Source organism: Cheilinus undulatus, linkage group 10 (genome assembly GCF_018320785.1).
Source record: "Cheilinus undulatus linkage group 10, ASM1832078v1, whole genome shotgun sequence".
In the NCBI taxonomy this organism is placed as follows: domain Eukaryota; kingdom Metazoa; phylum Chordata; class Actinopteri; order Labriformes; family Labridae; genus Cheilinus; species Cheilinus undulatus.
In genome coordinates this window covers 23,331,335-23,619,692 of record NC_054874.1, presented here as the reverse complement: position 1 = coordinate 23,619,692, position 288,358 = coordinate 23,331,335, and the positions used below count along the sequence as shown (strand labels likewise).

At 39.6% G+C, this 288,358-nt stretch overlaps 2 protein-coding genes across 2 annotated transcripts; both read left to right on the top strand.

Annotated features, from left to right (window-relative positions):
• Positions 1 to 79,663: 79,663 nt before the first annotated feature.
• On the top strand, positions 79,664 to 271,466 carry LOC121515900 (A disintegrin and metalloproteinase with thrombospondin motifs 2-like). Its single transcript, XM_041796840.1, has 22 exons — positions 79,664 to 79,867; positions 81,322 to 81,731; positions 169,525 to 169,702; positions 224,185 to 224,390; positions 248,298 to 248,381; positions 249,994 to 250,150; positions 251,221 to 251,326; positions 251,525 to 251,668; positions 253,368 to 253,500; positions 255,298 to 255,411; positions 255,506 to 255,651; positions 257,626 to 257,801; positions 260,809 to 260,942; positions 261,025 to 261,148; positions 261,642 to 261,722; positions 261,816 to 261,979; positions 262,091 to 262,247; positions 263,933 to 264,068; positions 264,240 to 264,447; positions 264,994 to 265,123; positions 265,315 to 265,401; positions 268,476 to 271,466. The coding sequence occupies exons 1-22, from the start codon at positions 79,780 to 79,782 to the stop codon at positions 270,545 to 270,547; spliced, it is 5,235 nt and encodes a 1,744-aa protein (XP_041652774.1). The 5' UTR covers positions 79,664 to 79,779; the 3' UTR covers positions 270,548 to 271,466.
• Positions 271,467 to 282,265: 10,799 nt separating this feature from the next.
• Positions 282,266 to 284,332, top strand: si:dkeyp-72g9.4. Its single transcript, XM_041798065.1, has 2 exons — positions 282,266 to 282,420; positions 283,245 to 284,332. The coding sequence occupies exon 2, from the start codon at positions 283,247 to 283,249 to the stop codon at positions 284,015 to 284,017; it is 771 nt and encodes a 256-aa protein (XP_041653999.1). The 5' UTR covers positions 282,266 to 282,420; positions 283,245 to 283,246; the 3' UTR covers positions 284,018 to 284,332.
• The last annotated feature ends 4,026 nt before the right edge of the window (positions 284,333 to 288,358 follow it).

The window sequence follows — 288,358 nt, the reverse complement described above, 5'->3', positions numbered from 1 at the left end:
TCAATCATCCTATGTTGAGAATAGACTTCAAGTTTTACTGCTAATAAAAATGTGTCCCATGTTGTTGATTTTCAATCTGCATTTGTCCAGTCTGAGTCTTTCAAAAACATAAGCAAAATGCCATAATTCTTTTTTTTATGGGACAAAAACCAGACAGACTTGTGAAAGTTTCCTTCTGCTAACAAGTGCGCTCATCCTGGACACACAGACTGTTGTACTGGCAAGAAGTTTACCCTTCCTGTTTCACTCGTACTGCCAGCATCTGTTACTGGAACATGTTAGATTTTACACTAGCAGAAATGCTTTGCTTACACTCCATACAAAGATTTGTACTCAAAAAAGAGTGAAATGCTACTTTTAATTGAAGGCTTGTGGGGGATTAAGCTTAGCCTAGCTTAGCATAAAAACTGGAATCCAAGAAAAAGAGCTGCAGTCTCCAAAATGTGGCTATCACTTAATACATTTAATACAGTGTATTTTGATTTCTGTACACAAATGTATCCATTATGATACTGTAAGGACCCATAGGCCACTGGGGCTGATAGATAGGAAACTGACCTCACAGGGAAGAAAAACATGGCATCCAGCTAGCTGTTAACTTTCAATGAAGGTAGTGACATCAGCTAACAGCAGCCTGTATTGAAATGAACTGCTCTGTGGTTTTAGATCATTGTAGCATTAGGGGGTGGATCCTCCCTACGTTACGCCCTTGTCATGAATATTTTCAGCCTCAAAGGGACACTTCAACATTTTGGCAAATTCGGCCATTGCCATAATTCCTATAGTCTAAGTAATAGATTCGTTACCTTTAGTTGTCGGTGCAAGCTACTTTTAGATCTGCCCTGCCGAGTTCGGACCTGCTGTGCCAACTCAATGTAAGCAGACAGTATTCCGGCTTTCCCTCATCAAACTCATCAAATACACAATCCAACAACTCCAAAACGCTCACGTGGACAAGTTGTGACCTGTACATTCACCATGCTATGAAATAATCACGTTTTAAAGCTAAATGCAAAGCCAGAACTACACTCCAGACATGGCTGCTGCACTGTGTCACTCCGCCCAGTGGTTTACTTGTAGTTCAGAGTATATGCTTCATGTGTCATAATGTAACATAATTATACGTTATTATTTCATAGCGTGGTGAATGTGCAGGTCACAACTTGTCCACGAGAGCGTTTTGGAGTTGTTGGATTGTGTATTTGATGAGTTTGATGAGGGAAAGCTGGAATACCGTCTGCTTACATTGAGTTGGTACAGCAGGTCCGAACTCAGCAGCACCGATCTAAAAATAGCTTGCACCGACAACTAAAGGTAACAAACCTATTACTTAGACTATAGGAATTATGGCAATGGGCGAATTTACTAAAATGTTGAAGTATCCCTTTAAATTGTCAATGCAAAGCTCCTTATGAATGGACATGAGCCAGCAGATCAATGGTTTTCAGTAGTGAACCACGTTGGTAAGGAGAAGGATAAGTAGGAAAGTATTTAGTTGATGCACCTTTGGCTGCAATCACAACACTGAGTCCGTGTGGATAGGTCTCAATCAGGCTTGCACATCTGGACACTGCAAATGTGCTCCATTATTCTTTGCAAAACTGCTCAAGCCTTCTAAAGTGCAGCCACAAATTCTCTATTGGATTGAGGTCTGGGCTTTGACTCTGTCACTCCAGAGCATTCGCCTTGTTGTCTTTAAACCATTTCTGTGTAGCTTTTGCTGCATGCTTTGTGTCATTGTCTTGCTGGAAAGTAAATCTTCCCCCAAGCCATAGTTCTCCTGCAGACTGAATAGGATTGATCCTCAGGGTTTTCCTGTATTTTCCTCTACCTTTACAAGCTTCCAGGGCGGGCTGCTGGTAAGCATCCCCACAGCATGATGCTGCCACCACCGTGCTTCACAGTGGGGATGGTGTGTTTGTGGTAATGTGCAGTATTTGGTGTCCGCCAAAAAGCCCTAATTTGGTCTCATCAGACAAAGAACTTTCTTCCACTTGACCATGGAGTATCCCACATGCCTTTTGCCAAACACTTGTTAAGATTTTAGTTGTCTTCAACAGCAGTTTTCTTTTTGCCACTCTCCCAAAATGCTGTGAGTGTTGAAGAATCTGGAAAAGAGCTGTATGAAGTCTCTCCCAACTCAGTTGCTGAAGCTTGTAACTCTTTCAGAATATTCATAGATGTCTTGTTGGCCTCTCTCACTGGTATCCTTCTAGCACAGTCAATCCAGGCAGATTTGCACTTGGGCCATATTCCTTCCATTTCTTAATGATGGATTTAACTGAACTCCGGGGGATGTTCGGTGCCCTGGAAATTTTTCTGTATCCATCCCCTGACTTATACTTTTCAGTATCCATTTCTCTGAGTTGCTTGGACTGTTCTTTTGTCTTCATGGTGTAATAGTAGCCAGGAATATTGATTAACCAGACACAGGTGACTTTTTACTACAAACACTTGAGACACATTCATCGCACTAACATGTTAGAGTCAGTCGTAACAGTCAAACTTTTTAAAAGCATGAAAGAAAAAATACATTTGCATTTTTATTGATCAAAACATCATGTTATTTGTTTAAACTGACCGATTAAATTGCTATTTCAGTGTCTGAGTAATAAAGTTTTTAATCTTTTTAAAGTCAAGCTAGCTGGCTAGCTTCCCTGTTGGCTTCAATATGTTTTACTATGGCTTGGCTAGGGATCATGTAGCTTGCCCTCTGTGGGGATGCTCATACTTGTTCATACTTGTTTTCTTTTTGCTTTGGTGCTCCAGTTTGGAAATAAACATAACACCTTTCCATAATAGCTCTCCAGAGTGTTGTCGTGCCTATATGGCGACAGGATGGAGACGGTTTTTGGATTGTCTGTCTGTCTCTGCCTTTCTTGTTAACGTGGTATCCTAATGATTACTTTCGAGTTTCAACCAAACATCCACTCTGACTCAAGGATGTTCTGATTAGAATTTGGAGGTCAGAGGTCAAGGTCATTGGCCTACTGCTTGTGAATGTGACATCTCAAAAACACTTTGAGGGATCTTCCTCAGACTTTGCACAAACATCCACTTTGACTCACACAATGACAGAAACAACTCAAGTCCTTCTTTACCCACTACTGTACTTTCCCTGGCCAGCTGCTGGAGGCATATTACCATCAGGTAGAAATTTCAGTGTATAAATGACATGGCTAACAGTCATCAGATCACATGCATCAGCATTAAGTTTGACAGGATGTTGAAATTGTGTTTAAAGAGAGTTGTGGATGAGAAAAGTAAAGAAATGTATCTGAGACATGGCCTCTCTTTTCTTATTTTCTCCTGCTGTGAATGTTTGCTCATCTAAGGAGAAACAATCAGTGATTCTGGGAGCTTCTACCAAGGCCATTAAAAAATCATGAATCAATTTGTGCTTGTTCAAAATTTCAAACAGAGCTTTCATTAAAAATTCACCGGGACCTCTCTATCTGTCACTTGTAAATACATCAGTGCTGTGGCCGATGAGGGCTGCCTCAGAATGAGCCCACTGCTTATGTGCTTGATCTTTGACTTTGGTGTCAAGGGCAGAGTCGTAACCCTGGTTCACTCTGTTAGCAAATCAACTTTTCATAATATATTTGAATCAACTGCTTTGTCTTTTTAACCTTTAAAACTTGAATTTGCATGGCATTAAGAGTCGCTCTCTAAATTTAAATTGGAATAACCAGGTGTTTAAAATGTAGCATGCTTTGTAAGAAACAACTGCTTTCTTACCTGCACACGCTCTCATCCTCCCTCTTGTACGCACACAACTAAACCTCCCTGCTTTCCCCGGTTTCCATGGAAACCTGTGGTGAAGGAACAGAGGATTCAAGGACGTGTGTTTGCAGATGAGAGTTCCTCGGATCATACGTCCACATCGACGGCCCATCTCATCCTCCGACACATCTCTGACACTGAGAGTGTGGTTCACCAGCACATGCATCTCATTAGGGATAAATTCAAAGAATGTGAGCCTTAATATGATGCTATTTGTGTTTTCCTGTTGTGAGTTTGATACATCTGGTGACCATGCTGTGTTTGCATGTTTGCTCCAGTGTGTCTGTGTTTTGGAGTGTGCTAGCCACGTGTTTGTCTGCCTCATAGAGGAACAGACACAAACAGACTCACCAACTGTTCTGACTTCATGCTCAGCTCAAAGAAGGAAAACTAAAATAACGAGTATTTCAACAATCAGGGTGTTTACATGGACTTGAGTATCCTGGTTATGAGTCATATACTGGTTATGATCATATTCAGAATAATGTGTTTACATTTGCACAGAGAAAGCTGGTTATTCATACATGAGAAATAGTATCACTGATTACGGATCACTGCATCTTTCCATGAAGCAAATGTAGCATTAGCTAATGTAGCTTCATTAGCTAAAGCTACATTGCTACATAAGCAATGTTACCTACATAGCTTACGTGGCTGATGTAGCTTGTTTAGCATATGCCTTAGCCTATGTTGCCTATGTTAGCTTTTTTACTCTAGTCACCAACGCATGACCATGGCCCCAAACAAGCACTGAGCAAATGCATTGAATAGAGAAAAACTGAGGTTGCTGTTTCTTAACTCAAGGACGAATGTTTAAAAGCAAGCACGTAGCTCCAATCACTACAGTTAAAAACACTGGCCAGGCCCGAAATCTGGGTGATGTCATGGATTCAGACCTAAATTTTACAAACCTCATTAAAACAATTCAAAGTCAGCTTATTATCACCTCAAGAGTTTTTCTAGGAGACTGCTGTCCCGGCCTACCTTGAAAAACGTGTCCAAGCATTTCTCTTCTGTAAAGGTGACTATTGTAACAGTTCGGAGCTCAGAACACTGCTGCAAGGGTCTTCACCAAGACCAAGAGTGTGAGTCATATCAGCCCTCTTCTGAGGTCTTTACACTGGCTTCCTGTCTTTCAAAAAACAGACTTCAAAATACTCCTGTTGGCTTATAAGCACTGAATGGTTTAGGCCTAAAATACATCAGTGACCTTCTACTACAGTACAAACCATCTGGACTGCCCAGGTCGTCTGGTGCAGGTCTGCACTGTCCTCTGAGTCAGAACCAATCAAGGGAGAGCAGCGGCCAGTTTCTGTGCTCCTCATATCTGGAACAAACTTAGAGGAAACATCAGGTCTCCTGGAAGTCTGAGCTTTTTGAAATCAAGGTTGAAGAAACAGCTGCCTTTGACGAAAACATTCAACACTTTAGATTTTCTATTTTAGCTACAACTCTGCATTGTAACTTTTACTTTTCTTTATAGCTGTCTCAATGTAGTTTAGCTTTAAGCTGGATTTTTTCTCCCTTTCTCTCTTTTGAATTCGCTTTTATCCTTGTGTGAGTTTTATTTGTGGTATAATCAGTTTTTAATGTTTCTGGTGTGTTTCTTTCTCACTTTGTTGTTATGTTTTGATGCCTTCTGTGAAGCACTTTGAATTGCCTTGCTGCTGAAATGTAACCTTGCAAAACAGATGGATATGTCCGTTTCCTTGTTTCTTACTGGTGAATCCATCTTGCAAAGCTCCCATCTGAACCGTTTAGCCCAGTTAGAAAGTGACAGGACCAATTAGTGTCGAGGGGCAGTACTCTTGGGCGCGGCAGAGTCGTGACATATGCAAGCAGCAAGAAGAGGCCGGTGCAATTATAGCAGAAGACATTAGCGTGGATGCTGCTAAAGCGCCAGTTTTATTAGACCTGACGACATTTCTTCGTTAAAAGAAGAACAAAGAACAGGAGTGAGTTGTTTCTTTTAAAAACAACAAAAGTTGTGTACTGATGTGTCTACAGTCACCATGGTTTGCGTTATGCAGTTCTCTGTGGAGTTTACTCCTGGGTTGCAGCTACATCACGTTTTGTTGTTCTGATTGGCTCGTAAAGATGTGACAGAGAGAATGTTCATCAAATCACCCTCTGAGTTTTTTTTTTTTTTTTTTCCAAAGGCTCTGCCCTTTCCCAAATGCAGGCTATGGAAGGTTTACCAGATGAGTGTGTGAAACAAATCCATCTGGTGTGCCAGGTTAGCTTAAATGTGCCATAAAATTAGACTTGCCTTGCCTTTTTGACCTTCAACTTTTGATATCGTAACCCTTACCTTAACTGGCGCACTAACCCTAACTGTAAGTTTAATACGATGTTATTTTGAAAATTTTAGTGGTCTGCAAGATCTGTAGTCTGCAGCCAGGCTTTAATTACTTTGCAAGTGTGTAATATGAGAATTAAATCTCACTTCATGCTGTTTTCATCCCACAGAGCAGAGAAAAGATCACATCTGATCACTCATACTGTCCCTGGCAGACGTGTGGGTGTCAGACCTCAGTTGGTTACATTCAAAATCCCATTCATCAGTTTCTGCATTAAAACAGAAACCAGTTCTGCAAGCAAGGGGATGTCCTACACTTCTGTAGATTGGTCTGAGTTTAACAATCATCAGAGATTTGTTCACTGACTCTGTGTTCCCCTGCAGAGCTTTACTGCATCTTTCAGCTAGCTGTTTTTATGGCCAGTTTTATAGGTTTCCCACTTATTGACCCCTTTTCCTCCAGGCAGCATTTCTAGCAAATAAGCTCTGATAGAGCCATCGCAGCAACTTGTCCCAAAGTTAACAACTAGCTGGTGAGCACAGTGGAAATGTAGTTTCCCTCAGTGGTTGTTAGGACGCAACTGGACTGGCTCGAGAGGCCTCCTTAAATTCTAAATTGACTGGTGGAAAATGTAAGCTTCAGAAAGGGTCTGTCCCCTCCACACTCACGCTCCAGAGTGATGCTCCGTTGGGCATCACTCAAACTGGCTGCATTACTCACAGACCGAGGATGCTCCAGTAGGAAAAAATGGGTAAGCTGATTTCATTGCAGGTGCTTGCATGCTGTTCAGACATACTGTTACTCTCAAAATGATCTGGTGACTTTTGTCAATTGCAATTCAAGTTTCCATCCTACTGAGTTAAATAAATATTAATTGTGTAATAAAATTGAATAAAACAAAATGAGTAGACATGGGAATCTAAGTAAAATAGCCGGTTTGGATTAAATTGGGCCTATGTAATAAAGTAAATGGACTTGAGCTTGTCTAGTGCTTTTATACTGCAGATCACACCTACCAATTTCCATGGAGAGATGAACATCAGTCTAAGCTACCACTGGTACGTATCCATGTACATTTACGAACCACCAACGCAGGAGTTAAGTGTTTTGCCTTAGGACATATTGAAATGTGAATGAGCAACTGGGGTTTGAACCCAGGACCTTTCGATAAGAAGACCGATAAGAAGCCACAGCTGCTATTGCTCAGTGGTGGGCAGTAAACTGGTATCCGTACCATCACTGGCAAAATCTCTGCCAAGGAATGGATTTTTTTTTTTTTGGTTTTGCAACACCACAATCACCAGTTTAAATGCATGTGTTATAATGTAGTGACCACAATGCATGCCACTATTAGTGTAGCAGAGTGATATGTAACAGACGACAGCTAAGTCTGAGTGCAGGCATCAGCATGTTTTTCTCTAGTTTAACAGAAGCTGGATAAGTAACTGAGCATCATCCACTCGTGATGTTGTATTTACGCACAGTAAACAGGTCAAACATGGTTTCTCCTCCCAAATTTCATGTCTGTAATAACAGCAACATATAACAAGTGTGGTTGCTGAGCCCAGTGAGCAATTTGTCTTTTAACAGCTTAAACAGATGTTTAAAGGCGTGTTTCACTCATGATGCCATTATTTAAAATCCATCATGCTTGACGATTTAATGATGTAATTTGACGCTTTTGTCCACAGCAACATACATCTGAAAGATAGACAGGTGTTCATGTCATTAAAGACCTTGCCTAAGTGTCTACACTGGATACTGTACCACTGCAATGGAGGGGGCTGGGGTGGAGGATGGTTGATACCACTGAGCTATCGGGCCACCAAGAACTTATGCACTTACTGCAGTATAAAAAGTACGTATAAATTGTTAAAAAAAATGCAATTTTTTAACATTTTGTGAATAAATCAGCACATGTAAATCCAGTTGTTTATTTTTTATGTTCTTTGTCTGAAAAGGCACAGTTTCAATTGTAAACTTTTTCTACAAATTCATACCCTACCTATGCAATGTAACTTCAGACATTTTTAAGAGGTAGAAGTAAAAATTATTGAACTTGAACATGGTGTATCATGATGATCCACACTATTAATATTTTTATAATGTTAACGACAACTTTCGTGCAGTTAGACTCAGAAAAAAATGATGTAAGCAATGAAGTATTTCTCAGTTTTGAACTGAATCATGCCTAATCATGACTATTATTATTATTATTATTATTTATTTATTTATTTTATTTTTTTTGCCTTTACTTGATTTTCCTTTTGATATTTTGGGCAAAAAATCAGAAAATTGACAAAAATGTGAGAACTTAGTGTATGTAAAATGAGTGATGGAAAAATGTATACAAATTAAAAAAAAATCATGCCATATATGAGGCATAGATTTGATGGCATTTTAAATTACATTTTTAAATTTAAGATTGTTTAAAAAATAGTGCATACAATGAATAAAAAAAAATTCTAGGGAAACAGCCCCTTGGACTGCCCTTTGTTTGGGACTAGCCCTGGATCTTTAGGACAACTGGCTCTCCCTGGTTCTACCTCCCTTGTGTGACTAGAGATACTTTTAACCAGCTTTAAAACAGCAAATTTGACAAGTTTTCCTGTCATGCATTTCAAAAGCAAAATGAAGAAGGTCAGTTTAGGTCTTTTATTTGTATTTTTTGCTTACACTTGCAAACAGGCATTATTTTCTGTTATATTAACAGTTTTGCATATGTGTGTATCTCCTGCATGCATCCTGTCTATTATAGGATGCACTTAAGGACAAGCCTCCAAAAACACACACACACTCACGCATGTATGAACAGGCTGTTCTGCCTCCTATAGCACTCCGTACCATATGTCACCGTGAAGAAAGAGCTAATTAATCTCAGGCTATACTGAAGTGGCACCATGCTAAAAACTTTACACTTATACATAAATAAAACAGTAACACCTTTTTTCATGTCACCATGTTTTTCTCTTCACACATGGGACCAAAATAGATTTTTTTTACTTCAGTTTGAAACCTGAGACATGAATTCTGTTTTTTTAATGCTGTATGCATATGAATCTGTTTGCCTGGTTAGTCATTGGTACAGGATATGATGTTAGCAATAACGGTTTGATGTTGTCTGGGTGATGTGTTGATTATCGCAGTGCAGCGTTCTCACAACCTCCACACATATCTGCATGGAAACCAGTTTGTTTGCTTCCTCTTGTCCTTCCTCTATTTGTCTCTCACTCAAGGTAGTGGCAAGCAATTGAGCCTTGTGACAAGGTGTGTGTGCTTGTCTCTCTCTTATGTAATAGGGCAACATAAGAGAAACACATCACAGTCAGAGATAATTTAAATACACACTTTTAAAATCATAAAATTCAGTAGTTCTTATGTAAGATCTCGATCCAGATAGGGCATACTCTTTGGTAAACAAATGATACAATGTCTTTGGGATACATGTTTGAAAAAACTAGCCTACATTTTTCTGGAGAGTTTCGACCAAAACAAAACTTGAAGCTAATTGGAGTGACATTTATCAGGGGGGCAGGGACATGACTTTCGATGAATGCCAGTGTTGCTGTCTGTCTGCTGAATGTATAAACAGACAACTGTTTGTTAATGTTCCCCATTGACACTGTGTTCAGGGGCAGAAAAATGAATTAATGAAGAGGTTACATGTCTGCTTAAAACTTTGGGACAAGTTAAATAGGCGATACTCTGAACTCCCCATGAAAACTTGATAATGTGAAGTCACTTTTCAGTTTGTAATGCTTTCACATAGTGACAAAGGTATAAGAGCAAGATAGACAAACAAGACAAACAAAAATACAAACCCATGTGTTTTGAAATGATACCCTGCAAATGAGACCCTGCATTATTTTGATGATAGGTAATACTGTTATCATGGACAGCAAAGGCTTGCTGCTGTGGATCTGCCCTTCTACATCCTCTTCATCTATCAGCTGAGGTGGGTAGTAACGCGTTACATTTACTCCGTTACATGTACTTGAGTAGATTTTTTGAAAAATTCTACTTATGAGAGTATCGAGCACAGTACTTTTTACTCCTACTCTTACGTTTGTGATTAAAAAACTATACTTCTACTCCGTTACATTAGGCAATATACTGGTCGATAATTTTACTTGTCTATAATTTATTTTCATTAAGTAATTTTTTACACTCAGCTGAGCTGTCACAGCAGCATGAGGTAAAATCCTCAGCAACACAGAGTCAACAGAGGGTTTTACATGGCATTATTAACATTATGTCCTAGGTGATACTTTTATCATGTACTTGTGGCATATCTCTTATATCAGTGATTGTACCTAACATGGTTATAACATGGGGCTAGTGGGCCCAATTTGTCTTTGGTTTTAATACATTTCAGTTTGGCTTGCCAAATTTGTTGAGTGATACTTAGGATGAAAAATTCATAAATTTGAGCTAAAAAGTAAAAAATAAATCAAAAATGGGCAAAAAGTAAGAAATGAGGACAATTCATAAGATTGATTTCAAAAATATGAGCCAAAATCATTAACACATGATAAAAATAAATATAATGTGATTAAAAAGTGAGAACTGCAAAGTACAAGTTCATGTATGTGAGATTAAAATCATCATGTAGAAATAAGATAACTATCATGAGAGAAAGAGTCCGTTTTTCTCATTATATTGAAATTTTCATCTCATAATTGTGATTAACAAACATAACTTGACTGCTGCTTTGAGTATTAAGTTACATTTTTTATTTCTTTTAATTATTTTGGCAAGCTATGCTACTTTATTTATGACAATGTGCCGTCTACTTTACTACCCCTGAATAATATGTCGTATTGCAATACATTTTAATAAATTGCACAAAATGAAGTTACTCACTACTTGAGTAGTTTTTAATGAGGTATTTATTTACTTATTTACTCTTACTCAAGTACTTATTTTTTAAGTAACAGTACTTTTACTTGAGTACTGTAACTGCGTACTCTACCCACCACTGTCAATCAGCATCACCTTTACTTCTATGATCATCACTACAACAGTTGATTTGATTGATTGCATTGTTCTGTTTTACATTAATCATGGTTTTTATTGCAAATTCTTCACATATTAGAACCATCATTAATGATTTTACAGTCATATCCTACAAAATGGGAGCTAAGTTTATGGCCATGACAGCCATATCTTGTCTTCCCATTGTTGTTTTGTTGTTTCTCTTGTCCCTATTTTCTTCCTTTTTTTCCCAACTCTCCTCAGGTAGCTTCTGCACATGGCTGTCCACATGAGTCTGGTCCTGCTCGCGATTCCTGCCCATAAAAGGGAAGGTTTTTCTCGCCACTGTAACAAGGCTAAATACTGCTAATGCTGAGCTCATGGTGATTAGCGCTGGTTTTTATAAGAATAGGCATCATAGAGTACGGTTGACCAAGGTTATTATAGTAAACTAACAGGTGACAGGTATCCCATAATACTGAAAAACTAAAACCAGCACTAACAATAATACAAAGTAACTAAAAAAAAGCATTTTTGCAAAATAAAAGCTGAACCAAACTAACAAACCAGCAATAAAATCTACACACAGTATAAAACCTTCAATAAGGGTTTGGGCTGTCTTTTGAGAAACATCATGGCAAAAGCAAAAGAAATCAGTTTAGACCAGAGAAAAAAAATTGTTTGTGCTCACAAGGCAGGAGAAGGATATATAAAGTTATCACAGCATTTCCTTGAAATCATTCTGTATTATGTGCGAAGTAAAATAATGTAAGCATCCAAAATAAATCTAGGATGTCTGGAAAGGTGTGTTAAAAATGCCTTATTTTAAATTAGCTCTATTTTCATAGGGGGGCTAATGTCGTCCTCATCTGTATGTAGAATATAAACAAGAACTGGACTCTAGTTTCCTTAATTATTCTGAATATCCAGTGTTTTTATGCTTTACAAGTTTTTCTCATAATCTAAATTAACACAAAGCTTAAGTGTCTTTATGATTCTGGTAGAATGTGTTCAAACTGCATGCAGATTTTATGAGACACTTACTGTGTGAATTTTACTATTTAGGCCTGATATAGACTTTTAAACATCAAAATGTCAAATCTCACCATCTACTTAAATAAAAACTTCATTGATTCATCATGTAAATCTTGCAAGTGTGCGACTTAAATCTCAGAATAAAAGACTTTAATTAACTTAACCCTCTACCTTCTGCCTTTATTTTAAGACACTTAAATGAACCTCTTATAATGCTGCATTTAATCCCAACATTAAGTGGCAACAGAGTGGGAGGAGAAGAAATTATTTAGAGTATATTTCTTTATAAAAGCCTGGATTGAAAAAGAAGCAATCATAATGGATGGTAGGGGGAGCAGAGACATGCAGAAGCAGAGCCTGGTGCTTCATCATTTTAAGTTTTCCTGTTTATGACGGCTTCTGTCTGCTTAGGTCAACAGCCAGACAAGGAAAAAGTAGACCTGGTATGTGCTTTTTTTCCAGCACACTCACACTCCCCCTGTTTTTTTCTTTTAATTGGCTGCTCCTCTCATTTCTTCCTCACTCTTGTTCTCTTCTGTTTATATCTTTAAGTTTTCTTCATTACTCTCAGCTCATCCTTCTTTCTTTGTTTTTATTACCGCCTATCTTAAACCAAACTCTTCCTTGTCTCTCTGTATGTCTCCCCATTTTCTGCAGAAGCACCATGTTTGTGTCAAGTCTTGGCATGGGTGGCATGCTCCCATATGGAAGTGTTCAGGAGATGATATAGAACATATGTGACCCTGGCTTGCTCGCTGGGGACTCTGTGGAGATCACACCATGTCATTAGTGGCAGTGCGAACGCCAACACTGCAGTGCAGGGGAGGAGAAAGAAGGACAGGGACAGATATAATAAGGTTAAGGAAAGGGATAAAGGGTGAAAACAGAGGAAGAGAACAAGGAATCATGCTGGGTACATTGTGTTCTTTAGTGGATCTCAGTATGTGTGAGTGTTCTGACCCCCTGGCTGGATCACACTGAGTGCTGATGTAGGCCTAACCTGGCAAAAAAGCCAGGTACACTCCACTTAATCTTTGCTTTGACTCTGACTCCTAGGAGCAACTTTTAACAAAGCAATGTAGTCTAAGTCTGTCAGCAGCCATTCACTCATGATATATACTTTCACAACAATTACCTAATGATAGATTACTAAAAAGCAGAGTCCAGGGTTTCATACAGAGCCGTGAAGACATGCGCTGATGTCACAAAGACCTCAAAAGGAAAACCAAGTCTCCTTCTCCATATTTTCCACATAATGCTTCACAGAAATAATCCCTTTTGATTGTTGCTGTCATATCCCGGCCTGTGGAATGATTTGGTCAAGCCACAGTTATTTTGGTTCAGCTTGTGAAAGTCTGCAGAGCCTGACTTTATTTCTATCCCTGCATATCATATGAGAAATACTGCTCTATAAAGTCATATCATTGGTTTTGCTTTGCTGCACTGGTTGAGGAGCTCATACACTCTTGAGGTTTATATGACCTCTAATGCCACATTTTTGTTCATTGTGAGTAGGGGTGGGCGATATGGGAAAAAAATCATATCACATTTTTTTTATGGCCAGATGACGATCTCGATTTTATCACGATTTTTTTCATTAAATTTCTAAGACAATTTGCAAGTTAGTGACCAGAAAAAACGTTTTCTCTGATTTTTAACTATTTCTTCTGCACCATCCTGCTGGTCAACGCATTATATGTAGGTGTGTGTGTGTGTGTGTGTGTGTGTGTGTGTGTGTGTGTGTGTATATATATATATATATATATAGAGAGAGAGAGAGAGAGAGAGAGAGAGAGAGAGAGAGAGAGAGGTCTTATCTCGCACTATATATTTAAGTTCCAAACCTTTTTTTTACTGCATTCTGATCTGTTCTGTCTTCTGGAACCAACTTCTAAATTTTCTGCACCACTTTAGAATTATTATGTGTGTCTTCGTCTGTGTTTTAAAATCCACTTTACTGTTCATTAAGCACATTGTGACATATTGATTTGCATTTTAAAGTATATGGTCTTTAAAAAGAATTCCTGCAGCTGAAGCTTTAAACAAGTAGCCTGTTCATACAGTATGCAATTTAACATCGCATTTACTTCAGCCTTGTTTACAGACTGCCAAAACAAGAAAATACAAATATGACACAAATTTGATGAATGTTTGAGACATGTGGTCATACAGTTAAGGAGTGACTGTATGTTGTTTTAACACAATTTTGTTTTTTATTTAAAAAAGGTTGTGTATGGGGAGCAGGTGACCTAGTGGTTAAAGGCGCTCTCCATGTACGTGGGTGGCTAGGGTTCGAATCTGGCCTGAAGTCCTTTACTGCACGTCTCTCCTCCACTCTTGACCCTGTTTCCACCTATATCCACTGTCCTCCCCTATCTAATAAAGGGCATAAAAATGCCCAAAAATAAATCTTAAAATCAAAAAACAAAAAAAGGTTGTGTATACGTTGATTTACTACTCTGAATAAGGCTGTGATGGCTGTGATGGGCAGTGACATAAACGTGTCACACTGGCACCTGTCTGCTACTTACAATAACGGAGAGAAGAGGAAAGGCAGGATTACGTGCTGCAGCGGTATGAATGTAGGCCAACGAAATACATGTATATTAATGATTTTACGGTTTAAAACATTTTCTAATAATGATCCATGTCTGGACCTCGTGGACGTCACCGCCTCCCTCTGTAAAAAGACGCTGATGTTATACTGTTTCTTTCTTGACTGCGTTATCCTGAAGTTTACTTGCCAGGTGGAAAGGCTTGTAAATAACTCGGAAAATAATAATTGAAAGCAAAGAAATGTCGGCCGTAACAGTTACATAGGCTACCTGCCTCAGACACACTTTACTCCGCTGACCGCAGTATGCTTCATCTCTCTCACCTGTTTGAACCTTGGCAGACCGGAGGATGCTGCCTTTAGAGCTCATCAAAAAACGTTGATATGCTTTGTTCAGATAGAGGAAATACATATTTTTTTGACGAAGACAAAGCTTCGTATAAGAGTTAGAAATCGTCATGAGAACTAAATCTTAAGTTTCACTTTCACTTTTAGAGTCAGGCTCCGCTGCATCAGGGGGCAGAAGGGGAGGAGGGAGCAAAGAGCAAGAAGTAGTAGAGCCAATCCTACGTTAAAACAGATTAAGCAGATCACCAGTACATTCTACTTCTTCACGATCTGAGATCGTCTTATTGTGAGGTAAATTTTTGAAATAGATCAACCACGGTGACCTATGGATCATTGAAAGTATTGTAATGGAAAGATTTATGCCAAAAATTTAAAAATTTAATCCCAATTTCCATCTCACTGCTTTTGCACAGAGCCATGCAGCTGCGCTCTGATCAGAGTTCACCATAAGATGAAGGTGCAGGCTAATTGCTGGAGTACTTATCTATTCTTTACTTGAACCAGATTCAGTAGGAACGAATCTTACCTGCTGAAGGGTTTCTCTGATGTCTTGGATGTTTAAAGAAGTGGGCTGCCGCTGTCTCTCTCCAGGCAGAAACAGTTCAACCCTCCTGTCTGTTAGCATCTAATGCTAAAGTTTAGGAAAGTATCCTATGACAGACATGGTCTATTCCTGCCAAGTCTGCCAAAATAAAAGCCTCTGATGCTCACCATCAAATTTTAGAGCCAATATTACTGCCTCATTTTTCCTGATTTGAAAGCTTAATTTCATAAACTTAGAGATGTTTTACATGACTGAAATTTGGCCTGGTGGTTCATAACACAGTGACCTGTCATACAACAAACCTAAAATAAAGATATTTTTTAATCACTTTACAGGGACTTTAAGGCTGGTGATTTTAATTTTAGGCCCTTCTTGCTCTATTTTTATTTTGGGCTACCGCCTACCCACAGAATAGCCACAATAGGCATTAAGAGAAAGAAGACCCAGTACGATTACCAACTGGCTCTGAAGTACTTTTACTGCTCTCAAAGCTGCTGGGTGCTGGTTTGGCTCAGTTGGTGGAGCAGGTGCCCATGTACAGAGGCCATTGTCCTCAATCCTGGTGCATGTTCAGTGCATGTCTTTGCCCTCTCTCTCCCCCCATATTTCCTGTCTCTCACCTGCCCCAAATATAACATCTAAATAAAAAAAAAAATACAACTGTACCGACTCCTCAACTTGTATTCACCCACAATCTCAACTCATACTTAGTTTTTCACTGCAAAACAGACTATAATGATTATTCATGCAAGATTCTGTGGCTCAGTGTTTATTTCAATATAAGATGCCAATTTACGTGAAGCAAATAAAGTATTTGTTCAATTTTGGACATTTTTTGACTTTTAAAAGAGTGGCCAACTTTACTCAGCCAAAACAGGCCACAGGCTTATGTGGGTGTGCTTGTTTTGTTCCTTACTTGCAATTTCCACATATGACTGCGCCACGCACTGACCGCAGGTTTGCTCTGTCCGAAGGCAAGCAATCTGACCCACTGGAAGCGCTGTGCCGTGGAGCGCAGACCTGATCAGGGGACAGAAATCACGGGAGAAGTCGATGATATTGCTTCTGCCATTGAGTGATAACATTAGGAAGTTAAAAAGGTTAACGTTTGCTTAAAGGATTTGTGGTTTGATGTAAAATTCTTTGGTTAAATGTCCTCAAAAGTTAACTTCTCCTTGTCAATGGCACCATTGTAGCCCTGTGACCCACTGACCTCCTGGTGACCTTTTGCTCTCGCTGCAGGGTGAGACATAATGTTGATATAGTGATGATTTACGATCAGGAGTCTGTGCACTTTGTTGTATTTTGAAAGGAGCAGATATTCTACGCTTGTGAATTCCTGACATGGTTTGGCAGCGGCCAGTGCTGAAAGTAGATCTGCAACGTATCCCCAGCGAAGTGGCGATTCAGGTACGTTCCGGTGCCAGACTGGAGCACAGGCAGTGGAGTTGCTCTGATTGACTAGAGAAGGAGCAATTTGCTCCACAGTATGATTCGCTGGCACAGCATGGCACATCAGCTGTATGTGGAAATTGCAGGTAAGAGTCTGCTAGTTTTGTTTGTTGGACCCTTACCTACATCTGGATACCAGGATTAACACAACTGGACTGAATTTCAGAGAACAACAGGACAGAGAAGGCAGGCAGCACACAACCTTGTTGGATTCTTCCTGTTTTCCTCACACTAAAGGGCTAGTTTCTGTTGCTGGGTATCTGTGCGTCATTGCTGCTGGACTTTGTCAGAATCTTGAGATTTTCCTCTTTCTAACAGCCTATAATATAACCAAGTTTACTTCATATTTGGCACTTTTAATGAGTGTATTAAGCCTAAAAAAATCCAAACTGCCAGAATACCACCTATCCATCCATCCATCCATCTTCTTCCGCTTATCCGAGATCAGGGGAGCAGGGGCAGCAGCCTAAGCAGGGAAGCCCAGACTTCCCTCTCTCCGGCCACTTCATCCAGCTCTTCCCAAGGGATCCCGAGGCGTTCTCAGGCCAGCTGAGCGACATAGTCTCTCCAGCATGTCCTGGGTCTCCCCCAGGGTCTCCTCCCAGTGGGACTTGCCTGGAACACCTCACCAGGGAGGCATCCAGGAGGCATCCGGACCAGATGCCTGAGCCACCTCATCTGGCTCCTCTCAAAGCGGAGGAGCAGCGGCTCTACTCCGAGTCTCTCCTGGATGGCCGAGCTTCTCGCCCTGTCTCTGAGGGAGAGCCCAGACACCCTGCAGAGGAAACTCATTTCAGCTGCCTGTATCCACGATCTTGTTCTTTCGGTCACTACCCACGTCTCATGACCATAGGTGAGGGTGGGAGCGTAGATCGACCGGTAAATCGAGAGCTTCGCCTTCCGACTTAGCTCTTTCTTCACCATGACAGACCGATGCAGAGACCGCATCACTGCTGATGCCGCACCAATCCGCCTGTCGATCTCCCACTCCATTCTTCCCTCACTCATGAACAAGACCCCGAGATACTTGAACTCCTCCACTTCGGGCAGGATCTCATTCCCAACCTGGAGTGGGCATTCCACCCTTTTCCGACTGAGGACCATGGTCTCAGATTTGGAGGTGCTGATTCTCATCCCAGCTGCTTCACACTCGGTTGCAAACCGTTCCAGAGAGAACTGGAGGTCCTGGTCTAATGAAGCCAACAGGACCACATCATCCGTGAAAAGCAGAGACCTAATCCTGAGGCCACCAAACCAGACGCCCTCAACACCCTGGCTCCGCCTAGAAACTCTGTCCATAAAAGTTATGAACAGAATCAGTGATGAAGGGCAGCCCTGGTGGAGTCCAACACGTACCGGGAACGAATCCGACTTACTTCTGGCAATGCGGACCAAGCTCTGGCACTGGTCATACAGGGACCGAACTGCCCTTATCAGGGGGTCCGGCACCCCATACTCCCAGAGCACCCTCCGCAGGATTCCTCATGGGACACGGTCGAATGCCTTCTCCAGATCCACAAAACACATATAGACTGGTTGGGCAAACTCCCGTGCACCCTCTAGGACCCTAGCGAGAGTGTAGAGTTGGTCCACTGTTCCACGGCCAGGACGAAAACCACATTGCTCCCCCTGAATCTGAGGATCGACTATCCGACAGACCCTCCTCTCCAGGACCCCTGAATAGACCTTACCGGGGAGGCTGAAGAGTGTGATCCCTCTGTAAATGGAACACACCCTCTGGTCCCCCTTCCTAAAGAGGGAAACCACCACCCCAGTCTGCCAGTCCAGGGGCACTGTCCCTGATGTCCATGCAATGTTGCAAAGGCTTGTCAGCCAAGACAGCCCTACAACATCCAGAGTCTTGAGTAACAGGTGCACTTCTGTCACCTGAGGAGTGTCTCAGTTAAACCAGCGCTCCACACAGTTTACCATATACTTTCTATTCTCCTTAAATGTATGGTTATGACCCAATGAGGGAAAAAGCAGTTAAAAAGTGGTGCCAACCCCTGCCCCCGTTTGTGTTGTGTGGGGATGAATTTTCGATTGTGTCAAGTCTTGTGCAGTGTGACGATGGCGGCTGCACACATTTGCGTTGATGAGGTCAGATACTCTGGATTTTACTGTAAATCTGCTGCAGCTTAACAGTGTGATGTTTTTTTAATAGCTGAAGTTTTGATTCAAAGCAGAATTGTGTAGTTTTGTGACTATTCAAACTGTGAAAATGGGGATCTTATTCACAAAACACACAGAAAGGGTTTAATGCATCCCTTTCTGCACTTGTCTTTTTCTTTTTGCTTTCTTTGTTCAGAACACTTTGATAAAAAGGGTAAGAATTGTGATTTGTCATAAGTGGTGCTTAAGTAGCACATTAATACCATCATTCCTTTAACTGAAAGCAGTTTTCTTCTGTACATTTGGCCTAACACAGAGGGATTTTAATCTTCTTTTTGACAATGGCAGTAAGGGTGAAGGGCACATGTTTAGATGATATATTACTACTCACTGAATATAATATAGTCCTCAAACTAAAACCATTATACTGCCAGCTAGCTCTCTTAAATCATGTGCAGCCATCCTATAATTATGAAAGTTCTGTCAATCTCTAGTCTTGTCATTTACATCAATTCATCATTTACTTTCCTCATTTTGCTGAGTAAACAGACCAGTTCCATACATTTAACACCATAAATGTCTCTCAACAGATGACTTTAAAAATATTAAAAACCCCTTGAGGCATGGCAAAACCCTTTGAGAAAAAAAAGGTATGTGTAAAGGAAAAACATGTCTTACCCTAAAGAAATGTGTGAGACTTCTGTGAAATGTGTATCACTTCTTCTCTTGGAATTTTGGAGCCGGATACATAACTCAAATAGAGCTTTTACAGCCTTTTGAAAGTACTGTCTATCTTGATCAAGTAATGTACAGTGGATATAATCAAATACTTGTGCTTGAATAAACTTAGAGGATATCAGGTAATAATTTAGTAGCTTCTGTGAGCACATCAGATTTAGCTTTCCCAGTACAGCTCACTCCTCTAAAATCCTCGATTCACTTATGAGTTAAATGTGAATAGGAACTTAACCTTCAAGATCTTACTACTGTAAATGGTGGCATGTCTGTTTGTCTGTGTTGATTTGCACACCAAACCATTACTCCAATTGTTCTTGATACCTCTCAGAAGACTTATTGGGTGTACTGGTGCAAAACTGCTGCAAAATAAATAAATAAATAAAAATGTACAGATTTTCAGTAAAATCCAAAGTTTTTGCTCCTTTTGCTTCAGTTTGCCCCCATCCCCATCCCTTATGACGTCACTTGCCTGTATAACATACGCTAATGCTGCATTCTTTTTACCTCAGATGTCAGATGATGGAGCTGGGACTTGAAAGCCTTCAATTTGTTAGGAGTTCGTAAATTGGGTATTGGGGGTTGCTCTGACTTTCCGGATCAGAATTCCGAGTTCAGGGATTAAATGGAACCAGCCCTACAAAGCAGCGACTTCTGGTGTTGAAAAATAAAGCCAGAAGTGCAGAAACCTGCAGTTCTTTAATTGTCCACTTGAGACTTGCTCCAAATCCATGGAGTCCCATTCGGTCCCATTTTTAAATGCCCATTTTTACAGCAGAAGTTACCATGGTAACAGTTTCTTTATGCTGAGTTTTGTTGGAGGTGTGACTTTTTGTTTCCAGCCAACCCATTATGATAACATTAAGGCTTAAAGTTAGGCATAATAAAGGGTGTGGCAGATCTAAATGACTAACATGTTGGAGCTGATTGCCAAGAGGTTTCAGGGCTGCCTTGCTCTCCCCCTCGGGCTTTAAAGCTGCGCTTTAGGATACAGTGGTTGAGACTATGTCCATGATTTATCATTTATAAAAGCTTTTTCTTTTTGTTGTGTAATTTCATGTGAAGTGGTACCTTTTCATACACAGCTGAGGTCAGGTCACCCTGTACTGCTCTGGCCTCCTGATGGCCATCACCACTTCATGCACCAAGCCCATATCCCATCTCTCCAGGTATTTTACCAGCAGACCCCTCCATAGTGTACACAGCCATCCCAAGGTCTGATCCAACCCATCAGGTCCTGGGTACTCAGTATTTAATGAGCTGAATCAGGCCCATGGAAAGTGGGCCAGGTGCCTATAGAGGGGCAGCTGCCCCAGCGGCTGACAGGTTCCTTTCCCCGTTCTCCTGAGCGCATCAGCATTACACACATGGTCTAACAATGATACCCAAAAACCCAGTGAAGAAAAGACATTACAAAGGAGTCCAGCAGGCGCCTCTGGCGATTAGTCAGCATCCAAGCCTCACAAGAGTATAGGATGACCAGGAGGACCAAAAGACTGACTTTTGTTTGCATGCTCAGATACTGTGGCAGAGCCTGCGACCACTGCCACACCAACAGATCAGGTCAGTTTGCAAAACTTACAAAAGTATGAAAGTGCATTGTGTGCTGCTTCGGGCATCTATTTTTGATGAATATTCTCATTCCATTGTTTGCGGATGATGTGTGGACTTACATGCTCTTGAAGTTTAAAGGTAAGGTTCACTGCAGCCCTAACTTGATTGTCTGAGAGACATTAAAATATGGATGACTTTAAATTTCCTTAATCTAAATGGAAAAAATGACAGAGGTCATTGTGTTTGGATGCCCTGGGTTGTTGGATATGGACCGTTCTTGCCTTCTTGCTTTTGGTGTCTTCTAAGAAAAATCATTTATTTTGACAGGATTTTAAAATTTGACTTGCAGATCTCTTCTGTTATGTCCAGTTTCTTTCAGCTGAAGCTAATAGTCAAAGTCAAAGCCTATCTCCCTCCAAATGATATTCTGAATTATTGTTAATGGGGCATCTCTTCTCTTTAGCCTTCTTTTCAAGACCAACAATGTTTAGCCCAACAGGTTTTACTCTTGTTTCATGACTTATTATTATTAAAGTAGCATTTACTATTATTTTAGATGTGATTTTATGATGCATTATTTTTCATGTTTTACCTGTTTGCTCATTCTAGCACTTTGGTTAACCCTGTTTTTGATGTGCTATATAAATGAAATTGACTTGAAATGGCAGAAAAACAACAAATTAGCAACAAAAGAAGCAAGGAAAATAAAAAAAAACATACAAGGAGAATAATAGCCTGAGGGGTGGATCAGGTTTCTGAATAATTAAGAGGAAATCAGGGATCTTCAAAGGAAAAACATAGGAGCATTTAGTGGACAAAGTGTTTGTTAAACAGTAACAGTGAAGAAGGGTCACAAAGAGCAAGACAAGACAAAGAGGCAGACGTGTTATCCAGCTGAGGGAAAGATGGCGGCAGGGAGAGATCGACAGACAGAGCGTGTATGCTCAGGCATTGATTCAGCACCCCTCGAGGCAACGTCTTCCATTTACCAATTTGTGTCTTTCCCTCTCTCATCCTCACCTCCGCTTGTCTTCCCTCTCTCTGGCAGATCATTCGTAGGGAACAAACAGTGCCGCTCGGGAACACCGGACCCTCGGTTGCTGGGCAACCACACACTGACTTGATTGAGTGGAAGCAACTTCAGAGGCCGGTGTGAGAACAGTATCAATGTTGTTATTAGACCTCAGTCCCATAACCCCCCCCTTCCCAACATATACACACGATTCCCACACACATCTGTGTAGCAGAAAAATATACACATGTAGACTAACACATCACATCTGGAAACATGAGAAATAGTTTAAAAGATGTATAATCAGTGCTACTGTTACTGTAAACTAACTGAAAACAGATGCATGTGCCCCTTCATCATACGTATTAGTGACAGTAAAAGCAACATAGTACCAGAAATTGTTCACTGACTGCTGTTCCAGCTTATATGTCCTGTATTTTACTCCTCCGCCACAGACGTTAAACTTCTCTTTCGCCACACTCTCTGTTTTTTATGAGGTTTGGAGTAAGGACTTCCTTTCTCCTCCCTGCTAAAGATTAGTGTGGTTTTGATAATAACAGACATGGTTATTAATTAAAGGGGGAAACAGACCCACTGCTCCCCTCTTTAATTCACATCAGGGTTGAGATAGACAGGAAAATATAGGTATTTTTGTGTGCAGTGTTGACCTATTTTCTCATTTTTTGGGTCTGAGCATCGACCTTGGATTGAGGACCCAATTGAAACTGAAAGAGTTATTTTTTTTCCTCCAGCAAATAAACCATTAATTTATGGGCCTTAACATGCTAAAAAATTCACTTACTTTCCCTAAAAAATCCTCCCCCAGTCAAAATGTTCGTATTTTGATGGAATCAAGCAAGTCCCACACAGGGGCCCTAAACCTGAGATAAGGGACAAGGTAACAGCTATAGGTATGAAAGTATGAAGGTATGAAAATTGGTACACATGATTCATATTTAGAAGGAAAAAAGTCACTTGGGATCGTCCTCTAAATTTTACAGGAACAGCACCACAAAAAGCTAAAGGTCAAATTTTGGCATTTTTCTGCAATTCACTAGTTTCACATATTTTCATACATCCCCAAGGGATTTTAGTCGATTGACTCTTAATGTTTTTTTGTCATACTAGACAAGTTCGAGATCTAAAGTTGTGTTATTTGCAATTTTTCACCATTGCTCAAGGGCCCTAACCAGGAAGTGTCACTTTTGAACCATTTTTTTGCACCTATAATGAGTTGAAATTATCAAGATCAGATTTTGATAGATAGGACCCAATAGTTATCCACCACTCTTACATGTCTTTTTTTAAGGACGCTTTACTGGCCAAAATTTCCTTTTCTCTTTTGACAACTCTTGTATCCTGTGTCCATGATAGAAACATCCAACTAAAAGCCATCAGCTACTTCAAACTGAGCTGCTGAAAGTTTAATGGGAAACAAATCATGTTCTAAAAACTTCATTTGCAAATGTTCCCGTTTTTATAAAATGGTGTTACAACTCATGCCCTCAATTTGGTTGCTTTTCCCTGTCCTCGTGTGCAATTTGCATCTGTATTCCTGAAATATTTGCTCTTTCTGATGGTTTGTGGTCAGAGGGTAATTGGCATTTAACAAATAATAGAAACATTCACAGTAGCGAGATGGACTCCGTAGTCTGCACAGAGCCTGCCATTCATGCAACCCAAACTCAAAGACACAGACACAGAGATGCGCAACACAGGATGGCTTTTTTTTTTTAAATCTCCCTTTAATTTACCTTAAAAGCATGTGCAAGAGACCTGACACAGAAAGGGGCAAAGAAAGCCAGACAGGCATCACTTAACACTCAGTTACCACTAAGTCACTTTGGACCGCTGGGAATGCCCTTCATGTTCCCTTTTTCTCTTCTACGACTCTGACTTTTAGAACCGTTTCTGGATCCTCCAGCTGGGAAACAAAGATGCTAAAGTGGGCCTTTATGGGCATGCTAATGCATTTCTTATGGCCAGAGGACATACCCCAGGTATGAGGGGATTTGAGGAGTCTTGGCTGTAAAATATCACATGTTGGGATCTTTTATGTTTGGGAATGGTGATTTAAGGAATGTAGGCTATATCTCAATCACCTGTAAGACACAAGGTGTGTTGAGATCTTGCTAAGGAAGCAGTGGGATGGATGAGAGGGAAAGATAGGAGCTAAAGTGCTCTGTTACTACTTTGATGTAGTCTAGAAGAACTAGGACTACTGCCTAGCAGTTACATGCTTCCGCGAGGTATCCTGCTGAAGAACAGTGAAAGTGGGTGGTGTTTTCTGTGGTTGTGATTCAGAAATGTTATAGGCCAGGGCTAACCATGAGGCCCAACAACCTTGCCCTTTGCCTGCATAACCTAAGCAGTTAATCCTTGAGTCAAAGTGGATATTTATGCAAAGTTTGAAGAAAAATGTGTTCACAAGTGTTGGGATTTGTAAAAAGAGAATCTGGTTATTGTTAAAATATCATCTATTGTTGTAAATGGCAGCAGGATCAACTTTCTTCAAATACTGGGGCTGTCTGCAGCCCTCCTATCCATTTCTTGGTGTGAAACAAAAAAAATCCATGAAGCAACACAGGCAAGTGGCTGCAGTGCAAGGCAACTGGAAAGTACAGGATGATAATAAGGCTTCTGCAGGTGAGTCACAGGGTCTCAAGGCACAAAGTTACAAGGGCTTTTTAGTTTTTGACCCTCTGCTGTTTCTCCTTAAGTCCTCCAGTGAGAGACAGAAGTTTGTCCTTTTCCCACCTTGGTGTGAAGTGCAGCAAGGGTTACTGGATAGATATGTCCCTCTGTTTTTTTTTGTCCCATTCAGAACTACTCCAACTCAGGATTCTACATTGTCATGTAGGCCAAGTCTTTTCTTTTCAAATGATGTATATGATCCCTTTGGCCTTGAACTGTGATGAGGGATGCACAATATTACTGGTAAAATATTGGCAGATATTAAACATAGTATGTTTTTTGAATGGGTAGATATGAAAATTGCTGCTGATTTTTAAAGTCATGATATCAGCTGAAGATATCAGCAATATAATTTAAGTCAGCCTAAAATGTCAGCAAAAAAGAACAACTGCACCATCAGGGCCAGCCCTAGATATAGGTAGTCATCACTCAACAAGGCCCACAGCCCTGAACTCTTGAACGAAGCCCCAAAGGTAGAACATCTAACTAGACAGTCTAGTCCCCTGCTCCTCTCTCAGATCCGCTCAAGTCGGCCTCTCTTTGAACACTTGATGTTCTTTATGATTAAAAAAGGTGTGCATCTGTATTGAAACTGGCTCAAATGAGTCAGGAAATATTCACATATCAGATGATGGCGAAAATCTGACAACATGCATCCCTAATTTTGACCTCCAAGAACTAACCAGTTCCTCCATGATATGGATAAAATATTACCAAAGTCCGAAAAGCACCCATACTCCTGATTTTTCTACATAGAGTGGAAAGATTCTTTTTCTTGGCCATTAACTGAATTGAACATTGACATCAAATTGTCATGATCACACTTACCCCTATTTTCCAAATGCTCCGTCTGTGGAGTGATCGCCCTTTCTAACCTAACATTGCATTCTGCTGTGCTTTACTTGAGATATGCACCAGGTCTATTTTCAGCACCTGCCACTGTGAAAACACGTTAATCTGCGTAGAGCAGACCGACCAAAACAGAAGGACGAACGTGTAAGGCATTAGGCCAATTTGAAAATACAACTAAGTACACACATCAAGCAGGCAAGATGAAAGTTTTCTCACAGCAAGGTTTTGATCTCAGAGAACAAAGAGGAATCATGTCCTGGCACAAGCAGCAGCTTTAGACCTTGAAATTGTACACTTGTGAAGATGAGACGGATTTCTCAGCTGCATTTTGGGGAAAAATTTGATGGTAGAACTCCAACCCCTCTTTAAGACACCCCTATAGGCTATTGGGGATGCAGTGTGACAGAGCAAAGGTGTAATGGCAGCTGAAGGCATGATGGCATGTCATTATATGTTGTAATGTATTCTGTGAAGAGCTATTGATGAGTAAAGTAATGTTACACAAGTTTAAATGTTTTCATGTAACAGTGCTTAGAGTGCAGCGAGTTCGCAGGACATTTTTGGCTGAAGTGGGAAGCACACTTTTTTGTAATCAGTTGTCTAATTGTATTATTGTGTGCTTTAGTTTTAAAGATTTCCATGAAATTCAACCAAGGGGCCCACAGCAATGAGAAACAGCTGCAAGCAGCCAAAAAGGCATGTTCACTACCTGCAATTATCTTTATTTAGAGTGCCATCTTTCAGTCTTATGTTTTTCTTCGAATATTGTATTGATCAAAATGTCATACTACCAGATAAGGATTTGATCAAGTAAGATTAATTGTGTGTGAATGAAAGTAAATAAATCAAATAGCAGGCATGCACACCTGCAGTCCAGCTGACATATTGGAAGCACACAATGGGAAGAAAGGAAAGAGAGGAAGGTAAGTAGAATGACTGACACTGTGAAATCCCAAAGAGCTGCTCTTTTGGCAAACATTTAAAGTTCTTGTGTCTCTAAGTGTTTGTCTAGATGCCTGCTAATGTGCTGCTGTTGAGTCTGAGCCCAAATGCATCATTGTGTGTGACCCCCCTGCCCCCTCACACACAGGCAGTTTGGCTTATATAAGCCCATCCTAATTCATGAGGACAACGTAATACCTCTTTCAATATGAGGGCTGTTGCTCCAGTGACCTGGTCTGCACAGGTATTTCTCTGCTCCCCTCTAATACATCCCATCATCCTCTTAGTGGGCCAGAGGTCGATTAACTGCGATGAAATGTTCTGAACGGTGGCAGAGGAGTGTGTTTATGTGTGTGCTGTAAAGGGGAGCTGTGAGTTGGTGTACAGTTTATGTTGGAGTTGGTAGATGCTGATTCCTGCAGCCAATAGGGGGCGACATTCCCTATGCCATTATCTATTATCAAATATATAAAAATATAAAAAAACATTTACATAGGTTGAATGCAGGAAATGAGACAGAATATGTGGAACATGTGAAAGTAAAACAGTAAAGTACATTACAGCTTTAAATAAGTAACAAATCATTAAAATAAATAGAAAAATGGTGTCTTAAAACACACAAAAAAAAACTACATAAAAGTACCCATAACCAGCCAGTGGATTTTGGGGGGATATCTAAGAAGACAGTGTCTTTGCTAAACTGATTTCTGCAAATCTGCAGCTTTCCTGAAGCCCAAGGACGCTAATGGCAAAGTCATAATCATCTTGTGTTCCCAGATACATAAATGACCATTATGGCTTCTGAGACAGTTTTACACAGCACACAGTCTAAAATTGGATGTTTTAGTGTCTATAAGTATCAGAAAATAATGTACTTAGAAAATAATCAGTAAACTCATTTCAGTGAGGAAGTGGGATGTAATGAATTTTTTGTTCTCTTCATTTAAACCAGATTAGAGTCCAGCTGCTGCTTTTGGGACACGCTGGAGATGTGCCAAGGACTTCTTTATTTGTTTATTTGATTTGGTCAAATCCAGGATCTAGAGAATTACCAGAGTCTAGACAGTTTATGATAAATGGATGAGTTTCAAGGTTATTAACAAAGAAATGCTGTAGGATATTAGAGATTTTCCCAACTTGAGAGTAATATAACCATCTGTTTTATCTGCATTTATGTCAGTTTGACATTCACAATCCACATAAAAAGGGTTAAATGCATCCCAAACTGCGTCACATACAGGGACTCCTTGCAGTGATGATGTTTATACATATATTTAAATGAGTCATCATGCAATTTTTTGTGGACAAAGTGGCATCTTTCTGGAAAAATCTGCCTCATTGCAAAAACAACTAGTTCAGAAACCCATGCACTAAGAGTCACTTACTGTTAGAGAGAAGAAATTGCCATCTGCTGAGAGTTAATGCAAAATGCGCCACAGTATTTACAAGAAATGCTACCCAGATTCAGATTCAGACAGTTTTATTTATCCCAAAGGGATATAAACTCAACATACCCTCAATTTACAAACAGACAGAAGACAGTGGGATCTCAATGACATGAATAATCTGTACAGTGACAGAGATACTCACAGGCAACTCTGCTGCAGGGTTTGCACAAATATTTGACACATTTAAAGAATAGCAATAAATAACCAAAAACTTTCTAGTAACTATTATGCCCATGTATGATTTCAGAACCATTGATTTGTAAATGAAGTCTGCAAATATTACTCTAACATGAAGTGTTTTCAATATCACCAGTGGTCAAATCCATCAAGGGCTGTCAGTTCCAAATTTCATCCACAAGTGTGGAGACAGTGTGGAGCAACTACTCATTATCGAGTTTTCCTTCCATGCTCTTTCCAGGGAGAAAGATTTATTTTAAACAATGACACTCATATTACTGTACATTTTTTCAAATCTAGCCTAGCAATAAACTTGAAAATGTTTCCCCATCCCTTCTTGCTCATCATGCATACGTGGACAAATTGATGCTCTTACATTGATTTGCCACAGCTCAACACAGAGGAAAGCTACAGTCAGCTACTGCCAACATTCACATGCAGAACATCCTGGATGAGTAACAATTACACATCATCACTGCCACGTTTTAAGTAAGAACAAGATTTCAAGTTTTAGTAATTTCATTAATTTTCACAATGCAAATTTTGTGCTTAAATGCTTAAATGGACTCCACCTTTCTACACATATAAGGAGACTACAGAGCTGCAGCAGATCCACCAGAGCAGCTTCACATGAAAACTGTTATTTCATTTTGCAAAACATCCTTTGCTCTGACTGCTTTCTCTGTAAAAGGAGTGAAATCCTGGAACTCTAACTTATCACAAACTCCAGCACCTTTAAGAGAGCTACCAAATCCTGGTTTATTCAGCAACATGTTTGATTTTCTGTAACACTGTCACTGTTTAATGTATTTGTCTTATGTTCACCTTCTCCCTTTTTAATCAGCAGTTTTAGCTTTTTATTCTCATAAAAGCCCTTCTAAGGACAGGTTTTGCAAATTAACAATTGCACTTTAAATAAATAAATAAGTAAATGGGCAACATGCATGGAGCCAGACTACTTTTGGGTTGTGTTAACACTTGGCGCTATATACAGTATGTAGTGAATTAGACCTTGGAACAAAGTAGATAATGGGGGGAAAATGATGCACATCTTTTCTGCTGTTAGTGGATACAGAAAGGGATGGAAACTGTTATTTTTTTTTCTTCTTTATTAAAACCACTATACATGCTCTTATCAATAACAGTCCTTATCAATACCACTGTCCATCCTTTTCTGTTGTTTTATGGAAAGACAAAGTGAAAATACATTTTTAAAAGAAGCACAAGCCTCAAAGAGTAGGCCTTGAGTTAAAAAGACAAAAAGGTCATTATTCCTTTTATTTCTTTTTAATGTTGATGAAAAAAACAAACATTCCTCAACCTCTCAGCTGTATTTATTCACATCAAAAGCAGAATTTTCTTTTTCTTGATGTTACATTTGAACATTTGAACATCCTAACCTTCAATGCATCATAATATAACAATCTCTGTTAATGATATAACTGGCTTTATTCTGCTGATTTCAGCACAGATTTAAACATTGAATTGATGTTTAAACTAAAAGGATTTGCTATAAAGTTTGAGAGCGCTTTCAATCTTGATCCGAGCAGATGTGGAGGAAATTGTCCTGAGGGACTTTTCAATTACCCTCTCTCTGAGTTGCTTGACGTGTTCTTTGGTGTAATGGTAGCCCAGAATACTGATTAACCAGGGACTAGACCTTCCAGACACAGGTGTCTTTACTACAATCACTTGAGACTAATCGTGAGACTAGTACCAATTTCCTGGATTAGGAGGTTTTTCTTCATCAAGTGAAGAAAAATTGATCTATAAAATCAATAAAAGGGTAAAACCTCCAAGGGGGTGAATACTTTTTATAGGCACTGCATATATAAAAACAACTATTTCAGTTCAGCTCTTTGGCAGGACCGAGGGAAGAAAGACTTGAGTGTCTCCACCATAAAAAGACTGAAAATTCTCACAAGTGTATGCAGTAGATTTTCATAGCAATAATGGACACCCAAAGATCACCCAGTGAGCATCTAGTTGAATGATCAAATCTGATCTTACACAAATAAATCAGCAACTTTTTATGCCCAAACATTCCTAAAGTATTTGTGCATTTAGACAGAGTCTCCAGCTATCCTTCAAAATAAGATACATCTAATAACCTGTTAGAAAATAGTCCATCTCATTGCTTGCCTACAAACTTCTTTTAGCTTTGAGTTAAAATTACTGAATATTTTGATTTTGTTTTTTAAGCTGTGGTGCCTAATACTCTCGACTAATAAAATAAGTGAGTTGTATCATTTTAAACACTTGTTATCAAAAAATAAAGTATTAAAATTTCAACACCATTACTCTGATCGTAACAGTAAATGTTCATATTTGAGATAGGACACAGACCAGCTTAAAGCCCAACCAAAGCCATAAAGGATAAAGTGATTAGTAGAATTAAATGCAGCTCAGGGGTCAAGGTGAATATACGCTGATGAATGACCAGCTTCGGTTGCTAAAAGCATGCCATTCATCACACTGAGTAGAACAGGTGGAGGGCAGCAATGAGCCCCAATGGAACTTTTCAAAGTCCCTTTGTTTTCTCTCAACCATCAACGCTGTGTCCGTCAGTATTGCATGCATTCAATCTCTAAAATCACATGCTCTGATTATTATGAACTGCAACAAAAAGATAGGGATCAGCAGAGACAGAAAATAACCACTTACACTGAGATAAAGTATACATGGCTGTGTTCAGGCATTAGAATTCATTCAAGGTCATGGTGAGGCTTTGATCCTGCTGAATTTTCTGTTTTATGTCATCTTGCTCCCTCCCTGTGTCCATCTCTCATCTCTCTCTCTCTCTCTCTCTTTCATATTACCCTCCTCCTCCATTGTGGCCTGAGCTCAGGGACACATCCACTGAGGGGCATTTCAAGCTGATGAAGCATCCTGGCTGCACAGAGGTTCAGGTGAGGTAGAGGTATGATTATCAGCTTGAAATGGAGAGTGTATGAAAACAAAGAGAGAAAGAACGAATGTTGGATCGTAAAAAAAAACAAGCAGAGACAGGGACAGGCTGTCCTGTGTATTTCCTGAGCGGGACAAATAAAACTTGTATCTAAGGAAGCCCTCCTAAATCGCTCTGACACTCTCCATCATGGTGTTAGTCAGCAGTGATTTGAAAAAAAATGGGTCAATGGATGTGCTAAAGAACTGCGACCGTTTCACACAATACATGAGGTGAGAGACTCCATTTACCACAAACTCATCTCTCACTCTCTGTCACCCAAACACATTCTCTGAGCTGCTTTTGTAAATGTTCCAGGGTGTGAGAAAGTGTCCTAAATCCCTCCATGTTATTTTATGGTGACAGACAAAACTGATCAGGCTATGATGTTTGGTGCATTTTCGGCCCAGTATAGATCAGATCTAATCTGCCATAAGGATGCCTGCGGCAGATCAGCCGTTCGGCAGCGCCTGTTTTACCATAGCGACCCTGTTCATTTGCTGCGGAGCCCGAGGGGAGGCAGAGTGGAGCGAGGTCAAGAGGAATTGGAAATCTGATCCCCCTCCAAAAACAGTGAAATGACATTCCAATAACCCTGAGACCCGCCGCTCGGACCTGCCTAACAGAAGGGCCTGAGGCTATGGTGTGTGTGTTTGCATTTTATTTCAACGGGTGTGTGTGTGTGAAGTGTTGAGATATAGTATGTACAGAAGGAGAGCGAAGCTCAACACATATTTGAATGCAGGCTCTGAGTACTTTATGGGCTCTACTTTTAAATCCAGACAGAGGCTATAAGCTGCATTTTTTTGTTTGTGGCGTCTACATAAAAGAGTTACGTGGTAGGAGTAAAAACAGAAAGTTGTAAACTATAAGATGAAGAGTCAGACAGTGTATTGTGGACAAAGAGTAATGAACAGAACAGGGGATCTGCTCTGCAGTTTTCAAACACAAATAACTAAATGTGTGGACATATACACAGCTGCGGGGGATGTTTAACATCACCAGGATGTGCAGTATGTGCTGTTTATGTTGTACTGGAATGAACTTTATATTAAAACTTGCAAAACAATGTCACCAGTGTCATTACAAGTAACAGAAATGTTCAAAAGTCAGCTCTTATATAATGGTTTTGATTGTGCAGGGATGAAGTTTTCCATCATTATCATATTTGTAATGAATCTCAGCGTTAGTTCATGCAGTAGTCATACATCCAGCTGTGATCAGCTGATGTCCAGCTGATCCTGATTATCGCCTCCCTGCTCCAACAGCCAATCACAGCTCTTTCTCTCAACTCAGCTGTGTATTTAAATACAACATACTTCTCACTGATCTCTGCAATAAAGCTGATGCACCACACTGCTGCTGCTGGCACGGCTTAACCTCCTCCACCCCAGCCTCCTCATTTATAGCATAAAGCTAATTGCCCTCTTATATTGAGATTCATACAACTATGGTTTAATTGCTTTTCAACTAATTTTTATTGAATTCAGTATGCACTGTTTTAATGTATCTATCCATATCAGAGGTTGCAAGTCAAAGCAAGCTGCTTGACTAACCCAGGCAACATTTTTTGAGTAAAAGTGTTTATCCATTTTGCAATAAAATGGCAAACGTATGAAAAGAGTGTTCCTGATTAAAATATTTTGTTCACTATTAAACCCATGTGAGAATGACAAAACAAAACAAATAATAAAATATGAATAGATCAATTTCTGTTTTACTGTCAGCCAGTGTCCTGAAGTACAAATGTACTACAGCATTTTGTGGCATTTCAGCATGCTTATCATAACTTAACTTGTCTGCTATGAATATGTGATGCCCACTTAACACATCCAACTGTCTCTACACAATAAAGCTTTTATTTTGGATTCACCTCTTGTTGGATAGAAATTTTAATTTCCATATATTCTAAATTTATCTCAAACAAAGTGAACCATTTCAGGACTTCTTTTGTTTTAACCTTGATGATTACGGCTTAAAGCTCATGGCAATCAAAAATCCACTATCTCAAAACATTATAACATTGTGAAAAGGTCCACTTTGCAAAGGTTTCCTGAGCCTTCATCTGGGGAATACTTAACAAATGTCCAGAAGACAATCAGTCATCCTCAGCAAGGAGGGTACGCCACAGAAGGACACTGCCCAAAGGGCAGGCTGTTCTGAGAGTGTAGCCTTCAGTGGATTGTCATCTGCTACTGTTGGTCCACTGTGCATTATCAAGTCCAGTCAGGCAGCTAACAGGAGATTTTTGAAGATTTCATATTTCTATCTGCTGAGAAGTTTATAGAGATACTGATTTCCTTTTCCAGCAGGACTTGGCACCTGCCCACAGTTAAACCAAAAATACCAGACACTGGTTTGTTGACCATGGTGTCACTGTGCTTTATGGGCCAGCCAACTAGCCTGAGAATCTGAGGAAATGTGAAGAGGAAGAAAAGGGACACCAGACTCAACAATACATTCAATCTGAAGGCTGCTATCAGAGCAACCTGGGCTTCATAACACCCAAGCAGTGCCACGGACTGATTACCTCCATGCTATGTCACATAGATGTGGTAATTGGTGTAAAAGGAGCAACAACTAAGTACTGGGAGCATAAATGAGCATAACTTTCCAAAAGGTTAAAATTTCTGTATTATAAATCCTTTGTTTTTGACTGTTTTTTTGTTGTTGTTGTTTTTTTATATTTAAATTTTTTGAGATAGTGGATTTTCTTTTTTTAATCTTTTCGAGCCGTAAGCCCTAGTCATTATAAGAAAACTAAAAAGTCTTTCACTTTCACTTTGAATAAGATGAATCTAGAATATATGGAAGTGTCACTTCTTCAATGAATTCTATTTTTTGGACACAGCTGTATGTAAGACTACATGGTGCTACCCAACCCACTCAACACCATGATGACATTTGAACCAGCTTGTAACGTTTCAGATTAACAATAAATACATGATATATAGATTGTGATACATGTCTGTGTATCTTCATTGCACGCTTAAAAATCACTGGCTATATGACACTTAATGCTTAGAAATAATTAACTGTAATAAAGGTAAGTAACAAGAATAGTATGATAAGAAGCACAAATTCAAAAAAGTCTCAAAAAGTGTAAGTAAACAATAAATTCTCATTTTTTGGCTTACTGCTGAGGTCAGCCCTACAGATGGGTCTGTATGTATCTGCATCAGTGAGTGATGCTTCTTTTAGAGTCATACCATAACGAGTTGGGGGGGGTTCTTCTTCTCTGAATGCTTGTATACAATGGCTGCTAGTGGAGTGATTTGGTTGGACTAAGCCGCAGCTGCACTTTTGTCAGAACTGGATAACATTTATTTATTAAAGCAAGCGCAGAGAGCCACACCAAAGCTTTCCATGAGAAAAAACAATGGTTTTTTTTTAGCTTTTCTGTCGACCTACTTCAGCATGAGCATGTGATAGTTAGGGGGGAAGGGTTCCAAGTGGCTGTATACAGGGCCTGCTAGTGAAGTGATAAGCTTGGACTTAGCCACAGTGGCGGTTTTGTCTGAACCGGACAAAGTGTCTTCATTAGAACACGTACAAAGATCAACACTGAAAGCTTGCCATGACAGAAAATATGTTTTCGTACTTCCCCCTGTCTGTTTCAGCATGGGTTTCCGATCATAACGTGGGCTTGTCCGGTCTATCCAGGGCCTGCTGCTGCGTTAGCTGTTAGCTCAGATGTCGCTGTAGCAGAGAGTCACACAGACAGCTTGTCTTGGCAGAGAAAAGGTTTTTCTTTTACCAAGGTAATTTCCCTGCAGTACAAAACTTGTAAGATGTTATTTCAATACTGAAGTATAACCTCTTTTAAGCTGCTTCATTAAAAAAAGAAAACTACTCCATAACCTATAATTTCCACATACTAGTCTGTGTCTGCTGCATTGCATCTTCATTGTGGTTTTGCTCCAACCGATGGCACACGGCCTCGCCTATTGGATCTGAAGTGGCATGGGAGTTGCAAGACCACACAATAGCAACCATGTAAAATATGAGAACAACATGTAAACAACAGGTTACTTTGCCTTTCTGAGATTGATCTGCTGTACATTTCAATATTATTTTGTGATTTTTCTTGCTTCTGCTGCAGGTGAGTACAAAAGGTAGTTTAAAGTTTTATGTTTTATGGCAAGAATGCTTGGTGTCAAACAAAATCCTGTGTTTTTTTTGCCTCCATTATGAACTTTTCTTATCCATGGAGTTGTATTACCTCTGGGATCCCATGACTGACTGACAACTCATGTTATGTGCCACTGGTTGAGATGTAATGTTAAAGCAGTGGCAAAATCAGCAGATGGGCGTCCGTGCATTGTGTTGTATTTTTAAATTAACTAGATGTCCTTAGTCCTGTTGGGGTTGCAATTTTTTCTGTGTAGACTGACACTTCTTTGCAGCAGGCTTGACTAAAACTATACTCAGCATGTCTCTGGAGTAGAGCAGAGTAGAGAGGTATTTTTGGCCATGCCAGAGACTAAAAGCAGTGCATGCTGGGAGGCTGGACATGATTTTAAAAGAACATAGAAATGGTGGATAAAGCAACAATAATACTGAAGTGAAAGCGTGTGCCCAAGTTTTCATGTCATATTTAGTTGGTCATACCAACAAAAGAGCAAAAGGGAGAAAAAGTGAACAGAAAAATTATGAAGCAGCTGCATTTTGTGCAAAGAGATCATAAGGTCACGCACAGGTCACAGGATATAAATGTCGTCACCCCCTCCCACCTGCCTGATAATTTTTTCCTGGATGTTTCCCATCATGATCTCTCATCAGCTGCCTCAACTTCAAGAGGGAAATTTACAGGGTGGCTAGAGGGAAAGACTCTGGGCAAAGTTAGAGTGAAGAGTTCAGCTGTTTTCACATGCAGCGCACCCTGAAAATGTAGGTTTTCAGGAGTTTTGTATGCCATGACACCTGTGACCATTTTTATGCATGCCAGACTCATCTTAACTCTGCATGTTGAATCATTGCTTCCATCTTACGCGTGCATGCGTGTCTGTGTTTTCAGCATATCAACTTGGCAGTAAACTGTCGATTCTGGGAAGTTAAAGGTCGAGTAGGCGTCTGTTTTGTGCTTAGTTGTGTGGTTGGAATCAAAATGAGTGTATCTGTGTGTATTTAGCCTAGGGAGTGGATTCCCCATCATCTCAGAAAAAGCATCTATATCTGACAAAAAAAAGGCCTGTTCTCTCTAGAAAATGTGTGGAGACATATTTTCTCCACCAATAGCATTTGTACTACAGAAGAAGAAAAAGATTGCTAACACTTTAAAGGTTAAACACACTGGGACATCTTCTGCTGTATTAGTCCCTTTAGGCTGACCTAAAATTGAGTAATCAAGGCATTCCTTTGTTGGGATGTAAGCAGCATTTTTCCCAGACTAGGTCAGGTTTCCTGGTTGTCAGTTGCGCCTGTGGATCAGTTAAATTTTCCAGTGTGGTTACGCCAGCAACACTTTCCTTCTAATGTCTTGTGTGCTACTTATATGGAAAAAAACATTTAGCTAGATGTTCCTGAATGCTGATCATATCTGATAGAAATGATGTGCAACTTTCCAGAGTACATTACACCACAAATGACATAACAGAAGACAGTTCCCATCTAAAGTGAATGCGTTTGATCAGTCAGTCTTAAGCAGAGCTGATATTTTGACTGTCTGGACTCTTTTAGGTTCAGTTCAATCCACACTCAACTAAAAAAGACCCCAGACCTCTTAGAACTGATTGTGGAGTGGGATTTGACATTTGAAGTGAACTCAGGGAGGTTGCATATAAAAGTGAAGGTAGCTTTTATGTGTCTGTTGTGCACCCGATGCATCAGGGAAGAAGCCAAACACGACTGTGTAAATCCACTCCATCGTGGATCATTTACTCTCTAAATCATTCAGGCTGTCTGGAGAGGAGGCAGGGTTCCCCAGGCGGGCACAGCAAACTGACGGAACACAAACTTCAGGCAGGGTAAGTGGCTTCTGCTGTATGTTTACACTCCTCGATCGATGAGTGTTGCATAACTTTGGGTCAGCACTTATCTAACCACTTGTCCCCTTTTCCCCTCTTCCTCTCCGAGGTGCTGCCTCTTCATCTGCGAAGAGAGCCGCCCAACTGCACTGCCCACAGGGTTCTGACCACGCCATGCTGTTCCCTCATCTACGCTTGAGCTCTTCCCTAATTGGCAGCTGAGACAACATGAGCTTCACGCTGCTTTCTAATTAACTACAGCAATTGGATAATTGATCGGAGGAAGAGAAGAGGGGCTGGGGAGTAAAGTTAAAATGCTCAGGGCCTGGGATTCTCAGTTTTAGGGGAACTAAGTGTTAACCTTTAATCTGCAACTAAAGGAGTGTTTCATCGTTATGCTTTTTAAACCTTTTAATATGTATATGTGCAGTACCTATAAAAGTATTCACTCTATGGATGTTTTACCTTTTTATTGATTTTATAAATCAATTATGATCAATATAATTTAGCTTTAAAAAAATAAAAAACCTCTTTAATGTCAAACTGATTTCTACTAAGTAGTGATAATTAAACAACTAAATATAATGTAAAATAAGTGGCTGCATAAATACAGTAGCACACAGTGGGGTTTCAGTCAGGGCCAGCGGTAACCCCCCTCCCCGAAAAGAGGTCTTGTTTATTTGCCAATACAGCAGCTGCACATATTTATCCTACACTACATGCACATTCAGAATCCACTCTAACATTTTATTATGCAACAGTACTTTATCAACACCACCACAACAGCACTGTGCAGCATCACCATCAGATCATCTCTCCTTAGGTCACTCATCCCTTTGCAATACACATACCGTATGACCAGTGTTGGGTAGCATTACTTTTGAAACTAACTCGTTATATTACTGCGTTACATACTGAGAAAAGTAACTCGCTGCGTTACCTACTTCCAAAACTAGCGCGTTTGAGTACTTTTACATTACTTAATATTTAAACCCTTCAGCCACTTGTTCCACTCAGTGGTCGTAAAACAACCACACGTCTGCGTTTGAATGTGCAGACTCTAATGCCAATGTACAGTGTAATCTACAGCCCATCTGCGTCTCTGCAGCCTGAGAACACCACCTACAGACAAGAAAACCTTTACAGCTATTTAACATGCTCACAATCAGACAACAAGCTGAGCAAAGGCAGACAGAATCACTCAAACGCTGTGCGTAATAACAGCGCATAATTGGAACAGCTGCACAGCTGATTCAATGAAAGCAAACGGAGCTTTTGAACTTACGTATCACCGTGATGCTGTTCTTGTCCCTTTTATCTAAAAATCCATTATAACGGGGATAACTCCTGGTGTCCTCTCTGTCATCTCGTTGGCTCAACAAGCTAACAATGCGCGCGTAATGGCACAGAATGTTTACCTTCCGCTGGTATGGCGTTATGTGCCAACCTGACTACAGGAAGAGAGAAGGACAAACAAGTGCCTCAAGGAGCTTCCTTTTTTCTTTCTCTCTTTTTAAAGCCACGGAAGAGAGAGGAAATTTGGGATTTTTCTTTCAGTAATGGATTACTTTTATGAAAATGTAACTAATAACAGGATTACTTGAATTGTAAAACTAACGTGTTACGTTACTCATTACAACAAAAAAGTAATCTGAGTACTCTAACAGACTACTTTGTAACACGTTACCCCCAACACTGCATATGACACACAACATTAAAAAACAGCACCTACTGCTAAACTGCTCTGCAACCAGAGTAAACTTCTGACTCACCTCAGAAATTAAATTAATTTCTTTATGGATTCAAAAATGATCCAAACACTGTCTGAAGTTTGCCAAGAAACACCAAAATACGCTTTTCTTAATATGAATGCCAAACACATAGCCACAAAGTTTCCTGTGGAAAGCAAATGAATCACCTCTTAATGTATGTAACAGACAGAGAGCGTGTGTGCTTGTGCATACGTATGTGTAAGAGCATTTGTTGGCTTTGGTCTTCTTCTAGCTAAGCTAAGCAAAAACTGGGTTTAGCTAATCTCCCTTTTTCGGCAAATGAGCGCCTTGAAAAAGGCACATAAAGCATGTCCGTAACTGTAAATAACCTGTAACGGTCCCATTTAAGTGACTGACCTAACTCAACGGAGATCCAGTCACCTGTTAACTAGTATTCCTGGCAACCATTTCACTCTGAAGACAAAAGAACATCCCAAGCAACTCAGAGAAAATGTTATCGAAATGTTTAAGTTGGGATGGAGACAGAAAAACCCAGAGTTCAGTTAAATCTATCTTTAAGAAATGGGAGGACTATGGTCTACATAAAACAGCCTAGATCAGGCCATCCTCACAAACTGAGTGACTGTGCAAGATGGAGACATACTGAGAGAGGCCACCAAGACACCTATGACTACTCTGAAGGAGTTACAAGCTTCAGCAGCTGGGATGGGTGTGAGGAAGATCATTCTGGTCACCCACTGAGTGTGAATCAGTCAGTGCAGTGTCCGGTGTGTGGAGCTGATTGCCACTGATAGTGGACAGGTGTGGCAAGCTTATATATACTCCTGGGTTGCAGCACTCTGTGCTGACTCATTATCTCACCACCAGAGGTGGTGAGGACATCTCTTTGTGTTTTCCTGTGTGTTTGTGACAAGTAGAGTTTGAGAATCTTTTCAGGGTGGTTTTTGTTGATATTACTAGCTGTTTCAAGATAGCTGTATGACTTTACTGAGTGTCTTTACTCAGTATTTTTGTTTCTCTCTTTATACCAGCCTTGTGGCTTTTGTATTTTATTTTAGGAGAGTTTCTCCTTCTCCTTAGAAGGTTTAATTTATGGTCAGCTGCATGGCAGTGGTGGATTAGTTTCTGGGTTACATTTTGAACGGGAGCTTTTCAGTTATTGCATATAAGCATTCAGCTTTGTTTTCAATCCCCTTCCCCATTTATTGTTTTCGATTTTAGTGGTTATCCTGTTAGGATAACTTTCAGAAACCCTTGGTCCGCAATTGTGTCCCGAAACCCCCTCTTTATGACAGTGGGAGAGACTCTGTATATAACAACTCTTGCCCGGGTTCTTCACCAGTCAAAGCTCCATGGAAGAGTGGCAAAGAGAAAGCCACTGTCTAAGAAAACTCCTACTAAATCAACAGAACAAATGACACCCAACAGCATCATCAGACATCATCCAACCCAGACATCACAAGATACAATACAAGCTAAGACATCATAAGACTTCATTAGAACATAGACATCACAGGTACCATAAAAACCATAGGAACCCAGGCCACACAGAACCCAGATTTTTAATGATAATGTGGTTAGCTGATACAGCATATTCCTATTTCATGACAACATTTTAGCTCACTATGGTCAGATCAGGGGTCATTTACAGTAAATTCAATCATAATCATACAGCTATTTTCCAAGTACAGGCTTGGAAAGTTTCAAGGTCTTCTACTGCCACAATCAAGTTCAAAGAGAGCTGAGGCTGCCTGTTCCATCAACTATAAATCCATAAAGGCTTGTAACCAGTGTCAATGCTTAAGCAGTTTATGATAAGAATATTAAACACATTCCTTACAGCCACTGTTTGTTAAGAAGACACAAGCCAGACAGCAAAGCCAGCAGCAAAATCTTTACCTGCATTGATTTTAAAAGAAAACATGTTCAAGTTACTAAAATTAAATCCCTGATAGGAAGAGAAACTTTGGCGCCTGAAATCAGTTGAATTTAAAATGCCAATTGTTTTTTTTTTATTTTTTAAATGTGCTCTATGGCAATTACATGATGATCATTTGGAAATTATTATTAATTTGTGAATGAAGAAGTTTTTTTATTTTTTTATTTTTATCAGCACTCAGTCCAGTTTCAGTTTCAATGGCCGCTTTGTTTCTGTTTTAACTGTGGTCACAGTCTTCCTCGTGTTGATCACATGCAGTGTTTGCTATTCTTCTCCACTAGGAGTCTTTTGTCTGGTAATAATGGTGAGCATTTCTCTGGGTGCAGCTGGTCATCTCAAGAGACATTTGAAGGCATTTTCACCTTTCAGAAGATGCCAGACACGATGAGCTCAGTAAATACGGAAGGTGTGCAGCCGAATACATTACCAGACAGCCAACGCAGACAGGCAGGGATTTCATCTGCTCCTCCATGTGTTTCTGTGAGTGTTTTTGAAAGACAAGGAAGCCAAACTATACACACAACATTTGTGTAGGAGTTTGTGTACTCTGCATTGGTGTGGGTAATTCATCTCAGCGTAGATACACATTAGAATAATGAGCAATAGAGAAAACGTTCTTTGTGTTGTCTTCAGTGTTAGTGGAAATCAGCTCTGTGCTGAAATGTAAGCTGGAGGTTTGAATTGGGTTTACTGATGTCAGACTCCAGAGCTGTCTCTCTAAATCCCCTCCCAATGTGTGGGTGTGTGTATTTATGTGTGTGAGCCTTTCTGTAATTGTCACCTATCCCCCAACTGCTGAAAGGGCTTTAAGGATTTTAATTCAACACCGCCTGTAGATGCGAAATGTATTTCTCCAGAGTCACAGCCCCTCTAATGTTTGCTGTTTACTATTTAAAGATACTAGATTGCATAAGAGATGATGGGAAGTCTCCTTGTCTCTCAGTTTGATGGTATTTGATTCAGTACACTTAAGAAATACTAAACTTGTGTCACTAATGTTTGCTTAAGCTGTTAAAGGCTTTTTTGGTTAATAATGCTTGTAGACCTGAAGCTTAGGCTTCATCTTTCATGTGCTTTATTTGATTGGGCCAACATGATCCCACATGATCAACTCAAACATCTGGTAAAACAAAAAACAAACAAACAAACAAACAAAAAAAAGACAAGTGAGGTTAAAGGGCTCATTTTAGCTAATAGCTAACATCAGGTCCTGCCAGCCCAGCACTTTGCTTTGTTAGCCTTGGCCCTGTACTGCTGTTGCCTCCTTGTGGCCAGTGCTTAATCCTGTGCCAGGCCCATGACCTATCTCTTCAGGTATCTTCTCAGCTGACCCCTCCAAATCTCATTCAGCTGCCCCTGAGGCCTGAGCCAATCCCAGCCCCCCAGTATGCGATGAGCTAGATCAGGCCAGTAGAGGCGCAGCTGCTGCTCACATACCCGGCACTTAACCCTTTCCATCCCCGCTCTCATGGGCGTGTTAGCATTGGAGACATGTTTTTGTGAATGATACCCAAAAATGCGCAAAAGACAAGTCGGCAAGTCTAGGCCACCCCTTCCTTCGCCATACATGTGGATTTAGTAATTTTTAGTTCTTTGATTTTAGCATTGCTTTTAACAGATCATTCCTATGCCCATGGTATTATGCAAAGACATCCAGAGCACAACAGGGGTTGTGTAAATCCTCCTTACCGCCTAATGGTTCTCAGTCAGCTTACTTGTCGTATCTATGCTTTACTTAAGCCTTAATTTTTGTCCATACAAAACGTTTTTGCACAGTTCTGTGTACTGGTAATGAACTGATCAACTATTTCTACCACTTGTAGATTATATTCATCTTTTTCAAAGTATTTTTCAGATGTTCCTCTTTTTCCTCTTGTGTAAATGTGTGTGTGCGTTTATGCTGCAGTTGGCAGTAGAAGGGGCCGGGGGGGTCATTTGGCAGTCGTGTCAGGTGTGTCTGGCAGACAGCCTGCTCCTCACTGGGACAAACCCTGTCTCTAATTCAGGCTCAGTCTGTTATTGGCACTTGGATATGAGCCAATAACAATAATGTAATACTTGCTGTCTCACACAGTGGATATTACAGCTACTGACACAACATTATCAGATCTAATCTGGTGGCTTTTATTACCCATTTTTCATTTCGGTATTTGAGAATGAAAGCACGGTGTTAGGTTGCAGGAAGGAGGAGCTGATGTGTGATTTAATCTCACAGCAGAAGTGCATGTTTGTTGTCTGCATTCCTGTGCTGTGGGTTCTACAATCACTTTAGATCTAAGTGTGTAATGACGTGGTTTTCTTCAGTCAACAGATTCCTCAGCAAAATGACTTTACATAATCCCTAACTCCCTCCTTGTTTACACCTGTTTTCTTTGAATTCAGCAATTTGACCAATTAGAGCAAAAACTGGCTGTGTCAAACTTACCTACAAGCACTTTCTTTCAAGAAATTATTTATTTTTTAAATGAAGTAATGCATTATGCTAATATTCAAAGTGGGATTAGGACTAAGGGCCAGATCTACTAAAGGTTTGCGTGTATAAAAGCATGTGCAAACTCATTAAAAAATGTAGAAAAAATGTACAAACTGATTTACTAACAGTGTGAACTAAGAGTTGCATCTTTCCAAGGTGCAAAATAGCATGTCTGCATCCAGTTCGTACGTTTGCCCTAATAAATATGCAGTATGGAGCGTTTACACACAATTGGGTGTGTACTGGGAGGAGAAAATGTAAATGTATTATTTTAGCGCACACAAAGCGATTTATTAAACCTGAAAGCAATTTTGCTCATCGAAACTGCGTCTATATTTAACACGTCTCGAAGGGAGGTGCAAACAGTTTTTATGCGTAATTGCGCACACATGGCTGAAGTTATTGTGGCAAGAAGGAGACACTGAAACGATGAAAGAAGATGCAGAGAACGCATTTTTCACCCTCGTGTGAACATTTTTAGAATGAATGAGGAAGCAGTCATTAAAACATATTGCCTATCCAGCCTTGCCATTTTGGAGCTGTTGGAGGAGCTCAGCGGATTTGGAGCCAGCCACGAGGAGGAGTCACGCAATACCTGCAATGACAAAACTCTTTGCAAGTTTACATTTATTTGCGTTTGGGTCATTCCAGCGAACGGTAGCTATTACAGCTGGGATCTCCCAATCCTGTTTTTCTGATGGTCTGTGTGAAGCTGTAACACTTAACTTTTCTCAAGCTAGGGTTAAACACACACAAGGGGGGATTTTTAAGGAAAATAGAAAACCCTTTAAAGTAAAGAATATATCAAAATGCAATAAATAACAATTCTGAACAAATATAATCAATAAATCTCTCAAGAGAACATAATGAGTTTAAAGTTCTTCCCATTTAATGAACACCTCCCCACAACATAAGCGCACACCGTGCGTAAACTTAAATGAAAAGTAGGTCACAACAAAATGATGATGAAAGATGTTATCTCAGTCTTTATAATTTCATAATAAACTAAGAGTCAAAATCTAATGAAAACAGCAACCTCGTCCTTATCCGAGCACTTTTAAGTGCCTTTTAAGTCTTTTTTAAATGTCCATGACTCATGTAAACGCAATGGTAAAAGTCTATAATCTACCAGTCTCCTCAGAAAAAAATCACAATAAATACACATGGCAAAAACCCCCCAAAAACAAAAAATATGCGATTGACCGCTAATTAGTGGTATACCAGATAAAAAATACAAAAACAAGACTATCTCACCCAAATCCAGGAAGCATAATCCAACAGGGAAAACTCTTTTTCTTCTCCCCGATTCCCCAAGGGCTTCTTTGCTGTAGCTCATTTAAGTGTTTATTGGCTTCAACCATCAACTCCTCTAATTCTCTAAGGTTGAATTTCATTTTGCACGTTTCGCTCTCCAAACTCACAATGCTGCAAACCATGAAACACGCAAAACCCTCATTTAAATAGGCTTGTCTCCAACAAGTTTGCACCTCTTGTCATTTGTGCATTCACTTTTAGTAAATCACCCGCAAACCACAGTCGAACCCCAAACGCAAAATTCTAGATTGTGCACGCAAATCAGTACAGTACATCTTAGTAGATCTGGCCCTAAGTCTTCAGAAAAGTTGTGTCTCCTGTACAGAAGCTTAATGCATTCACTCTGGATATAAACAATTTTCTGTTTTTTTTTTGTTTTTTTGTTTTTTTTTTTTTGCATTTAGGAGATCATTTTCACAGTATTAAAGGAAATTTAACAAACGTTTAAAAATCTGCTTTGTTTTCCAGTTAACAGAATAAATGTTAAATTAAGAAAATTCGCTGTTTATAAAAAAAAACATCATTTGCAGTTCTGTCATTTCTGAAAAAAGTGAATGCCATATGCTTCTGTGCTCTCTTAATGACTTTTGAATAACATTTTTCATTTGTGTTATGATGCAAAAAAGATTTGCCACATGGCCAAAATAAGTGAAAAAAAATCCAGATTAAAAAAGGTTTCACACACTGGGAATGCTGAAGAGCTGATTATGACTTACAGTTATTAAAAATCCCAAATTCAGTATCTCAGAAATTTGATTATAACATAAGACCAAAAAAGTTTTTTTCTAATACAGAAATGTTGGCCATGATATCAGTATTTCACAGGGGCTCCTTTTGCATGAATTACTGCATCAATGTGGTGTGGCATGAAGGCAGTCAGTCTGTGGCACTGCTGAGATGTTATGAAGCCCAGGTTTCCCTGATAGCAGCCTTCAGCTCATCTGTGTTTTTGGTTGTTGTGTCTCCCATCTTCCTTTTGGCAGCAGCTCAGAGATTCTCTGTGGGTTTCAGGTCCAGTGAGTTTACTGGCCAATCAAGCACAGGAATATCATAGTCATTTAACCAGCTTTTGGTACTTCTGGCAGTGTGTGCAGGTGCCATGTCCACCTGAAAAAGGAAATTAGCATCTCCGTAAAGCTTGTCAGCAGAAGGAAGCTTGAAGTGCTCTAACATTTCCTGGTAAACGGCTGTGTTGACTTTGGACTTGATAAAGCACAGAGATCCAACACCAGCAGATGACATGGCATACCAAACCCTCACCGATTCTGTTCCTCTTTGATCCTCCTCCAGACTCTAGGCCTTGATTTCCAAATGAAATGCAAAATTTCTGAAAAGAGGACTTTGGACCACTGTGCAAAGGTCCAATTGTTAGTCCAGGTGAGACGCTTCTGACGTTGTTTGTTGTTCAGGAGTGGCTTTACATGAGGAATGAGTCCATTTCCTGGACCTGTCCGAGTGTGGTGGCTCTTGATGAACTGACATCAGCCTCAGTCCACTCCCTGTGAAGTGCCCACAAATTCTTGAATGAGTTTTGCTTGACAGTCTTGTCAAGGCTACATTTATTCCTGCTGCATGTACAATTTTTTCTACCTCCTTTTTCCCTATCACTCAACTTTCTATTACTAGGATACAACACCGTATGAAGAGCCAGCTTCTTTAGCACAAACCTTTGGGTGTCAATAACTGTCTTCTAGACAACTGTTGATTCAGCAGTCTTCCCCATGATTGTATAGCCTACTGAATGAGCCAAAGAAACCATTTTAAGGCTCTGGAAACCTGTGAAGATGTTTTGGATTAATTAACTGATGAGAAAGTGGCACCATTAGTTTACAATACTAAACTTCTTTTCCCCACAGTATTCTAATTTATCAGAGACTGAATTTGGGGTTTTTATTAGCTGTAAGCCATAATCACACTTTCAATATTTTGCTCTGTTTTTAATGATTCTATACATATATGAGTTTCTAATTTACTGAGATATACCTGTAGATGCTCTGCTCATGCTAAATAATTTTCTCAGAATTACACCCCCCCCCCCAAAAAAAATTTCCACTTTAATATCTAAATTCTGACATTTATCTCTGAAGTCTGACTTTTTTCCGCAGAATTTGAAAAAGAAAATTTCACCTCATTTTTTCTTCCCAATTCTGAGAACAAGGTCAGAATTCAGAGATCAAAATTAGAATTCTGACTTTTTCTTTTCACAGAATTCTGACATTAATCTCAAAATTATGACTTTCGTCACAGAAATTCTGACTTTTATCTCTGAATTTGGTAAAGAAAACTGCATCTAAATTGTTTTTCAGCTTCTTGGAAACATAGAATAATGAGAAAAAAAATCTGAATTGTGACTTTTGTCAGAGAAAAAGGGAACAAAGTCAGAATTCTGAGGTCAAAGTCAGGACTCTGACTTCTTTTCACAGAATTCTGTCTGTAATGTCAGAACTTTTTTCTCAGGATTGAAAAAAATTTGCATCTTAAATTTCAACTTTTTTTTTTCAGTGGCCCAAAATATGCATTAAATAACCTTGAAACATTTTGGTGTCGCTAATCCTTTACAGAAAACCCCCCCCACAAAAAAACAATAGGAAAAAAACATCTTATGTGAATACAATATTCTTCTGCAATAACTGTACCTGCACTTAACTTTTCATGTCACTGACTGTCCATGATTAATTTTGAGAGACAAACACCTGTCATTCACATAGGCCTAACTGTAGTGTGAATATAGCCTACTGTAAATGTATTTGCATTCCTTTGTAGCTTTTGTAAAATGTAACCAAAGGATTTCTCCGTTTTCTTTTATTATATGATAAAGAGAAGTAAAGTTGCTAATTTGATCTCAAGAAAAACTGTTGAATGGAACAAGATTACATTATCAGGGTTTACTGTGGTATGCCAATGATGTTATTACCTTGATTAATGCAGCTGAGCCATTAGCTGGCACACCTGACACAACTTTGTCTCTAATTATTCCAGTCCATGTAAGTGTTTAAAGTTAAACCAGCACCTTCAAACAACTCTCTGGAGTAATCCCTTAAGGACTAACTATTAGAGGATCACCTGAAAAGCTGTTGCAGTATTTTCTGAACACACTATCGGCTTTTGTGAGTATAAACTGTCGTTATTTTCCTCAGAAACATAGCTGCTAGCAGCTAGCTAGTTTGCTAACAAGCTTAGCTGTTTGGTACAAAAGGAAACTGTCATGTTTGGTTTGAGTAATGTAACAATGACTCAGCACAAAAAACAAGAATGACAATGTTTGAGTGGTTTGAAGGCTGCCTGTCCCGACTTTGGTAACCTTTTTTGTTTGTTTGTTCTTGGCAGTTGAAACTTGTTAGCTAACATCTAAGAAGCGAGTCCAAATGTCTACAGCTTTCACTGACAGGGAAGTGAAGACTCCTCACAGACACCTTTCAGGGAGGTGGGTTTTTAATAATATTTAAGACACCTTCTGAGGCACAGAGACATTTTATGTACACTTCTGGTTTAGTCTTTTAGAGAATGTCTTATGGTCATTAAGTTGGTGTTTAGCAGGCAGGCTATCAAGACAGGCTTTACAAAGGCTATGTCCAAAATGTCTATTATATCTATCTATTATATAGATGACACTTTTTCTTATGGGCTGTTTGTTGTAGCCTGTTTACAGTCATTTTTTTGTTTCAAATACACAGTAGCATGCTCCTATTTCACATGTGATATCCTCATAGGCAAAGGGATTGTGTCCTAAGCTAGCAGTCATTACTGCACTTAGAACAAGGCAGAATTTGGCAGATAGAAGGTTATTCCTCTTTAGTAACAAATGTACATGTGCTTATCATAAAACAGGATATAACTGGCCAGGCTTTTATCTCAATACTATCAGCCTGTTCCCTACAGGAAATTCAATTTGTCTTGTACAAGTCCATTAGCATTCAGCTGGCTTCTCTTACTCCCATATTAAATTACTTTTTGCATGATATTCAATAGTACAGTTTCTGTAATTTAAGCAAAATTAAATGCTGGAGCATTTAATTCTAATTCTTAGAAAATTAGAATATTGTGAAAAAGTTCAATATTGGAAAGTCATTGTGTCACACCCTGATCAGCTAATTAACTCAAAACACCTGCAAAGGTTTCCTGAGCCTTTAAATGGTCTCTCAGTCTGGGTCAGTACGCTACACAATCATGGGGAAGACTGCAGACTTGACAGATGTCCAGAGGACAGTCATTGACACCCTCCACAAGGAGGGTAAGCCACAAAAGGTCATTGCTAAAAAAGCTGGTTGTCCACAGAGTGCTGTATCCAAGCATATTCATAGAAAGTTGAGTGAAAGGAAAAGTGTGGTAGGAAGAGATGCACCATAGGGATGGGTACCTTTCACTTCTGAACCAGTACTGTACCAAGTCCTGGTACCTGCGAACCGGTACTGATACACAACGGTACCCATATTCGGTACTTTTGTGTATGAATGATATGCAGTACTAAATGTTATATAACCTCAAAAATTCTGAATTTTAGAATTTATTTCTCAATATCAAATCTCAACTCAAACACTATCAAAACAACATCAAACACTGTTTGTAAAGTAACATCACAACTGTTATTACAAATTACTCCAACATGGAAAACCTAAACTACTATAACTACCCAGTGGTTTTTCTTTATATTACACAAATGAAAACCCAGCCCACTACCTCCTATTCCTCTAATTTCCCCTCTTGGAAAAATGTGCTTTGGGGTCCATGGAGGGCAAATAAGTTTAAAACAAATGAACTATAGAATATGGAGTCAAAATAACTGAATAAATAAATGAAGATATAAAATTTTACCAATTAAAGTATTACAAATAAAAGTGAACAAACTACTTCCTTTACCATGAACTACATGTACTGCACATCTTCTTTCCTCATGCAGTTCTTTTTCCAACAGAACTAAGATGTCATCTTTCCCTGGTAAAAGCAGAGTCTGCTCCTCACTCATCAATCAATCATGCACCCATCCACACATAAGCATAACGGAGCCTTAAAACCAAAACACAAGACAATCCTGAACTGTGCACACTGGGTCCGTTACGTTCTATTTGTATTTTCTGCAATAAATTAGTAGGATGTTCCAAATAGTTTCATTCCGCGATGAAAATAAGCAGTGAGGACGAGCCTGTGGCTCTGTCACTCCTTCAAAATCACTCTGAAGCCATTCATCCTAACAGGGCGCTTCATACAGCACCAGCTGTGCCAAGTTGGAGAGATGGAGAGCAACTTTTAGGACACACTCACACTAGGCAGTCCGTACCGTCAGTCCAGTGTGTTAGGTGGCTGAGCGAAAAAACGTATCCCTTTATCTAGAATATTTCCATGGTTGATATCCACATAATAAACGGGCAAATCACAGTGTTTAAAGTGAGGATTTGATACGAGAGAGACGAAGAGCAAGAGCAAGGGAGGGGGGGCGAATGAGCAGGAAGCAGCGGGAGCCCATGTGAATCGTTAATCATCACACTGCTTTCTCAGATTAGAAGTTTTGCTGTGGTAAACCTTCAATTTTATGCAACAAATATTGCAGTGTAATCTGCATCGTATTTTGAAAAGTTTAGCGCTACCTTCGACCCCTTCCTATCAGCTTTGCTTGTTTGTTGATTCAGTATACTTCTACCGACATCATTACCCTTGGGCGTGCAATACTGCGTTCACGTCCAGCATGGAAAATTAACTACTCTTTCACTCTCTTGCAGTCACAAGGATGCGTTTAGGTACCGAAACATGGTACCGTTTGATTTTACGTGAATCTGTACTCGGGAGTACCGACGGAATTCGGTCAGTACTAAATTCGGTACCCATCCCTAGTGCACGAGCATAAGGGATAACCGCAGATTTCAGAGGATTGTCAAGCAAAATCCATTCAAGAATTTGGGGGAGCTTCACAAGGAGTTGACTGAGGCTGGAGTCAGCGCATCAAGAGCCACTACGCACAGATGAATCCTAGACATGGGCTACAAATGTGGCATTCCTTGTGTTAAGCCACTTCAAGCCATTTTAGAGCACTTCATGCTTCCTTCTGCTGACAAGCTTTATGGAGATGCTGATTTCATCCATAGAAAATCTATGGGGTATTTTCAAGAGTAAGAAGAGAGACACCAGACCTGACAATGCAGATGACCTGAAGGCTGCAATCAAAGCAACCTGGGCATCCATTACACCTGAGCAGTGCCACAGGCTGATCGCCTCCATGCCACGATGCACTGATGCAGTAATTCATGCAAAAGGAGGCCCAACCAAGTATTGAGTGCATAGAAATGAACATTCTTTTTAGAAGCCTTACATTTCTGTTTAAAACATCCTTTTTTTATTGATCTTGTGCAATATTCTAATATTCTGAGACACTGAATTTTGGGTTTTCATTATCTGTAAGCCATAATCATCAAAGTTACAAGAAATAAAGGCTTGAAATATTTCACTCTAGGTGTAATGAGTCTATATGAGTCTGTCTCCTACACGTCTCCACTGCTGCAGCCACTTCCCTTCTAGCACCTGAACCCTTCTCTGTCACAGAGACAGGGGTGAGGTTGGAGCTTGGGAGACTTTGCTCTGGGATGGCAGCTGGCCCAGATGGCGTGTGTCCAAGGCTGCTTAAAGACTGTGCTGCACAACTGTGTCAACCTCTCCACAGGATCTTCAACCTGAGTCTCCAGCTGGGGCAGGTGCCTGCTCTGTGGAAAACATCCTGTATTGCACCGGTAGCAAAAATAAAATGTTCGGCTGAACTAAATGACTACAGACCTATTGGCCTTATTTCACACATCATGAAAACTCTGGAGCGGCTGATTCTACACCTACTGAAGCTTGAGGTCAAAGACAAACTCAATTTTCCTTGCAGTTTGCATACAAAGAACACATTGGAGTGGATGATGCCATCCTCTTCATGCTTAACTGTGCTTTGTCTAATCTGGAGGAACCTTGCGTTTATGTGAGAATCATGTTCTTTGATTTTTCAAATGCATTCAACTCCATCCAACCCACCATACTCAAAGACAAGCTCACGGAGATGGGAGTGGATCCTTCCTGTGTTTCTTAGATCATAGATTACCTGACAGGAAGGCCACAGTTTGTCAGGCTGGGGAACTGTGTTTCTGGGACATTAATGAGCAGTACAGGGGCTCCACAAGGAACAGTCCTGGCTCCATTCCTGTTCACACTGTATACATCAGACTTCAAATACAGAACTGAGTCCTGCCACATCCAGAAATACTTGGATGACACTGCTATCGTGGCATGTATCAGAAATGGACAAGAAGCCGAATACAGGGATCTGATAAGTGCCTTCAGTGACTGGAGTCACAAAAACTGCCTCCTACTCAACACCTCAAAGACAAAGGAAATGATCATAGATTTTCGCAGATCCAAACCCCCTCTTCAGCCAGTGAACACTTGTGGCATGGACATCGAGGTGGTGATATTGTATAAATATTTAGGTGTACACCTGGATAATAAGTTGGACTGGTCTAAAAACGTAGACTTCATCTACAAAAAGGGGCAGAGCCGCCTCTTTTGCCTCAGAAGACTCCGATCAATGGACATCTGCAGTAAGATGCTGCAGATGTTTCATCAGTCTGTGGTGGCAAGTGTTCTGTTTTATGCTACAGTCTGCTGGGGAGGCAGTGTAAAACACAAGGATGCAAGGCGTCTGAACAAACTGGTGAAAAAAGCTAGCTCTGTGGTCGGAATCAAGCTGAACTCATTGGAGGATGAGGTGGAGAGATGCACAATGAAGAAGGTGGAGGCCATTCTGGGGAACATGGATCATCCACTTCATATCTCCCTAACTGACCAAAGAAACAACAGTGGTGGACGGCTGCTTTGTCTTCGCTGCAGGACAGAAAGATATTGAAGATGTTTCATACCATCAGCGATAAGACTTTATTATTCTACTGTAAACAGATGAGACTCCAGACAAATGAATTTCCCTTCAGGGACAAATAAAGTTATTGTATTGTATTGTATTGTATATAATATATGGGTTTCACTGAGTGACAAAAAATATTGAACTTTTTCATGGTATTCTAATTTTTTTTGATGTACCTGTGTATCTGAGGATGATAATATAGCTGAAGGCATGATCGTAATGAAAGATTCATTACTTCTTCAAGAAATCATTTAGGAGAAATTATCAAGGGCAAAGCGTAAAAGCAGTTGTCTACAAACCTGACCTGCCAGATGGATTTGTTTCAGACAAGCTTCAAAAGGAAACGTTTGAGAAAAGGCAGAGGCTTTGAAAAAACTCGGAGTGTGATTGGATGACCATTCTGTCTGTCACATCTCAACGGGCCAATCAGAGCAACAAAACATGTGACATAGCCGCTATCGAGCTGGGCGTGCGCAGCTACTGAGGAATAACGCGAAACATGGCGTCTATAGACATGTAAGTACTCAACTTTTGTTGTTTTTGAAAAGAAAACAACTCAGTGCTGTTCTTTGTTCTTCTTATAATGAAGAAATGTTGTTAAGTTCTGATAAAACTGGCGCTTTGGCAGCATCCATGCTAAGCTCTTCCTCCATAACTGCACCACCTCTGCTGCGCCTGAAAGTACTGCCCCTCATCGCCAATTGGTCCTGTCACTGTCTAACCGGGCCCAAACGGTTCAGATGGGAGCTTTGCAAGATGGATTCACCAGTGAGAAACAAGGAAACAGGCGTCTCCATCTGCTTTGCAAGGTTGGCTGTCTACAGTATGGGCTGCTGTTATATGAAAAGTCAGATGTCTTAAAATACAGCAGGCCACGTGTGCTGTTTGTGGATCTTTCTTCCTACTGCCAAATATATGTGGTTGGTTACACAAGCTAGTGATCCTTATGATTAGACTGTGTGTTTGAGTGAGATATTTTGTCAGAGAAAGTCCCTGAACTAATATGAACTTTGGGTCCGCCCCAGTTTTTCTGGAAAAAAATAGCAGAAATACTGGAGGACTTAACAGTTCAACTGTTTATGTTTCCAGTATTCAAAGTTCCTCCCCTCTGTCTCTGTCTCGTTCGCTCCATTTCCCCTCCTCTATACATGATCCTGAGAAGTCTGGGGTTACTCAAGGATGCAGGTCGTACCTGTCAACGGTCTCACTAATGGAGAATGTGTTGTTGATGCTGCTTCCAGCCGTGATTATGCTGATTTAAAGGTACTTTGACACAGTAAAAGCCAGCTTTGGTTAAAAAAAAGGGCTAAGATAATGCAGTGGAGGTATGCATGAGGAATGCTGGTTTGTTTTTAAGTCAGGGGGACTTACTGAACTTTGCCTGAACTCTGGATCATGTGTGTAGGTCAACTGTGTTTTCCTCTACACCTGCCATGTCTTTTTTTCCAGTTCTTCTTCCCTTTCTCTGCCCAAACTTGCCATAGAGCAAATCTGACACGTGGTATCTTGATGATTCATTTCTTCACCTTTACCTCATTATGTTATGATGACAAGATGATGATTGCAACAATCTACATGAACTTGACATCCTATAACAAGGCCAGCATGGTTTTGTTGCAGATAAAATGACATGGATTACCTTAAACCACTTTGCTGTCCTTAAAAAAGTGCTTTGTTGCCTTTGCTTCACGCATGGCAAGCCTTTGGCAGCTCCTGACCATTGATTTTAACTTATTTTTAAGATGTGAGCTGGTTGCAGGGTTGTTAAATGGCTCAATCGTATTAGATTAACTAAATAGTGCAGAAAGATGGTGTATAAACATGGATTAAGCAGACATCATTACACCAAGTAGAAGATTAATACTGACAAATAAAATACCACAGAGGATGTGATAACAAGCACGTCTCCTGTTTCTTATTTGGAATAAAAGGCAAAGAGATGGGCTACGTGTCATCACACATAACTGCGTATCAACACAAAAATCTTTCTGTGGAATTATTAAAGGGATCTCTAACTGTGTTTTAAATCCTCATCAATTATCCCTGATCTGTGACTTCCTGGAATGAACCTTGGCCCAGCATCAACAACAGAGTGAAGACTTGGAATTACTCTGTGATGTACGTTTTTGAAGTGTGATCATGATAACCTGTTGCCTAGGTGTATAAAAACATACAGGCACACACACACAGGGATAAAAACACATCTCAGCACTGTGCAAAATAGTCAGCGGCTTACACAAATATAGCCTTGGCAACTGTTTTTTTTTTCTTTTTTTAATTAGAGCAAAAGATCAGAGAAATACCAAGTGTCAATACCACCGAGAATGAGAATCTGGCAACAGCGACCTTTTAGAGCTCCCTGATCTTTTATAATGTCAGGGAGGGAGCATCTTGTTCTTTTCTGACACAAGTTTATGCCCCCTGCCACGCCCCCACATGGAAATATAAAAAACTGCAGACTAATAAGAGTTGGAGATATTTTTGGTACTTATTGTATGTAGTTGCCCTCAAGGGGGAAACAGCCGGTTGGCATCTAGTCTTCTTGTTATACTTTTTTGATAGGCTTTTTTGCAGCTGTCGGTAATGTGTAGATTTTCAGTGATGAATAACTATTTCATGTTTGCTATATCGTGGATCTGTTAAACCACAATGTATTGTCCTTGTAAATTTACAACCGTTTTAGTAGAGGCTTAACTTTAGATAAAATAAAGGTTAAAATTCTAAAATGGTTATTATGGAAAATGACTGATTCTCTTTGTTCTCCATACTTTAATTGGATCATGTTAGAGAACAGCAGCATTGCTATGAGGCATTTTAGCCATCTTTTGCCATGGTGGCCACATGCTACTTTCCCACATTCCCAAAGCAGCAGGCAGAGGATGAGATTAATCATCCAGCCTAGAGGCCCACTGGCTGGGATCATCTCTATCTGAGCAGCCTACCCCTCTCCTTCCCTTGGATGAAGGTGTTGGCGGTTACAGCGAGTATTAGCCTTAGGCTGCAGGGCAGGGGAGGATTTCTGTGTGGCGCTGGTGCCGTGGTCAAGTGGAAAGCAGTCTTATCTTCTAATCCTGTTAAATAAATGTCCTGCATTTATGTTGTCAGTGGGCTGGAATAAAAAGGACAGAGTAAGAAGATATAAAATAGCCCGATAGATAAATGTGCTCTTTGCCCTTCTTTGCTGATGGTGGTGGAGGTGGTGAAATGATGGCCAGGGAGCTCTGTGACCCTCGGCCAATGTGTGCTTCTTTTTGCGAGCTGCTTATGTCTTAAAGCGATAAGTTCACATCACACAAAAAGGACTTTATCTGTAGGCTTGAAGAATACTCCAGTTTGTCTCACTAACACGATAAGTGCAGCAGTTGGAGAAAAAGCAAGTGGAAGAGATAAAGATAACAGTAAAAAGGGGAAATTTATCAAAGGTTGCATCAGGAAGATTGAAAGGAAACTGCTGGAGCAAATGCTAAACACAAGGAACAGTAGCAGGGATGTGTCTGTTAGAGTTTGTACATATGCTGCTCCATGTGTAAATCTCATACAGTATGTGTGTGCTCGTGGACATGCATGTGGATATGATCTCATGTCCATGCAGTACTGCCAGTAATGTTGGTCAGCCTCAACACTGGCCTGTGTTTGTTTAGCTGTGAATTTTTCCTGGAGATCCAGTTACTCACAGCCTGTGGCTTAGGCAGAGTTTGTGTGCCCAGAAATCCCTAATCTGAAACATGCAGACTGAAGACCACAGCCTCACTGTTACCTCACTCCTGTCAGAGGATGTTTCAGTTCCCCTAACTGCAAACACAAGTGTAAGCTTCATCTGTGCAAGCTTTAAATTGGTTTACAGTTCTCAGTGAGAAGAATTTAACATTGAGTTTGTTATGCTCTGCTGTACTTATGTGCTTTAACACTTGGTTTGGATTTTTACAATCATTTTAGCCAGGGACACTCATCACAGATCTATTTGTTGCACAAATGAAAACTACAGTGAGTGCTGATGGCACAACTCTTAAGATCCTTCATGGGATAGCTTAGTTGCATATGAGTAACAGGACCAGCGCAATGTAAAATTCAGAATAAGAGAGCGGTCATGGTGGCTGAGATGGGTGGCGGCAAAGATGTACTGGCTGCAGTGGGGAAAAAGTTGTCCCACCATTACACCATTCTGCCAGTGGAGGTAGTAACAAAGGGTTTAGAGAGGTGAGACAGGATGAGTGTAAATGGTGAGGCTGGTGTGACATCATGTGGGGGTTGCTGTGCATGCCTGAGTGTGTGATTGAGCATATGATGATCCTGCTCTGTTTCTACACGCGGTTGTTCTTATGCTTTCCCACAGCACAGTGTAGAAGCATTGCAAGTAATCTTGCCATCTAAAAAGTTCTTTAGATGAAAGAACTGCCTTACTGGAAAATGATCTGTGATTGGTGTGAATGGTTGGAAACGCTGGTTTAGTGAGCAGCTATGCACAGATTATATCTGGGCAACATGAATTTTGTGTCCTGTAGGATCTAACATGGGGGTTCTCAAATGGTGTGTGGCTTGAGCCAAGTCTTGGTGTGCCGTACAACCATATTAGTACAACTATACAGTAAATTAAGTTCAGTCAGGACCACTTTGTCAAGAAACACACACGATGTGCAGTTACGAATAGTTTTTCTTTATTAGCAGTCATGACACTGATAAAGCCAGAGGCAGAATAAAGGAGGAGCTGGGGTGGAGGACGGCTGTAAAAAGAGGTTTGCAGAGGGAACAGCAAAGAGTAGCCAGGCAAAAAAAGTTTAAATATGGCAGCATGGGTGTGACTTGCCAATAGCGTGCTTAGAATTAATTAGCTTGCCATCAGCTGATGAGGGCTTGTGTGAGATAAGCTGATCTCAGTTATATGGGAACGCTTGTCTCTGTGGCCTGCCTGAACTAATGCTATACACTTGATTTACTGTAACACGCATGAGACTGTTTTGTTGGTTTGGTTGGTTTTGGTGTGCCTTGAAATTTTGGCCTAATCTTAGGTGTGCGTTTGGCAAAAAATAGATTGAAAACCACTAATCTAACAGATGCCTCGTGCACTGTAAACAGTCAAGTCGTCCAGAAGCAAAAACTGAAGGCTGTTCATGGTGCTGTTTCAAGGCATGATATATGCAAGACCCTGTGATGTTTCACCCACACTTTGTATATTATGGCAATGTAATAGGGGGATGAAGCGGTCCACCTTCCGTGCCAGCTTTAGAGGTAGTAGCAGGGGCTTAAAAAGGGCAAGTGGGGAGTGTGCACTGTGTTTTTTTCAATGTCTGCCTGTGTGTGTTAGGTATGCAACTAACGACTATTACTATAGTCGACGACCACCGAAACGATTAGTCAACTAGTCAGGTGGCGTGCTGTGGGATGCCCTGATGGCTTTGATAGCTTTTTTTGTTTTGTTTTGTACTAACAGCTGAGAAAAAGAACTTTGACATACTTACAAACATGTATGAACTAAAAATTAAGACAATAAGTCAGAGTTCTTCATTCAACAATGTATTTGATAACACTTTATTGCTTTTACTATTAAAATTTCATTTCAAGCAATATTTTTGTCTTTGCTTTTAACATAATTAGTGTTAAAGTAAGGCTGAATGATTTTCTTTTACAAATGTGAAGCCTAATTATTGTATGTCGGTTGTTCGCTTCACTATTTAAGTGTTGACAAGTAGTGAAAGAGATGACGTGCATCACATCCTTTGTAACGTGTTAACATCAGATGCAGAAAACGGGATAATGATAAAAAAAATGCCACTGTATCCTCATACTATTGAGTTAGAAGTAAAAAAGAAAGATGTCGAGTTCTGTCTACTGCACTGTAGTGTTACAATGTTAAAAGCCAGGATGACATTGCCAGTCGATGACCAACGTTCGCCAGCCTACAAAGTAAAAATGCATTGCTGATGTGCTCCTGTGATATGTAAGGTCTCCTCTACATATTTTACAAGCACTTGTTCTTTTTGAAATGTTGAGTGAAATATTATATGTTATGAATGACAGATGAGCTCACTCCCAAGCATCTCTGCTTGAGAAAACAACATTTGTTTTGAAAACACAATAGCAACACGCTGCATGGAAAAAAGGTGCATGGATGCAACAAACAAATCATCTGCAATAAAATGTCGGCCACATAAGTCATCATCAATTATTGTAGACAACGGCAGCGAATCGTTGCATCCCTACTGTGTATGTGATTACACAATTTAAATTAAAAGACATGTACAGTAAATATGCCACAGAATCAATATGAATGGAGCTTCATTATGGCGCTCTTGGAGAAATGTGCTGTAAAAAAAACACCATGTCTATATTCATTTGACTTTTGCAAAATCCCCCTCCCCTTTGCTATGCTGGTTATATCTGGGATATATCTGGCTCAAAAAGAGGCTGTTCTTATCAGGGGACAAAAGGAATTTGCTTCACAAACTTCACTGTAGTTTTATATAAACACAGTTGTTGGCTGTGTGTCTGCTGACAATGAAAATATTTCTCATCCAGTTATGAAAGAGTTGAAATCTAAAACATGTAAAGATTGAGTTATGTGCACCTAAATGTTGGTCTTGGTGGTCTCTGTAGACTGTAGGCTTGTTTGTGGGTTGTGTGATTGCTGTTCTTGCTTCTTTCCTCATTAGATAGTTTTGAGCTAATGCCATGCTCCCAGACTTCTGCAGTTACTTGGCAAGCACAATGTTATGTCAACTGATGGGAACAATTACCCGAACGAATCATCATAATGAAGTGGGATTTTTCTTTATCTCCTGCTTCTCCTCTATGAGGTCAGTGCGCGCACTGCACCTCTTTCTTTCGGTTCATAACGTCAACATATAGAACTTTCAGTGTAATTTCAAAACTAATGGAAACTTCATTCTTGTGTATGTAACAGCTTCTAGGTTAAGATGCTTTTAGCCCTCTGATCATCAGATACATATTTAAGAGCACCTTTTGACCAGTGTGTTTTTACCTCCCAACCACAGTTTTTTTTGTTTTTTTTTGGCCATTTTTTGTTCAAGCTTTTCACAGAAAACATGAACAACATCTCATCGTCCTGTGCCTTGGTGCCATGATTTTTGTCAGGCTTTTCCCTGACTTAAACTGTAACGGTAGTGGGAAATACCCGTGCTCAGGAGCAGTCATTTTGCTGTTGATGTTGAGGGTGTACAGCCAAAGCTTTTCTTGGAGTGTGCTGCTCTTGACTCATAAATTGTTGCTGGACCAGCAGCATTGAATGAATATCACATAATAAGAGTGCATTGCATGTCAGAAATGGGTGGGTCTAATGAGAGAGTAAGACAGAAAAAAGGAAAAAAAAAATAGTAATGCAGCCGTGTGAGAAACAGACATTGCAAGGCCAAAGGGACATGAAGGGGGTGTGAGGAGCAATGCTGGCAGTACACTCTGTCATTGTGTGTTTGTTTGGGATCCAGATGGACTGTACTGAGGTTAGTTGGAGCAAAGAAAAGAGTCGTGTTGCTTAGGAAATGGACTTGCATTTTAAAAAAAAAGAGAAAAAAAAAAACATTTGAATTCATATCCCTTTAGAAAATAAAACATTTGGTACACAATGTTGATGCGCATTGTTAGCTGTCAGAGTTCATTGGTGCTGCCTGTTGGGAGAGATAGCTGAGGAACAGAATAGAAAAGACTAGAAAGAAAAGTGAATAGAAAAATTTACCTTTTTAACAATCGTAACTTAAATGACCAAGTTCTTATGTTTTCTATACTTGTTCCACACCTAGAAGAAGAGAAACTTCTTATTTGACCTGTCGTTCACATGGATGCTTCGACCACTCACACATGCACGCACACATCTAAGGATCGTTAGGTGTTACACAAGTGGCCAGCTGGGTGGAAATCAATCAGGTAAACTAGGTCAGAGGAGGGGAGGAGAGGGAGATGCAGGAGGTCTCAAAGGAGAAGGCCTTTGTTCCACATAGGAGACAGATGCAAAGAAATGTATCAACAAAATGCCTCTGTCCTGTCCCTAAGGTGCAGTACACATCTCCGGCACCAAGGATGTCTCTGCTCATGGTGCACGAACACATGTCGAAGCATTAGTTCTCTCATGTGTTTGGCGGTGCTTGTGGTGCAACATGTGTCCGCAGGTTACACAACATCTGATGGAGGCTTCTCCATCATTCTCTGAGACATCTTGAGACTCAGAGCTCAGTATATCTGAGGCATTAGTGTCCTGACCACTCCTTTTCCATGGAAACCAATAAGAACGCAGCACACAAAGCCCCATCCAAATAGATGGATGACCACGTTATGTCTCAGTAACCTAATAAAAACCCCACGTAATTCTCTGAGCTATGAACAGACAGAAGCAGTACAGGATGAAATCTATTCAGAACCAATATCTGTGTTTCATTCCTAATAACTGCTGTTATTGCATCCACAGTGTTATACATGGAGACATAATAAAGCGTGGAATCAAATCAATGAAATCCTCCCACTTTCATGTTTTAGGGCAAGATATATTACAGGTTTACATGGTTATTCATGCTGCTCTTTCAATTATGCACTGCTGTGTCTTCAGATTTATCAATATTTATTTTAAGGCAATGAATTTTAAACCATAAGTTATATAATAATATGATTATACATCAACACAAATGATTTTACATCCTCAGTCTTTGTGTGTTTGCATTTCTGTGTGTGTGTGACAGTGTGCTTTCCCGCTTGAGCTGCAGGGCACTTCCATAAAGTTTAATTATATGTTGCATTCCCAGTGGAAAGGCTGAGATTAAACTAAATTAAATTGTGTTGGGATGCATAAAATGTTTCTAGGCTGCAGAGGGGGTACACTCACTACGACACAAAGAAGGCATGCTGGGTTACAAGAGGGGTAGAAATGGATTACATGATGTCTATTCAGATCAAGTATTGATTGTGATCTTCATCATGTCAGTCTGCTTGTCTGCTTTGTATGTCGTAACTGAAAATGACCAGAGTGCCTTTTATATCTAAAAAAAAGGCTTTGTTTGAATGTTGGCATCTATTTAGAAGGATTTATCATGGCTCAAACAATTCACATTAAGATCTGTGCAAAAACTGACCAAAACAATCCCAAACGTGGTGGAGGTTCTGCATAGTGTTGACTGCATTCAGTGATGTTTTGAAATAATCATGTCCCACTTTTTGACCTATCCATCTATCTGACCATTTATGTCTTTTACTGTGGACATCATGCAAGCAATTCAGTGCCTATTTATAGGGACACATATTATAGGCATGGTATTATCAGCAGATACTTAAAAAGTTATTCATCTGTATGAGGAGATATGAAAATGTTTGCCTGTGTTTACAACAGCTGTAAATATTGGCCATAAATACAAATAAGTTTATGCAATTCTAGGCAGGAACAGGCCTTTGTCAGCTGAAGTCTTCAATATGTTCATACTTATCTGCTAAAATGAATTTGTCAGTGTCTGAATTTTGGATATTAAATCCAATATTGTGCATCCCTCCTTACATTCAAGATTAAGAAAATGATCTAACTGTTCTGATAGTCAGTAACTGTGTGTCTGCTGTGTAACAAGACTTGTAGTGTAAATTACTGAGAATCAGTCACTATTATAAGATGGAAAGTGATTGAAAGCAACAGCAGACATAAAACAGAGGTACCCTGCCCTCTTGATTTTGAAATTTGCTACTTTTGGAGATTGAGATTTAACACACAAAAACCCCACGATTGTTTGCATATAAAAACATTTATTAGGCCAAGTTACTCTTGGGATTCCATTGGAGTATTCCAGAAAGTATTTTCATCCATTTTGTTCATATGTCCACATTCATCACAATGTATCCTGCTATCAAACCCTTTGCTGATGTCTTGGGTTGATTTTCTTTGGTAATGGATTTTTTTACTACTTACTCTGCTTTGAGAGCAAAACTATTTTTAAATGGAATCAAAACATGCCACGAGTTAAACCAGGATTAGGTTAGTGATTGTGTTTTATTTTTAAAGCAGTAGCTAATTCTATGACATTTTATTCAGCACAGTTAATCCAAAGATTAATATTTATAATACAGAGCCAAATATGGATTGGCGCATGATGTGCTTCTCACCACACATTAATTGCTTTTTGTCATGTTTTTTTTTTTTTTTTTCAGCTGGTTTCGTATAACTCTTCTTCCATTTTGAAGGTCTTTCCTGTCAGTCTTGCTGTGTTTTTGAATTGGTAAATTTGCAAAATGGAGCAATGGTTACAGTCAGTTACAGAATTTCTTGTGACTCAGAGCTAATTCTGATTACTATGATTATTTATTTTTCCATGTAGAGAGCATCTGGTCTTGTTTGATATTATGAGGCTATTGGCAGGCTATAAATATCCACTTGTGAGAGACAAGGGTCAACTCCCTCTTCTGACTTCCTTGCATGACACGGCTTCTAAAAAGCAACATAACAGATGTATTTTTATGTGTCCCCCATAAAGTTACAATATGATATTCCAGCAGGCCTGTTTTCTTGTTATGTATATAAAGTAGGTTTGTTCTGAACTACTGCACGTCCACACTAAAGTCATTTTATAACATTGTTAATATGTTAACATGACATGCTTCCAAAAAGTGATTACAGATGGTTTTCAGTTTGACCTGTTTCTACAAAATGTGGCCATATATTGACTACTTTGATCCGTTTCCATTGGCAGACAGCCAACATCTGTTCAGCAGTGGGAGGGTTGTGCTGCTTTTTCCCTGTTTTCTAGCTTCTGCTTTCTAAGATTCCCTTCACTGTGTTTAAATAACTCTGAACCTACCTTTTAGTAATTGATTTATGGCCAAGATCAGTCACAACCCATGTGTGAAGCACAACTTTCAACATGACTTTGGCCGCACAACAAGTGTTTTGAACTTAACCATACACCCAGTCTGTCAAAAAACAAAGTTTTAGTGGGTGAAATAGTTTTGAAATGCCATCATCTCAGCATGTTTGCTTGCACATTGTCTCTCCTCTTTTCTCAGCCTCTCTTGTTCTCTTAGTCATTAGATGGTCATGTCCTCCTCTCTCCTCTCTTTGTGCTTTATTTATTTGTCAGCCAGCCCTCTCCCCCTGTAATTCACTCCTTTACCTTTTGTTCTAAAACCCCTGACTCCACTGAAACCACTACGATGGCAAAAACCTCTGTGAACACCAACAACTGCTTCAGGTTTGAATTAATGTCAGCTTAGGAGAAAAACATGGATTTGTTTAGGGGACAGATATGTTTTTTATGGCTAGCCATCAGAGATTTCTTTACAGATTTTGCAGTGAAAAATTGACTCCCCCTTTTCTATGAAATGCAAAGATTTTGGAAGAATTTCTCAACATTATTTGTGCTATTAAAATAGTGCTGTTTTTTAAAAGCTTGCTTTGTCCTTGCACACCGGTGCTCCTTGTATGCCTTCAGATCTGAATGGCCTATGTGTTACTCTGTCAGCATTGACCCGAAACCCACACCATGCTGCAGGAAAAGAAAGGTTTCCATTCTGCTTAAAAACCCTCTTCCCCTTGCACTCACAGAACTGACAAATTACATACAGTACCGGTATTTGTGTGTGCTTGCTTGTGCTATCATACGTATCATTCTTCTGAAGTTGGACTTGCCTTTGACGAATTATCCCATCTAATTAGCAGCATTGTCACTGGGTGGTGGGATGGTGGATTCAATCCCAGCTGACATTTCGTAGGATATGGGATAAACGGGGAATGTCTTTGCACTATTAGAGGGATAATTCAGAGACAATAAACAGGTGAGCATAAAAATCTTTACAGACAGGCTCGTACTGGCTAGGGTTTGGACATAGGAACCTTCTTTTTGTAATAGAAGTGTGTTAACTGTCTGCCATCCTACAGGCATCCTAGAAGAAGGATGTTGTCATATAGGTTCCCTGCAGATGCTGTCTCACAGTAGCAGAGAAAATCCCTTAAGGGACAATTAACAATTTCTGCATAAAAAAGCGCTACCAAAAAGTTCATATTTTTAAGCTGTTTATGACTATACCAAGCAAGTTAAAAAATATAAACATTCTTAGTCCTTAAGCTACTTCATGTCCCAAAATAAGGTAAAAATCCTGGGAAAAAATGGAGGTTTTTAAAAAGTCATGGAGAAATGGCAACAGGCAGGTCTTAGAAAAGCCTCCGTCTGAAGTCTGGACGAGCAGTGTCACACAACACTCAAATCCATCTCTTTTAATCCGCAATTTCCACACGGACTATAAGCGAGCGACCTCGCCCACTGGAAGCTAGTCTAGAGCGCAGCGCCGTGGCACGCAGACCTGATCGGCAGGAAGAGATCACCGGAGAACTGCGAGTTCATAAAGGAATAGTTTGTCAACAGCAGACTATTTTACCTTTTGGGGTTAATTTATCATCCTTTCCGGTATAAGTCCAGGATATTATTGCTACCTCCATTGAGTGAGTACATTAGGAAGTTAAAAGGTTAATGTTTGCTTAAAGGATCTGTGGTTTTATGCAAATTTCTTTGGCTAAATATCCCCAAAAGTTAACTTCTCCTTGTCAATGGCGCCGTTGTAGCTCTGTGACCCACTGACCTCTCGGTGACCCTTTGCTCTCGCTGCGGGATGGGACGTAACGTTGATATAGTGACGATTTACGATCGGGAGTCTGTGCATTGTGTTGTATTTTGAAAGTACCGGAACGGCAGTGAATTTACGAGGTTAGGCAGTGGCCAGCACTGAAACGAAGTGGAGCGGAGTGGTGCTCCAGACACGTGCCGCTGCCAGTCTGGAGCATCGGCTATGGAAATGCTCTGATAGACTAGAGAGGGATCAATGTGCTCCGCAGTACGATTTGCCGGTATTTCGCGGAGCGCACACTGTATATGCAAATTGGAGGTAAGAGATCCAGATTATTTGACTTAGCTCAGTAGAACTTTTGTTTGGCTTCCAAATGGCTCTTCGTTTGGAACCAGTTGGGCTTTTTAAATGTGGCTTTGTTAAGGACAAAGAATGGGGGAAAGGAAACTGGCACTCAGATGGGAGCTAGCTACTTTGGCTCACATTAAACTGCACAGGGACACTATTTAAATCACTAAAACCAGAGAAGGCCAATCCAAAGCTAAGCTTCAAGGATGTTTAGGTATACACCAAAATACTGTTTCCATCCTTCAAGAGAATTTGTCTCCTTATAATGCTGCCAAGATGAAAGTTAAGCAAAGTATGAACAGTTTGCTTCATTTTTCATGTGTTTGGGTTGTGCTCTTGTTTAGGAAGTGAAGAGCAAGATATTTATCATCAAAGTATAGACCAATATTAGGGCTGATTTGTGGGCGCCACCATCTTGAGCAGCCGCCATTACTGTGGTGGAACTGCGGTGTCCACTATCACTTGCCGGCTGTGACAGCAGGATAGTTGGAATAAAAACGTTATCAGAGGGCTATGGCTTCAGTTATATTTTAATATGCAAATATATTTTACCCATGTGGAATGTCTATTTCAGAAATACAGTAAAAAGTTGAACTAAGGTCCAGTGTTCACACTAGACTCTCATAGCTGACCAACCTCCAGAATTTCACTCATATATAACTAACGGACATGACCAGCATTAAAAGCAACATCAGAGAAAAACATAGACACTGTGATCCAGTACCATGTCAAGGCTGGAGCCACAGTAAAAACCGAACTGACCTTAATCTGAGCTGTCCATCCTGTCATTACAGCCTGTCTAATACAGATTACACATGACCGGAACTTGAAAATGACAGCGAAAAGTCATTGTTTCATTTGTTTGCACGTAAGTTAAATAGAAAACATCATAAAGTGTGACCAGCTGTTCCTTGCATATGTCGTTTGTTGTGTTTGACACATTAAACAACACTTAGCTTTACATTAGCTCCCAGTTAGCCCTTAGTTCGTTAGCCACCATTAGCAGCGTACAACAGCCAAATATGCTCCACAGAAAAAAACAACAAAACGTTGTACCAAACCGCTAACCAGCAGCAGGTTAATGTCAGACACTGTGCTAAAACTCTGCATTTTAAATGAACTTCATCGCTAACCTAAATAACAATTTTGATCCTTATAAGCTGATGAATTCAGCTGCAACCACTGTCAGCTTACAACTTTAAAATCCAGCTATCCTTTTTCTTGGAATAGTTGAAGAAGCCTGGATAGCCCTGATCATGCTGTTAGCCTGGATAGCCCTGATCATGCTAACCAGCTTCATGTAAACAAGTCTGTGCTGTCCTCCACAGCCAAAAAGATCTGATCCTTCCTGGTGACTCCAATCTGTTTTAAATATAGTCCCATATTTTTGAGAATTGGCCACAGGTAGATTTACCTACTCTTCAAAGTCCAGTATAGCTTTATCCCCGGGTCTAACCCAGTCTCCTCACTCAGCTGTTACCTGAGATGGACAACGAGAAACAGCACTGGGTCTGTCATGTGGCAGGGGTTTAGCTTTAAAAAGGAAGAGGTCAAACTCAAGTCGTAATCCTTGAAACATGCTGCAAGATGACGCTGAGATAACGGCAGCAGAAACACAACACGTCGCTAAAGACATGAGCCCAGTGTTGTTTAAAAGCCAGGATTTCAAAATCTCATGAAGACATTCGACCCAGAATATGTGATTTACCTGGGGACGAGCATTTTGCTAAAAACTCTCTGCCAGAGTTGAGCATATCAGAGAGAAGATGGCCAGGCTGCGGACAAATGTGATCCACTTCTCCACAACTACGGAGCCTTATCTCAGTCTAACAGTTCAAAACACTGACAACGTGGAGTTAAAATGTTCCTGCCTCCAAAGAAGCTTTTCCCCCCATGATCACACAGGAGAGCCTCTTAGATAAGCTCTAAAGATGCTCCCATTTATGAACTTGTAAGAAAATGGTCCGGCTTTTATCAGCACAGATAACAGGACTAGTATAGTCACAGCTTTGAGCCTGAATGGTGGACTAGACTGCAGGGTTTAGGCCTTCATGCAGGATTGGTGAGTTTTGTGTAGGTTTGCTTCACCCTTAATGAGGAAAATAATCATTTTATAATCAGCAATAGTAAACATAATACAGAAAACATTTCAGGACTGTCCATACATTATAAAAGTCCTTTTCAAAATAAAACAGTGTGTTAAATTTGACTTTAGATACATTTTTGCCCTTTCTGCATACAATTTTATTAAAATTCCAATAGAAGAGCCTATTTTAATCACCAAACTCCTGTCATTTGGAGGTGAATTAAACATTATACAGCCACTTAGAGGACATTTCATAGTATCGCGATATATCGTGTATCGGGATATAGCAAAAATATATCGGGATATCAATTTTGGGCCATATCCTCCAGCTCTAATAGTAGCAAGTTTTATTCTGCAGAGAAACAAAAACTTTGTCCTCGGCCAAGAATAGTAATTCTAATCTTATAGCCTGCACACTTATATTACACTAGTTGCCAAAGAGCCTGGTGCAGCAATGCCTAAGATGGGTGCTGCTCACGTTAGCTTGGCAGACCAAGCAGGATCTGCTCCATCTAGACAGACGAAGCTTCATTTTAAATCACTGCCAGCACCATATTTTTAGGCCTTTGTCAAAACAGACTAATAGTAAAGTATTGATGAAGAAATGCTTTCCATAAGACCTCTAAAGTCTGCCTTCAAATAACTCCAGTCTAATATGGCTACAGTATCTCACACTGCCACAGCAACTCTAGGTCTGCATTAACTTGATGAGTGAAGTAAAAAAGCACTAAAATAATTAGAAATGTATAACTTTATGTAATGCACTAACTCCGTTATTTTTTATTCTGTTAACTAGTAACAGCATTTTTGCCTGCACCCTGGGCTAGAGAAAGTATTCATGTTGCTAAAAAAGTGGGAAAAACTCCCAGCTTCACAGCTGCCAGTGTTACAGCTCCCTCAGAGGTGTAGTAGAGGGGAACATTTTTTTCTGCCAATGCGTCGCCCTGTGCACCCTCTGATCTGATCCTGTGACAGGAGCTTTAAAAAGAACCCAGCTTCATCTTTGCATTTTTTTACTCAAGTAGACTTCATCTTTCTCCTCTTTTCTTTTACTCGCTCTCTCTCTTTTAGTCTAAGCTGCACACACACTCACACATACTTTCCCACCGATAATTACAGTACAACAATAATACTTATTCCTGGGCGGGAGCTTGGGCTTCCTGTGGTTGGGTTAAATTCAGTGGCAGCTGTGCCACTGAGGTCGGGGAAAAGAATAAAGCTCTGCTGGCATAAATGTCTCTCTGAGGGATGAAGTACTGTTGGAATAACAGGCCAGATTCTCCTCATCCAGGCCTATTTTGACTTGAGACAGCCTGGGAAAATCCTCTTGTCATTTGCCCTTGGCACACACCAGGTCCAGGCTAAAACTGAAACTATGCAGAAAAAAATCAAATTAAAAAAAAAAAAAATCTTCTTTGGAGAACCGAAGATTAAGCTACATCAATTTACCATTGACAAGAGAGAATTCAGATAGAATCAAGGTAACTTATTTGGTAGAGTATTTTTCTAATATATAAAAGGGGATAGTTCTATTTCTTAATCCTGTAATGTAACCTACTTTTTACCCTCTTCTCAGTTGTGCTGTGCTACATATTGGTAATAAAGAAACAAGGCCGTCTCCATGCTCCAGATCCACAGCGATCACTTATCAGAAAGGGCACTCTGGCCAATCAGATCAGTTCGGGGCACAAAGAGAAATAGGCCACAGGCACCCACTGAGAGCTTAGATAACATATGGTGCATAAACAGTCAATAGCAAAGGTGGTGTGTGTGTGTGTGTGTATGTGAACAACTAAGCGAGCGCACACCTGTGTGGTCCTGTGGTGGGTGTTGGTTTATTGGCATTGCCAATGAGTAAGTAAAGGTACTATTGACCTGAGGGTTGAGCTCCCTGGGATTTCACATTACTGCACCCGATGAAAAGTATTGACAAAATCAGGGAGTTAGGCTTCCTGTGAAAAGCATGAAATCACTGGCCAAAATATTACACACATGTACCTGACTCTGAACGCTCTCCCTCATTGCTGTAAAAAACATAGTTCATATTCTGATACACTGTTTGTGTTTTTCCCACTTGGTTATTATCTATGGAAGCCATTGTTTGTGTTGCTGCCTCAAAAATCAATACAACAGTCTTTGTTTTTCCCTGTTGCTTTTTACTGTGGTTCATGATGATCAATATGCTTGTTGAAGGGGCAGACAAACATTATAGAGTTGAATATATATATATATAGAGAGAGAGAGAGAGTGAGAGAGAGAGAGAGAGAGAGAGAGAGAGAGAGAGCGAGACCATCTGCACGCCCCTTGAATAGATCTATGAAATGACACTGCCAGTGCTTGGAGAAATTTTTTGTTTGTCCTCTAATACATAGACAGGAGGATTATTTTAGGCATAACAGAATGCATTACACTGGATGGTAAAATTGTACAACATGCTGTGTCATAGAATTTGAAGTTGACTGTTTATAAAGTTATAAAAATTGACAGCACAGTAAGCAGTTGTGTACTTACAGGTACATTTTTGTGAGGTTTCCTGATGTACATACAACATACAACACCTACTAAGCACACAAGTGCTAGACATGTCTGTTTACCAATTGGTTGAAATTATTTGCATTTATTTTTTTAGATGAATTTCTTTCATTGATGTTAATTTGAATAATGATGAAAACCTTTATCTAAGTGCTGGATTCAGTTTGCATCAACAACATTTATATTCCTTGAATTCACTGGTGTCATTTGTGATGCCAGCTATAGAGGGGAGAGAAAGAGTCTGGAAAAGATGTAAAAACTTCTTGCCATTATGTAGCACCAATTCACTTCTGACTTTAATTGCAGGAGCTGGCGCAACACTGAATGTGTTCTGCGTTTTCCTACTGCTGGTCCAGTTGTTCCAGATACCTGAGAGAGAAGATGGATCCAAACCCTGCTCTGACTTGGTAAGATAGATGGTGGACAACCTAGTATGGCGCCTAATGCCTCCTGTACTTTAGGCTAAGTTGTTGAATTACTCTTCAAAATGCCAAAGGACTGTTATTTTGAAATGCTGCGTGACCTACAGTGTATTCAGACCCCCTTCACTTTTTTCCAATTTGTTATGATGCAGCCTGATGCTAACCTGACATGCCAGATGGATGTGTGAAACACATCCATCTGAGAAAGCTTCAATGGGAAATGTTTAAGAAAAGGCAGAGACTTTGAAAAAAACTTAGAGTGTGATTGGGTAAACGTTCTGTCTGTCACATCTCAACAGGCCAATCAGAGCAACAAAACATGTGACATAGCCACTATCGAGCTGCATGTGCCATAGCAGCTAATGAGGAATAATGGGAAACATGGCGACTATAGACATGTAAGTACTGAACTTTTGTTGTTTTTGATAAGAAAACAACTCATTGCTGTTCTTTGTTCTTCTTTTAACAAAGAAATGTCAAGTTCTGATAAAACTGGCGCTTTAGCAGCATCCACACTAATGTCTTACTCCATAACTGCACCAGCTCTTGTTGCTGCTTGTTTACGTCACGACTCTGCTGCGCCTGAAAGTACTGCCCCTCATTGCTGATTGCTCCTGTCACTTTCTAACTGGGCCCAAACGGTTCAGATGGGAGCTTTGCAAGATGGATTCGCTGGTGAAAAACAAGGAAACGGGCGTATCCATCTACTTTGCAAGGTTAGCCTGATGCTACATTTAAAAAAACATTTTTATTCTCTACACTCAGTACCCCATCGTGACAATGTGAAAACAGATAAAAAAAATTGAATTTGTTATATATTGTATAAAAACTACAATATCTCATTAACAAAAGTTTCACTTGAAATTTAGCTTTGGCTCCTCTGATTTCTCTTGATCTTTGTCAATCTCCTGATCTCCTTGGTGCAAAAGGAAAGGCTTCCATCTAGCCACTCTACCATAAGGCCAGATCCCTGGAGAGCTGCAGTGATGTTTTTCCTTCTGGAACTCTGTCACATTTCCATACAGGATCTCTGGAGTTCAGTCAGAGTGACCAACAGGTTCTTGGTTGCCTCACTCACTCATGCCTTTCTCCCCCAGTTCCTTGGTTTTGCCGGGCAACCAGCTCTTGGAAGTGTCCTAGTTGCTCCAAACTTCTTCCATTTGAGAATTATGGAGGCCACTGTACTTTCAGTGGAGCAGTTTTTTTTAAGCCTTCCCCAGATCTGTGCCTTGCAATAATTCTGTCTGTGAGCTCTGCAGGTAGTTCCTTTGACCCCCATGGCTTGTTTTTTTGCTCTAAAATGCATTGTCAGCTGTGAGACCTTCTATAGAGAGGTGTGTACTTTCCAAATCATGTCCAATCAATTTAAGTTACCACAGGTGGACTCTAATCAAGATGTGGAAACATCTCGGCAAAGATCAAAAGAAAAAAGAGGGACCTGAGCTAAATTTCGGGTGTTTTTGCAAAGGGTCTGAATACTTATGTCAATGTGATAGTACAGAATTTATTTTTATTTTTGATGGATTTGTTTCACACATCCATCTGGGACAGCTTCAATAGGAAACATTTGAGAAAAGGCAGAGGCTTTGAAAAAAACTTGGGGTGTGATTGGATGAACATTCTGTCTGTCACATCTCTACAGGCAAAATAGAGCAACAAAACACGTGACATAGCAGCTATTGAGCTGTGTGTGCGCAGCAACGGGGAATAACGTGAAACATGGCAACTGTAGACATGTAAGTACTCGACCGTTGTCGTTTTTGAAAAGAAAACAACTCACTGCTGTTCTTTGTTCTTCTTTTAGATAAAAATTGTTGTCAAGTTCTGATAAAACTAGCGCTTTAGCAGCATCCATGCTAAGCTCTCCTGCCATAGTTGCACCGGCCTCTTGCTGCTGCTTGTTTACGTCACAACTCTGCCATGCCTGAAAGTACTGCCCCTTGTCACTGATTGGTCCTGTAACTTTTTTAAACGGGCCCAGATGGGAACTTAACAAGATGGATTCGCCAGTGAAAAACAAGGAAATGGGCATATACATCTGCTTTGCAAGGTTAGCATCAGGCTGCAACATTATAAAAATGAAAAACATCTGAATACTTTCTGGATAAACTGTACATTTAACTTTGTTCTTCTGGAGTGCAGCTAGAGTGAGGACAGCAAGGATATAACAATAACATGCCTATTTGTAGATTATCAATAGATATTTTTATTATTTTTTTAATACATGGACTAATGTCAATTTAAGTTCATTATTAACTGAAAGAACTGATTCATTGGCTTTATTGTCTTTGTTATTAATTAGTGGTTTACAAAGTTAGATTTTTTTTATTTACTTTGACCACCTGCCTATAATTCCCTGAGCTTTATTCTCCATGTGGAGTTCTCTAAATTGACTTTCAGCAGCCACCTGTGTCAGGTTCATAGCTCTGGCCTGATGTGCTGTCACCAGGCTTTGATGCCTCATCATGTACCCTCCCTGAGACTTTGGGAACACCTGTCCTTGCACTTACAAGACATGCTAATACATGCATACACAAGGTGGCCTGCTGCCTGACCTTGCAAGGACAGCAGGAGTCATTTAAGAGAATGGCCATGGTGGCCCTGCAGGACACCCTACAGCATGTGCTGTCTCCATATAGCTCTGAACACATGCACCATAATTATAATGCAGAAATACTACAGCAAATGCACATACAGGACTGAGTGAGACCACTAACATGTAAATTAGAGCAAACAAGAATAAACTCATCTTTTAATTTCAAGACACCTTCCTTTAAGAATATCCCTTGGAAACGAGAAGACATTGTCTGTTGGCAACTGGAGGTAATTATGATAAATGAATAATAGTAATAGCTTGTGTGGGTTTTATTTTTTGGTCAGTGTTGTTGTTCTTGCTGGGTTCTGTCATACAAACTGTCTTCTAAGAATTTGTTTGAATGCTACCACGCTGCACTGATTGTTATTTACACTGATGGATTCAGTACTCAAGATAAACGGCTTCATAACTTGTAGTTATCTATATTAACAACACAGAGCACTGAAACTGTACAACGCATCAAGAGCACGACAGATTTTTCTTGTCTCGTCTGACCATGTAGCTCTATTTCTCCACTCACAATCTGTTTGCACATGCACAGGCAGCGGACGTCTGAACACCCACCTCCCAAGAACTACACAGACACGTGCCTGTGCACACAAACACACACAGAAGCACACAGACACCCCTGCCCTGCCAAACCTAGCTAAAATAACCTTCATAAACACAAGAGTTTGGTGTGTGCCTGTTTGTCTGGGATGAGGATATTATTGTCTGTCTCTCCCCCTGCTCCTTCCAAGTGCACTTTTCAAGGTGCAGGGCTTGGTATCTCCATGGCAACAGCAAAGCGACCAGGAACAGAGGGAGGGAGAGAGGGATGTGTTGGGGGGAAAGTAGGCAAGGGTAAGGGAGAAGAGTCGATGTGTGAAGAGAGAGGGGGGTCCTGTGGTCACAGTGAGGCATGCTGGGTACAGAGACTTGGGAACACTGTGACATTTTGGAGTGTTGTGATGATGTGGGCTGAAGACAAACTGGGTGTGGCGTTTTGCTGGAGGTGTGTTCAAAGCATCTGTAGTTTTGTGTGTAGAGATGTGCAGTGAGAGATCCGGTGTGATCTCAATGCTTGGTGAAAGATGACCTCTCACTGCACAACACACACAGACACTGCCTCTCTTCTCTCAGCAAAGGGTCACTGTCTGTTTGCATAGACCTCCAGGTATTATTTGACAATATTTCTGTGACCATGTTGCCCCAGATATGTCCATCCCTTTCATTTTTTTCCGTGTCTGCTCAGCCTTTCTAACCTTCACTTTTACACACTTTTGGCCACATTCATTCTTGAGGTTCTCTTTTTCATGCTTGATGCTCTTTAAAGATTCTTTAATCAGACATGTTGCTCTCTATCACACTTCTCCCCTCTTCCCCTCAGGCAACAAGGACAAACAATTCTTTACAACCTTTACTGTGAAGAAAGGATGGATTGTGATGTCTACTTGATCTATATAGAAGCACATTTTTTCTGTATACAGAATAGTTTGAATTCTATAATACCCTGTTTTAAGTTTGAGTTTAAGTGGACTTTTGGTAGGTTGTTAAAAAAAAAACTCACAACACAGGAAGTAGTACTGTGCTTTATTTTGCAGTGGGAAGTGAAGTTGTGGAGGTCAGGGTAGATGAAGTTAAAACACAGAAACAGCTTTGCATGTTACTGCAACATCTGAAGAACTATCCTTTAAACACTTCAGAATAAAAGTACCGTATGAAAACACAAGTAGTCTCACTACAGAAACAAACTGATCAGGCTTTTATTTTGCAAATCCCAATTGAGGTTTACCGTACCTGTCATGTCGGCCTGGAATGAATTGACAGACAAGGTACACAAACACACAGGTGCAGAGATCTGGCTACAGCTCTGAGCTGGGTTTTTCAATCTCTTAAGTTATGAGTGGCCTCACAGCAAGAAGGTCTCTGGTTTGCTTCCTGGTCAGGGCCTTTCTGTGCAGAGTTTGCATGTTCTCCCTCTCTCCGTGCACTCCGGCTTCCTCCCACCACCAAAAATATTCTCATTAGGTTAATCGGTGACTCTAAATTTGCCATAGGTGTGAATGTGAGCATGCCTGTTGTCTCTCTCTATATGTCAGCCCTGATATTGACTGGCGACCAGTCCAGAGTTTACCTCGCCTCTCGCCCAATGACAGCTGGGATAGGCCCCAGCCCCCCCACAACCCCCAACAGGATAAGCGATATAGAAAATGGATGGATGGGTGGAGTTATGAGTGGCTCTAGATTGACCTACGCCCACATTTGTATTTTGAAGAATGAAGTTAATTTATGTGCTTACTCATAACACCAGATCTGATTGGTTGTGGATGACTCTTGCATCACTGAGAAACACAATTTGCATAAGACCAGACTTAACACTTAAGACAATATCAAGCACATTTGATATTATCGTAACCCCAAAACTGAAGAAAGACTGCCTTAAAACGGCTAAAATCTAATCTTATGACCACCTTACACCTAACGACTGAGACAATGGGAGTGAGCTGTGACTCAAGCAAGACTCCCATGATTTCACGCCGACTTTGGAATCTTGTCTGTGACTTTTAAATCAGAGGAAAAGTCGTTAGGTGTAAGGCCGCCTTAAGACACTCCGCAACCATGACTTGACAACAGTAGCATGTCAAAAGTTCTCATGCATTGTCGACTTATTTGACACCCTGACCTGGGGGATCTTATGTGTCCATACAGTGAAATTATATATTAGCTAGATTAATTGGGCTCATTTTCTTTCCTTTCAGCTTTGAGGTGTTTTTTACATTTGGGACCCAGGCCTGAGTACATTTGACCCCAAAGTCGTCCACTTTGAACACAAACGTACCAGCCTAGGTACACTAGGATGTAAGTACAAGTCATGTGTACTCAAACTCAGTCTAATGTGAATGCGTCATGCTCAAGTTTGGTGTACTTGTCAGCAGGTAGAGTCATAAAGGTAACTTTAATGGCCAAAGAGAAAGGAGACATCATAATAGCTGGATGGACTCCATTGTCCACATGGAAACTAAACTCACTCACATGATGACTTGAGCGGTTGCCTGGTTGCTTTTTCTTCAGTCTTCCTGTTGGGAGTTTTGCAAATAAACAAGGTGCATAGTTGTACTGACTGCTTGCAAGTAAGCTTGGGCACAGAATAATGTAAATAATGTGAAAAAAAAGGGGGCAGCGAATGGGAGGTTGGAGTAATTGTACTCAGGCATGACACAGAGCATTTGTGTCTACGATAAGAAGGCCCCAAAAGAAGCCAGTTAGCCAATCTCTGTGCTGTTGATACAGTTACTGAAGCAGACAGAAGAGCAGGGGGAAGGATGAAGCTTAGCTGGAGAAAATCACTTTAACACAAGTGTGACTTTAATGTCAACCCCACCCTTTCAACTTCAATAAAAACATTGTGATGTGATACTTGTTTAAAAAATTAATCAAGTTAATCACATCACTATGCTGTAATTAATCATAGTAAATCACATCATTTCTTTAGTTTTAGTAATTTTAAGATTTTTAAACGTTCTTTTATCAAGTGTTTATTTTCATTATTTTAACTTTACGTACAGCCCTTTGAAAGCACTTTTTACTTAAAAAAATATTATTATTATTATTATTATAATCATTATAATTATCTATAAATTAACATTTAAAATACTACCATTTACTTGTATTTTTGGTTGAGATTAATTAGTTTAAGTATGGTGATTAAATGAAGAAATATTAAACAAACTAGAGTTTTTAAACTTATTTGTGGTTTGTAAATCAGAGTGTCTTAATTCACTGAGCAATATTATTTATAAACTGCAAACAAGCCCAGAAGACAAACACATCAAGTACTAAATTCTGTAAGCTATAAAGTGAATGATCAGCTGTGCTGTTACCCTGAGGTAGCTGTGTTTACTGACTGATGTCCAGTGGTTTCTTGTCAGTGTAATAAATGTAGCTCGGGCCAGCTGCTTTACTTCAGTTGCCTTTTTAGCTGTCATACAGTTCACAGATTCTTGTGATAGTAGTTCTCGTCGGTGTTCTGTGGTACGGGTTATCCGAGGCGACCCGAATGATGTCTTGAAGCCCCTCATCGTCAACAATGGTCTGCAGTCTCTGGCGACCCACCAGCGATTGCATTAATCAGCTTAGATGTTGTCATTTTGGGGTCAAATCCAGGTCTGCTGGACTGCGCTGGTGTAGCTTGGCGTTATGGCTTGATCCCGTGTTGTTGTTAACTTCTTTGCTAACATTTGCAAGGATGCGTTTTGCCCGGAGGTGATACGTCAGACTCGTTTTGCTTCAGTGTAAAGACAGTTCATCACTGCAGTATGCACACACAACTTTTGTTTTATCCAGACTTCCATTAGGCAGCTTTTTAAATTAAAATTTGCCGTGAAGCAGACCTGGGTCTGTCTCCTCACTCATCATTGCTGGCTGTGTTTGGCCTTTAACCTTTTAACCCCAGGGACGTAAACATCAGCGCAGAAGGACTACTGGAGGAAGTTGTGGTCAAACTTAGTCATATGATTAAACAGCATCATTACTTTTTTAATACGTTAAGATTTCCAGATTAGTCACGAGCGTTAGTGTTTATAGGCTATTAACAGGCCTAGTTTAAACACTTCAGTAGACAGTCAGGAAGGTTAGGAAGCTGAATGCTGTTAATCCATGACTAAAATGGATAGAGCAAAGAGACTCTCAGGTGTTATCAGTCTGAAAAATCCAAAGTATTTGATCGCAGAGGAGCAAAATTCTTTAGTCATAAACAAATATGTTTTATGGTGACACTTCTTCCACTTTTAAACCTTCTTGATGACAAGGCCTTTCCTTAGTATCCTCCACACAAACGAAGTTTGTCGAATGGTTAGATTTAACACAATGAAACTCAGAGTTTCTATAGTAAATCACAATTAATCAAGAATTTTTGCACTTTGGGATTCCTCTGTTAGCACAAACTATTTTTGTGTCATTTTTTTGTTTCATTTAGTTTTTGCACTGTGTAAACTCAGTGTGATACACTTCATGTTTGGAAACAGATCTGCTTTAATTTTGGAAAAAAAGGAGATTATGACATGAACTTGGCCATGGCAAAAGAAACTTGCTGTAGGTCTTAATGGAAATGGAGACATTTTGATAACAGAACCTACAGATGATTTTACTTTTCTCTGAGCTTTCTCTGGGTTATTCCAAAGTGAAACAAGACATAGAGGAGCAGTGGTATACTTGTTTTACATCACTGTGGCTGCAGGGAGATGCCGACGTGGCTTAAAAGTGTGCTGAAAGGTATCACAAGGCATTTGCTCAATCGTGTTTTTCTAAAAAATTGACATGTGAATCAAGGATCTTACTTAATCACAACTGATGCACTGATGCTGACAACATGCAGCAGAGGGATGAGATGAACTGGCCGCTGCCCTGACAAGGACTGCAGCTCCTCTACACAGGGTGTGAATCATAGCCTGAAATATTTGGCACCTGTCCATAAGTGAATTTTAAGACTGATTGACTGTTATTTCACAATTCTACTTTCTTTTTATTTTCATCTTTTGAGCTTTTTCATTGATTTATTTTGTCTTGAAGTTAAAGCAGAAAAGAGAAGATACCCCCAAAGTCAAATTGCATTAATCTTATCTTTAACATTTCTAAATATCTAATTGCTTTTTTAACCAGCTCACCATAAGCTTCTCATCAGTGTTTACAACATCATATAAAATGGTCAAGAGGGCTAAATGATGTGCTAAATGAGGGCAGTGCAGGTTAAGGGTGTAAGACTTCTCTTTTCACTCTCTGTAAATTGGACCCTCGGGCCTTGCAAAATTGAGTGCGTTTCTACTATTAAGCCACACGGGGCGCTGCTGCTCCCCCAGTCCAGGCCAGGACGCCTGATGGGATATCCGAAGTTTTTCTCGGCGTGCAGCTCGTCGGGGACCGGCGGAGGGGAGGGCTGAGCTGGAGTTTGGATGGAAGAAAGAGCACCCAAGTTTAGAGAATCACTTTTGGGTGCGCCACACTCTGGAGGTGTGATGAGGCAGTGCGCTTGTGAATTCCGCTGCATTTTCTGGAGCTGTCAGCTGGCCTGTCAGTCAGTCAGTCTGCTGCACGGCCAGCTCTCTCAAATATCCTCAGTCTCATCTCACACAGGGAGCGTGTGTGGGCGCACCGTGCCCGTGATGTGTGTTCGTGTCTGTGTTTATGTGTGCGAGTGGAGTCGGAGCACTAAGTAAGAGTGGGGGAGCACGCACAATGAGAGAGAGGAGTTCAGGGGGAGAGAGAGATATAGAGGAGGAGTGTGTGTGTGTGAGGGAGAGAGAGAGAGAGTGAGAGAGAGAGAGACCTGAGCAGAGAGGGGGAGGAGAGAGAGAGGGGAGGAGAGCTCCGTCTCTCCCGGTGCACTTGGCAGTCTAGTTGCGGGCTGCTGTGCTGTTGCTGTCGTGGCGTGGCTGGTCGCGCCAGGCGGGGAACTTCACCACACTGGAGCCCGGAGTCCCACTCTCTCACCTGCGCAGTTCGGAGCTGCCATGGGTCTCTCGCCTGGATTTACTATCCTAATTATTTTACCGGCCTTTCTGCTGCGCACAAGCGGCCTTTACATCGCCAGTAGCGTTGGTACGTACAGTACAGTCAAACGTGGTCACTGTTTATGTTGTTCTCCGTTATCTGTTCATCTCCTATCAGCAGGGCTGCACGGGGCTTTTAATGCGCGCACTGGAAGTCTGGAGCTCATCGTAGCGAGCTCACAAACACTCTCCGCTTTCTTCTTCTTGTGTTGATTTTTTTGGCATGCTTTTGCAGTTTTTACAAACAACTCTGTAGGACGCATTTGCAACTTCTGTGCGTCCTGCTGAGGGGTTTGTAGGGTCTCTCCGGAGGTCCCTCAGCGGTGCAAGCAGTGTGATGTGCCTTCTCCCATAGCAGGGAAGATAGTATTATCTGGGGTGTAAAGGGGCATCAGATGCACCGGTTTAGTGTCGGATTTTACAGGGAAGTAGCCTTACATTATCTGATTCTGCCGCTGTCGCATCTATCGATCTGTCACAGGACACTGGAGTCGGATGTAAGCTTATTGATCACACTATTATCAAATCAGCCCTATAACAAGAGGGCTCAAGAAATATTAACAGTGTGTGCAGGGCCTTTCAGTAAACAAACTTTACACATTACACGTGACCGATGAACAACAACAACAAAAACACAATGTGCATGTGAAGACCACTTTTAACTGTCTGTGTGATGGCACTGACACCATGTGGCCTTGACACCGTGTGTGTGTGTGTGTGTGTGTGTGGTGGTGGTGGGGGGGTGCTGGACTCATCTCTCCTTAATGCACCTGTATTGTTATTACCGCACGTGACGTTCTTTTACCTGTAGTAATAAGCATGCTGGCTATTTAATGATGAAGATGATACTGCAGACACATTTCATGTATCGTATATAGATTGAGATTTTTTCTAAACTGTCAAGATTCCGAAGATCTGTTTTCCCTGTTCCTTCGATGTTGAGGTTAAAAGGATGAATCTTTCTCTGATCGCCCAGCCTGACGGTGAGAAAACAGCGTGAGAAAGCCGTAATTATCACCTGATCTTGTTCCGGCTCTCCGGTGGAAGGGCACAGAAGGTGTCAGGAGCGCAGCTCGCACTGCTGAGGCTGCCTTTTCCAAACGCGCATTGCCGAGCACCGGGGTCGTCTCTGGGTTCATGGGTGGGGCTGTGTGGGTGTGGGTTTTTTTTTTTTAATTTTTTGGGGGGGGGGGGGGGTTAAATTTATTTTTGTGTTCTTTGTAATAATGAATAAAGAATAAATTATATGAAATGCTTGACATTTTTCCTCCTCATTTTTCCTCCTGTGTATCCCCTTCCCCCTCCTTCCATCTACAACCCCTCTTTCTCTCCACTGTTTTTCCTCCATGTACCCCATGACGTCTCCTTCTCCCTAACCTCTGCCTCTATAATGTTCCTTTTCCCTTTTCTACATTTTTATATCTTCCTTCCCAAATAATCTTCCTTCACTAATCTACTTCTGCCTCCTCTCCCCCATCACCCCTCCCATTATCCTGTTCCCAGACTCCCTGCAGCACGTCCTGGGGGAGTATGGACTGGTGAGGCCGATCAGTGTGGATGCAGAGGGCCGCTTCCTGTCGCATGCCATCTCAGCCGGCCTAGTGGCAGAGGGGCAGCCCCGTAGGCGCCGGAGGAGGGAGGTAGGAGTGGGGGATGATGAGTGGGAAGGACCAAGAGGAGAACCAGCACCCTCTCTGGAAAGGCTTTACTACAATGTCAGCATCTTCGGCCGGGAGTTCCACCTGTGCCTGCACCACAATGCCAGGCTGGTGGCCCCCGGAGCCAAGATGGAGTGGCGCGATGACAGCGACAGCACCCGACACACGGAGCAACTGCATGACGAATGCTTGTACGTTGGTGACATCACAGACACACCAGGAGCCTCTGTGGCTATCAGCAACTGTGACGGCTTGGTAAGTGTACTACCTGAGTCACCTGTGCTCTCTTTTCTGACTGCTGTGGGCTATATGGAAATGATGTGAATGGTCAACAGAGAGCAGAAGTTGCATTTCTGAGAGTTTGGGACTACCAAGCAAAGGGACTCTTGGCCCTGTCACAGCCTTAGTGAGTCTTTCTGGTTCCCTCATTGTTCAGAGGTTTTCATGAGGTCAGACTTTTGAATTACTGTAGTCTTTGCTGTCCTCCACGTTGGCTGTACCATGGAGCCTGTTGTGAGGAATACCTGAGTCATGTTCTCATCCCTCTGTTCTCTGCCCTTTTTCATTTACTCATGCAGGGATGGATGGCTTTAAAGAAAAGTACACTGATTTTTCACAGTTAACCTATCTTGTGCATTTACAATAACATTTAGCTGACTTCTAATCCCCGCTAAATATAAATGCACAAGTGTCTGGCAAATAGTCTACACGATGAAATGACTTAAGTTCAAACTGCCACCATGAAATATTTTGGTTGCACAACAGTTGCTCAAAGAGCCTGAATTGTAAATGCTTTTAATAGAGCTGATAATGAATAGAAGTAGAGGAAAAGAGATGGCAAACAGTTGGTGAATGACTGTTAGCGAGGGAGAGAGAGAGAGAGAGAGAGAGGTGAGATTTAGACAGTGTGGAGACTTTACACAGGAACTGCTGAGCTGAGATGATGCAGAAAGATGGAGGCCAGAGCCTGAGGAAGAGGTGGAAGGGACAAGTGCAAGACATGAGGAAAGTAAAATGGAGTAAAAATGGGAGAGGATGTGCACAGATTGTAGTTTGGAGTTCCCCTCATTAGGAAAACTGTTCATTAGTCAGCCAGATAAGCCCACCACTGGAGCTGAGTAGCAGCGACTGGATCCGTTTAGGGTTGAGGACACAGGGGACTGAGCGAGCAGCTGAGAGAGCAGGCAGGGAGCCAACACAGCACAGGCCTGACATGCCCACTTAGCCTGATACTAGCAGCAGCTCACTCCTGCCTGTCATAACAGAGCCTATTGGCAACTTCCAGAGATGCTTATTGTTTAAGTGTTGCTGTTTAGAGATCACAACAAACCCTGAGGTTGTACTGGTCACTGCCTTTTATGCATATCACAGTGGAAGACTTTTTTGTCAGGGGGAGACTGTGGAGGTAGCACATGGCAGAAAAAGAAGTGATGGACACTGGGGGGGTATCACAGGGTACTTCAGAATACAATAGGATACATGGCCCACGATACTGATATTGTCACGATACATCGCTCTGTGATAATTGATATATTGCAAGAAAATTGTGTAAGGATACATCACAAAATATGTCTAATCAGAGAATAGAAATAGTCATAAAACAGTCAAGTGCAGGATTTCTCAATTTATTCACTGTAATTTAGTGTCAGTTTCACAGATTTCGACACAGCAGCTTCAACAGGCTTTCACGTTAGCTGTTAGCTACAATGCTATCGCTATGATGTCTAGCTCACAGATTCATTGTGCTCTCTGAGTGTTTCACTCTGGTGTGACATATCTAGCAAATGACTTGACTCCTGACTAAGTTTGTACTGTCTTTAATGTTTTTGAAGCCAAAATAAATCCGCATATTTGCTATGAATGCTGCTATGTAAGCGCAGGCAACTGGCTCACTCAGACCAGAGGTCTCGCGTGATCTCGTTGTCTAAAGAGAGAGGAGGGAAGACTCCAATGCCTGCCACCAACTAGCAATCAGTGGATGAAATTACACCACAAACTGCTACACCAAGAGAATTTAATCAATAAAATACAGATACTGCATTTTAAAATATATAATTATATTATTATATTATTATATTTTAAAATATAATAATATAATAACTAGTGCTGTCAAACGATTAAAATTTTTAAACAGATTAATCACAGGGTTGCTGTGCTCAACGGTAACCCTACTTGGACAAACTGCCCGAAATGCATTGCCGGAGATGTTTCAGAGATTTTGAGTCATTCTGTGCTGTAGATGGGTTAATTGCATTAAAACTTTTAATCAGAATCATCATGATGATGGATTAACCTGCATTAACATGTCAATTTTGACAGCCCTAATAATAACAGAAAGTGACACGGAGCACTGCTGCCTCAGAGCGATCTTTTGAAGTGGCGTCCCCTGAAGCAGGCCGTAGTGTGGTGGTGGACCTTGGTGGTCCTGAGCTCTACCTGTTTGGGCCGTTGGCTCCAGCACCAGCGTTAGTAAAGCTGGAGCTCTTGGAGCAGAGGCAGTGCAGGTGCATGAGAGCTTTCTCTCACTTCTACTGCCCAGATGTAAATAAGCTCAGTGAATGAAAAGGCAGTTTGTCTGGTAATTTTTGGATCTAGACTATGGAGACAAAAATGTATGCAGACCGTATCAAGTTAGACTGGCATGTCGACTGTAGAAATACATAACAACGTGATCACAGAAATATAGACGTAAACCTGAAAGAATGATTGAGGGCTGACTGTGTTAGTACTGCTAAGTTTCACCACACTCATTTATTGGACCTGAAGGCTTTACACAGTGCATTCTGATGAAGAGCACAGCGTTAACATGGCTGTTTTCCAACAAGAAAACTGCACTGGGTGTTTACTCTACTCTGATTTCTAAAAGTTACACATCTGATTTGAAATAAACAAAGTTAATGAAAAAGACAGCTATTTTAGTACAAATTTCCCCACTACACCATAAATCTTCTACAGTTCAGAACTTCAACATAAAAGACCAAGAGAGTTTAATAGTAAAAGTACGTTTTAAAATTCCTGTCTTTACCTCGCACTGCTGGAGCCTCATATGCCCTTTGAATAAACTTCATCCACTCATGCACAGACTGTGGATTTTGTCCTCCATCCTTACATCAGTGTGGCATTACAAAGGGATTTCTTCAGGCCTTCTAAAGACAGGCGACATGATCAAAGAAGCAGAAAAAAGTCCCAACTTACACACAGACATGTGTGTGTTGTCTTAAGACTGACTTAAATAATGTCTGACTGTCCTTTAAAATCATGTTTGTTAAGTGCTTTTTCAAAAACTACTCTCTTCTACTTACTGCTTTCCCCAAACATGTATGTTTGCAAACAATGTTGGAATGGATAGATATAAAAATGCCATCAGTACTGCAACCATCCCATTAAACAGTGAAAAAGGGAGACACCCTTTTATTAATCTCATCCACTTACATTTCATTTTCCTCTCTCCGCCCCTGAACAACTCCTGTCATAACTAATCAATTCTTACAACCTCCTCAAGCATGCCAAGAGCTGCAGCCAAGCTCTGTCAGGCTCGCCTCGATCTGCCTTCTGAAACCCAGCAGAGCCACGTAGACCAGCTCTGCCCTGCTGTGCCCACTTCCTCACTGACCCACAATCCCGGTTAGAGCTCTCTGTGCCCCGTGTTTCCGTTCACAGCTGAAAAATCTCCTGCTGGCTCTTATCCAGGGTGTGTGAACAGAGGAAGGAGGAAGAGAAACAAGAGGGGGGAAGATAGCAAAGAAATAGAGGAGGAAGAATGAAGAGGGCAAAGGGGTAGATCCCAAGAAGTTACAAATGACCAGAATAAATAAGAGAGGATGAGAGAGCACAGGGAAGAAATAAAATCTCTAAATGGACAAATGACCTTTGGAGGGAATTGAATCCTGAGAACAGAAGCTGTGATCAGCTGGTTGAGGAGGCAGCACAATGCACAGAGTAAGGAGAGGGGAGTGTATGTTTGTGTGTTTCCATGTGTTTTTTGTCCTGCAACAGGGCGGTGTAAAGTGAAATTAATCTGCAGCTGAGACCAGGTTTCTGTGTGTCTCTGTGTGTGTTTGAGTGCATGTGAACAGAGGGTTGACTGCGTAACTCAAAGGAAATTAACAATGATGAACTTCATCGGTTTCCACTTTAGCATGATTGATTGTGAGTGAAAAACATTTTTTTTTAACAAACTAGAGTTTAATGTTTCTTTGTGACTCTAAAATTGTTGATCACAAGGACATCCAAGTAGAATAGTGCTTTTATATCATATATTTGATATTCTCAGTACTTGTTTTCTTTTGTTTGCTGCAGGAAAAAAATGTTTGTACTTTAATTTAAACACAAACTTGGAATAAACAATTCCAAATTGTTCGGTATTTTTATAAATCCCCAGGTCATCCTTTAGTTCTCATTAGATAAGGATTATAAAACCACATTATACAAACTGTTCTGTTACAAAAGGACTTTATTCAGTGTTTGCAGTGGAGCTTCTTGAGACATTTTGTCATAACAGTTTGTTTATGGTAAAGGCCTTTCTTTGCTGTGTTAGTCTCTTTAAACAGATACCTTCATACATGTCTATTGGCAAGGGACAAGATATTTAGTGACAGAAGTGTCATGGTTTGTGTTTGTACGGCTTGTGGTAGACATAATAGTGCCTGAATCTGCTTGAAAGTGATTTAGTTTCATTAAAAAGAAAAGTTTGTATGGAGAGTAAAGAAGTTAGACAGCAGCTCTGTTATTTGTCAGTGATAAGGCTTTTTGTAAACAGACATCTACACTTACATGCGTATAGAATATACTGTATATGAAATTTCAAATGCAACTCCACATTGACATCTAAAGTTACCATTTTGGCTATGAACAATGAAGAACAAAGGAACTCTAATACTCTTTTCGTCTCTTATTTGGACAGCAGTTACAGTGGCTTCATAGTCAATAACTGATTGGTAAAAGCTGATGGGTCATCAATGGGATGGATAACTTCATGTTGGATGGAGCTATTTTTTCTGTACTTCACCTGTTCTCATGTTTTTCTTCTACTTCTTTTTGCTGACCTATATTTTGACACATTTCGGTCATAGTTAACTTTAAGAATAGATTTGAGGATTTTAACGTTCATTAGCTTAATTGAAACTGGACATGTAACAGAAATTTGACTCCTGTTTCTCAGCCAAAGCCAGTCAAAATGAAAGAAGTAGGGAAACGGCTTAAAACTAGGGATGGGAATTGATATGATTTTATTGATATCGATGCCATTATCAATTCTTCTTCATGATTCAATTCTTATCAATTCCCTTATCAATTCCTTTCCCGTGAAATTTCTTCTTGGAAAAAGTACTTTAGAGGCTTTCACTGTAAACAACTCAAATTTTATTGAGTCTCTTTCTCTCTGAACTCTGAACGTGTATGCCAGCTTCAGTGGTAGTCAGTAACAAGCACACTTCAATTCCTGGCTATAATTAACATCAATCGTTAGAGAGGAGAACATGCTTAAGTATACAAAAATTTTCTTATTTATTGGAAATGTCTTAGTCAAAAAAATTACTGATCTGTAATGATAAAACTAGTCTCTGGATCCTTGATCTCTGGACGTGTAGAAATAAATCAAAAACTTGAACAAAATTAAAATTTCTTGTAAAAAAAAAAGCAGGCTGTCAGTTTTTGAAAAATTAAGCCACACTTTTGACTGATTTTGCCTGTTTGTGACCGTCTGCCTTGTTAACTAGCCTCTCTGTTCTTGCTTGCTTTGCTGACTGCATCTGGTGAGACTGTGTTTTTCAAGGGATGTGGAAATAAGGCACTGATAGGGGAATGGTTTAGATTAAATGTAAATGTTGGGGATGGACCACATAAAACTGCATGAGACCAATGAACCAAACAAAAAATGAAAAAAAGTTTTTGTATAAATTCACATGAAAAGCGACTTTAACCAGAAACATATTCCAGTTTTGCACAAAATTGAAGGGTAAACCTGTACAAACATGCTTGAGGGTAAAATTAAACCTGTTTTTTTCTCACAAGACATCTCATTGGATTTACAGTGTTGGGTTCATACATGCATCTGTGCAAACATGTGTGTTTGAGACTTAGACCCCTGCTGTAGTCTTTCCTACAGCCACAGTGAGATGTGGAGGCTGTTGGCTTTGTTGGCCTGAGTTTTTGCACATGTGGGTGTAAGGTCAGGTGCATTCACGTGTGTGCGTCTTTTGGGGATCTTATGTGGAATCCGTTGTCAGCAGAGCTCCTGTTTTTCCTCTTCCTACTATAGACAGAGATGGAGTAAAGGAGAACGAGTTTTATGAACTCAAATTAATTTAAAAATAAGTCACTGTCATTGTTTCTGACTGAAGTCGTGGGAAAGGGACTGTCACCATGTACACAGCATGCTGAGGTGCTGTCAGTTTCACGTTAGAATTTAGCATTTTCATCACGATTCAGGACTGTTTTTCAGTTTAGTTTTTGATTTGTTGTTTGATTGATCCTCTGATCCAACTTTTGAATCTGATACCTAGCCTTTGGGTATCTGCCAATTTTGTTTTTTTTTTAATGCTGTTTGCATTGTCTCTTAAAATGATATGTATTTTTGTAAACTGATAAGGCATTTTCTCAAATGAAGTTCAAATTTTAGTCTTTAGCCTGCAGTACAATACATAGCTGGAGGTATCTGTGGTGAAGCGTATAGCTTTTTCATCCGTTAACTCTTCGGATAAATGTTATCATATGTTCATGTAGAGGGAAACCGAGTGCCCCATTGTTATATGGTGGCAACCTGTGCTGTGGTTTTAAGTATTGTGTTGCTCTGAAGCAATCGTTGGCAGTTCTCGTGACTATGTTGTACAGCTAACAGAGTCGACTGCTTCACTGCATTTCATTTGACTGCCTTCTTTGCTGAAACTTCTTGTTTAACCACCACCTGCTGACACATTTGCTTTTTAGATGGTGTTGGTAGTTGTAACGTTGTTGGCGTAACAAGAATGAAATAACTCCAAGGAGCGTAGAAGTGAGCTTTATTGACTGGCCTCAAGTATCAGCATGATAGATTGGCCCATTGATACCTGATCTTGCATCTCAGTCTGTGTCTGACTAATATCTGATACCAGGATGGGATCAGTGCATTCCTTATTGTTTAGGATTTAAAGGATAATCAGGACATGATTAGAAAAGACTCCCACACAATTAAACTCCTCCCTATCTAAATATGAGTTAACGAGGCGAGGTGGTCTTGTATCTCATATGACCAAACAAAATTTCAAAGTAGAAGAGAAACTGAAAAGGAGCATGTTGAAAAGAACATTATAAAAAAGTGAAACAGAAAGGAAAAATAATGGAAATAAAGTTCTAGATATCAATATTCTCAAGCTTTTAAGCTTGCTAGCCCCAAAATAACAGTACTAGAGACAGGGGACCCCCACTGTACCTGGAGGTGGTTGAAGCATTGTTGAGCACAGCTGTGCAAATTCAAGAATTGTCTTGTGAACACTTGCATTTTAAGGATTTTTTTAAGCATTACTGTGATTTCAGTCTCACCAAATTATCATGTTTTTATTCATCATGTAACTAGTTTTATGCCTATATTTTTGTAAATAAGAAATGTCAAATTTGAAATCATTTAAAAATGTTGTTTTATTTATTTATTTATTTTTTGGAAGGCATCAGACGACCCCCTTTCAGACCCCCACGTTGAGAACCACTGTTCTGAAATTGTGTTGAATGGATACTGGTACACATTAAACAAAAAGAGGCCAGGGCTGGGGCTGAATGATTTTTAAAAGTTATCTAATTGTGATTTAATTCATATTATGAATACAATATGATTTGTATTAAAGGGAATGATTCTCATTTTTAGAAAACAAAATGTACACAAAAATAATGAAAGTAGATTATTTTTAGCTATTCTAATAAAATGACACTTGAATCTGTACATGATGTGTAGAACACAACATGTCCTTTCAGATTAAAGAAATATTGCACATAATTGTTCAGCCTTAATAAGGGCATGCTGTTTAAATGATCTCTGTAAGGTAAAATCTGAATGCATCTGACCTTTGCCTAAAGTGCTGTATACTGTGTATCATTGTGCTTTCATTAATTATTGGCTGTGGCAATCTCTTAGACCTCTGTAGTCCAGTGGTATGTTATGAATTTCCTACGACTGGTTTCTCTTATCTGTACAATCATGTGTGAGAACTCAAACATGACCTCCATCTCTAAATATTCTTCAGATGCTGGCCTTCACAATTAGTCAGACAAAACAGCTTTGAATTAGCAGCCCCTTCTTCCTGTTATTGTTGGAGCTGTTTAGTATGAGGAGAGATCCAGAAATCTAGCACTCCTCATCAGTTTTACTGCTCCTAAGTTTAAAGAATCTTTTCACAAAATCTGAAGGTAATCACTTTTTCCTAATGTTGTTAGCTTTGTCTGTGTGTTCGTTTATACTGATGTTATGATGTTAATGGTGCTGCCCTGTCACTCTTAAAAAACATATTTTAAGATAAAGATAAATAAACATCACATTTAGTTGTCACACAAATAAACTTGTGCTCCCGTTGTCAAGCTGCACACCCTGATGCCTGTCTCTGGGGTGAGGCAACCAGATGTGTGAAAGCCAGAGATAATAAGTAAGTCCTGATAAATGGTAGGGCTGCTTAGGTTTCCGCGGGAACAGGGGGTTACACAGGTGTGAGGAGCAAAAAGGTGTGCATGCAGGCCAGAAATAAAATCCAGCGAGGTGAGAATTGATTTTCATATCTGTGAACTCAGAGTTTACTCCTTGAATTTAACTTAAGCTGAGGTCTGACAACATGATTTTTTTTCTTTTGTGAAGGTAACAATGACAGCTCATGCAGTGACTCGACCAACAGATGTCACGGACTACACAGAGGTTCATGATAGACCAGTGGTTCCCAACCCTTTTCCCTGGGGCTCTTCTGACTTGTATCTAAGAAAAGCCAAGAAACCCCGAAACCGACAAAAAATGAAGTGATGGATTGCTGTCAAAGTCTGCATCATTTAATTGTTTTAATATAGGCTAAATATAAACTATATAAACAATTTAGGTAAAGTTTTGCCATGATCTTCATTAATATATGTCAGTTTAATTTTGACAACCACAGAGCAGTAATGGGTATTTTTCATCAACATTTCTGTCTTTCAGTCTGTGGTGGTCTTCCCTCCATGACGCATCATAAAGACAGGGATGTTCCTGTCAGAGGTCAAGCTTTTGTTTGTCTCATTGTCTCTCAGTCTTATTTTTCTTTGCCATTTGTTTTGTTTACATTTGTGACTGTCATGTGTGCAGAGGGCTCAGTGCTCTTACTGATCAGCAATACTGACGTCACAGAACAAAGCGTAGAGGACAGGAAGAAAATTAAACATGCTAGACTTTCTGTTTGGGGTCATGAAGTATCTGAAATGTTTTCTTTATTGCCATTTACTGTGACATACTACAAAGATGACATGCCAGATTTTTGGGGCCGACATCTGGTGGCTTAGGCTGTAATTGTGCCAAAAATGGTTAGTCTGACCTCAGCTTTAGATATACACTTGGAAGACAAGTCACGTGCTCTCATAGGTGGGATGTACATCTTCCTACCTAAACAAAATAAACACCCGGCAAACCTCAGCAGACGTGTAACCTAAGAGCTCAGGCACACATGAACAGACACAGAGAAATATAGCAAAGGAAAGCAGAGGTCCCATGAGCCATCTTTACCTCTCTGCATGACAAAAACCTGAGCACACATTTCTTACTGTCTCCATCCCTCACTCCCCTCTTTCCTCTTGTTTCTTGGCCAGCAGCGGTAGCAGCGAGCAGGAGAGCTCTCCTAATGATGGCACTAAAAGAGTCAGGAAAATGAGAAAGAGAACGAAAAAGAATGTGGCAGACAGCTTTTTGCTCCCCAACACCCACAGATTCAGAGCTCTGACAAAAAAAGAAAGCGACAGCATGAGACATGGTTCCTTTAGTGAGCAGTCTTTGTCTGTTTTTAGCAGCAGCTCTGCTCCCGAGCACTGATCAGATGAGTGATTTGGAGGGTTAAAGGTATTGCCCGTTGTCTGCAGGAAAAAGGCCAGGAAACTACAGTGTAATCTTATTAGATATTTTAAAGACTCCTTTTTTGTACAGAATGGGCTTTTTTATTTTTTGGCAGGTAATTAGCCCTGATTCCTGCAGGTGTTGCCCTTTATATATTATATTCTGATGTGCTCTATTTATGTATGGCTGTGCTTCACTGTGCTCATGTGTGCTATTAATGCACAGCAGGTATGCTGGCAGGCAGCTGTGTTATTTTTGTGCTTTCATTGAAAAGACTCAGCATCAACAACGGCAGAAATGCCAAAGCATTGACAGGTGTTTTATTTTTTTCTTTTCCGTGGGTGGGTGCCAGGAGACAGCACAGTCCTGGCACATACTATGAGGATAATCTAACATCTTAATCATCTCAGTATTAAATTATTATGCAATTTAAGGATGTTTGGATTTTAATAATACTAAAACTCCTGTGAGAATCTTTAGTTTCTATGATTTCACAGTCCTGCAGAGAAATCATACTCTTTATCTCTTTGCTGATCTTTTCACAAACATATGCAAATAGTGTTGTGATGATAAACTCAACTCATGGTATGGTTGATATTACAGTTCTGGGCTCCCCAGGAATGAGAATCAAAACCTAGTTCTATAAATAGCTGGTTCAGTATTGTACGAAATCAAAAATCAGTAATGTAGATTCATTAAACATACATCAGTTGTGTATTACAGTTTTTAATAAAACTGATTTGCACTTTTCACTGTCAGGGTGAAAGAACGACTGTTGCTAATACTCACTGGTCAATCTCCTCCACTCAAAGCAGCTGTTATAACACATCCAAACTTTGTACACAGAGTCTCTATGGTCAAAGACAATGATCCAACTTTAAAAATTCATGATGAAATCCACAGGATAAACAGGAGATAGCGGCCCTAACAAGGTAACTTTAGGCTATATAATAAGGTCAGGTCAGTAGAATCCCTAATAGACAAAGATACATTGAACATAATACATTTGTGTTCACATGTAACATCAAGAAAAGTTAAATCAGGCCTTGGTAAGAATCTCCTGTAAATAATAGATTGATTTGGAGGAAAAATGTGCATGTTTTCCCAAAATATAAAAAGTATAGGGATTCTCAAAAAAAGAAACTATCATCTCATCTTTTTACTGAATAATAACCTCCTCAAAAAAGTTTGGAAACAGTATTGCAGTCCATAATTTCTCCCCCTTATTAATACTAACTGGTATTGTATTTTACATTGTTGGAAAGCCTGATTAGTCACCTTTAAAATAAGATGCAACTTATATGGATCATGCATACGTGGAATGAGCAACCCAGCTGAATGTGTGAGTATAGCACCACCAAAAACACAAAATAACAACTTGGATAATGAAGGGTGTCAGTAACAATACCTACATCAATAGAAATTTAAAAATCCATATGCAAGACACCATTTATCTTTTTTTTTTTTTTTTTTTTTTTGAATTTTATTCATTTTCATTAGTTTGTATAATTATGATGGTGCATGTCATTCAGCATATCCACAATACACATCAATGTAGATATGCCATAATTGGCACAATAGCAAGTTTTCATCAGTTATCCTAAGGAAAAAAAAGAAAAAAAAAACATAAAATAGATTTAAAATGACCCGACACCTCACAGCACAGTTCACAAGACAGAACACAGAAAAACTCAAATTTATAAGCAAGATGAACACAGTTTGTGCATATGAAGGACAGACTTATGTGCCCACATACAATAAGCTTTTCTAATTTCTAATATTTTAAAAAGACAAGAGATTGAAGTCCATTTATAGATAAATATAATTTAATTTTAATTTTGTACTTATAAAACTGCAAGAGGAATTTTCTTCTTAAGTATTAGTGATACTTTATGAATTAGAAGTCATAGAAGCAATTTGTATATTTATTAAAGGTAACACTAGTGATGTCTTTCAGAGTTTTTACTTCTGCCTCTGCTGGTTTAAACAAAGATTGTCTAAAATGTATTTCCGTAAAAATTGTCAATATTATTATTGATTTTAAGTTGATTTTTGAAGTTTAGGTTTCGTTATCTCCTCCTGCTTAGTTTTAACAGGCTAGCACATCACTGGCTGTGAAATTCTGCTTTGGAAGTATAAATAAAGAATTCAACGAAGGACACCGCACCTGTGACCTGGTGACATCCTGTTACACAGAAAACAGCTGTATAGGAAAAGTCCATCTCCTTACTGATGCCTCGTTGCTTTAGAAAATCAGAATTAATTTCAGCCTGTTTCATCAATACTTAAAAAACCTCCTTGCAGTACACTGAAGATTAAAGGCCACCATGAACAGTCTTCATGTTCCCATAAATCTTATCCTGCAGAGGGCTTAATCATGAGCGAGTGTTGACAGAGCAGTAAGCCAATCACAATAATAGCCCCAGATATACACTAAATGCCAGCGACACGGACACTTGCGCCAGCCATGCCCCTGGAACACACTCAGTCATTACCTTCACATTAAGAGTCGATAGAGAAGGCAGCTCCGGGCCGAGCCAACTCATCCATCCATCCAGCCAGCCCTGCAGTTAAGCCCGGTCAGGCGTGGCAGCTCGCTTGGCCCTACACTGTGTTATTCCACCCCGGGTCACACGATAAGCAGCTCTCAACTGTAATCAGCTCAAATTGAAATGATGACATCAATTACAGCGCAGCGCACCGCTGTTATTGACCCCAGCTCGCACTGGCTGTGTAGACTAGGCTGTGTGAATGGGAAAAAAAAAAAAAAAAAAAAATCAGAAGGGTGATGGGGGAGCGCCTGCAGGAACCACATGGTGTGAGGGAGGGCCGGGTGTGGAGAGGCTAGACTGCTGAGGCATAGTATGAATGGAGAAACAGACAGTGAGAGAGATACATGTTCTCAGTATCTGATTGCAGGTTCCACCCTGCAGTGTGGCTCCACTCAAACACACAATTACTCAATCTAGAGCTATTATCAGACAGAGAGAGGAATAGAGAGAGAGGGGGAGAGAGAGACAGACAGAGAGCAGGCCCATTTTGAGGAACACTATACAGAGCAAAGGAGTGCTTTTACCAGAGCTGTGATTACTGCCGCTCACTCAGTGCACTTAACCAGCCCCCTCGACTCTCTTTCCTCTCTCTCTGTCATTCACAGAGCGCTCACTCACAGCACATGCTTTGTTTGAGTGGTTCAAATAACAGGATTCATCTGAGAAAATAGAGCAGTGGAACCCCAATGATTACAGGGAAAACACTTCTGTTATGTCATGATTACAGTCGCTTATGTTGATACTAAAATAAACTCTTAACAGACTGGAATGTAGCAGCAGAGGAATACAGCACTGTAAGTTTGACATCATAGTCTGAATTTCCTGGATTCTGTGATGTCAGTGGTATGCTTGATAACCAAAGCATGTGGGTATCAACACAACTGGAAGTGCTAAAATGCTAACTCACTTTTACGTTTTAGGACTCATTCCTGCACCACTCTATAACTGGACATTTACAAGCTTCCATGTCTGACTTCTGAAGGTTTGACTGGAAGCTGTTCCTAAAAGGTGCACCATTTTGGACTTCACATTTTACACTCACTTATCACTTTATTAGCTATACCTGTTCAACGGCTTATTAATGCAAACAGTTAATCAGCCAATCACATGGCAGCAACTAATGCATTGAGGTATGTAGACATGGTCAAGATGATCCTCTGAAGTTCAAATGGAAACCAAAGGTCATTGATGTTGTGGATGTTGGTGCCAGATGGGCTGAGTACTGAAAAATGCAGATCTCCTGGGGTTGTCAAGCATAACCATTTCTAGGGTTTACTGAGAATGTCTGAAAAAGTAAAAAGAATATACACTGAGTAACAGTTCTATGAGCCAAAATGCCTGATAAGACTGGTTCAAGTTGGTAGAAAGGCAACAACTGAAATAACCACTTGTTATATCCCAGGAGAGCATCTCTGAATGTAACACATCAAACATTGAAGCAGATGGCTTACAGCAGCAGAAGAACACATAGTGTCAGCTAAGAACAGGAAACCAAGGCTATAATTCACACAGGCTCACCAAAATGACACAACAGAAGATTGGATTTACAGAAATGAATGTTTTTCTTTATTAAAAGTTATTAATTTTCACTGATTGATATTTGGCTGTGTGGCTGTTCTGGGATCCCCTTGCCCTTCCATGAGCCTACATGGAAAGCATCAAGCAGGAGTGGAGTCCCCACTTTGAAAACGCCTGGGTTGTAAAATACTCTTGTTCTGTTCTCTTGGTATCAGCTAGCTAAGGCGTCATGCTTTTGTCCAGTTTCTGTTGAGTTTTCCAGCTAATACTTCACAGCTACAGTCATCTACAGGCCTCTCTTTCATTATAAAAAATTAAAACAGGAAATTAACAAATGTTTTTAGTTATATTACTCATTACCAGCAGCATCTACAGTGAGTCTGATAGTTTAGGAAGAAACTTCAGTGTGTTACCATTCAAAAGACACTTGGTGTTTGTACTCCAAAGGGTCCACACACAGCAATTGAATTTATTTTAGGGTCTTTCTGACTAATTTTACTCAGATTTCTAAGGGGTTAATTTTCTCAAGAGTTCATCAGTAGCAATGAATGAGCAGAAAGTTATTCTCTCAGCAAGCATACTACTGTCTGCTCCAACCGCCCTCCCAAGATGATGTCATCTCTCCTGTCTGGCTGCTTTATTTAGGGTCACAACACACTTGTTGTGATCTTAAGAGCTGATCACTTAGGATATATAATTTATACATAACATCAGCTTGAGTTCGGTCATGCTTTTGTCCATGCTGTTCACCACAGCGATGACCGCCTCTTAGATGTGGTGTTTTAGATTCCCTTTAAAACCTCTTTTCAGGCTGACAAACAACACAGTGTGCTTTGTTTTACTTTACTAACTAGTAGAGGTGTAACGATTTATCGATGTACAGTGCTTAACAAATTTATTAGACCACCTGTCATATTTGTCTCAGAGACCATCCAGCATCAGGAAGTGCTTTAATGTGAACTCTTCATTTTCAGCCAGCTCTCCACGTTTTACCATTTTGAACAGGAATGAGGGATTTCAAACTGAATTCACCCAAATTTGAGCCTGCTCACTGGGCTTCTCTGAGAAGTCAGAAATAAATCAAGCATAACATTCAACCACTAAAACTAAGTTTTCTGTTCAGGAATGCAAGTAAACAACTGTAATTTGACATATTAATCAAGAAATATTAATGTGCTTTACTATTTTTCTCAGTATTTTTGTAAATCAGTAAATTTGAAAATTCATGGATAACAATAATAATGATATTTTAGCATTAAAAATCTCATTTGGGTTAAAGAGCTTCTACATATTGGTGTATTAACCATTGCAGAAACATAAAAAATGATTTTGGTAATTACCAATGCTGTTAATTTAGGGCAGCTGTGGCATAAACCTTACTTTGGTTAGGGTTAGGGTGGTCTAATAAATTTGTTAAGCACTGTGTATTGATATATCGATTGGTTGATTGATGATCCAATCAGATCAATGGAAAGTCGAAACATCAATCTAAATGGGTGATTGAGGCAATACTTTTATTTTGAAATTCGCCCTCCGCATGCCTGTTCACAATTTCTGCCCCAGGCAGCGTCCTCAACAAGCTAGCTGCAAGCTAGCTAACTAGCAGCTGTGGCTTAAAGTTTTGCGGCTGAGGGAAAGACGGTTTCCTCTCCTCTCTTGGCTATGTGGGAATATTTCAGACAGAGGCTACTGCAGGACGGGTCTCTCCCCTTAGTTTGCCGACTACTTCTACATCTTTATCTGTATATAACTGCCATATGAGATCGTTCACAGATAGAAACACTCCACTCATTATGGCTGAGGTAGTGTGAGTGCTGTCTGCAGCAGACCGCAGATACGCAGAGAGGGAAAAGTCCACTGCTGCATGTCTCCTTTGATACACTGATTTTATTTCGCTGTCTCACCATTTATTAAAATCAAGGTGGCAATACATAAAAAATAATAAAACTTCATCACTATAACATCATATACCCCATATCTAACCTTATTTAAATCTCATAAGATGAATAAACTACAAAAATGAACTATCTGCCACATTAATAGGCCCCTGTGTAAAATATGAAGGGCTGATATAGAGCAGAAATGTATGTTGAAGTCCACATGTGTGTAAATGAGTTTAAGAAAAAAAAATCTAAAATGGGAACACAGGCCAAACATTTTGATCATTATTATAAAGGGTTGCAGAAAAAGTCTATATTGGTGCTTTAGAGTGATTTGAGGATTTGAGGACATAAAAACGTTTGGCACTGAAAATGTTTCCCGTTTTAAATCATGTTTTAACACAAATGTTAATAGTCGTGTTCCTAATTTAGAGGTAATCAGGTCTTTGTTGTTCTTTTTAAAGAGATATTTTTATTAAATACAGAGACCTGTCTATAATATAATTATAGAAATACTTTTTTTTGTAATTTTTGCATAAAATCGCCTGATATCGATCCTGGGCCCTATATCGGATTGAATCGAAATTGTATCATTGCAGATGCTATCGTATCAATAGCATATTGTATCAGGATGAAACAAGTGATTTACACCGTGATTGACACCATCCAAGAGGAGCTTTATTTTTTGCTGTTTTAGGCACTTCATTGTTGTAAACTCTGGGGGTGTGGTTGGCATATCTGTGAATATCTGCAGGCGTCTTATTTAAATGACGATTGTTTTTAGCAACAGTCAGCACCCGCTCTTTGACATCTGTCATTTACCAGATACACACATTTCACAAGTTACCTAAAGACCTTCATGTAAGATGATTTCCACACCTCAATCTGTACTTGTGTCTAAACCAGATTGATAACTTTGGGCCAGTATGAAGCAAGACATTTTACATGCTTTATCTGGTTTTAGACAGATTAAGGTATTCTCAAGAACAGAATTCAGATTATTACAAATTTTTGTAATTTGGCTATCTCGGGATGGCATGCAGATGGTAACTGTTCATCACCAGGTGATTAATTAAAGGGTCTTACATATAAAATTCTTCTACCCGCATCATTACCAGGCAAGATGCACGCAGACATTACAGGCTAGAAACATTAACAAAAACACAGAAGGAAGGAAAATATATACTTAATTAGTAAATGATATCAGAAATGCATCTAGTCTTTGACAATTGATTACAGCTAATAATAGATTGAGTTATTTTTTAAAATTATTTAGATATGAGGTGTTTTAGCAAATATCTAACATGTAAAATCTTGATCAAATTAAGAATATGTATACTTTCTTTACTCAGTAGCCTGCCCAGAGCTTTGCAGTAAGATAAGATGTGCTCTTCATATTTGTATGTCTGCAGACTTCTTCTTTGCACTTGTAGATGTTGCTGATGTGTGCATGAGTTTTAAATCAACTAAAAATGACTAGAATTATCCAGAGTTTAGTATCTTGACTTTTTATTGTGATGATGAGCATTTAGTTGCATGGCTCTTTTTGCATCTCTTCAATAAACAAAAGCAAATAGCAAATGACTGGAGAATAGCATTCTATTGTCAGAGTCAATTATGGATGCCATTGTGCCTTGCTTATTTCTGAGAATCAGGGGTTCCACTGAGGAGAGCATCTGCGATCTTTCAATGACCAATACAAAATTAATTCTTTAAAGTCCAGATGGTCCAGAAGTGCACTGTAAACCCGAATAAGTAATCAGAACTTAAAAATTTTGAGGCAGTTGATTGCCTCAAAATTTTTAAGTTTATAAACTTGAAAGTCAAAAGTTTTCAGAACTTAGAAGTTTGGATTTCATGCTACTTATACCTCATGATTACAGTTAAATCTAAGTGTTTATTAAGTCAACTAAAATATTTTAATTTAATATGACTTACATTTTTTAGTTATATCAACTCTAACAATTTTTGTTAATATGACTTAAAGTTTTCAGTTTTCAATCCATGGGAATGAGTTAATATAACTTAAAAAACATAAGTACACAACCACACAATTTTATGTTAACAAAACTCAATTTTTATTAGTTTCAGGTGTCATTGTTTTCAGCACACAAGTCAAAATTGTTGACTTAGTAATAAGACTTAGTCATAAGACTCAAAACTTAAAACTTTGAGGCAATACAGCAACATCAATTAGTTCAACTCTTAGGGTCTTTTACACGAGCTTCAAATAGCCACTAAATAAGCAAGAAGGATTCAGGATTCAGACGTAAATAAAATACATAATACAACCGTAAATTAACTCATATTGCCCATGTGAAGTAATCAGTGGGTCAGGAGTCCCTTACATGCAGTGCTGTTTCAAAAAACATCACTGATGCCATGTAGAGCACACATCAACATAACTTCGTCAAATAAGGCTGAAAACGTGCTCGTAGTGGTATTTTTCAAAACAACATGGCATGTCAAGGCTTCATGACCCAGGCTTCATGCTTTGCATGAGCCGTATGGAGGCATTTTATGGCTCTCTCATGCTTTTCATTTTCATTTAAATCCTGGGCAACCTTTGCTTCAATTGTTTGGGAGATAACTGCAAAAGTCAATATTTTGTGAGCTAAATAAAAACTTCACTCACCTTTCCCATCCATAATGAGTGAGAAGATAATATTCATTTTTGGGTGAACCGTCTCTTTGACACAGGAAAAAGAGAGCAGGTCTACATTACCTCAGACTTGACTTTGAGAGTTGGCCAGAGGTCCATGAGCTCGTTCACTGGTGGACAGGACTTAACTATAGTCTGTTGGTACAGGGCAAATGTGGTCTGCATCATCTTTCTAATAAGGGACAGGTTCTTCTCAGCCTTCTTGACTTCAACAATTTTCTGTCTCAACTCAAAGTATTCATACTCAGAATAGATTACCTGGTATCCTTATCACATCACCAGTTGTATAAGCCTGGCAGCTATGCAGAGGATATTCTGCTTTGACTGCAATAATTGCTCTGTTAAATAAAACAGGAGAACAGAGTCTGATATTTTCATCTTGATTAACTCCTGTCTTAACTTCGTAAAAGAGTCACCAGGAGATGCAAAGGCAGACAGACGAACAGCTGTAAGCATCCAAACAGGGTCAAAATATAAATGACTCTAATCCTAAATTTTATTAAAGCCATTATTTCCCTGTTAATAACCTTTAATTTGACACTGAATGAAAAATATTTTGTAAAGTCTGTTTTATTGACCTCTTTAGAATATTTTTAGATCATCCCACTGACACTTCAAGGCAACTGACAGTGTCTAAACTATTTTTTTTTTTTTTTTTTTTTTTTACAGGGGGGTGGTAGACCCCTGAAACTACTAGGTTTTAATCTTATTAGGGTGCCTTTAGGTTACATTTGGATAACAGATTATGCCCATACAAATAATTAATAGTTATTAATATTTTTTTTCCATTAAGATACAGGTGTATTTATATCATATGATGTCACAGTAACTGTGGACAAAAAATACATTATGAATGAATCAGCAGTCAAGCTAATAAAACTATTGCCTAAAAATGTCACTAATGAAAAGCATGAACAGATTAACTTTGAACTGCACGGTTAAATCAACACCAATGTCAGATTCACAAACGTAAGCTTCACTGATGAGCTTTATTCTAGCTGTTTTCTAACATTTCTTTTGTTCAAAATTATTATTCAATGCACACAAGTAGTAAATGTTATAGGTGACCACATGAACTCTGATTTATTCATCTTCCTCATGAAAAGCAGTTCACCTACTTCAGCATGGACTGTTAGTTTTTTTTTAAACATTGACAGAAACTGATGACTTGCAGCAGAGGAACTCAGGCTGAGTTAACAGCTATTAGGTGACAAATATGCTGATTCTGTCATGTCTGAAATAAAGAGGAATAAACTACATTTTTTACCCTTCATTAAAACACAAAAATGAACTACTGAGCTGCTGCTATCCTGCTATCGAGCTGGGGAGGCAGCTTACACTGGCGGAGCAGGGCTTCAGTGCAATATGAGACACGTTGCACAATGTGGAGGGACATGGTACCAAACATGTCTCATTAGCTAATGAGACACATTTTCATGTCCTCTCACTGTACAGGGGATGAATTTTTTGTACCACAATGGTTTAGATTATATTTAGGAAAAACCTGCTAGCTAGCTAGCTGACAGGAAGTTGCGCTTAGTGGGCGGGCAGTTAGGCTGATCCAAAGCTCGACTGAGACAGCGATTTCGATATGGAAGCTGCCGCGGATTATGAGCTCAACACTCAAGCTGAGAAACATCAGGATTTATAAATAACACATGATAAGACAGAAAATTACATTCTACTCTGTACTAATATCCTCATTTGTATGCCCAGCTTTTAGCATATGTTTTAGACCATTTGCCCATTATCGCATTGTAATTATTGTTTTCATTATGCTATTTATTTATTTGTTTATTTATTTAAAAATTATTTATCATTAATTCTTATTTGTTTATCCTGTTCATCTAATGAACTAAATAAAACTCTACTGCTCATCCCACCTTCGTTAACTTACGTTTTAGTCTGAGCTTTTGAAATCCAATCTACATAAAGTTATTACTTCAAATATGATCAAATATTCAAATATTTATTTCTTGTGCAGTCTATTGCATAATAGTATTCTCATCCTGGTAGTGCCCAAATAAACAGGCTGCATGCTTCCATATCATTCCTCACCCACTATAACCTTACTGACATCAGATACATGCAGTAATGTTGAAACTATAGAAAAAAGTTGAATTGATTATTTTTAATGTGTAATAACTTATTTTTTTAAAGTTGTGCTTCAAGTTAAGCTTTTGAGTTATGCTTACTTAATACACAAACAGTTCAAGTCAATCAAAAATTATAGGTTGAATTTACTTAAAAAGCAACACCATGTTACACAAACTCAACATATTTCAGTTAGTAGAATTTTTTTAAAAATCGAGTTTACACTATGTCATCTATTTAATTATTTTGAGCATTCAGGTTTACAGTGTGAACATCATTCTGAAAAACCAAAAAGATCTGAAGTAATTCAACAGAGAACAAACCAGTTCTTCCTGGAAATGTTATTTCTTGCCAGCCCTGCAGCCACCACCACTTCGCCTGTCAATCATTCAGCCAGCCAGTCAGTCAGTCCCACAGGCCACATCGCTGTGCAGAAAACTGATCGATGTTAGCCACATCAGCAGTTCTGGCTAACAGGCCCAAAGCAGCCTCTGTGGAGGCTCCTGAAAACAGGATGAGACATAGTCCCCGTGTTCTGCGTCCTAACAATCCTTCTGCCCGCCTGCCTGCCTACCCCTGTGTGACCTGGCACATGTCTCCTGTGGCCGCGCTGTTTTACCTCTCAGCAGCCGCACAGGTGGCTTTGTACTCTTAAAGTTCTCCCCACACAATCCTCACAAACAAAAAACATGAGAGAAGAGAGGAAAGGAGGGAGCGTGTAGAGGGAGCGAGGGAGGGTAGGTGGAGGGAAGACGACAGTAACACAAAGGAGGAGGGAGAGGCAGAGCGTGGTGGAATCTTAATGTGCCCAAACCCCAGCAAGAACAACAGCAGCATCATAACCATCACCACCTGCTCAGCGCTCAGTTAGAGGAGACAGGAGGAGGAGGGGTCTGCTTTATTAGCACCAAGAATTTCTCTTTTTATTGTCTCTTCCCCTCAGCTAAGGTCACTTCCCTGCTCACAGGAGCTAGTACATTTATCTCGCTGATCATGGATATTTTATGTTTGCTTCTACTGCGTGAGTGTGAACTCAAACCCCAAAAATATGTGTGCATTTTGTCCTAGTTTGGTCTAATTAGTTGTATTTGTTTTGTCTGTGGACGAACTGTTCAGATCTCTTGTTTGTATTTTCTGTTTACATGCTCCTTAATGAAACTCTTCCTGACCATCGTTATGTCTGTCTGTATCTCTGTCTGTCTGCATATCTATGTTGGAAAAATATTTGCTGGCACAGTAGGCAGCTAAGCAGCAACAATCACACCTCACAAGAAACTCGCACCCTCCTCATCTTACTAAGGCTGCCTGCTTTTGTTTCCTGCAACTGAGAAATAATCAGTTGTTATCTCCTTGTGTGTTTGGGTTTTTTAGCCAGTGCATAAGAACCATGGGAATTGTTAGTGTACCAGCATATGTAATATATTATATAATAATATATTGTATTCTAATAACTGACTCTGTGGGGGCTGGAGTGAAGCAGCAGAAACAAAGAAACACTTCGAGCACTTTGATCACAGTGACTGATCGTCTGCCAGTGTGTACAAGGAAGGCTTTGGATACTGCCGTACAATTATATAATCTGTTTGCCAAGATGTAACAGAGACTTTGAGATGACCTTGTCCATGTATAGCTCAGTGTGAGATTGAGTTACTGTACAGCTGGGTGTCCAAACTGTGCTGGATGTATCCTCTGAATCAGGGAGGGAGCCCAGTGTTTCATCAACACTTGCACATCATGAAGGTGATAGAATTAGCAGGAAGGCCTGGATGCTGTGGCAAAATAATGTTTCATATCAACCAATATTTATCTATATATGTCACTGTTCTGTTGAGGTAGTTTTTTGGATTATTGTTTTTGTTATTTTTATTTATTTACTCTACTGTGAGACTGTTAAGTGTGAGCAGTGTTGGAGCCAAAGACAAATTTGTATCGCATCATATTGCATTGTAGTCTGACTCTGTCTTATTTGAGTATGATTGAAAAATGTGAAAAAAATAACCTGCTCACTTTTCCCTTACCCCTTTTTCTTTTACTTTACAAGAACATTAAAACTACAAACAACCATCCCCTGCTGTTTGGTCAAAACCATTGACTTTATATGAATATGGACTTTGCATTGCTTTCTTATTCTTTTAAGAAAGGGAAGTAATAAGGCCTGAATTGCTTGAAATGTGTGGAGAAGCTTTGTCAGTGGGGTAAATAAATTTCTGGAGTGACTTATTTAGAAAATACTTCTGATTTCAGGACACCCAATAAACAAATGAGCAAAAAATTGTTATGGCTTGTTGCAGGGCTTGTTATGTTCCCAGGAATGGTTAAAGGCCGATGCCTCATGTTGTAGTTACAATGAGCCAAGGCCATATTGAGAATCGATGGCTGCATGACCAAAAAGAACGAAAACAGGAGAGGTCCCCACTAGGGTTGTTATATTTTGTATCCCATGAAAACACAATGCTCTTCATATGGCATGCTGTTACACTGAAACCAAAACATTAGGTGTGTTCAGCAAGGCTGTCTGCTCCATAAAAAAAAAAACACTTAAAAAAAGCCTACAAACAGCTTTAAGCTCCTGTAAAGTGTAAAAAAAAATCTGTGTTTTAGGTTTGTTGTATGACAGGTCACTGTGTTATGACCCACCGGGCCAAATTTGAGTCTTGAAAAGCATCTCTAAGTTTATTCAAATAAGCTTTAAAATTATGATAAATGAGGCAGTAAAATCTGGGATGGTAGGATAGTGTGGGTGTGTCTGTTGAAGCCACACCCACTCCTGAAAAATACGATCCTCCCAAATAAAGCTGCCTGGCTTTGTGCCAGAGCAGAGAGATGGTCAACTAAAATGATGTGTTTACTTTGTTTTCACTGATGATGTTTAAGGGAAACATGGCTGACAAAATATGCCAGTGGAAGTATGTAAGAAGTTAGGAAAAAAAAAAAAAAAAAAAGAAAAACGTAAAACATACTGGCCCCAAGGTGTGTCAGCCCACTGGGAAAATGCCCTGTATGCCAGATTAACAGTCCAGCCCTGTCTCACAATGAACAAAAAACACAGCATGTAGATGGCTGTTAACTTTCAGTGCAGGCAGCTAACAACAGACTGTACTGAGATGAACTGTTCAGTGAATTTATATTGTAGTGTTCGGGGGCGACGGGGTAATTCCCCATCAAGACCGGTGATGTCAAAAGCTCCTATATTTGCCCTGCTCAAATGAAATCAAACCAGGAAAGAGGTGAACAGCTTTCTAACGGTGTAAAAAAAAATGTAGTCACACACAGATCTCAGTGTTTTCACATGTTTATAGAAACCTTATTCCAAAATATCTAGTGTGTTAAGATACAAAGTTTGGATTTCACGTTACAGGGACATTATTCCTTGCTAAAATTTGGTTCAATGATTTTGTCAATCAATGCAATACCCAGATAGTACCTTCCTTCTCTGATATGATCACTTCATCCTTTCTAAACGGATCCAAACCCTTTTGTGGATTTTCTTCAATGAAGTAACCTGACACGTCAGATTGATATTTTCTACACATCCATCTGGGAAAGCTTCAATAGGAAACATTTGAGAAAAGGCAGAGGCTTTGAAAAAAACTCAGAGTGTGATTGGATGAACGTTCTGTCTGTCACATCTCTATGGGCCAATAAGAGCAACAAAACACGTGACGTAGCAGCCATCGAGCTGCGCATGCGCAGCTACGGGGAATAACGCGGAAAAAGGCGACTATTGACATGTAAGTACTCGACTTTTTTCGTTTTTGAAAAGAAAACAACTCACTGCTGTTCTTTGTTCTTCTTTTAACAAAGAGTTGTTGTCAAGCTCTGATAAAACTTACGCTTTAGCAGCATCCACCATAAGCTCTTCCGCCATAATTGTTCCCCCTCTTGCTGCTGCTTGTTTACGTCACGACTCTGCTGTGCCTGAAAGTACTGCCCCTTGGTCCTGTCACTTTCTAACCAAGCCCAAACGGTTCAGACGGGAGCTTTGCAAGATGGATTCACCAGTGAAAAACAAGGAAATGGGTGTATCCATCTGCTTTGCAAGGTTATCAATGAAGTGTCCTTGAGAAAATGTCCTCACTAGCTCAGAGATGCTGCTTGTAAAGCTGACGCTGACCTCTGGCCTTTCTAGAAAGAGTAAAGGAAAGCAGAGCAGCAATCAATACAGGAGCATGCTAATTGTACGCTGCTTCCTATTGAACTGTGCACGTTTGTGTACTTGGTCAAACATGAAAGAGGCCACTAGTGTTGGGAGTGTGTGGTGGTGTTGGCATGCAGTGCTGTGTCATTGAAATAAGAACGAAGCTGCAAAAAATTGGTGTTTTAGAGGTTTTGTGTCACTCGTAATTGTTTATAATTATAGTTGCAGCCAAATATGTGTATCCCTGTAATTGCTGTCATCACACAGATGTACAACACATCAACGCACAGCTCCTCTTACAGTGCTTTGATTGACAGCATCACTGGAACACAAAGGGGAGATGATCTTAAGCTAATCCTTTCACACTGACTCTCAGACACAGACACACTGGAGAGAAGGGAATTATTGTCAGGTTTTGCTCTTTCTCCACACTTCATTTCTAATCCTTTATCTTCCTTTTCTGTACTGTCCTCCCATTTCCAGTCACGCCTGCACACAATCCCACTGCCACTGCTCCACACTGACTAGACTGTGGACTATGGATCTCTATTACAAGGTCTCCCTTCCTCTCCCCGTCCCTCCTTCTCTTGCTCCTGACTGATGTGATGTGACAGGACTCTCCTCTCTGTCCTTTTTGCTGGCTTGTGAGAGCATGCAGTCATCATCCACCTCATGTCTCTCTTCCCATCTTATCTCTTCATTTCTTACCTTGGTTGGAGCAAAAAACAGCATGGAATTACCACTTCCTCGAGCTATTTGAATTGATTCTCTGGCTGATGTATATTACAATAAATTAGGAATATCAGTTGAATGAGTTAAATCCCTTTATGAAGTCTAATCAGACAACTAGATGCATGAAGTAATTTAACTGCTTCATTTGATCTGACCTACAGTTACTCCTTATTCTTCTGGCATGGGCAAGAGTTGCATGCTATGTATGACAGTACTTTCAGAAGTATGTGCAATGCAGTTCTCCCATTGCTTTTCAGAGTAGTATGACCTCCCAGCTGCTCTACTGTAGCTGTGATAGACTGTTTCCACAGTCTCTCTGAGCACACTGAGGCCATTTCTGGTCAAGGAATTTCTCGGTTCAGGGTCACTCACAAAAGCAAGGCAGTTTTTTCAACATGTACGGTCTATTTAACTTGAATCATACTGACCGTAAACCCACAGATCCCAGAAGTACACTGATGAGAACATCTCACTAGTGCTTTATTGTATCATTTATATTTTTCATGACTTTGTCAAAGGATTTGTTCCCTAATGGCTTCATCCGATAGCTATGTGATTCTGTTTAATTTAGCTTTTTTAAGAAATACCAAAGCATTCATGTCCTCTGGGAAATGCAGTCAAAAGCAGCTTACTCCGTATGCGCAGTTTGAAATCAATGGATGGAACTGTTTATTGAGCTCCTGTTTGACTTGGGGCCCAATTTAATGTATCACACTCTTTCATTGAGGTCAGGCAGGCAGACACAGTTTCAGTTGATTATTTTTTAAATCTCAGACATGAAATATGTCACTGATAATGTTTAGAAAAAAGATAAATTAACATTTTACCTTGATGGTTGTTACTCAGAGCAGTTATCTTCCTTCTTATTGTTATAGTTGTTGTAAGGTTACTGTTTAGGGCATGTTTAATTCTCTTTTTCGTTTTGTATGGAGTTCCTTGTAGTATTCTGTGCCATATCTTGCTTGGGCTAAGAGAACCAAGGACTTTCCTGAGGTGGTAAAGGACCAGATATCAAAGGTATTGGGACCATTTACGATTAGGGATAAGGAAATCTGGCACAAACATGGTCCCAGTACCAACATGTCAGACACCTACAGTATTGAATTACATCACAGATTTTGGTGCTTCATTCCAGTACCCCCCCAACTCTGACGTTACTAGAGAAATGTCTCTGCTTTGCTCACATGTTCCTATTGAGGCACATTTTCTCTATTGTTTTGCCTCTGATTGACACCACTATATTCATTTAGTTTGAACCATGTACATGAAGTTAGTCATTTGATTTACTTGAATGGTCTATTGTAATCTTTTTAACCCTCAAGAGATCCTTTAAAATCCAACTTAATTTGTTCCTTCGGGCAGAAATCATTCACCCACCTAAAACTGCTGTAAAAAAAGGATAAATCACTATTTTTTTCTACTTTAAATGAGTCAGTCTTGTAAAACTACTTCAGCCTGAAATATACATATCAAACAATAATTATATTTTGGAAATATTAACCCTTTAAAGGCCATTCCTGTGTCATAACCCCACTGTTTTTTCATTAAAAAAAAAAAAACACCTTTTAGCTGTAGACTGCTGTAACTTGTTTTTATTATTGAATGAACACAGAGTGTGCGTGAAGCTGGACATGAAAGAGACACTCACAGACACACACATGCACACACACCCCCACGCACGTGCACACCTACACACACCCTAACCCACACACGCACACACATTCCACCCAAACCATTATCCAACATCAAAAGTGGCACACAACTAACATTTCTTTCTTGAGAATAGGGAAAAAGTAGAAACATCTGGTTGACTAATATGAAAATTAAAATCTGAAGGCCAGTAATACAAAATTAAATCTTAACAACAAGGAATGCATTAGTCTAACTTAAGATAAATGTGGGATCAAAAGTGGCATTTCAATGGTTTTCAATGGGGCAATTTATTCCGAAGGAACAAATTTGTTGTTTTTTTTTCATAGCTTAGCCATTTTGGGCTAATTTAACGAACTGATACAACTATTCAAAAATTTGTTAAAAACTAATATCCTCTGGCAAGTTTGAGCTTTATTCATTCAACACAGCCAAAATGGCATGAAAATATAAAACAGAATGTACAGAAAATGGTCCCAGGAACCTCTGAGGGTTAAGATATTTTTCTAAATCCCTTACTATACCAAGAAAGTTTCTGTTCATCCACTGACTTTTAACAAACTTTTTTCTCTAGAAGTATCAATTCAGGCACCATTAAGGCATCTTTTATAAAGTATCAGCTTAAAATGAAACAATACCCAACTCTATTCACACTGTTGTCTAAACTGAAACTGAATATCTTCAACCCAGTTCAGACAAAAGATCAGTGGTGAGATGAGTAAAAAGCTGCTTGCAGCAGGCCACTCGACTGCATTTTGAAAGCCTGCAACTTCACACTAAAGTTGTCATGATACCGAATGGAGAATTTCACTATGTTACTAGTCAAACTCAAACAATACTGATACCTGTTTCAATATCACAGCCACAAAAAAATCATCTGGACACCCAAAAGTGGTACATTTCTTTTTCTTTTTTTAACCTGCATGAAGGAAAGGATCACTGAACAGTAAACATATCAAATTTGGCAGATGTTTTTAAAAGAAATAAAGCAAAATCTAAAAGGTTTTTCTTAAAAAGTACCTAAATTTAATCATTTCCTTAAAGGATTTAACTGTGAGAAATGCAGTGATTCTGCTGTCTGTAACTTCTTTTTTTTCCCTTAATTTAGATTATATTATGGCGGTCAGCTTTTCTGACGGGCTGTGAGGCAGTCATCTGCGCACGGGTTTGGATGTAAAGGAATGCTTTAAGGGATCAGGAGACATCGCTGTCTCTCTCCTCTGCTCTCATTGTCTGTAAGAGACATTCATAACTGTAGTTCACACCTCTGCAGCTGGGAAAGACACTATATTACTTCTACAGCAACAACTCTGTGCTTCATTATCACCTCTACTTTTCATGCCTGTCTTATAGCTGCATTTAACTTGTAGTGTAGGACCTGAATGACCCTACAAACGTACAAAACATCAGTAATGAAATAGGCAAATAGGCTGTCACTGTAAGAGTAATAGATTAATTCTGGTACAGGAGCGACTCAGTGTTATTCCATCTAAAAAAAAGAAGGTATTGGCTAAAATGTGCTTTGACATAACATTATATTTGAAATTGGCAAAAATCCACACATTGCATCCCTGATCTATAGGCCTCAATTTGCCCAGCATGCATTGTTGGGGTCAGCTTTTGACCCCCTATTTTTGTACCATTTTCTTTAATTGGTAGAGCTGTCTAAACCGGGGGGGGGGGGGGGGGGGCTTTTTTTTTGTTGAAGGTAAAATACAGAAAAATATAAGGATGACAGGGTCGCTTTGAGTCAGTAAAACCAGTTCTATGTACTGTAGGTAAGGAAACACCTTGCAGAAAGAAACAGCCTACATCACAACTTTCCATTTATAGCTGTAAAGGCAAATAAATGGTCATTGCTCAGGACTTTGGCATGGTCAGTCAGATTTCAGGGTGGCCCTGATCAGCCCCAGATACCACTGGATCCATGCCTCTTAAGGAGACAACACTGTGTTTATCATAGAGGGGGAGTGATTGCTCATCATTCAGTCAGTTGAAGACGATTCACAACCAGAGTTAGCCGAAGACCCAGTGTGCAGATTTGTTTGGAAAACCTTTTTGCTTTTTGACAAAATGTCTCAAAGTTTGAATTTGTCACGCTGTTTGAAAGCTGATAAAAGAAAAAAGGAGCCATCTGAGGACTCTGTTCAGATTAACAAGACACTGAGCAGTGGTTCAAGTCGATATGCCCAGGAATACTTGGGCAGAGGAGCCTTAGGCGAACTCGCCAAAACTGTGAACTTATTCACAAAAAGGATGTCGCCCTTAAAATATTCAAGGCAGAGGACAGTAAAGACGCAGACAGAGAGGTCAACATGCTTGGTGGTTTAAAGCATGACCCATGTATGCAGGCAGCCCAGGTTAAAATCTGGCCTGTGGCCCTTTGCTGCATGTCTCTCCCTGCTCTCTTCCCTCTTTCTGACTCCACTGTCCTCCTCTAGCCAATAAATGCACAAAATGCCCAAAGATAAATCTTAAAAAAACAAAAAAACAAAAACAAAGGAAGTATGTTATAGCTCCATATTATCTTAGAACATTTTTATTAAACAGCTAAATCCCAGTTGTCTTTTTCAGGCCTTGAAAGGTGTTTCATAGTATGACTCAACACAATCAGCTCTAAATTTGTAGTATCCTCCAAATGTTTCGTGGGATTCTCTATTACTCACCATCTTCATTGTAGTAGTGTTACTATAGGTTTGTCACTTCCATTTGTTTCCTGCCAAACTGGTTTATTTGGAAAGAAAGGTAGTCCAGTAATACGCTTAGATGAGGGTGACCACAGATTCAATTAGTTGTATGTTTTTTTTGTACTGATAACCTCTTTACATTGGTACAGGAGGCAAAACACCAGAGGACAGACTAACAAGAAGTAGGCTTCTTGTTTTCATGTTCTTAGAAGTCTGAAGTTGGTAAAAGATTTGATGTTTCGGGGCCTTTTTAGTATTTTATATCTTGACGTGATCACACAGTTTTTGTTGTCTTTAGTTTGTCACTAAATCAGCATATTAAATCACTGGAAGAGCTACAGTTTTCCTAATGTAATGAAAATACGATTTTAATTAACTCTGGCAAATTGCAAAAGTTTTGATATTAAATGTTTCTTTGTAAAGCAGCAGTTCCTGATAATGTAGGGACTTGGGCCTTTTAAGCCTCTGTTGGGCCAAGTTAGAAATAGGTCTAGTAAGGCTTGCCACAGACTGGATGACTTTGAAATCTTAAATGGTTTTAAAAACATGGGAGACCACAGACAATTTCAAACAAATTTTTATCTTTAATCCTCCGAACCCACACACTTGACAACTCAGCCAGACTGTCAGATCACTGGAGACTACACACCTGCTGACCTGAAATATCAAACGTTTGATATTTACAATTCTGGGATACAGATGCGAGGTGTGGGAGACTACAATGTGACTTTGGGCAGTAAAAAAATCATGTTAACACCACATACTTTAGGATTATTCAGACAAATAATCATTCGCAACTAGCCTTCACTTGAGGTACACCCCCATGATCATCAAGTGAGTATTGGGCCTAATCCTGTAGTGTGGGGCCAGCCTAACTTGAGAGGGGCCAGTTAACATCCTGAGTACTGCTGAGGTTCCTGTGAGCAAGGCAAACCCATGACTGCTCAGACGGGTCATCATAAACAGCGGCCCTCACTCTAACATCTCCTCATTAGTACATCCCCATTGGATCATGTCTTTGCATGTTCATGTATTTCAGACTAAGAAGTTTCAAGCCTGCCAGAGTCAGAGAAAGGTGCTCAGATTGTGTTGAAGTTATGGACTCTATCCCTGATGTTCTTTTTTGCCTTTCTTCCTTCATCGGCCATCCATCTCTGTCTCCCTTTTGCCCTCTCCACGTCTGCCTCCCTCCCTCCCACCACAGTGTGTAGAGGTCATAGCCCCAGCTGAGCCACAAGCTGTTGTTTCCTCGCACTGACTGCTCTACCTGCTAATACAACCAGCAAGCCTGTTTTTATAAGATTAGGCTCTGCATGGGGAAGGTCTCACTCACAGCTTTAGTACAAATGACAAAAAGAAGAGGTGTTGGATCGAACACATCATTAGAAACACTAACAATAACAACAACCATACCTGGACAGGCATTAATCGTTTCTGTGATGAGACGAGACGGTGACATCCTCAGTCACATCATGTTGATGAAATCTTAGATGTTAAGCTGTCAGTGTTGAGATGCTTTTACATTCCACTCCCACAGATATTATGCTAATGAGTGTTTGTGCTCCAAAATAGAGGTACAGAAGCACAGTTTGTATGTGAAAATATTTTTTTTTTCAGATGTACCATCTAGGCGCAAATTCAGCCTCTGATGCTGTTAAATTTAGCTTTTTAGCCGCTGAGAATTTGTTCCAGTAAAAGCTGGTGAAGTCATATAAGGAATACTTTCGATTCACAGGGGTCAAAATAAACCTTTTTCTCCGATTTTCTTTGTTTATTTTCACTTTGATTAAAATTATTGTGATGATAAGTGTTCTATTTTGCCCCATCCAGAAGCTCAATGCTCCGTTGTTACTATTCTGCTCCCATTTTTCCTTCATGAGAGAGTGTTTTATGCTGTGTTTTTTTCTGTATTGCACTTCTTGCTGCTGCCTTCTGCACACAAGTGTGAATATGCTGCCATGAACTGGCTTTGTATGTATAGGTACTAAAAATAAACAAAAATGAATAGTGTGAGTATTAAGAGAAAATGGCTTGGATTCTCATTTTCAGTGACTAATTGTCACTCAGTCTTGTCTGAACTCTTTGACTTTCCATAGACAGCCTGGATATGTTTTTGTTTACTCTAATTTGTCCTGAAAGCTGCGGTCTGTCTGAGGCAGCTGTTTTCTGAAGCTCATCTCTCAGTATCTACAGGAGGAGAGGTGGGGATACAGAGGGGTTGTGGGGAGGGCTCAGGGGCTGGGGGTTAATTTGGTTAAGGGAGGTAACTATGAGATATGGTGGGGAAGGAGGCAGACTTTTTGACACAGCCACTCGCTGCTGCTGGGCTGTGATGTATAACGGCAATACTAGTGAGCTTGCAGAGAGTCGGATGGTCTGTAACACACTGACACACACACATCCACACACACAGGGCAAATGGCACAATTGAACCAAAGGGTGCTCTCATATCAGGCACAGGCTCTAGTGTGTAAGGTGGATTAAGGTATCCTTTTGATCTCAGTGAACGTCTTACATGAAAAAGAATAATGTGGAGGACAAAATTGTATAGAAACCTTTTTCCACAAGGAGCTCAATCAAGAATATGATGGTTTAAGTGGCTTCTGCAGAAGCCCCGGCCAGCAGCACACGGCTCAAAGCAGAGAACTGATTTCCTCCTAGACGATGTGATTGTGTAAAACAGAGCCTGTTGACTCCGCTTCCAGGCCCCCGTAATTGGGGGCAATAGAGGAGCCTGGTGTTTCCCCTCTAGATGAAATCTCTGGTTTGGCTCAGACAGGGTGTGAATTACAGTCTACTGTTCCCAGCATGGGAAGAAAATGATGCATGTGTCAGTGTGTGCATGTATTTATTTGTTTGATAGTGTTGGGATTCCCCTGTGATTGTCTTTTCTTTGTGGTGGAGAATATTTCCTCCGGAGACTGTTCACGTGCAGCTAAGTGATTGCAGCTGAAATTCAGGACATGTTTTGGACTTCCTCAATGAGACAGCCTGATATGTTGCACTTACAGAAGCCCCTGGATCATGTGATGAAGTGTAGATGTGTCAGTGTTTTAAACGGGACCTGTGAGAGTATTCAGTTCAACATATATGTATTCACACGCTCACACAGCCTCAGGCTATATCTTCAACCCTACTCCCTGGTCCCCTGGGTGTTCAATAAATGAAGTAAATTTCAACAGCAGGGTGTAACTTACTCTGTTTGTTGTGGTCTATACTATGGCTGGCAAAAATCATCATCCTGATTGCTTTGATATTGAAGTCACAACTATCTACCATGATTACTGATTTTCCAACATATCACAGGCATTTATTGAACATGAACACTGTGAATACACTCTGACCACTTTGAAAAACAAGTAACAGATGTGGAAGATGACCAGATTCCAGCTGTGGCTCTTTTGGCCATGTTTCTAGTGTATGTTTGTAGTTCTTGATGTGAGACACTTTTGCACCATGGGTGAATTTGTCCACTGAGTTAGCCCCCCTCCCCCATGACTTTAGGTGTTCCTAAAGCAAGCATAGTGCATATATTTCCTCAGTATGAATTGCCTTGCTATGAGATTGACTGTTTGCATGGTTCTTGCCAGAGGAGACCCACCTTTCAAGAGTTACTGCAATCTGACTTAATGTAAAATATTTAATTTTCTTAAATGTGTAGTTTAACTGTGGACCAATAAAGACACATTTAAAGTGTTAAATCAAACTATATATGAGTTTCACACTGTCTATTTTTCTGTGTTTTACTTTATTATAGAGGTGTGACTTTACCTGAACAACCTGGTTGGAGATCTATTCTCTTGTTGTTCTTGCCAGTAAGGAAAGATCATGGTTTGCTATTCCACTCTTAAGTACCTACTCAGTACTTAAAGTCAACTTTAAATTGAGTACTTTTTACTTTTACTTGCTCAGATTTATAGATGAGTACTTTTCCTTAAGTAAATTTCAACTAGAAAACTGTACTTTTACTTGAGTAAAATAGACTGCTACATTTTCTATTGCTGCCAATAACCTCTGTCAGATAAATTTGTAGCAAAACAGCTGCTAATGTTTTTATTGGTCCATGTCATGAGTAGCTTAAAACTGTTGATCTTTGCTGATTTGAAAAGCGTAACCAGCTGAGAGACACTACATCATAGGGTTAAAACTCATATGACTGGTATCTACATTTGTTAATGGGCAATAATGTCTTGTCGCCATTTATATGAGGAAAAACAAACAAGCAAGAAAGTCAGATGATGAAAATAAGACAAAATTGAGGTTGGAAAGGCAGTCAGAAGTGATGAATGCTTCATGGTATGTCAGGAGACTTAGTCAACATAGCCTTCTTAAAGCTGAGGTAAAGAGTCTTTTATACACAAAAGTTGTAAAGTTGCACTGATATCTTTAAATTAACTACATGGAAAAATCTGCACAAGGCTTGACTATTTCTATCTAGTTATTGTTGCTATTTTAATGCTTTAGACTGCTCTCTGTCAGGTAGATGTCAAGTGCTAAACAGCACACTGCATGAGCAGCCCTTTTTTATTTATTTTACCACAGCAAAGATTCACAGGAACATGTGGTTTTGTGTGAAATGTAGATAAAATGTTGGTTGGAAAAAAAACCTCACATGAACACAAATAAGAGAAATAAGAGATACGTCTTTGTCAATAGGGGGCAGCAACATCTACATTGAAGTAGCATGTTCAGGATGACTTCAGTCACATTTAATTGCTCTCATATGCTATTAACTGATATATAGCTAGCCCATGTAGTTGAATGACATCCACTGACATCTTTCATAACAATGTAGTTTTGGTCCTTTAACCCATCTTCACTACTGCCTTTTAGAATGTTCAAGTTGTTAACAGGAAATAATGTTATGATAATGACCTTTTTTGGTAACACTGAGCTTTATGTCACTCTAGCAAAGTCATAGTTATTTAGGGACAGCTGTACACTTGTGTAACATTAAGATTACAGCTGACCCACACACGTGACCTTCCTGACACCATGGTCATCCCTCTTCCTTGACATTTACTGTTTGTTTCAAAGACATATTTAACACCTTTGTACTATTTTGTCTCAGAGGAGTCTTTGGATGAACAGCATACTGCAAAAAAAAGTTGTGAGCATTCATTTATTTACATGTGAGAATGAGAAATGCAGTGTTCATAATCGATGTAAAAAACAGGATAAAAGAAATCACAGTTTGGAGAAATGTAAAATAGATCACCAGTTGCAGTTTGTATAGGTTTAGATTGCCTCAGGCAGGATTTCACATTTTTTCTCGTGGGGTAGAGTGTGGAGGAGTGGGGGAAGGGTTGTCACATCACCTCGAAGTTGTTCTTAACGCCTCCATGAAACCTTGAAATACTCAGAAACAGGAATACACTGAAATCTCTGCTAGTCATATTGATGCTTACCACACCCAACAACACACACCGCTCCAAAACACACCAAGACAGCTCAGTACAGATGCATCAGCTCTCTATAAAATAGATATCACAATTAGTGAAATAGGCTAATTATTTTCCCTGTTGTGAAGCCATTGTGTTGTGCTTGCACGAAATACAATGGTGCACAGATTTCTTTAGCTTTATTCATTTGCCTGTGAGATCAGTAGATCTGCACATTTCAGAGAGGGTTTGATACCTAAATAAGAAAGCACTCTCTCTCTCTCTCTTACCCCTGCTGTATCTTTCTTTATCCCTCTCTCACATACAAACACACACACCTCTTCAGACAGAGAAGATGAAGCTAGGAGCATGCCTGGGAATATTTCTTCTCAATTTGCGTGTCGGTGCTGTGGATACGGGGATGCAGGCGGAGGCCCTCCTTCGTCATGGAAACACCAATTTTTAATCTTGGGTGCTTAAACCAATGAATTCAAACATCTCACATACGCTAACAAACTCTCTCACTAATGCATGCATCCTGCATAGATTTATAATGTGTTGTGGACCAGAATCAAACATCATTTCCAGAGGTGAAAATGTAGAATAAAATGAGTTGATGTCCAAAGGACCAAAACAACACCTGGATTGTTGATAATGTGAGTCTGGATTAGCGCTGAGGTGAAGCACGTCTGATAACTGTTAAACAAAGTGCTAACTGAGACTTGGAGAAGGAATAAGACTTCCTTCACAGCATATGAAAACAAACTGTGATAGGCTGTGCAAGGATGATAAAAACAGCTTTGCACGTTTGTTACAAAGACAATGTTTTGTGAATTTCAAGTTTGTTTTCTTCCTAAGTGGTCTCAGTTGTTGAAGATTAAATGAGCACAATGCCATTATGTCCAAAACCACCTTCACCAGACAGTTTTAACCTATTAGAATATACTATGAAACACAAAAGTGGGTTCTTTATCCTGTACTTTATGAAACAAAGACATTTCCATCAGCCAATTAGACTTTGGCCACGCCCTTTTTCTTTCATTTTCACACGCAGCTCTGACGGTATCCCTGGCTACTGCTGGTAACCTTGGTGATTCCGGCGGAGATATGCTGCAGTCAGTGGGCGTCACCAGGGCGTGATATGAAAGCATAGCTGGAGCAGTGTGTGTGTGAGATCCAGCCTCTGTGAGAGCTTCATTTTGACGTACCCTTTGATGATGGCGCTGGCATTCGAGCAGCCACACACTTACACAGAGGAGGGAAAGGGGATGGGGGGTTGGGGGGCTGTGAAATATGAAACGATGGCATCTAAGTTCAGGTACATTCATTTATTAGTTATGATTCTTCATGACCGAAGGTGTTTCTAAGTGTTTTTATACTTTAGATTCTTCTTCTGGCCAAACTGTAGTCTGTTCATGTCCCTCCCTGTGGGATTGGGAGGCCATAGAGCCAGCACTTCTTTCTCTTTGTGATTTATGGCCTAATATTTGTGCCTAATCAACAGTATTGTATACTGAAGCTCACAACACAGCAACACAGATGCACCTCCTCAGCATGGACACTACTATATTTGTTTTGCTATTAAGGCTAGATAATAAGCTAATCAATAGAGAAAATTAGCATCTGGAACTGCAAGGTGCAAACATAGTGCAATTGCGGGTGCATCTTTGAATTGCTGCACTGCTAAGGGATTGATAAATTATCAGTACTTATTTTGTTTTTCTACGTTTTGTAAAAACAATCTGACTGCTTTTAAATCTCTTTGAATTAAGTTTGTGAGTTTGACGATGCAAGGACAGCTCATAAAAAAATGTATTGTGAACCAACGAGAAAGACGAACTAACAAATCCTTTTTCCGCTTTGCTACTTTGTGCTTTTCCGACCCACTCCTGCCTTTTAATGTGCATAATCCCTCCCTGTTATCTCAGGCTAACGTACCAGGATGAGCTGAGCAGAGTGGAGGAGATGCACTCGCAGGCTGAAGCTAGCAGTTTCCCAGAGAGGGTTGAGGGGGAGGCCAGTGATGTTCACTCGTCTGTCGAACACGCACACTGTCTGTCTTTCACCAGAGAGAGACTCCCTTTGGCCTGGGCCGCCTTCATCAACACATTAGCAATATGCTGGGGCCAGCGTTTTCAACTTACTACAACAACACACAGATGCTATCTGGAGACAGAGGGAAAAGTGGGGAGGATGTGCGAACAACATCGTCACTGACTACAGACAATATGTAGATGACTTTATCGCCACTCTGTGATGCTTTGCCTCATTTCCTCGTCCTTTCACACATTTTTTTCTTCTGCTCCTTTCTCTGATGTTCCTCTCCCTTCCCTCGCACCATCCCTCTGAAAGAGAGGTCATTACCAGATTCCCCCCCAGGATCTTCATAATCAAATATTTGACCTAATGAAGGGATTTAATTACTGGTTGCCCAGCACTGGAGGTGTCAGACTACTGCTCCCCGTTTTCATTTTCCCAGCAATTTATCACCATCCTGACAGCCAGGGTGTGTATGCATATCCAACTCTGTCTGTTCGGGGCATGAGTGTCTGTGAAAATATTCTTAAAAGCAGCATGTTGGAGGCGTGAGTGTGGACCTGTGTGCAGATTTGTTTTTCGTCAGCATCTTGTGACTGCGATAAAAGAATGGCTTGTTAGAAATGCCATCCACACTATGCTAATGCTAATTCTTTTGCAGCGAAAGTAAAGCTTAGCATTCTTTGTGTGAAATTTGAAAAAATAATAATGATCATAGATGTGTACTGTTTGCCTGATTTCTCCATGTTAACACAGAGAAACTGCTTAGCATACAAAGCATAGAGAACAAATGTGCTTCCTTTTCAGACACCATGATTATCTGTTTATAGGACATTAGAGGGTGCGGGTGCACAGTGGTGGCCTTTCCAAGTGTAAAATGAACAGCAGTATGCAGGCTTATGTGTGTGTCCAGACCATTTAGATTTTACTATAAATTAATAACCAGACAGAATCACAGCCCTGGAATAGGAAGGGCGAGGAGCTGAGGGGACAAAACAGGAAACAGAAACAGAGGGAGGACAGGCGGATGAAAAAACTCCTAGTCATTCTGTTTGCATGGTCCTCTCGTATAAATTTACTTTAAAGAGGAATGAGATAACAGGGGATAAAAGGGGAACAAAGAAAATGTGCTTCCACATCCTAAACACCTTCTAAATCACTGCTCTGTCAAACTTAAAGAATATTTGTATTTTAAAAGCTGCAATAAGGACTCTTGGTTGGCATTACTTAACATGAGGCATTTGTCATTCTCAACAGCTGCTACCAACCCTCTTTAACGGCTGTTTACTATTGAAAATGACTAATTTTTCATATTTACTGGGTTACACTGTAGACAAACATAGTTGAGTCATAAAGTCTGACAAATCAACAGACTTACAAAAACACAAATGTTTTTGCCAGACAACTTTTAGTCTGGTACAAATTGCTTTGTAAAATCTGTGGTCAATTGCTTTGAAGCTCTGTTTTATTTTTTAAGTTCTATTTTTATTTAACCTTGATTCTTTCCAAAGAGACACAAATCATTTCTCAAAAGGACTCCTTGCCAAAATATTCAATAGAAAAAAAAACTAAAAACCATAGAAAACAAAACACTTGATATCCAAAAGGTCTTTTCAATTTGCTAGTTGTTCACCAAATATTTTTGTTTTATTATGCAAAAATCAGCAGTAATGATCTAAAACGCAGCATTTCGACAAGGGGTGTGAATCAAACGGTAGTCTCATGATTTCTGATTCTGATTCAGAATTCCAGGTCATGATGCATTCCCCACGTTACAAAAGGATACTTATTTCAGGATCAAAATCTGTGAATCAAGAGACTGCTAATGATTATTTGGCATTAATAATTACAACCAAATGTGTTCAATATAATCTTAATATAATCAATATTATCTGTTTATGTAGTATTTTTACCATCTGACCAGTCTGCTTCATCCTCTTCTTCAAAGACAACATCTATGTATGCTTGACCTCCAAAGACGTTCATATAAATCATTGTAAGAATAGTTATTTGTATGCATAAACAGACTAAGCATTTCAGAAACTAGCCAGTGAAATTATGATGTAATGTTGTAAGGGAGAGTAAGTCTTTTAAAACAGATGATAGATTTTTTTTTTTTTTTTTTTGTCCATTCAGAATTGGCAAATGGATCATTAAGGTTATTCAATGGTGGTCAGTAGTTGTTGGCTGTTGTTCTGCTTATTTTAAAGGTAACATATTATGCAAAAAAAAAAAAAAAAAAAAAAAAAACACTTTTTCAGGCTTTTCTAGCAAAAATATGTGCCCCTGGCCTGTCCACAATCCCCCCAAGAAGCAGAAACATCCATTCCTCATCTTTTAGAAAATGTGTGCTGAAATGAGCAGTTCTCAGATGTCCCCTCATGATGTCGTGGAAATTAGCAATACCCCCCAGGTTTAGTTGGCCGTCCCCGCTTGGAAAAAAGTTCCGCCCTCCACTCTTGATCCTCCTCTCAGGATCAGGAAAGCCACATCAGTTAAGCCACATCCATTTCCTGAGAGGGATGGAGTCAGACAGCTCATTAACATTTAAAGTTACAGACACAGAAACAACTCGCTCTGAGCAGGGCTGAAACAGAGGGGTTTTTAGACATGTAAGAATCCAATACTGGAGTGTTTTTTAAGCAAAAAACTTCACAGGCATGTTTTGAGACCAATATAAACTTGTCTTAAAGGAGTAAAATATATGACCTCTAAGTCCAAGTGGTAGCATGTGATGTAGCTTGAGCATTTAACCTGTTCTTGAGGTACTTCACTTTGATTTTGGACCCCTGAAATTTTAATATAACATACAGTAAAATTACCATGACTTTTACGAATTAAAAAATCATTGGGGTCTAAAAATTGAACGTAGATATTCCAAAGCTACTGTGTTAAGAGTTTAAATGTCTATATTCTGACGACTAAAAGAACACGACATTTTATTTAGTTCTGTTAAATTAAATCACTTAGACATGCCACAGAATAAACACACTCAAAAAAAAAAAAAAAAAAGAAAACAATGTTTTTTATGCTTTTACTTTGCCTCCCTCCTTTCAAACATACAAAAACACTTTAAGATCATACTAATGACAACAGCCTGGGGATATGATTTGAATGAAAGACTCCTATAGTGGGATTCTGCTTACGTCCTCTTGCAATTATTTCATCCCAAAGGTGCCACAGTCTCAGCCTATAAAAGTCATTAATGAACTTATAAACATTTATCACTCATATATTCAACAAGCTAACGTTAGTTTGTTCATGCTTGTTGCCAGACTGACCCGCACTCACAGACGGACACACAGACTGTCTCTCCTCTAGTCTGTCAGTCCGTCCCTGATGTTTTTATCCAGTCTCATATCGTAACAAAAACGAATCTAAAGTTCTGCCGGAGTTTTTGCGACAACGAGCTATTTTTAGATCGCTAGCGTCTCATCTCCATCATTAGACACGGTTGATGATGATTACACAGGTTTATCGCTAATTATCGGATTATAATCAGGGAAGTACTAAACTAAACGAAATCAAAGTTTATCAGCCGTCTATGTGTGACGACAGACAGGAAGTTGAGACGCCGGTGTTGGTTTTTCAAAATTAAGTTAGAGTGTAGTGTCATATTTAATGATTACAATTTCAAACTCTTATTATGGTTCGTACATGTGTGCAGATATAGACTATATGTTTATATGGATCCATTCATACAATATAATTTACATTTTTAACATCTGAAAACAAAAAAATCATAATTCCAATTCAGGCCAATTCTGAAGGCATGGCAGCTTTTATTTTGGTTTGGCGGTGCGCCACGATCAATTACATGCAGCGGAAACCCTGAAGTACTCGACTTTTGTCATTTTTGAAAAGAAAACACCTCACTGCTGTTTTTTGTTCTTCTTTTAATGAAGAATTGTTGTCAAGTTCTGATACAACTGGTGCTTTAGCAGCATCCACGCTAAGCTCTTCCGCAATTATTGCACCGGCCTCTTGCTGCTGCTTGTTTACGTCACGAGTCTGCCGCGCCTGAAAGTACTGCCCCTCATTGCTGATTGATCCTGTCACTTTCTAACCGGGCCCAAATGGTTCAGATGGGAGCTTTGCAAGATGGATTCGCCAGTGAAAAACAAGGAAACAGGCGTATCCATCTGCTTTGCAAGGTTATATCAACACTGGGTCAGGCTTCCTTTTACTCTGGGTTTGAAGAATCCATGTGCACCCTCACTCTTGACTTCAGTGAAATTGAGACTTGCTAATTGCTCAGCCTTACTGTCTGTACAGTCTAGGAGCAGTAAGACATTCAATCAACATTTGATTTAATCACAGTATGGCTGATACAGCACTTTTTCAAATTGCAGAAGGTGCAATATTGCTTTGATCTTAAATGTGTGTCAAAATACCATTTTAATTCCTCTCACAGAGATGTTATGCTCTAAATATCATGCAAACATTCAGATGAAATTTCTCTAGACCAGTTCATAAAAAATTCTTCTTTCCTTGTTTTTGTATGTTATTTTCTTAATCAAAATGAGAATGGCATGAAAATGATAGTTTCCTTAAATACAGCAATTCATATATTATTTGCAATACAAGTTAAATAAAAGTAATTTTTTTTTTCAGTATTGTTCAGCCCTAGTAGAATATATCAAATATTATGCTGTTGTGTTATCCTCCCTGTAGACACTGAATAACTCTACCATGTTGTTAGCTCTTAGCGCTGAGGCTGCTTCCTCTTTTTTTCTGGTGCTTAACAGCAGGTCACGTACCACGCCGCCACCTACTGTTTCGGAATAAGTAGTCTCGTGAGAACGAAACAAACGCCTTTATTATTGGTGGATTTTATCAGTTAATATTTTATTATTGCGATAATGAAAATATGTAAAATAAATGCAGTATCGGCCGATAATTTATCTGTACCGATAATTATCATGCATTCTTCATGTATAATGGGACATCTTCCAGCTTTCCATGAGTTGTAGTTCTGTAGGTAGTTGGCTGCTGTGACACGCAGCTAATGTCTAAAACAATAACGTTTTCAGTCTGTATGGGCCCCCTTTAGCTTTCCTTGCGGACACACACAATCACAGCCTGGCATGACATCCTACATAGAACACTGTGTGCCGTGATTATGGCTGACAGACTAACGGCCTCTCACTATCGCTCAATTTGACACATTAACTGACACCAAGGAAAACTCACCATCTACAGCAAAAATCTACTTTTTCTTAACTAAATAGAACAGTTAAACACATTTTCCAGTCTGTTACAATAGAATTAAAAAACAGGCCAAATTCATGGGAAAATGGATCTACCCATTTTAACACACACTTTTTTTTACATAATTCTGACCAACTGGGTAAAAAAATCTTCAAATCTGGCAACACTGGTGACGGAGTAGCTAGGCAGCATTCAGGTACAGTGTGAAAGGTAAAGAGGATACACAGAAGGAAATTCTTACATACTACTCAGCCAGAGTTGGTTGTGATTGAACTGGCTACTGGTGAAAATGTTCTTATTCAGAATCTTAGAAGTTAATAAAGGCATTTCTGAGAGATTCCGTCTTTTTCTACATGCATCTTAGCTAAAATTCATGCGTATAGAAAAAGTTAAGTGCTTACTTTTTAACCTATAAAAATCCTAAGCAGTGTGTGGTATACTATGTAAGTAGACAAATGGTGAGAGTTTTGCTAAGGATAGTGCAGCTGTTGGAAGATACACTTCAAGATCAGATATTCCAGGAATTTGTAAGAAAAATATGTATTTTTTTTTTTTTTTTGCATTTGATCAGATCTCAGGTGCATGTAGGGTCAGGAAATTAAGTCAAATGAATACCATGAATCACAGTTTCACTTTGAATTTTACAGAGGGCCTATCACAGATCAGTTTCTTTCTGACAAAAGCTTTAAGTGAGTGGGGTTGTCTACAGTTCAGCTTACTGCAGATAAGCGACTGTCAGTGTAGTATGCAGACAAGGGGAAAGAAAGCCTGCTGATCCAGTTATGCTTCACTTCCTTATAATCATTTTTCCACTGGTGCCCCTAACCCCAGTATCCAGATCAAACCCCCGAGGCCTGATCCTGATCTGTCAGCCCTGCTCTGCCTCCTGACCCTGTGAGAGTTTAATAAGTGTGCAGGGATATGAAGAAATGTGGCACTTTTCCCAGACTTGGTCCCTTTTCCAAGCCTGTCCAGGACTTTTAAGGCTAATTCTCTTAAATGAGTAGAAGTCACATTAAATGTTGGAGGGAAGAGGACCTGGGGACTGTGTTTGTGTATGTGCATGCATTACTTAAAATCACTTGAATCACTAAACAGTGAATCAAAGCTCATAACAGACCTAAAACGTAGCAACCAGGAGTGGTTAAACATTGTGTGTGCATTGATATTACATTAATTTCCTGGAACTTATGGAGCATGTTACTCGTTTTGAAATGTTGCCGTCCTCTATCCTTGCTTTTATCTTGTAACCCAGAGTAACCCATTCCAAATGAACTGTGTAAGTGTAAAATTGAAAACAGCTTTGTTTCTCTGTTTCTGCTCTCCGTGTCTAAATAGTTGTGTCATTTCAAAGAGACCAGTTTCATTTGAAAGCAGTCTTCTGTAACCTTACGGCTTACAGGAATATCAATAGCATTACCACTGTGCTTTCTTTGACACATCTTGAAGCTTCTCCTCCACACAGATAGCACAAGATTCTGGCTGATAGATGTTGTGATGTTTTTGAAAAGGCCGGCTGCTCTAACAGATATCTGTGCTCCGCACGCTGTGCCCTTCTCTCTAGTGTGCTGTCTGCTGAGCAAAACTGTTATGGCTGCTATTCACTAAGTGGCCTTCAACACGCTGCTGGCATAAAGATGGTTTGACCTCCATGAATGCTTGTGTGTTTGTGTGAGTTTATGTACAGGTATATGTGAATGTGCATGTGGACTTGAACATAGAAAGTTTAGAGCAATGGGTTTAACAAAAAATCCAGCAAAGTAATATATTATGTTTGTTCCTACTCACTGTAAACTGTACCTTACCTTAGGGAAGTGACTGTGGATCAGCGGTAGAGTAGATTGTCTCTCAGTCAGAAGGTCGGGGTCGATCCCCAGTTTCTGCAGCCTCATGTCGATGTGTCCTTGGGCAAGATACATCACCTCAAGTTGCTCCCACTACTGAGTCAGTGGCATGTGAATGCATATACAGGGGAGTAGCTAATACTGAAGGCCACTCTACATCACGTCCCCTGCCATCAGTCTGTGAAGAGGTAAGTGTGACCTGCAATGCAAAAAAGTGCTTAAATAGTCAGATGACTATTTATATTGACTAGAAAGTACTTAACACATTTAAGTCAATTTACCTTTTTCAGGTGTTATATTTCACTACACGTTTTACAGAATCCTGCATATTTCAGTGTATTTATGTGTACTTACAAGAGATTTTGAATGATTCATGAAAATACTTCTTGCATCATTCATATTTAGGATAGATGATTCTGCATTTTATTCTTTGTCAGTTAGATCAGCCATTTACCACAAAGCTTGAAAGAGCCGAATGAGAGAAGCCAAGGTTTTGCAGTTGAGGGGATTAGATTACCTTGATAAAGCTAACAGCTGAATATGCTGCTAACCATCAGTTAGTCATCGCTGAGTATCATGGGAAAATTGTCATTCCGTTTTTTTTAAAGATCTAAAGCAAAACTGCCTGAACAAGTGTCTTCAGAAATAGCATCATGCTGCTATTGGTCCACCCAAGATCTTGTAAGTTATGCCAAAGTGTAAAGCAGGAAGTCATACGATGTTATTTCATTCAGGAACACTCTCGGCATACATTCAACTTACATTTTATTGTAAAATGGATATATAATTTTACTTGGCAGAGAAGGCTCTGCTCAAAAGATGCTCCCTGGGTTAGTCAAGCAGTGTACTTTGACTTTCAAGGAAACACATGGCTAGAAACCCCCCATATGGATAGATGCATTTATGATATTGCATATCAAATACAGTAAAATTAGTTCAAAAGCAGTTACTCAATAGTAGCATGAGTCTGAATATGGGGGTGATAAAAGCTTTATGCTGTAAAGGAGGATGCTGCGGTGGAGGAGGTTAAGGTTGCCAGCAGCAGCAGCGTGGTGCATCAGCATTGATGCAAGCAGGGACTAGTGAGAAGTATGTCGTATTAAAATACATCGCTGTGTTGAGAGAAAGAGCTGTGATTGGCTGAGGCAGCTGGGAGGAAATAATTGTGTTTAGCTGGCTGTGAGCTGACCATCACTATCATGTCCTGCTTGAACTAATGCCAAGCTTCCTATGTGTCAGTTTGTAATCTTGGGATGCCCAAATTTCTCCACTATAAATAATTTATTTTTGAATTCATAATGACATATCCATCACTGTAATTATATTTATTTTGTATACCATTTAAAGACTGTAATAGGGTATAACCTTAAAGAAACAAAAAGAAACTGCTCACTTTAATGAAACCATACGTTTCAGCGCATTGATGCAAACAAATGTACAGTATCATTCCTGTATGGCATCACCTTTAATGTAAAGCTTCCCCTGACATGTTTAGTATTTGAAAACTGCTTTACCACATTTGTGTGTGGGTATGCAGGTCTAGGTGGTATAGGTGTGCCTGTGTGCACCATCCAAACTCCTCAGTGTGTTTTCTGAAGCACTTGTCAGCTTCAAAGACGAGGGTCAAACCAACAGGCACCTGACACAAGTTAACTCCACCAGCTGCTGCCATGACAACAGAAAACAAACAGAAAATGAAAAGATGGTGTATTTTCATAATGACAGCAGTGTCTCATTCGGGGGCGGGGGGGGGATTTGTCATTGTATTTTTTTTTCTGTGTCTCTGTAGTGGTGATTTTGTTAACCACAAATGATTGAACTTCATCACCTTCCCTCTTTTATTTTTCTCCTCTTGTTTGCCTGGAGCACCAAGGTGGATGTGCCTGGAAGCAAAGTTCTTCCTGAGCAGGCCTGACAGTTTCCCTTTAATATTTAACCACTGAACAGTCACGCACACACACATAACACATACGCACACCTGGCTGGACTCGCACAGAGGTGCATTCATGCAGCGGAGCCAGCAAATCATTCTCATCTAAAAATTGAAATGCAAAATGCAGAGTTTGACGGCAGCAGTGGTAACAAAAAGAAGCAGCCATCCCTCCAGGAGGACTTTGTGTCTGACGTACTTTGTGAGCTTTGTAGCAGAAACCCATGGGATTTAATATGGCGGCTGCTGATGGCACTGCTAATGACAAGTTATGTTTTCAGGCGAAGCTGCATGAGGTTGTCCATTATCTTTCTCCCTACTGGCCTCCTCCTCTCCTTCCATCCCACTCTCCCCCCTCCCTTGTTCTTTCTCTCACTTTTCTTTTTAATTACCTGATGTCTCGTCTTCTAGCCCAGACGCCAATAGAGATGTTAGCGGCACTGTCTGCTCTGAATCGTCTGTGTACATCTGATCTCTGATCTTCCCTCTAACTGTGTGTATGTGCGATGTGTGTTTTCCCTATATGTGTATCCAGACAAAACCTGTCTGTACTTTCTGTCTATGAATATGATGGCTTTTACAAGCATTCATAAAAAGCATGACTACATACCTTCTGAGCAAATTCTTATATTCTTAACAGACGAAAAGCTGATTCAAATAACGAGCAATGGAGAAATCCTGTCGGCTTTAACTTGCACAGAGATCTTTATGAACCAAACTATAACTGCAACTAACAATATCTGTCGTTATCATTAGTCAGCTGCTTATTTAGCCAACTTCCACAGGATTTTTGGCCTACAACATTTCAGCAAATAGTGAAAAATGCCAACAACAACTTTCCAGAATTCAAGTTGCCAGATCTGAGATTGATTTTTCCTTTTGTTCTGCTTTTCACAACACTGCAAATAGATAAAACAACCCAGTCATCCAAATATAAAAAAACAACAACAACAACAAAAATGATCACATTAGAAGCCAGAACAAATTACTTTTCTAATATTTTAATTGTAAAATTGTGGAATACAATGAAACAATGTTTGAAATTGTGTCTGCGTGTGTGCCACGTCTTCCCTATTTGCATGTCCATGTTTTTGTACTCCTTTCGGATTCCTGTGACTGATCTCACTGGGAGTCCCCTTCTCTCTCCTGATGCCAAGCTCAGTCTCCCCATCTGCGACATGTACGAGGACAGAAGCGGCTTGTTGCACTTCAAACACAACCGAGAGGCTCGTGGCACCCTTGGCGCTGCAGCAAAGGCGGCCGGATACTGAGACACAAAGTTACCTGCCAGTGTTTTGTGTGTGTACGTGTGTGTGTTTTTGGCAGAGGTTTAAGAGCCTTCATTTCCTCTTGTCATTGTTGGCATGGAAAAGCAACATGAGGAGGGTTAACAAAGCGGTTTGTGATGGAAAGCACTTTCACAGCATCAAATATTCACCTCCTGTAGGCTTCAGAGACGGTTGTTTTTATTTCTGTATAGAATTGACCACTTTAGTTACTTTTGACAAAAACAAACAGGAAGTCATCAGCTCTAAAAAGCATTACAAGCACTGTATAAATTTGCATTCATACGATATTAAAGCTCAAACAGTGAAATCCTAAACTGAAAGCCACTAGGTCTGTGGCCCCATGCTTTTGTGCAATGTGTGCATGTTTATAATAAATACCTTAAGACAGTTTGTCATTGTCCAACAAACAATCTTGCATGCCATGGGACAGTGAAACACTACAACACCCTATGGTCATCTTTGATGGAGATTTGATCATTTTCTTGGTAAAATAAGCATTATTTAAAGGATTGAATGTAATGACTGAGGAGGCATGCAGGCTGCTAGCCACAGTGTGCCTGGTCCAACCTGCGACAATTTATTTTAGTTGTGCGACATTAATACCATTTATTACAGAAAAGTAGAGGTTATGAAGTAATAACAACCACCCAACGCTATTAGCAACTAACTTATAAGGATGGTATATGACAGCCAAATTTTTGAATTATAAACGATTTTGGAAAATAGTTTCATGTGATTATTATCTTGTCTTAAAATGTTTTGTTTTTCACCTTTATATTCTGTTCATAGTACCACTGCCGGACAGTGGCTGTGTGGAATCTGAAAGTCATGTCAGATGCCTTAGCTGCAGCAGAGGCTGCTTTCAAGAGTTCGAGAAGTTGGCCCAGTAAAACTGCTTATTTTCAATCAATCAAAAAGCAAAGAGAATAAGATTAAAAGAAAGTAAAAGTAAAAGAAGCAAAAACTCATAAAAGGTATGACGAAACTCTTGACAGGAAGTCTTGTTACAAAGATTGCCAATTAAATGAATCAAAAGCTAATTTATTAGACATTAAAGATTTTTAAATTTACTGGCGATATGAGTTTTACAAATGTCTGAAATCATCTGTAAAGCAAGATAACCTCAGGCTGTTCAGGAGTGTGTCTGTTTAAGAACATGAAGAATGTTAAACCATGTGGACTGGGACTGGAAATAAAATGCGGAGCACATGAAGAGATAAAATCAGGTCTGGAGTTCAAAGGAGAGCATGTGAAAATAGAACTATTAAACAGAGGTGGGAAGTACAAGGCTACTGTTCTCAAGTTAAAGTACATTTACAGTGCACTGAAAGTGTTCAGACCCCCTTCACTTTTTTCAATTTATGTTGCAGCCTGATGCTACAGTCATTTAAATGTTTTTTTTTTTTACCACATTAATCTACACTCAGTGCCCTGTGAGGTCAAGAGAACTGCCTGCAGAGCTCAGAGACAGACTAGTCACTCTGACTGAGCTCCAGAGATCCTGTGTGGAGATGGGACAAAGTTCTTGAAGGACCACCATTACTGCAGCCCTCTACTGATCCTGGCTTATGGCAGAGTGGTTAGAGAGGATCCTCTTCTCAGTGCAAAACACACTCTGATATGCATTATCAGCTGTGTGGCCTTCTAGAAAGGTGTGTGCCTTTCCAAACCATGTCCAATTAATTTAATTTAGCACAGGTGCAAACCAGTCAAGGTGTAGAGATATCTCAACAACAATCGAGAGAAATTGGAGGCACCTGATTTAAACTCAATTGTTGTTGCAAAGACTCTGAATACCCATGTCAATAAAATCTTGTTTTTACATTGTTAAAATGGGACACCTAAGTGTAGCTTAATCAGAATCAGATTTATTGGCCAAGTATGCTTACGAAACAAGGCATTTGACTCTGGTTAGCTTTGCTCTCAGTGTACAGGCATTAAACATTCAATTTAAGAAATAAATAAGCTTAAAAAGTATATAAAGATAAGATTTAAATATGTACAGCTCTTGTAGGTTTTCTTTCTAGTATTTTACAGGTCTGTGTGCATTGATAGTTTGGTTGAAAGATGTGCAGGGTGAAAGGATGCTGACTAGACATGATCAGAAGTATAAAACATGCAAGAATGTGGGCAGATTAACATAAGGAGAGAAGATCATTTAAGATAAGCAAGTAAAACTTATTTATCTGGCACTTTTCTCAAACAGCAGTCACATATTGCTTTACACAGACATAATATACGGAGGATAAGTGATGATTATGAAATCACCACAACCAGGATAGAACAACAACAGCACAGCAACATATAGGAGCACATACCATTAAAACACATTTAACTCGATGTAAACCGTAAAGGAAGAATAATGCAGGGATGTTTGGGGTGGATGACTTCTGACAAATGATCTAGAGCTTGACCATGCAGGGATCTGTAAGTGTTAGGATCTTAAACTTGATTCTGAATGTAACGGGAAGCCAGTTAACTGATCTGAGTACAGGAGTGATGTGGAAGAATTTGTTTGACCTTGTTAATACTCTGTGTGCAGCATTTCTGACTGATTGGAAGTGATTTGGCATGGAAATGTTGAGGGAGACGAGTGAATTACAATAATCAATATGTGATGAGATGAAGGCGTGTATAAGCATTATATGTTCAGCGTGGGAAACGAGTGATCAAGTTTATTAATATTTCTAAGATGGATAAAACATGATTTTGTTAGCTGTTTGATATGATTATTGAATGTAAAAGAGTGATCAAAAGTAACAATTAGGTCACGAAGACTTAGGTGACCAGCATTTGAGAGGCATCCCAAGTTCTGCAAGATTAAGGGGACAAACTTATCCTGTGAAACATCTAGCTCTAAATATTGTCAGCCATCCAGAGATTTATAAAATGTATACACTGAAGATGGTTGGACAGTTTTGTGGCTTCACTAGACTTGAATGTGAAAATGAGTTATAGATCATCTGCATATAGGTGATATTTTGTGTCAAAATGGTATAATTTTTCCAAAGGGCAGCCCTGTGGTACCCCACATGAAAGTGGAGAGGACTCAGACACACAGTCACTAAAACTCACTGTTCTGTTGGCAAGATAGGATAAAAACCACTCTCATGCAGTGCCTGAAATGCCAACCCAAACATTAAACCTTTTTAACATAATGTAGTGGTCAACAGTGTCAGAAACAGAGCTAATATCAAGGAGAACCAACACTGAACAGTCTCAGCAGATTTCTCTTTCCTAAAACCAGACTGAAACTTGTCTAATATATTGTGTCTCCAAGTTACCAACTGATTTGCTACTGTTTTCTCCAAGACTTTAGATAAGAAAGGAAATTTGGATATTGACCTATAACTAATGCGTAGAGATGGATCTAAATTGGCTTTCTTTAAAAATGGATTGGATAGTGGCATGTTTGAAATGTTGCAGGACACATCCTGTGGATGGTGAGGCATTTATGATGGCTAAAATAGCAGGAGTGACAACAGGCAAATCTTTAAAAAACAGAGAAGCAGGAATGATATCCAGGGGGGAAGAGGAATGTTTTTTTGCTTATGTGACAGTAGCTTGAAAGGAGCACCCACTAGGTGGTTGAGGGGATGTGTACATAATTGGACTTTATATCCTCTAGTTCTTAAATAAAGACGGATAAAAGATTATCACAGTCATCATGTTAAAATTTGATCATGTGGAAGGTGGTGGAGAGACCATGTTATTTATGGTGTCAAATAATACTTTTGGATTTCTTCTTTAGGAAGAGTTTAGAGTAGCAAAGTAATTTGTCTGGCTTTATGCATCATTCAACACTGCTGTCTTAGACTACGTAAAGCATCAGTCATCCAAATGCTGCAATTACTTGCAATTGAAAGTTCCTACAGCATTTGAGTATGGTAAATAGATAAAATCAGTAATAAGTATGGTAAGTAGATTAGTTAGTGCAAATATGCATATGGGGTGAGGCACTTTACCAAAGAGAGACTTCTTGCAGCATTTGAGTATGGTAATTTGATTATGGTAATTAATGAGAAAATAATCATTTAAACGACTGTAGCATCAGGCTGCAACATGACACAATTGAGAAGTGTAGAGTCTATACATTCTGAATGCACTGTAATTTGGTTAAAATTTACTCCAGAAGTAAATTCACTGGTCTATAAATTTACCCAAGAAAGTAGTTTTTTTACTCAGCAATGATGCTTTTTAATGTACTCAATGCTCGATGCTGTTTCCAAAATGTACTCAAAAAGTACAAGTACACAAAAACTACTCAATTACAGTAATTTGAGCAAATCTTAATAGTTACTGTCCACTTCTATTTATTCTGACAGTCAACACACTACGTATTTACGGTGAGAAGGTTAGAGACCATCCTCCAAGGTCTAGCTTTTAACATGATCTATCAGTGCAGATTTTTCATGTGCTCAAACTGTGTATAATGCTGCAATTACTGACTCTAAGTAACAAACATTATATTAAGCTGTAAAATAAGTAAACAGTGTACAATATGAATAATTCCAGAAAGATAATAATCTTCTTATGTCAGGCCACAACTTAAACTGCTTCAAGCACAAAATGCTGCGTTGAAGGACTGAACCAGATACAGTACAGTGATTGGCATTTGCTCTAATCAAACCAGAGTGCTTCTGATAATCGAGTACATGACTGAAAGCGAGAGTGACTCAAAGATGGGCTGAGATGAAAGGATGAGAAACTGTCAGCACATTAGACGCCTCACATTAGATCAGTGATTAAGAGTAGACCTACAGTAAGGATACAGTACAGGAATTGTGACTACAACACTTTGTTTTTAATCACTGTTTCCTGATGGAGACAATAAAGCTTATTGTTGAAGGATTATACTGCAAGTAACACAGTGTCAAAGAAGATCTGACTTACATTAAAGGGGTTATCTTCACTACAGCATCATCATGGATAACTGATGTGAAAATATATTCAAGGATTTTATTATGTTTAATACCATCAGTTTTTTTATTAAACTATACTGAAGTACTGAAACAAAAGTTGATTTTGGCCCTAAAGTCTTACAAAAACATGTTCTTCCATCATGCCTGTGGAGCACATGTTCCCTCTGTTAAATAGATTTTGAAGGAATGAGTAAAAGTAATAAAAAGAAACTGTAAGAAATATTAGGCATGGTCCCTAAGCATATCAAGCATAAAAGCAAGAAATAAAGGTACAAAGAGAAAACAACATTAGTGTATGCCCCTGTGTGCACAAATGAGTAAAAGGGTGAAAATGTGCTTAGATGAGACGCCTCCAAAGCAAACGGGGACAAATTAGCTCCCTTTTGCACTTCTTTGCCTTTAAACTCTTTCTCTCTTGTAAACAAACTGAAGCAAAGGTCCAACATGCCAGGGCAAAAATGAATAAGTAAAAACAAAAATGTCACACATGCATATTATTCATGTGGGGCTGTCCATTTGACTGCCTGTGCTGTTACCTTTGAGCAGAGGAGGAGGTAGAAAAGTGGGCCTCCTCTCTCTCTCTCTCTCTCTCTCTCTCTCTCTCACTCTCTCTCTCTCTCTCTCTCTTTCTGTCAGGGCTGATTTGAAGTGAATGAGTCTCTCGTTCTGTACGGCATCTAAATATTTCAGCAGCTGAGGCGCCTGCGTTAAGCCTAGCCACAGCACTAGCATGTCATTGACCATTAGTGCTAACCTGCCATTCCTGCTTTTCAGCTTTATCCTCGGCCTCCTTTGTTTTTTTTTTGTTTTTTTTACTTTTGTTTTTCACCTTTAGCTCCATGCTGTTATGAATGGTAATAAGGTTTTTACCCTGGACAAATCTGATATGATGTTTGTTTAGATTATGAAGAATAATCAACAACACACCACAACTCACCAGTTTGGTTGGATTCACAATATCTTACTTGGATCAATGTGCTAGGATGTTCAAGTAGCACAAAAACAACAAAGCATGTTCATTTATAAAGCTTATAAGAATTGTGTCGCCTCAGTTTTTCCCTCTCCTGTGTGTGTGTGTGTGTGTGTGTGTGTGTGTGTGTCAGAGCTGCTATCAGAAGGCTGACCCAGCGTATTGTTATCGGTTTCAATAGCAACTAATAATCCAATCCAATCTACTTTCTTTATATACAGCACGGTTTTAAAAAAATACATTTACCAAAATGCTGAACAGTGGCTAAAACATAAAAACTTACAAGTAACTAAAACATTTAAAACATTTAATAAAATAAAAAAAAATCATAGAACAGGAAAACATAGAATAGGAATAATAATATGTTTCAGGACATGATTTATTATCAGGTTATTTGACACTGCATATCCTTTTTTGAAAACATAAACCTTTTTAATGATTTATGCACCCAACCGTAGTAGAAGCAATAAAGAAAATATATCACAGGATAATATCAACAGCAAATCAACCTCAGACAGGCAAAGGAACCTGTAGTTTACATGTTGTTCTCGCTCCATACTTGCTATCAGGTGATCTTAAAACTTGAAACTTCATTTCTCTGCTCCTGCGATCTCGTGTCGCCAGCTGCTCAGGGCTGGACTCTGCTTCAGGGACACATCCAGTGGACGAGGGTTCACCCTGTCAGTCAGAGCGAAACCACAGCACAGAAGGAACTGGGGACATGGACCATGTTCAAATTACAGGTTGGAGTTTTACAAAGCAGGATGTCTTTGAAGAGGATGGTTGCATAGGATGGACAAAACATCCTGCAGAAAAAACAACAGAATAAAAATAACAACCAGCTATAAAAGTCTCTTTACAAAGCTTTCCTCTCAAAATGATTCACTCAGTCACATAACACACACAGAGGCTGGATCAATCAGAGAACAACAGGTCCGCCTGTCAACACAGGCACAGTCTGAGGCCAATCGATCCACACACAGATCTTATTGGTGTACACTCTAGTTTGTCTGGAACACACATTCACAGACACAGCGTACAGACATACACAGACGTGAGTCATAAGCTCTAGGCAGGAATCTTTTATAGTGGCTTTGGCCCTTGTTGCTAATCTGTCTGTACCACATAGATGCTGGGTTGGCTGCATATGAGTCGTGTGTGTGTCTAGCAGAAGAGTGTCTATGGGAAATCTAAAAAAGGATGATGGATAAAACAGGTTTCTGTAACAGTCCTGGTCCTGTGCAAACCTGCTAATGAAATAATATGATGAGATGAACACGGAGAAGACGGACAGGTAGAGGGACTGAGAGAAACATGAAGCTGTCACTTTCACCTCTGCTCTGTGCTGCGTGTGAATGATCATCAGACTCATGAGCCCCCTCGAAATCTTGAAAACTTGATCATGTTCGTGTCACGCTTCCTCCAAAATTACATCCATTTCCAGAAGTTTGTTTACAAAACGTTTTGCCACAGAACTCTTTGATAAAGATTAACAGTGGGATTTCAAGGCTATCTAAAGCCAACTGCATGCATTCAAATAAGTAATGAGGAAACAGCTGAGATATGTATGAAGCCTTGATATGTCGACCCCTCTTGAAACTAAATAACAGGAAAAAGTTGGAAAAAATGTTGGAAAAAGATGCTCCATTACAGGATAGGTGCCATGTTTGGAGTTGTAATGTAAATTGGAATTGAATAGATTAAATTGAATTGTCCCATTGCCTGAAAATTGAGTTCAGTGTAAGATATAGTTATATAAAAACTGACAGACTCTGTAATAAGTCACTGTTTATGGAATAGTATAATAATGATAATAAGCTCAGTGTTGAATTGTGAAATTGAGGCACTAGCTACAAGAACCTTCAGGGTTTTGTCCTCTAGTTGTTTCTACATAGAAGCATTGTTAAAAAGGCAGCAAGCAACAATAGCTTTCCCTTAATGCAACTCTGGCTTATTTACTTTCTGATGAGGTTTGATAAGATATTCTTGATGCCATGTGATTTAAAACAATACAATTTCCTTCTTTATGTGATACGAAAAAGTATCACATTTAAATTCAGATCAGGTATTGCATTTGTGTCAGCTGCACAGTGGTGAAGTGATAAGTTATGTTGCCTGACAGTAAGAAGGCTCCTGGTTTGAATCCTAGAGAGGGCCTCTCTCTGTGGAGTTTGCACATCCGCTCTGTGGATGTGTGGATTCTTTCTGGGTGCTCTGGTGTCCTCCCACTAATGGATGGCATTGCATTGCATTTGTGTCTTAATTTTTTACAGCAGTCTGAGTTTAAATGAGAGGCGGCAGCCCCTTGAGCTTTAGCGTAGGTTGTTGCTAAGTCGGGGTGAAAGGATTTGTTGGCGTTGTCCGTAAATATTAATGACAAAATTAGTCGCTGACAAATTCAATTGTTGATGATTTCTCTGTTATGTCATTGTGCATTCTTTTGCTAAGGAGTGAGCCATCGTGCATCATTACTATCTTTGCTCACAGTTATGTAAGCTAAATGGCGAGATAAGTGCGAAGAAAACAGAATGAAAGCAGACAATGCAACACCACCACATACTAAAAAAACATCTAAACTTTGGGAGATTTCCATTCTCAATGCTGTGCAAAGTACGTTTTGAACTTGATTATCATGAATGTAGTCCGAAAGCACAGGGGAAACTTGTTTGACTACTCAAGGGCCAAAGTTTTGACTTCAGGCTAACCTCGTCTTCAGTGGCAAGCTACACACAAGTTAGGGAGTAACTTCCAGTTTCCACATACAATGGCTGTGCCACGATCTGCTGGCAAGTTTTGTTACGGAGTAATTCACTCCCTCTCTGGTCAATCAAAGCAGTTCCACTACCCGTGCTCCAGTCTGCTTTATTTGAGATATGCTGCAGGTCTATTTTCAGTGGTCAAACTCCATCAATCCACTAAGAGCAGATCAATCTAAACAGTGGGGAAAAAGTGCAAGATATCTGGTCAACTTCAAAACACAACGCAATGCATGGACTCCCGACCGCAAATCATCACTATATCAGGTCAGCAGGTCACAGAGCTACATCGGCACCACCGATGTGGAAAAATAAACAGAGTTTTACGTGAAACCACAGATTCTTTGTAGCAAACATTAACCTTTAACTTCATAGTGAAGTCACTCATGGTAGAAGCAATAAAACAATGGAATCATGTTGAAATTAATTGCAAATCCGCCCCAAATAAGTAACTATTCCTGCATGACCTTCCCCTGTGATCTCTACCTTTCTCTACCTCATCCCAAGCTGATCAGAGCTGCTCTGCATTGCGCAGGGCTGTAGACATGCTTCCAGTGTGCAAGGTTGTTCACTTTTGGTCGGAGCAAAAATGTGGCGCCGGAAGCACGGCACAGCCATTGTATGTGGAAATTACGGGTTTGCTCACACAACTTACTATATAAACATATGAACATAATGAACATAATGGACCCACGGCAGTACCTGCTGCTCACTGAGAAGAGCAACAACGTTACGTGCTTTCACGTCAGAGTCTCCAGAACTCTCCAATAACACCAGAAAAAGTCAATAGATTTGTCGCTAGTCCCTTTTTTAAAAAAAAGTAGCTAGAGGGGAAAAACTCGCTAAATAAAGCAACAAAGTTGCGAAGTTGGCAACACTGAGTGGCGGAGAGCTGCTGCTGAACTCTGTGTTTGAGGGGAAGAGGCCAGGCTCGGGCTGAGTTCAGAAGGGACACACACAGAGCGACAGGAGCAGAGACAAAATCCCCACGCAGCAAAAAAGTTAATATATCGGCTACATATTGGCCGATGTTGATTAATCTGTGATACGATATAATATAATCAATCAATCAGTCGGGCTCTAGTTTAAAGTCAAGATGAAAAATTTGGATAGATATAAGATTTGTGCAAAATTTTGAATCTGAATGTCAATTTTTCAAGGCTGTGAGCTAAATATAACTAAACTGTGAGACTTTTTGGCTGATTTGAAGACAGAGTTGTTATACAAACAGACTGTATGTGTGGTTGACATGGTTAAAATGACCTCTACAATATTAAAAACTAATCTCTTGTTAACTTCAGGTATTTTTCTTAACAAAAGGCCTCTTTTAAACAATGTTGTTAACTCAGACTCACCCTTCACTTTCAACTTTTGTCATGTTTCTTTAAAAATCATCCAGCCAAAATAACATATGTGCTACTCCCTTTTTTGTTCCAAGATAAACATTTTAACATTCATTTAATCAATTGATCCACATCGATAAATATCCTCAAACTACACCCACAAGCAGAGTGTAAAAGAGCCGACAAAGCTGTAATCCTTCCATAGTGCTTTTTTTGGGGGATGTGTTTCACTATGTCTTGTCTATCCTGAGGTGAGGTCCTACTCTGTCTGCTGTGTCTTAGCTAATTAAAGCTGAATTATTGATACTCTAGTGAATAATTCAGAAGGGATAATTAGATATAGAAACAATGGTAAACACAGGTAGAAGAGGACAGAGAGAGAGAGGAAATTAAGGAGTGGGAGAAAGGGACAGTATGGCCTTTATTCCTCTGGCTCCATGCCAGCCCTCCTACTCTCCATGCCCCCTCCTGTTTCACTCCCTTTCCTACATGTTATATCATTCACATCACTCTTATAGACTCATGTCTCTGTCCTTGACTCTCTCCCCTCTCTTTCTTTCCTCCCCTTACTTACCTCCTTCCTCCCTTACCTCCTCTTCCTCTCCTGTACCTGCTTTCTCTGCCATGCCGCACCCATTAGACTTTCCTTCTCCCTGTTGCTATGACATTAGCTAGCTGTAGCAGTGTCAGGTCAGTCTTGAGGGATGACACTAAAGGGCTAAGTCTTGATTTTTTTTATTTAATTACTCCTCCCTCTTCTTTTCCTCACCTCGCCTCTCTGCCTCCTCCCACTTTTCCTTCCCCTGTATATCACACACCGCCTCAGCCCCTTCTTGCTCTCCGCTCTCTCATTCTTATGCCTCTTTGTCTGCTCCTCTTTTTCTGTCCAACTCCACCTGTCTTCATGTATCCCCTCCCTTTTCTGCTTTTTCTGTCTCTCTGTCTGCATCTCATCAAGAGAAGAGGAGGAGACTGAAGAGGAGGGATGTAAAACCCACCCACATCCTTCCTATGAAACTGTTTCAAAACCCTGCAAAACTCCACCCATGTTACCTTTATTTTGGTCAGTCTGCCTTTTTTTGTTCAAAAACATGAATTTGTTTTGAGCACACACGCACACCCAAAAATGAATGCAAAGGGTCTCAGAGTGTGTAAAGGCGTGTGTGCATAGTTTTGTGTGATGGCCTAGGCTTGACCTTGATTACCACAGTGACAATGAAGCTGCTCATTAGTGCTGGACTGGAGGAAACAGTCGGGTAATGAGGCAGCAGTATTGTCCTTAGGCTCACAAACACACATATGCATGAGCGCACACAGATGCCAATGCACCACTTTGTATTAGTGCTTGCATGCACCTGCTGACACCTGCGCTTATGCAAGATCTCATACATAAGCCTGATCCCCCCCCCACAAACACACACACACCCCTTCAGAGTACATCTCAGTCTCTTGGCCCCCCACTCAGTTGTCTCGCCTCACCTTCTGTTTAGTGTTTTTTACTCTCCCACACACATTCTGCCTCTCCCCCCGTCTCAGTCTTCCTCTCTCTGTTCTGCCCACCAGACAGACCTTGCAGACCTCACTGCCCACTGAGCTCCTACGGGCCGGTAACATCATAGTGTCGCCCTCTATTGGTCGTGGAGACGACCAATACGTGTGGAGATAGAACCTCAAGAAGGAGAAAAAATACACCAAGAAAAATACTACACTAAACCATTAAACTCAGTGTTGAACTGTTTCAAGTGTTATTGTTTCTAAAAACAGCCTAATTGATCTTCTTTAAATTGTAGCAGTGAATGCATGTCCTGCATATGCTTACATCCTGTAATGCATGAACCTTGCACCTCTCAGCTTCTTGAATTCACTGTAATCGGTTGACTTGGACTTTTCCTCTCTGATCAGGCGTGTATTTTTTTCAGTCAGTGCTAAAACTCATTAAAAAGTTTAAAAGTGTGCACTTCTATGAATGTTTTTTTTCAATACAATCAATTTAAAAATGGATTAGAGACAGATTTAGTTTTCTTTGCTTTCAAACTCTGCATGATGTGGGATTTTAGTCACAGCAGGCAGCTTGGGAATGCAGTTCTCATAAAAGTATTCTGACTTTTAGCATGTTTAGCTAAACGACTTACTTCTTCCTCTTTTAAGTAAAGTTAAGCCCAGAATAAAACACAGAGGGCCAGATCCTCAAAAGGATTGCACTGCTTTTGTGCGACCGCTAAACCTGTGCAAATGACAGAAAAAATAGCGTGCAATCCTCAAAGCATACGCAAAGGGTGAAATGCACGTAAACTGAACCCAAACTGCACTGCCACTCCTCGCTGCGCCAGTCCAATTTGCATGCATGTAAATTAGGGAATATTCATAAATTCAGTGCAAAATTGCCCCCTTCCTATGCAAATGAGCCTCATTGCAAATACCACCTAATCCTCAAAGACAAGCGCTAATTGCCACAGGCAGTAAAGCGGTGCTATTTACCACCAGTGAGACCCATGTATTAAATCCGCTCAATATCTCGTTCTCCCTCTCTCACTCTCTCTCTCGCTCAAAATGATTGCAAATTGCTCTCAATTGGTGGTAACTGTGGAGCATAGCCTATATAAGGGCTGTCATGCCAGGACTCTGCGGTAATCATGGCAGCAGTGATTGTAGCCAGGTGAAGGCACCGTGGCAGGCAAGATGGCAGGCGCGCACAAGAAAGGATTTATCAGAGGAGAGTATCACTTTTTGATCTAAGCGACAATGAAATCATCTGCAGATACCGGTTGCCAGGCCGCATGATCCTTGCGCTACTAGATGCCATGCGGCTTATTGCAATCAGAGGCGCAAATAGCGCTCAGCTGCCAAACTGTGTGGGCGTGTTAGCACCTGCATATGATTAGAGCAAATTCTTTTGAGGATAAGGCGCTAAAACAGGGCAGATTGCGTGAGCTAATTCTGCGCAAATAACGGCACTATTAGCACGTGCAATCCATTCTTTGTGGATCTTGCCCAGAAGTTTATAGGGTTAAAGACTTCAGTGTTGCAGAGGCCTGTTCACCTTTGACATATTGTGCAGTTTTTCTTTTATTTGCTATATTGGATGCTTTTACGTTTTCAGATTGTTGGCAGATCTGATCTTTATATTTGACTTTCAGTGTCAATAATATTTCAAAAGATTGTATGAGTTTCCAGCTGTTAATCAACCACAATAGTGAATTTTTGAGTGCTGTACAAATTGAAAAGCTTAACAGAAAAAGGGGAGAGTAAACTGCAGTGTTAAGGCAAAGCAGGCAGTAAATTTATCCATGTTTTTGTGAACTAACTCAGAAGTGTTAAGGCTGTTTGGGCAACTGTGTGATAATTAACCACTGTATAGTCCTGCTGCCTGTTAGCTTTTACTTTACATGGTTGCTGCAGCTGATCAGGTCTTTTCTCCTCACTCACATACCTTGTAAGTTTGTACCAATACGCATACAGTCACCAAGGATCATGCAGGAAAGTGACTTAACACACTTCAGATAAAGATGAGCACTTCTCTCCATGAACAGGCAGTTAGTCTTACATTTTATTTTCCCTTTTTTCCAAGTCTGTGTTTATATGATCAGAATAACCACTATCCCTGACTGACAGCAAGATAAGGGAGCTCTGTGGTCCTTGTGGCCTCAGTTCACTGACGCTCACATCGTTTGCTCCTAAAGGCTCCGGTGCTGCTTCATGCAGCAGCTGTCTGCAGCCATTCACGTAGCTGCTGTGCTCATGTTTTTGTACTTCCGTGAAAGATGGTGTCTTACTTTTAAAGAGGTGTACACATAGTATCTTACTGTGGATTGTTTTAGATTCAAATACATTTGAATCACATTTACACCTATGATATTTACAGGTGCATTAAAGAAAATGGAAAATCACAAAAAAGTATATATTTTTAGGTAATTTAAAAATTCCATACATTTGACATTCATCACTTACAAATGAAAATTGTAATGTTGATGATCACGGTTTAAGATCACAAAAATCAAAAATCCACCCTCAAAATATTAGAATATTACGAAACACTAATAAAAAGGATTGATAATACAGAAATGTTGACCTTCTGCAAAATCACATTCTCTATGCACTTTATACTTGGTCGGCTCCTTCTAAACGAATTACTGCATCTCTGCGACGTGTAATGGAGGCAGTCAGTCTTTGGCTCTTCTGGGGTGTTTTGAAGCCCAGATTGCTTTGATAGCAGTCGTCAGCTCATCTGTGTTGTTAAGTCTGATGTCTCTCTCATCTTGCTCTTGACAATACTCCATAGATTCTCTATGGGGTTCAGGTCAGGCCAGTCGAGCACAGTAACACCATCAGCCAACCAGTTTCTGGTAGCTTTGGCCTCACTGTGGGCAGGTGCTAAGTCCAGCTGGAAAAGAAAGTCAGTATCTCCATAAAGCTTCTCATCAGATGGAAGCATGAAGTGCTCTAAAAATTCCAGCCTTTTATCGTAACAATAACAAACTAAAGTTCCACCAGAGTTTTATGACAACTAGCTGTTTTTTAGATCGCTAGCATCTCATCTTCATCATGAGACACGATTGATGATGAATATTTTTACTCATTTTTTTCGCTTATCATCAGAATATAATCAGAGAAGTGCTAAACTAAGCATAGTTAAGTTTATCAGCCATCTGTGTGTGACGTCAACAGCTCCGTGCCACGCCAAGTGATGCCATAATCGCGCAACACAACTAATCGATACACAAATTTCTTGGCAAAACTTTTAATTATTGATTTTTATCGATTCGTTGTTGCAGCCCATATGACATGGCTCCTCAAACCATCACTGACTGTGGAAACTAAATCACTGGATTTAAAGCACTTTGGATTCTGGGCCTCCTTCTCCAGACTCTGGGACCTTGATATCCAGAAGAAATGCAACATTTACTTTAATCTGAAAACTGAACTGGGCCACTGAGTAACAGTCCAGTTCTTCTTAGTTGAAATGCTTCTGACATTGTCTTTGGTGAGAACTAGCTTGACACTGGGAACACGACACTTTAAGCCCATTTCCTGGATCCGTCTGTGTTGTGGATTTGACCCACTGGCTCCAGCCTCAGTAAACTCATTGTGAAGCTCCCCTGAGTTCGTGAATCTGCTTTGATTGACAATCTTCTAAAGGCTGCACTCTGTTCTCTCTGTTGCTTGTGCACCTTTTCTTACCTCACTCTTCCCTTTCAGTCATCTTTCCATGATTATGCTTTGATACGGCACTCTAAGAACAGCCTGGCTTTTCAGCAATCTGTGGCCTATCCTTCTTGTGGAAGGTCAGCAGTCTTCCCCATGATTGTGGTTGTGTGCAATGAACTAGAGGGAGAGAATAAAAAAGCAATGTCAAGTTTCATCAATTTCAACACAACGAGGCTAGTAGCAGATATGGCAATTTGTGTGGACCAAGATACCTCTCGTTTTCCCTCGTCTCTCTTCTCTATCTCTGTATTTCTAACAAGGGTCTGATTATTCTCACAATTTTCCCACTTTGATCGCCCGCCTCAGAAGAAGTACAAGAGCCGTAGACGGAGCGAGGGAGGCAGCTCTTACAATTCAAAGGTAGATAAGGGACTCTATCTCACACGCTGTCATTCACCTATCCACTTCCACAGCATTTTGACAGATGATAGTGGAAAAGACGAGATGTAAAAGGAAAACAGACAAGTGTTAAAGATAGAAGAAGATTAAAGAGAGGTCAGTTAAGGAAACAAACTCTTGACAACAAGTGAATACAGCCTTTATTAATTGAAAAAATACTCTTCTCTGTTACAGAAGAAACTTATAAAACAAAAAAATGAGCTCAAGACTTAAAAAAACGATTCCAAGTGAACTGAATTACACAAACACATGCTAATATTTATATTTTTGAGACATAGTTTTCAATCTATTGTAACAAATCCAAAACTTTTTGTATCTGTTATAAGTAATTTTTCAAATCAAATTATCCAAAAACATGCATATGAAACAAAGGCACATTAAGAAAATACTAGAAATACTACAGAAAATGTTAAGTTTTCTAAGTGTGTGTCAAATGTTTTATACTTTCATAGTCATAGTATTCACATGTAGTTGTACAAGTTTCCCAGGCACACTGAGACTTGCCTGTAGGCACACCAGTGTGCCTCGCCACACCATTTGGGAAGCACTGCCTTAAAGAATTTGTTCTTTCTTCAGCAGTGTTGAAGAGCTGTACTCATTCAGGATCTAAACATCTCTTACAAACCATATGGCTGCTAGTCCTCTCAGAAAGTATCATAGTCGCTCTTACTTGTGACGACTGAAAGCAATCTAGGCAGTTCTGGTGGATTTCCACTTTGCTAGACGACATGTCAAAAGCTGGAATCTGAAAAAGTAGAGACTCACTCTCATTTAAGATTCTGGTTTTGTGTCAGATTGCCTCTTTAACACTGGAAAGGCCAGAATTACAAACCAAGTGGAAAGACCATGAGAGGGCATTTTTGACTGCTTGAGTAAAATCTATGTTACGTCTAATGAAGGATACAAACAGAAATACACTGGCCCTCATTTATCAAACGTGTGTACACCAGAAATTTGGGTGTACACTCATTTCCACACACAGATCAGCATTTATCAGTCTGTCCAGACTTATAACAAGCCTCTAGTAATAATAATAATAATAATAATAAGAAGAAGAAGAAGAAGAAGAAGATCTGAGGTATCACAGCCACTCTCTATTCAGTCAAGGGAGGTTTAAGATGGCTTTCTCCTATTAAAATGTTGCTTCTATTAACAGCCAGAACAGGCTTTCTGTTGATTCTAAGAGCTGACCATGTTTTCTTAAAACCCAAATTTAAATAAAATATTGATTATTCAATAATCTAAACAGAAAGCAAGTTATATATCACTGATTTATAAATTAAATATTCTAATATCAAGTTGAATTCAGTTGCCCAAAACAGCGCTGTTAATCTCAGCAGTGATTTCCTTCCACACGCGGTGCTTCAGATTCACTTTAATGCCACTTTACAGGCTAAAAAATAATCAAATACTTGATTTTCCTTTACTTCTCTGACATGGAGAATGAAACTATCTTAGAGGGGTCATTGTGTCATTGCCGTATCACTTATATCCATGTTGTAAACTCTGAGGGTGAGGTAGGAGCGTGTTATTTAAATGACTGATTTTTTTCAGCTGTATTTATCCAAACCCTCACAGTTTTATGCTGTTATTTGCCAGATATGCACATTTTATAAATCATACATGGACCTTGCCGTAAGATGATTTCTACACCCAAATCTGTGCTTGTTTCTGTGCAGGTTTAATAAATGAGGGCCATTGTGTTTGGATAACTTTTATTCTGAAAAAGATGGAGCTAATGCAAAAATTTGCATTTTAACTTCTTCATGTAGACATTTTTCAGTATTATTGCCACAACAGCCAACTGTAATCATTCCATATAAAAACACCTGAATTAGCAATAGATAATTCATCTAACAATCTCAGATCAAGAAAATCACAATTAGTTACAGTGCTTAACAAATTTATTAGACCACCCTAACCCTAACCAAAGTAAGGTTTTTGCCACAGCTGCCCTAAATTAACAGCATTGGTAATTACCAAAATAATTTTTTATGTTTCTGCAATGGTTAATACACCAACATGTAGAAGCTCTTTAACTGAAATGAGATTTTTAATGCCGAAATATATATATATATATATATATATATCCATGAATTTTCAAATATACTGATTTACAAAAAACTGAAAAAATAGTAAAGCACTTTATTATTTCTTGATTAATATGTCAAATTATAGTTATTTACTTGCATTCCTGAACAGAAAAATTAGTTTTAGTGGTTGAATGTTATGCTTGATTCATTTCTGACTTCTCAGAGAAGCCCAGTAAGCTGGCTCAAATTTGGGTGAATTCAGTTTGAAATCCCTCATTCCTGTTCAAAATGGTAAAACGTGGAGAGCTCACTGAAAATGAAAGAGTCCGCTTTAAAGCACTTCATGATGCTGGATGGTCTTTGAGACCAATATGACAGGTGGTCTAATAAATTTGTTGAGCACTGTATATCTGATTTGATGATGAAGAAACATTCAGTTTTGATCCCCTTTTAAAGTTTATGGTGAAATTGTCATTCAAACCAGCCTTTGATCAGCACCACAGAATTTATCACACATTTATCCTGACTAACAATGGCCAAAAACCCCCTCAGCCCACTTTAATTAAACTACAGACATTTAAAATCAGTCCAATAGGCAGCTTATACTGTGAGAAACAATGAATGCTGACTAGCAGCCAAGATGAAGCTGCCACTGCAGAATAATGCATTAATTAAATGCAGCTAAATCTATGCAGTCAAAATGACTGCCTGTGGTCTTTTCAGGTAGAAATGATCATATCTTTGCCATTTATGCGACTTGTTAAAATTGTTAAATTGTTAAAAACTTGTTAAAAATTTTGAATTAAAATGCAGCTTCTTTGGGAAAGTCTGAGACCAGTGGCATTGTAACTTTTAATGCAACAAAGTTATATGTATTATAAATGTAGAGTTAATCCAGACATGAGTGGAACCTAAGAAGAATGATTTTTTTAATTCAGTCAATTTTGAGACCTTTAGTTTTGAGTGTCTTAGTGGCAAACGTGTTTCTGCTTCTAATCTACCTGTAATCAAATTAACAAATAGAATAGCATAGAAAGAGGAGCTCTGACCACAACAGTTCCTGATTTTTGTTTGACATCAGTAGATGGAAAAAAATGAGGCTGCTGCCCAAAACTATGGCAGGAAGTAATGTTTGTCCATAAAAACATGCCACATTCTTTAGTTTTACAATTTACTCATCACAAAACGGTGAGAGAGAGAAATCCAGGAGACAGCAGAGACCGAGTGGCTGGAACTGATTTGACCACTCTGTTTGTAGATTTCCAACAAAGAAGAAGAGCCATCTTATAAATGTGTTTGTCCACAAGGTTCACACATTTAATGCACATCTTTCACAGCTTTATATATCTCACCATAAAAGTGAGTTCCATGTTTGTCAAAAGTAACACTCCTGCACACGTGTCACGTGTTTCCACAGGTACCCCTCCTCCTCTGCTAACAAAGCATCAGTTGTTATGAAATCAACAGGCAAATCAGCCTCATCCTGTGATCTGCCTGGGGGCCTCAGGAGCCTTTGACTGTGCGTGTGTGTCGATGTATGAAGTAGCGAGTGCACGAACATTGCTTCATGCGTGTGCCTGTTTCTTTTGCTTGCATGTGGGGTCAGAAGGGTGGATCACAGGGGAAACTCCCAGTAACACCAAGTGTTTGATTGGCTTTTGTCGCCACCCCAACGCATTTTGATTGGCTGTCAGGCCCAGCAGTCAGAGCAGCAAGCAGGTAGGGGAGGGTCTTCTCTCAGCTCTGTTGCTAGGTTACAGGTATACCCAATAGATGTGGAGATAGAGAGATAGAGTAAAGATAAGGACGGGGATGGGTGTGGATCTGAGCATGGATCTGTGTGTGTGTGTGTGTATGTGTGTGTGTGTGACAGCCAGCAGAAGGGAGGGGCCGATATGACTGAGGGTCAGGAGGATGGGAGGAAGAAAAAGACAGAAGAGGAGCAAGAAAAAGTGAGAGATAGTCAGGGATTTCTAAAAGTGGGAACAATAGAGTGGGTTTACGCGTTTTTAGAGCAGAGTCTTGTTCATACAGACAAACATGATTTATCCACGATCCAACAATCCAAACTGGCAGCTTATCCAAACAACTGAAATGGACCAAATATGGAGAGATCTGAAAATGGCTGGAGTTTTCATGAGTTTAATTTTATTGATTTGAAAACACAAATGATACCAGACTCTTTATTTTGTGAACATACGAGACTCATAAACCCTAAAAAAGTCATGATCCTTTTCCAGACTCAAAAATTACACAAAAATTACAGGTAAGGAGATTAAAGGATGATTGTTGAACAGATCCCAGTCCTGTGGTCTGTTTGTTATTCATTAAACTGTTGTTGTATTAATCACACACTGCTCCAGACAACACTGCTCTGAGAACAGCTGCTCCGCTGCACTTAGATTGCAATCATAGAGCGGTCAGTCGCCACTAATCGGGGTCATTTATCAATCTGGAAGACCACACACACAAATGCGAACACACACACATGCGCTGATCGATGGCAGGGCTAGGGCTGTAAGAGGGATTGATGGGCGCTTGGCTGGTGCTCTTTGTGTGTGTGTGTGTGTGTAAAAGTGTCAGAGTGCTGGCATCAGAACAGTGCAGGCGGGGTGCACACAAAGGCTAAAGATCTGTAAAGATTAACCTCCACTTGATTAGAATGTATGTCAGGCCTGTCAGTTACAAAGTAGTTCGGCTGCCCAATAACCTCTGCACTTTTTAAAATGTTCTGTAACATTTTCACTCAGACTATTCTACAAATTCAGCTTCATCGTGGAGGGAGAGAAGATAAACTCAATCACATCAACCAGCTAAATGTGTCAAACTTCTATTTCCAACAAATAACTAAACTCCATCCAGTTGGTAGCTTTTTCTGAAATTAAATCACATCATAGGTTTAACTTGACCGAATTTGAGATGAGGGGCTTTTTATTTGTGGCAAAATAACCACAGAAATGAATGATGCGTTTGAGGAAAATTGAAGAATTTGTTATTTTCATTCAGAGAATCTCAAGGTGCAGTCACGGAGGAGAACGGTTTCCAGTTTAACAACCTCAGTATTTCATTTCTGCTTTCTGCAGATAATGTGGTTCCATTGGCTTCTTGAGCCAGTGATCTTCAGCACGCATATGACAGAATTGTTGGAATTGGCAAATAAAAATGGAATCTACTATTTAACGCGGAAATCACGAAAATTCAATGAATTTGACTGAAATGCTGTTTTTTTTTTTAAAGAAAGAGGAACGTATGTCTGGGGAATATGTTCTGAGGATCACTAAAGCGTGGCACAGTTCATGCTTCACTTCACAAACACTCATCTGCCCCCCTCCTAAACAATAACAGCATGTCAAAGCAAATGCACGAAACACCGGCAAACATCACGTAGCTCAACACAGGGCAGTACAGTACAGAGGTGGGAGTAAGTCACTCATGTGCAAGTCACAAGCAAGTCTCAAGTCATAACCTTCAAGTCTCAAGTAAGTCCCAAGTCACTGTGGTGAGAATCAAGCAAGTCAAGTCGAGTCCCTGCTATAAGTCAAGCAAGTCACAAATCAAGTCATACAAAAATTGGATGATCTACCCCAGTTTCCACATTTAAATCAGTAAAGACAGTGGTACAAAAGTTGAGTTTTACTTCAATTATTATTTTATAGGGCTTAGGGCCTTAAAAATATTGCAAGTTAAGTGTCACTAGAAAATATTGACTGTATGATGAATTTATAATGTTAACAAAATCAGTATTCTTCTCTTCTCTCTTTTTTTTTTTTTTTTTTTGAGGCTGCTTTACAGTGTAAGGTAACAATGTAATAAATAGCTTGAAGTGTTTATATTACATATTCAAATTAAATATTTACAAAGCTGATGATTATTATTGTGCATGTGTATGCTATTAAGTTACCTTCAGCAAGGCCTACATTTCATGACTTCCAGAAACTTTCTGGAAAAAAAACTTACAATGAATTTGATCATCAGAGAATAATGTAACTTATGTAATTATTAATGAAGCAACATCTTCCATGATAAAATCAACACCTGCGATGTAATCATCAGACACCTGGGTGTCTGGTGCCCTGCTGTCCACCTGGTCATCATATCAGAATATAAATATTACTTCATATAAGGTCACGGTAATTTTATGCTTATCTTAAACTTAACGTTAGTTTAGTAAGCTACGTTGGCATTCATGTTAGCAAACGTTACCATCAGACAGTGTATCTACACTGCTGCCTAAAGGTAAAAACAAACAAACAAAAAACAGAAAGGCGCCAGTCAATCTGTCCACATTGGACAACAAATATGAATGAAACTGCTTACAAGCTAATCCACACAAACTTTTTATCACACACACACGCAAACACACACCTATCACACACATACAAGCGAACACATCCTTTCTAGTTAACGTTTGACCCATTTGACAAGCCAACAAGTTAGCTAAAGACACTTTTACTGCACATTTTATTGAGAAGACATATATATTAGGTACAGGGCTTGACATTAACTTTTTGCTCACCAGCCACAGTGGCTAGTGGTTCTGCAGACTTACTAGCCACTCAGTATTTCCATTAGCCACAACTTTGGTGTTTAGAAACTCTGAGCTATATACCAAATTTGGTACAAAGGGTATGATATGACACATATGCTCTACTTTCCCTCATCAATATGATCAATATCAGCTCTCCTTTTAATAAAGCACTTCTCACTGTACATATGAAACAGCACACTACTGAGATATGGGTCAGACTGTTAGAGACAGTCATCTAAGAGTCAAAACTCTTAGATTTTTATTTTCTTAATGGATATCAAGTTTATGCTAAAATTAAAATAATGTTAATCAGCTGTTTATTAGAAAAAAATACAGCAGATTACAAGAACATCTCTAATTTTCACTCTGACAAATCTTCACCAGAGAATATTAAGTGTCCGACTTCTCCTGTCCTCTGCTCTATACTGTATGGAGGAAATGTTTCATTCGTGTGTCTAATACTAATCAAAATATCTCTTCAAATAATAGATGACTTCCATTTGTTGGTGAAGCTCACATCTGGAGAACATTAAACAACTGATGTATAATATAAGAAGAAAAAACATCACTGTTTAGTTGAATTCTGTTTGACTCCTAAGTGATCAGTTACAGACTTTCATCCTTCTGCCTCTGTTTCTCACTGCCTCAGTGAACTTATTCAGAGTTTCAGAGTTTCTCTTGTCTTTTATAACTGTTAATTATCGATTTATGGCAAATTTATAATTAACCCTGAATACACAAATGTTTAAAAGTTTCAATAACATTTAAAGTATGCGCACCTCTGCGGAGGTTTTTATCATTTAGATCGCCTTCAACAAACAAAGAATATAGATGGAGTATTAATTAAACAATATTTAGACGCACCACCCGCCCTGGCTCACACCAGCGACAGAAACACACAGCTGAAGCGCACACGCACCCACACACACACACACATAAACGGTGCTGGCGCGCTGATCCTCCATGGATAGAGAAGTGCTTAAAAGCAGAGGGAGAAAGGTCAGGTCTGAGTTTATCCTGCAAATTCTGAAACATTTTCCCTAAACAGATAGAAGCCTTCAGTCTAACCAACACATCAGTGCGAGTGTGTGTCTGTATATGTCTGTGAGTGTCGCATTTATGTGTGTCATACAGCATCAAAGCCCTTGGCGCTGCATAAAAATGCACGAATGGATGAAGAGACCAGCCTTTTCAGTTATTTTGGAGGGAAATTTGAGCTTTTATGTGCCGAACGGCCTCTCTATGACAGGCCTAAATCATAAGGGCTAACAGACAAGCACTTTCAGAGTGAAGCATAAGTTGTGACACTAATAAATTCAACCTGCCATCATGGCTAGTTAGAGTCACGCTGCTACCTGCCACAGCCGAAATTCACCCGCCCTGATTAGGTAGCTTGTTAAAGCTATTTTAGTGTTAGCAAACGTTAGCTTTCTAACAGCCGTAACAGCTAACTAAAAGACATATTCACATAGCTTACCTTTCTTTGTGGGTTTTGTAATGATGGATAAAGTTGGATGTTGTAGTGGTCGTGTCACTGATTTTTGAGCTGCAGACCTTGCATACCGCTGTTCTCTTCTTCATACCGTCATTGACAACATAATCCTTGAACCCAAATTGAATTATATTTATTATCTAGTTGCCTCCATGACTGCTGCTCCTGTGTTTACCTGCGGACCGCTGTTAGTCCATGCAGCATGCTGCGGGCTACATGCATTGCACTGTCAAATCACCCGATCATGTTTCAAATAAACAGAATTTCTAACGTAATCTAGCTGTAAAAAAATGCAAATATTTAAATTGAATCAAGTCATTTCAAGTCATCTGTCTCAAGTCTAAGTCAAGTCTCAAGTCATGAAGACCAAGTCACAAGCAAGTCGAGTCTTTTATCAGTGTTCATCAAACAAGTCTCAAGTCCTTAAATTTGTGACTCAAGTCTGACTCGAGTCAAGTCACGTGACTCGAGTCCCCCACCTCTGGTACAGCACGATGTAATGTTGCACCTACAAGAAAAGTCATCAGTGCTGCGAGTTATTTTACCTCACCACTCCAGAGAGTCATAGAGAGAGTGAGGAGTGTCTGTGCGTGAGGCACACAGCTGTGACTTCAGGTTTAACTTGAGGACCTACCCATCCACTGAACGCTTCAAACTAAAGTCGGACAGACTCAAGATTTTATGATATCCTGTAGTCTATATGATGTTACATTTGAGTATCAGTTAGCTCAATAATTCCTCCCATAGATACTGTAATACCTTTGGTTGCTTAATGAGCCAATATGTGTCTGCATTAACGTAGTGATTCGATCTGAGGCAGATGAACAGACAGACAGCAAGCAATGTATCAAGAGAGATGAAGAGAGAACTGTTACATTCAGGAGTAGAAGACAATGCAGCATCAAACTGCATGGACTGTTGGATGTTGTGAGAGTAAAGAAAAGTTTAGGAAACATGTTTACTTTGAACCATTTAACTTTAATGTTACCTTCTTATTAAGTCACTATCACTCTGTGTTAGAGAGAACAGAAGGATTTCTTAATTTACATTTTAAAGATCAGTTTGGACCCAGTGTGGATGTGTCTTAAAATGTTGAAAATATCTGACCGTTACACTGGCTATATTCATTTTATTTCAGGGTTATCCAAACTGCGGCTCCTGGGCCAACTGCGGCCCTTTTTCAATAAATTTAAGGTTATTTCTATTTGATTAGTGGACATTTTAATCATTTACATAAACAGAACACTCTTTTTATGGTAAAATTAGTGTAAAGATTAAAAATTGGAATTCCAAAAAATTAATACAGAAAAAAGAGAATTTGGCAAGAAATAAAACGGATTTCATCGAGCTCTAGTTCGGGTGGTTTGCAGCCAAGTGCAAAGTGGCTGGGATAAGGGTCAGCACTTCTAAGTCTGAGGCCATGGATCTCTCTCAAAAAACAGTGGATTGTTCTCTCTGGGTGAAGAAAGAGTCTCTGCCCAAAGTGAGGGATTTCAAGTATCTTGGGGTCTTGTTCATGAGTGAGGGTATCATGGACTGGAGATCTAAAGGCAGATTGGTGAAGCATCTCCGGTATCACAAATGTTTTGCAGGATCATCATGGTGAAGAAGAACTGGATGAAAGAGCTTTTAATTTACAGGTCTATCCTCTTTTCAGTCTATAACCTATGGTCATGAGCTTAAGGTAGTGACTGAAAGAATGAGATGGCCAATACAAATTGAGATCCCATTGGAGGATGGCTGGGCTCAGCCTCAGAGACAGGGTGAAGAGCCTGGAGTTGATCTGCTGCCACCTCACATCCAAATGAGTCCCTTGAGGTGGTTTAGGGGATTGGGCAGGTTAGCATTTTAAGCCATAATGTCTGCTGCTGTTACATAGATCATATTACATTACATAAACATGTTGTGTTAGCTGAAGGTGTTGTAATGGAAAGTGTTGGGACACTGGAGAAAGAGTGGGACATGACATGCAGAAAAGAAGCACCACAGGTCACATATACAGTCATGAACCAAAGTATTGGCACCTCTGGAATTTTTCCAGAAAATACACCATTTCTCCCAGAAACTGTTGCAATTACAAATATTTTTGATATGATAATTTTTGTTTATTTCTTTTATGTGCATTGGAGCAACACAAAAAATCCAAAGAAAAAAGACAAAGTTGACATAATTTTACACAAAACTCAAAAAAATGGGCCGGACAAAATTATTGGCACCCTCAACTTAAAATTTGGTTGCATGCCCTTGAGAAAAAATAACTGAAACCAATATCTTCCTATAGCCATCAACAAGCCTCTTACACCTCTCAACTAGAATTTTGGACCACTCTTCTTTTGCAAACTGCTCCAGGTCTCTCAGATTTGAAGGGTGCCCTCTTGCAACAGCAGTTTTGAGATCTCTCCATATGTGTTCCAGAGTCATTGCTGGTCACCTCAGAACTCTCCAGCCCGTTGTCTCCAACCATTTCTTTGGTGCTTTTTCAGGTATGTTTCAGATCATTGTCCTGCTGGAACACCCATGATCTCTGATGCAGACTCAGCTTTCTGACACTAGGCCCTACATTGCAGCCCAAAACATTTTGATAGTCTCCAGGTTTCATGATTCCTTGCACACAATCAAGGCACCCAGTGCCAGAGGCAGCAAAACAACCCAAAACACCTTTGAAGCTCCACCATGTTTGACTGTAGGTACTGTGACATACACAGGCACACAACACAAAAGATGAGCCAACTTTTATACATTCAAACTGGCTTCAGGTGTGATTTCTAGATTGCCGGCACCTGTTACTGCCATAGGTGAGTTTAAATGAGCATCACATGCTTGAAAAAGATTATTTCAAAAGGGTGCCGACAATTTTGTCCAGCCCGTTTTTTGAGTTTTGTGTAAAATTTTGTCAATTTAGTCCTTTTTCCTTCGGATTTTTTGTGTTGCTCCAGTGCATATAAAATAAATAAACATGTGTAAACCAAAAACATTTGCAATTGCAACAATTTCTGGCAGAAATGGTGTATTTTCTGGAAAAATTCCATGGGTGCCAGTACTTTCATCCATGACTATAAACTGGTATATTGGTCACACAGGTATATAGGATGCAGCCAAGTTTTTAAATTGAAAACCAGTCATTAAATGTGCATCTTATATACTGGATTTTAAGGTAAGTGTGTCTTTTTGTTGCCTGTGTCTGAAGAGCTCATGTTGTATGCGTCCTGCAGAAACACTTATACTCCTAAAACCTGTAAAGTGAAGGAGATGTCTTTTTTCTAGGCTCCAGAATAAGTTTCTGGGCTGTTTTTTTTACAAAGATGGGTTTATTCCTCACATTGCAGTGAGTAAATTTAGGATTTTCAGGTCTTAAACATCTTCTCAGAGATTGCCTTTGGTGTGCTGCCCTGGGGTCTGTTTGGAGTTCAGAGCTTTCCTTAATGCCATTTTGGCATTGTTGGAGATGCTGTAAAAGTAACAAAACATCAGCTTCTCTCAACCCTCCTCTGGTGTTGGAGTTCGTTTGATCTGACAATGTATCAGCTTTATGCTACACAGCCTGTGGCCCTATGTAGCAAACTGCCATCCTGTGCAGAAAAACAGAGTGTGAGACTGAGTGTAGATGCTTCAGTGGTTGAATCTTGTAAAATTTCCTCTACCATTGTCCTGACTCCTTTATGTCGGTGAGGCCAAGAACATTTGGCGGTCTTGAAAAGCTCAGACAACTGATAAAAGAAGAGCAAAGGGTGAGACGAGGGAGTGGAGAGGTTTTGTAGGAGCTGATTAGATTTTTTTTTGTGACCCAAAATCTGCCTTTTCCTCGAATCATTTACCTCTTTTCTTTTGTCTCCTCTTTAATTTTCCTCTCTTGTTATCTCATTTGTCACTTTCACTTTTAAATTAACTAATTTTAATCTTCCACTCATTCTCCCCAACACCTCCTTCTGGCAGGTTATCACACGCAATTTCTGTTTTAACTCTGCTCACTCTCTTCATATCCTCTCATTTTCTTCTCCCCTCATTGCTGCTGATTCATAATCTCTGTTTGGACAGAAAACAGAGGGAGGGAGCTTCTGTCCTGATGAATAACAACAGGAATTATGGGAGAGAGAAAGCAAGGGACACTGAGGCGGTCTGTCTGGCTGGCACTCAGTCTCTCACTTTATCTACCAGACTGTCGGCGTCTGTGTTGACGCTCTCACCCAGAGTTTCCACAGATCATGTGATCAGGCTAACCAGGTTTAGCTTGCTATTGCTATTCTTAGCTTTTACCATCTGAGTCTGTTTTAAATAATACAGCTTTGGTCAATTTTGTCTGTCTCCTTTCTTCCCCTACACCTGGACCTGTCTTCACTCTCACACATTTAGAGTGCCTAGACCACTTAGGATTATGAGAAATGGAAAGAGATGGAGTAAAAGAGGATGGGTTACTAATGGAAATGTTAGAAAAAAAAGAAGGGGTAACAACTGGAGAAGCAGGAAAGAAAAGCAGGGAGAAAAGGAGAGAGGAGACAGATTATTTTTTATTTAAATTTATTTAACCAGGAGAACCCCATTAAGAGTAAGAATCTCATTTACAAGAGTGTCCTGCCTAAGACAATGGCTGCATGGACTTAAAGGAGTTTAGAGGAAGTGTAAATGATGTGAACATTAAACCTGCTGGACTTAGATGAACTGCAAAAACTCAGATCCAAGCAAGTGTTTACTTATTACTTGTAATTACTGGTATCTTAAGCTACACTCAATGTAAAATCCCAGACAGACATTATTTGAAGTTATAAAACTGATAAAATGACCAGAATTGTTTCTAATATTTTGGAATAGAAATGAGACAGATACACTGTCTGAATTGATTTTTTATCTAGTAAACAGAATTTTGAGGTGTTAAGAGTTTACATCTGGTGAATGCTTGTGTTGCAGATGCTGTAAAATGTTTAAATATTTGTTAGAATTAGGATCTCTAGAATGAACTGATTATCGACATGGCTGATTATTGGGGTTGATATTTAGCATTTGGCTAATAACCCATATCAACTAGAGATGCATCAATTGTGAAATTCAGGGCTGATACTCATACCAATGTTTAATTAGCATTTCAGCCAATGCCAGTGCAGATACCAATGTTTTTTCATCATTTCTTTTGGTGCAGGACTCTCAAAAGTCCAAGACAGTTAACTGTAGGCCATTCATCTGAGACACTGTATAGCTCAGAATGGAAAGACATGTTAAAACTTCAGAAATAAAATCAGATTAAACTTCAGTTTGGGGTTAAGGGGTTAGGGTTAAGGTAATGGTTAGGATACCAAAAGTTAAAGGTCAAAAACCTACTTGTTTAATAAAGCCAATTAAACAGTCTGCTTACAGGAAAAAAAAGCTTGTCCTCCATGAAAACATTCTAACTCAGCAAGCGTAGCTTATGTAGCTCCTTTAGCTGCATAAGCTATGTAGATAATGGAGCCACATGGCTAACATAGCTATGTAACTAAGGTAGATACAGGTAAGCTTACAAAGCAGCACCATAAGCTACATATCTACATTTTCCACGTAGCTAAGTTTGCTTTAGCTATGTTTGCTAAAGCTGAAGGTGCTAAAACTAACTTAGCTATAGATAACGTAGCTCTGTAGCTATTGTAGCTAAAGCTAAGGTCACAAAACAGCTATGTAGGCTACATAAATACATTATGTACTTTCACTTTTTGAAATTCCCCCTCCGCATGCCTGTTGACAGTTACTTCCTCAGGCAGCGTCCTCAACAAGCTAGCTGCAAGCTAACTAACTAGCCGCAGTGGCTTAAAGTTGTGCGGCTGAGGGAAAGAGGATTTCCTCTCCTCTCTCGGCTGTGTGGGAATATTTCAGACAGAGGCTACTGCAGGACGGGTCTCTCCCCTTAGTTTGCCAACTACATCAACATCTTTATCTGTATATAACCGCCGTATGAGATCGTTCACAGATAGAAACACTCCACACGTTATGGCTAAGGTAGCGCGAGTGCTGTCTGCAGCAGACCGCAGATACACAGAGGGGGAAAGTCTGCTGCTGCATGTCTCCTTGATGATTTAATTTGCCTTCTCATGTGAGATTTATAATGAAAATATAAGCTGTCCAAACTTAACCTGATTCAAGCAGGACAGCTGCTCCCTTCATACCCCCTACCCCCCCGCTCTTGTTATGAGGCTGCTCGTCACAAGAGCATCTTTTATAATAAAATGTTGCTCCAGTCTACACTCTCCATTTATTAAAATCAAGGTAGCAGTAAATAAAAAATAATAAAAATTCATCCCTATAACGTCATACGCCCCGTATTTTTGTCATTTTCATTCAACCTTATTTAAATCTTATAAGATGAATAAACTGCAAAAATGAACTATCTGCCACATTAATAGGCCCCTGTGTAAAGTATGAAGGGCTGATTTAGAGCAGAAATGTATGTTGAAGTCCACATGTGTGTAAATAAGTTTTAAAAAAAAATCTAAAATTGGAACACAGGCCAAACATTTTGATCATTATTATAAAGGGTTGCAGATAAAGTCCATATTGGTGCTTTAGAGTGATCTGAGGATTTTAAGAAATAAAAACGTTTGTCACTGAAAATCTTTGCCGTTTAAATTCAACACGTTTTAACAAAAATGTTCATAGCTGTGCTTTTAATTTATAGGTAATCAGGTCTTTTTTGTTTTTGTTAAAGGGATATTTTTATTAAATACAGAGACCTGTCTATAATTTAATTGCAGAAACGCTTTTTTTTCTGTAACTACGTGAAATTTTTTGCATAAAATCACCTGACATCGATCTGGGCCCCATATCGAATTGAATCAAAATCATATTGTGGCAGATTTTGTGATATTGGAAATTATCGTGTATTGATATTGTTTCGTATTGGGATAAAACTGGTGATTTACACCCCTAGTTTATTACGTAGCTTGTAGGGATGTCACAATACCATTTTTTCCTTTCTGATGCAATTCCGATACTAAGATGTTATGTATCTGCCGACTGATCTGATACCAGTGTGAACTGTCTGGACTATCAGTGCAGACTAGCAAATTTTCTTAGACCTGTATTTGACGCAGAGCATGGCTCAACAAATAGAATTACAATGTACAGCATCTCTGTGACCCTTTTTTTTTCTGCTTATTATTGACTTTTACTGCTAAATATTAAAATAATAATACAGGGGGCTGCATCACAGGCTCTCTCTATCTTTCTCTCCAATATGCTCTATTTAGGCAGCATGACGTGATTACAGAACAGCCTGCAACTGGCTGACAGACCCTCACAAAGGGTTAACAATATGGCGGTTAGCATTCAAGCTGGCATTCAAGCTAGTAGTAATAAATGATCATTATTCCATTAAAATGAATTAAAAATACGTTCAATATTGGGTATACTCGTGTGGATTTAATCATTATAGTCCCTCACACGAGTTCCAGACTCGCTGAAAATGCTGCCCACAGACTTTGGTGATGAATAAAGGTGAATTTTAATCTTTAACTGGAAACATGTTGTACCCGCACTTCCTTTCTGAGATATACCACTTCTCAGGCAAACAGTCTGTGAGAGTGGCCCCCAGAGATAAATGATCTGCAGCCAGACCCCTCTCCGAAAAACAAAACAATTAACATTTGTAACTGATATCTTGTTCATGCCATCATTTAGGCGATGGCTGATATTTGATATTTGCTGGACGGATGCATCGGCCAATACCAATATCAAACCGATGCATCAGTGCATCCCAAATATCAACATTTTATCACAAATTGCCAGTAAAATTCATTAACCAAAAAGTGTGTTTAGTTGACCCTTAGCGGTGTGCTGGAACCCATAATGACCCTGACACAATGTGTGTGACGATGAACGTGTGTGTTGATAAAATGTGGTAAAAATGTAGGTCAAAGATGAACAATTTTTAAAATGAGCTGTAAAAAATGATAGAGGGGGACCAGGACAGGCAGCACTTCTACAGATGTGTTTATGTGCAGATGTGTAGGTGTGTGCTTTTTTTGTTGGCGTGACCATTTTTAGCGACCACTCTGTGTAATGAGCTAAACAGGGTGACGAGGACAAGACTGCATCGCTAAGCTCCGTATGGCTTAAATCACACTGACATCTGACTTCAACACACACAGCCTGACTGTGTGTGTGTTCAGTGTGTGTTTACATGCGATACATTTTGTTCACTGTGTCGGATTTGTTCCTCTCATCCTCTCTGTTTATCCCTGATTAACATAATTGGGGAGCTGCTTCACTCCTCATGACATTAAGAAAATAATTTAATTCACTTAATGAATCTCTTCCAATATTAATTGCAGGTTCCTCTCTCTCTCCCTTCTTCTTTTGCTTTTTTTTCTCCTTCTGGAAAGATTTGCTAAGGGTCATGTCGTGTCTTTTATATTTAGCTTCCTTAGATATTTTGAACAGCTTTACAACATAAATTTCAGACAAATATACATTTTTTTCTATAATCCACACATAAAACTTGGTAGAGGCGCATCAAGGTGCAATTTGCTGCTGATAGGATTAATTAAAACACTTTCATTTTGGCAGGGATGTGTGTTATTAATCTCTTGCTCTGAAGTGTGACTAATTTTTTTTAAATCAGCTTTACTATTGTAGAGAGGGATTCTCTCCTCACTCAAAGGGTGAATGAATTGGGTTACACACAGTATGACTGAGTCACTATCAAAGCTTTATTTGAGCATGGATATGTGTTTGTGTGACTCTATCTACCCTGCCTGCATGTGTGCAACTGTGTGTGAAGTTGGCTGGCAGTAGCAGGGTTATGAAACAGATCAAATGTGCACTTTACACACTATGACACTAGATCAAACACACAAACACACACATACGCACAGTGCCTGGGGTGGACTGAGCTGAAGGTCTGGCTGTGACTTTGATCCTCGCCACAACATCCGCTTTTTCACTCAAACGCTGCTTCTCCGCAGCTCTTCAGCTTCACGTGCCCCTTAGGATGCTCACACTGGGCTCAAGTTTCTCCTCTCACATCCTCAAATAGACCCAAGTGTCTCTAAACAGAGGATCCTCCTGCTGTAACTGGACACTCAGTGTGTAGGATCCAGATTTGGAGGTTGCAAATGGACTTCAGGTCTCAGAGGACAACTTGCGGCGTCACCATCTCAGCGGCGTGAAAGAAATAACAGTGATAGAGGCTGAACTGGGAGCATGTGTGGATGCTTTGTTTAATGATAAGATGGACATGAAGATGTGATGCAGGATTATACACTTTCTTTTTCTTTAAGGCTGCTGATGAATTATGAACTGGTGGATCATCATTGATACTAAGGACTAAGCAGGTGTTCTTATAGGATGAATTTGATTTAAATGTTAAGTGGGTGATGAGAACTTAACATCTTTGATCAATAGTCCATACTAGGGGAACTGTTGAGTAAAGGGCTTAAGAGTAAAGACAAAGGCTCCATGATAAAAAGCCAACATTGTTTGCTATTAAGATACAGTCATGAAAGCCATCAACTCTTAGCTTTGAATGTTTTGCATAGAACGACATTGTTCTCTACATGAAGGGTAGAAAATGATGGATCACAAGTTTCTTCTGTTGTCTTCAATTTTTCATATTTAGGCTTTTATGCTTTCATTGGGAAATGTTAAAGTCTTCAGGGCTTTATTACCACTGAGCAAGGGGGTCAAGTTTATCCTAAAGAACCCCGAGGAACCCTGGTGCATTGAAATAAAGCTTCATGCTTTATTTTACTTCCTGAATCCCTCCACCTCACAGCTCCCTCGCTGCACTGATTAAGACCAGCCTGTTGCTGATTACAGCGGGATATCAGGTGGCATTTTGGATCTAAAAATGTACAGACAGAGGCACGCTAAACAAAATAGGCCATATCACTGGCATCTTGCCAAAACCTCAATTTTTCATGATTTTGTTTTTGATTTTTTCATAAATCAGTGTTGTTGGTCACCCTTTATATTTGCCATCAGGTTTTTACACATCTTAACCAACAAAAAGTGTCAAAAGAAACTATGACAATTCAGTGTAAATTTTTTGAAAAATACAGCATTTTTTAAAATTCCCTGATAAATAGGGAATTTGGAGATGTGAGGTTTTGGCCCAACGTCAGCAGTAAGCAGGACATTTATAGATGTAAAATATTACTTAAATACCTCTAGTTTCTTTGGGGTCAATTTTCAATGTAAACCTTGATATTCTTAATGATTTGCCTGGCTGGGAGGTTCCTTGAGACTTTCTTTAATATCGGTTTTGTAACCAAAAGATTCCTACATGAATCGATATTGAATTAAATCAAATCAAATAGGGACCTTGTCAATCAGAGTGTAATCGTTTCAGGCAATCAGTGGCAATACCCAGCCCTACTGTATAACCTCACTATTGTGCTCGTTATGGTGGCAAGGAGACACAACCAGAAAAATCCGATCTAGGTACCCAGCTGGGGACTTTTTGCCAAGATGTTCACGGAAACTTGCACTATGAAATCACTGAACATGAGTCAGTCAGTGAACATGAGAGGATTTGATGCAGAAAGTCACTGTGTCAGATGGAAGTGTCTCATGAGAAGAGTCGAGCTAAAAAGGTAAATTTTAGCATGTCAAACCTAATAAAACATCTTCATGCTCGTTACCCAGAGGAGCACCGCAAATATGCAGCTACAAAGAGCAGCTGCTAAAAAAAGCCAGCTTATTCCAGAGCATTCTTGAAACAGGACAGTCTAAGGCTCATTCTTAAAACACTCCTTGCCCCATCATTAAGTGCTAAACCTATGCTTTCCACATTCAAGTAGAGGGGTAGGGTGTCAGGATTTTTGTTTGAATGGAGGGGTACGGTGAGTACCAGGGGTACATGGCCCTTTTAACAGAGATTTTCCAGAGGATTATGAAAAACTTCACAAGATGCCTTGGAGTTTCTGTAAATAAAATAAGTTTGCAAATAGTTTCTTCACTGCTAAGATTTGAAAATGATGATGATGACTGCTGATATACCAGGGTCTTGAAGAGTTGTCCCATTTCATGGGGCAAGATATCACTCCTACCCCATGCGACTATCTTCTGAGGGACAAAGGGGCCACTCAAAAACTTGGGGTAGGGGTATAAATTAGAAATGTGACTGAGCCAATGTGACTCCTGCTATAGCAGTAGAAGAACAGGAAACATGAGAAAATGTTGTCTCAAGCTTCAGCCTTATCCAAGACGCATCTGATTTGCAAAGAACGGTTGTTCATCATCACTGGATAACTGCACTCTGCCTAAAGTTACTCTAAAAGTCATTTAAAATCAATCACTTGAATGCTTTAGAATCGAGCCAAGCTTATCAAAAGTGCGTCGGCCATCACTGACATTTCATTTTTTTTTTTTTTTTTTTTTAATTTATAGTACTTGACTTTTATAGCACAGATGTTCAGAACCCGTTGAGTGAGCTATCAAAGTCTGGCATGGCAGTTGTAGGAGAATAATAACCTGTGGGTGGATGTCATCTTATCACATGTAATAATGTCCAAGAGTACAGAAATAGCTCTTTTATACTTCAGTCAGAGACACTGTTTCAGCCTTTTGGTCTTGCCTTGGCTTCAGTTTCAGCTGTGGCAGGAGCCATCATGTTTTATTGTTGTCTGTCTTATTCTGGTAATCACATTATTCTGAGAAAAAACATCTTTGAGTAAACGTACCTTAATGTCCACATGGTGGTCAGAGATCAGGGTTAATGTGACCTTGTGTTGATCCTGTTCTCCTGAAAACGTCTCAGCCATGCCTTCAGGGTATTTTATAACATCTGGTTTATTTTATTATTTATCAGACTGAAACAACAATGCCATCTGCTATGAGTAAGTGGACAATCTACCCTCCCTCTGACCCTCTAGTGTACTCTAGTTCTGCCATTATTGATTGCTGCACTGACAATCACATATTGACCCTATACTGACCCTCCTGTTAATATCTTGTCTATTGTTTGGCTTGCTCTTTAAAATGTTTGGCCACAGTTATAATGGCATTATGGGGGGAAAACCTGATAGATGTGCAACAACTTGATTTATTAACAAAGGAATATAAACAAAAGAACTGCCATCTTTTTCTTACCTTTCTTTTTTCACAGTAAAAACTTTAGCTGTATGATGAAGTAGTTAAACATCAGTGCCAGCCAGAATTGGCCCAATGGCAATTAATATGGCATGAACAGATGCCTGGGCTGATGTGTATCTGTTGTGCTGTTTTGATTAATGCTGGCAAGTTTTTATACTTGACTGCTGACTCAGAGAGTAAGCTTTTTAGACTGGAAGTCACCTGTTGGACAAACTGTGATCATTGTGGTTAAACGCGAGGTAAAATGCGGTCATTGTGAGACCTTACGTCCAAGAAGAACTGCAGCAATTGGATCATGTGTTCTTTTAAACACGGGTCAGCCCTGAGTCACAATCTGTGCATCTCTAGTGAAATACTGGTAATATCGTTTTCTGAATTAAGACCACATAGGTAAAAATACCTGTTATTTGGTGAATTTCAAAAACATCTTAGATAGAGAGCAACTTTTTTACTCAACAAACTATGTGTCATGATGACTGTTTTTCAGAAACTGGTTATATCTATGTAGTCTTGAAAATCCCAGCTAGTCATGGCTGGTTTACTGACAGAGAATCTGAGATTCTGAGTTTCTGTGGACAGTGTTTGGACAAACCTCTCTCCAATCCCCCCTGACTCAGACTTGGCCGCTCTTCCTTTAGAGATGAAAACAATGCCTCTCACTATGGAAATGCTGGAAAATCTTTGATGCTTTCTTCACTTCAGCTTTTCAAAGAAGGTATCCAGTTCTTCAGCTCCCTCACACCTTCCCCCCCTTTGCTCTCCCTCTACCCCCTCTATGGCTGCTGTGATCGATCCTACCATGTCTCCCAGTCCCACATGTCATCTTTTTTCTTTGACACGGCTCTCCTCTCCTCACTGCTTGGTATTCTGGAGCCGGAATGCATGCACCATCGCAGATCCATCAGCTCCGATTGGAATGCCGCACCACGGCTCAGGGAAATGGAGGGAAGGGAAGAGAGAGAGAGACTGAGAGAGAGAGAGGAGAAATGGGGGGAGGGGGGGAGAGGGCAGGTCAGTGGCTTGTCGACATCCTTCCGGGACCAAAGCCTCAGACTGACAGAGAGAGAGAGAGAGAGAGGTAGGGATGGGATGAGGGAAGAGTAGAGACAAGAAAAGGATCTCTTCTCTATTTCTGAGGGGCCACTTTTCTTAATATCACTTTCCTTTCACATCAGCCTCTCTGAGGTATTCAGGGAGCATACAGGCTCTTATACCCCTCTTCCCTCAGAGCTCAAAGGATTCAATAAGCATACTTGTGTCCACAAAAGAATAGATTTTTATAGTCTGGGTGCATAAATACATAAATCAAAACTGTTTTCATTTATTCAGACTCAACAGAGGGACTGTGCTATAGATGACAGAGACATCATAGATACAGATGAGGCCATAGATATGACCTCTCTCCTGACCACCACTTTACAGAGTTAAGGGAATAATCCACAGTGCTGGCTGTGTGTTTTAAACTTATTTTATTGCTTTTATTTATAGTCAGATCAGTACTATTATATTGGTGTGATAATCTGTACAGTTAAACTCAGTGCAAAAGCATAAATTAATAATCAAGACCTGCTTAAATCATCTTTAGTATGAGTGTAGTGGCATTTACATTAGTCTTGAACAGTCATGGTCCAGGGGTCACAGTTCTGTGGGACTGTGTGTCAGTCTCGATAGCAGTAATGCCGGTAAATGTTTGCTAACTACTGTAATACAACCAACCAAGGGGAGGAAGAAGCAAGCACAACAAATCAAACAAGGAAGAAGAAGTTATCTTCAGCAGCAATAGCAGCAGAGTTGAAAGACTCGCTGGCTTCTTATGCCTCTCACCAACCTCTTTGTGAGGCTTTTAAAAAGCCTGTGGAAGTGACTGCAGAGAGGATCAGAGATACAAGCAATGCTTTTACATTTTAAAGGCTATAGGTTCTTTGCAAATGATGTCAGGCAGCAGCGGAGAACGCCCTTTACGGGGCAAGAAGTGATTTCGGCATAGAGAAAAGCAACCAAAATAGCCATGTTTTGTCAAGCCTTCAAATTGCACAAATAAAAGTGTTATCAACTTTTAATAAAAACAATAATAATCTACTTTTGTTTCTCAATTGTAGTAAAATACTGAAGCAAAAAAAATAAAAAAAGGTAAAGAAGAAAAAAAACAGAGAAATGCCAGCAGGCAGAACTGGGAAAAGCTTCCATCTAAAGCCTGGACGAGCGGTGTCACACTACAGTCGTGTATGCTCTGTTTCCTCAAAGCAGTCCGGCCTGTTTGGTCTTGCCAACTTCCAGCCTTGCTCGTTCTTGCAGGAAGTATCTTTCATAAGATCCAGATCATTTGGCTCAGCTCAGTAGAGCTGGTTGTTTGGCTACCAAACGGCTCTTCATTTGGTAACAGTTTGGCTTTTTACATGAGAATTAAAATGACAAAAGATGAAGGAAATGAAAGTGGCACTCAAGAGGGAGCTCGATACAGTGGCTCACATTAAAAAGCCATTTTGTAGAACAGGCTCATGTGTGAACAGCACATCTTACCATGATCTCTTGCCCCACAAAGTTTATTCAGTTGATAGTGTATCACCGTCTCAAATAAAAGCATGTTTGTGACAAAATGAGTATTTTCTTATATGTTAAAGGGGTTCAGCTAGCCTCTTAGCTAGGTGCAAGACTCCTTTAGGCTCTTGTCTCCCTTCATCCAATAAGATGATGCTGGGAGGTCTTTAGGACTGAGTTATTCGTGGCATTGATCGTTCCATGCCTAATAAATATGTTTTGGTAAAATCACTTTTTGTTAAGTTTAGGGATCAGATTTAATGTATGTAGATTTGTTCTGATGATAAGTGCAGCGTAGAGGTCTATTTAGAGCTGTAAATTACAACTTTCCTCCATTCACATTAATTCTGAATGGCTGTCCTCCACGTCTTGACCCCTAGCAGACATTTGGGATCATGTGATTGCAAACAAGAGAACAAGATTGTGCATGTGAACATTCTATTCTTTACGTATTTCTATCTATTTAAGTATTTCATTGCAGTGCTGGGCTTCATTGTTCCATGTTTTGGCTGACAAATTCTCCAGCCTTGGAAAAAACTCTGATCTTATGATAATAGTGCATTCAGTTCAAAATGGTCCAAAACTGCAGAATGCTGGTTTTGCTTTACTTAAAAATCCATCTCCTTTTTCTAATGACTACATTGTTAAGTGCCACTGAGGCATTGCAGGCAGGCCCCAAAACTCTGCAGATGTCAAAACGAGCAACACTTTATGAAGTGCCGGTGACGTTCAAAGCTTCGAATATCATCAATCATGTGACAGATGTCATTTGATACAAGCTCTGACACAAAGTACCAAAATATGGTGGTTCACTGGACTGACATGAGCTTCTGGATCATTTGCCCACCACTAGTCCTATGACAGTGCAATTACATTCAAAGACTTTCAGTTACTAAAGCGTACCAAATCTAAAAGGGCTTGCTGAATTCAAAATTTTTATTATGAAAAGCACAAGCCACACACAAAAACACGCTGCATTAAAATCAGCAAATACAAGTGGATAAAAAAGCATATATACTAAACAGAGCTGATGGTGTAGATGCACAAAAAGACACATATAATTCTGTTAATATTCAGAGTAAATGAGTTTCATGTAATGGATGTTCAGCTTTTGTCCTTTAAGAAAACCTTCCTTCTCTTTCTTCCGTGTGTGTCTTCATGTGCAGCACCTTTGGGACTTTTTCTGTCACCATTTCATACAAATCATACTAATTCAGGTGGTTATAGTTTAAATATTACATGTATCCATAAACCGTTATAGGTCAGTATAATCAGATGCTTCAGTGTCATTGTCCCCAAGGGAGGGATATCTGTACCATTCAGTCAACACACACCTTTTCAGCACACACCCCTCTGTAACATAGCCTACACTGTAATTTCTAAACATCTCCCACTCATCATGTCTTCCTCTTCCTGTCAGAGCACAGAGGGACAGAGACGAGCGCTGATCATATCAATGTTTTCTCTCGTCTTCTTTAATCGCTCTCTTTCTTTAGCGCTCTTCATCTCAAAAGCCTCTCCTCCATCCTCTCTGTGTCTCCCCCATGGCTTCCCTCCACAGCAGTGCGTTGCCGTGGTAATTACCAGTTGTCTTAAACAGACAGATGGAATAAGAGAGAGTGACGGGCAATTTTCCCAGTGTCTGTTTTCCTTGTGTGAGTGCACGCAACTCTTTTTGCATGTGTGTTCTCTCTCCTCTCACAGTCTCTTACCTTCACTCTTTCCCTGTGAGTATGCATACGTGCACGTCTGATGTGTGTGTGTGTGTGTGTGTGAGAGAGAGAGGGGCGGACATGGGGAATTACCTGACAGAATGTGTTAGTTCAGGATGGCAGTGGAACAGTTTCATCTCCTGCTGTTGTGTTAGCCATTTTAGATGCCAGGTGCCACTCTGGGCCTCTGCTGGGCTCCCAGAGGGATCACTGCTGTCCCCTCCCTTTTCTTTTTCTTCCAGCATGCCCTTAACACAGCGGCAGAGCAAAGAAAAGACGCTCTTTAAAATGTCAGGCCAAGAGAGGACATGAGGGATTGATGAAGGGAGGAGAGGAAAACATAAGAGGAGCAGAAATCGGGAGTTGTTGCTTTACAAGGGAGTGATAGTAATTAACACGATGCCAGAGTTCACCTGTCAACAAATTAATCCATGTCAATGATTAATTTTATCCTCTTTTTTCAGGCTGGTATGATCAGGTTGGAGCAGGAGGAGTTTTATATCGAGCCGGTGGAGAGGGGCGATGGAGTGATAGAGGAGGAGGAGAGGGAAGGCGGAGGAGGAAGGACACACATTGTGTATCGCTCCTCAGCTGTAAAGAAAACACCCATCAGCAGCGCGGCGGCAGACTACCACTCCAGAGGTCAGTCTGTGTGTCCCTCCACTTTTGTGCATCTTTGAGTGGATGTTTCTCTTCTCTACTTAACTTCATTATTACTTGAAATCACAGCGTGTTGAAGTTGTTAAATGTTCTACTGCAAGTTAATCCCCTAAACATTCACCCTAGTTAAAAGATCTGCAGAAGTAAGATTTCTCTTGACTTTTTGTTATAAATCAAGGCTCTTTTGAAACACCACATACCACTCCTTCTCTTCTTGTTATATAATCACATCAAACTATTGTATGTAGAGACAGTGACTCACTGTATGAGCATACCCTGTTGTCAAAAAGATCACACCTACATGCACTCAAACAGATCCTCCTGTCACTGCACTAATTGTGCATTGATTTAGAAGTGGCACATGGAGGCAAGCTTGCTTGACTGGAGAGGTAGCACCCTCTGTTTCTATCACAGAATAATGCACTGTCTTGGTTCAGTTAACAATTAACAGTTGACACCCATGCCACCAGTTTCTTATTTCATGTGCCTCCATTTTCCATCTTATGAACATAAATGAAGTGAAAAAACAAGAGGAATAACTCCTCCAGGAGAGCATTATATTAACAGTTTGATCATAGTGTAACAGCTCAAGAATTTAAGAGGGTGGAGACAAAAATGTGCTTGCAATTAGGTTTCAATACTCAAGGTCTTACATGATCAGCCAATCAAAAAGAATCTTTCATGTTTCAGTTTCTTTACTTCTCAAAATTATTCATTTTCAGTATCGTGAAAAGAAACGTGGCCTTTAACAGAGGTTGTTGAACCTTCCTTAAGGAGTCATCCTTGAATCATTTTAATCAGATGAATTGAGCAGATTTTTAAAATGATTAACTTTCATCTTACTTCAAAAAAGATTGAGGTAACTGTGTAACTTGCTGATATCTATTATGTAATATAACTCAAACATCAAAAAGTGTGTTTAGATTGTACATTCAGAGATGTTTATCTTCAAAGGCTTTAATGATTGCTGCACTCTCTTGTCTACTCTCTACAGATGCATTCATCTTAAAAAAGCGATAGAAACATGGAAACTTGTGTTCACTGATTGTTTTTGAGGATGCAAAAAAAAAAAAAAATCATTCCATAATGCAACACATTTGAACGAGAACACACAAGATTAGGCTGAAACCTTGTATATGGCTGACCGCAACTATCTGGGATGCCTGTTGAAAAGCCTGACTGAATTGTGTGTTCTGGCAGAGTGATTTTTTTGTTGGGATGTGTAATAGTGCTGTGAGTTGAGAATTAAAGGATGCCAAAAGTTTGAAACCTAAAGCCCTGCAAGCAGGAAACAGCTGACCTGACACACCTGATCGACTCATCCATTGCATGAAGATATTTGACAAACATTTGGGAAAGCTAATGAAATAAATAACTCTGCTTTGTCAAATATGTTTCCCAAATAAATTAAACTCTAAATGGAGCTTGGGGACAAAAATTAACCATAAAACTGAAAGAATGACTAAATTTTCTTAATGCTTTGTATTAAAGCTATGTTACACAGCCTGGTACCGTCCTTATTTTTATGGAATTTATTGTTACTGGTGCCTTAGATTTATCTAGCTCCATTTTCTCCTCTCTCTCTCTCCCTCTCTCTCTGTGTGGAGACTGAATGATACACAGAGTCCTGAGCAACATCATCCCCCCTCCCCTCCTGCTTGTCTTTTATCCCATCTGATAGGCTACACAAAAAACACACGCCCCTACACCACAGCGTTAATGTTGTTAGCCGAACAGTGAGGAGAAAATATCCTCCTAATCTGTGCTCTTTTTTTGTGGGGAGGTAACCCATCACTACAGGAGATGCGCAAAACATCTTCTCTGCCAAGACAAGCTCTCAATGTTGCTCTCTGCTCTGGTTTCAACATTATACTGTACACTTTGAGAATAGTTGCCTCACAGCAAGAAGGTTCCTGGTTCAGGTACTCCGGCTTCCACCCACCACCAAAGACATGCTCGATAGGTTAATTGGTAACTCTAAATTGGCTGTCGGTGTGAGCGTGAGCATGCCAGGTTGTCTCTATATTTCAGCCCTGTGATTGACTGGCAATCAGTCCAGGGTGCACCCTGCCTTCTCCCCACATACAGCTGGGATAGGCTCCAGCCCCCAGCAACCCTTAACAGGATAAGTGATGTAGAAAATGGATGGAAGGAATAAAGTCGAAATGATAGTGAAAATGTGAAAAAGGCGAAAATAAAGTCAAATTTCAGGAATAAAGTTGAAATACAAGTTTGAGAGAAAAGTTTAAATACAATATCGGTTTTGAAGTTGAAATATTGAGAGTTAGCTTCTAAAGCATTGGGAGCTTCCAGAGCTTTTACAACACAACACTGACTACACCGAACTCTGACAACCGCACTGTGTTTATGAACTAAAAGAAAAATAATCTCTGCATTGTCATCCAATTCTGAAACCACATGAAAGTGCAACAATAATTGCAGTTATGTCAGCATTTTTTTCACAATCCAATTTAATTTATTCTTATCAGAGATTTTAACTTCCCTGTTCATATGAACGCCAAAAGATGTGATCCAAATCAGTTGTGCGTGCTCAAACATCTTACAGTTGGTCTGAATAAATCCGCTGACATGCACAGAAGAAATTCTTCTTCTAAGCCTTTGTTGTAAAGAGACAGCTGTCACTATACACTGTCAGTTGGCTTGTTTTTTCTCAACTTCACCCCACATAAAAATATTGAATTGTTCTACTCTCTTGTATCTGATCAACAATTGTGAACGCTTTAAAAGTTTAGAGTAAAAACGTTGTCTCAGCAACAGATCAGTTTTCATTTGCTACCGTTGTGTGTCTGTTGGCTTCTAACAAAGCCAAAGACGTCATATATGTGGGGCAGACATGCGCAGTAAGACAAGAACCAACCCCCCAACAAGGAGAGACAATCAGATTGTTTCCATCGATGCTGATCTGAGCGACTGTCGATATAAACCACCCCTCTTGACCGGAATGTAATTTCTTCCTGAATGAGCCTGACTGGAGGATTTTATTCCAAATTAAGTTTTTTTAAGAAGAATTTTTATTCATATCAGGCATTTATTCCGATTACAAGTGCTCCATGTAGACATAGATGTTGTAATTTGAGCTCCAAACCAATCCCTGTCCCCCTGACTGTCAGGTGTGAAAACAACCTAACAGATATGTTGTGTAAAAAATGCTGCTCGTTATTTGCACCATTGAAAGAAATCATGCTAATTAAATATCATTGTGTTCTTTCATTCAGGAGAAGTTTCTAAAAAGTGCTGCTCAGTGTAAAAATAGATATTTATATATAGAGCTGCACTGTGTGCCTCAGGCTTGTGTCAGAAGAAGTTTCTACCCGATCACTGTGATTGATCCAATGCCTACGAGTCATTCAATCGTGACCCCAACCAGTGCAAAAGTCTGCATCTCCACTAATCACCAAAGCGAATAAATTTCTCACAGAAGCCAGTCTTCCATGATGAACAGGAGCAAGTCGAGGCGCTACATAACAAGTGTATCGCAATAGATGTGATCTGTGTCTTCCTATTCTGAGACTGGAGGATGTCTAATAATATACAGAGAGAGAGAGAGTTTCCATAGGAACACCCAGCAAGGACAGACTGCATTAGAGTAACACAGATCTGCTCCCACTGTTACTGATACCTGGCAGAACATCCAACACATGCACACATTGAAAACACCTATAGTCACAAACACACATATACAGGACAAAACCACACGCAGCTTACACAACTCCCTTGATCATACCTCCGCACTTGTGAACACACATGCATACTGCCAGCTTCACACACAAACACGTCTCACTGCTCCTTGTTGCCTTTGAATCTCTCTCTCTAATGAAGAGTGGGGTGCAGATCAATAGCGTAGGAAAGAACAGGCCACAGTGTGTGCTTGTGTTAGTGTGCGTGTCTGCGTGTGGCGTGGGCATGAGTTCTGTGGTCGTCTGGCTGTGAGTGCTGGGATTTTTCAAGGCTAAGCAGACAGACAGACAGACCAGCAGGCATGTGCTGCTCCCAGTGGCATTTGATGTGGATCTCTCTCCGTTTCTCTTGTCTTTTTATCACAGCTATTCTAGACTACAACATTATGTAAACAAAGGCTCACCTTCCAGTTGTTACATCATATCGCTGTAATATCACTCACACATGTAACACAATATACATCCTGTTGCTTTTACACCATTAATCCCAACATCCTTCACTCATTTGTTCTTTCTCCGCTAATTGCTCCCCCTTGTAGATCAATCAGAGACATTAGCGATTTAATTAATAATCAATCATTTCTGGAGATGTTCTTCTTAATTCACAGCCAGGTATTGAATGCTGGACTCATTTCCTGCCTAAAGACAGAGGAAAGGAAGTTATATTTAGCCAGGTAATCAAGGAGCTAAAGAAGAAGAGAGGCAGAGATGAAGAAAGAGCCAGATTGATCGGTTTCTTACACCATAAGCTGAGGAGGTGTGAATCAATGTCCTAAGTGGAGAGAGCAGGCTTTATTATTAATGTGGCACATCCGTCAATTAATCGCTGCTGCGATAGAAAACGAAGGATTGCCATTCATTTTTAGCTGGGCTGACAGAGATCCATCCTTCAATCTGTCTGCTCTCTGCCCCTTACAATCATTTCTTCTCCTCCTTTTATGGACACATTTGATCAGTGGCTTTCTGTTCTGATAATTTATTTCATTTTATTTCATATATCTTTGTTAAAATTCACCAAATAGATTTCATCAAAAACTCTGATTCTGCATTAGGGTACGCAGGCTTGGTGCAGGCCATTCACGAGGCCTGAGGCTGTATATTTTTAGATTGTCCTTTTATTTGACCTTTCTTTTGACCTAAGGAAATCTTTTTGGGAATTTCTTCAAATTATATCCAGAGTTCCTCTTCACATTCTGATAAAGTTAAGAATTTGTTGTTTACTGTATTTAAACTGGGCTTTAAAAAGCAAATGAAACACATTCAATGTAGTGTTTAAGTGTTGATGAAGGGACTCGCCATACATTTAATTGGGGTATTTGACTTTATGCATTGGTAATTGGTGAATGGATCTAGGAGTTTGTAATGCAGGGCTCATTTACCTATTCAGACTAGTTATACACACAATAATAATAATAATAATAATAATAATAATAATAATATCTTGAATTTATATAGCGCCTTTCAAGAAACCCAAGGACGCTTTACAGGAACACAGATGGACACTGTAACACTTTTCACACACACTCCTGAAACTTTTAATGTGAATTTTAGGGTGACAGTCACCTGTATGATACTATCATGAGAATATCTGCCCTCAGTGATTCTGTATAGCTCAACTAAAATTCAGTTTCAACAAAAGAGCAGAGAAAAACACACTAGTGACCAAAAAGCCTAATTCCTGCTGGACGTGTACATACAGTCAATGGTTGTGCAGGGAATGAGAGTCAACTCCCTCTCCTCGCTTATTGAATTCTCCTGTTTATATCCTGCTGCGTTCTTACATCAGCCCAGTCAGATATGGAAATGGGAGAAACGGCAGAAAAAAAACTCAAAAATGTCATTGCATTCACACATGCAGCTCACTCCAAAACCTTCAAGAGTTTCATCTAAGTGTTATAGTAGATTATGTGCATAAAGTGCCCATCAGTTTAAAATAATCCCATTCACATGCTGCTTGATTCAGCAGTGGGAGAAAAGTGGAGTTTATTGTCATGCTACGATACTTTGAAATGTGACAGTAGAGGCTGAGGATTGAACTCCTAACCCTCCAGTTGAGAGATGACTGCGTCAAAACCTTGTTAATCTGCAAACCTATAGGACGTAAACATGTTTAGAGGATGTTTTTAAATAATGAAAGCAACCTACTGATATTAGGTTTCTACGTCACATAAGCCCACCTTCTCAGAAAAGATTTCTCAAAGCAGATGTCCGTTTGAGCTAATTAAAAGTCGTAAAATGCAGATTTTCATCAGTTTGATGCAAACGTCATAAATAACACCAGTATTGATGCGATTTATCATAAGTCAGTCAGATACCTCAGTGTTCAGCTGAAAAAAAGAAAATTCAAGTGTTTACTACATCTATAAAGGTGTGCCTTCACTTTTTTTTTTTAAGTCAATGATGAGTCAAATATCCAGGCTGGGGCATTAGATGTGGTCAGAGAAACAGCTGTAAACTGTAGCTGTGTAAACACACCGGTACAGCAGCCAAAACTAAGCTAAATTAATGATGAACATGCTACTTTCATCAAGTTCTTCACAATAAAAGTCTAATTGTTATTTACTGAAAAATGTTGTTTTAACACCTTGAATGGATTTAAATGCTTTATCTCTTTCCAAATTTGTAATACCATGATATAATACTGTCACTGTTAAAGGCAGGAAAATACTTTGATATGATATTCAGGCCATAATACCCAGGCCTGTTATAAAGATTTTGTTTCACTCAGTTCTGACTGACTTCCAGGGTACTTGTTTCAAGGTTAAGGTCAAGCCTCTTCTTTTACTTATTTTTCTGTGATTGCACTTCAAAATATGTTTTATAATAAAAAAGATATGTCTGATTAGTTAGAAACATTAATCGTGGCCCTTTAATGAACCCAAAAGTAAAGGTAGATGTAGCTCTCACATTATGATGTAAAATAAAGAACATTTTTGTCTCACGCCAAGAGACAATGACAAAGGAACAGCAGCATGGACTGTGATTTTTTTATTCATTTACCTTTGGTACACAGTTACGGTGAATCCATGATAATTGGTGCAGATGTTTGGTGCATGAATATGTTTGAGAAGTATCTTTGTTCTACATTGTTTTACATATGTGTAAATGTTTGCTCGCTTTCAGTTTCTGTTCCCTAACATTCAGCTGGGTTGACCAAGCATGTAAATGTACACAAGTAATTTCCTCAGATTTTTGTTTTTCTTAAGTAACACACACAACTGTCACTTCTGTTGGCAGAAGCGCACAACTGCGGGGTGTTTTTGTCATTTTTTTGTTGTTTTTATTGAGGCTGGGCAGTGAGGGTTGGGTTTTTTTATTTAGCCTAGTGGGACTAGCCGTCTGTGTGGGTGTGCTGCTTAAACTGCATGTTTACAAGCATATGTATGCATGCCAGTGCAGTGTGGTGTCCAGGGTATAGAGACATGCCCAAACAGATGGACTACCAGAGGGTTTTTTTTCCCATAATTCCTCTCACCTAGACAGCTACCTGAACTAAACTCCCAAGCAAACAGTATGCATACAATGTCAGCACTTTTCTGTACATTCAAAGACCCATTTTTGTACTTTATACTTGTTTGATTCAGCCTTTTAGCACTGCAAAAGAAACACTGGCACATTAGTGATACCAATCAATCACAGAAGAAACATTAATGGTGGCTATAGAATTGTTTCAAACTTTGCAGCTGACTTGTTTTCATTGACATTTCAGAGTTCTTCGTTGTTCTCTGTGCAGAGAGGCTCCCTGCAGCCTCTGGGGCAAAGCAGCTGCAATTAGCTGCTCGACTGACACTGGGCGGAGGTCTGAGGCTGCTACTCTGGACCCTGTGCGTGTGCACAGAGACAGCATTAGTTTTACCCCTCAGGTGTTGCAATTCTCTTGTGTTTTGTGCCTAATGAACTTTTCTGTTTCAGCTGTGAAGTCACTGTTGTCTCTTGGTGGTGTTCTCCATGCACATAGCACAATACAGATACAGTGATGCGTCAGCTTCAGCCTGAGCTAAGAGGAAGTCGGAGAGGGTCAGACAGAGGTCAGTGATGCGAGTCAGCGTAGCTTAATGTCTGCCTTGCACATCCAGAAAATGAAGGGGGGGCTCCCTCAGGATACCACTCTTTTCTGTCTCTCACACAGTTTAGTCATTCCTCATTGCTCTGGCTCTGGCTCTGCTGGTGGGACACAAGGATAGTCATATAGTGCAAGGGCTTTTCAGAGGAGACTCGTGACTAAGCACTTAGAGATGTGAGCACACACACAAACATGCACACATACAGCGCACGGAAATGGCCTGAACTCATCCTGAGTGTGTTAGAGTTTCCCTGCAGACACTTTGCAGCACAGTCTGTCTTTTATTTGAGTCTTAAATATCTACCTGAAAACCCCTGGATGTCAACGACACCATAAGGCTGTTAATTTATAAGGATGTGCCAAGAATATTCAATTCCTGGATCATAGAAATAAAGATTATCTGACATTTTATTTTTTTATTGAACCAAGACCGAGTTTGCAGAGTATAAATTAAAACTGTAATGAAGACAGTATTTTAGTCTTTTTTATTCACAAGTACTCCTAATTCCTGTACTCTTTGAAATTGCTACATTTCCTCTCAACCCAACTCATAACCAGTGTGATGATATTAATACAGAGAGCTGTTAAAAGATAGGGAATAACTAAATCGAGTATATCTCAAGTCATTACATATTTCATGCACATTTTGAAACAAGAGTTATGAGAGAAAGGAGAAGACAAGTGCTCACATATCTTTGTCATAAGCCGATGGGAAAACCAGGGTGGTAAGAGTCAGTGGACTTAGTGCAAAGTTGACATCTGAACCACAAGTTTATACTGCTTGAAGCACAGGGGATTTTATCACAGGGCTGGTGGCTTCAGGGGCGGGGAGTTAGCAGCAAGCAGACCAGGGGAAGACTGTTATGGGGACAGTTAACTAAATTTGACTACCTTATATGAAAATTACACTCGTATAGCACAACACTCTTTTGATTTTGTTTGTTAGTTTCATTCACTTCATCTCTTTATTTTAAAAAAGATCAAGATAAGATACATAGGCAAACAGCTGAAATACAGATTTTTTTTTTCTTAGAATTCTCACTTAAACTCAGAACTTTCTCAGATTTCTGACTTTTTTAAAGCCCTGACTTTAATTTCAGAATTAAGAACAAAGCTTTGCCTTGAGAGCAGGTGGCCTGGTGGTTAAAGGCACTCCCTATGTACGCGGGCGGCCTGGGTTCGAATCCAGCCTGAGGCCCTTTACTGCATGTCTCACCCCCACTCTTGACCCTGTTTCTGACTCTATCCACTAAATCTAATAAAGGCACAAAAAGCCCGAAAACAAATCTTTAGATAAAAGAACAAAGCTATGCCTTAAAAAAAAATCTGACCCTAATCCTAATCCTTATAAGAATTATTTTGCAGCAGCTGTTTAAATTTGAACAGGAAACTGTTAAAAGGCTCTGATCAGATGACCTGAGAGGGCAGCTGCAAGGGTGGGCAGAGTAATTCTATGTGTGTAGGAGCCAGGCCATGCAAGAGTTCCTACACTTGATTCTGAACTGAACGAATGCAAGAACTGGAGTGATATAGGAATGGCTACCAGGATGTGTGAACAAACCTAGCTGCTGCGCTTGATGCTAGTGAAGACAGTTTCAGCAATCTTACTGGATTGTTTTTGTGGGTTTGATTTTTGCAGTATTTGATCTCAAATGAAACAGGACTGAACCAACTCACTGAAATGATTTTTTTAGGGTTAAATGTTGCTTACAAACAATACCAGTGTTTATGAGGAAGACTTGGTTCTGATGTACTGGCTGATTTCTTTAAAAAATAAAAAATGAACACAATATGAACATCAAAAACACAACAGGAGTCAAGAGTCCAGATCTTACTTAACTTGCTATTTTTGCGGTTCAGCTTTTGCATTAAGAAATCATTAAACTTGTCAGGAACGCTCACTTATTATCTCCAAATAAAGTGATTAAACTAGTCAAATTAAACTGTTGGCCTTTTCCCACCCAGTCCATCTGTCCATCTACTGTATTTTAATAAATAAGATCTGTTAGTCATTGGTACATTAGATTTATGCGTCAGGTTAATTAAAAGTGTAATGATCTAATTTTTAACTAAGGGATTTGGTGTTCTTTGGTTTTGTACACAACCTGGTCCCTGTTTCTGAGCAACATACTCTCATTTAAGTCTTCATCTTTGCCCTGAGGTATGACTGCTGTCTGAGCTGTGGTGTGAATGATACTAGGTGACCTCTATCCGAAGAATCATAAAGCTTCTGTTTAAGGTTTAAAAAGTAGTAGTTCTAGAGAATTCCTTTCTGTTTATAGCTTAAATAAACAATGTCCTTTTCCAAGACTTCTCTGAGGCTGGGCGTTTTTAGCAGAGGGAGAAAAAAACAACTGTTCTGCTAAAAATTCCAGGACTGGACACATAAACTTGAGTGGCCATCACAGAGAGGATAAATATGGGCTGTAAAGTTTAGGAAGGCAGTCCAAAATATAAGTATACCTTATTCAGGAAAAGAAGGAATTCAACTGAAACTCACCCAATTTAAAGTGTCAAACAACGAACAATATTAAAAAACATCTCATATAACAGGAACTCTTTTTGTTCTAAGTCCATCGAATGAAAGCTGTTACAGCAGAGTGCATGTCTCTGATCGTTGCTCAGTGTTGTCTCATTGAAGCAGCAGCTGCCACTGATTTTAGGTCAGTAGAGCAGCAGCACCATACTCAGTTTCACATCTTACATTATGATCAAAAATGTGCTTTATGTACAGTGCTTAACAAATGTATTAGACCACCACCCAAAGTAAAGTTTATGCCACAGTTGCCCTAAATTAACAGCATTGGTAATTACCAAAATCATTTTTTATGTTCCTGCAATGGTTAATACACCCATATGTAGAAGCTCTTTAACCCAAATGATATTTTTAATGCTAAAATATAATTACTATTGTTATCCATGAATTTTCAAATTTACTGATTTACAAAAAAACTGTAAAAAGTAGTAAAACACATTATAATTTCTTGATTAATATGTCAAATTATAGTTATTTAGTTACATTCCTGAACAGAAAAATTCATTTTAGTGGTTGAATGTTATGCTTGATTCATTTCTGACGTCTCAGAAAAGCCCAGTGAGCTGGCTTTAATTTGGGTATAAAAAGCTGAATTCAGTTTGAAATTCCTCATTCCTGTTCAAAATGCTAAAACGTGGAGAGCTCACTGAAAATGAAAGAGTCCGCATTAAAGCACTTCATGATGCAGCTGTGGCATAAGCCTTACTTTGGGTGGTGGTCTAATAAATTTAAGCACTGTATGTCATAATGTGCCACGCTATAAAATAATATTGGTGTTTTATTAAGCAAGAGGAAGCCACTGTGGATTAGCTGTTTGATTTAGCACATATCTCCATAAACACACACAGCTGAGCAGAAACATACACACCTAGAAACAACGTATACACAAGTGTGGAAGTCCTCTCACGTGTGTGCTCAGCATGGACCATATAAACACACATACCTTGTGTGAATGAGCACCGGCCCAGGTGTGCCTCTGGGAGGAAATTACACTGTTAGGAGGGGAAGTATTCCAGCAGCCAGCTGCTTCCTCTCCCCCTCTCACTGACCATGGTCTCACTCCCTGGAGAGTCACACTGGGTTTTACCACACAGTAAGCATGTGTGTGTGTGTGTGTGTGTGTGTGCAGTCACACATTCCTGCATGTGTGTGTGATCCCCTGTGCATGTGCAGATTTCATTTCTCGCCTGTTTAACTCATGACTGACCGACTGACAGCATTTGTGTGTCCACCTGTGTGTGCAGACAGTGCGCCCCTCTGTGTGTGTTCTCCCTCTGGCTTGTCTGACTCCTCACCTGCTCGTAAGCTCCCAGCAGGCCTCTATTGAGCCATCAGTCAGTGTGCCACCACGCTGCCTTTAAACAGAGAGGGACTCTGGGGATAATAGCAGGGCGAGGCCGAACGCTGCAAACGCCACTGCTGCACTGACCCACACAAATCCTTCTGTGTGTGGGGTTGTTTTTGTGTCTGTCTGAAAGACAAAGAGAGAGTGAGGTGCAGAGGAAAAAACCTTGGACTGATGAAAGGGTGTAGTGTTTTTACAGACTTAATGACTGAGAAATCCTCACTGCTGTATAATCATCGTGATCATAGTGTTTAGGGGAGATTATCACCTCACTGAGCCTCCCTGACTCTGATGTTTTTCTCGTTTTTCTGTTTCAGACTCTTGATGTTGCATTCCAGCTTTAAAGATTGGATTATATTTATGATAAACAGAGGTGATCCTCAGGATTCTGGTCCAGGACAAAGGTTGTGATTAGCAAAGCAGTGGTTCCAGATTTGGTGCCAAGACCCTTTTAGAAGGTGAAAATGATCATCTGAGTAGAAAATGTAGATTGAAACAAAAATCTTACAAAAAATTCCATTCTTTGGGTTATATGGGATTTTCACAAATATTCTCAGATTTATGTTTGTGATGGAAAATTCTGCTGCCACAGAGTCCATGTGTTGGTGTGCTGTTAGAAGGAAAGTAAGGAGTGAAGAGGTCAGGTTCAGAAATAAGATTTTCCATCCACATACAGACCTTTAATTTATGCCTGACGTGAAGCTCTGACCTTCTTTGTGGTTTGTTTTTGTAAATTTTTATACTTATTCTTAGTCTTACCTCAGTGTAGTTTTATGGGACTCAACCGTTTATGTTAATTTTAACTGTCCTGTAAGGATGACACAGTTACCGATTTTAATGACAGCGGCAGTAAAATTTCCCTGTTGTTACACTGGTGGACGCAGGGGGGGGGGGATTTGCTATCATGGGAGCAGCTGTTTTAATCCCCCACAGAGATAGGAGTTTGGTTTTAAAAGGCAAAAACCTCTGGCTCTGATATTTGTTAAGGTGCGGACAGGACTGGACTCTATGAGAGAGCAAAGTGCAGCTGTGCAAGGTGATTCAATTCTTTATCTTAAAAACAAAACATCAAAAGTAGAAAAAATAAATTAATCTCCTTCAGTCTTAAAAATCATGCAGTCTGTATCAGCCTCTCTTATTGGACAGCATGTTTGCAGAGCTGAGGTGATTCTGCAGTTGCGCTGCTGTGTGCTCTGCCGTGCATCTTTTTATGATGTTCCTCCCTGCTCCAAAGAGGGTTCAATGTACCATATTTTTAACTTGTTCATTGCATCGTATCGTACCTTTCCTTGATATAATTATAGATAGATCGTGATGAATGAGTGAAATTTTGTATTTGAAATGTGTAAATATTGAAATTTAATATTAAAAATATCTTTTTTTCCCCCAAATGTCTCACGGGCCGGATGACACCTGCTGGCACCGGACCTGGCCCGCACGTCGTCATTTTGGGATGGCTAGTGTAAAGTCATGTCGGTTTGTTTACAGGTGCAGAAGAAGAATTTCTTCTTCTATTGCAAATTATCGGTAGATTTAACCAGAGGGACAAAACGGCGCATGTCAGAAAATTTGTCTTCAGATCAGACTGAGATACATGAGCATTACTATCTGAATCGGATTGTATCTTCCAGTGTCCATGTGTACAGAGACGTTTTAATCTCTGATCTGAATGAATTCAATCTGATTGTGAAAAAAATGCTCATGCAACCGCAGCTACTGTTCAGTCATGACCATCCTGTTTCATGATTTTGAGAACTTAAACTTGTGTTTGAAATCAGAACTCGATTAATTGTGTAGCACTACCTCCCAGTGGATAAAACGCACTAAAGCACCCTCTTGGATGTGATTCCAGTTGACAAAGCAATGTAAAGTACCCTCTAGAGCAGTGGTTCCCAACCTGGGGTCTGGGCACCCCTAGGGGGACGCAACAGATGTCATTGCATCTCTAATGTGCAATTTTATTGTAAAATCATCATCAAATGTGGATCACAGCAGCTCAAAATGTTAATATTAGATAAAACAAATAAACAGATAACAAAACATGAGAAATGGCATCACTGATCATAACAAGGGTTTCTTAATCTCAGACTGAGTTTACTATACTTTTAAAACCTTGATTTAGAATAAAATTGGGGGAATAATTTAGACATTAATTGCAGGGTTAGCTTTCAGATCAGACGGCTGTCTAGACTCAGTAATTTGACTCCGGATGAAAGAGTAAATGTAATGTCATAATAGGATTACATAATTACATTTTATTGGTTCCATTGACAATACATCCACTTAGCACCTGAAAGAAGTAGATACACTTTATTGCCAAAAGTATTCACTCACCCAACCAAATAATTGAAATCAAGTGTTCCAATCACTTCCATGGCCACAGGTGTATAAAATCAAGCACCTAGGCATGCAGACTGTTTCTACAAACATTTGTGAAAGAATGGGTCGCTCTCAGGAGCTCAGTGAATTCCAGTGTGGTACTGTGATAGGATGCCACCTGTGCAACAAGTCCAGTCATGAAATTTCCACAGTCCACAGTCAACTGTCAGTGGTATTATAACAAAGTGGAAGCGATTGGGAATGACAGCAACTCAGCCACGAAGTGGTAGGCCACCTAACATGACAGCGCGGGGTCAGTGGATGCTGAGGCGCATAGTGCACAGAGGTCACCAACTTTCTGCAGAGTCAATCACTACCGACTTCCAAACTTCATGTGGCCTTCAGATTGGCTCAAGAACAGTGCGTAGAGAGCTTCATGGGTTTCCATGGCCGAGCAGCTGCATCCAAGCCATACATCACCAAGTGCAATGCAAAGCATCGGATGCAGTGGTGTCAAGCACACCGCCACTGGACTCCAGAGCAGTGGAGATGTGTTCCCTGGAGTGACGAATCGTGCTTCTCCATCTGGCAATCTGATGGATGAGTCTGGGTTTGGCAGATGCCAGGAGAACAGTACTTGTCTGACTGCACTGTGCCAAGTGTTAAGTTTGGTGGAGGGGAGATTATGGTGTGGGGTTGCTTTTCAGGAGCTGGGCTTGGCCCCTTAGTTCCAGTGAAAGGAACTCTGAATGCTTCAGCATACCAAGAGATTTTGGACAATTTCATGCTCCCAACTTTGTGGGAACAGTTTGGGGATGGCCTCTTCCTGTTCCAACATGACTGTGCACCAGTGCACAAAGCAAGGTCCATAACGACATGGATGAGAGAGTTTAGTGTGGATGAACTAGACTGGCCTGCACAGAGTCCTGACCTCAACCCGACAGAACACCTTTGGGATGAATTAGAGTGGAGACTGAGAGCCAGGCCTTCTTGTCCAACATCAGTTTGTGACCTCACAAATTCCTCCTCTGGAAAAATGGTCAAAAATCCCCATAAACACACTCCTAAACCTTGTGGAAAGCCTTCCCAGAAGAGTTGAAGCTGTTCTAGGTGCAAAGGTGGGACCAACATCATATTAAACCCTACGGATTAAGAATGGGATGTTACTTAAGTTCATATGTAAGCCAAAGCAGGTGAGCAAATACTGTTGGCAATATAGTGTATAATTGTATCTTCATGATCAAGAAATAATTAAATGTTTTAGGTTTGATGTGTGACAGAACCGTGAAATGATATATTATCCCACAGGATCAGGTTTTTTATTTGCTGATCTGCAGACCTCGCGGGCAGCAGCAGGTACATCTGTGTGTGTGAGAGAGGACAATAACGTGTGACAGAGCTCCCTGGAGGAGGCCACCGTTCTATGTTAGCATCAGTTATGTAAGCAGCCAACCTCAGGGACAGAAGCTCATGGAGGATGAGATGGCGTGTGACTTCCTTCCTCCCACGACTGTCACAGCACTGCAAAGACACTTTATATACTTGCACACACAGAGAGACACACAGTGTTAAATCTGGCACCCCTCAAAGAAGTGTGGGAGCTAATGTCGTCGCTGAATAAGCTTCCTTGATGTGCATGCTTGAGCAGGAGAATGTGACATTGTTGTCTAATGTTAAAGCTACTACACAGTCATGGTGAATTAAACATGTTTTGTTTAATTTGGATGATTATGGCTCCTCCCAGGACTGTGTGGGAGATTTCCATTGTTTCAGTAGCACAGAGTTTAGTCTTAAATGAAGTCAGATCAGGTAGAATAACATCAGACACCCGTGTGGGTGCACAGGACTATTAAACTGAGATATAATAATATGAGCAACCATTCTGTATTACAGCATGTAGGTTAATGTTGTAATTTGTGTGTAAAGGGGATGTTATGGTGTTGCGGATGATTCAGAGGTTAATGGAGCCTCTCATGTGAATTAGGCTTTCATCGCTCCGGAGACCCAAATACATTCACTGCTATTATACAGCCGTTTCCTCTGTGTTTGTGTGTGTGTGCAGTAGTCTTCTAACACAGAGTAAACATGTTTCTCCTGAGCAGAACCTTTGTTGTGAACTATTTTGTGAAGGGTTTCACCTGAGGTGAAGACATAAAACAGCAAAACGGTGTCAAAGGAGATCTTTTTTTTTTTTCAAGGGAGACCTGGCCAAGAATGGCAGCAATCCACAGCTTCATCAACCATTACACCTGAACACATGCAGTAAACATGAAATGCTAAAAACAGTAATAAGTCATCAGTTAAAACATTTAAAATAGCCACTGATCCCGGGCCGCTCATGTGCATAAAGCAGAAGTTAAGTGTCAGGTCATCTATCTGCACCCTCTGTTTAAACTTTACTGTTTGACTCTTGAATTCTTCAGAATTCTTAGAAATAAAAAAGCAAAAACACCTGATTTAAGAGTAAAACACTGACTTGTGCTCTGAAGGTAAAGGACATGAGATAAGGCCAAAGCTGCCTTTCAAGAAAAAGTCTGAAGTAATCCCATCATTTATCCCAGTAATGACAATATTATGGATTTTACATTTACTACATCTAGGATTTTGCCTATCATTTTTTACAAAAGCTTTACAGTCTACTTTGTGCACTACTTTGTGTTTTTAAACTGTCTATGTTATTTCTATTCTCTTCAATATTTAGTCTGTTTAAATATAAAAGGAATTAAAAAACTGTAGGAGGTTTCAGTGTTTTGTACATGTAATAGAATTAAACTTTTATAAACAAATTCTAAATTAAAGTTTTTTTCTGTTTGATTATAAACATATTCAGTATGATACACACACTGTATCTCTTTGTTAACACAATACCAATAATGGGCAGACTTCCATGCAGTGAAAATGAAAGTGTCAAATTGTGCTGCGCTCCTCATGGCTGCTGTCTGATTAGGAGAGTGATGTGTGGTGGTGGGAGTTTGTTAGGCTGCAGTTCATTTGCAGCTGCAGACCCTGGGGAACTTTAATTGAATAAACCACCGCTCTACGCTTCTTCATTCAACATTGGCTGTAATGGCTAGCCATGAGCATCGAAAACACACACTGCTACTGCCCAGACAGTAAAATCAGGAATAACGGCTTGGGATCGGTCTTGGCTGTATTTGAGATGTAATGAAATCCGTTTCCTTAAAAGTAAAAAGATGGGGAAAGGAATTCTCATCATCTCTGTCTTTCTGTGACGTCAGCTCTTATTCCCACTGAGCCTCTCAATACGTCTTGTAGCATTAGTTTGATGTGTTCAGATTTAGCTCAAGTAGACGGTCTGTAGAGAACAGAAGATGGAGGGAAACAAGGTCCACTTAGAGCTTAGCAGGAGCTGAAAATACACATTTGTCATTGTGTTTGCTGCACCTGATGAACCGGTGTGACTGTCAGATCCAGACAGGTCATGTCGTCGTGTCTGTCTGTACACTGCTGATCCCTGACCTTTGATACTGTGTGCTGGTGTCGAGCAATTACAGTAACACAGTGGCGGCAGGACTGCAGGCTGGGTTATTACTCTTCATTTTTCAGAGCTACAATAATCTAATGATACTTTTTAATTGTTTTCTTCCTCCTGCAGGCTGCATTCACACCCTGCGTTGTCTCTGCAGCAGCATGATTTACTCGCTCTGGAGGAGAGGAAACTCTTGTAGCACAACACTTCTCCTTTCATCCATAATTGGATATCATAATTAATTGGACTTTAATAGAATGAATTGCCACTTTATTTACAATGTAAATACTTTATTACAACAAATTAAAGCAAAAATAACTCCCAAATCGTCCCAAATTGTGTGTGTGTGGGTGTGTGTGTGTGTGCAAGTGCAAACATCTACTTTATGTAAAGTTTTACATGCATAGGCAGGAGGGCACACCTTAAAGGATGACATAATGCCAAATATCAGCATGATGAATGTCATAACTGAGCATTAGGCGTTAGTTCAGGCAGGCTATAGAATCAAGCGCTGCCATATATTAGAGATCAGCTCATCTCACATGAGCTCTCATCAGCTGACTGCCAGCTGATTTGCTCTAAGCATGCTTTTGGCTAATCTGACTCATGCTGCCATGTTTAAACTGCTCTAGCCTAGCTAAGCTTTTCTGCTCCCTCTGCAAGCTGCTTTTTCCCAACCATCCTCCACCCCAGCTCCTCCTTTATTCTGCTTCTTACTTAATGGATGTCATTCTGTTGTCATAGATACCTGCTCTGCTCTGGGGTTTTTGCTGCTTCTCTCCCTGCCTCAGGCTTTCTTTGTAGGCACAGGAAAGGCAGGAACGTGTGCTGTTCCTGCTTGATGCTTTCCACATAGGCTCATTGAAGGGCAGGGGGATCCCAGAAGAGCCACACAGCTAAATATAAATAACAGAGCAAAATTGATAACTGGTAATAAAGAGTAGAGTTTGTAACAGCAACCATATGTGTGTCCTGACTGAACGAGATGTTCTTTTTAAGAAAAAATACCTAACTTTTGCAAAGACAAAGACAATTATTACAGGAGGTAGAAAAGGGCAAATAAAACTAACAGCTAACAGCAACACAGATAATTTGATAAATGCTAATTCCAACAATGAAATATGATGAAATGGTGACACCTTATGGATTGGTAACCTAAAATTAAACATCATGCATGCTCATGCCTCAGCAGCTCTGACTCTTGTTTATTTTTACACATTGATACAAATCCCTCTCTGAGTCCATATATTTCTATTCTGCTAATTTGTTTGGCTTAATAAGCTTTGGTGGAAACATAATTGCTGTTTTGGATTACATTAAATATCCTTTAATCAGTGTGACTGCGTAGAGAGTTTTTCTAAGTAAAGGACTTTGATATCAGGGTGTACTCAAATGTAATTTACGTGCATAATCAGTTTTCTTTTTATTTTCAAAGCCCTGCTCTCTCCATGACATCAGTGCAGTGCTTATCTATAACAATGAACGCCTCAATCATTATAACAGTGCAGAGACCAAGATCAGCTTTAGCTCAATGAGATTCAAATGCAATGACCTTAAGGTGCTTTATGGGGACAAAAAATGACTGGAAATGAATATTTCTCCCTCAGAGAGGGACACAGGCAGAGCAAGAAAAGAAGAAATCTTGACATGGTCATGCAGACATATGAAAACCTGCTTTGACAAGCACAGAGATAATGCAATTTAGATGCATTTAAATGAACATTTTCAATTTACAGTTATGGTTTGCCAATAAATTAAATATCAGCATGCCACATTCTCCAATATCTCCTAAAGAGTTTTATATTTATGTGCAAAAAAAGGCTGAAGGTTTGTTTTCAGGTTGTCTGTGTGTCCGTCCAGACCATTCATGTGAACACAATGTCTCAACAATGCTTTGAGGGGTTTTCTTCAAACTTTGCAAAAATGTCCCCTGTGATTCAAGGGTCACCTCATTTGATTTGGAGATCAAGGTCATTGGGTCTCATGTTTGTTGTTGCTTTAAAGATTTTTGTGAATCGCGCTACCACAGTAACCACCACAGCCATGGAGCTGATGGATCCCTCATAAGCTGAAAGCTCAGTCATACACTTCTTGATTAAAAATACATACTAAAATGTAGAGAAACATCAGGAAATTATATCTCAAAATGGTTGCACACTGGACACAGGTGTAAGGAAGGATTAAAGGACATTCATAGCTCTTAAGTGGATGTAGTGCTGCTACAGGGAAACTCAAACAGATTTAATTACTTTTTAATACAAATGTATGTAGAAGCCCCATATTTGATGACATCATGTGTTCAGATAGCCTGTCTTGAGAAAATAAGTGCATGTGGCTATAATAAGAACACACCAGATGAAATGGTATTGTTAAATTTAGGAGAATATAACTTGAAACTGAAGAGAGACTCCAAACTTGTTTATAAGAGATAAGATAAGATAAGATAAGATAAGATAAGATAAGATAAGATAAGATAAGATAAGATAAGATAAGATATTCCTTTATTAGTCCCACAAGGGGAAATTCCAATATTCCATTTGAAAACAAAGGTGATGAGTCACTAAAATCCAGATAAAAAGTAACATGATTTAGATCAGGGTGGGTTTGATAGATTTGTTAGCTTTACTCTGCCACAGGTCTCAGTCAGGAGACGTCATCGATGCAATCTGTGTCAGAGAAGTGTGTAACAGAGATAACAGAGTCACCAGTTTACTCAGTGAGTTGGACTGTGGAAGCCCTCTGCTTTTATGTAATGTGTCCTCAGCAGCTGTGGTCACAGTCACGCTCAGACAATTACTGGCATGCTAGCATGTCTTTACTGCTGTGCTCTTTGTGTGTCGGTGTGTGTGCCGGCACAGAGCAGCTTATCTGTGAACTCTACCTCTCCCACCATATGTGTCGTCCTGTAGCGATGAGACAGAGATAGATCATCCTCCACAGCAGATGTGCTGACACAAGAGAAAAGTTAGTTCACTTCCTTGGCAGATTTCCCATGTCCCCTCTGTGATCCACCTCTTTCACCAGACTTCCAACCACCACTCAGAACTCTGGGAGATTTTTGAAAAGATTCCGACTCACGCTGACAATCTGTGGTGTTCTGGCATGTCATCGTCTATGTGTGTGAGGGTGAGGGCTCCGTTTCCTTCCCTTAACACATGTTTGAGTGTAGAGATGTTAGAATTTGTTAATACAAAATGACACTGATAATTAAAAAACATCAATGCCTGTTTTGATGTCATGGAGCAACTAAGAGTAGACATCCTATGCCAGTAATGGGTAAATTCTTTCTTCAGTGCCTGTGCAAGTGCAGGTCATCTTCTGACTGAATGGCACAGACGTTTTTGCAACATTCAGCACCAAAAGGTTGCCATCATATTTTTGCAGATTAGACAGAGCTCTCTCTTTGTCTGGAGGGCAGCTCTTGTTAACAAAATAAGTATGTTTAATCCATGTAAGTGTTTAATCACCTGAATGCAAAAATGTTTATTTTTAATTAATTCAGAATAAGTCTTTTATTCATACATAAGGAGGTTCCCCTCCATGGACACCACCATTTTTGATTTTTGAATTTTGCATTTTTCTATGGTACCACAGCGGGAGCAAATGATCAGATTTACATTTTTTAAAATCCACTGGTTGCCACAGTCTCCCAGAGAAATGTGCATTGCATTCTAGGTGTTGACATTCCACATCTTACACACTGCACCTTTAAATTTAGGATTTCAATGGCTGCCCTATAAAGCACTAAGGTAGATGAATAACCAAAACACATCAAAGTTTCTTGTCTTAATAAAAAATACTTTACTTTCTTTGAAGAAGGAGAACACCCACTGTGTATATCTTTAATGAGCAAAATAATGGATTATATTCAACCTCCTGTTAATCCCCAAGTGTTTGATTGGCAGCATGCCAGTATTTTTCCTCTTTTCTCCCTGTATACTAATGGAGGGGTTTTATATTGAAGGCCATGTAGGATATTTGAAAATATTAAAAAACAACTTTTTTTCAATAATTTATGTAAGGCTTTTTTCCTTATGTAGAAACAAAACAAACTAAACAATAATAAAAACTGAATTAATCTATAATGTAATTTCAGTCAGAAATGCTCTTGTCATACATTTAACCATTTTATGGAAATATAGTTTTACCTGGTGGAGAAGGCTCTGCTAAAAAGATTCCCCCTGGGTTAGTTAAGCAGCATGCCTGACTTTCAGTGAAGTACTGTATATGGCTAGAAACCTCATATGGAAAGATACATTTATGCCATTTGGCTTTTAATACAATTAAATAATTTCAAAAGCAATTAATCCATAGTAGCATGAATCTGAATTTGAGGGTACAACAAGCTTTATGCCATTTGGTGCATACGCACAAACAACAGTCAGGACCCGTTCCCCCCACCTGAAGGAGGAGGGAGGCTACCCTCTCGTCCACTGGGGTAAACTCCAATGTACAGGCTGCCAGCCTGGGGGCAATGAGTATGCCCACACCTGCTTGGCGCCTCTCACCAAGGGCAACTCCAGAGTGGTAAAGAGTCTAACCCCTCTCAAGACAACTGGTTCCAGAGCCCAAACTGTGCGTTGAGGTGAGACCAACAATATCTAATTGGTACCGCTCAGCCTCACTCACAAGCTCAGGCTCCTTCCCCACCAGAGAGGTGACATTCCATGTCCCTAGAGCCAGCTTCTGCAGCCAAGGATCGGACCGCCAGAGTTTTTGCGGATGATGTGGTTCTGTTGGCTTCATCAGGCTGTGACCTACAACTCTAACTGGAACAGTTCGCAACCGAGTGTGAAGTGGCTGGGATGAGAATCAGCACCTCCAAATCTGAGGCCATGGTCCTCAGTCAGAAAAGGGTTGAATTCCCTCTCCAGGTTGGGAATGAGATCTTGCCCCAAGTGGAGGAGTTCAAGTATCTTGGGGTCTTGTTCACAAGTGAGGGAAGAATGGAACGGGAGATCGACAGGCGGATCAGTGCGGCATCACCAGTGATGCGGTCTCTGCATCGATCTGTCGTGGTGAAAAAAGGTGAGGAGTTCTGAGCATGTCCCACTGGGAGGGGGCCCTGGGGAAGACCAGGACACGCTGGAGAGACTATGTCGCTCGGCTGGCCTGGGAACTCCTCGGGATCCCCCGGGAAGAGCTGGACGAAGTGGCCAGGGAGAGGGAAGTCTGGGCTTCCCTGCTTAGGCTGCTGCCCCCACGACCCGACCTCGGATAAGCAGGAGAAGATGGATGGATGGATGGATGGATGGATGGATGGATGGATGGAACAAGCTTTATGTTATAAAGGAGGGGGCTGGGGTGGAGGAGGTTAAGCTCTGCTAGCATCAGCATGGTCCATCAGCATTTATGCAAGCAGGGATTAGTGGGGAGTACATCATATTAAAATACACTGATGTGTTGAGAGAAAGTGCTGTGATTGGCTGTGGGAGCTTGGAGACAATAGTCAGGATCAGCTGGCTGTCAGTTGATCACGGCTGGGTGAATGACAACCATGTCCTGCATGAACTAATGCTAAGCTTCACGTCTTTGGTACTGGTTAGAGGTTGCACTGTGTCAGACAACACAAAGAATGACTCACACAGAGCTAAGCTCAAGCCTGGCTCAGGCAAATATGGCTCCTATTCTTTTACATTTCCTTTCACTATGTCTCAGTTTTTAAATGCCTGGCAACATCACAAAAGCATAGTAGACATGGTTTACTTCCTCATAACTTCTCTCATATGTCAAATTTGAACACTTAGTTCAGGTATTTTATTTTGATAAATGTAAACACCAGAGATGTTTCAGTGTTTGTGTATTTGTATCTCCCTCACGCTGTTTGTTTTATGTGGTTAAACTTGCAATAAAGTCAGCACAGGACAAATGTTTCTCTTATTAGAGATATAAACAAGACAGAAACAGGAAAGTGGGAAGTAAATGAGCAGAGGACCAATAAGAGGAGTAATAAGAGAAACGAGAAGATGAGAGGCAAACTCATCACTCCAGATCAAACCTCAGAGGCTGAAGTTTATTGCAGGGCTATTGGTAACTTAAACGTCTTTATTGGGTTATGTTAAAGCAATTACAAAGGTAGAAGAAAGCTGCCGTTAACAATAACACTCATCTTAAAATAACTGCTGTTGAATGTTCACTAACAAAGCTGTCATCAAGGCCTTTAGGGGACAAAGTCTGCGTTAAAGAGCTGTTTGCACATTCAGTGAACAAAAACATAGACACTGCTTCAGTGAAAGCAGCCACTGTGTCACAACCTATGAGGGCTATTTTTACTCTGAAAGCAGATAAACACAGCAATTACTAATGTTTAACCATGCTGCTAAAACACAAAGCCAGATAAATCCTGGTAATTAAGTCCAAAGAGGTAAGAAAAGAGGGAATAATTCTGTAGAAGGCATTTTGGAGTTATAATCTGCGTTAATCCCATTTTGATGGGTTTGTGGCTTTAACGCCTCTGTTTTATTGACACGCCCACACAGTCTAAAAATGAGGAGATCCCTCACTTTATCTTGCTGTGTGTTTGTATGATGCTCTTTGAAACGAGCAGGCAGATTTATTTTCCTATGGCAAATCATATCCTGAGTGCTGAAAAACACACTCACAGGCAGGCAGACAGGGTGGTGGTGTCTTCTTGTGGTAAGCATGTCGCTCTCTCTGTCTGGGAAGTCAGGGCTGAGATTGCCAATAAATAGTGGCTGCTGGCCTTCAGCATAGCCAGCGGGGAGAGATTTGTGTCCTCGTGTCTGATTGGTCCATGTCTGAGGAAGAGAACAAACCATCTCGTTAATCAGGGAACACAGTGGGGACACAGTGAGCGAGTGTGTGTTTGTGTGCCAGTCACACTCGGCTGTGGTGGCACGTTGTCAAAATACTCTGTGTGTGTGTGAGACGGGGAAAGTGAGTGTTGTGTGTGTAATATTATGTCAGGCGATTGAGACGGCAGCAGTGCAGAGCTGAGCTGATGGCTGACAGATGACTGGGTGTTAAAGGCCGCAGGAGCAGCCATGACTCAACCACGTGTGCGTGTATATGTGTACTCACTCCTAGCTGCTGAAGCTGTCACATTATCATCCTACCTGTGCTTACATTCCTCCTACAACCTATTTTCACCTTTTGGCTGCTAAATAAAGTCTAAGTGCAATGTCAAGTCAGAGGATCATCACTCTGTCGTACACTAAATAACGTGTTAATCACTCTTCATATTTTTTTGTGAAGAGAAAGCAGGCAGTATATCCAGATGGTTAACTTTTTTAAGTGGTTTAATTACTTTGTGCTTCCTCAGGGTAAAAACTCAGAACAACTGTGTTTGCTTTCTCAGTCCTGTGTTCATAACAACAGTATGTCAAACTGCCAGGTTTAGGTTCTCATACTCCAGAGGAAATGTGGATTCTGCTTTTAATCAGATGCAACAAAACCCAGAGAGAAAAGAGACCCATCTCTGTGATTAGACAAGGCAAGAGGAGAATGTGTCTCTACTACCATAAAGATAACAATATTGATTTAAAAGAAGAGAAGAAGCTTGCTGATGGGATTTACAATTGAACGGTTTTCTGTCCCTCCTTTTTTATCTTATATTTGCCACAGATGAAAAAAGAAACACCAGTTCAATCAGGAGAGACTTAATATAAGTTTAACAATGATTTTGTTTAATTAAAGAGAAATGTGTAACAATGATGACTGAAAGGGGCAGTGAGGCATTAGGCAGGAGTAGGATACCTCCCTATGGAGTCCAGCCACTGGTGGTGGTGTTGATGGGTTATGCAGGATCAGATGAGAAGTAAACTTCTGAGAAGCTGGACCAGGAACCATTGAGGTAGCTTGGAGGAGGATACAGAGCTAAATACAGACCTAAAATGGTGCCATTGACGAGTAAAAGTTCACTTTTGGGGATATTTAGCCAAAGAATTTTGCATAAAACCACAGATCCTTTAAGCAAACATTAACCTTTTAACTTCCTAATGTACTCACTCAATGGAGGAAGCAATAGTATCATGGACTTATACTGGAAAGGATGATAAATTAACCCCAAAAGGTAAAATAGTCCACTGTTGACGTGCTATTCCTACGTGAACTCGCAGTTGTCCCGTAGTCTCTTCCTGCTGATCAGGGCTTGCGTGCCACGGAGCAGCACTCTAGACTCACTTCCAGTGGGCGAGGTTGCTCGCCTTACGGTCAGAGCAAACCCTTTTCTTCTGTTGCCACAGAAAGAGACAAAGAAAAAAAGCGGCACTGTTTCTGTTCCTCTCCTTGCTGTTGGAGCATACAGTAGCTGTGCACCAGAGGAAGTTAAACAAAGCTGTGGCAATTCGTTGCTGTCTTATTGAGCTTGTGAGGTGGCAGAAACAACAGCATGACAGCATGACATTATCCCCTTTATTTTAAATTTGTGGTGGAAATGGACAAGAATAACATCATGGTGAACTGTTAAGTGCTAAAGCTCATGTTGTATTGTCTTTATTTGAATCAGCTGTGCAGCCATTCCTATTATGCACAGTTATTCTGCACAGTTTGTGTCATTCTGTATACCTCTGCGCAGTTTGTTATCAGATTGTGAGTATATTTAAGAGATGTTAGTGGTGTCATTAGTCTGCAGAGTTGCTGATTATGGGCTCTAAATCAGGCTGTAAAATTACAGCACTTGCCACATTCAAAGACAGAAATGGCATCATGCCGTTTTAATAACAGACAAGCTGAACTTTTGGTTAAAGGTTTACATTTTTTGTCATGCAAAAGCACTGTAACATACTATTTTTTTTCTGTGGTAATGCGGTAACATGACAAGTTAGTTTGAAAAGTGATGCCGACCAACACTGCTCAGGAGCAAAGGTGTATTAACTGGTGTTGAACTGATGAAAAGAAATGGTGCAGAAAGTTGTTCTTAAAGGTGACACATAATTAAAAAACTAATTTTAGTACTTTTGCACTTATATTTGGGTCTCTGGGGGATCTACCGATCCACAAAATGCTAAACAAGCCAACTCAATCCACTGGAATCTGCACTCATCAAGATGTCACAGTGAGTCATTATAACACCTGTGCCTCACCTGGTATATCCACTCACAGCCATGGAGGCACACACCTGATCTGATTCACATTAGCAGTCCCCATGGAGCTATGTTGTCGGCTGTGTCCGAAATCCCTCCATATTCACTATGTAGTGCACTATATAGTGAATACGCCATTTTGTAGTGGTGTCCGAATTCTGAGTGAGCATTGTTATTCACTATATAGTGCACTCATTCTATCCTACCATGCATTGTAAAAAGTAGTGAACAACTGATGGTCACTAGCCCAGCAATATTTACCATAATGCATCGTGGTTGCTGCTCTCAATCATTACGGACGAACAAAGGGAGCACAGGAACATATATAAAAACTTTTTAAAATGCTTTTTTGTTTGTTGGTTTTACCAAATCTGTAAGAAAATATTAAAGATTCAAAACGGAGTAACTTCTTCCCCCCATGATGATTACAAGACATGAGACCATCATCTTTATGCAAAAATAAGTGATAATACAAAAAATGTACATTTTTTTTTAACTATAGAGACCACTTTTTTAAAAATCTAATGGTATTTTTATTTTTTGTGAAAATACGTTACAATTTGGATCAGTTTTCATTGAAATTCTACCGTTAATTTCGATCCTCAGCCGTTGTCAAGGAAATTTATGAGCCATTGCTGCTAAACGTTTTAATTATGAGACGGCGATGATGTCATCGCCCACGGCCAGAGTAGTGTCCGAAATCATTTTCTTGTTTTGCAGTTGAGTCCACTATATATTCCACTATATGCTGCTAACTTTAGAGTGGATAGGGAGTAGGGAATGAGTAGGGAATGAGTGTGTGGTTTTGGACACAGCCCTTGTGAGAATGAGCTCAAAGAGACAAACACCAGACCAGACCGTTTTCAGAAAGGCTGTTCAGAGCTGGTTTATACAGGGTCTAAAACCCTGTATAAAATCCACCTCTGGTGCTTGATCCATGTTATATTTTGATAAAAGCATGTCACAGACATTTCATTTAGACCACAAGGCACTGTATTAAAACATGAGATGGCTATGATGTGTCATTTTTGAAACAGTTGCCAGATGTTTCCATTCTTGCGGTGCACCATCATTCTTTTGCAAAACTCTCACACAGAAAAGTAGAGCCTGATGTATGATTCTGCTTTGAGGCAATGCCATAGCCTACACTTTAGTGCCTCAGCGGCCCTGCTTTCCACCTCTTTCGATGTGTCCTCTCTTTTCCTCTGTAGTAACAACAACAAATCACCTGGTGCTCAATATTTATCAGCTCAAATACAATGCATTTATTTTAACTTGCCATGGTTTCCTGTAAACAAACAAGCAAGAAATGTGATGATGGGATTGGGAATTGGCATAAAATTGCACTTCCACGTAGTATTTGGGTGGGGTATTGCAGAACATCAATGCACATGTGGCTCACACTACATGGGAGGCCAGTATTTCATATGGGTTAATCTAGACTAGGATGAGGAGCTAGCAGACGCATGTCATTTTTTGTATATTGTAATCACAAATCACATTATTGTCCACATTATTACTAAATCATGCAATGACTCACAGCTTCTTTAATGCACTGTTAAGTTTGGGATTTAGCTTTCAGGTTTTGCTGTGATCACACTAAATAAAGAACAATATATTGGCAATGTGCTAATAGATAATTGCTTTGACACTATTTTGCACTTTAAGGAAGCTGAACTCTGACATTTGCAACCAAATGAACTGTGTTGAATTAATTATATCTTCCTTTTCACTCATCTTTTTCTGTCTTTTTACATAATCTCATCCAGCCTATCATATTCCTTGCATTTTTCCTTCCTTCTTCCTGTGCCATTACCAATTCTGTCCTGGAGGTAGCTTCAGGGCTGCCAGGTGTGTGGATGTGCATGCATGCTCATATGTATGTGATTGTGTGTGTTCTTTTGAATGTGCTTTTCTAAGTTAACTGCAATTTCAAATCCACATTGCACTTAAAAGTCTGTGGTTTGTAATGTGGAAATCCATATAATCCAAATCTAAGTGGGATTGTTCCATTGGCACCTACAGGCTTTCAAATTTGTGTTTTGTTGGATCTATAAGTTGTTTCCACTGCTGCATTACAACCATGGATTTTGTCCATGATCATTAGTGAACTTAAAGTATGTGTGATACATAGTCACTTTACACCTTGACAACATTGTGAGTGTTGATATTTAACCATCATGTCTGGCTGACATAAAAAGTAGACTCCAGGCCAGAAAAAAATAAATCATCACTACATTAAATACCAAGAAAGTGTCACGTTCTTAAAGGTACAATGTGTATACTGTTCACACTAAAAAAAACACAAACATCAATTAATAAATGACTATTCATAGATGTTTCTGTTGAGTGCTTAAGTTTTCTTAAATATTCCCCACTATTTCAAAGTCAAGGAATCCCTAATCTTTGTATGTAAAGACTGCATGCACAAGAGACACACTTGTGTGAATGTTTTCAACAAAACTACAATAAATAATGTGTACTTGCTAAACAACACACTACTTTTGAGGGAGAAAAGTGATTAAAAGTGGCCATCCTGGTCAACTCTGCAAGTGGTCCCCGTAGGTTTTGCATACAGTCAGGGCACAAACCAGGAAGGGCACTTTAACTCATTGAGTGCCAGCCCTTTTATAAAATGGAAAGTGGCTTGTGCCAGCATTTTTGGCCATTTTGAGTCATCTTTCAAGACCCACAGAATATTTTGCACTATGACTCTGAAAACATCAAATAGCTCAAATGAAAGAAGAAACTCTCTATTTCATCATGGGGAAAAAAACCCTGTTTTTTTGCCCCTTGTTCTGTTCTCTATTTATCTTAAGTTGAATAGAGACTAATTTCACCAAAAAGACCACTTTTTTTCTAGAAAGCTGAGAAAAATGTATTTTTGTGAAAGAGAGTCTGTCAAGCAAAACAATGATTTGAATGTTATAATTTTGCCTTCAATGACATAAAATACATCTGAAAATTGTATTACAAATGTTATTTTATTGTAGAATAAATAACACTGCTTCCAGTCACTGTCATGCCATTCACACTCTGGAACTGGATGGCCTCCCTGGACCCTCCTATACGCCCACATCCTTTCCTGCTTGCGTGTCCCCTGGCACTGCCTGCAAACTAAAGAAGTAATGTAATATATAATGTTTTAAATATATAATATATAATCTATAATATAGAATTTTTTTGTTCTTACCTCTTTTTCTGCCAACAGACGGTGTTGTAGAACTGCATGGGGCTTGCTCTTCTCTGAAGTATGCTTCTGAAATCACAGGAGCATGAGTGATGGTTTCATTCGATAAATTTGGCTGAATAATCAGTGAGTTCCTAACGTTAACTTACCTCTACTGCTCTGGGACGGAGAACAAGATCCGCTCCGCTCACTCGGCAGCCATTCCTCAGAGTCTGGGTCGGAAAAGACGGTCTCTGAAGTGTTGTCGCTGTATGCATCCAGGTGGCGAGCAGCTGCCTTTTTCCTCCGATGCACGGGGGAGACCTCGCAGCATTCTTTAGCCTCTTGGCCATCATAGGCAGATGAATGACCGTGCTGATCCCTGGATTCGCTGTCGTTTAGTTCAGTGTCGGTTTCAGTGAGTAAGCGATTTCTCAGGCAAAAGTTTAAAGTTTCTTCCAGCGTCTATTTTAGAACTTATAGCTTAGCTTTCCTCCGTAACGGTCGCTCTGCTCTTTGACCTCAGGGTCTCCACCTCTGATCTCTGTGGCTTTGATCTACCGTCCCTTCCGTGTTCTGACTACATATCCCAGAAGCCCCAAAATTACTCACAGGGAGCGTGAGAGCGCCCCCTTGTGCCAGCTGCTGGAAAAAACACTTAATTGGCATTCAATGAGTTTAACAGTGATGGAGTGAGGTTTTCATTGATTGAGTCCCTAACTGTCGAAAAAAAGTGAGCATTGGAGATGGACAAGGCTTAGCAGCATGTCTCTACCAGTTATCTGTTTTATTGTTTAAATCGAGGCTGGTGGTGACAGAATTCCGTAATGTGCATTTAATTTTAACTTGCCTTCATAATACATTTTGACAACTTTTGATAAAAAAATGTATTAAAATCAACACGGTGGCCTTCACTTTGAACACAATATTCACCATCAGTTCTTATGGTTTAACTCATGCAGGAACAGGATGACAGTCAGCAAACAGAAAGGTGTTGTATTAAAAAACATACCTTTTTAACTATCAGCCAATTAAAACAGTGGCATAAAGAGTGCCCCAGGAACCTTTGGCTACATTGTGCAGGTACGATTGAAAGGTTGAGGGCTGGGTGGTGGAAAGGGTGCCAGTCAGGTCAAATAAGAGGAAGAGCATGTCATTATGAATCCTTGTACATTTATAAGGGAGTATCTGAGTGATTAAAAACAGGTTTTTAAACTATAGGTTCACCTGCAACTGCATTTTAATCCAAAGAAACACTGATTACTTTTCTCTTTCTCTATGGTTCTTTTCCTTCCTCACCCTCCTTGTCCTAGTTCACTTCAATGCAATTCATCAGGGAAATAGGAATTTTGTAGCTTTGTTGGCCACAAGCACACACACAGCTGGCTGCACAGCACACAGAATACCCAAACACATTCTCACAAAAACAACAAGAGCAGTTGGTACACTGTCCAGTCTTATAAAGGCAGAATCATCAAGACTTCTTTTGTACACCAGTTCCCAAAATAACAATAATAATATGGAAGACTATTTATATAAGGTACCCAAAACAAGCAAAGATAACAAGAACGTTACAACAATGACATTAGATTAAATACCAGAGCACCAGCAATTTGATGATACTTCATTTTGGACTGTTTCCATTTACCACATGTGCTCGTGTAATCTGCTGACTCATGCATCCTAAAGGACACATAGCTCATCATATCACCCTGCTGTTTCTACCTGCAGCCCTCCTTCCTCTTCCCTCTTTCTGGACTGTAGCTACAGTATTTCTATTATTAGCAGAGGAAAAGCAAAGATTACAACCTGATGGATACTGATGTTTACCTGTGCTTTTTGTTGCCCCCCCGTGTGTTTATACGTGTGTTTTTGTCTAGCACTAAGCCACCATAAGCCAGCTGCATCTCACATGTCTCATGCCAGGCTTAACTGAGTGAATATCCATCTGTGTGTTTTTTTCTCTATATTTGTAAGCCCATTCACATGCACAGTAAAAACTGCAGTGTTGATATTTCAGTGTTAAACATTTTGGAGTTGATTTAACTCCTAAAGTGCAATTTTCACTCCATTCTGTGTTAAATGGTCTTAAGTGTTGGAGTTATTAGACAGTGTTGGTCCAGTGTTTGTGCAGCACCAATTCATTACTGAAGGTATCACAAGACACTTTACAAAGAGGGTAGATCTAAACCTTACTCTCTGTTGTGGTCTGTTTAAATAGACCAGCATTAATCATTACTTTTAATATAAAGACTATATCTTATACTGATTAAGACCAGCTTTAATCACCATGGGTCACTGTATAACGCTCAGTTACAGTGGCGACAAAGACCTTCCCTAACTAAAGGGCAGAACTGTCGAGCAGACCAGGCTCATGTTGACAGCTCCCTGCCGAAGCTGCTCTGGGGCTGGAAAGGGGCAGAAGGAGGGTTAGGGGTATAGAAAAGCAAGAAGAGGAGAGAGACAAAAGAAACAAAAAAACACCAAATGAAAGACAAATTCAAGGCAGTTGTGACCAGGAACTTATCTTACATTTGTACAGCAGGGATCATGAATCCTGTGCTCTTGTTTCTGGTGGATTTTTGTTGTTGATGTGAAGCACTTTGCACCATGAGTGAAGTTATCCACTGAGTTAGCCACTTCCCAACTGGGGAGTTTGAACAATAAAATAGTAGTCAATTGGTTATTTTGCAGGAATGAGCATTTCGTGGCAGAACGAGTTTGACTGTCTGCCTCATCCTCACATATGGATTAAGGGTTGACCGATTATTGAAGTTGATATTTGGTATGGTTTTGGTATTTTAAGGAATCAGCTCTTTGTTTTACTGATAATCACTAAAATTAATAAATCAAAAAGCGTGCCACTTTGATTACACTGCAAAGTGTGTCCTCCGCTCTGGCCTTATTTTCACTTAAGCCTGGGCACCACTGACACAGTAAGTGTATGGAATCACTTCCTGTTTTCCTGCCACTGCTTTGTTGCTCTGTGCTGTTTTTCATACAGATAGACCTTTGGATAAATCGTTTATTTTTCTTAATTATTTTGATTATGCAATTTTACATTGACCATGTTACATATTTTAGATTATAATAAATGCATATCGCTTCCAAATATTGGTTAACAGTCTCATGAACTACTGATAATTGGCATCAATATTGGTCCTGAAAAAACAATATTGGTTGACCCTTTATATGGCCATGTAAGGCTGCCTCAGTAACCCCATCTGTCCAGTAAGATTAAAGAAATGTAAAGGTATACTGAAGTGCATCAATAACAAATACTTTAAATGCTTAGAACTAACATCTTCAGTGAGAAAGAGAAAGAAGTGTTAGAAGTACACTGCAATGTGTCAGAAAATAAAACTCACTGATAGCTCCCCCTAATGAATAGCGCGGCTTTTTGTGCTTTTTTAATCTGTGCAAATAGCAAAAAGGATGGCACCTGATCCACAGAGCACACACATACAGGTACATCTCCAAAAATTAGAATATCATGAAAAATGTCAATATTTTTTCTCACTCATTTCAGAAAGTGAATCCTATATACTATATAGACTCATTACACATAGAGTGAAATATTTCAAGCCTTTATTTCTTAAAATTTTGGTGATTATGGCTTACAGATAATGAAAACCCAAAATTCAGTGTCTCAGAAAATTAGAATATTGTGAAGAAATTTCAGTATTGGAAAATCATGGTGTCACACCCTAATCAGCTAATTAACTCCAAACACCTGCAAAGGTTTCCTGAGCCTTTAAATGGTCTCTCAGTCTGGATCAGTAGGCTACACAATCATGGGGAAGACTGCAGACTTGACAGATGTCCAGAAGACAGTCACTGACACCCTCCACAAGATGACCTGAAGGCTGCTATCAAAGCAACCTGGGCTTACACTTCAGCAGTGCCACAGGCTGATCGCTGGGGCTGGGGCTATTTTTTGCTTCTCCACTTAAGACAGTTGTTTCTGTAAATCCTAAAATAAACTTTTTTATTAACAACAATGGCCCATGGAACCTGTGGGACCTGGGCATGAGTCACTTTATATCTTTACGTCCCTATCAGCTGACTTCATCTACTGCCTCGTTCACCTCATCTCCTATCAAAAAGCAATGACATATTTTGTTTAAAATAAAACTGTGAGTTGAAATATTTGAGAAGCAGTGGGGTATTTGAAACATCATTTTATAGTTTACAGTATGAGATCAATTGCAAGGGCAGCATGCCTTGATTCATGACAACTTTAAATGAACCAGTGCAATTTTTGAAAAGTTTATACATGGGCTTGTGATACGATAGGATACAAGACGAAACAAAATATTTTTTTAGCGAGTATTGTGCGTGTCTTCTCATATTATCCATACATCATAATAAATTCCTTGAATTCCTCACTGACATAAAGTGATGATGTATTTATCACCATATGTTTACCTTTTATATTTTCATTGTTATGTAATGCAATATGATTCAATTTATATTAATGTCAGTGATCCTTTTAGAGGGATTGACGGCGTAACACGCCAGTGACAGACAGAACAAACACTTGGCTCACACATTGAGAGTAGGCACACTTCCATATGTACACACATGGACATATCAGCACACACACACCCACTGGTATTCACAGAGTAATCAGCGCTGCAGCTATTATTAATGAGAGAGAAGCAGCTCATTAATATTTAAGCAGTGTCACTGAGGCCATCACCATGAGAGAGGCTGTGTGTGTGTCCACATATAGAAGAGGGGCAGAGGGACTATAAGGCAATTTCCTCAGGCAGCGTAGTGAGACCTGCTCCATTACAACAGGACAGACAGAGATGGAGACGTATTACAGCCTTAAATAGGAAGGAGAAGAAGACAGGAACACAGGAATCTTGACTTTACTTCTTTCCCTCCCCTTCCTCTCATATCTGCTCTCCATCAGTTGTTTTTTGCTCTGTAGAGGATGGAGAGGCTCAAATGGGAAGCAGCAGATATCTCATTACATCCCACTGGAAAGGATGGACCTGGGAGCTTCCTGTGTGTGCATGCACTACTGTGTGTTAGTGTGTATCTTTGTCCACACTGCCAGTGTTAATTCTTCTAAATAAACGCTGTTGGAAAGTGTGACTCTTCGGTCTGTGTGGCAGAACAAACACATGAAAGCACACACTTTTACACACACTCGTAGGATGACATGGTGAGGTTTAAGGTGTGAATGGTTGAAGAAAAATCTCTGCATAAATGTGTAAATAATGACATTTGCTCTCTTCCTCTCTTTCTCTCCCTCGTCCCCACAGTCTCTCTCTGTGTCTGGGATTAGTGGGTATTACTTGCTCTGCAAAGCATGGAGAAAGAAACGGGACTTACTGCCAGATCCTAGATTGGGAAAGCAGGGAAAATATTCTTTTATAATAACGTATCTTTATTAGATTTGGAGGACATACAGCAGCCTGATTTGCCTCCTTGAGCCTGTCGCTTGTATCACTGCCAACAGTTGTCCTCTTGATGCCAAGTTTTTCTGAATCACTCATTGTTAACATATTGATTGAAAGGTAATCAGATCATTAGGAGTCTTGTAATATGGAGGTGATGATTGCTTTGAATGGAGTTGGTTTGATTTTCAGCCAAACAAACATTTAAGTTTTAAAATCACCATGCTCCTTTAGTTTATTCAGTAGAACTCACAAGTTTCCTAAGACTCCCTTTTCATAGCTGTCAGGCATATGACTGGCTCAGAGGCCTGCAGGGCAAAAAGAGTTTAGGAACACTGAACACTCTGGGGAGCTGTCGCACAAGCTGTTTAATTTTCAATCTCTCAAAAATGGCACATTTACAAGACAATTGCAGAAAATGAAGATATTAGAATAAACTGCAACTTTTAGGCATGTGCAACCCTTACACAGCACCCGAGACTCAATTTAAATCACTCAAAACAGCAAAATCTTTACAAGAACTTCACTTAAGTAACATTTACATACAATTATTGATGTCATGAATTTAGTGATGCCATGAGGATTAGGGATGTGCATGATTAGGCAGCTAAATGACTAAAGTCAGATCTCTTTGCAGTCAGCACCAGGATTATAAGTTGGTTAAAGTAATTATAACATTTTTGATCATTTCAGGCCCACAGTCCCCAAACATTCAGCCTAAACTGTTATGCTGCTCCCTGCCACTAGTAAACAACTCTGACTGGTGTGATATCGGTATCAATAATATCTTGTGGGAAAGGCATGATTTAGGACTAGTTTGATCTTAAAAAAGGTATAAAGTTGTCCAGGCGCTTTGTCAGGTTATACTCTCATATAACAGAATCACTGAGAGATAAAATTAAGCTCCAGAATATGGAAGCTAACCTGCGAAGAGGATCAAAGGCCTGTGATGAGAAGAAACAACGCAGCGCAGATAGACGTCATTAATCCCATGGAAGTTGACCCCCCCCCCCGCATTCCTCTGTGGTGCTAGCACCGTTAACTTCAGCCACATTCTGTAAACCAGCATGGTTGCGCTGTGAAGTTGTTATATTTTATCGTTGCAATGTAAAGTCGGTTTCCTGAATGTATTGACTTTGGACCAGTCAGCTAAACACATTTATAATTTGCATTTAATTGTTTGGGAAATAATTTGCTTTGGTACATCGATAAGATCAGTCTATAAAAGAACAGCTCTTTGTGTTTTCAGTTCTGCTGGGTCAATAATGCCTCTGTCTTGGGAGTGAATGAAGGAAATTGCTTAACATAAAATCATAGGTGAGTGATGATTGGCTAACATTACCTAGTTAAGCTTACCTCACAATATTAGAGGATCACTGTCAGCTTTAAGTTTTAGCATTCTGTATTTAGCATTCAGTAATGTTAGTTAAAAGGCACTGTTTTGGTTTCAGAGTTATACTTAGGTGGAAATATTGTGTAATCATGGTTAAAAAAATATCTGTCCCCAGTCCTTTTGGATATTAGAATTTAAGGTATTTTTTGCCAGTTTCCCAAAAGTCTATCTGTCATGCACTTTCTATTTGGTTTTGCTTTTGAGAAAAGTTGAAACAACATACAACACATATGGGCAGATCCACTAAGATTGTTTCTGCTGCACCAATAGCATGGATTTAAGCACAAGATTTGCACCTGCAAATAGCTCCACTTTTGGACTTTATCCACTAAAGAACTTACACTAATGACATGCAGTTACAAATACACCCACCACTCAGTGCCTTTAGCGCATGTATTGCCACAGGCAAAGTGGCACAACAGTGGTTTTGCACTTAGATCACCAACACCACATTGACAAAATGAGACAAAATTAAATTGAAAAATACAATTTTCAGACCAAAAATTCATGCCTGCAGAGGCATTCAGTGCAAAGGACATGAGAGGATTATGTGGGACTCGGAAACTGGATAAAAATGGACATTCGCACTGGCCATACACTGGTGCCACTGCTGATGTTGCAATATCATATAAAACACATTACTGTCAGAAAAACTATGTTTGGAAATCAGTCATTGGTCATTTATAGCTGAGAGAAGTCATTTTGTACAATGTTACGATTCCTGCTGCATAAATCAATATTTTATCAATTAATTAATATGAAAGTTCTGGCACATTCATTTGTGACCAAAGCTGGTAAAAACTCCTGCAAGTCGTCCGAGGTCATTTTTGAGTTTTTTTACATATTATGAAAGCGGAGATTCCAAGCTTTCAAATTGTGTATCATACACCTTAATCTGAGCATATTTTACACAGATATGCTCATTTGAGTGTTAACTTCTAGTTCCTGTTTGTTCTGAGAAAACCAGGCTCAAAGTTTCAGGACTTTTCCTACCTTAAGGCAGGCCACGTAATGGGCGTGAACAATAGGGCTACATTTACATAAAGTCTACCCAAACCAAGCTTCTGAATCAGACTGGTGACGCTCATCAAAATATTCCCATAGGAAATCCGCCTTCATCAAACTTTCACTGTCGAGTGATCCTGAAGTTGTCCCAAGTCTGTTGATAATTCTTTCCGCTTCTTTATCGTCTTCTACTTTTCTTCGCTGCAGGGTGCATCTTGAGGCTTGTTGATGAAGGTGTTAACTAGAAACAGCTGTATTTACGTGCCGGAGAGGGGTGGCATTTGAGCCATGCGGTGTTTGTTATTGTCCATCTCAATGGGGGAACCTGGGGACAATGCCAGGCTGAGTGGCCAATTATCACCCAGCAGTTTCGCTTTCCCCTCCCCTCGATCTCCCTGAAGCAACTACTAAAAAAGGGCATTTTAAAACACAAAATTAGCGCTTTTAAATATCACATTTGTGTTACTCTTTTCATCAAATGAGTAGTTTAAATGTCGGACTTGCATAAAATGAGAAAAACTGAAAAATGATCATTTTGAAGAAAACGACTTTGTATCCATTTTTTTTTTCTCAACCACCGGAATGCCGACTTGCAGGAACTTTATCTGGCTTCAGTCATGAAGACATGAAGACATGCAGATGTTACTGACCATTATGTAGTTCACAGCTGTTTAACACCAATGTTCTATAAATAATTACTCACATTTTCTGTGACAAAAGTGTCAAGTTCAAAGTAGCCTGGACAAACTTTGTTGTACCTCCACATTTTGTTTCCTTTGGTAGGTGCAGTGGCTGCTTGCTGGCTTGTTATTACAGCTAACAGAGAGAGATTTGGTTGTAAGTTGCTGAAAGGGGACATATAGCCATTTACTGTAATGCAGTGGACATCCTAATGTCAATATATCAATTTTCCTGTCTTTACTGTGCATGTAAATGTACTGACTGTTTGGACTGCACTGGGAAAAAAGGGTTAACTCTCAAATCTCCAGTCAATTGAGTTTACACTAAATAGATGCAGTGCTAGGAAAACATATTGGTAGTTTAAAAACTTGGTTGCGACTCCATCAAAGAGTCCTGATGGTTGGGTCCTTATTGGCCATCTGCCTGTGTGTACAGTGATTTGATTAGCTGGGAGCTTCATTAGAAGAGAGAGACAGGGAGGCCTCACTGGTAGCTCCCGTATCCTTGGCTCAAGTATAGAGTTACATTTGCACGGAAGAGGCTGCATTGATTAGCCATCTGCCTCAGAGGTGGGGGGGTTGTGGCCTCGCATGGTGCCATCACGGTCACCTCTGGGGACTAAGAGCTGAGGCAGTTCATGTACAAAGATAAGCCGAGGGCCTAAGGACAGACTTACTTCTGTGATTTCTCTGCATGTTTAGAAGTTTGATGGCTGCTTGGCTTGAAACCTGTTCCTATTTGCTTTCTCTGCACAGATTTGCCTCAGCAGCCATGTGGTTGTTTGACATGTGCAAACTGATCTGTCCAGCGGAGCTAGTCAGAGGTGTGATCTTGGCATCAACACACCTCTGCTCTGTCAGCGTTGGCGTGTGTTAAAGAGCTGATCATGGTTTTGATTACATTTGATAAGCCTCTCTGTCAGCACTACTCCCCGTTGAGGCCGGCTTTGTAACAATGATGAATGGCTCTTTTAATTGTGTGTAATTGATAAGTGCTCTGAAAGACTTTGTTATAAAACACTGCCAATTTAGTAACAACAATATACTGTAGTGCCTTTTTAATTCTCTCCAGTCTGGCTCCGGCACTAAAAAGACACTTTCTGTGTTTGTTGGAAGACTATGCAGTAAAAAACTATTTTGTAAGAGAAGGATCATTTTAAAAGAAAACATTTCTTGTTTTTTCCCCTCCCTATTGCCATGTATTTAGTGCATCACTCCTCCATGCATTAACTGTTAAAAAATTACAATATGTCTCCTGATTTACTCCCCTGGTTCTGTAGATGTGTTAGAGATGGTGTATATAACTATGTTACAGCAGGCGTATGTGTTTATCATAATCATTTGTGATGAGGGATATTGGATGATAAATCTTCTTCCTACCTCTCTGTGGCAGCCAGGCTCAGGCTTGACTCCACTGCTTGGAGAGAACATTTGCATACATATTGTCTCACACCTTTGGATAGACTTTATTTTTCTCCTACCCATTCTTATATCTATCTTTTCTGAAGCACCTCTAAAGGTTTATTAAATGAACAAAGGGGGAAATGAAAGACATGGGAAAGGAAGGTGTGTAAAAAGGCAAGGATGCTGAAAAGAAAACTTGTAGGTGGTCAAATGGGACACCTGTTGCATGTTTGGTCATTTGGTGTTTATGTGGGCCATTCATAGGTGACCTGTTGTTGTAGACTTTATATGGCTGTTCCCACTGACTTTGCCTGTGGGACAGGTATTTACTGGTGCACCTGTGGCTGTTATGTTAAATTTCTAAGGTGATAAACTTACTATTATATCAAGTTAAAAAAAAAAAAAAGGAGACACAGAGAGGGATGTTTCCATCCATCCATTATCTACACGCACTCACACACGGGCAATTTAGAGTTACCAGTTGTTTAACTGGTACCAATTAAATCTTTGGTCTGTGCAGAGAGCCTGGAGAAACCAGACAGAACCTACACATGTGAGGAGAACATGCAATTCCACACAGAAAGACCCTGTTCAAAAGGACTTCAAACAAGGACCCTTCATGCATTTACCACAATACCACTGCCCTGCCCCATATGGAGCTCTCAAGGCCAACCTGCAGTACCTCTAGGTCCCACCAGAGGGCCTGGCCCACTCTTTGAGGGACAAACTAGAATTATGGCCATGCTAAACCATTTTTATGATCTCTATGTGTACGTACTTACATCTATGTAAGCATCTCTTGCACCATATAACATACATAAATACACCTATCCATGCTATTCCTGTGCAGTAATACATGCATTAACATGTCTGTATATAATAGGGCTATGCACAGTTTCACCAGCATTTTTAAATAAACAGGTCAAGAGTACATGTGCAATTTTCACAAGCACATTTATAGTCATGTGGAATATATCAGCACTTAAGCCCTTTAGCACTAGCACAATCTGCCCTATGCACTTTAAGCTAGTCATATAGCCACCCTCTGTATTGTTATATGTAAGGCAATGTGCTGTTTATGTTGTTTGGTCTCTGCTCGTTGTCTGGTTTTATGTGTATATTTTTTGTTTTTCATTATGTACATGCTTGATATACACTTTTAAACATATACCATCAACCTGCTGGGGACTTCAGTTAGCCTATGACTACAATTTTCCACATTTACATGTCCATGTTCATTGATGTGCACACTCCCATATGATGAAAAGATAGATCGATTTAAAATACACGATCTTGTTGGAAGTTTTTGAAATAAGCTGACTTTGCAAGCTACCAAAAATGCAAAAAGTAAAAATACTGATTCCAAATTTGGACTGGGAAATGAAAAGAGAACAGTGTTAAATGTTTTCTTTGAACATGTAAAGTCTTTCTCTCTGTAGTGAAATGGTTTGAATCTTGTGCCTGATTAAGCCTTCAAAAACATGAGCTCTGACCTCTGTCATTACTTTATTGATCTCCTCTCCATCATTGTTCTCCATCACTGCTTTGATTTTTATCCTCCTTTGCTTATCACTGCCTGCCTCCTCCCATCCCTTTAGAGCTGAGCTGACAGATGTTTGGCTGGCTGCCTGACAGAATAACTGTGGTGTTGGGTGACTCAGGTGGCCAGAGGTGGTTGCTCTTCTTTTTCTTCAGACAGGACATTACATGGAAGAAGGATACAAGCAGGAACAGCAGGAGATGGGAAACAAGACTTTTTTTTTCTTGTTACATTAAAAGACAGATGCTGCATCTCAGTAAAGTTGCATAAACCAAGCATTTAGCAGCTGCTACTAAAAAAATTAATATATGTTAGGTAAATAATATAAACAGAAAAAATTGATTTGTTGGTCAAAAACATTATTGAGTGCTTCAGGGGGGTGTATTTTTGTAAACCAACCTAGAAGTTGGCATCAATCAGTGTTATTGATTCAGAGAGAGAGATGATTCCTAAAAAAACAGTAAGAAGACAACTAAATGACATGTTATGTACATCATGATAATCTTCACAATGAACACTACTCCAAGAATTTTTGCAGCATAAATAGTTGTCGAAATTAAAAGCTTGGCTATAAAGGAACATCACGGTCACCTGACCCGAATGCCTACACCACTAACTTTATTTCAGTCAGGAACACTTGTCATACATTCGACTGTTTAATTGCAAAATTGATGTACAGTTTTACTTGGCAGAGAAGGCTCTGCTCTGGTAAGTCAAGCAGCATGCTTTGACTTTCCAGGTAGTGCATGACTTGAAACCCCCATATAAATAGATACATTTAGGACAATTTGTGTTGAATACAATAAAATTAGTTTAAAAAAAAAGAAAAAAAAGAATGCAATTAATCCATAGTCACATGAATCTGAATATGAGGTCACAACAAACTTTATTCTATAAAGGAGGAGGCTGGGGTGGAGTAGAATAAGCTTTACCAGCAGCAGCAGGAGTGTGGTGCATCAGCAATTAATGCAGGCAGGGATTAGTAAAAAGTGTGCCATATTAAAAAGAAAAATGATGTGTTTAGAGAAGAGTTGTGATTGGCTGTGGGAGCTGGGAGGCGATAATTAGGATCAGCTGGCCATCAGCTGATCTTAATTATGGAGCATGAACTAACCCTAGGCTTCATTTTGCATGTATTTCACCACTACTCTATAAATGCTTTTCTAGTTTAATGAACAAATTGAAAAGTTTGAGTCTGAGTAGTATTAGCATACTCAGCGTGTTGAATTTTAATGTCCCCAGCAAAATCTGTAGGCCTAGTTAACCAATTGTTAGCAACCGCGTTTTTTGTAAGATGTGAAAACAGTTTAAAATTTTCAAGTAGCACTTTTAGATTCATTTTATGTTTTAGAGCAAAATGATAAAATATTTTGCAATGTAAAAACATGTAGTGTTTAACACAAACCTCCTTTTGGGCATTTAACCTTTTTTGCTTAAATTGTTTCTTAAACAGAACTGCTCAGATCTGATAAATAATAATTAGATCTGGTAAAGTGTTAAATTATTGAAATGAAAGGTCTTCAAATGGGGCCTTTGAGCTCAGAGTTTACCAAATCACCTCTATCAAGCTGCTGAACATAAAAACAAACACGTTTGCAGTAATGTAGTGGCAGGAAAACATGTTGAAAATATGGTGTAGAAAATTACTTTTCTTTATAAAAACATTTCTCACCACTTTATATCGATCCGCCCATACAACATTTAATTTCCTGCATATTTTCTGTTGGAAACGAGTTGTAAATTCGGTTTAATCATCCCATGTTGGGGCTGATATTTACTAGATTACAGAGTGAGGTTACAGGAGGTGATGGACGGAGTAGGGAAGAGGTGACAGGGGTCCACACACCCTTCAAGCTAGCATGAGGACGCGTTTGCTGAGATTGATGGGTAATCTGGGAGTTGGACCTTGCAGCTCCCTGTCAGCCTCTCTCTCTATTTATTTCTCTCTAGATACTCATTCTGTTCTACTGTTAGATTAATGCAGGTTAAACTAAAGTAATAGACAGTATGGTTTAATAGAGAAGTAATAAGAGATGGAGATGAACACAATAAATAGTCTTTGCATGCTGTAGTCTGCATGCTGCTGCTGTTACCTGTTTATCTTCACTGCCCTGTCGTGGCTGGGGATGCTTTCCTACTTTCTGATTTCATAAGAGACCTTTATAAAAGTCTGGTTTTCTGATTCAGACAGACAGAGGAGAGGAGAGGTAGACAGGCAATCAGACAGGTCATTTTCAGACTAGATGAGATCTGCAGTAAGCCTCATATCAGCCTGGCTTTGCTGCCTTATTGGACACTAAGGCTCTCCAGTTTACCCTGAGCTCTCCAACCAAGGAGCAAAAGAGAGAGAGAGTTTGGAGACATGATTGATCTTTGCTGACAGTAGTGCCTCTGTGGATGGTTGTGATTGGATTACTGTGTTTTGAGATGCTTTTGTGATGTTTACATGAGCTCCTCCTCTTTGCTGTAATTATTGATGTGACAAGAGGTACTCTCTTGGCTCTTGGCAGCTTGTTACATATATCACCACTCAATTTAGAATCATTTAAAGCATGTGCTAGAGCTTCACATTTGATTAATTTTAATAACAATCAAGTTTTGGCCTTCCAAAACAAATGAACAAAAAAAAAAGATTAAAAAGATTTGCAGCAAATATTTGCAGTTCAAATGCTGGATATTTTACTTCTCAGCAACTTTTATTCACAAGGGTATCAGCCAATAGTGTCACAACAGTAAGTGTATTCTTGGGATGCACAATATTCTTTTCTTTTTTTTTTTTTTTTTAATTCATTTTAACTGATCGCAATATCAATACAGATATATAATTTTTGTTCAGACATAAAACTTCAGTCCTTCAAAGAAACTTTGAAGTTTAAGGAATGAGGATAAACAAAGAAAGGAAATATCTGATGGAGGTGTGTTGGTCCTGTCTAAAACTCCACTAACCTATCTATACATAAGCCAATATTTGTATCTGATAAAGGCCAATATGTACAGCCGACATGTAATTTCGTAAATGTAGACAGGAATTTTCATATCTGCTTATACCAGCAATTAACTTTCGAAGCCTATACCGACTGAGAAAGCAGCTTATACAGGGGGATAAAGGGGAGAGCTTTATGGGGCCCAGCCCAGTGAGGGGCCCATAGAGGTCAGGAAAATTATGGTCTATTTAAAGTAAATCTGTGATAATTATATTTTATATTTAACCTGAATAATAACCACTCTTATCAAAGACAAAAAATGAATTTTATTTATTGTAGGCTGTAGGACAGTAAACCCTTTTAAATATCTACACCCCTTTCCTTAAACAGATTTACCTTTTTTGCTGATGTTTTGCATTGATAAGCCATGATCTGCACAAACATCAGGGTACAAAAGAATAAAGTAGAAGGAATTCAAATGACTTTAAGGGAAAAAAAAATAACTAAATAATTGCAAAAAGAAAAAATTTGAGAAATAAATTGGGTTAAAAGAAGAAATGCTGGGTCAAGAAGTGCAAAAAAAGGGGCAAAATGGGCAGGGAATTGGTGAAAAGGTGGCAAAAATTAGCAAAGATTGACAGTAATTGGTTAAAAGAAGTCAAGAAAGGCAAAAGGGGCACTAGTGGATGTGGAAATGGCGAAAAGCAGTTGAAAAGTGCCAAAACTGGGTTAAAAGATGCAAAAATGGTCAAGAAAGGCAAAATGGGGCAACAATGGGTGGAAACAGTGATGAATAGGGGTAAAGCAGCAGAGGAGTCAAGTAACGAAGTACAAATACTTCATTACCTTACTTAAGTAGAAATTTTGGGTATCTATACTTTACTGGAGTAATTATTTTTCTTTTTACTTCTACTCCTTACATTTTCATGCAATTATTTGTACTTTCTACTCCTTACATTTTAAAAATAGCCTCTTTACTCCTACTTCTTTTAAGTTTGTTTTCATTCCGGCTGGTCATCGTTCAAAAAACCCACAAATAAAAAACCTATCCGCCATCTGGATAGAGTGAATTTGACTGTGGCTGGATGAGAAGTGTAAACATAATACCATTCTGAAACCCTATTGGTTTGTATGCGATCAATTGCACCTGCGCACGACACAAATCGCGTCACACTCCAGCAAGGAAATGGCAGACGTATGTAGCCTAGTATGAAGATGTCTGCGGCGGAGACTCAAGAGAACTGGAGTGAAATGTCCCAACCAAGCACCAGGAAGGTTGGTAGCCAGGAAGACCAGTACTTATAGGTAACTAGTCATCATATCTTCCGCTCCATGAAACACATGTTAATGCTCAGTAGTACACATATATGGTTCTTGAATGTATTTGCATTGTACTAAAATGCGTTCATTTTCAATGGGCATAAATACAGCTGAAACAGGTGCATCCCAAAATTTTCAACATTAACATTTTAATATACCATTATAGTCATTATGGCCTTTAGAAAAAATGTGCTTTTGGGGAGGTGGGTTAGTGCACTATGGTAGAATGGAATGGAATGGAAAGTAGAATGAAATGGAATGGTAGAATAGAATAGAATGGAATGGAATGGTAGAATAGAATGGAAAGTAGAATGGAATGGTAGAATGGAATGGAATGGAATGGAAGAATAAAATAGTATTGTAGAATGGAATGGAAAGTAGAATAGAATGGAATGGTAGAATGGAATGGAATGGAATGGAATGGTTGAATGGAATGGAATGGAATGGTAGAATGGAATGGAATGGTAGAATGGAATGGTAGAAGGGAATTGTAGAGTGGAATGGAATGGAATTGGCCTCTGTGGCACGGCCTAAGCTTTTGTCCTTGATGGCATTTTTTCCTCCTTACATTACTTTTATACTTTTAAGTAGTTTTGAAACCAGTAATTTTATACTTTCACTTGAGTAAAAAGCTTGAGTTGATTCTTCAACTTCTACAGAAGTCTTTTTAAACCCTAGTATCTATATTTCTACCTGAGTAGTGAATACTTTTGACACCTCTGTTAAGGAGTACCACGAATAAGTATTTTGAACATCTGAGCCCAACAATAGCTCAATGCACTTTTCAGCCCCAAAATGGCATAACTGTTAGCAAGGATGCTAGCACCAATGCTACTGATCCAACACACATGCATTGGTATGATCAATAATTACAGCCTCTCTTGGTTTTTTCAGGGGCCCCTACAGATATCAGTCTTGAATGAATAAGGCCATATCATAATTTTGGCCTAATTTCGCAGCCCTATTGTGCAATCATGATCATGAATCCTATCAGTTTCACATCACAGCAGAGTTTATTTCGTTAGGTGGCCTCCTATTACAAAGGCTTGCATACATTACAGGTTTTATAGAGGCTTAAAGGTGGCTCAGCTCGGCTAATGAAACCGTGGTACAGCAGGATATGGGGAATCGGTTTGCAGCGCAGCACCGCCGCAGAAAGCCACCAGCTCTGTGTGTGTTTCTGACAGACGGACAGTTATGTAAGAGAGTAGAGCTAAAGGTTGCCTTGTCTCCTGAACCACCTGAAATCCACGCAGACACACTGAGCAGCGTTGAGGATAGGTGGCTCTTCTCGCCTGCTGATTGTAAAGGCTGCTTCATGCAATATTAAAAATGGTCGTCTTATCCTCTTCGGGGAGCACAGACAGACAGAGGGCCTCAGCCTAAATATTAAGGCTATTTGATGTAAAATTCACAGCCGAGGCTAGGCCACCCAAAACATCCCTTCAGCATTATAGAAATCACAGTTAAAAATAAACAGCCCTAACCTAAAGCAGTTATTAATAAAGTGGCAAAGTTCATTGCTTGATGTATGAATAATTATCACAGTCTTTAGGGAGCTGTCCATGCAAAATTAGATTGCTGATTGCCAATCTAAATAATTTACGGCAGTATGATTATGGGAAGCGTAGTTCAGTATGTGCTCTACACTCTGAAGCCTATACAGCTGTCATATGGCAGCTTAGAAATAATGAGCCTTCAATACTGGGACATTGTGTGGGACAGCGTGGCATGTTGTTACCTGCCCAGATGCTAGCAGCGGTGTTAACAGTCCGCTGGCCAAGCCACTCATCACCATGACAGCCCATAAAGCTGTCACCGCGGAGACAAAATGTCCATGCCCTGAGCTATGTGACCGAGACGTGTCTGTAAGTAAATTAGTTCACGTGTGAGGATAACTGTGCCTCCCTGTAGATGGCCAGCCTTGAACTCAGGTGAGCACTAATGAGTTCACATCCCACACTCCCCCAACCCAACCAGCCTGCTGCCAATCATAAGCAACAATAACCAAGATACAAGATTACATGAAAGATTGTAATCACTGCAGAGGAAAGTGTGTCAGGCAGACACCCTCAGAGCCACTCAAGTCATTTTCATGTTATAAAACAATGTATTTCTCTTTTTAATAATAAGAAACGTCTTTATTGTTTGAAGAGAAACAAACTATCCAATCTGTCAGTAAACCATCTTCACAACAAAAACACTGATAGTCTCTCATTCTACCCAAAAGATAGGACTTTTCTCTCATGATAAAATAAAAATAATTCTTACGGGCTGTTTGATGTGGATCAAAATTGATACCTTGATATTTTTTGACTGATCAATGGTATATGATATAAATCTTTTCTTTATTTTAACCTGTAAAGAAATAACAAAAAAAGTCACTTTTAACTCATGTCCACAAAGGCAGAATACCAAATGATACACAGGCACTTTCATCAATAGCCAGCTGCACAATATCAACACAAACATGGAAATGACTTAAAAAAACAACAACTCCATTTGTAGGGGAAAATGCCCCCATACAAAACTAATACAAATACGATTATTAGTCATTCAGACATAGCATTTCAAATAGATTATCTTCAGTCAGTAAGCATAATGCTGGTGGTTTCCACTCCTTTTTACCAAGCATCAAGCTCAGCATCTCTTCATTTATTTAACATTTTTTGGATCAACATCAAGATAAACTGTCTCTTAATAAACAACATTTTCTTACTCTTAGTTAAAAAATCTTACTTAAAAATACACGATGTGAACAAATATATTTGGCACCAGCTGTTAATTATTTAATTCAGGTGTTTCGATCAGACCTGTTGCTTCAGGTGTTTAAAATCAATAAATATTCCACAGTCAACTGTGAGTGATTAAATTAGAAAGTGGTAGCATTTAGGAACAACAGCAACTCAGCCACAAAGCTGAGGTCCACATAAAAGCGAGAGCAGGGTCAACGACTGCTAAGGCACATGGTGCCTAAAAGTCACCAACACTCAGCTGATTACATAGTGAACGAGTACTGAACTCTCACTGGCATTAATGTTAGCACAAAAACTGTGTGACGGGAGCTTCATGGAATGGGTTTCCATGGCCGAGCAGCTGCGTGCAAGTCTGACATCTCCAAGTCCAATGTCAAGCGTCGGATGGAGTGGTTCAGGACAGTGCTATTGCTTCAGCCATTTTGGGAAATGCTATGCTTCCAACTGTGTGGCAACAGTTTGGGGAAGTCCCTTTTTTTATTTTGATGTGACTGTGCCCCAGTGCACAAAACAAGGATTATAAAGACATGGTTTGATGAGTTCAGTGTGGAAGAACTTGACTGGCACACACAGAGCCCTGACCTCAGTCTCACTGATCACCTTTGAGATGAACTGGAATGTAGATTGTGAGCCAGGCCTGCTCAGCAGCAGTGCCTGGCCTCATAAATGCTCTGAAGAATGAATGGACACAAATTCCCACAGAAACACTCAAAAATCTTGTGTAAAGCCTTCCAAGTAGAGTGACGGCTGTTGCCACTACTAAAGGGTTCCAACTCCATGTTAAAGTACTTGTATTTGAATACAGTATCATGACAGTCCCATTAGTCTATATAATGTATATATATTTTTAGATAAAAAAAACTGAAGTTCCAACCCAGACTCCTCATGTTTTAAAAGTCCATTCACATATGCACAAAATATCTGGGTCACCAGCATATATTTTCTGTATGGAATCAGGGTGAGCTGTGGCAACACAGCAGAAAATATTCAGGTAAGACTCAGACTGATCTTTGTGCAGGTAGTAAAAGTGCATCATTCTTTTTTTGTCTTGCCAGTATGTTCTGCTTCTCTTTTTGTTGATGATATGTGTCAAACAACACTTTATTGTTATAAAGACAAAAAACTCTCACTACAGCAGCATTTAGCTGTTGCTCAATCCACCACTTCTGTGTCATTCTTTATTCTATGCTGCCTCCTCTTGCCCCACCCCTCTGGTCTTCCATGTAGGATACATTTGTGAACAAACACAGTGAAATTTCAGAGACATACTAAAATTTCTAAAATATACCTGTCTTAAACTTAAACTCTGTGTATAGACTTGTTAGTTTACTGAGTCATTTTCTTCATTATCCAGTGCTTTGCTGCTTAAATTTGCTTTATCACTTAAGCTTGCTTGACTTGTATGAAAGAACAGGTATGTGTGGTGTTGAAAGTGACTGCAATATTGAACAAGAATGACAAAGAAAGAATTTCTAACATGTTTTTATTTTTACATTTGGCCTCACTATTTTCATTAATGATATAAATGATCTAAGATACATTTAGTTGAATGTGTTTATTGGCTGTGTCTTTTATTTTGGTGCTTTAATTCTATTTTAAAAGCTGAACTGGGCATTGCTGTTCAACTTTACACATTGCCAGCCAACCAACCCTGTTAAATGAATTTGTTGTCACCATGTGGTTATGCATGTGCCTCTGTGTTTGAGTGTGTGTGTTTACAAAATGACACTGTATAATTCACTGTATTTTAATTACTCTACATAAATACTGCATTTAATGAATCCACACTGATGCATAAAATTAAATTCACAGAGCTCTCTGTTAAAAATAGATGGTAGTTTATTTTTTTTGTGTGTTGGGACATCCATGAATCAGACTTTACGTAAAAGTCATCTAAAGAGCAGCCCAAACTAAATGTCATTCATATTGTGGTGCTTTTATGGGCCTACACAGATATACCAGTATCCACACACATGAAAACCTCCTCAGTTTTGCAGAATGCTACTGCTTGTGATTAAGGGAGTTGAAATGAACACCCCTGTTTCTCTGACTTATTGTTATGCAGATGTGGATGACTCTGCACTGATGCACCAACAGAACGACTGTTGCATACTGAAGTGCCTTGCAGATTTACCAGCCGCAGCTATACACCTTATTTATTTTGGGTCACAATTTAGAGACATTGATGTTGACATTGATTTCCAAAGCTCTTTCTGAACACTAGAAAGGGAGTTTATATTTATCTGGTGGCTTGTCTTCAATGATGAAAGAGTAACTATATGCACTGATGCAGAAAATGGAGATGTGGCCAGTAGTGGTGGCATCACATCAAATCTTTGGTAGGATAATCAAATCAAAACAAATCAAATCTGATCATGAGTCTAGTTAAGATGCACAGCCCTACTTGTAATTTAAATATGATTTCAGTGCACCTTTTCATGTCGTCGTTTATAATACACTCAGCAAGTTTGAGGTCTTTATCTTTAAACTGGTTGACATTGCATTGTAATTTGAAGAAGTAATTTTATGTTTAAAGACACAGCCTCCAGTGAACTAAAACAGCACATGTCCTACACAAGGAAAAGTTTTATTCTTTATTCTGGCAAAAAAAATGTGAATTTACAACTATTGGGGAATTTGAACCTCTGAAATCAGTCCTGTATTTAATCCAGAGGTTAGCCAGATGGACAAATCCTATGTTCAGAGCCAGCAGTCATACAGTATAGAGAAGAATGAAGATCGTTCTGTGGGCCTCATCTGACTACCAAACAGCCATTTTAAAATTAAGGAGGTAAGATGTGGCTTGACCCATATTATCATCACCACTCCCTCCCTGCCTTGTTTTGGCTCAGAGTCTGTCCTTACTCCCTCACCCCCCCTTTCTTCCCCACCTTGTTTTTGGTGGGCAACCAGACATTCTTGACATTTTGCAAAGGTTGGAAGACAAAGAACCTTTGTCTCCTAATAAGGCCGCGATCCATACCCCACCTGAATGAGAATACTGCTGCAGAGAGGAAGGTGTGGGGTGGGGAGTCTCTGTGTGATGTTGGAGAAGGAGGGGTGTTTATGTGAGTGAATTTCAATGAGGGTTACAAATCATTGTTTAAAACAGGAAATATAAAGAAATTTTGATAGCTAAGGTGTGGTTTGTGTGTATGCAGGCAGGTAAAATGTGGGGTGAGGAGGTTTGGGCCGTAAGAATGGACAAGATACAATATAACCAGTTTCTTATTGTTGAGTTCTGAGCTTTTACTCTTTGATACAAAGTACCTCTAGAGTGAAATCCAAACGTTGCATCTTAACACACTAGATATGTTGGAATAAGTTTTCTGTAAACATGTGAAACCCCTGAGATCTACGTGTGACTGAATTTTTGATTTAGACTGCAAGAAAGTTGATCACCTCTTTCCTTGGTTGGGTTCATTTGGACAGGGCAAATGTAGCAGACCATGATATAACCAGTCTTGATGAGGAATTAACAGCCAGCTACATGCTGTGGTCTTGTTCATTGTGAGATAAATTTCCCAAATCTGTCTGCCACGGTGGCCTATGAGTCATTAAAAGTATCATAATAGAGATTTGTGCTGGAAAACAGTAAATTTAATCCCAAACTCTGTCTCTCTGCTCTGGCACGGAGCCATACAGCTGGGCTCAGATCAGAAGCATTTTTCATATTTCTTGTGAGTGGGTGTGGCTTCAGCTCATTCAACTGACACGGCCACACCACCAGACCTCATTTTTCCTTGATTTTGAAGTTTAATTTTATAAACTTGGAGAAGTTTTTCATGGCTGAAATTTGGCCTGGTGGTTCATAACACAGTGGCCTGTCATACAACAAACCTAAATTACAGATTTTTTAAATCACTTTCCAAGGACTTTAAGAGGTTAATATATTTAATTGTGAGAGACAAGACAGAGCATCCTGATGCTTCATCTGCAGTGACACAAGCTCTACATGTCAGCAGGCTGCTCTTAGAGAGCGATATCCTCCATCACTGCTGTAGCTTGAAGCTGAACTCACAACACCCAAGGTCCTGCTGGTCTCTGCTTCTCTCTCTCTCATCCATCACACCCCTCCACTCTGCCTCTCACCTTCCTCATCGCCTTCCTCAATCACAGTTTGTCTGAAAAAAGTTGCACTAAAACAGCTGAAGCGGGAAAAAATACTGTCCAACTGAAGTGTAACTAAGGATAGAGGTGCAATAAGATTGAAATCATTAGGTAAGAAGAAGTGAACTCACTTCTTGTTTTCTACTTCTCCAATGAGGCTTCGAGTTATTCCTCGCACTTACCATACAGCTGTGGCCCCATGTTATGCAATGTCCCCACATTGTCTCATTGGCTGTTTTCAAGGTGCTGCAATTTTGCAAAGTCGCAGAGTTAAAAAGTGAGAACACAATAGTGTTTGTTCTGTGTTTTGTCTGCACATTACATAAGCAAAAGAGGTAAAAATATCTGGACCTGTGTTTAAAAGCAGATGGTGTGGTTATGACATCAGGCTCATTAAATGTGAGCAGCTCAAACGAGGAAGAGGCAAGGGCTGTTGTGAAGTACAGCACTTGAAATCCAGCTTTCTTTAACAAGGAGACAAATGTTCAGTGTATGTGTGAGCAAAAGTGTGACTGCAAAAATCTTCCTGAAAATCATTCTCCATCTTTGCCCCTGCACTCCTCCCATTCCTCTCCCTTCATGTCTGTGTGGGTACTCTGTCAGTCACTGGGATGTGGGCAGATATGGGATCATATTCAGACTTCCACATTCATTCTGCTCGCGACTCTGGAGCCAATATTAGCCACGTGGTCGTTGTTTTACCCATGAGCCCGTTGCCTTGGAAACGTTGCATAAGAGGGAGTGGGAAAGCAGGATGCCCCTTGCTGATTGGGAGACAAGGTGGCAGATCTTCCTTCCTTCCTCCCTCCCCTTGTTTTCACTATACCTTCCATCTTACCGCTTGTTTTTACAGTATTTGTCAAACACGGATGCTCTAAATGTCCCGTCCTGCCACGCATTGATTGAACTCACCACTGCACACCTCCAAATGAATCTCCACAGTCAAGAAACAGCAGATCCATTTCACTAAGTCAGCCCTGCAACTAAATTAAAGCTCCTACTACAACAGTGATTTATAGCCCAATTTTGAAAATGTGTGCCCTCACACACGAACGCCACTTGCTCACACCATTCCTTCAGCTGTGTTGTGTGTCATCCTCGACTGTTGGAGGCCTTGGATCGAATCAGGGAGTGTAGCACTTTGTTGAATCTTCTGAGACCACATGACTTGGCCCTTCAAGGCTCCCAAACAAGCATGGCATTTCTTTGTCCACACACTAGGAGGATGAGACAGCGATAGAGAGAGAGAGAAGGGGGGGTAAGATGAAGGAGACAAGGAATGGGGGAAGTATGGCCTTGGCTCTGGAGAAAGGATGATTTATCTTCTGTATCCTCACTGACTCCCACTCTTTGCCAAGAAAATGTTTACGCTTAATACAGTTATTAAGGAGTCTGGTCTCCAGAAAATAACATAAAAACAATTTGTCTGACATAATAGTGAAAGCTAAAACAGATCTGATTAGTGATCTGGGCTACTCTAGTCTGTCGCTTTCCAACATAATAACCCCAAATTTGGGTTTGTGTATAATTTGCTCTTTATCCAGCATTTAGTTAGCCAGGAAAAGAGCAGGGTGGGCAGCCCTTGTATGAGGAAACTGTCTTAATCCATGTGTTTAGCAAGCACCATCTGCTGCCTTTATTCAGATGGGAGTAGAAATGTTTTGTTGATTAGGACAGGATCTGTGTAGGATAGCCACACCGTCATGGATGGTTACAATGAACGCACATGCTCGATTTTGTCAACTGGTGTCTCCAAGAGCAGCAGACAGACAAGCTGACATAGATAAGTACACATATATGTTATAACTTCCTTAAACAGAACTGTTCAGAAGTATGTAACTCCACAGAGGGAGGCGGACACGCTGAGACACACCCTGGTGTTGCTAATTTGGAAAAGTGATTTAACAGAATGTACATAAACCCCTATTTTGACTGTTTATTAAATTTAGATATTAGGTAACATTTAAAGATACAGATGAGGATGGATATTGAACTTTGGCCTTTATTAGACATTCACTTCCTAAATATTTTGTTTGAGTATGTATATTGTCCTGGTCCAGCCTTGGCAACAGATGAGTAGCAGGACATATTTTTTTAAATTAATGATTCTGATGACTTTGGTCCTTGTCCAAGCTTCTGGCTAGCTGCACCAAATCACAATTGCATGCTTATGCTTCTGTAAATCCCCTCTGTGAGAAGAAGGTTCTCTGTGATCCCTGTCATTGCAGATGTTCATGATGTGCTCTTCTATCTTCAGGTGCTGATTTGGGGGGTCTGATGGACCTTGAGTCCTTGTACCGAGGTGTGGAGCAGAGCATAAACCACACCCGTGCAGGGCGGATGCGCAGACAGAGCCTGGACAGAGCATACAACATCGAGGTACTGCTGGGCGTTGACGACTCTGTGGTCCAGTTTCATGGAAAGGAACACGTCCAGAAGTACCTGCTCACACTCATGAACATAGTAAGTGTTGGCTGCTTACACTGTAACCAATGTTGAGTAGTTACACAAAAAGTAATTCATTACATATGACTAATTACTTTCTTTAAAAAGTATTACATTACATAACTTTGTTACACACAGCAAAAAGTAACTAGTTGTATTACTTTTGATTATTCCTTGTCACCTGAGAACTGTCAATTACAAACACAGTGGTAAACCTTACTACTCCCACATTAGCAAAAAACACTTGTTCTAAGAAGGAGGGCATTCAGAAGATCTCTTTTCTGCTCTATGGTGCAAAAAAAAAATGATGACAGCAAGGTTGTGATAATCATACCAAAACAGTACATCACAGAAAAATATGTCAAGAACAAGGCCATTGTGAGGAACATGTCCTCCACCATATATGCGGCCACAAGCCTGTTTATCTCAGCTTTTGTGGTTGTGTTGCTGTTGTTGAACATCAAAGATTTGATGCGGTTTTCTGGTGGTGGAGAGTTGTTTCTAGGCACACTTTACCATCAAATTTTTGTCCTATTTAGCAACAAGTTCAAAGACGTGCACATATCTCCAGGCATCTAAAGATGTCCTTTTTTTAGCTAATGTGCCATTTATGTGACTCAGCGATTGTTGCTTAAGTGGAGAAGTTAGATTTTTTTTTTTCATTCTCCCATTTTGCAGGTAATCTGAGGATTTACAGTTATGCCTGTAGAGATTAAATAGTATTGGCAAGAATCTGGCAATATGATACAGATCATGGTACAGGGGTGCTGATATATATATATATATATATATATATATATATATATATATATATACACACACACACACATATATATATATATATATATGTGTTAGGACTTTCAAGAGATAAAAACTTGTAGTGGCAATTAATCTCACAACTTTCATTGTTAACTTGCGATTAATTGCAAGTTAATTGCACCATTTTTATCTGTCCTAAATGTACCATACAGGAATATTGGTCAAGATTTAAATACACTCATCAACACATGAGTGGACAGAAAGGCTTTCTTTATGCATTTTTTGGCAACAACCAAAAACAATGACAAATAATGTCCAAAAAGTTCTCTAGTTTAATCTCAAAGATACTGAATGCACTGGGAAAAGTCAAGTCTCCAGTAAGAGCATACATGAAGACGAGGGAGCCTTTTAGTATTTTACTTACAATAATGGCTCTCAAAGAAAGTTCATTACATTGTAATACTTTGAAATTTTCAGTCAACAAATATAGAATATAACACAATAGAATGACTTAACTCCTGTTTAGAATTGTACTGTATTTATTGTTTTGGAAGCCCAAATAAGTCCATCTATAAGTCCATCCAATGCGGCAGAAGCTGGTCTGCTGGGTAGGCACGAGAGACCAGATCTTGTCTTAAAAGGAACGCTGCATGATCAGACAAGTTTATCTTGTTCATCTTAGCCAGAGCACTCCTTGTAGTTCCCCATGCAGTTACCATTTTTTCGGTCTGGCAGTATATTTTTCTGCTTGCAGCTGTTGCTGCCATAACAGCTTTCATACCAGGCAGGAGTTTGCTGCGTGATGGCTTTGTCTCCCTGCTGTCAAAGCTCTGTCATTCCTCCTAAGTTTGACTTCAGTAAACCTCCCTACAAGTGACTTGATTCAGTGTATAGTGGAAGCATGCTGGTAGCTTGAAAAAAAGCATTATGTGCAGATGAGGGGAGTTTCTCCAAAGAAATCCTAAAGTGGGCTTTTAAGCACAAATCAGAAGAGTTTTCAAACTGTGTTTATCTTTACCTGCCAGTCCGACACAGCAGTTACTGCATATGAATGGTGAGGAGCACTCTGGCTAAGTGACGTCACAGTGCCAGTGCGGACCAAAACATGGCAGCCTCCTGGTGAGTTTATAAACTCAAATTACTCAAAATGCAGATGTCTAATGAGTTTTTTAGTTCAATGTAAATATGAGAAATACAAATATCTATTCAATAAGGCAACCATATCTGATCATGCAGCATTCCTTTTCCTTTTAACAGAGGAGAAGAGGGGAGAGTCAAATGCCTGCTAACAGTCAAATTACATCACAAAACTGCCACACAAGCGAAGTAAATTAAAAATTAATAAAATATTTATGGGCCTATAGCATTTTGAAATATCGATGAAGTGTTTTACTGTATTTTAGTGTATTGATAATTTCTAACAACACTACTGATTACAGTAACGCGTTACTTCATACCTGTTAGAACCAACACTGCATGTAGCACATTACTCAAACAGTACAAAACTGCATGAACACAGATCTTGATTAAAAGCTTTGTTTAACAAACAAAAATCATCACTTGGGAAATGATTTGAGTAAGATTGTCAAGTCTAAGAGAGGTCAAAGAAAGTAAAACACACTCACACTCCCTGAATGAGGATCCAATTCTCTTCCTACATGTTCTCATCCAGCAATCAGCCGCGGGTAATCCTTTCTTCTCTATCTGAATATGATGAGATTTCATTCGTTGGAGTATGTGTGTGTGTGTTAGGTGAGGCCTGTCCTCTGAAGGAGCTCCTACGTATCATTTCATCAGGCTTTGTGTCATGTCATCATTCATCGTCAGTGTGTTTGTGTGCAGAGCAGGAGAGAAAGAGAGAAGCAGTAACAGCAGGCAGTTTGCTTCAGGCCACAACACTTAGCCAAGCTCTCAAACTCCCAGTTGTTTTTACGTGTGTGTGTATATGTTTGTGTGTCCCTGAGTGTGTGCTCATGCACTCGGGTGTTGATGTGACAATAAACACACTACAGACTTTAATCTCTGCAAATTAAACCTGCGGTGAGAGTGCTTTTTGCACACGTTCCTATGCGTGCACATCTTTGTGTGCGTGCTCCTGTTTGCTTTTGCTTGCACTGCGACCCACTGCGCAAGGAACCAATCTCCCACTGTTAAGCAGGTGCACGCATACACCAACAAATCCTACCACACCTCTTTGTCTCAGCTCAGCGCTCGAGAAAGAACAAGAGCCACCGTGCTCTCTCAGCCTCCCCTTTTAGATATTTGTTCGACAATACAGGAGAGGGGAATTGGCAGCTCTGTCGCAGCCCCCCTCTAATCTGTGGGGAAGCGAAGGAGAGACAGAGGGAGACTGAGTATTTTAAACAGCGCATTCGGAATAAATTACTGACAGCCAGATAAACAGAAATAAATAAATAAGGGATGCCTCCCACGCGTGGCATCTGGGCGACTTTCTTCTTGAAAGTTTGCTTTGCTCACTTCAGGATGGGTGTGCCCTCCCCCTTCTCTCCCCCTCTCTTTCCCTGTTTCATTTCTTACCCTCTCTATCTTTCTCCCGCTCTCCGAGTCTCTCAGCAGCTCGACACTCTAAGCCCCCTTGCATTGTTGCTCCTCCATGACTTAGGAAGCTAATGGCAACACATCCGTGACTTTCTATGTGAAATGTGAGTGATAAACAGTTTCACAGGAAGATGAACGGGTCAAATCAAGAGTAAGGTGAGCAACCTGAGAACTTATATTTGCCACAGGTGCCCCCTAATAGCATCTGAGTCACTGTCATGATTTCACCTCTCCTTTGCCATCCTTGTTTTCCTATCTTTCATGCTCTTCTTTCATCCTCTACAGAATTTGTCTCCTTACTATGTGGCTGAGAATACTATATTTGACCAATAGGCTTTTATGTGTTTATATTTTCTCCTGTAAACACACTATGATTGCATGCACAGTTGAATAAAGCTACAGCTTGATAAAGCCATTTCATTGGACTCTTGTCCTTGTCCCATAAACCACCATGGGAGGACCAATATATTGATAGAGGTTTGTCCGACTCTACGACAGTTCAGTCAGGAACACTCTCATCACACATTTTGCCATTTTATTGCAAAATGGACATACTGTTTTACTTGCTGAAGAAGGCTCTGCTCAAAAGATGCTCCCTGGGTTGGTCAAGCAGCATGCTTTGACTTTCCAGGACCACATAGAGACAACCCTTATATGGATGGATACATTAATGACAATGCGTACTAAATACAACAAAATTAGTTCAGAAGCAATTAATACATAGTAGCATGAATCTCAGTATAAGGGTGCAACAAGTTCTTTGCAATAAAGGAGGAGGCTGGGGTGTTGGAGGTTAAGATTTGCCAGCAGCAGCAGTGTGGTGCATCAGCATTAATGCAAGCAGGGCTAAATGAAAAGTATGTCATATTTAAATGGCTCTGCTGTGTTTAGAGAAAGAGCTGTGATTGGTTGTAGGAGCTGGGTGGCGATAATTGTGAACAGCTGGCCATCAGCTGATCACGGCTGGGCATATGACTACTGTGTCCTGAATGAACTAAGTCTAGGCTTCATTAAGTGGAAATATTCCTCTTTCAGCTAGTCACTCTTGGATCTTTTTCTAGTTGACCTTGTATTTAAGTTAGCAGCAGCTTACCAGTTGTATGTCACCATTAAAAACAAGGATAAACTTTACATCTCTGCTCACCAATGTCTACTCTGGACCTCACTTTTGGCACAGATGCAGTGCTCAGTATCCTTCTAGCTTATGGTGAAAGCCAAAATCATATGACTGTGACTTCTGCCACGCTCGCATTTGAGGTCATATACTTCTGAGTCAAAGCTCAGCATTAAACTGTGTAGTGTGCACAAAATTTCTCGTCCTGTCAAAGAAAATACATGCAGAAGCGACCTTTAACCCTACTTCTGAGGCTTAGATATTCCACTTAGTAAGATCGCAGTTGTACTGTGTTATGTGGAAATAAATGTATTGGCACGAGAGGAAGATTCAGAAACTTCACAGAGACAAGAAGGCTAGGATTCTCTCTTAATTTACTTTGTAGCAGCTGCGGTCATTGACAAATGCACAGGCCAAAGATAAAGAATGCACACATTGACAGTCATTTATACACTTGACGCCCAATCCAGGGAGGCACCCCATGTGACCACTTCAGTTCCATAAAAGTACATTCCTTGACCAAAATTTCTGGTAGGCTGCCAACTAAGCCAAACTTAACTTTGTTACATCATTCCAATATAAAACACAATATTTTCTCACTAACGTACTGATGTGTTCAGATGTATTTTAAAGGTATAGCTTTCGAAAGACTTACACAACAAATGTTTTTTTTCATAACTGCTTGTAAATGTGAACTGATCCTTTGTCTTTGGTTGCACCAGCTGTTTTCTCTGTTGTGCAGCCACCTACAGAGTGACTGTATTCAAGAAGAAAATGGTTATTCTCTGAAACAACTGTTGTTGCACTGTTTCTAAAGGTTTCACTTTTGTAAAGACACATGTACTCTTCCTCTGCTTCTTGCCTGTACATATCTGTACATCTGTTTGAATGACCACTGAAGAAAGCCAGTAAACTTAAATTTGCTCCTATGTATTTGTGCCTGTGTTTGTGTAACTGGAGGAATAAAGGGGGTGGTACCGCTGTCTGCAGGACTTCAAAGCCCTCCCTCAGAAAACCTCTAAATCCCGTCTGCGAAGTTCAACATGAGTGTCAAAGTGTGGGCGTGTGTGTATGTATATGTGTGTGGACTTTAATGTTTGTGTTGGCAACTCTTCTTCCCACTCATTTCCCATGTGTTTATCTCCCATCCCCTCACTTTATTTTTGTCCATGTGCATTGATATAAGAAAACAGGTGGATCAACTAGACTGTAGTTTAGTTCCAGTTTAACTTTGCGTCATTGGTCTTTAATGGCATGCAAATATAAACACAAACAGATACACAAAGGCTCTGTGTTGAGGATAAAGAATGAGGGTAAATAAAGAAGCCAAAGTTTTTTTGCAAACATGTTCATGGGTAAAGAGGATGAATATTTTTTAAGGAAACAGATTTTTATTTAAGGGTAATGCACAGGAGAATTTTTTTGACCTTTATGAAAGATGAGTTCTAAATCTCTGTTGAGGAGTGCTATTTTTAAAGAGGACATGCCAAGGACAAGAGCAAAACTTCTTCTAGAAGTGAGCTCGAACTTGGTTAAATTATTTTCTAATATGTTACTAAAACCCATGTAATACAGTAAAAATTCTAATGTTAAGCCATACATTTTTCTTATTAAAGTGTGAAACTTTTACACCAAAACTACTGTCTGCATCCTCTTTGGCAGTCATTTTTAGTTCAGCCAGTAATCTCACATAGAAGTTTGTTTAACCGTTTATTATGCAACATATTATGTTTGGCGGCAGGCTCCAACTTAATCACTCCTCACAGATTTTACATACAGAATTTGAAGAGTGATAATATAACAGCTTTAACCCCCCAAAGATAAATATACGGAGCCCAACGGCAAAATCTGAATATTTTGTGATGGATCTGGGCGTGCCTCACCTTCAGGTCATTCCCAAGGGTGCCGTAGCAACTTGGGGAATATGCTACCTAGTGACTGCTATGTGATAGACCTGGGCGTGCCTCACCTTCAGGTCATTCTCCTTGTGCACCATTACAGCTAGATGAATATACCATCTAGTGAAGTTACGCATCCAGCAGCATTTCAGTTGATAAAGACGCTGTGCTATTCTTAACCCAGCAAACCACCTGATATGCATTGACAGAGGAAGGCAGAGCAGATGCAGCTCTTCAGACATGGAAAGGTTGCATTTGATTCAAGTCTTTGATGGGTCAGATCTTTGTCCTGGCGTTTTGGTGCCTTCGATGTGCAGAATGGAGTAGCTCCAAGAGGTACTCTGGGAGAATCCATAGCTCAGGCAGATAACGTAGCTTGAGTGCCAGCAGCTCATCATTTTTCAACCACAGGAGGGAGCAGACCCACGGGGCAGCAAGCCAGGATGCCATATTTTATCATGGAAGAAAAAGAAAGTGCTTTAGTGTTTACAATGACAAGCTGAGTACCCCATCAAAATTTGTCAAACTGTATGTTTTAGAAAATGTGACTCCTTTTCTTTGGGACTGAATAATGAAAGGCAAGATCCTTTAAAGAATAGGAATTTTAAAAAGCACTATACTTATAAGCCCCTCCAAAAACAATTACATGCGACTGCTGCTAACCTTAAATAGGAGTATAATAATAGCGACCATAGCTTAGTACTCTGTAATTGTTTCATAACACTTGACTCAAAAGTTGAGTTACACTCAAGATTAAAATTTTGAGAAACTCAGGGCTGCAGTGACACATTTTATTTTAAGCTGGATCTGCCAGCATTGCTTGATACCATGCATAGTAAACTGTGATAAGCAGTAACTTAGAAATCTACTGTTAAAGAGCAAAAGATGCTAGCAAGGCATACTATTAGCATCATTTGACAACTTTGGATCTAGAGTCTGTAAACTGAAGGATTCAGATTCTTTTCAATCAATCAATCAATCAATCAACTTTTATTTGTAGAGCCCTGTACAGCACATAAAGTGACCAAGTGTTGGATGCATTGATGCCACTTAATGGCCAAGTCATTTAACCTGAGCGGCATGTCTGAGCTGCGGCCATCAACTAAGACAGGTCTCCTTAATTCAAACAGATTAGACCAGATTATTTTAGTTAGTTTTGTCAGCACACTACGCAGTTTTAGTGTTTTTAAACAGCAGACTCACAATTAACCCAATTGTACTCTGTAAAGGTCCTTGCTTTTCTCTTTAACCTGAATCTAGTGAGACCTCATTCTTCTGTATTCTACCCATCTTTCATGATAATTTACTTTTAACTTTTGCCAACGATTAGTAAAGCACCATCTCATTCAGCTTGCATCCTTCACGATTCAATTTCTTTGGGAGTTATACTCCTTTATCATGATCACATCACTAATACTGTTCCCAGTTATCTTTTAATGATCTGATAAATACAGATAAACCTGATCACCTTGCACTGAGCCATCAAGAGGTGTATGATCATATTTAGTAGGTTGATAGGGATTTTAGAGCTTGAATATCATGACTCAGGTTAAGGAATACTAGGGCTACTTCTCTGCTCTCATGTCATTGTTTGGTCTTCTAACATTTAACATCAATAAAGTTGAAATTATTTCAATCCATTTATCTATTTTTGATAGATTTATTACTATTTATTTACTTATTTATTCTATTATTATTAATTTAAATTTATTTATAGTAGATTTTAACATTTTACCTCAAAACATCTATAGGGATTTAAAGCTACTAATTTGAGCCTTGACATCACTATCATTCTTTCATTCAGCTGCAGTGTTATGGGTGGGACTTATGGGCCTGTGTCCACCCACTTGTCAATTGGCCCACTTTAAAGTTTTGAAAATGATATGCTTTGCTTGTTTATACTTTATATGATATAAACATAAATGCCATTTAAACCTAAAATACAGTTTCCTTTTAAAACCTGCAGATTTATGATTTCAGGTGTGAAGTCATAACTAAACATACCAGGATATATGCTTGTAAAACTAGCACGGGTGCGCTCATGCGCACACATGTCTCAGATCATCAGGGGATCCATTAGGGACAGAGAGACTCGCATGTGAAGGAGAGGAATTTAAGTGTAGCAGGTTAAAGTCAGAAAATGTCCTAAAGTTTTAAAACCACCTCTTCTTCTAGTCATCTTAATCATCAGAAAGGAAGAATTTTCTAACATAGAAGTCAGAGGATGGTCATCTGAGAATTTATTTATGCCTTTAGCTTAGCAGAAAAATGAAATATATAGGCTACAAAACTACCTACTTTGCTTGCACCAATTTGCCTACTGATTCTTTAGATGTCACATAAGAGCGCTGTCTCTGTCATAGGTTAAATGATTCAAAATCTCCAGCAATTTTTCAAATAGTAGGCTATGGGACTTTTCTATAAGAAAGGGGGACAGTTCAAGCTTTAAATCAACAGATCCATCCAGAACTGGCGGGTCTATCCAAGGTTTTAATCCTGCACTGCGCCTGGATTGATTATTATTAATAATTTATAATTTAACTTCATCATCATTATAACATTTTCTTTTCTTTAATCTTTATACTCATCTTTTAGAGTGAATAACTGAAATAGTTTACCAAGGATAGAGCAGCAGCAGCATGAGGCAGAGACAGGCAGAGACCCTCTGGTTACAGCTGGACTCCAGATCCCAGGGTCCATTGGGGCATGATGTCAACAGGAAGTGGAGCCAGATGCCTGTAGATACAGCCGAGTTATTTAAACAGACAGAGGAAATAGTGTTATACCAAGGAAAATAATCATAGCATTAATATAGTGCCGATTTCCTTTGAGGGTGGAAGGCTAAATGACTCGCAGGCTTTGTTTCATTTTTTTTTAAGTACAGCATGATGACTGTTTGTCTCTGACCTGAAATGAAATATTTTAGCTGCTTTAACTTTAAAGAGACTGATAACTACTTCTTTCTGTCACAGCTATGCATCCTCCACGTGTTCAACATGTTAGCTGTGCACTGTTTCAAAAATTGACAGTCCTGACATACAAATAAATCAGATCAGTCAAGGCATAGGGAATGTGACAGACTCAACGCAGCAGCAGGGGTATCAATTGTGAAAATTTTGGCAACTTGTTGACAGACCAAGTCCAAATGTTTCCACATCTATAAAATGTGTTATTGTCATTGCATGACAAACTTGCCAGTGAAACTTGCTTTGATTTATGATTGGGCGGTATTCATTTTTTAGTACCATCATTCCCTCTTCAAATTTTACCAGAGTATACATTATTACTGTCAGCTGTGAAAAAAACACATCATTCAGGCACGTGTTGACATGCATGCACAAGCGTGGTGAGCAGAATGCACACCTCTACAAGTGCTTCAGTTAATCCTTTATCATAATGCGTCAATTCAAAAAATGTTTATAAGGCAACATTTACAGGAGCACTGGAAGTGATTTACAGTGGAAGCATTGTTCTCTAACAGCTACTTCAAGACAGAGGGGCAAACAAAGGTTTTCTTTGGAAAACCTCTCTTTTCCTCTCTCTCCCCTCCTCTCCTCCCAGAGGTAGTATGAGAAATAATTATCATCTATTATCATGTAGGATCTGGGAATGTTAAGTAATCTTCAGTGTGCTTTAGAACAAGTAAAGATTGACCTTAAATGATGATTTCCACGTAGCGCAACAATGCACAGTTCCATCTGCTCCATCCTAATACTTGAGCGCCTTAAATAACAAACAAGGACCAATGAACTTTATCTTTTTAACATGAAAAGGGGTAAAAATAAGTTGCATCTGTCATTATTAATATACATTATTTTTAGCACTGATCTATACCCAGAAAGATTTTAAGTGTTTTTAAATTGATGTTGTCATGGATCACAGTACAGCCAGCAGTGCAAGTTTGACAGTTTGACTTTAAAGAAGTCCATACTGCGGTGCCATGCAGCGTTGTGCCAGGCCATGGACCCTTTGCCTGTGATGCAGCATGGCAAACCATATGAGGGCCAAATCGTAACCATATATGGTTTGCCATACCTTCAAAATTGTAAGGAATGTCTCTTTAGACTTCTGCCATTGAAGCACTTGGCCAAGATAATAGTATTGACCATGTCCTGTTGGACCATTTGTGGTATGAAATTGGCAAACATGGTGTGGCAAAACATAGGGCCAATTCATAACCACATGCCTTTTGCCATACCTTCAGTAATGGAGGGAATACCTCTTCAGGATTACAAACATAAGTGAAGTAGCTGGCTCAGGTTGTAGTTGGTACTACTTGGTAGAGGCCTGGCTTTGTAGTTTAGACGGACATTTCCTACACTTGGGGAAGATTTTGGCCGTCATTCACCTCTGAAAGCCATATCGTTGCTAATCATTTGGCTGATACTCAAGCTACGGAAATGTGCTATCAGAGCAGTGTTGTAACCTGTACAACTAATGGAAAGAAGATCAGCGTGTTAGTTCAACAAATGACCTTGTAAACTGGTGACTTTCAGCCAAGTGTGTCCATGGCTCCATTTCTATTTGTTCAGGTATATATCTGATTAGTATAATGTGTCAGTATAATGGGAAATAAACCAAAAGAAGCATCAATGAAGACACTTTACGTTTCAACACCTGCTGTAATACCTACACATTCAGCTGTTTACAGGGTTACTGTTTTAGCCGATACACCAGAACTGTTCCCGTGTGTAAAAAAAATGAAATGTGATGCTGACTGTGGTAATTAGTCTGATCTGATTTTCATGTTTATTACATGAGCTCTGATCTCAGAATAAATACAAGGTAATCTCCTCAAGGTTACTATTACATGCATCTGTAGCCCAAACCCGATCTATAGAGGCACTGCTATGAATAGTCAAACCATTAAATGGCAGTTACTGTCACTAACATTAACCTTGCAAAGCAGATGGATACGCCCGTTTCCTTGTTTTTCACTGGCGAATCCATCTTGCAACGCTCCCATCTGAACCGTTTGGGCCCGGTTAGAAAGTGACAGGACCAATCAGCGCAGAGGGGCAGTACTTTCAGATGCAGCAGAGTCGTGACGTAAACAAGCAGCAGCAAGAGCTGGTGCAGTTATGGAGGAAGAGATTAGCGTGGATGCTGCTAAAGCACCAGTTTTATCAGAACTTGACCACATTTCTCTGTTAAAAGAAGAACAACAAACAGCAGTGAGTTTTTTCTAGTATAGCCTATAGCCATAGCCATGACTATAGCCATGTAAGAACTTGACTTTTCTTACATGGCTATAGTCGATGTGTGAAACACATCCATCTGACGTGTCAGGTTACACTAACATCGGAAGTCTTTAAAAACAAGTTAAATCTACACATGATCATCCAAATAGCCAACAGCTGTTTGGGAAATTTTACCCCATCTTTCACAACGTGGTTACAAAAATAAACATTCGGTAAATACTGTGAAACACTTCCAGTTTGAGCTCATAAATATAGCAACAGAGAAATGCCCTGTCCTCGATAAAAACAGCACTGAAATTTAGAATAAAGGAAGAGAGGTGATTTTACAGACATGGCAAAAATAAGGGCAGTTAAAATAGTTGTTTTGATATTACCCATCTAGTAAGTGAAAGCAGCATCCCAACCACCTGATACAGACTTTATACTTTAAGGCCCTTTTTTTTCTCTCCCTTTTTATTTGCTGGACTCCATGTCTGCTATCAGGCAAATCTTGAAAAGCTCCAATCAACAACGTTTGTGTCAGACCAATCAGCTTCAGGAGAGGAGAACAAGGCAGTTGCTATGGGCGGAGTTTAGTTATTCTAGCCATTTGCAGTGGCTGCTCCCAGTACGCTATACAAAGTAGCAGCAGCTTTATTAGACCTGGACAACATTTCTGCTTGGAATAAAGAGTAAAAAAAAACACTAAATGCTTTCATGATGGAAAAGATGTTTTTGCCCCACTGCCGACCTACTTCAGCATGAGTTTGTGAGAGATACAGGGTGGTTGTATAGAATGGCTGCTAGTGAAGTGGTTAGCTCGGGCGTAGCTAGTTTTGTCAGAATTGAACAACATTCCTTTATGAAAACAGGAGCAAAGAGTTACCATGAAAGGTTTTTATGACCAAAGAAAGATGTTTTTGCTCTTCTCTCTTCCTGCTTCGGCATGAATTTGCAATCATTACGGGTAAGGTCTACCAGCGTATCCAGTGGCTGCTGCTGGGGTAACTGTTAGCTCAGATATAGCTATTGGAAAGTGACAGTTTCATCGGTACTGGACCACATTTTCTTTTAGAGCAAGAACGAAGGGTCCCACCAAAAGCTTCTCTTGGCAGTGAAGACATTTTTGAACATCCCCAGACTGACCTTGGCATGGATTTTATTCACCGGGGGGCTCCACGATTTACACCTATGGCAGCAAGCGGTAGCCATTTCAGGAGCTGCACATGTGCACAACCTTATTTGGTCTGGTAGCTCTAATTGGCCCATCATGAATGTGACCGACAGAACGTTCCTCCAATCAATTTCTATGAATTTTTTGAAAAGTCCGGCCCCTCCAAAACGCTTTCTATGGAAGCTGTGAAATATATTCAAGCAAGAGCTGTATGAAACAGTCTAACAAGGGTGTCATGTTGCTTGCAAATAGAGGCAGCTAGGATGCTGATTCTGCCTAATGTCTACTCTCAACTGATAGATTATTTAATAAGCTGATGATACCAAATTTAGCAAGTGAGAGGGCAGAGAAGAGAGGGGGAGAAAAAGAATGTCACAAGAAGGAAATGAAAGCATTAGTTAAAAAAAAACAAATAAAAGGAAAAGGAAAATTGACATATAATTCTGTTAACTTGTCTTGCCTGGACTCAGGGTGTCAAAGCAGGCCGACAGGGGCTCTTGAAAATAAAAGTGTTAAAGTGGCAATGTTGTGCTTTACCCTGTAAACAGTGCCGTGTGCAAGTGGAGGCCATTGTCCAGAAAATGTTCCTGTGGTGAGCACTGTGGTGATAGATTTAGTGGCTCAGGGAGATCTTTCCATCTCACCTTATAATGGAGACCTTTAGAGAGGTGTCACAAAGTGTTAATCAAACTCTTTATGGATAAGAATAGTCACTGCTGAGGATGGAGGGGAGTGTGCGTTAAATGTAAATGATGTATAGGGACACCACTTCTTTTGGGGGGGCTGTGATATGTAATAAGAGTTATTTCTGTACGTGCTATGTGGATGTGGTGCAGATCTTGTCATTACCAAAGCTGCTGTTGACAGTGAGAAGTGGTTTTAATAAGTGGTAGGAAGAGCTCAGAAAGCACAGGTAGTCCAGGCAATAATAGACACCTTGTTAGCTGAAGGTGTCACAGATATGTGAGAAGCACTGTCAGACAGAGAGCTCAAATTTTGGCTCCCACTTTTAAATATTCCCATGTGTGTGTTAACAAAAAAAAGTAGCAAAGCTGTCCAAATTCTTATCTAATTTATTTTGCACTGCAGCCAGATCTAACTTGATGACTCAGTTCTGTCTCATCAGCGTCTGAGATTGTTTTTAATACACGTTTTTAATTTGTTGCCGGACTCCTTTCAGTCGCCTCCTCCAGTTGATTTAAACACATGAGCTCTGTGTTTAAGAGAAAGTAAAACTTTTATTACATATGATTAAATTTAATTAGCCTAAAAATATTTTAATTAGCTTATTATTAGTGCTGCATGAGGATAGAAAAATTTGTGGTATGCAATTACTCTGTTCAGAGCAGTGATAACAATGTGAAGTGTGATCAACAAAAAAAGGAGAGTGAATATTAGCTGTAACTCTGTCTTTAGATCTATTTGTTGTTCTTAATGGTTTAATACACTACCTGTTTTTGCATCATGTCCCTCTTGACTCCAAAACAAATCCAAATATCTGTGCTTTTTAAGCAGTTTAACTGGCACCAATTAACGTGAGAGTAGCTGATAACAATCTTGAGCTTTATCTGACTGCATCACTTATTAAACACAGGCCTCCTTCGTAGTGTTAATTTTGGCAGCTCTTAGTCTTGTGATGAATATACTAAAGATTCATGATGATTCAGTTTGTCAGATTGCTAACAGCTGCTTTTAGGATGTTGCAAGCAGATAAATATAAAATGGATACCTTGTTTTGAAAGACTAAACACCAACAAATATTTGCAGAATGTTTCACCAGATAAAATAATGCTGTGAATTTCAGAAAGAATAACATCTAGCTGCCTTTGAATTTTTATTTTCCATATAGAAACTTCAGCCTGATAGACACTCCTGTCTCCTTCATCAGCTGTGCAGGCAGGACCAATTTTGATTATACTGAACTACCTAATCCATGAGAAAGTCAATGCTGCAGAGGCTAAATATGTCTGTAGAAAAAAATAGTTTTCAGTAGATAACTTAGTTAGAACAAGACTGAGCAAAAAAAAAGCAGTTTAGAGTTTGTTTGTGAGAGACATTAATGTCTCTTATATGTTTGTTGTATAAAGAAACACACAAGAGTTTTTACACTTTTTTTTTTTTTAAGTTTCAAATATAGGCTGATGTTTTTTGTGAAATGCACTCTGGGTTGTACGGAGCCCCTTAAGGGACATAGGAGAAAAAAAATTTAAGGGAGAAAAAAAAATTTTAAGGGACATAAAAAAAAAAAAGGGGGAGTTTTTTTTTTTTTTTACAGTTTGTGAGATCTCACAAAAGTATTGTGAGATCTTGCAAAAGTAGATTTAAATGACGTAGCAGTAACTACTTCTGGGTCAAACCAACCAAAACAATGGAGGGAGAGCATCTGTGGGGGAGATTCATTGAATTTTACTTCGAAATTGGCCTAAAATTTAAAGAAATTCAATCCATCCTTATTCGGAGGCATGCTTTTCGTCTCAGAGAAAGGCATTTGAAGGCATTTTGGGTGAAAGGGGACTCTTTGTCGTAAAACTTACTCGATTTGGCGTACCTGGTCGAATTCATCAGTAAGCAGTTGTAATCCTCCAGACAGCTGCACAGTATAGATGGGTGTGTGCTAAATGCAGAGAGCTAATATTACGTCTAAGTAAAGAAAACGTACAAATGGGTTTGAAAGAGACGGATCCAGGACGGCATTCATTAAGACAAGCGAGCCATTTAAGTAGACGGAACTACTTTGCAAAAGGAGCTCACTTCATCTGGCACTTGGATTCATACGATAAACTGAAGTCATATGGAATATATACCAATAGGGGGCATTGTTGGCTTTTTAAAGAAGGTCAAATGGCTTAATTCCTACACAACATTTGGCACACACTCATCTGTACCTGCACAGCTGTCCAGAGGATTACAACTGGTTGCTGATAATTTCGACTAGGTCCTCCAGATCCGAGTGTTATGACAAGACTCCCCTTTCACCCAAAATACCTTCAAATGCCTTTCTTTGAGACCAAAAGCATGTCCGAGATTAAGCATGGATTGAATTTCTTTAAATTTTAGGCCAATTTCGAACTCCGATAAAGTTATAAAGATATTCACAGATTTGGCCTTTCCACCATAATAACTCAGCAGAGGATCATCACATTAACAAAAACCCTCAGTCACCGTACATATCATGGTATGATTTCAATCTACTTTTGTGAGGCGAGATTTTGCAAAACTTTTGTGAGATCTCACAAACTGTTTATAAAGATATATATATTTCTCCCATTTTTTTTTTCATGTCCCTTAAAAAAAAAAAAAAAAATTCTCCCTTAATTTTTTTTTTCCTCCTATGTCCCTTAAGGAGCTCTGTAGGGTTGTGATGTTAGCTGGCTGAAATATTTTTCTTTTCACATCTTTTAAAAGGTACTCACCTTGATCTACATCGTGTTCTGACTATACACGACGTGAGTGACCATCAATGACAAAATCAGTTTGACTGCGTCGCCCTGTTTCTATATTCCAGTCCGTCTTTCACTCTGAGATGGACGAGAAACAAGGAAATAGGAAGATGACAAAGTATCAGGAGTGACTGACAGGAATATGTCCTTAAATTTTCATTTTCCTTGCTGTCCATATTCAAAATAAAAGCGCCTTTTTTTGTTTGTTGGTTTTAACCAAAGTATTTAATCTGTAAAAAATTGATAAGGATTCAAAACGGGGTAACTCTTTTCCCCTATGAGGATTACAAGACATGAGACCATCATCTTTATGCGAAAATAAGTGATAATACACAAACAAATGTTTACTATTTTACCACTAAAGATACAAAACTCTTTTATCCATTAGTATTTTTTTTTTTTTTTTGTGAAAATATGTTACACTCAGTATCAGTTTTCAGTGAAATTCTACCGTTAATTTTGATCCTCAACCGTTGTCATGGAAATCTACTAGCCGTAGTTGCTAAATGTTTTAATTGTGAGATGTGATGATGTCATTTCCAATGGCCGGAGAAGTGTCCGAAATCATTTTTGTGTTTTTCAGTTGAGTCCACTATATAGTCCAACAAGTCTTGCAATTTCAGCTTGGGTAATAGAGCCTACATCATCACCCCAGTGTAGAGGTCTGCTGCTGAACGCCCCACCATGGAGGTCTGAGCCAAATCCGACACTATCGATCAGCAGACCCCACTTAAGCATCCCACTTAGAATTCTGATTTTTTTCCTCAGAATTCTAACATTAATCTCAGAATTCTGACTTTTTTCTCAGAATTCTGACTTTGATCTCAGAATTCTGACTTTAATTTCAGAATTCTAACTTTAATCTTAAAATTCTGATATTTTCTTCCTTAGAATTCTGACTTTAATCTCAGAATTCTGATTTTTATCTCAGAATTCTGACTTTAATCTCAGAATTCTAACTTTAATCTTAGAATTCTGATTTTTTTTCCTTAGAATTCTAACTTTAATTTCAGAATTCTGACTTTAATCTCAGAATTCTGACTTTGATCTCAGAATTCTAACTTTAATCATATAATTCTAACTTTAATCTTAGAATTCTGATTTTTTTCCTCAGAATTCTAACATTAATCTCAGAATTCTGACTTTTTTCTCAGAATTCTGACTTTGATCTCAGAATTCTGACTTTAATCTCAGAATTCTAACTTTAATCTTAGAATTCTGATTTTTTCTTCCTTAGAATTCTAACTTTAATTTCAGAATTCTGACTTTAATCTCAGAATTCTGACTTTGATCTCAGAATTCTAACTTTAATCATATGATTCTAACTTTAATCTAAGAATTCTGATTTTTTTCCTCAGAATTCTAACATTAATCTCAGAATTCTGACTTTAATCTTAGAATTCTGATTTTTTTTCCTTAGAATTCTAACTTTAATTTCAGAATTCTGACTTTAATCTCAGAATTCTAACTGTAATCGTAGAATTCTGACTTTTTTCCCTCAGAACTCTAACTTTAATCTCAGAATTCTGACTATCATCTCACAAATTAAAAAAAAAATGCATCTTAAATTTTTTTCTTTGGCGCTCATCCTCTTCTGTAGATCTTTCAGTCCTTTATTATGATGCACATTAGCATCATGGAGCCTCATTTTTCATACCTAGTGTTGCAATGTAATTAAACCTGTAATTTATGCAGTCAAACACTCACTGATTGGTTCTTTAATGTCGCTCCTTGCTCCTCTTTGCTAATGTCCTCTCTCCTTCCCTCATCATTTCCTCCTCCTACATGCAGAATAAGGTGACAGACCTGGGCTGCATTATTTATCTGATAGTAATGATTTTGTGCCTTGCTGACCTATAGTCCTGCATTAACTACCACACACACACACACACACACCCCTACACACACACACACACACACACAGCTGGACAGATCTAGGCTACCTTGTGTATCTGCAGCCCATAAGTAATGACACCTGGCATCGCCCTTCACAACGTCAGAGAGAAATGCAGCATTAATAAGAGGCATGCCTGTGTCGCCATTCTCAAGATACTTTGTGTTCATGGTGGGCACATTTCTGTGAATATGTGAATTTCTGAGCTAAAGAAACTGATGTGAAATCATAAAGCATTGAAAATGCTGAATAATGCTACATTTGAGAGTGACAAGAAACACTCCACCTGTGTGTGTGTGTGTGTGTCTATGTGTGCATTTGTGTTTCTCATTAGAATAGAACTTGTAGTGTCCGGGTCACCTGGAAGTCAACCACACCTGATTGGCTAAACAGTTGTCAAGGTAACAGACTGGATCAGGCCAAGTTTGGACTGACCTGACCAAGTGTCCATGTCAATTCAGACAAACAAACAGGGTGGCACACAGTCAATGTGTGTCAGTTTCCCATGTACTTTAATTTTCACTATGATGAGGGAGTGAGACCAAACAGGAGACGCAGACAGAAATATCAGATTGACAGACAGACAGGAGAGATGAAATTGTTGACATGCACAGACACACTACCATAACTTTTTCAAACATTTATATATATTCAATCAATCAATCAGTTATTATTTGTATAAAACCAGTTCTCAAATGTTACTTTCAGACGCTATACAGAGCAGGTCCAGATTGTACTTTTTGTAATATTATTTACAAAGACCCAACATTAATCCATCAAGAGCAAAGAAGTGCTAAGCAACATTTAGTAAAGTTACAGGGGCAAAAAGAAACTCCCTTTTTACAGATAGAAACCCTGAGGAGAACCAAGCTGGTGAACATCCATCAGCTGAAGCTGTGTTGTGGGTGTGAGGGGATAGAGGGAGAGGCAGAAAGAGAGATGGGCAAGACAAACAAACAGAGCAAACCATGAGTAAGACAAGGCTATGGCCATCCATCTTGATATTAAATTCACTGTTAGATCACTGTAAACACTAGAGATGGTCGAACATTAAAATCTCAAAGGATCAGCCGTTTCTGAAATACTTAGCCCAGCCAGTCTGACCAACAACTATGACACGTTTAAGGTCACTTAAATCCCCTTTCTTCTCCATTCTGATGCTCGGTTTGAAATTCAGCAAGTTGTCTTGACCACGTCTAAATGCTGAAATGCATTGAGTTGCTGCCATGTGATTGGCTGATTAGCTATTTGTATTGACAAACAATTCAACAGGTGTACCTAATAAAGTGGCTGGTGAGTGTATGTACTGTGTGTAATAGGCTCCTGTTGCACTAGCATCAGCATTCCTTGAAAGATTCAACATGAACTGTGGCTCAATACATCATTTCAAAGCCCCATTAATAAACAGTGCAGGCTAACAACAGCACCATAACAAAATTTACTCTTTGGACATTTTCTGTGGTGTAAATGGGAAACTGGACAGGCCTGTCATTGTAGAAACTTCACACAGGATTGCAGTGCTCCTGGAACTTCAGTGTGTAGGCTTTTTAACTTCAGAAATAACAGCTGCATTGCCTTCTCGATGGGATACATGGGAGTGTCCACTCTTTTGCCTGTCTGCTCCATCTCTCTGTGCACGTCAGGCTGCAGTGTTGATTGGCTGTAACTCGTGTTATATTTTAGCCAATCAGATGGTGCTGTGGGCAGGACAAAAGGTGTGAGAGTGTGTGTGAGTGAGTGAGTGAGAACTTAGCCAGAGTGAAAGACACACATTTAGCAGAGCCAAGGCTGCATGTTTTTTATATCAATTAATTTTATTTTGATTAGTAAAATAAAACACCAATACCGATCATCAGCAAAATGCTAAATATTATATCTAGTAATTGTCCAGGCCAATTATTGGTCAAACCCTAGAATTAGATCAGTTCTGTGGACCAAAAATGAATTTTGTTCCATCAAGCTAATCACTCAGACAGAGGTTTTTAAAAAAAAAAGTTTAAAAGGTGCATTATGGAAAGTTTATGCTGAGGAATCTTAACTGTTTTTGCATCAGTTTGGACCATTCTTGTGTCTTTTGCAAGTCACGCAACTTTTTTTGGACATCCCTGCATCATCCATTTCCACACATCTGAAGCTCATCCAGACATCCCTCTCCCCAGTCCATCCATCCATTATCTATACTGCTAATCCCGTTGGGGATTGTGGGGAGACTGGAGCCTGTCATTGTGCGAGAGGCAGGGTACACCCTGGACTGGTCACCAGTCAATCGCAGGGCTGACATATAGAGACAGACAACCGATTTAGAGTGTTCGATTAACCTTACATGCATGTTTTTGGTGGTGGGAGGAAGCCGGAGTACCAGGAGAGAGATGCAGGGAGAACATGCAAACTCTGCAAAGAAGCGAACTAGGGACCTCCTTGCTGTGAGGCAACAGCGCTAACCCCTGTGCCACCATGCAGCCCGCTCTCCCCAGTCATATTTTCCAAATTCTTATTTCTTGTTATATTTTCTAATGATGTCTTATGTTTTAATTATTACTCTACCTTTCGCTTATCTATGTCTCTATTCCATTCATTGATGAATGCCAGGAAGACCCATTACCTCAAAAAACTCAATACACAGGGTTTCCATAGGCGCTGAGCATGGAAAACACATGGAAAATGAGAGAGAAAAAAATGTCCTTAAATATCTTGTACTGTCTATACAAAATTATAAGACAACATTTTCCCAATTTCAAATGTTGTCAGCACATCAATATGTTTAAACATATTGTCATCAGTAAGTGCTGAATAATGTTAAAGATCCCATTTAACAGTGATCTTGGTTACTTATGGATAATAGTATCAAGAATAGGCTACACGCTGTAAAAACCCCAAGTCACTTAATTTATTAACAGCATTTTTAAGCAAAACACTTCAACTGCTCTAAAAAGAAAAACATTGAAAAACATGGAGTAAAGAGACTCACAACAGGGATAGACACAAAAGAACAACAGAAAGAGGTGGTTTTAGAGGAAATAATTTGGGATTAGGTTATTAATGCCAAAGGATTATTGTAATGTACTTTAATATTTAGTATTATCAAGGGTTTGTTGTTTTGGCCATAGACTGTCCATCTTTTAAATTTGACTCCACAGTGGTGTATGGCCATGATGCTTTCTTGTCATTCCAGCTAAGTTTGACTGAAAATGTCTTGATAGTCCTGGAAATGATCCCTAGAAAAGAGTGGCGACCCTGTTAGAGCCTTCATCATTAACAGTGTTTCAGTTCAGAAATCCAAGTCATGGTACCAACAGTTTGACTCTCCTGACCTTACACACAGTTTCCATTAATATTTCCAAGTAATATTTTGCCACCAAGGCAAATTAAATTAGCTTGTTGGAAACAACTTAAACATTAAACAAACACAGCCGCCAGCTGCACATAAATGATCACTTTATTCTGAGGTTACTGAACATTATGTAAGATGCTAAGTCTTAGTATGTAGCTGTAACCAGAAAGATTTATTCCAGGCTGTTTGTGGTTAACAAATCTGGATTCCTACTTGAATGATTCCTCCACTGGATTTTTCCAAACAGGATGCTGGAATATCCAACTTTTCATCACGTATGGAGCAGAGCATTAATTTATCCAAACTTCTTTCTCTGTTTTTTAGCAGCTGTATCGTAGATTTGTTTTCTAAGAATCATCCTTCTTATTTTTCACTCTGCCTCCATGCTCCTGCTCTCCCCTCTGCTCAGCTTCCTTTCTGTCTCTATCCGGAGCATTTTTCCGCTCTTCCTTTCTCTCCTGTACCTTCTCTCTCACTGGGTGTGTCTAAATTTTGTTCTTCATCTCTGCACCTTTGTGTGTGTAAATGTATACAGTGTGTGTATACACAGCTTGTCCATCAGCCATCTCATTACTGCTGTCTGTTTTTACATCCCTTTGCCTCATTAGGCACCGCACACAGCCACTGAGGACAGCAGGCCTCAACTCCTGCGCCAATTTACCTCTCTCTCTCTCTCTCTCTCTTTGTGCGGGTGTGTGCGTGAATGTTTTAGCCAGTATAATGCTCTCTGCATCTCCCTTGTCAAGCATTACCTTATTTCCTTGCATTAGGCTCTTTCCTTCCTTTGCATCTTTCTTCCTTCATCTCCTCTCCCTCTGTGCTTCTGGGAAACAGAGTTTTTTGTCCTTCACTCAACTGCAATTTCCTCATTTTTGGTCCCCTTCTGTTCTGGTATGTCTTATTGTTGTATGGCTCAAATATTGATTTTCACAACTTTTTTTCATTTTGGAAAATAAATTTGTCCAAAACTGACATTTCATAAACCATAAAAAAATGCTTGTTTTTTTCCCATTAGTTTAATGTCTATGATGTTCTGAAAGAAATGTGTTTTATCAGGTGTGGGATTTGTTACTGTTGTCTCATTCATGCTTATAATAGGGATGGTAAACTTTGGTTACCAGAATATGTAGCTTTTCCAATAAATACACCAACATTTTAAACTCAAGTGCAAACAGAAAAAGTTTATTTAATGAGTTCTTCTCAGAATTAAATCAATTTTAATACAGTGAACTTGATACTTTCTTGGTATTTTACTTGTGTATTTTTTACAAGTGCATTTAGTGATGCATGTAAAAAATGTTAACAAAAACAAATCCAGCCAGTTGAATCTACAAAAAAGAAAAATAAAGATAAATAACTAAAAAATAAGTTAAAAAACAAAGAAATATAAAATTAATAAAGATAAAATACAACAAAATGAAAAAGTATTTAAATAAAAGAAATAAAGATTTAATACATTTCAAACAGTTCAGTGAAATAAAAAACTAAACATAAATCGTATTGAGAAAAAGTAAACAATAAACAATTTCAATAAAAACAATTTAATAAATGAAAATTACAGATACAATTGAAGTAAAATAAGATTTTGAAAAACAAATGAAAAGAAACAATACATAAATAAACAAAATTAAAAATTTAATGGTAAAATTTCAAATTTTAATGAAATACCATAACAGGGAAATACATTACATTGAACACAAATAAAAAGAAATTGAAAATGAATAAAACAAATCAATAAAGACAAATAAGAAATAGTAAATAAAATCAAATGAAAACACAAATAAAAGGATTTCAGAAGTGAATGAATACATTTCTATTTCTATATTGAAATAAAAAATAAAGTATACTTAAAATGAATCAAAATAGAAATTTAAAAAATAAAAATTAATAAAGATAATATAAGAAATAGAACATATATTTAAAACAATCAAAAGAAATCGAACAAAAGGTTTTAAATGTTAATTAAATAAAAATAAAATGACTAACTATATACCAGTAGCAAAAGATCATATGAGAATTCTTTACATTTTCATGGTTCTATGGCAGATTTTGACAGTTTTTTGTTTGTTTGTTTGTTTGTTTGTTTGTTTTTTTGTTTAAGATTTATAATTAATTGTAATTTGAAATTAACTTCAATTTTGGATTGGGCATGCATTAGAAACATCTGCTCAAGGTGTAACAGGTCAGCTGATGAGCCTGTGCTTTTTCTGTTCTCAGGACAGATTCTGAATTCTTTACCTTTGTTTCGTACCTTGATTTAAAACTTGATTTAAAACTACACCTTGCTTTTAAGTAAATTCAAATTTTATGTTAAAACGTCACTTTCATAAATCAAGTTTTATTCTACCTGTAATATGAGCATGATTTTATACATTAGGACTAACATAAAGGGCTTAAAAGATGTTCTCATTATTGGCTTTAATAAGTAATCGCTAAAGCATTAATAAAGGATTTCTGAGTCATTATTTAAGATTCTGTCTGCATCTTTCAAAACCTTTCAGATATGAGACTAGAATCTTTTATTTATCTTTTACAGAGATTTTCATTCCCTCTTGTGTTTGTCTGTATGCCTCCAGGTGAATGAGATCTACCATGACCAGTCTTTGGGGGCCAAAATCAACGTGGTGCTGGTGCGGATTATCATGCTTGGCTACGGCAAGGTAAGTCCTAACAAGACGTAAATTCTGCTAAAAAAGACAATCTCTTTAAATACCTACAGTATAAAACCAAGTCCTGCACATGCACACACTTATAAACAAACACACACACATACACTTATCAGCACGCACTGATGCCCGGAGCCTGTTATTCCAGTGGACTGAGCAAAAGAGGAACTAAAAGCATGTAGCATCCCAGGGGAGTGTTTTCAAGTCGCACGCCTTCACAGTTCAGCTCCAAAGCACATAGAAACTCAGCCCGTTATGCAATCAGCCTCCCTCCCAGCAGGCTGCAGCACAGAATCATGGGAAGTCCAGGCGAAGATAAACAATCAATGATAGCCCTCCCTCATTCATAAACACAGAGACCGGACGATGGGGGTAGCATCTTTTTCTTCTCCTTCTTCTCAGCTGTAACTCTATCTGCCTGTCCGTGCTGACGGGAAGAAGAGAGGAAGGGAAGAAGAGGAGATAAAGTGAGGGATGGTAGAGCGGTGGAGGGCAGGGATTACCCCACAGGATGAGACAGATGATTTTATTACAGGATAGCTGCTCTGTGATACTCTTATGCTGCTGAAGCCTTATCGCATCCTCTCTTCCCTGCATGTCTACAGTCCCACTGGAGCGCTGGAAACACACACTCCCACACACAAACACACACTTATGAACACACTCCCACATTGGTCATTCTGGACCAGCCCCTTTGCAGCTTCGGCCAAAGCTCCGGCTGTCCATCATCCCCAATTACCGTGGCAACAGAGCTGCACCCAGACAGCCTGCAGATTGGCTATGTGACCCTGAAAGCAGGCGCACCCACACACCCACACAATTCACACACTCCGACACAACATGTACACACGACACACTAGTACAAATCCATCTTCAGTATCATGAAAACACACTGAAACAGACACGCAAAAGCACCTGTTAACATGATGAAGCACTCACACGTGCGCAGTCTACTCTCTCAAAGCTGTTTGTGCAGAAGCAGGCCATACGTCTTCACTGCAGCACCCTCAAACTACACACCTCTCACTTTTTTGATTAAGCAGGGCTTTGTTCAAGTGTGAAAAATGCACAAAAATGTAAGAAAGAGACAAAAACAGAAAGTGAGAGAGGAGAAACTTGTACAACAGAATAAAGGGAGGAAGATGGGGATTAGAAATCTCAATAAGGATGAGGAAAGTGATGAAAGTGAACTGAAGGAAGCTGCTGTCTTTGATTTATATCAGTGTCATTTCTTACAATTTGAATAAAGTAAATTATGCTCTGTTGGGCATGTTTTTGATTATTAGAGCAGCTCTATATAAAGGTTCATGTTCATTATCAAACTCATCATGATTACAGGGTCCTAAGCCTTAATGTATGAGAACTGTAATCCCTCATAGTGTGTGTGTGGGTGTGGGTGTGTGTGTGTGTGTCCATATGTTTATGTATGTGAGTGTGCTGTACACCTCAGCAAATTGCAAGATGTGCTGACAACATATAACATTGTGACACTGCCCCCTACAGGGGACAATCAGGTGTTGTTGTTCAGGAATAGTGTATTCCTCATGTCATCCTATTTCTTTCTCTCAATGCTTGTATGTGTTTGTATATATTTGTCTTGTTGCAGTCTATGAGCCTGATTGAACTGGGGAACCCCTCTCAGAGTCTGGAGAATGTGTGTCGCTGGGCCTTCCTGCAGCAGAAACAGGACACGGGGGACGCGGAGTATCACGACCACGCCATCTTCCTCACGCGACAGGAGTTTGGGCCCACCGGCATGCAGGGTAACAAAATCTAAACACAATCTCTCAGCCTTCCCGTTTAACATGTAGAAGCAGATATTGAAACTGCACGTCCATCCTCTTGAGGATCTAAACTCTCATAAGTACGCACAAAAAGCTCCCTCGTCCGTCTCTTGCCTCTCGCCTCATGCAGCTGCATAGTGCACTGTGGCTTGTGTGGTTGGTGGTTTCTCTGTGCAGCAGAGTGCAGGCTAACAGGCAGGCCCAGGGGAGGGCCTCTTAAGGCAGTGGCCTAGCTATGCAGAAGCCCTTCAGCTGCCCTTGGGCTCAGCCTTCAGCAGCAGAAAATCAATAAGCAGAGCAGGGCCAGCCACAGTCCCACAATTAAAGGCAGTATAGGACAGACAAGCACACAGGGACTTTGAGACTGGCATTTGTAGAATAGGATGGCAAATGTTTAGAGTCAGCACTAGACACACAAACATTATCACAGTCGTGCATGTGTTATCAAAAGAGTACAGTGTTTGTGTGTGTTAAACATTATGCAGATTTAAGCAAACGACTCTTGGGCTGAAGATTCATCTAATAGATGGTACTGTTGTTATTGAACGCCTGGAAACAAGCTATAAAACAAATAGAATCTGGGTGATCATGATTGTCAAAAAAAAAAAAAAAAAAACACTTAACCCAGTTTAAAAAGGATAATTTTCTACCCTTTCTAGTCTATGTAAGCACAGCTGGTAAAACTTTAATTGTCCCAAGGCTGTCCATAATCACTGTTAGATTACTTGGCAGGGCTTACTAAACAGAATTAAATGGTTGTTATGGTACTTTTTATATATTGAATCACAAATTCTAAGGTCATTAAAACCTGAGCTGAATTGTGTCTACTCAAAATAGTCATAGAAACACTTAAAGACTTTTCTATTGTACATTAAAGTCAGTGGTAGAGTTTTAATACTTATTAGAAGCATATTTTTATGTACAAATCAAACCTAAATGACAAAGTGAAAAAGCTTTGAAGGATTCAGGTTCCCTTTTACTATCACAAGATGCATAAAAACAAATTTCTCTACAAATCTTAACAACTGTCTCTATACCTGGTTGTCTAGGTTATGCCCCAGTGACAGGTATGTGCCATCCCGTCAGGAGCTGCACTTTAAATCATGAGGATGGGTTCTCCTCTGCCTTTGTGGTTGCACACGAGACTGGACATGTGTAAGTCCATTGTGTGTAATAACAGCTCTAAATATACTTTCATGATGCTGACAAACACCAACAAAGCCGTCTTGTACTTGTACTACTGTGTGGACTTTTACGGCTCAGTTACATTGATCACCTTAGCAAATGTACTGAGAGAGAACTGCTTCCTTTTATCATTATTAATTGTCTTTTTGTTTACCCTTTTCTCTGCAGGTTGGGGATGGAGCACGATGGCCAGGGGAACCGCTGTGGAGATGAGGTGCACATGGGCAGCATCATGGCGCCACTTGTGCAAGCTGCCTTTCACCGTTTTCACTGGTCCAGATGTAGCATGCAGGAGCTGGGACGCTACCTGAGGTAGACCACAAACATTCACTGTACTTTAAATTTAGAGTAGATCTGTTTATATCTCAATATATTGCTTGATTAGTTACTACCTTTTTTTTAACTTTTGGTATCCTTTTTTTTTTCTAAATTTTATTAAGTGATGCAAAACAGTACAGGACAGGCGAACAAGTGGTAGACATGATACAGATTCTACATTGTAGAAAAACACAACAGTATTATGTAGGAACAAGTAAGACAGACAAGACAGAGAAAAGAAGGGGCTATCAACATGTTACAATGTTTTAAGGTGAAGGTGTTATAGGGCTATGTCTATTTGCGTGTTAGTTGTGCGTCATCGTGTGTTAGGGGAACAAACAAATTGTTTTAAAGATAACTGAGTGGTGAAGATATGTAAATCCATTGTAAGTGGGGGTTTAGCGATATCAGTTTTTAAAAGGGAGACAGTAAATAAGCAAGTTTTGTATACAAGGTAAAGCTATATATTTATATGTAATTAGATAATGATAATAATTCAATTAAAAATAATAATGATAATATTAATAATAAAGACAGTAATAACAATAAAGACAGTAACAATAATACTGCCTTACATTTCAACAGCTGAGGAAGATTACTATATGCCCTTTGGAGACACCTTAAGTCACAGGCAGAAACTCTTACTCAGTAGATAACTCCTCTCATGGTACAAATATGTTTCACATCAAAAAACAATCTACAAGAAACATGACCAACACAACCAAACACTTTTAAACACTGCCCAAGTGCATGATGGGGAACTCAGCCAACACATCCCGCCAGATTTGAAGTTGCAGTGGGCAGAGCTTTGATCAGTTTACTCTTTACAGAGTTGAACTAACACTGGTGGATCAACACTGTCAAATAACAACATTGAAGACCATCATTTGACTCAGAATGGAGTTAAAATTATATCGTGGGAGTTTAAATCAACTCTGAAATGTTTAACCCTGAGATATCAATGCTCCAATTTTTGCTGTTTTGAGTATAATGTGGAATCATTCTCTCAATAAATGCTACTGTGTCATCAAAAAAGTTTGAAAAAGTACAAGAGTATTGTACTCAAGTAAAAGTACAGTTACTTTGGTTAAGGCTTTCTTAAGTAAAGGTAAAAGTATTTATTCAAAAATGAACTCAAAAAAGAACAAGTACCACAAAAACTACTCACTTACAGTACTTTGATAAATGTAATCAGTTACTTTCCGCCCTGTTTATTAGTAACTATACTTTTGGTTTTAAGACTGCAAAGTGATAGCTGGTGCTGGGTTAGGATGTTTTGATGTCCAGCGCCTTTGAAAGATTAATGAAATCCAGCTCCTGCAGGTGTAGTGATCCAACACACAAACTACACATGACATGCGTAAATTATGTAAGGCTTTAAGTTATTGGAGATAAAATTGTTAAATTAATTCTGTATTAATCTGAGAGAAACGCTTTTAGAGAGACCGAGCGGGATATAACACACAGTAAGGAGCCGCAGGTTCTAGTCCAACCTGGACCATCTGGCCGAGCGGGAAGTCAACTGACATCTTGGAAACAAAAAATGAAAACAAAAAATTATCATGTCTGATGAAAGCTATCATCAGATTGATACAGCATTAACTGTTGATAAATGTTGAATGAAAAAAGTTATATTTCTTTTAAATTTAAGATTAAAAAAGTAAAAGTCAATTAATTTTCTGACTCCTTGTAGCTCCTATGATTGTCTCCGTGACGACCCCTTTGACCACAACTGGCCGTCGCTGCCCCAACTCCCTGGTTTGCACTACTCCATGAATGAACAGTGCCGCTTCGACTTTGGTGTTGGCTACACCATGTGCACCGCGGTAAGACATCTAAATAGTCCTTCTCTATTCTCTTCACTGACATAGCTAGACTTTAATAACTGTAACTGTTCTGATGAGATTCAGTCAAGCTTATCTTTATGTTTTTATCAGATGATTCAGAGTTGTGGTAAAATCCCTCACTTTAATTCAGCCTATTCAGTAAATTTGCTGAATATTGCTACTGAAGATACATTTGTATGGGTCCTCTTGAGCTCTGAAGGTTGTCCCCTGGCATCTCTCTCTGATCTACATTGTAATAAACGAGTCACACATACACATATATTCACATTCTTCTGATGTCCTCTGCTTTCCTCTCCCGGCCTCTGGTGGGATTGGCATCTTGCTTAAAAGCAGGTAATTGGTTTTTGTAGCTTTTTCTTTTTTTCTGTTGTAAATCTCGTTATGGTAAACAAGATTTATTTCAGCACAACACTTACCTTATTACCACAGTGCCTTCACATAACCCTTCCACAAACAGAATCCCTGTAAACACCAAACACAGTAGACGAGCTTCACCCAGCTCCATTATTCTGACAGGCATCGTCCCCCCTAACCTTCCCCTGTCACCCTCACCCACTCTATGACTGTGAAGCCACTGTGGCACGCTATTGGGAGGCTGTTGCTTGATTGACAGAAGGGCTTGTTCGGGGGCTTTGCACACATTGCTAGATTACCCTCTATTCTCTTGTCAAACCCATTCCCCTCAGCTACAAAAGGCGGGCCAGTCAGGAACGCAGGTAAGGTAACCCCTCATCCCGGAAGACATGTGGCCCGTCATTTGTTTTCTCAGATTTTCTTTTTTGTCCTCTGAGGTTGTAATTGTTTGTAATGTTGCTCCTTACTTTTCTTTTTTTTTTACTGTTTCTCTGTTCTACCCATTGTCATATTTTGGACACAAGTCTGCAGGATTCTAAAATGCTCATTTCCAGAGAGAGTGGCTTCAAAATCCCTAAAAACATTCTCCTGGTTCAGTGGCTATGGTCAAGTTCACCCGCTGAACCGTACCATATCCCAGTGCTTTTCTTGCAAATCTGTGTTATATCACAGCAGCTCTGGCAGGAAAAGCCTCATTATATTGGCACACATGACTATAAATGAGCGGAAAAGGTTGGGGAGATGTCTTTCCCATTCAAGGAGAGACGTCTGAGCCAGAACAGAGGCTGCTTTTCCATGTTTCACTTCAGCTTTTAGGATCCTCCAGTCTGATGTCATTGGTGATTACCTACCACAGTCTAGCCATTGATTGTGACTCGCCCTCTGGCCTGCAAAGGTTCCCCTGGGGTCATGGTGGGTGGGGAAGTCTGTGGAGAGGAGGGAGGAGGGCACGCCCCCTCAGACACTGGACTGCAGGTCAGTTTGGTGGTATCCTCATCAATGGTTCATATCAGAGAATTTGGTCATTTTTCTGTGTCTAGGGGCCTTTTAAGAGGTCAATGAGACCTCACCTTTTGGCCTTTTTAACCTGCCCTCAGCCCTCTGACCCCCCAGTGCCCTAATTAAACCAGGGGCTGTGTCATTTGGAGAGTCCTGTCTCTCTCATCCTTTGGTTAAGTTTGCATGAATGGCTGTGTGTTTCTCAGTGGAGCCTCGTGTACAGTGACACAGTTCAGGGTCAGTGTTGTTTTTATTGGGTTAAAAAAAGTCGTTGTGGTGGAATTACTCTCCCATCTCTGTTTGTATTTCCAGCTGTCTCATGATAATTGACTTGTTTTATTGAAGGTCACCATGTTATCCATCATTAGTTCTGCAATGTGAGGCTTTTAATAGTAAGAAGGAGTCTGTTTCTGTGCCCTGCAGTATCGCACATTTGACCCATGTAAGCAGCTGTGGTGTAGCCACCCAGACAATCCCTTCTTCTGCAAGACTAAGAAAGGACCGCCCATCGACGGCACCATGTGTGGGAATGGGAAGGTATTTATTCATTCCTGGACATTTGCAAACTGTAGTATGGAAAACACACAGCATCTGTATGGCAACTGTGTCTTGTCTTTTTGTTGTCCTTCAGCATTGCTTTAAAGGTCATTGCATCTGGCTGACCCCTGACATCATCAAGCAAGATGGAAACTGGGGTTCATGGAGTGAGTTTGGACTGTGCTCCCGCACCTGTGGTAGAGGAGTACAGTTTCGCACACGCGACTGTGACAATCCTAGGTATAAAACACTGTTTTTCAATGTATGGAAGTGTATGTTTGTACAAGGGAGGCTCAATATTTTTGGTGTTGGTGGGATATCTGCAGATATTAGCTTAATAAGTTTAATATTGGTATTGACTGATATGGAAATATCTGCCAGTATTTTCAGTTGATATATTGGCCATACATGGAAAACCAAACAAGTTAAACATACTCAAAATATTTGCTTAAAGTGATTACATCAAAGTTTTTAGGTTATGGAAATACAGTTTTGAGTAGACTCAAGTTAACATATATAATTTACACTGAACTCAAACATTAGACAAAACTTAAAACATTGGAGGTAACTGTTTACATAAACATGATGAGTCGTACTCACTGAAAAAATGTATTTCTTTAGTAGAAAGTAACTTGCCATATTAAGAACTCAATTTTACTAGTACATTTATGTTGGGTTAACTTAACTTTTTAAAGTTACACTGTGGAAACTTCTTCTAACGCTTAAAAGTTCTATTTACATCCAACTCAAAAAACGTGTTTTAATATTTTTCGTGTAGCTAGATGTTCTTTTTCTGTTGTAATTTCCCTTTATTTTTATTGCATACTTTAACCTTGAAAATGAAAGCCACTTAAGGTAGGACAACTTAAGAGGCTACAAGCAACAATAAGTGCGCACTGAACCAGGAAGTCCTCTTCCAACATGTTCAGTATACCATCCATTGTTCGTTGTTGTTTCTTCCCAAAGGTGGAACTTTTGTAACTCAGTCAGTAACTTCACTGGTGCAAAAATGTCTGTTGCCCAAAGACTTTCTGGGAAACTCTGCAACTTAAGGGATGATTGTCAAATAATTTGAGCGCAGTTACAAAAATGCTTATTGATTGATTACTGTTTGCTTAAAACTAAAAAATGCATCCTATAAATTAAGAAAATAACTGAAATAGCTGTTTTGGATTTTAATGTTACCATTGTTTTTAAACCTCCAACTCTTCAGTCTTACAGTGAAAAGCTGAAAGATGCACTTTAACCCAGAGAGTTCTCTTCCACAGAGTTCTATTACTCATGCTGAGAATAATCACCCCCAGTCAGGACTTTTCTAATCAAGTGGATAACTTCACTCATGGTGCAAAAGTGCCCAATGGCGAAAGGCATTCTGGGAGAATTATGCAGATTAAGGGATTGATTGTAAAATACTTTGAGTACTATGTGAAAAATTCTTAAAATGATTGAGTACCGTTTACTTATAACTCAAACTGTGTTCAATCAGCTCAGAAAAATAGAACAAAAATAGCTTTTTACTATTTTTAAGTCAACACAACTCAATTTTTTAAACAGCCTTCTTCTATTCAGTCTTACACAACATATCGGTGTACATATCGGGAGTATAAGTCATATATTTGCCTTGAATTGCAGAAAAATGTGTAAGTGCAGCATTAGGTGTAGAGGTTGCTGAGGGTGCGTCACATTAAAGAGGGGCCAGTGTGAGCCCTGAACATTTTGAATGATTCCTCAAATGTGAAAACAACGACCAGACTGTCCACTTCCCCAGTTCTCTTTCAGCTCCACTTAATTCAGCCTCTCTTTGCACAAGAGGCACTTGGTATTTTTTTACACTAAAGATTAGTGTCCATATATCAGTATCGGTATTGGCTAAAAAAGAATTTGAATTTTAATTATTATTATTAGTAGTAGTGGTAGTAGTATAATAATTATTAGTATTATTATGTGTGTGAAGTAGAATTGCAGTGTTGTAGACTGCCAATTAGCTTAAGTTTTTTTCTTCATTCGATAGTCCTTCTGTGACTTTCTTCTGTTTTTATGACAGTTATCCTCTGATACGTGCTGCAGTGACTTTTGGAAGCAATACCTGCACTCTGTTAGAATGGATCAAGATGATTTGCACAAGTTTTAGATGTACAATCACTCACACTGTTGAATGAAAAAGAAGTAAAAATAGAATTTAATAAGTGAATTTGCCCTCTGCCATCCCCACAGACCAGCCAATGGAGGCCGCACCTGTGTTGGTTCAAATTATCAGTTCCAGATGTGCAACATCAACGAGTGTGAAGACATCTACAGCGACACGAGAGAGGAGCAATGCCAGGCTTTGGACCCTCGCTTTGAACTCCATAGCAACAAGCACCATTGGTTGCCTTATGAACACCCAGACCGTGAGTTAACACCTGCAGATAAGGAGAGGAAGGGTTAGTTAAGGCCAGAGAGTCAAACCTGAAGTCATGATACACTGTGGATGAATATGAATGAAAGCCAAAAGGAGGAAGCATACACATAATGTTTGACCGCAGTTTGGTTTTAGAGGCTTTTTAATATCGGCTGTGTTCTGTTATGATGGCGGACATCTGGCTGTCCTGCTGAGCTTTAAACTACGACTACGCCCTCCCATAAAAACACACCATTCCTTTGAAGATCTCTTTTAAAACAATCTTCCTCCACCCAGTCGCTGATGTCATTCCAACCTCACTGAACCCCCCCTCCTCCGTCTCCATCGTTTTCTCCATCCATGTATCAGTTGGCACAAATTCTCTAATGGGGGATTAGGACCCTTTTTGAAGATTTTTTTGCCTTGAACCTGAAAATCTCCTACATTTTGCAAAGTCTTGTAACATGTGTGTGGTTGTCTCTCAGTTGAGGTGTCACTGCCTTCCTCTTAGGTATTAAATTATCATCTAACTAAAGGGCAGCCTGTGAGAAAGTGCTGAGCTGTCCATAGCTAATCACAGGTCACACTACACAAACTCCCCCAAGCGGAGCCTTAACGAATAGTTTTTCTGTTCTTATCACATCTAAATGCCATATTATTCAGCAAGATTTTCTCACTCTCAAATTACTTTTTCCATGAGTGTATGCTTGTTTCTCCTCAGATTTGTGTGTTTGTGCGTGTGCAAGATAGACAGAAAAGTGAACAGGAAGGGGAAATTGGATTCTATTCATGGTCCGTCTTCTCCAGATAGTGTGAGGAGGGAAAGATATTCTGCTATGAGTGTGAAACTGAAGGATGTGTTTGGAGATGTTTGACAGCTCATGAAATCATGATTAAATAAAAGACTTATCTATGCATGTTGCTGTTTAAGCAGCTGTTACCAAGAGACTTTTGCAGCTCTTTGGTTTGTCAAATTTAATCCAAAACCCTGAATTTTGTCCTATTTTACACAGAACTGATCTGTTAACATGACTCCTCTGAGAGCAATGGGCCACATATGGCAACAGTTCATGAGTGTCTGTCCCTTTAATTTACCGCTTTTATATTGTTAAAGAAAAGAAAAGGCATGGATAACGTCCAGTAAAAGTTACTTTTGAGGACATTGCTAAAGAGTTGCCTAATGTTTTAGCCACTGCTATTTTTCTGCATCGCCAATTAACACGTGCAAAAATGTACAGTATTTGTTATACTAAAAGCAAAGTTCTCTAAAACTAAAGACTAAATAAAACTTCCAATTTTGGCATTTGTTGTGTAATGCAAAGAATCGGCAGGTATACAGAGTATACCCTCTTGTTTTTTCTAGATTAGGAGTAGAGTCTACTCCATAGAGTAGACCCACTTATCAACCTCCTTTGATGCACATGATTTAGTCGTATGCTGCATTTTTTCCCAGGGACGGCAAAGGTATGACCCACCTTGCTCTGCCTCTTATTGGCTAGTATTATTTATGGCCTCTGTGTGTGTTTTTTGTAACAATATGAAGGTAAGGCAGTCAGCATCAGAGTAGTGCAGGCATTACTTTGTGGTTCTTTATGTTATCTAGCAATGTAAACAGAGCATGAGAGGCATCACTTTTGTTGACAGCTTATTCCTCTTGTCATAATTTCCAAATGATCTCTACTACTTGAAGTCGAACAGCAAAAACTGAGTGACAATGTGTTAATAAAACCAAAGACCTTTTTTTTGCATGTAAGAAATATGCAAGAACAGGCAGGGGTTTTTTGCCTTGCAAAAATCCTGTCTGAGTTCTGCAGACAGTTCCTTTGACCTCTTGGCTTGTTTGGCTGATATTCATTGTCAGCTGTGAGGCCTTCTATAGAGAGAAGTGTGCCTTTCCAAATCATGTCCAATCAATTTAATTTACCACAGGTGGACTCCAATCAAAGTGTAGAAACATTTCAGCAACAATCAAGAGAAATGAATTCAAATTTCAAATATTTTTGTTAAGGGTCTGAATACTTATGTCAATGTTGAATTTGAGCTCTTTTTTTATTCATTTGCAAAATTTTTCTAAAATTCTGTTTACACTTTGTCATTATGAGGCACTAAATGTAGATTAACGAGAATGAAAATAATTTTTTACAGGAGGCCTGAATATTTTCTACATGCACTGTAAATTAAGAGAATACCCACTTCTGAAGGCCTAGTATACCACTGTGCCTACCCTTTGTTTAGAAGCTGTTATCATTGACGTTAGCGGCATGGGTTCAAATCTAGCTGTGGCCTTTTTCCTTCATGTCATTCCCCAGTCTCTGTATTGCTAGTTTCCAACTGTATCCACAATAAAAGCCCAAAAACATACCTGAAAAAGGAACATGTTGCTCTTTATGGAATCAAAGCTGTCTATTTATAAGATATCATATACTGTGTAATATAGAAGAGCCACTGATAGAAATGTTTATTTGTTTTTTAGACTTGCACTTGTGGTACATGTATAATAATACAATCTATCACCACTTTGACTCTAAAATGTACGTATATACCAGCAGCTTACATAGGCAGGCACAGGTACCATTTATTTTCTTGTTACATTTTGCACACTGAAAAAAAATCATTGATTGTTTTAGTACATTCTCAGTTAAACTTGGAAAACAACTGCTTTTTCCACCTATTATATCATCCAGTAACACGTCTGCCACCTGCTCATTAGTGTCACGGCACCAATAGATTCAAGGTCTCTGGATAGTGTCCATCTGTAATGAACGTGATGATGTGGGAGTGTTCATTCTCACTGGGATGAAGTGCCAGGTTTTGTCCCTGGAGGATGTGTAGTTGTAGTATGAGTCACACAGACAGACACAATGAGGCAGAGCATCACACTGACTCATGGGAAACTCGTTCTGAAAATAAATTAATTATAAAAACATAGTGGTTGTAAAGATGACCGCATTAAAATGGCTGCAGAAATAGGGAACATCATTTCAATAATTGGGACTTTTTGTGTGTGTTTTTTTCAGCTAATAAACGCTGCCACCTGCATTGCCAGTCCAAAGAGACACGCGATGTAGTCTTTATGCAGAGGATGGTCCTGGATGGCACACGCTGCTCATACAAGGACCCGCACAGTGTGTGTGTACGGGGAGAGTGTGAGGTGAGGAATATTTTTTGTGTATGTGTGTTAGAGAAAGTCATATGCACAGGTTTAATTTTTTCCAAATTTTGGTCTTGAACAGAAAGTGGGCTGTGACGGGGTGGTGGGCTCCTCGAAGCAGGAGGATAAGTGTGGAGTGTGTGGAGGAGACAACTCCAGCTGCAAAACCTTCAAAGACACCATCACACGTACTGCCAAGAAACAAGGTAAACACATGTACAGTCACAATAACCTTTGTGTGAATCCAGCATAGAAGTATTCCTCTACAAGGCTACGAAGCAGAGGTTAAATAGTTGGTGAGGGTCTGTACACGTTCTCTGGTTGATAACATACTCAGCTAAACATCGCCCTCTAGAGGAGGATTTATAACAATGCCTAATCCTGTCTGAGATTTGTGCTGACATGCTCCCATGTGAGTCGAGCATTGCCAAGAAGTTACGTCAAACCTCACTCTCTGGATTCATATTTAGTAGTATGTTATCCAACCTTTGACGTGGAGACAGACCTCAATAACTGCATCAGTATTCCTAGAATCAGACATTCACCCTGGCTAAAGGCTGTGAGGGTTTTAACCAGTGAGCAGGAATGCCTGGATGAAATGAGTAAGACCTCTTTGCTGGATTAGCTGAGGCTCTTAGGAGGCTGTGCAAAGAGCTTTTGACGATGTCCGAGTCATGAACCACATGTGTTTCCTTTCAGGTTACCTCAAAGTTCTTGAAATCCCCAGAGGAGCCAGACACTTACTGATCCAAGAGCTGAAAGCAACCTCACACACTTTAGGTATTTTATTCTTTTTTAATGATTATTGGTGTCATTGTAATGTGCATGTGTGTATGGTGCAACTGCAATGAAATGTATGTTTCTCGTCTACAGCTGTGAAAAACGTGGCATCAGGACTGTTTTTCTTAAACGGGGAAAATGAATACCCAGAATCCCATTCTGTCATAGAGAAAGGCGTAGAGTGGGAATACGAGAATGACAACGACAAGGAGACTCTTCAAACCAGTGGTCCTCTCAGACATGGGGTTCTTATCATGGTAATGTTAAATTATACTGAAATAGGATTGGATCTGGCTAAATATAATCATTTTCTATCTCTTAAATATTTGTGTTTAGTAGGTATTCTCACTGCATCTTTTTGTTTATAGATGAAATTATATGGAGATGAGGATGTGAATTTGTCCTACAAATACATGATGAACATGGACAGTGACTCTGCTATTCAAAACAACATGCTGGTAGAGGACAGTGCCTACGAGTGGGCTCCAAAGAAATGGTCCTACTGCTCCAAGCCCTGTGGTGGAGGTACATTGCTGTCTGTTGTAAGATGAATTGCTCTCCTTGATAAGTTTTTATATTCTACATATCTGTCTCTATATGTTCTGGACCCAAATCTGTTTTCTTTATTCCTTTGTGATTAAGCTCTTGTTTTCAAAAGGACAGGTTGAACAGCCTTTTACATAAAAGCCAAGTTTTTCCGGTCAGATTTGGGCCACTTCATTCACAGATGTAGAATAGGGTTGGGTCTTTTGCAAATCAACTTTGTCTGAGAAATAAGGCTGGAATTCTCGAGACTTTGTTGTAACTTGTCTCAGTTAGACGCTGACAGAATGAAAGTTAATGCTACAAACCAATTTCAGCAGGTTATCATTGTCATGAACAATCTGTTGTCTGCAGATTACCCTATTTTACAAACTCATAGCGCACTATGATGATGGAAAGATCATATGAAGTTGAGACAAAACTGAATTTGCTACAAAATAAATCTGAAGATAATAACTTTGATTTATTCTAAATTTATTACTTTCTCATGTGATGCAAGTCTGATAGTTAAAGACAATGTTTCAGCTGCAGCCTTAATATGTGTACAGTGCATTACAGAGCTTTAAGGGTGCACCATTGTACCCCTCCCCAGTTCCCTGCTGGCCTGCTCTCAAACTGCTTCAGGCCTAAACTTATCTCAGGCCTAAGCTTAACCAGAGAACATGACTGCAACTTGACTGACTCTGTGTCCTCTTCAACTCTGCAATTGTTTAAAATTGGGATTCCCGGTATTGTAGGCATGATATTGGTATCAGCAGATATTAGCTAAAAAGGTGAATTATCGGTATGGCAGATATGAATATTTCTGCCAATATTTAAAACTGATATTTTGGCTTTAAAATCTTCCTATATAAGCTGGAAATATTGTCCACCACACAAAAATTTAGCAGGGTTTCAGGCAGGAGCAACAGAGACAGGACAGCTGAAGTTTTTTTCTTTATTCATCATCATTCCTGACACTTAAAAGGCTGTTTAAAATCCTCCTTTTATTTTGTGTTTTGAATGACATCTTAATATCAATATCGGTATCGTCTGAAGTTATTTTGTAAATATCATACTGGATATTGGCAAAAATCCAATACCGTGCACCCCTAGTTTAAAATGAGCATCAGAGTTGATGGTTAACAAGCTTTTAAGACAAAAAGTCAAATTCTTTGGGAAATTCAAAGTTATAGCCGGTCTTTTTTCCTCCTCTCCTTTCATGTTAAGTTTACTTACCTCTGTGATCAAGAGCTCTGATTCGTCAGTAGACATAGAGTAGATGTTCAACATAATTGATGATCTACTCTGATAAAAAGGGAAACACCTTCATAGTGACTGAAAACAGACAGAGTTAACCATGAGGTTACCTATCAAACCCTCACAGATTGCATATCGTTCTTCTACAAAGTGTTGTAGACCATTGGCTCTGCCTGCTATATCTCACTCTTTCTTCACATGTGTGTTGTCTTTCTTGCCGTCCTTTCACATATGGGCTAGTCCAGGACTGTGACATGTTCACACAGGAGTCAGATCATGATAAGGATTAAAAAAAAAATGAAAACAGACACCCAGAAATTTTTATCTGAGCAAATAACAATCAGGATTTAGCATTAAGGCTTGCAGCCTGAATGCAGTCTATGTTTCTGTTCTTCCCTGTATTAATTTCCCATTTTCCCTTTCTGCAGGGAAGCAGTACCTGCGATACGGCTGCAGAAGAAAAGTTGACAGCAAGATGGTCCACAAGAGCTTCTGTAACAAATCCAACATGAAACCTCGTGGAGACATCAGAGATTGCAACCAGAAGCCATGCCCTCCACCTATGTATGCATTATATTATAAAAGCAAAGCTAAAACAAGCCTTAGAAAACTCTGAGAAAGATAACTGTAGCTTTCTTACAGTCAGTTGGCTTGTTTGCCTCTTCTTTCTCTGTTTACTTTATAATTTTGACCTTTGGGTGCTCCTGTTTCTCTCTTTCCTCCGCTGCTCTACAGCTGGGTGACAGGGGACTGGCAGAACTGCAGCAAGCCATGTGGAAAGACGGGGATGCAAGTCCGCTCGGTTAGCTGTGTGCAGCCATCAGATGACAACACCACACGCTCAATCCACAATAAGCACTGCAATGACAACCGGCCTGAGTCTCGCAGACCCTGCAACCGTCACCCCTGCCCCACCCAGTGGAGAGTCGGACCATGGTCACAGGTATAAACACTGAATGTGGAACAACAGGAAATTACACAAAAATCGGAAAGATGAAAAGTAGTTTTAGGGCTTTGCAGAAATATCTGAACCAATATATTTTACCGATATATAACCCAATGGCTGGTATTTTTATGAAACATTCAGTTTAATATCTCAAGACTTCACAACAACTGTAAGGTCTGACATACCTCTGAGAAACAGACGGTCACTGTTACAAACATGTGAACCAGAAATAATATTAGCTTTATTTGTGCTTCTTTAATCAAACACCTGTCCATTTTTCCACTTTTCCTAAGAAGAACTTGCCAATTAGAAACAAGCTATCCAGCATACAAAAAAACAATGAAAATATCAATATTTATGTTCAGCCCTTCACCACCAGAGTCAACAAAAGGTGAAAAGGTTGACTTCCTCTGTTCGGGCTTGGATTTGTTTCTGTAGTAAAATCCAAGAAAAAAGTCTAGCTTTTAAAAACATGATTCAGATTAGTTTGAAAAGAAAAGTGGTGATCATAATGAAGTGATCTGTTCATGTCTTGTTCCCCAGTGCTCAGTGACATGTGGTAATGGAACCCAGCAGAGGCAGGCTCTCTGCCACACCAGGGACAACACCATCGGTCTGTGTCTGGACAGTAAGCCTGACACCATCAGAGTCTGTCGCATGGATCCATGTCCCAGTGAGTGCTAAGAAAACTATTGTTTCTTTTTTTCATGAGCTGTTGCCAGATCTTTCCAACAATCTGAAAAGTTCCTTGAATGATTGGAACACAACAAGCTTCAGTGTCAGCACTGGAAATACTAATAAATAGAAATATGATTAAAATAACAGGGCCCCACCTCTAACCACTCTCTTCTCTGTTTCCTGCAGAGGGCTCATCTGACCACAACAAGAACGGCAACATCCTGATCCAGTGGCTCTCTCGCCCCAACCCAAACTTCTCAAAGATCTCTTCACGTAAAACCTCCCTCTATAGTTCCCAGCCTGGCCTCCACAGCGGCAGCCGCAGCTGCATGTCTGTCCTCTGCTGGGCCCTGCCCATTTCTGTCCTTCTGTCCCTGCAGGGCCGGCCTCGGCTGGCCCCTTGACCCGCCCCTCCCCCGTGCCCTGTGCCTGTGCCCACGCCTGTGAGCGAGTGGCAAAGCTTTTGCTTCTGTTTTGATGGGGGGGATTGTCGCCTCTCTCGCTCTCTGTGTCTGAGACGGCTCTGACTCGGGGGAGGTCTCTGGCTCCTGTGTGTGCTAGTTGGTTCTCTCTTGCTCTGTCTCTAACTCTATCTCTCTCTCTCTCCTTTGTGGAGCATTGTGTTGTAACAGCTGGCCAGTCGAAAACTCAAAAGATCAACAAAAAATTTGATGTGAACAGGATTCGAAGTGGCAAGGTGAACAGGTTATCGTCTCCTGAGATGCGTCGAAGAGCCGCTCATGTGTGAAGCACTTCCTCTGCATTTGACGGCCATGTTTTGCGCGAGCTAGTTGCGTGCTGTCATGGGTTACCACTCCTGAGATGCAGCTGCGCTTTTCCTTTTTCGTAGCGCACCGACATTGTGGGGAGAAACAGGTGTGAAAAATAAACAGAAAAGGTATATAAATATCTATATAGAAAAAAAATCTTTAAAAAATATGAAAGCTTTATTGTGAATGTGATCTTGTCACAATGAGGACATCTTTGCTAAAGTGCTCATCTGACATCCTGGTTCCATCGGTGGATGAGAATGGTGTCTCATATCTATTCTCAGATTAACAGGAACTCAGCACAGGGACAGGAAGTGACATCAGTAGACCTTATGGATTTTTTAGTGGAGGGAACTGTGAGGTGAGAAATCTTAAAGTAAAGGCTAAAAAAAAAAAAAAAAAAAACAGGGTAGTCTGACCGTTTGAGGTTGCGCCCCATTTCACCTCATCATCAGCCATCCTCTCTTTGACTGTTATACTAAAGTTCAATAAATGCAGCTTATTTGTGCTTGCAGACTTTAAACAAATACATCTATAAATATATTTGTATTTATATATACCTATAAATCTAAATCTATATGAGTCACAATAATATTAATAATGTTTTACCATGAATAAGCTGTAGCTTATTTGCCTAAAACCTTTGGACTGCTATTGATCGCTTAGATCCTTGACTGTTATGTGTATTTTTTTATTGATTTTACATGAATACAGATGAATATTTAATAAAGGTTAAGTGTTACGTGGGGAAGGGGTTTGACCTTATTATGCAGGACTTGGTCAGTTAGTTGCCTCTCCATTCTCTCAGATGGATCAGTGGTTTACTGTTGCTTCTCCTTTTCTTTAAGGATAGGATCACGTTCTGTCATGCACATTTGCATCCATCACTTGTATGTGTGTGTAAATATATGTGTGAATCTGAGTGCGTGCGTGTACGTCTTGTGTGTTAGCTTAGATGAATGAGAAAACGACCGTGCGGTTAAATGAGATCGAAAAGTCTTGTCACTGAAAGTTTGTGTTTGTATTTGAGTGTGTGTATGTGCATGCATGTCTATGTGCATTATGAGCTTCATCATTCGGGCTTTGACACATTGCAAACAGATACAGAAATACCTCATAAACTTTGATTTGAGAGCGTCTGATGATCTCATTTTCTTTTGATGAACATTAACCACGTGAACAATGCCTTATCTTGGATTGAATGTAACGGCATTTATCTGTGAAAAGAGATGGCTTTACTCATTCAAAGTTTCACTCGGAATAGAGGCAGCTTCAAACCAACTTAACAAACTCACACCCGCCAACCATCAAACCTACCAAGGTGATGTTGGACCAATGTCCAACTGCTGGGAAGGGTTTACAAAGGGCCTAGGGTATGACACATATGGCATCTAGAAAAAAAAACACTTCAGACTTGTCATTGTATTGTGATCACATATTTCTGTTGTGACTATGTAGCGAGCTATCCAAGGTTTCCTTCTGCTGGAGTTGGACTGTTTGAGACCAAGCCAGACCTAGCAGTGCGACTGTATATAACATTGGTGTTGACTGTATTTAATAATGTTCATGACTGTTATCTTCTTCTATAATATTCTATACTATGGGTAACTGTTTTGTGGCTTCACTGGCCTGCTGCGTGGGGCTGGCTAACGTTTGGCTAACGTTGAAGAAACATTCAGATGGACTACGTGCACTGCGTCTATATGCACTTTGATTTATCAGGGAAATTTTATTAATGTTTTGTAAATGTTTCATATGACACTTAATGTGCCATTCCAGTTTTTACATCATCATTGAAATTATGTATTTCATTTAAACAGACCATATGATTTATGTACTTCATGTTTTTTTTTTTTCAATTGATAACCAGATCGACTGATTGATTTCCAAGTAAAGAAGTGTTTTACCAAAGTGACTGTGAACTTGTAACTTTCGATACAGTTGAATTATTTTTCTTAAGAAAAGAATATATCTATATATTGAGCAAAGGGGGGGCGTACATCTCATTGTTTCAGTTACTGTCATTCTCAACAGCAAAGTTGTATCAATAAAAATATTTCAAAAAGTGTGATCTCTTTCTCACCAGGAATGTTCACTGGATAGATGATTTGTATCAAGTAAACTTCAGCATGGCTGGGAGGTCATGGTGATTTTTATTGGCATGGTAAACAAAGAGCAGGCGGTTCAGGGTTAAGATTGAACATTTGAAAAGTGATTCACAAGTTTCATGAGGTAGAAGATTGCAAAATGAAACATTAAAAGATCGTGAAACATTTATATTTTTAACACAAGACTGGCGAGCCTTCTTTTTCCATTTCAGTTGCTCTGGACTAATCTCATGACTGCTCTTGATGTTTGGGTTTTTCTTCTCTTCTTTCCTGCATCCTCTGCTAATGGTCTGCTTACTACTTTACACTTCACGGTGTGGAACCAGTACACACTCACACATCTATATGCATGTGCTTCAAATAAAACAGTAACACACCCAATCCAGGCAATCAGACAAATAAAAACATCCCTTTATATCCCGCACTTTTGGCTTCACCCAGTCTCAGCTCTCTGTTTTCTCCCTCACAGGCCAGCGTTGTCATGGAGACCGCTCAGTGTTCTGTCGTATGGAGGTGCTGAAGCGCTACTGCTCTCTACGGGACTTCCAGCGCATGTGCTGCAAGTCCTGCAGCAATGTTACCATCACAGAGTCTCTACCCATCCCTACCTCCCAATCCACACTCATGGCCTCCACCCATTGGCCCAGTGTTACGCCTCCTCCACCCAGCAGCACCCCCAGCTTGGGTTTCACCACCATCCAACCAGCAGGAGCTGTCGTCACCCCCTCTTTACCTTCCACCATTAGTCCCTGGGACACTGTTCATCCTCCTACCACTGCTGTTCCTTATTCCAGCACCTTCCCCACTTCTCAGATGATTACCACTCACCCTCCACCTGCCACCAGTGTTCCCGTCTTTTCCACTACCATGTCAGTGGTAACCACACCTGTCATTACAACCTTTCCCAGTGTTACAGCTCTATCGCTGCCTGTGCCTGCCCCAGACACAGACCAGAGCACAGTGCCACAGCCACCGACCACTACAAATAGTCCAACAACCCCTAGTATGATCAGTACCATACAACTTCAAACAACAACCAGTCCAGTTATGACAAATCCAACAGAAAGCAGCACAAAAACAGATGCCCCAATGACGCCCAAAAAGAATGACCCCCTTAAGAAACCCCCCAAAAAGGTAATCCCACCAAAGATAAATCCAAAAAAGAATACAGCTGCAAAAAATATCACAAACAAAGACTTTCCACCAAAGATCAATCCAAAAAAGAAAACAATCACCAGTACAAAAAAGTCTACTCCAGGAAAAACTCCATCAAAAAAGCTTCCACCAGTAAAAACCACACTGAAAAAGACAACCATAGTGAAAACTACCTCCAAACAGACAACTCCAGTAAAGACAACACCCAAAAAGATGACTCCAGTAAAGACTACCCCAAAAAAGACTACTCCTGCAGGCACAACCCCTAAAAAGACACCCTATGTAAAAACCACTCCTAAAAAGACCACCCCTGTAAAGATCACTCCCAAAAAGACTCCTCCAGCAAGCTCCAATCCCCCTATAAAGACCACTGTCAACAAGATGAAGATGACTCCTGTGATAAAACCTGAACTCCCCCCCAAGAAAGCCAATCCAAAAAAAAATACTCAGCCAAAAATAAAAATTATAAAGACGGATCCCCCAAAGAAAAACTCTGAGATGAACAAGAATAAGTTCAAGGTGATAAAGACCTACCCAAAAAAGAAGACACCTACAACAAAGACTTCTTATTATACCACAGTTCCCACTCCATATCCAAGTCAACTGGGAGACATTATGTCTTCCACCGTCCCCACCAGCACAAGCATACATGAAACAGCTACAGGTATGCCTGAGTCACGGGTCAATGTCACATACATTAGCAACAACACAACAACTACAGATGAACCTCCACTTTGGTTTCATGATGCTTTAGCCACAACACCCAGCACTTCTGAGGATATATCATTGACTACAACCGTACATTTAGAAGAAGTCAGCATACCTAGTGGAACTATGCCGTACGGTGATGTGACCAGCAGTGGGGAGGTTACAGGAACCAGTGGGGCCATACTCAGCGGAGATGACATCACCGTGTCATACAGCAATGGCAGGGTGATCAGTGACACCATGGTGCTAGACGATGGACTCACTGTCATAATCCCAACCATCACTAGCGAAGACATGACCGACCTTGTGTCCTCACCCTGGCTAGACCTGTCCGAGTACATCCCAGTGGGCACAACTGTTCCGACAACAACTTTAGACCCTCCCACACGCCCGCCTTCTACCACTTTCTCTAAAAAAAGAGAAGAACCAGCCATCACAACCATCATAGTCTCCACGCTGAATCGTCAGCAGAAACCAGAGGAGAACACTGAGAACAATTCCATTGATGTTGTATACCACAGGATCATCGGCATAGACAACGACATCTCCCAGAACAATCTGATCCCAAAACGCCGGGTTTACCTTCGAGAGAGAACCAAGAACAAACGCATTCAGGAGCTCCTTGAGGAAAAGCGGAACTTTCTCCTCAGGATGAAGAGAGGCCATGCAGCAAGATAGACCAAGCCTTTTCATTTCTCTCATAGAGATAAACATTATTTTACAGACTTTGTAAGCTTTGTGTAAACCCCTTGGTAGGCCTCTCCACACAAAATTGTCTGGCATTTCCCTATCGTGGTAATAAGATCTGTCTCAAAGTGAGAATACCCTGGCATATCACCCTGCCTGTGTTAGCAAAATCATGACTAAAAGGGACGGTATGCATCCAGCACTTTATAAAAATAACCCCACACACAGTTCTGTTTTAGGATCCATTTATGATGTAGGTAAGGCTAAGGTAGTTAATTAGCTGGAATTATCCCTTATGGCACTTATGGAGCAGCAAAATCTACCACCAAGAATCCAACAGTACATCTCAATATTATATGACAGCCCAGGACTGCAGTTCATTTCCCCATAAACACATATCAGTACTTCTCGACCCTTCATAAAGCAGCTGTCAGCTCACTGTATCACTGCTTCGTGGAGCATCGAAAGCAATATGATACTATTATACTCTCAAGAAGTCCATTTTTTCCTCTCATTGTGTGTTGTGAAGTTTACACTGCTTAGATTGTGTGGCCTTTTTAGAGCAAGTGTCTGAAACGTGGGGTCTTGAATCTCTCAGGAACTTAAGGTGCAGAATAAAATGCAAACATTTGGTGCTTTGTGAATTTTAATAATATATTTTCATATCTCATAGGACAGGTAAAAAACATTGGTCTTTTATAATGGTCAGTCTATTGTGGTGCTTTTCTTTGTCAGTTTCACTTAAATCGATGCCCCTCATGGATTCAGTTATGGACATAAAAATGTTAATAAAATGAAAAAGCTTGTTTGTATGAATTGTATCCAGAGAGAAGCTTTAAAGGCCAGTTTTTTTTTTTGTTTTTTTTTTGCTTAAAGTTTTATATTGGTACATGTCTTACTTGCAGCAGCTGCAAAAGTACCTATGGATCATTCTGTACGATATCTGTACATATGAAAAGAACTTAATGTTTAATATTTATTAAAATTTAAGTGCCTGTGGTATTTTGCAACCTGTGAGTTTTGTGCATTTTTTGCAACAACAATCACAAGCCTCACCATGTAAGTATTTTTAGCTGAACTATTAATGTTTCTCAGAAAATATTGTATAAACTGTGGATTTGTGTGAACTATGTGGGTCACAGTCACTGTGAGCACTTCTGCTAGAGGTTTTGTAAAACTCTGTGATGTAAGACTGGTTCTAAATCCATTTGAGTCTGTTTCTGATTCAATTACCATTAGCATACTAACAAGTTTTTCCTGCATCTTTTTTTAGTTCGCATTTTCAAGCAAAGCAACATCTGACAAATAGAGACAGGCCACTTTCAACCTTGATCACTACTGATGTCTGTGCTGCACTAAGCCTCATCTACACTTTTCCTCTCTAATGGTTTCTCCACAGTCACAAAAAAACCAAACAAACATTGGATTGTAGCAGCTAAGTTAATTTGAGGTACAGATTTTTAATTTCAGTGATTTTTATTGAAAATAGAGTATGCAATCAAATAGAGGTCTTGATACAAAAATTTTTTGCTTAATGTAGAAAGTTAACATAAAGTCATGCAACATGAAAAACTATGTGAACACATACATTTTCTTTGAATTAATGATAAGGTGCTGGGAGATACGGGTGCCAAATCATGCCTAGGGCACCAAAATGACAAAGGTCAACTCTGGTTAGATATAGAAACCCTTTAGATATGCTTAGTAATGGAGTGAAGAAAATCACAGCTTGCACCCTAAACAGCCAGTCTTCTTAAGGATTTTTGGGTGACCTTCAGCCCTGGCTTTCACTGGCCAGAATCAAGACGAGGCTCCGTCCAGCAGAGAGGAGAGAGGGTGACCGCTCATCTCTTCATTCAGACATGTTAATATCTTGGTTGTCAATATGTTTACCATTTACGTTGATGCCTCAATTCTAGTCCAAATGGTTGTTTACAAGTACAATACAGTTAAGCAAAGGCTTCATGCTGTAAAGGGGCTGTATTTTATTTTATCTTTAGAGTTTCCTGCAGGCAAATTCTAAATGGACTGCATTTGATCCTTGGGCCACAGTTTAGACTAACCACACTAATGCTGTAATACAATTTTATTGAACATAAACATTTTTCAGTGTCTTTTTCCTTCAATATACTCTCCTTCATTGCTTCAATGTGTTTCCTTAAACTTTGTTCCAAAATGTCTCCACAAATTTGCTTGCATTTTCCTTTTGATCAGGAGTCAGAAGTTTTAGGTCAACTTTGGCACACACTTTTGTCATGTTCAGATTTTCATACATAATTTGCCAAACTTGTTCTTTATCAATGGAGACCATTTCTGCTATTATTCTTATACCGGGTTGTTGAACATTTCAAACAGTTTGTTGAATGTTTTCAGAAGTTTTTGATGTGTATAGGTCCAGAACATCCATCATCTTGGTTATCCTCTCTGCCTTCATACCATCTTTTGTGCCTTTCACACACATGTGCAAGTGGCATGTTCCCCATACACCTCAGTTAATGTGGGAAATTTGGCCACTGTTTTGTTCAGTTTCAACAAAAATGCCAAGTTATTGCATTGCTCAGCTTTTAAGCTAATCGTTTTCTGACCCCATAGCATAAACACGTGCACCTCAATCAGCAGCTAGCAGTGAACTAAAGACGTCACTTATTGGAAACTTACAGCAGTTGTGTGTGAAAACCCAACCTTTCATATATAACAGTCGGTGTGACTGTGAACCATGTGGTTTTATCCTCATAAGAGCAGTCTCATTGTCTAATACCCGTATCTCAAAGTCTTGTTAAGTTGCATGAGTCATCATGACTTAAATTGTTTCAGTAGAGATTCATTCTCACCACTGAGATTCAACTTTTTTTTCAAGAAAATATTTTTTATGATTTCCTCATAAGTAAAATATGTTCAACGTGAGATGTGGGAATAAATAATCAAATCCTTCTCACACACAACTGCATGTAAGTGATATGAGTCATTGACATTAGTTGGGCAATTATGTACTTCAGCAAAATTGTGTAGTAATATCACCTACAGCACACAAGGTATTCCCTGTACTCACTTTAAGATTCAGTTTCTGCATCAAATGTCATTTATGGTCCTGAAATTTCGGATATACATTTATAATAATCATAATAATTAGAAGATGTACATCATTTATCTTCTTTCAAGCACTGAGTATTCCCTCTTTAAACTTACAAATAACATGCAGCATGAGATTATTAGATTACTCATGAATTCTTGTCAGTTACGCGCTGCTGTAAATAAGAACTGCATGCTCTATAATGCTGTCAGCTCCCATCTCCCCACCACAGATAAACAAAGAGAGCAGTGTTAACATAATAACCCTGGAAAATAAATGAATAATGTCTAACATCTGAAAGCATTAGAGTTCAACAGACATTTGCTTTGGTTTTGGGGGGGCACAAGGGACAGGATGATTCAATATTTACAAAAACTAGATAGAAATCTAGATGTTTGGATCAAGTTCTGGTGTTATATTTATTAGTTTAAATTCCTCTCTGGACTGTTGGTAAGTATTAAAAGTCAATAAATTATGACACTGAATAAATACACAATACAAAATTATTCCCATAATTCATTATGCAAGTGTTACACAGTATATCTAATCTGCCATGGTTATTTTGCCCAATCCTTGTGATGCTGTATTCTGAAAATATTACAAAACCAGTTGTTCTTGGAAAAAAAAGACAATTTTGGGGAAAACATCCCCTTCAGGATGACTACATCCATTTCTCAGAATCACCCTGATTCTAGAAAGCTCTGGTCTAAAAATTAATTATGTTGCTCTCCACCAGCGAACCTAAAGTGTCACTCACTCTGCCTGAAAACTGAAGTTTCTTGTCATGAACATAACCTTCCTCTTGTATGTTTTTACAATTCAGTTCAGTGCTGGATGAGAAGAGTGTCAGACAGACAGATAAGGCAAACTATTATATCCAACTTAGATCGTACTACATCCCTTTTAAATGGTGCCTCATTTGTAAGAAGTATGTATTTGTGGGATGAGTAGTAGAGCTGAGTATGTGGGTTGCGCCCATAAAAAATTTGCCAAATCTTCTCTGCCAATGCTAAACAGCTTATTACCCACGCCGATGAAATCGGCAGGGTTATGTAAAGGGTTCTGTATCTTTGTGTGTTTGTTTCTTTGTTTGTATGTGTACAAGATAACTTGAGAACGGAAAGTTGGATCTTCACCAAACTTTCAGGGAATATTGGGATAGTGACAGGGAAGAATCGATTAGATTTTGGTGATGATCCATGCACCCGTTCAGTTTTTCTCGGACTTCGAAATTTTGAACACCATAGTAATCAATGGGAGGGATCCTCGGTGGCGCTGCTTAGGCGTGGGTCTGCCACCTCAGATGGCCATTCTAGTTCTACCATTGACTCTTGTTTGGTGTTTGGTGGATTGGATGATTGAAGTCTGAAGAAAAAAGACATACTGGCAATTTCACAATACATTCATTTAACAAACAGGAGCCTCAGTAGTGTGTGAAACCATAGACTGTAGAAAGAATTGGACAAACCCTGTGTGACGTCAGCTGTCTGCTTAGGGGGACTCAAATGGCTCTTGAAGCCAATCTACAGAGGCTTCCATATTGAAATCGCGGTATCAACTGAACTTTTGATCAACCTAATGGCCCGCCCAATAAGTGCAACTTCTTGTCAGCCAGCTAGCATTCTGGTTGACAGAAACATAACCTCTGCCTGTCGAACTATCTGTCAATCAAATGAGACATGCCAATATAATCCAAAAGATTGTGGTACAAAAAAATCACCACCTGTACAATGAGAGCACAATAAGACACTAGCTAGGAAGACACGTTGGCTTTTTTGAGCCAGGATGTAAACCAGTTTATTTCTAGTGTAAAAACTGTTTAACAGGTGTCCAGACGGGACTTCTGGTGTTCCTGCAGCCAACCTCAAGTGGACACTCACGATATTGCAATTTTTTGCACTTCCGCATTGGCTTCATTTTTCAGGACCGGAGGTTGCTGCTTGGGCAGAACCATACACAGCCACAACAGCCTGGCACCTCATCATGCTGGTCACCAGCCTGGTCACACATTCCTGTGGGATGGCATCCCATTCTTGGTTGTGTTGGTCACTCTGGCCAAGCTGATCCCACAAGTGTTCAATGAGGTTGAGGTCAGGACTGCTGGCAGGCCATTCCATCCTCACCACTCCCAAATTCTGTGGGTAGTCTCTGATAAACCCCGCTCTGTGGGGGGTGTGCATTGTAATCTTGGAGGATAGAATTCTGTCCCAGACTGTGGAGATATGGGATTGCCACTGGTTGCAGAATCTCATCTCCATATCTCTCTGCAATGAGACTGCCTCTAATGATGACAAGCCTTGTTTTTCAGTGAGGGATATGTCGCCCCACATCATCACACTGCCTCCACCAAAAGATGTTACTTTGTCGGTGAAGTAATCAGCATAGTGTTCTCTGCATCTTCTCCACACTTCAACCTATGATCCAACTGCTATAGGCAGAATCTGGACTCACTGATTAACATAATGTTCCTCCACGTGTTCAAGTTCCCTTCCCTGTTGCCAACACCAGCACAAAGGGCCTGATGGTGAAGAGCAGTCATGGCAAGCCTCCTGGCAACCCTGGACCAGAGATTGGCTGCATGCAATCTGTTCCAGATTGGCTGGGCTGTTGGCCATATGGTTCTGCAAATCTGTAGAAGACAGTCTACTGTTCATAAGTGCTGACTGGGTGAGGAAACGGTCTTCTTGGGACATCCACCTTGCAGCCTGTCTCTGACATCCCCCATTAATTTACAGTGCCACATCTTGGCTTTGCAGAACACCAGCTTGACATTGCCCTTTTGCACAGGCCCTGTCCAGGTCAGTCAAACATGGCATGCTGCTTCTTGGAGCAAACACCTACTGACCACTGTAGCAGCAGGGCCCATGCTCACATGTGCTGACAATCAGGTGCTAATCAGGCACCTGATTGTCAGCACCTGGAGGAACCAGAGGCTCAAAACAAGAGTCAGCAGTAACAGCAGAATAAGCTGTTTGGCACTGACAGAGAAGATAGTGTAATTTTTTCATGGGTGCAACTCAGATACTTAGCTCTGCTGCTCATCCCACAAATACATGTTTCTAATAAATGTGGCATAATTTAAAGGTGAAATAAAGAGGCTTTCCAAAAGTATAAGATTTACCACCAAGAAGTATTGCTACAACAAAGAAACAATCTACCATCATCTAATCTAGATGAAGGAATCAGCACGGACAAAGAGGACCGTTCATCATATTTCCTTTAGAGGAGGTCCACCCTTTAAGAAGGTTTATCAGATTTTCTGCACAGTATTAACCCCCGGGGCCACTTCATCACTGTGAGTCCACTGGAAAGCCATTTTTAAAACCATGTCAAGATTTACCCCATGAAAGGCACACTACAAGACCCTTTTTCATTGACTGACTCCTGGAGGGGTTTTTTTTAATCACATTTTCCTACTTTCCTTTTGTTTCATCTGTGTGGGTTAACATAGCCGTGTCTCTCCATCAATGTGCTGTTTTTCATAAAGAATTGCAGCTGGCTTGATGTTGTGCCTGGGGTTTGTCATTAAAGCCTGTTGATGGATGCAGTCTGTGTGGTGTCAAAAATATCACTGCTCAGTGCCACGTGCCGGGTTGTCCGTGTGTCTGTGCGTGTCTTTAAGATAAATTTAGCTCCTTGTGACTGGTCCTTCAAGGACCCATAAAATGCCTTCAATCTTTTTATAGGTCGGATGCAAAAAATGATGTGACTCATCTGACTCATCCGGGGTCATGCTGCTCCCATCACAAACAAGCACACTCACAAACATGCACTTGCAAACACTTCAGGAAAGTAAAAGACTTTTTCTGCAGATTGGATCCCTGAATCAGGACATGATAATTAGTCTAATCACCAATATATTATCACTAGGGCTGTCAGAATTAATGCATTACTCACAATTGATTAAGGTCAAAAATTTTTGCATTACATTTTTCAAAAATCATAAAAAAAATTGCATGCTTTAGTGTCCCTTTAAACACACTTTGGTGACGTCTTGCTGCAGTCAAAATGATGTCAAATAAGTCCACCCCTGCTCCTTAATGTCTCATTTCACCTTAAAAAATATCCCAGACAGCTGAGTGGACAGGTTAATCTGCAACTTGTGCAATCAAATATTTCACTTGTAACTGTTCCTTTATTCCATTTTCAAAATGTGACTAAAAAGGGAGATACGCATAATTACATACAGAAATTCAGAGATTGATCACAATTTTAAAATGTAGTAGTTTGACTACCCCAAGTTAAATATTTATCCACATGTAAAATTTTCAACTAAATGTCTTTGAAAACCTCATACTGTAACCACAATGGATGGCTCTTGTTTAGACATGGAGGCTTTTATTTTGAAATGCTCACCTTTCCCAATGATCACATGATTTCCTTTTCCTCAAGTATTTCATTAAATGAAGAAAACAAAACAACAGAAATGAAAAAAACAAAAATTGGACCCTTTTTTAAATATGTTATTTGTTTTTCTGTTTTTGCAACCAAAATGGAAAAAAAAAAAAGAAATGTAAAAATGGCTTGTTATTCTGTTTCTTTTTTTCCATTTTTGGTCAAGAATGAAAAAATTGAATAGCGAGAATTCCTCCCATTTTTTAAGTCTGGTTTTAACCAGAGAATAGATCTGCCAGAAAATACAGACCCTATCAGTATGGCTATACTTCACGGAGGACTTTAAGTAGGAGGTAGGTGTAAGACTTGAGTTAGAACTTCCTACTTTAAAACTATCTCAGCTGGTGAAACACCTTAAATGTTAGTAAGCATGAAGCTAACTTTAAAACGAGGCTGGTGCAACCCATAGCTGCTATTTTGCTGTAAAACTGTTTTTTTTTTTTTTTTTTTTTTTTTTTCGTAAGGATTTTTTTGACTGGCTTAAACTGAAGGTATATGACTTCCTGTTTGTTTAAAAACCTGCTTTAGTTTTGAAAGGAAATTAGGAACAATGGGTGAATCAATCAATATGGCATAAACTTAACCATGGAAATAGGAAATAATGATGTATAAAGAAAGAAATGAAGAAAAAGTGACAAAGCAAATCTTTGATAACAGGCGGTGCAGATGATGTTTGACCTGTCTACTGAGCCGTCTGTTTTTTGTTTTTTGTTTTTTTCTTCAAATTTGAAATGGAACATTAAGGAGCAGTGGTATACTTATTTTACATCACTGTTGCTGCATTGGCTTAACAAAAGTGAACTAAAAGGAACAGTAAAGCTTGTGTATTGAAAAAAAAATAGGACACTAGTTCCAGCCTCAATTGTAAAAGGAAATGGACTGATTATTTAATTAGAGGAAGGAGATATAAAGCACTGACCACCTGCTGTCCCAATTGCACAATCAAATCTTTCTTCTTCTGGGAGGCAAAAATAAAAGCAGATTTGATTATAAAGCGTCCCATGATGAGAGCCTTTATGTTTATGTAACGCACTTTATTTCTGCCCCAAATCCCTTTAAAATGGATTCTCCTTTTGTCAAGTTTAACCGGGGCTGAGATGTTCAAATTCTGATTTGATATTCATTGCTTTTAAATCCATCTTTTCTGAGAAATTCATTTAGGGTGGCTTTTCCTGAAGGATACACTTTGTAAATTTTTAGTATAATTTAAGCTTTTACACACAATAAAACATTAATAACTGTATTTTTTCCTATATTAACGGAAAAGTCTTTATTACTGAGACATGTTTAGCTAAGCTACACTGAATTTATTTGGAAAATATACAGCATTGTCCTTTTTAAAAAAAAATGCATATATACTGGATTAGCACTTAAGTATTAAAACTACATATGTTGTATGAGAAAATTAAACATGGCCACTCTCTTGCCTTTTTATCCCATTTTTCCTCATTAAACCTTGTTTTGGCCACTTAAACCCATTTTGCCAATTTTTGCCTTTATTTTTTCAGCATTTCTTTATTAAAACATGTGCTGAGAACAACACTGATTGCTTTCCGTGACAGAAAAGGTTGTTTCACTCTTCTGCCAACCTGCTTCGGCATGAATATGTAATAGTTACGGGGAAAGGCTTGAATGATGTGAGTAGTTGCGAGTGGAGCGACTAGCTCAAACTTAGCCACGGCAGCGGTTTTGTCTGAACTCCACAATGTGTCTTTATTAAAACTATAATTGTTTCAATCCTGATACCACTATCGAAAATGCATCCTATACTGCTTAACATGCAGGTATTGTATCAGCGAGTACAAAAGTTTATACACTGATCTGATACTGTTTGGTTAAGCTTTATTTTTTGCTTCGTTTATCCATGCAAAATGTTAGCACTATAAACCAGGAAATTATTTTTTCTTCGCTGCCGGAAAACACCGCTTGCATGAGCTACCATTTTTAGAGCAGCGAAGAAGAACCAAAGGACCCACTGCTGCAGCAAAGAATGGTGGCTGTGTGACAGTTTTTCTCTGAATGTGACCTTCCAGATGGGCGCTTTCATAGACGACTTGAAGTGACAAAGTTTAACAAAAGTTAAATAACTTTTAAACCATAAATTGATGTCTCTTACTTGTTTTGCCTCCTGAAGACAGCCGTTGTGACTTCCCATTAATGCTATTGATGCCTTTGAATCCCTTGCAACAGCATTTTCAGTGAGGCTGGAACCCGTGTACCTTTTGGGGACTTTAATGATTGAATCCACATCAGTAAACCTGATATTGAATGTTATTTTTTATACAAGCTCACGCCGTGTGACAACAAACTCGTTAGCTTTTTACAACGCTAACTTTGAAAGCTAACTTTAGTGTCGTAACGTTAGGCCTATTCATACTTTGACGTTCTCTTTACCTCCAAATTACCCGCTTTCCACCCTCTGTATGTTTGGAGGGGATGCTGAGGGTGTGAGAAACATTACTTTGAATAAAATATTTTAATTCTGTTACATTTACTGTGTCTGAGTCGTTGTTTGCTTTTGCTGTTTATCAGAAGGATGATCTGTGATTGATAGCTTAAACAATATTTAACAAGTGAGATAGAACAATTACAATTTTTTTTAATGAAAAGCTATAAATTGAACTTTAAAATTGATTTTTTTTTTGCTGTTATTAACCTATATATAATTTTCATTACAAATATCTTTCTGTTATTAAATAGTTAAATATTAGTTTTACCTAAAAAAAAAGGATCTTCATGAAAAAAACACTATTTACAGTAAAAAGTAATAGGAACTTTACAAAAAAAATCTGTCATTTTAAATAAAAAAGAAGAATATCTATCTAAAATAAATGATTAAAATATTTATCAATCAATCAACCCAGCCTGTTGCCATCTGGTTTGTCTACATGGGGTTGCTGTAGTCAACAATGTGTGTGATGTCATCGGAAAGTGCAGGATGAAGGCACAGGCCCTGGACACATCTGGTACCACACCGTTATAGAACTGGTCCTTGATTGTCTACATAAATATAATTTTATATCAAGCATTGTTTAAGACTTTTGCTATTCTGAGAATAAAAGGATAAAAAGTCACTATGCTAGAACACACATTTCAGTCAGCCCTTTTTTGCCTCTCTTAATACATGTTTGCAGCGTATTTTCATTTTGGCCTCTTTTTAACCCTTTTCCACCACTTTACCACCTGTTTTTCCTCATTTTGCCACTTTTTCACCACATTTCTCCATTTTTATGCCCATTTTTGACCCTCTTTTTCTCTCTTGCCTTTATTTTGCATTTTTCCCCCCATTAAGTTATTTTGGTTCCTTCTACTTTATTCTGGTATCCTGAAGTTTGTGCACATTTGTTTCCACACAACACACATTTTGCCACTTACAGCAAAATTTCTTCTATTTTTTTAACCCTTTTTCGATTACTTTAGCCACCATTTTCCCCTTTTTCACCATTCTTCTGTCCATTTATGCACCACTTTTCCTTTCATTTACCTATGTGTGCTGATGTTCCCCATTCTTTTCATTTTTTAACCTATTTTTTGCCACTGTAACCCATTTTGGGAGGGGGGGGGCAATTTTTGCCTTTATTTTGCTTTTTTCTTGTAATTTATTCTATGGTATCCTGACTTTGTGCCATCATGGTCTAGTTATGAAGTCAGACATTACTTTCCTAATGGTTTATTTTAATGTGCCCCAGAATGCTTTCCCCTTTATTCCCCGTTGCATATGGGTACACACAGCTGCATGTGCACAGCTCTCACATGTGCGCCACATTTGATGCACATAACAGCCTTAACATGTTTACGGCCACACATGTTTACACCAGCTGCACAATGTGGAGAATTCTTTTCATCAGGCATCCGTCATCTTGGTAAATGTATCCAAATTAGAGGGGGGTGACTGCACTCAGTCACAGGCAGACATTTTTAGACATAGGAAAGCTTAAAAAAATGTAAAAACTGTATTTCTATTTCCTGCTTTTGTTATTCATTGTCATCCCCTTGCTTGAAAAAATAAATTTCTTTCCTCTCTTCCCTCTTTCATTTTCTGCCTCTGTTTTTCTCTCTCCATCAATCGGTCAGCCAATGACAGAGCCGGGGCTCAGGAAATGGATGGTGTGTCTATTTTTAGAAGCAGAGAAGGAGGGCAAACCAAAAGTAAGCTAGAGAGAGAGAGAGGGAGGGATGAAGAGGGATGTGAGGAGAAGATAAATCTGCATTCTGCCCGTTGCTTCTGGTCAGAGACAGCTGGAGCACGCTCAGGGAGAAACAGGGGCATCACTGGCTGGAGAAGGAGCATCATAAATTGAAAATACTGTTATTTGCAAAGAGGGGGCAGATTATTTGTTTTGTGATATTGCACGAGGAAAAGAAAAGAAGAAAACAACTGGATCTGACAGAGACTTTGGTGAGTTGGAAAGCAAATTGTGCAGAAATGGCTTACATCATTGCTGAAAATGCATGAGGTGAAAACACACTGGGTGCCTGTTCTGTGCTCCAGGGCAGAGCTGCTGCTGTGGAAGCATTTATAGCCGCTGTAAACCGAAGGTGCTGTCTAAATTTAGCTATGGTTACACCTTGTAAGTAACTGGGAGAGGCTGGCATTCTGGTTTGGCTTGTTCTATTTTTGGCAGTGAGGTGGAGACCAAAATATTCTGTGGTCGACTCTCAGGGTTAGAACAATATGAGCTTGCATAACAAAAATATAAACTGACACGTTCTGTGGCTCCACATGACTGAGATTGCATTTAAAGTTAGAATCTATTTCTGGTGCTGCTTGCTGGGATTGTTTGTATTTTGGGCTGTTTGCGCTGCCACTCCAAAGTAAGCAGGGCATGGTGTTTAAAAATGGAGAAAAGGAGGGGGACAGGAGAAGGAGAGAAGGCTGATAATAATACTAAGACAGTGAGGGGAGGAAACAGAGATGTTATGGATTATTTTCAGTCATTTGTCATGTGAGAAATGCCCAAATGTGACAGCAAAATAAGGGGGTAGACATCTTACGATGGAGTGTAATATGATGTCTTATAAAGCAATGGCTTGCTGATGACTTTAAAGATTTTCTTGAACATTTAGCTCAGATCTGAAGATAAATATTGCTGTTTCCAACAGAATCAGACATCCAAAGTCTTTCTTATCCTCAGCTTTCCTGATATTTAACTACTGCTCTTTTATGTTTACTCCCAAACATCTGAATGATGTTTCAAACCTGACCTTGTTTTTCTCCCACAGCCATGCGACCGAGATCCAGACTGCTGTCCAAGAGAAGGCTGGTGCTGCCCACCATCAGAGAGGGCTCAGAGGAGGCGGTGAAGGATTTGAACGAGGCCAACTCGCTCATCATCTCCAGCCAGTGCCAGGCTGTCACCTCAGAGGACTACCTCCTCTCCATCTGCCACCTGGCACACCCCACCTTCCCCAGCAGGGATGTGTCCCCCTACAGTGCCTCCCCACAGCAGCTGGACACCGTGCACCAGAGGCTGCAGCCGTCCCGGATCAGTGTAACAACATCAAGCACCTTTCAATCAGACCCAGAAGAGGAGGCACATGACATCCAGCAAAAAGAACAGAACCAGGAGCTGAGGTTTGTAAAATCTGACCCTCTGGAGTATCTTTACGGGCACCAGAGCAACCTCTCAGGAGGTGGGAGGAGGGCTTTTATGGAGGCAAGGTTTGCAAGGAATCATGGTAGTGTTTGGGAGGGCCATCCTCGTGCCAGAGCTCACAGCATCCCCCGTTCTTCAAGTCCAGACGTATCTCGCCAACGCAAGAGCAGCTGCCCAGAGCTGCACAGCGGCACTAACACTCTTATCCCAAACATCTCCCCAAAACACAGGAGCTCATCCAAGAGAGGGAGTCCGGCAGACAGAGGGGAGGCAGAGGGGGAGAGGCAGACCCCCAACATCAAACAGTCTCTGCTCTCACAGTGGATCTCTGACTGCAGGGCAGCATGGAGGGAGGCACGAGCTCGGGCCTGCATGCTGCCTGCCATTGCTGAGATTTAGGCCCAAAAGGACAGAAAGCATAAACATTCCTCATTAAAGTATCCTGAACATTTTCAGTCAGTGCATGACACAATGATGTTAGGAGATATGTAGATGTGTATTATGCAGATTTATATAGAAGGGATATGCTTAGATACATATTAAAACACACAGACACCTAAATATTTCCATCTGTGTTGTTCCATTAATGTTTACTCCTCTGACCTATCTATGCTTGTATGGAGATAATCCTACAAAAACAAACAAATCTGCAAATGTTTTTTAACCTTTAAGTGTTTTGTGACCTAAGTCTGAATAAATAAATAAATCTTTTGATACCCAAAACCAAACTGTCATTTCATTGTTTTTCTCACTGCCATGATCGATGTAAATCCCTGGAAAATGAACTCCACTCTCATCTCTGCTGGCGCCAGGCGCTCACGTTTCTATGGTAACTGCAGCGGGATCCTGTTCTTGTCAACACGAGCATGGAGAAACAAAGGCTGAGCAGCTATGCATGCAGGATAGAGGCCATTAATTACTCTGTTATTACTGTTAAAGACCTAAATTATCAGAAACCTAAATCATGATTTCTTTAAAAACATTTCGATTCTATTACGGCAGAAAATTCAGCGTACAGATGTAAAAAAAAAAAAGTCTGAAATGATGTCAGAATCTGTGTGGGTAGATCCAGACAGAAAGCATGCTCAAAACAAAACAACTGTTGTTGTAGTTCAGAGATTGAAACACTAGAGGGCAGGCTAATGTCAATCACTGTGGGGAAATGCTTCCAAAAATACATTTCTTACAGCCTCAACTCTCCTCTCAGCCTTTCACGCTTAATCAGAAATCAAAATCAAAGCATCATTTATTAAAATAACTGCTGAATTAAAGGCTGCAGTTACTCTATGTCACCACAGACAGTGTTAACAATAGGCAAAGGAAGGCAGATTGGCTTGGGACCATATGATGTCAGAGTTTCATTATCCAAAAAGTCCCTAAAGGGAAAACCCCCGGCCTTAAGAGCCAGGTTAAAGCCCCTATAAAAGTCCAAGAATGTTTTCATATCAAGCCAGTTATATTTAGGTAGATCCCTATGGACCATGGGTGTCTAAAGCACACTGTAAAACCAAAAAAGTAAGTTTTTAAGTAGTGACTTTTTTCAGTTATTATTACTTGTACATTTAGGTTGGATTAACTTTAAATTTTTAAGATAAACTGCACTGTGGGTTTGTTTTACACTTAAATCCAACTCACATGTTTAAGTACTTTTCATCAAACTACATTTTCATCTACTTTTATATTTCTTATTTCTTTCACATAATTAAATCTTCAACATGTATGCCAGTCAAAGTAGACTAATTCAAGTTATGACAAGTGAAAATAACTGAAAAGTGCACACTGAACCAGAAAAATCCACTCCAATTGTTTTCAGTATACCAACCATTGCTACACACAAGTGGGACTTCATGCATGGTGCAAAAGTGTCTAATGCCCAAAAGCATTATGGGAAAACTTTCTGGAGTAAGGAATGATTGTCAAATAATTTGAGTACAGTGACAAAAATATTTAGAATGACTCAGTATGTTTACTTCAAACTAAAACTGTTTTGGATTTTTTAAGGTAACATAACTCACTATTTTTAGCAACCTTCAGAGGTTCGGTCTTAAATTCTATTGCGGGGTAAGATTCGGCCATGGTCCATTCTTATTTGGCCCTCAGCAAATTCTTAAAATAAAGTATGGCCCATGTTACAATATGAAGCTTGTACTTGACTGTACTGTACCTCTTACTAAGGCTACAGGCGAAGCTGCTGTGTTAATTCTGTAAGCTAACATTTTGACAACATGCTTCTTTTCATGACTAAAGTGAGAGAACAACTGATAAACAAAAATAACATTTTTATTTCATATACAGGTCAGGTATGGGAGCCTATGATAAGTCAACACTTTGCCGCATCCACACTGGCCCTGCACTGTTCTGGCCTCCTGATGGCCATCCTCCAGGCCTGCGCCAGGCCCATACCCCATCTCTCCAGGTATCCTCCTTGCATCCCCATATTTATTTTGTACATTGGTGAAAAAGGTTTGGGCACCACTGCTATGGACATAATGAGATGCTTGATTGGTGGATTACTGTGTGGTAAAATAGCATGCTATGAATAATCATTGAATGGGTATTGCACCAAGAGAGTGTATATGTTTTTGAGTTATGATGCTATGAGCAAGTACTGCTGGGTATTTAAATTACACAACTGGCAGTGCCACGAAATATTGTGAACAATGACTTCAAGATTGAATATTTTTTCTGCCACAGTCTGAGCTCTTTTCAGAGCCTTCTAGAGCCATCAGCTGTTTGTTCTGAGGACTATCTGTAATTAAAAAGGGGCTCTCTCTGAAAAATGAGGCTGCTCTTTTAAAAATACATTTTGTGGGGTCTGTTTCTTATTTTTGTTGTATTCAAGTGGGGCAGAAATGGTAGGAAGGACAAAAAAACAACAACCAAAAATGACTTAAAAACTGGTCAGAGCTAAAATTAACTGAACTTTATATTGGTTAATTTGTCATTTTATAACAAAAAAAAAAATCATTATCAATGTAAAATCAACCCAAAAACACAAAGAAAATGCAACATGGCATAATCAATACAAAAGTGTTTGGCACTTGAGAAAATAAGACACAAAGCGTGAGAAACAAGCATGTGAAGGGTTCCAGTAAAAGTTAACCACTTTCATTGTCACAGGAAACTCTATAATACTGTCACACCATTTCTTAACACGTTTTTTTTTTTTTCACATATCCCTCCGAAGAAAGAAAGGTGTTTTGGTCAAAACCTGTGCTCATGAAGACACTTGACAAACTTAAAGCACGTTTACAGGATGCTGATGAATCTGTCTTTGGGGGTTTCAGTTTTACAGAGGTACAGTCTGTTTCTTTCTCTCTGACAGTCATATTTAACATTGTTCCTGCTCTTCAGTCGAGCCCAACTAGCCCTGCTATATCCACACAAAGGCAAGAAACTAAAACATAGGCTATACTTTTGACCTTTAAGGCAAAATGAAACAACAGGAACAACATGTACATCATATTTTTGTCTGTGCTACATCAGATTCTCAAGTATGACCTGTTGACCTCCACTTTCTAAACAAACATGCCAGATATACCTGTATTTCATAGCTATCTGGCATGTTTGTCTGTGTTTGGGAAGACTTTGGAGGGTGATTGGACAAATGTTCTGCGTGTCACAATCATTACGGGCCAATTAGAGCGTCATAATGATATATTGGGCATATGCAGCTCAGGTAGGTAAACATGAGGTCGACAGGCAGCCATTATCGTTGCTCACAATCAGATGAGCCAGTTAGTAAATCATTCACCGATCAGGAGACAAAAACATCTGCCTACAAAAGCTTTCAGTGTGATTCTTTAGTTCTCCTCTTGAAATAAAGGAATATTGTCCAGTTCTGCTAAAAATGCTGCTATCACTACATCCAAGTTAATCATTTCACAGGCAGCCATTGTTTACTGGCTGACAGTACAACTTAACCATGCCCATGACTATCGCCTTATTCTTTTAAATGACGCTGACTAATAAGTCAATTCTCAGACCTGGCACAACTGATGGATCCATGATGAGAGACATCAAATCTGGCCGATCCATCTGAAAGGTTATCTACTTTCAGCTCAACTCAGAAATAAAAAAATTAAAACTCAGATTCTCTTTATCGTTGCACAAGGAGAAATAAGTTTCCTTCTTGTTCTGCCCGACATTCTTTGTGTTGCTTGGAGACACCTAGTGGTGTAAAAATGTACTGCACTTACCTTCTATTTGCTTGCGGTAGCAGTTAGGTAAGGTTTCACTCTCTGCTGAGAGCAGCTGCCAACCACTTCTTGACCTTTTCTCATGTGAGCATCGACGTCTGGAAGTACTTTAGTGCATATCATGTAACTTTACACTGCTCTGTAGATTTTGTTAAGGCTATTCTTTTGTTTTGTTTTTGTGTACAGAGATTTTAAAGATGCTAACCCAGATTAGAATTTGTCATTTAAAACAAAGTAAAAGTAAAAATTAGCTTAGATGCTAGCTAGACCTGTATACCTCTTAACTAAGGTGGTTTACTTTCTTATGTGGTAGCTGCATTAGTTATTTTACAATATGTGCATGAGCAATATGTAATGACATTTCCTATTTACCTACAAAAAAAGAAGGATCCATGCTAGAGCCCTTGACTTAACTCCATACAGAGGTGGGCACAGTTGATTAAAAACCACGGCTCCGCTAAGCATACATCTGTTGACAAAGGGACCAGCTTTGTTAAGAATCAACCGATTAATTCTCTTTGAATTAATGTCATTGAATATT

Bases quoted from the DNA above. Each gene is read 5' to 3' on its own strand.
- LOC121515900 (XM_041796840.1), top strand. From the start codon at position 79,780: ATGGGTCTCTCGCCTGGATTTACTATCCTAATTATTTTACCGGCCTTT. The intron at 248,382-249,993 runs GTAAGTCCTAAC...GTCTTGTTGCAG, and splicing joins TCATGCTTGGCTACGGCAAG to TCTATGAGCCTGATTGAACT. The intron at 253,501-255,297 runs GTAAGACATCTA...TGTGCCCTGCAG, and splicing joins GCTACACCATGTGCACCGCG to TATCGCACATTTGACCCATG.
- si:dkeyp-72g9.4 (XM_041798065.1), top strand. From the start codon at position 283,247: ATGCGACCGAGATCCAGACTGCTGTCCAAGAGAAGGCTGGTGCTGCCC.